Source organism: Sebastes fasciatus, chromosome 20, assembly GCF_043250625.1.
Source record: "Sebastes fasciatus isolate fSebFas1 chromosome 20, fSebFas1.pri, whole genome shotgun sequence".
Taxonomy (NCBI): Eukaryota; Metazoa; Chordata; class Actinopteri; order Perciformes; family Sebastidae; genus Sebastes; species Sebastes fasciatus.
This window is the reverse complement of record NC_133814.1, coordinates 12,467,592-12,711,513: the sequence shown is the minus strand read 5'-3', so window position 1 is coordinate 12,711,513 and position 243,922 is coordinate 12,467,592. Positions and strand designations below refer to the sequence as shown.

The 243,922-nt window shown below is 43.3% G+C and overlaps 5 protein-coding genes across 8 annotated transcripts in view; 2 read left to right on the top strand and 3 right to left on the bottom strand.

The window, feature by feature from the left end:
• Positions 1-4,357: 4,357 nt before the first annotated feature.
• Positions 4,358-9,269, bottom strand: LOC141758724 (putative protein MSS51 homolog, mitochondrial). The gene is made up of 6 exons (XM_074620353.1): positions 9,121-9,269; positions 7,303-7,455; positions 7,052-7,176; positions 5,816-6,379; positions 5,590-5,683; positions 4,358-4,908 (listed from the first exon to the last, which is right to left on the bottom strand). Exons 1-6 carry the CDS (start codon positions 9,243-9,245, stop codon positions 4,704-4,706), a joined length of 1,266 nt encoding a protein of 421 aa, XP_074476454.1. The 5' UTR covers positions 9,246-9,269; the 3' UTR covers positions 4,358-4,703.
• A 519-nt stretch (positions 9,270-9,788) lies between these two features.
• Positions 9,789-22,680, bottom strand: mss51 (MSS51 mitochondrial translational activator). The gene is made up of 7 exons (XM_074620418.1): positions 22,427-22,680; positions 19,759-19,936; positions 19,467-19,616; positions 16,671-16,795; positions 15,784-16,347; positions 12,054-12,147; positions 9,789-11,654 (listed from the first exon to the last, which is right to left on the bottom strand). The coding sequence occupies exons 2-7, from the start codon at positions 19,914-19,916 to the stop codon at positions 11,447-11,449; spliced, it is 1,299 nt and encodes a 432-aa protein (XP_074476519.1). The 5' UTR covers positions 19,917-19,936; positions 22,427-22,680; the 3' UTR covers positions 9,789-11,446.
• A 482-nt stretch (positions 22,681-23,162) lies between these two features.
• On the bottom strand, positions 23,163-67,238 carry capn15 (calpain 15). Of its 2 annotated transcripts, none has more exons than XM_074618989.1 (12): positions 66,953-67,238; positions 46,960-48,607; positions 39,974-40,182; positions 37,788-37,971; positions 36,276-36,499; positions 35,370-35,495; positions 33,540-33,692; positions 30,945-31,106; positions 30,475-30,710; positions 30,197-30,366; positions 28,327-28,505; positions 23,163-26,313 (listed from the first exon to the last, which is right to left on the bottom strand). In XM_074618989.1, exons 2-12 carry the CDS (start codon positions 48,583-48,585, stop codon positions 26,136-26,138), a joined length of 3,447 nt encoding a protein of 1,148 aa, XP_074475090.1. In that variant the 5' UTR covers positions 48,586-48,607; positions 66,953-67,238; the 3' UTR covers positions 23,163-26,135. The 2 variants fall into 2 exon arrangements, with proteins under 2 accessions (XP_074475090.1, XP_074475089.1); XM_074618988.1 differs by lacking the exon at positions 66,953-67,238 and adding an exon at positions 60,507-60,815.
• A 6,780-nt stretch (positions 67,239-74,018) lies between these two features.
• ankfn1b (ankyrin repeat and fibronectin type III domain containing 1b) lies at positions 74,019-219,572 on the top strand. Of its 3 annotated transcripts, XM_074619720.1 has the most exons (24): positions 74,019-74,229; positions 80,270-80,367; positions 108,909-109,093; positions 113,837-114,075; positions 165,651-165,691; positions 183,005-183,127; positions 198,412-198,631; positions 198,857-199,064; positions 202,160-202,357; positions 203,214-203,327; positions 204,427-204,524; positions 205,618-205,708; positions 208,286-208,393; positions 210,780-210,879; positions 211,168-211,300; positions 212,195-212,314; positions 212,785-213,000; positions 214,115-214,281; positions 215,058-215,208; positions 216,829-216,997; positions 217,143-217,309; positions 217,485-217,692; positions 217,801-218,525; positions 219,106-219,572. In XM_074619720.1, exons 2-24 carry the CDS (start codon positions 80,351-80,353, stop codon positions 219,418-219,420), a joined length of 4,113 nt encoding a protein of 1,370 aa, XP_074475821.1. In that variant the 5' UTR covers positions 74,019-74,229; positions 80,270-80,350; the 3' UTR covers positions 219,421-219,572. The 3 variants fall into 3 exon arrangements, with proteins under 3 accessions (XP_074475821.1, XP_074475819.1, XP_074475822.1); XM_074619718.1 differs by lacking the exons at positions 74,019-74,229; positions 80,270-80,367 and adding an exon at positions 99,133-99,814; XM_074619721.1 differs by lacking the exons at positions 74,019-74,229; positions 80,270-80,367; positions 108,909-109,093; positions 113,837-114,075 and adding an exon at positions 160,535-160,790.
• A 24,034-nt stretch (positions 219,573-243,606) lies between these two features.
• The window catches only part of nog2 (noggin 2), a 2,657-nt gene continuing 2,341 nt past the window's right edge, over positions 243,607-243,922 (top strand). Inside the window, exon 1 of the mRNA XM_074620193.1 lies at positions 243,607-243,922. This exon is cut by the window's right edge and continues 2,341 nt beyond it. The gene's annotated coding sequence lies outside the window, so the exon portion shown is untranslated.

Sequence of the window (243,922 nt, the reverse complement as noted above, 5' to 3'; positions counted from 1 at the left end):
GTAAAATGGCATTTGATAGCAGGGAGCAATGGGCACACAGCAGAGGTCACTCAGGGAGTCATTAGAAGATCTGCTTTTAACCAGTCCTCACTGATGCCTAGGTTACTTCCACGTCCTAGGCACAACCAGGGATCTCATTTGGGTTATTTTATATCAGCTGCAGCAGACATTTAATCACTACGCACCGTCAGTTTCGTGAACAATATGCAAACCAAAAAGATAGTAAAGGACTATGTGGGAAGTGGAGCTGGAAGGCACTAAAGCGACGGGAAACACACCTCAACCAGCTATCTGTGAGGACATAGAAGGCATTTCAACTGCTCTCCAGCTCATTTAAAGACATGGGAATAATTGGTGATATTAAGGACACTTTGTCCCAGGCGGTGTTCTCTCCTTCTACTCTGTTATCTGGCCGAGGCGGCCTGCACATGGCTCAGATGCTCCTGTCTGTGGTCACCTTTGTCCTGGGTGCCTTGAGAGGAGGGAGCAGCCATACCTACTGGATCTACGCCATGTTCACCTGGGCCTTCTGCCCCATCATGACCCTCGTCATCACCATCATTGAGCTGTTCAAGCTCGATATCGTACTCAACTTGTTTTGCATGGACTGGCCTGACTTCGCCACGGGGATGGCCATGTCCTCCACGCTCATGACCGTGTCTGTCGCCATCATCTACGTCAACTTCTACGCCTGCCTGAAATGCCTGTACGGCTGGATAGTGAGTATATTTGCTATCTTGTGTGGCTTTCTCTACACGCTTGAGGTGGTGAAGGACAAATGCCTGGACGGGAAGAAAGGGAGCTACCTGGCTGCTCTGCCTGGATTCTGGAAGGTCATGGAGGCCTTTGTGAGCTGCATGATTTTTGTGTCACTGACTGGTTACAGAGACAAGCCAGCTCTGATCATGTGCGTCATAGCGTACATCATTCCTTTCCCCATCCTCCCTCTAATCATAGCCACCAACATCCTGAAGAAACTGAGGATGTGTTTGCCCTTTAACCTGGACAGGTTTGTGTTTATATTTCTGGTGATCTCCGTCGTGCTGTATATATTTGCTGCTATCATGTGGCCCATTTTTATGTTCAGAAACAACCCTCGACCCAGTCCCTGTCCACCCAGCTACTGTATCTGGGCCATTCAGTTCATGGTTGCATTTCTGACTTATGTGAATCTCATTCTTTTCACAGTGGACCTTGTTTTTAGCCTGCTCGGTATCTGTGGCTTTAAACGCACTTAGTGGTGACTTTCCTATCATCTTTTTTAAAGTGTGTGCAAGTTAAGTTGTCTAGCTAATTAGAGGTTTCTAGTTTAATGGAGACATATGTTCATTTTCAGGTTCATACTTGTATTTTGGGTTTCTACTGGAACAGGTTTGCATGCTTTTATGTTCAAAAAACACATTATTTTTGTCTGTCTGAATATACATATATTCACCCTCTGTCTGAAACGCTCCATTTGTTATTGCGCCTGTCTCTTTAAGACCTAATACAAATAATAAATGATACTAAATGATCATAAAAAAGCTGTAGTAATATACTGTTTATAGCACTTATGTCTTATTTGTATCTCATTAAATCAGTCGTACACACAGTACTGTCTAACTTCTATCTGTGGACATGTTGCTACAATGTTTGTATGCACAAAGTACCGGTGTAATGCATTATCAACTGTTTTTTGCTAACAATAGCTAATGATTAATCTGGCTGGAGCAAACCCCATTAAGTTCTCTGACTTTCCGAGTTAAATGGAACACAGCGTGACATAGGAAGGGGAGCCGTATCTGAATCGCTTGTTTTTATCACATTTTCTGATCTAGATAGCCCACAAAACACTGACTGGGTCGTCTTATTTCACAGTTTGTGGGTTGGTAGGCACTCCAGATACCCAAATGTATGTGCACACACACACACTGCAAAAAGTGAGTTTTTCATATGTCTTATGCTTTTAAAGCCTTGTTTCAAGTTGGCAAACAGTGCCATTTCTGCCATTTCACAATTGCAATTTCAGTCAAAATAATTGCAATTAGATATTTTTTCAAAATCGTGCAGCCCTACTTTCAACATCCATTTCTGATCACACTCAAAAAACCTAATATGTCATTTGCATTTTTGAAACCACAAATTTCATCATTAATCTGTTGGGTATTTTATTTACCAGTTTATTTATGATTCAATGTAAAGTTTAATGTATGATGTGTATTTAAACCTAAAATTACAATGCAGCTATATATGTTTTTTTTACTGCCCATTTTCATATTGCCTAATACGCTGCTTTGAAATATGAACTGTATATGGCACTGCCAATGAATATTTGAAGGTGTAAGATGTGTTGCATTAAGTCTGTTTGAAAATGAAATCACACATGAATGAACACACCTGTGTTTCTCAGGATCTGTCAGCAACAGACAGACGAGGGCCAGAATACCAAAATGGGAATAAATTGACGCTCTGATAAAAAAGACATATCTGTGACCTCATTTTTTGCAATACTAGATGAAGAGGCTGAAAATGACACAAGAAATATGTTTTTATGTGAAAGAGACAGATTGTCAGTTTGCAATTGAAGGTAAAAGTAAAAAAAACAAACACATTTTAATCTGGTTAAGGTAATAATAAATCAATTAATTAAGTATAAGATCCTTAGAAGACAAAGGTAACAGAGTTACGAGGATGTTCATTCTAACACATAAGGGAGTTTGCCTGCTGGGTAAATGACTGGATAAGCAAAAATAGACATGAATTGCAGAAAAACTCCATAGATGGTGCATCTGTCAGCATCGGTCGAGAGTTGAGAGTGCAAAAGCAGTCTCCTTCCACTTCAGACATTCATGGATCACACACCAGCACACTGAGCAATTCACAAATCAGGACATTTGAATAACAGGGAGTGAGTAAATGATGCCTGCCTGTAAAGTCATATAAGACATGGCTCTACAGTATGAGAATTCAACAGCAGTAGAACAAGGATTGGACCTGAAGTCAAGTACATCTGACAGAGTGCTGGTAGACTTTTGCATCCTATACTTTTTGCCTTCAAGATCCGGAGTTCCTATAATTTGAGCATCACGTGTGGCCCGTTCAATGGCTGTCAGGGCATTTTGCGCCTCCTGGAAATAATCTTCAGCGCTTTATCCTTCATCATCGTTCTCTTTAGAGGCAGGATGGTGAGTCCGTGGGGTGTCTGGTGTGAGTTTGTGTGGGTTTTCTGCATCATTGTGCCCGTAGTGCTGAGCGTGGTTGAGCACAAAATGTGGCACATCCTCCTGGTCGCCTTCCTCCCCAACTGGGCTGACCTGACCTGCGGGCTGACTTCCCTGTGCGCCGTGATGATCACCTCCGCCACGGTCATCTTTGCGGCCGTTTTCGTCTGCCTCTCCTGCATCGGCGACATCCTGTGTTTCATCTTCTCTCTGGTTGCCACCCTTTTCTTCCTGATTGACCTTGCAATGCAAAAAATGAAGTTTCCGATAGGCTACCTGTCCAGCCTGAGAGGAGGACTCCGCACAGCAGAGGCCTTTACAGCGTGTATTATTCTCACCGCTGCCGCTGACCACTTTGTTACCGGCGAATTGGCCTTTCGACCTCTCGGGATGATATGCAGCATCGTTTTGTTCGCCGTTTGCCTCCTGGTCACCGTGGTCATCATGGTTCTCCACCTGCTCAAGCTGCTGCAGTGTCTGCTCTCATTCGGGCTGAGTACGATGGAGCTGGTGTTTAACATCGTGGCAGTGCTGTTGTACCTGCTCGCCATCATTCTCTGGTCCGTTTTTGGTTACAAACGCCACAATTACAATCCTTACATCTGTCAGAAGTGTTCCTTCGTAGACATGAATACTGTTACCATTGGAGCCATCGTCAATATTGTCTTTTACATCGTGGACCTGGTTTTATCTGTCAAATCTTGCTAGAAATGTACACATGATGACATGGATTTAGAGATGGAGATTTGCTTTTGTATAATTTCTTCAGATGTTAATTTTTCTAATGAGGAAAATATTTATTGGTAACTATTTATATGTACTGTATGTTGCCTAAACTCATGTGAAATATTAGTCTTAGTTTTTTAAACTTATTATGTTATTTACAAAAAATATCATAAATCCTGCATTGCAGTATAAATAAGTGTTCAGCTGGTGACAATATGATATTAAAAAGGTTGTTTTGGCGATGTCGTATTGTTTGGCGTATAATTCTCATACCTTATTAACAGATACATGTTTTATTTTTGAGTATTTCTTGTCAAATTAAAATGACTAGAGGTATACACTGTAAGAAATGGATTTGAAATTAGAAGAAGCAAAGCTGTGTTAAACCAGAGTGGATAATGCAGTCTCCCTCGTATTTAATAATTCAACCATTTCATTTAATATAAGTAGACATTTGACTGCTTCTGCAAAGTTTTATTGCCTCTCTGATAACACAACAATAGTTCAGAGACAGAATATTCAAATCTCACAACTCTGCAGTTGCAAGATGAAAATGAGATAGCGAATGCAAATGTCATAGCACACTCATAGCTGTCACCAAAGTAACGTTTCAACAATAATATGTATTCACACACCATTTTATAAAACATTATTACATGATTTAATTGTAAGAATAAATAGGCATATACAGACAATACTTCATAGTCCAAAAATATCAGAGTTCCAGTTGTGAGACAGCAGTGTGTGTGTTCAGCACTTAGCTCCTTCAGGCCTCCTTCAGGCCTCCTCTGGGTCCTCAAGCTCCGCCGTCTCCAGCAGACCCTGGAAACAGAAGTAGTGGGAGTTGCAGTAGTCGGGAGGCTTGTTGGGAGAGGAGCCAACCACTTCTGGTTTCAGGGACGCGAAGGGGCTGGCTCCGCTTCCCTTCATGTCCATCTCCAGCTCCAACAGGATCTGCAGGGAGTAGGTCATCTCCGTCTCACTGCGGGCGGAGGACGAGAAGCATCAGCAGCCATTAAACATTATATACGACGTTATGGATGAATTCATATGGATGATATGAGAGCAGGGAGACTGTGGTTGACTGTGGAGACAGCACAATTAGTCATAGTCATAGTCAAGTCAGCACACTGACACACTGACAGCTGTTGTTGCCTGTTGGGCTTGAGTTTGCCATGTTATAATTTGAGCATATTTTTTATGCTAAATGCAGTACCTGGACAATATTTGTCATTGTTTTGTGTTGTTAATTGATTTCTAATAATTAATAAAAACATACATTTGCATAAAGCGAACTTATTTGCCCAAGTTAAAGTAGCTATACCATACTATAAAAATACTCCCAAATGTACTTTAAGTATTAAAAGTACTCATCATGCAGACTGGCTCCTGTCAGTGTTATATTGTTATAGGCTATTATTGGATCAATATTATTACTACTTTATATACTTATGGGTAGTTTCATCTATTACAGTGCTTTATTTTGTAGCCTGATGATGCGTTGTTTATGCAAAAAGTAGCATTAAATGGAAATATTCAAGTAAAGTAAAAGTACATTTCAAATTGTACTGAAGCACGGTATTTGAGTAAATGTACTTGGGTACTTTCAAACATTGCAATTCTGTAAAGTATTCCACAATATGTGTGTGGCTGTAACACTCACTTGAGAGCAGTGAAAAGGGAAGGAATCTCATAATCTCTGAGGAGCAGCAGTGTTGGAAGCCAACCCTCCTCCAGACCCTGACTGGCGTCAAATCCTTCACACAGAAAGGAAAACAAATGAAAAAGAGTTCAGAGTAGCTAGCAGTTTACTGTCAAACACACACAAAATCAGATTTCACAGTTTAAAAGTGTTATATTTTTGTGTAATGGGAGAATGATGTTCTCACCAGGGTGAAATCCAACCACCAGGTCTGGTTTGGCTGCTTCCTCTGTCTCCACCAGCTCCTCCCAGAACTGGTGGTAGAGGCCCTTGTAGGCGCTGACGTAGACCCTCTGCCTGGGTCCGGCCCCGCTGAGAGGAGGTCTCACGATGGGGCCGTTCACCACCTCCGGTCCCACCAGGACTATCCCGATACCCTGGTGTTCAGGGAACATGTTGCTCAGCTCGTCGTAGTCGGTCAGTCTGGCTCCCAGCGTCTCACTTTGGCCCGCTCCCACCAGGTGAACGGTGAGAGGTTTGGAGTGAGGGTTGAGGCCGTACAGCCTCATCGCCAAGGCGATGGTCATTGGCCTGGAGAAGAACTCGCTGCAGACCCTCCACAGCGACTGCCTCAGGTCCTCGTCGTCAGGCTGAGATCTGCCAGCGTTGGTCCACAATTCTTTCATGTTCGCTCCGTTTAAAATGGGATCGAGGCGAGCTGTGAGATCTCCCTGCATCGCAAGCCAGTCGTCCCAGCCTTTAACCTCTGAGTGGGGCTTTGACCATTTCTCTGTAGGGAATGGAAGGCATCCTGAAGATAGAGAAAAAAGAATGAAATTAGTTTAGTAGTTTAAAGGTCCCATATCGTGCTCATTTTCAGGTTCTTACTTGTATTTTGTGTTTCTATTAGAACATGTTTACATGCTGTAATGTTAAAAAAAACCTCTATTTTCCTCATACTGTCTACCTGATTATACCTGTATTTACTCTCTGTCAGAAATGCTCCGTTTTAGTGCATTTAAACGGAATTGCAACAGAATTGCGTTGCCAGGCAACAGTTTGGGTCCATGTTTACTTCCTGTCAGCTGATGTCATTAACATACACTGCAACCAGGAAATAAACTGGGACACATTTAGAATGTTTACGTTTAAAACCGTGTAATGGTCTAAATATTGTATATTTGTGACATCACAAACGGACAGAAATCCTAACGGCTTGTTTCAAACGCACAATTGCTGAATACAGGGCTGTGTGTATTTCTCTGTATATTAAGCGCTTCGATACTTTCACAGTATTTATATAAAGCACTTAAATCTGCTTTATAATATAAAAGACATGAAAATCTTACTTTTTACAATATGGGACCTTTAATAGATGTATTTCATGAGTTTTGGTAACTATCATCTCTTGCATATTCCTTTCTTGGAAGAAGACTGATAGTATTTTCCTGCTTTTGTGGACTGTCTTTCATACATGTTTTACCTTTGAATAAAAGCCATTCCACAACTCTGTCAATGGCAGCCAGACGCAGCTGTGAGCAGAACTTCTTGTGTTTGGGCCAGTCCTCCTTCTGACAGTCTTTACAGCAGTAGTAAACATTTAGACATCTGTGCAAAGACGGGAGAAAAGAGAGAGATCTTTGATTGTGATTGTAAAATGACTCACTTTGATGAAGGAATATCTCGGCTGCACAGGCCTGCGGGGGGATATCTTGTTATTTTGGGTTTTTTTACCTTGCACAACGCTTCAGGCTCTGTGGGTTTGAAAGTTGATTCGGCTGCTTCTCGCAACAGGCACAGATTTTAAAAGATTCCTCCATCTTCTCAAACATCTCTTTTGGAGACTGGAAGGCCATGGCTTTACCCCCCTTGGTCTCCAGACTAGCTCTGGAGAGACACATAGAAGAAGAACAGAATACAATACAATTTTTGACTAGTAACTCATTAGTAATAAACAGTTAAGTTATAAACACCACAAGTTAATATACTGTAACTATGGCTGTCACAATATCAGATTTTCACTACAAGATCATCTTGGCCAAAATAATTCACGTTAACGATATTATCAAGATATCCATAAAAAATGGTATCAGTCAAATTCATCTTTATTATTATCATTTATTGTGCGTTTTATCTCTTTTTTTGGCAAATGTTACAATTACACTCAAAATACAAGTGTAGGGAGAGAGAGAGAGTCTGTAACCATAACTGTGTATATAAAATGATTTAAGAGGTGCTGGATTATTTACACAATATTACCACATATGTATAATTAACATGATATCAATATTTCATTTTTTAAATATCAAGGTTATCGTCGGTATATCGTGGCACCCCTACCTGTAACATCCCTTATCAAAATGAAATGTATTGAAGTGTGCTATTAGTATACTTCTTTTGAACTTAAAATAAGAGAGTATACTTTCAGTTGACTTTTTATGTAGTTATCAGAGATATACGTAACAAAAGTTCACATAAGTATACTTGGCTCATACTGACAAGTACATAGAAAAGTCTAATTATACTTTGTCTTATACTGACAAGTATCCAGAAAAGTCTAACTATACTTAGCTTATACTGACAAGTATCCAGAAAAGTCTAACTACACTTAGCTTATACTGACAAGTATCCAGAAAAGTCTAAGTATACTTAGCTTATACTGACAAGTATACGAAAAAGTCTAAGTATACTTAGCTTATACTGATAAGTATACAGAAAAAGTCTAAGTATACTTAGCTTATACTGACAAGTATACAGAAAAGTCTACTTGGCTTATAGGCCAATTTACTTAATCTTTTGATCAAGATATACTTAAGAAAAGTATAATTAAGTATCCTTGCCTTATAGGCCTACAGAAATAATAAATACTTGGCTTGTAGCTGTGCTTACTTTTTGGTACAGTAGCCTATTAAAGTGTGTGAGAGTTTGTAAAAGGATGTTTTGATATGAATTTACTTCAATTCATCAAGTTTTTGGATTATCCGTTCACCGTAGAGGCATGCAAGAACTACACATTTTTTTAAAATTATTTTTTCAAATGTCATCACAAAACATCAAGTCACATAGCAAAAGGAACAAGTCTCTTTATGTTATACATGAATCATTGGCTAAGTAAGTTTACAAAGTATACTTTCATGAACTAAAAAGCAGAGACAAGTCATTTTTTGCTAGTCCAAGTCAAGTTTCAAGTCAATTTTAGACAACGACATATAGCTTGTCTATTTCCATGTCATAGCAGGGTAACCAACCACAGGTGTGATTGATCAAATTAATTATGGTCCCATTCCATTTAGTGTCAGAGCAATCCCAGTGAGCCAGCATGCACACTACCAGAGCCCTGGCACACCTTAACGGAACAGGGCCATCATTAATGTTATTAATTAAACCTGTGTTCAAACCCTGCAGTGACAATGTGAAAATGGCAGCTGTGAAAAGCGCATACATTTCTATTATTAGCCTGGAACATTTGCTCCAGTATGAAGAGTGACTACATACATGCACAGATTCCTAATGAGTTAACATATAAAACATGTTGCCTGAAGCTACCCTTACCTCTTAGTGTCCGTCATTTGTAAATGAGTCTCACTCTTGCTGTTTCTTCTTCTTCTTCTGCTGCTGCTGTGGTTTGTTATGTGAGAGGCCTGCTGGTTCTGGTTGGGGGGCTGCTGGTGCCACATATATATAACACCTGTTCTCTCCCTTCTAGAAACATCTGACAACTCCAGACCCTTCCTGACTGGCCATATGACAACATTCACATCTCTGAATAGTTTTCATGGCAAGAAAACACCACAAACCACTCCATCACTGTTGGATAATATCCCAACACAGAATTATATTTAATCAAAATATAACTTAAGTCATTTTTAATGCTAACTCACCATGATAAACTTAAAAAGCCCCACTATTACAACTACACTATTCCACTTTCATCCACTAGAGGACAGAGTCACACTGTAAACACTCTGCAAGACATTTCCCCTCCTTATGAAGCAAATAAAAGAAACACAATGGTGTAGTGGTATTAACTAGTCAATCGATTAAAATATTTAATCACGATTAATCGCATAATTGTCCATGATTAATCACAATGAATTGCAAGTTAATCGCACATTTTTTATCTGTTCAAAATGCACCTTAAAAAGGGAGATTTGTTAAGTATTTAATATTCTTATCAACATTTGGAGTGGGCAAATATGCTGCTTTATGCAAATATATGTATATATTTATTATTGGAAATCAATTAACAACACAAAACAATGACAAATATTGTCCAGAAACCCTCACAGGTACTGCATTTAGCATAAGGAAACATGCTCAAATCATAACATGGCAAACTGAAGCCCTACAGGAAACAACAGCTGTCAGTGTGTCAGTGTGCTGACTTGACTATGACTTGCCCTAAACTGCATGTGATTATCATAAAGTGGGCATGTCTGTAAAGGGGAGACTCGTGGGTACCCATAGAACCCATTTTCATTCACATATCTGGAAGTCAGAGGTCAAGGGACACCTTTGAAAATGTCCGTGACAGTTTTTCCTACACCAAAATTTAGCGCAAGTTTGGAGCGTTATTTAGCCTCCTTTGCGACAAGTTACTATGACATCGTTGGTACCAATGGTTTTCTAGTTGTATATGATGCCAGTATCTTCACTCTAGCTTTAAAACTGAGCCCGCTACAACCTCCGAAAGATCAATTGCGTTAATGCGTTAAATAAATTAGTGGGGTTAAAATAAAATGTGTGTTAATGCGTTGTTATCGTGTTAACTTTGACAGCCCTAGTGTGAACACATTGATATCAGTGTCATGATTGAGCATTATTAGTTATTTTCACACATTAATCCAACAAGCAGCAGAGCAATTCCTTTACAGATATCAGTTTTCTACATACAAAGAGTATTCTAATGTGCCTTGACCACTGCTAAATTGTAGGAAAATCAATATGGATGTATATCAACAAGGAAAGAGGGCCCATAAACCATTATCTTGAAAGTGGGTCTAAGAGTAGTTTTGTAGGCATGAAGTGGCATTTTTTAAAGCTGCAACAGAGGCAGAATCCTGTGATATGTCCATGCCTCCAACTATAATGCAATCCCTTACAACAGGCCTGCAATAGGTGAAGCAAAAAATGTTCAGTTTTGTTTGTTTTTTTGAGACTGTGTCAGACAATCAGGCAATCTTATCTCGTGGTAATTTCTAAGCCTGTGGCTCATGCTGTTTTTTAGATTGCGTTGTATTGTACGGTGTTACTGTTATCAACCCTGAAAAAAACTGAAAACAGCTGTCAAACAAATGCTGCTTGGCTTTTTGGCCCTTTTTTTATTGTAAAGAGACAGGGAAAAGGCCTATGGAGAGTCTCCACACAGCACATAACAACTATTATATTGTCTGTACACATACTCACCATTCAGAGTCCAGCTACGAACAGAATCACAAAAATAAACCAAATTCATCTCTGTATAATTCATTTAGGTGTAATTTTAGATCACGAGTTACATTAGTATGCATATGATCTGATTTCATGCAGCTATTGGGAGATTTGGGAATTTGTCCAGCCGCAGAACGAATTACAGGGAAACCGTCAGATGACGTCTGAACTCATTTTGGTCTCATTACATATGCACACCCATGACCCTTTGTATCACGCTACCATGCTACCCCGGGGCCCCAACAGAGTGCAAACCTTTGTACCCCGCTGCTGCCCTCGGGTGCCATCACACTACATAATGAGCTTTGAGTGATTTCTGTAATCTGTCTCATTAATTCATTATTTCAGTGTGTTAAGTGAAGCGAAGGTGCGTTTTTCTCACTTTCATGCCTCATATTCTGCGTCGTTTCTGTGAGAAATGTCTTTAAAAGGGGAGGACTTGAGGCTCTTAATTGTCTATCCCGGGCTCCTCTAAGTCTTCTTGAGGCCGCAGTCCCTGGAAACGGACGTAGTGAGAGTTGCAGTACACTTGGGTTTTGTTGGGGCAAGATTGGACCTGCTCTGGTTTCTGTGAGGTGAATGGATTGGCTCCGCTGTCCCTGATGCCCATCTCCAACTCCAATAGGATCTGGAGTGACGACTTGAGCTCCATCTCGCTGCGTGGAGACAAAGAGAATCAATTCATCAAGTGCGTTATATTGTCCATGAGAGACTGAGAAGAGATTAAACACCATCAATAACTTTGCTATATCATCAAGTTGGAGTCTACAGGGGGAGTTTGCAGAGAGCGCCCGCAGCAAAAGAAATAAATCTTTTCTTCAATTTGGCCTCTGTACAAACAGGAAGCTGGTATTTTGCCACCAGAGGGAAGGAGTGTGAAGTGTGGAAGGAGTGGTGTGATCTGGGCTATATAGCTTTGGATAGCAGATGGTACACAATGTGAACTTATTTACTATTGCTCATAGGGCAACGGATGTTATTATCCATACTATATGTTTCAGAGTTACCGTAATATATGGAAAGTCAATAAATACCTCAGAAATGTAGTGACTAACCTGTACATGGTGTAGAAGGTTGGGATGTCAAAATCTCTGAGTAGCAGAAGGGTGGGCAGCCAACCTTCAAGGTGACCCTGGTTAGCGTGGAACCCTGCGTTAAAAACACACATGTGTAAGAGATGCATGATAAGGTACTCAAATAGAAGATATTTTATTTAGATACAAAACAAAATCAAAAGTCAACCTGATTGTGCTGCGAAAACACCAACCAGACCACCAGTTCTCCCCTCGAGAAGTTGTGCAACCAGCGTGTTAAAGTGGAAACAGAAAGCTTTTCAACTGGGGATAGCTACCGGGAAAAACAAAAAGTGCTATCCTCTTCCTGTTTTGATAGTGCAATGGTTGATGGTGCCGTAAATCGAGCCTTCATTTTCCCGGGAGATCGTACCCGGTGGCAGAGAGAATTGCATAGTGAAAGCCAGGCTTATAGAGAACCAATCTAAACGCGATGGTGTCATCATTCTATAGCCATTACATTGTGTAATCAACATTTACTTCACAACGATAAGTTAAAGCAAAAAAGTTGTCTATTGCCACTTTAAAGCTACTACGAGGAACTTTGATTTTGTGTTGATTTTGGTTTCTGTGGATAAAAGTGGTAATGTTTATGAGCACCAGAGTCCCTTTAGAAAACCTCTCATTTTACTGCAGGATGGTCTGAGGAGGTTGTGTTGCTCTGGCTCTATCTGTTTGGCCTGGAGAGGAGGTTGTGTTGCTATGGCTCTATTTATTTGGCATGGAGAGGAGGTTGTGTTGCTCTGGCTCCATCTGTTTGGCCTGGAGAGGAGGTTGTGTTGCTATGGCTCTATTTATTTGGCATGGAGAGGAGGTCGTGTTGCTCTGGCTCTATCTGTTTGACGTGGAGAGAAGGTTGTGGTTCTCTGGCTCTATCTGTTTGGCATGGAGAGACGGTTGTGGTTCTCTGGCTCTATCTAATTGGCGTGGAGAGGAGGTCGTGTTGCTCTGGCTCTATCTAATTGACGTGGAGAGGAGGTGGTGTTGCTCTGGCTCTATCTGTTTGGCGTGGAGAGGAGGTTGTGTGTCTCTGGTGCTATCTGTTTGGCGTGGAGAGGAGGTCGTGTTGCTCTGGCTCTATCTGTTTTGCATGGAGAGGAGGTGGTGTTGCTAAGGCTCTATCTGTTTGGCGTGGAGAGGAGGTCGTGTTGCTCTGGCTTTATCTGTTTTGCATGGAAAGGAGGTTGTGTTGCTCTGTCTCTATCTGTTTGGCATGGAGAGGAGGTCATGTTGCTCTGGCTCTATCTGTTTTGCGTGGAGAGGAGGTGGTGTTGCTCTGGCTCTATCTGTTTGGCGTGGAGAGGAAGTCGTGTTGCTCTGGCTCTATCTGCTTGGCGACACCGGGAAGCTGCTTGACATCCTCCTGGATCCACCTTCTCACATGTGTTCACATTACATGTATTATTTTTTGCCATATGGATTGTCTATGTTGTATTTTCATTATGTTGTTACTCTATACACATGACATCTATTGCACGTCTGTCAATCCTGTTCAGATTGTAAAACCCCCCTGAGGCAAATTTGTGATTTTGGGCTATACAAACAAAATTGACTTGACTTGACTTTGCAGAGTGGCAAAGTCTGTAAAAAGTCTGGTCTTTTTCCCCAGCGAAGTGAGGATCGAACAGATTACGCTTGATTAGTCTCCAGCCAGCCTTGTCTTTTTCTCCTGTTAGCTAGAATATATCTCCTTCTGGACGTGCCACTGTCAAGGGTTTTGCATTGAGCCTAATTATCAGTCGATATGACAAAGTTAATCTCACTCCAAACAAGCTGGCCTTGTTTAAAAACTTCAGAAAGCTTGTTCTAACTTAACCTTGCATCACACCAGCTGGAAATTTAGAGACGATGTGTAGTGCAGCAGCCTGGCTGTATTCATGCTGGGTTGGGTTTCATAATCCTTCAGCATATTAACTGACAGATGTCACTTTCCCCTGACTCCCCCTGACTCTGGTTTATATCAGTAGTATGTTGTTTTTTCTGAGCTGCAGGGTAGCGTGGTGAATAGCTCACCCTTCAACCAGATGACTGAGGTTCAAGCCACCGTGGCAGCAAATACTGTAAATCCATCCGGCTTTAGTGTCCTTCAGTGAGCAGCAAACAGAGAATTTCCCTGCGCTGATCAATAAAGTCTCACATTATTAGTTTGTCCAAGAGAATGACGTAATCACAGATTAAATTTCAATCAGCATCTTGGAAAAACTATGCATGTTATGAATTTATTAAAGCATCAGCTGTTCAGTACATTACTAGTGTGGTTGTACTGGGTTATACAGTAAGTGTGTTGGGGGGCCTCAGAGCATGCCACAGATGCAGAGAATTGTTAAGACCCGTGATACTTGGCAGGCACACAGATGGTATCATGTTATCCAGCGCCTGCCACACATCTTACCGGGGAACTGCAGAAAGAGAGGATTTTGATTTTAATAATGCATGCCACGATACGAACATCCCCGAGGTTACACTTCTCATCATGATAAAACATTTAACAGGGAGTAAGCGTTTAGGCCTCCAGGAGATAAGGTGACGAAGAGACGGTACAGTCTGACTGTTAATGATTCTGCAATAAGTTAATGGAAATAGACTTAATTTGTTTCCTGGTCTGAAAAGTTGTGAAGTGTGAAGATCCAGTTTATTTCGTGGATAACAAACAGCCATCCTCTTTGCAACTGTCTATCTTTGCATGGATGACATTACTTAGCCAGCATCTACCTGCTTTGCGAGAGCTGACAGTGACATCACCCTCCGCCTCTTACTCTCTAATTCTCTACTGCTTTCTAGCAGCCATTTCCTCTCTCATTCTCATTCTCTCTGTGACTTTCACACGCACCTTCCTTTTTTTTTTTTTATTCCTTTCGTCGCGCTGCCTGCTCCCCTATCACTTAAACAGTGTCATAATGCGGTGCTCTGCCAGCTTTGCGGTATGAAACGCAGCCAGGCACTCAGGTAGTTTACTCCTCGCAGGATGACTAATTCCTGTATATTTAGCTCCAGTGGAGCCTGCGGTGATAACTGAAGCCAGGGGTCCTGGGTGAGGCTGGGTCGGAGGGCTTTACTGCTGCTTCGCAGGTTAAAGGGTCAGAGAGCGGATTCTGTGCGAGAGCTTAGGAGGTGTCGGGTTGTGTAGTGACACTTTAATGAGGTGGTTGCCTGTGAGAGTGGACGGCAGATGTCTGTTTGTTTATGAAGTGAAAAAAGTTGCAGTGTGTTTAAGCAACAATATCCATAATTCAGAAAAGATTGTTTAACATCAGTGATTTTGCACACGTGTTCATCACAGTGAATCTGAGGAGGGGGCTTTCAAAAGGGCAGCTTACCGACATTACGCTGAGTCCAGCGATCAGAAGCCAAACTCTTTCCCAGCTGCTCCCATTAATCACCCAAATCCCCAATAAAAGCCTGCCGCTAATGAATGGGGCCACATCTAGTGAGTTACACTCTCTCCTGCTTGCTCTTTTCTCTGAAAGAGGTAATTGTCAAATGAGCATAAAGGGAGAGACGAGTCACCGGTTCTCCAAGACAGCTGACCACTTAAGCTGAGCGCTTTCTATTTATAGCCGGCCGCGATCATTATGTTCTTTACTGTTTGATTTAAAAGCATTTCGAGGTGGAAGTCTCCTTTCAACCAGACGTATCTCAAGATTTATTGGTTGCGCAATCACTTGTTGTTTGATCGTGTTTGGCAGGATGTTGGATGTAGGCCTTCACATACCAGGATGAAATCCAACCACCAAATCTGGCTTGGCTGCTTCCTCTTTTTCCACCACATCTTCCCAGAACTGGTGATAGAGGGCTTTATAGGCGCTGATGAAGACCTTCTGCCTGGGGCCAAACGCCCTGAGTGGAGGCCTCACGATGGGGCCGTCCACCACCTCTGGTCCCACCATGACTACCTCTATGCCCTGGTGTCCAGGGAACATGTTGCTCAGCTCGTCATAGTCTGTCAGTCTGGCTCCCATGGATTCATTGTGAGATGCCCCCGCTATGTGAATAGTGAGTGGTTTAGCGTACGGGTCGAGGCGGAAGCTTCGCACGGCCATCCCAACTGTGAGAACTCGAGAGAGGAACTCGCTCTGAATCCGCCATAAGGACTCTCGCAGGTCAGAGTCGTCCGGCCTCGGCCTGCTTGCATTCTTCCAAAGGGTCGCCATGCTGGTGCCGGACGAGATGGCGTCTAGACGTGACGTGAGGTCCCCCTGCATGGGAAGCCAGTCGTCCCAGTTCCTCACCTCAGCGGCTGACTTGGACCACTTCTCCGTGGGGAACGGGAGGTCTCCTGTGTGGGTGGCAGAACATTTATGATGGATTTATGCGACATAGAACTGAGGACACAGATTCGTGTTGATTCACGTCTTGTACGTTTACATGGTGTTTGAAAAGCAATCAGAGAGAATTCAAAGGCTGAGGAACTTTAATTAAAATTTCAAAAGCGCACCAGTATCACATTGTGACTTTCTGTCTCTCAGGCATTTAATTTCTGCAGCTCATCCTTAAAATATGCCATCTCATTAATGATGATGAATGATTTTTGTGTTTTGTGAACTCAAACAGCTATCAAGGCGTTTCAATTTCAACAGCGCCGCCTTTTCATTTTCTCACCAGTGAACATCAGCCACTCCACTAGTCTGTCGATGGCCACCAGGCGCAGTATCTTGCAGACCTTTTTGTGCTGAGGCCAGTCCTTTTTCTGACAGTCTTTGGTGCAGTAGTACACATTCAAGCACCTGTGAGAGAAAGATGGGGGGTAAAAAGAAACGCAGGGAAATTAAATGGAAAGAAACGACACGGGGCAGAGGAGTTGAAAAAGATGAACAAAAAGCAACACTTTAACTTTATATCCCCAAACTACAGATATTTAAAGTCCCTAGAGAATAAATTCTGATGACTTCGGTGATCCTCTGACCTTTCATCTATAGCGCCATCATCAGGTCAAAATTTCGGTTTGCCCTACACTTTGGTTCATGACCAAATACCTTGAACATTAATGATATTCCCATCAGCCTCAGCTGTTTGCGTTTAGTGCTAATTAGCAAGTGTTAGCATGCTAACACGCTAAACTTATAGATGTTGAAAATGGTAAACATGGCATACCTGCTAAACATCAACCTGGTTGTCATTGTGATTGGCGCATTTGAGCACATAGTGGGATCAGAAAGAAGGCATTATTATAGGTGGATGCATTAGAGGCTGTGACAATCATGACTTATCACATTCACTACTTTCACCCCCCTTTAATCAAATTGAATCGGGCTATAACCCTCATGACCCACTGACAGTTTGGGAGTCCCGTAGAGAGTTTCTCTCAGAGGAAACTTATTGTTGTCTGGGACTACGGAAATTATTTTTCAACTCTAGTTTTGAACCCGAATAATCTCGATTACATCATGTTGCTTGCCACAGCCTCAGGCTATTAGAATAATAAAAGGAGCTCAGACGACATTTAAACCGGGACGATTTGGTAGTGACTGTTGAAAACTGTTGACTGTTGAGTGTTTTATAGATATTTGTCGGGACTCGGGACACTTAGCTTGAAACCGGGACAATCATGGACAAACCGGGACAATCACGGACAAACTGGGACGTCTGGTCACTGTATTTATGGGTGCATTACATATAGGGTCCTATGCTATGCTGTTAAGCCCAAGCCCTATCGCTTGGAGAGAAAAAACGCCTAAAATAACATACCCAAAATTGATCAGGAATAGCTCCTCATAAGGCTTATATGCAGGTAAGAATCTAAGGAATATGAATCTATTGTAAGTTAACTTAAGTCTATTACCATTACAGAGAAAATGGAGATGCAATAAAGGAAAAAATAAGATTTTTATCGTCCCCTTGTATAAAATCTTAATTACAAAGGCAATTTCACCATTATAACAAATATCTCATGGATAATGATGTAACTGAATGTATTCTACTACAACTGGGACTGATAATTGGATGAAAATGCACTAGTATACTCTGAATATGACACATTGATGAGACCTTTCCAAGGGTTTTATGTTCTCAGCAATGCATGTTTCTCTAGGTCAAATGTTGAAATCCCCCACCTTGAAACCTACGCCTCGAAATTTGTAGTCAAGACAGTTTTCTCTTTTTTTTTTAGACACTGATATCTCCATGGTGGCTGAACGGATTTTTAATATTCAAACTGCATTTGAAACGTCCATCTCCCTTTGTTCGTTTGCAATTTGAACTGCAAAGATAGCACTTACTAATCTCTTACAATGTTAGTTTATATCAAGATAACAACATAGGACCCTGGGGACATAGGGATGAGCCTCTCTAGGGATAGAATATCTTGTTTGTATCCAGACATAAATAGCATCTTACATTCATCTCACCCATGTTGGCCTTCTCATTCGGTTGCAAATTCGTGACACTGAAGATGAATTCTGTCCTGTTTTAGCCGACAGCTGGCAAAAACAGCCGCCGTAGGTAGAGGCTGGAATTTATTACTGATTATACGACCGCTTTGTGCGGATGTGGGCTTTTGTGTTGTCACACGGTTTAAGTGGCGGGGTAATGTGTTGGATTAGAGGTCTGACAGCCAGCGCCAGTTGGTGCTTTGGGAGACTATATTACTTTACCTTGCAATCATTTGCGGCCTTCGAGGCACACGCATTTACATAAAATCATTTATCAGCCTACGTGTTCTGCCATGGCACACTTTGGGCGTACTAATCCTCCAAAGGAGAAAACAAAACAAGGTGACGAACCACAGGTGCCCTTGAAAGGTGAAGTATAACACACTTCTGCAGAGACGCCTCAGCTTTAAGAGCAATAAATATGAATCCGAATGAGAGTGAAAGCGGTGAGGGAAAGTCACAAGCAGGCACCGTTGGACTATTGTTGGTAATTCTCAGATGTCAGAGGTCTTGAGGATTTTACTTGTCAGCAGTTTTTTTTATCTGCTGCTGCTGCTTGTAACATTTCTTGAGAGAGGCAGTGGCAGCTGAGAATTTCAAGGAACACACATGCAAGACTGTGTGTGTGTGAATCAGAGAGAGAGAGAGCGATAGAGGCACAGAGAAGCAGAAGAAAAATGAGGCACAGAAGCAATGAGGCAGCATACTGTTCTCTCAGTACACTCCTTGAAATACACTATGTGATGTTGTGACATTATGATCTGCTGTTGATGAAACACATTCAGAGGGATTAGCTATATTTGCCATTGGCCAATGTCCACCTTTGTAGAGCTGTCCACACCTTGGTGGACTATCATTCTGTCGCTGATTCAACGGAAAGTGGTAATGCTTCACACATGACAGCTATTGGAACGTCCTGGCCGGATGATGACAGAGCTGATCAGAGAACGGTGTAGGTTTCAGTGGCCCAAAATATTCTGATTGTTAAAAGTGATCAGAGTTAATCGGTGTTAATGCTAGCACTCACTTGACGCAGCGTTTCAGGGTCTGTCCCTCGGCGAGGTGCTCGGGGAGTTTGTTGCAGCTGGTGCAGAACTGAAAGGTCTCCTCCATCTTCTTGAACATCTCCTTGTAGTTGCGGAACGCGACCCCTTTAGCCTTTCCCTCAACGGTAGCCCTTATTAGAATCAGACACTTCATTTGCCAAGCACGACACATGTTCAAGAATTTGGTGGAATTTGAGACACTAACATGTAGAGGAAGTGCAACTTATCACAAACAGTATATGCCATTAATCTAAGTCTGGATGCAGTTTTTACCTGTATTCTCCGTAGTCATTCATGTTGAGCTTGTTGAGAATCACCTTAGAGAGTCCAGGAACATTGGACTCCAGAGAGTAAAAACCAGATAGGACAGAAAAGACGCTGTCGTTTCTCGGGGCGTCGGGCTGTGTGAGCGCTGGGATCTGGGACGCCATGTTGTGGCCTTCAGTTTCCACTAGGAGAGGAATAAAGCATTAAATAAATAACACTTCATGTTATATTGTACTGTATTGAACATCTATTGCTCAAAGAGGAGCTATTATGCTCATTTTCAGGTGCAAACTTGTATTTTGGGTTTCTACTAGAACATGTTTACATGCTTTAAAGGTCAAAAAGCTTTAATTTTCTAATACCCTCTGTCTGAAACGCTCTGGTATTATACAAATGTGTTACTTGGTGACATCACCACGTTACGGGAGAAAAGGCGGGACTTAAAGCGCGGCGTTTCAGATAGTTCAGAAGCAGTGTTTCTGTGACGGAGAGTAACTCCCTTTGCCGTGGACTTTGGACTTTGTAACTTTGCAGACCTTTTACATGCACAAACAACTATATAACACACTAAAGGAAAGGGAAAAAGCACAAAAGCATAATAGGTCCTGTATAATGTTTGGTGCATTTTAAAGGGTGGAGAGACATTTAAAGAGTAAGGTGTACTCCAGGACACTGTGACATCATTGATGCTGTATGTAGTCAGAAGTTTAAAGGAACAGTGTGTAACATTTCGGGGGATCTAACGGCAGAAATTGAATATAATATTCATAACTATGTTTCAATTAGTGTATAATCACCTGAAAATAAGAATCATTGTGTTTTTGTTAGCTTAGAATGAGTCCTTCTTATCTACATAGGGTCCATAGTCCGCCATGTTGCTCCGCCATGTTTCAACAGTAGCCCAGAACGGACAAACCAAACACTGGATCTAGAGAGAGCCTTTCGCGTTTTTATGTTACCTGAAGGCCACGTAGTTCTCCGACACGCTTGTGAAACTGTTGTAACGTGAGCCGCAGAGTGCAAAACCGTGGTACAACCAACCAACCAACCGCCGTCTGACTTCTGTTGCTCGTAAAGTAGTGTTATTATGGTAAAGATGGCCTCTGAACGAGTGAGACCATGGCTTTGCACTCGGCAGCTCACGTTACCGCAGTCTTGGAAAGGGAGGAGTGAGCGGAGGGGTACTCAGTTGGTTGCAATCTGCAACCACACCACTGTCCCTTTAAAAAAACTAAAGTTGGCTCAACTTTTGCATGACCACAACTCAACATCCTCGTCCTGGCCAAATCAAACATGCAATGCGTTTTGGTGTCTGATAAGCCTTTAAACTCACGTATCTGTCACTTAAACTGGACCTGGATTGTATTTCTCACAGCTACCAGAAACAACATAGACGCAGCCGCCCGGCACCAGGTCACACTGACACGTGAAGAAGCAGGGCTGGAAATGTCGGTGGAAGGACACCCAAGCTCACAGAAGTATTTGTTCTATGCACCCTGACATCCAAGTACCACGCTGCACTGACACAACAACGATTTTCACTGCTATTAGAAGACTCCAGACAGGGTTTGAAATGCTCCTCTTGATAATGCATCACTGCTGCCAGGACGCACAAAAGCTATTTCAGAACCGATGATAACATTTAAAAAAAAAAGGCACACAAAGCAAACTGCTGCAGATTTTCCAAGTAAGACTACTTCAAGGATATACGAGCCTTTCACCAAGCAGCAAACAGGCTATACATAAACCGAGATGGTATAGATTCCTATTCTCAAGGCTGACATAGGTGTCTAATCTCAACACAGTGTGAAGTACACACACTATAGACTGAAGACCTGTGTGCTTTAAAATACAACCTCTCTCATTCACATACACTCGGGCTTGACGGCCCTGATGACAGAAGCTCTCATGACAAGAGGATTCTCAGTCTGACGGAGGCTGCGTCAGGCATGTTCCTCAAGCTGCGCCATCGCGCCAGTGATCCTTGACAAAAAAATCCTGTGGTTGCCACAACCCCTGTCGTCCTCTACTTGCATGTCACATGCTTCATTTTTCTTGGCCTGACAAGTGGGAAAAATAAGAGGGGGGAGAAATGTGATCGTCTGGTGGTAGCTCACGTAGCTCCTTAAGTCTTTCTTTAGATTTTACTAACAACCAAGACTTTAAAATCATCTGAAAGAACATAATATTGATTTATTATTAAGTATTTAATCAAACTTTAAGTTTTTAGATAAAGTGTCAGTATTGTTTTTCCTGTTTATTGTGATTAAACATATATACAGCAGTGCTTAACCTGGCTTTGATAACAAACTGCATTTAACTCTGCACAGTAGATGCTAGATTTTATCACACTAATGCAGTTTTGACATGAAAACAACTTTCCCTCTACTTTGAGGAACTCTGTATCTTTTCAATTCCATACCAAGTGTTGCTGGGGAATGATTCAGCCTTATCATGTCTGCAGACTAAATTGAAAGGCCTATATCTAATTAGCTCCTTCGTATCTACAGAGCGGGGTTGGAAAATGAACAGATTTCCCATGAGAGGGCAGATTTTTTTTTTTTTTCTCTTCTCACATATGACGTTTTTAGCATGCAAAGTTTATCTGGCTACAGCATTATCACATTTTCCCCCTGCCTTAGGTGGATGACTGAAGACATGGACAGATACTTACCTTTGGTTCCAGATGAGCCGAGTGCCTTCTAAGTTATTCCTTCTTTTTTCTTGCTGGAAGAAAGTGATTGACAACTCCTTATGCTGGATGTCAGCACCTCATGGAACCTTTACTGTGTCTCTGCTGGGGTCAGTAATAAACTTAGTATCACAGAGACAAAGTTGGGGAAGTAGACGAGGGTGGGTTGTGCTCCTGGCATCTGAGGATAGGAGGGGGGGAGAGGGGAGTTGTTTGGGTCCGGGAGGGGGTTTGCCTTGGAGGAAGATGGGGGGGGAAATAGAGAAGAGAGGAGTGGAAAGCAGGACATTTTTAGAAAAAGAAGGGTGGGGTGGAGGAGGATTGGGAGAAGAGGTGGAGAGGACACATAAACACAAGATACCAGAGAGATATATATCCGCCAAAAACATTTTGTCTGCTGGGAAGAGTTCAGAGATGAGAAGATGCACATCACAGGGCAAAGCAAAGAGGAACCAATGATAACAAACACATCAGAAAGTGGATTTCTGGAATCAATAATAGCGCAGTAAACAAGTCGACATGGAAGTGAAAAACATTTTGGATATGTAAATACATTATCCTTTCATCAGTGTGCTTTTCCACTTAAATATTTGCAGCTTGAAAGCTTTGACTTCCTTATTATTCATCAAAAACAAAAAGCTTTAACAGAAAACAAATCAAATCTCATTTCTGCTTTGACCTCTGTCAGGGTTGTTCGTAATAATGACAAATGTTAATGTTAATTTAAAAAAATTTATTTGGTCCATCGGAACCTGAGATTGGAAATTAAACATACATATGTTTGTACACATATACTCATTTTCCCCTCCCAGAAAAGATCAATAAAATATATATCACATTCATCAGAGTTCCATTTTTTTCAGCATTAGTTTTCATTATTTTCATTTCTACTATCATACTTTCATTTTTTTTTTTTTACAAGTTTAAAAGGGTCAGTTGATTTTTTTTTTCTATCTTATGTGTGGCTTAAGTTTTGCCGTCTGTACAATTTACAAGGAGGGAACCAGACAACGGAGAGGAGGAGGGAGAAAAAGGCGTTGTTGTGTTGGCCGGTCTGTGACAAACCAGCTTTTCTCTTCGGCAGCAGGGGGCGCCCCCGACGCACAGAAGAGTCGCCTCCACAACTTCACAGAAGAGGTTTCACAGGACACCAGCGAGAGCCAACATGAACAATTATGACAAAAAAAAACATAGTATAAAACAAAAAAAAATCTCATGTAAATGTAAAGTGATCCAGCGGTGACACTGAATTCTGAGGTGCGTCGTCATTGCAGGTGTTTCAGTGCAGGTTTCATTTCTTTGTGGAGCAAATCCCTCTAAAGCCGTAACATCATCATATTCCTTTATCTGTCATACATCAGTCCAGTATTCAGCATTTGACTACAGGCCTAAAAAAAAATCACTTATACAAATAAATTAAAGTTCACACTCACACACAGGGCAGACAGACATCTGAAAGTGGTCATTATGTTTCTTTGGAAAACATATTTACAGCTACTTTAACTAACTGGTAGTCTTCTTACGAGCTGTCCTGAAGATGACATGACGTACAGCCTATCAGTCGCGGTTGTGCAGAATAAGTAAGCAAACGGGACACAGTGCTTTCATCGACGCTACCGACAAAACGCTCATGAGAAGTTGCATGTTCCAGCACTTTTTCAAGTCCTGAACTGAATCATCTCATGAGGGAACTTTAATATTTATACTTAAAACGATCTTGACATAAAAAAATAGCTTTTTTTTTTTCCTCCAGCGATTATCAGCGTTCAAGTTTTTCCCCCCATTTCACTCCACAATACATCGACTTGAAAAAATGTCTCCCACATCCTGTTACTATAGTACCACGTTAGTCTTTCCCCCAACCTCTCTCTGATAAAACATCTATGTTGCCATGGTGAAGACTGAAAGATCCTTAGTGGAGCAGGAGTAATGGCTTTGACACTGGAGAAATTGGAACGAACAAGCGGGCGGGGGCCCCCGACGTTAAAACAGCTGTAGGCAACCCATCCTTTGAAAACGACGCAGACGAAAACAGCGAGGGGGAAACTAAACTATTTTCTGTGTCACAACATGTCTCAGGGGGGTCCCTTCTCTCTCTTGTTATGTGTGCACGCAACTCTGACAAAATGGAAATTTGTTATAACACGAGGAACTCTGTGCCTGTCGCTAATGTGCGGTCGGTGTATTCTTGAGGGAGGGCGGCCCAGATGCTCGCGCCGCACCCAAGCAAACAAAAAATGGTCCCTGACCTCCCAAAGTAAACTCGGCATCTTGTCGTAAGAGCTCCCCCGGCGGCAAACTGGCTGTTCAAACAGCAACTAGCTCCTCTGGTACTCCCCTAAGTACACCAACGTGTCAATCAAAACACTGGCAAAGAGTGAGAAACTGACCTTCAGTACCGAGAAAGATCAGATGCAACTTTTTGGGAGGTGTCACAATCCAAGAGTGCAAGAAGCAGCTCCGTTATAGAGAGAGGGGGGAGCTGCTCCCAAAGTGTGAATTTATTTGTGGAGATATAAACTGACTGCTGAACTGGATGAGAAAGAGCCCAGCGTGCCCCGAGGGGGTAAACTACAAAGCTGGTCATGTAATGACTCGCCTCCAGCGTTTAGACCCCGAAACTGAGGCTGAGTGAAAATGAATTAAAGTAAGCGAGAAGAAGGGGGGGAGGGGGGGGGGAAGGATTGTTGTTGCTCTGTAGGGAAAAAAGCCAAAATTGTATGTTAGTCTATCGAAACACAAGAGTGGGAATACTATTATGTGTCAAGATAAAAACCTCTCGACACCACAGCTTGGCTAGTGAGCTATCTGGGCGCCGTACACCTGCCGCAACATCAGCTTTTACTCCAGCTTCTTCTACAAATCACGGGGTTTGGTCCTGAGCTAGAGAGAGCGCTATAGACAGCACTGCGGTGATGAGGTGATGACAGAGAGCGGGGACAGACTGTATGAATGATGGCTTTTTCTACGACCCTCAAAAAACACAAATATGGACAAGACGGCAACAAGGGGCCGCTTATAAAACAAGTAAGACCGACGTGTCTCGAATAAAAAAAACATGTATGACTATGAGTGGAACTGGAATATGGGTTTGGCTCATTAAGTACCGTGCTGATGAGAGCTGGGCGAGATAAACTCCCCCTGAAGTCTCCCGTCCTTGTGGACGACATAGGAGAGGGGTAAGTGTCTGACCGCTGCGGGTGATTGGCTCATAGTTTGTGGGCCGGATAATGGCTCAGTAGTTTACGGCACTCCGCCCTGACTTCTGTGAAGAAAGCAGGGTCGTCTCCAAGCGTACTCAGGGGATGACATCCGTTCCACGTACAGCGCTCGTACCAAAAAAAAAACGTCCAGAATTTCAAGTAGTCTGAACTGGATCCCGTTGAAAAATTGTTATGTGAGTAAGTCCAGGTCACTCCATGTGGCCCGCTTCCCTCATTTCATCCTGACATGGCACATCCTCTTGGCATGGGAGAGAGCGCGGATGAAAGTGGAGCATCAGGAGGACAGCACATAAACGCTGCCCATTTATGCTTTACATTCAGGTGTGTGTTCATCCAAAAAATACCCCACCTTCCTCCATGTTTCAGGGCTGCACACACCGCTCGCCCTCCATCGCCTGGTTTTTCCAGTGGTCTGACAGTTCATTGGATAATAGTCTTGTGTGTATGTGCGAGACGGTGGGCGGTGGTCATAGCGGCCTGGGCCGGTGCAGGCCGTCAATGTCCGGGGTGAGCTGCGGGCAGTGGGTGGCCTTGGTGGGCGTCCAGTCTCCCAGGGAGGCCTGGGCTGCCTTGCGGTGAGCCAGGCGGTGGGTGATGGAGAAGCCGGCGTTTCCTTCAAGCTGTGAAAGCACCACCAGCACCTGCCTGCAGGGGGAGACAGAGAGCGTTGGGGGGGATTAAAAGAAACCGAGCAGCTCCAGTTCAAGGCCTTTCTAGCTTCAGTTATAAGGCAGATAAAGCACACGGTGACCATTCTGAATACAAATAAGGTAGTTTTCTGTTGTGCATTGTGTATGGTGGAGAAGTGAAGTAAGGGACTGTATGAAAATTACTGGGGTGCGGAGGAGGGGGGGCAAATCCTGTATTTTATTTCATAAAAAAGCAAGACACCCCTCCTTTAACATCTCAAATTATTATGAGTGTTATATGTTGAATACTCGATTCTGTTTGGTCAATTACGGCATTTTACGGTCTGTTATTTCTTTATAGCAGACCGTTGCTATGTATAACAGACCGTTGCTATGTATAACAGACCGTTGCTATGTATAGCAGATCGTTGCTATGTATAACAGATCGTTGCTATGTATAACAGATCGTTGCTATGTATAACAGACCGTTGCTATGGATGCAGTTCTGATCTCGGAGTCTGGAGGACCATTTTTGTGTCAAATTGTTGATTTCTTAAGTAAGTAGCTGTGTAATAAACGGGATAATGTACAGTGAGCGGGTCATTCGGGTCCATCACCCTGTCGGGGTATATTTCACAATAATGACCGGCTCGCTCTACATTATCCCTTACATAATATATATTTGTGGCAAACATTACGAAATGGTGAAAATACAGCAACTCTCTAATTACGAATAAAAAGCTGCTGAATAAACGGTTATTATAGTTAAAACTAAAGAGTGAACCAGGAACAGGCGACACGTCTGTGGCTGCTGATGGACCTGAGTCCACCAATATTTTTACCCCACTCTGCATTACAATCAATAAAAATAAATATGAATTAGTTTAGATCTTTTTGATGGAACCGTTTTTTTTTGTTGTTTTTACAATAAATCGCACAATGGAAGACTGAAATAAACTAGAAATCCAGGATGAGAAAAAAATAAAAAAGACCCTTCCCTGCTCTCTCCAAAAAGTCAGACTTCCCTCCTTCAAACAAAAATACATTTCTCTGGCTAACAATTATTGTACAGTCCCAAAGTATGGTGCTGATCTTGGAACTGTTTATTAGCTAGTCAGCGAAATTATGATTGGAGGAAGACAAGTTGCTTAGTCAGCACTCTGGAGTAGCTTGTTTTTCTGATTCAGTCTATTTTGAGAACAAGATGAGGTAACATGGTGACAGGAAATGAGAAAAATAAAAAAAGTGCTTCCTTTGACTGTGTTATTCACACTGCCAGTCTAAAGGATATCTGAGTGCACCCCAGTGAGAATCCTGACTATGATTACCGAGCTGCTAAATGCTTTTACCTGTGAACTGATTGTATAATAGCATCAGAAAATAAAACTGTGATATTGCAGTACAGTGTTATTATCAAGTGAACTGACATAATGTTCTTGTTAGAGGAGAGAAAGGGACATTAAAAGGCATGGTCCTCATGCATGGTGACTTTTTACAGTTTCCCATTATGTGTGGGACATAACTTCAAGGTGATAAGGTTGTAAATTTACATTAATGTGCGCTGTAATGTGTCTTTGCGACTGAAACATTCATACAGGATATGTCCAAAGAACCTAAATTTCAGATAAACCTAATGGTGTGTGAACGACTCCACTGTGCTGCATTTCACAGGTGTGTGTGAGCGTACAATATTTTTCAGCTCTTTAAATCGTTGGCTTTTAACGGGCAGAGAGAACAATGGGGACCAACTGAAAACAAAGGCATCTCTAACTGTGCTGAGACCAGCCTAAAGTAGATTATTAAGAAATACGGAGCGCTAATCCTCTGGGATCGCTGCCGTTTATAGAAGTGTGTACAGATATAATCGTCTAAACGGGGGGATGTTTGCTGCTGCACCTGTACCAAATGTTCCCAAAGCATTTAATCTCTTCACTTGCAAAATCTATTCAGGTTCTTCCAAGGTGAAAATATAGCTTGATAAAAAAAAAAAAGACTTTCAGAATAAAGATGTGTGTGTGTGCGTGCGTACCTGTGCAAAGGCGGCACGCTGTCGATGGTCTTGAGGCTGCCGCGCGTGGACACCACATTGAAGCTGTCAGTGCAGTCGCAGGACACGTGGAGGTAGTATTTGGGGTGGCGGTTCTCCACCACCACGATGAGCCCCGCCCAGCCGTGGGTCAGGTAGTAGCACGTCATGCCCTCGCGGCCCTGAGAGTACGGCACACATGGAAACACATGGAAATGTGAGCAGGAAAGACGTTTTTCTCCCCCCCCAATACAACATATCTTGTGACAGCAGTGCATTCTGGTTTGTTGAGGCAGCAGAGAGACTGTTAGATGTCTGCTTGTGTGACTCTTAAAGGGTTAAACGTGCTTGTTTTTTCCACTGACAGGCTCAGATTGTTATTATAAGTGTCTGACAACATTATGGAAAGGGCCCTAAAGAGAAATAAAACATTTTTCTTTACCTTTTGCTTGATCCAGTCTGTTTATTATTGTGTCCGAGTCCCGCTTCAAGGAGAAGTCTCGTTGTGAAATCTGAATATTCGTATACTCAGATAAATACGGGCGGCCATCAAATTCAAAGATCTCATACGCATCGTCCAAATCATCTAAATATTCAGCCATGACATTGAAAATATTTTAGATAACACTAAGCAACGCTTTCTGTAATCCAACACAACAAACTCTGCCGAGTTGGTGGTCGTGTTTCCACCATGGATGTATTCCACCGTTGTCTTCCAGCAACACGTCGCCTTGCCAGATTTCGGAACGAGACTTCTCCCATAATGTCAGACACTTATGATAACAATCAGAGCCCGTCACGACAAAAACAAGCACTTTTTAGTGGACGTAAATGACGGTGCCAGCTTGCCCCAATAGCACCATATTGCTGCTCGTGAGCTCTCAGCGCTCTCCCTCAATATTGGACCAATTTCAGAAATTGTTGTCACTATTACAGTAATCAGTTAGACACAAACACATGGTTGAAAAATACCAAAGTTACCCTTTAAATGTCAAAACCAGAGAAGTCCTTGGTCTTTTGAAGGACCGATGGCTGAAAAACAATCTGCTGTCTATCTATTATGTAGCTGCATTGGAAAGGTTCTTCAATATGGTGTTAAAATGTTTTTAAAACTGCATTCACAATAGAAACTCTCCCTGGAGGCGAGATGACTTTCATCTCTCATGCAGTGGCTGCTGATCTCTCTTTTGGGGCCTGTAATTGCAGCAAAGTGAACACAAGTGCAGCTAAACTGCTTTAGCTGCCGTCATTTAGCTGCTGTCCAATGGACCAGTAACGGCATCCCAGTAATCCCACAGCACCCGATGTCTGTTAGCAACACACGTGAATGTGCCCATAATCCAAATCTCTTGTTTCCTGACAGCTCAGATTACTTATTAAAAATATCCCCACCCCAAATAAATCTGTTTTTTAACCTTATTGTTAAAACACTAGCGTCAGTGTAGTGGCTGTCATGCACTCCCGAGTGCTTTTGGCCCACCTACTGTGAGCGGTGAATTCCTGGAGAGCTGAAGAGCTGAATGATTTAACAACGATGATCTCAAGTGTTTAAAAAGCTCTGTCATCCTCTAAAATACCAGCCAATGTGACAGCACTTTCAGGAAAGCGCTGTTCAGGAGAGCCAGAATAATTTACTTCCACGGGTGTGAGCGGCTCTCTGTGTGTGTGTGTGTGTGGGAGAGATAATGCGCACATAGTTGCATGTGTAAAGGCGGAATAGGATTCGGGACTCGGCTGAGGAAATCTAAAGTGTTATCTCAAAGTGGCTTACGGAGTTGCAAGCGTTCTCTGTCTTCACAAGCATTATACTCAAACAGTGTGTAGGCGTGAGACAGAGACAGGTGTGCTCATTCTGTGTGTGCATGTGTCTCACCTCGTGTCTCTCGCCTTTGTTTTCCGTGAGAAGGATGATGGCGTCGGCCAGCGTGGTGGCCGTCGCCTCCACCTGCTCCACCATGACCTGTCTAGAGCTGTAGATGGCGAGGATGTAGCCGGGGAAGTCCTGGCTGGGCCGCCGTGCTGCTCCGCTGGTAGGACTGGAGACTGCAGGGGCACAGATATGCTTTCAAAACAAGTGCCTACTACTGTACTGTATGGTAAACAGGGTTACAGATATGGATGAACCCAGTAAACATTCATAAGTACACCTACTGGGCGTGGGCGGACCTCCCGTCCCACTGACATTCATCTGCCAGTGGTTGAAGGCGCAGCAGACGACGGCGTACTCCCCCGGCTCCAGCATCACATCGCAGCCGACGAACTTCTTCACCGCCCGCTTGCTGTGGGCCAACAGGCGGCCCAGGGTCAGCTTGTTGCCGCTGCCGAAGGAGGCGCGAAACACCATGATGCACAGGTCCAGTAGGTGGCTGTCGGCTGTGTCCGAACGCCTGGAGAGGGAGAGGGAGAGGGAGAGGGAGAGGGAGAGGGAGAGGGAGAGGGAGAGGACGGTGTTAACGCAAACAAAGACCAATGCGGATGTCGACGACCAAAATGCCGAACTCGAGGCTTCAAAACGACAGTCCACAAACCAATGGGTGACATCACGATGATCCACTTCTTATATACAATCCATAGACGGAACAAAAAAAAAAAAACAGAAGTGGAGAGACTGTCCTATTCACCTGCTTCCCTCCTGGAAGAGAGCAAACTCCAACGCCGTCCTCTCCAGCACGGTGAGGGCGGTGACGGTGACCGGCCCGCTGGCCTTGCTGGGGAAGCAGCCCTGTAGCCTCACCTCCTGCCAGTCGGAGTGGATCTTACAGATGTCCACTGAGTCAAAGTACCTGTGGGAGGAGATTGAGCCTTCTTTAGTTTATATATATATATATATATACATACAGCATAGCAACAACAGAAAAGTCGTGCATCTTCTGAGACACCAACAGTTTGACCGGCTGCTCTCCTCCTGTCATAAGCGGAGTCTATTTGTACGCATCACAAGGAGCTCTTTAACATTAGCATAGCCTCTGAGGGCGCCGACGCACAAACACCATTTACCTTGCTAACACATCAGACCTCCTCCTTCAAACACGGAGCCCCCGAGAGACGTTCTCCTCCTCACTTTCAGTCTGTTTTTCACTGTTTCATCACTCCCTAACCTCGCACTGACAACTGTCTTACATCTTACTTTTGTCTTCTTGACAATCAGGAAGAAGAGAGGGGGGGGGGGGGGGGGGGGAGCAGCTTGCTGAAACTTTGATCAGCGGAGATAAATATGTCTCACGTTAAAATATTTTGGTTCTCAGAATTCTTGTTTTTAGTGAAATAACCTCTCTGAAATGTTGTTACTAATCAGCATCAACATAAGGGCCTTGATATTTGTCCAACAAGCTGACCTCTTTTTTCTCTTTTCCCACAGTGACACAAGTCTAGGCATGCTGTACTGTAGGTTTGTCATACGGTACAAAGCTGAGAGATTATTTGTCTGTCAGAGAAAACAATAAACAGTCAGAAGACAGATGGGATTCCGGTCTAGGTCGCACACATTTTTCAGGTTGGAGTTGTTCAGGAGGACAGCCACATTGATCCCTCTGGACTTATTGCGACTCTTATTTTGTCGAACACGAGGGACGTGAATAACAGCCTGACGCACACATCATTTATCTTTAGGGGAGCCGACCAACCTGGTGGACCTTTGTGACAACGTTCATTGATCAGGTGGTTGGCTGACAGTAAGAAAAAACATTTTCAAGGCAAGTCCTGTCCACGAGGTAGTGTAAAACCAGGTTATTTATGCAAAATGAACTGTTTTTGTTGCCAGGTCACACAGATTCTCTTCAGACTTTATTGGCAGATTTTCATTTAACATTATGGTTCAGTCACTTATGTTTTGTCCCCGGCAACAACTCCCCCATTGTGTTTCAGATTACTTTTCAATCAGCAGTGTTTACTGACCTCCACAAGGTCACTGCTGGCCAATGAAGACGGTCACGCATAAAAGCACACAGAAGAAACAGCTAGCCAGTCGATACTTGAAGCCGCGTATGATTGAATGACGGGATTAATCTAATATGACAAAACAAACCAGGAGCCATTACGAGTCTAAGCCTCCGCCTGCCAAATCCCTGGCAACCGAAGCAACCACAATTCCATAATAACACCGTGATGTGTGTGTGGGAACCAGTGTATGATGCGCTTGTCAACAAACACAATGTACTAAAAACAACAACAAACGATTGGTGTCAATACCAGATGGTCAGCGGAATCCACAAAGGCAGGAGATTACTGAACCATCCATCTCTTTTAGCACATTACGTGCGTCCATCACGGCAGTTATTTCATCTTACCTGTTTAACAAAAGCTTTGAAATTTGCTCCCTTAAACAGCTGGTGCTGGCGAGATCTTTCATCGGATAAATCCCCACAGGAAGTCATGCATTTTACATTTGTAACAGTGGTGGTGTGTTTTGGAATAAACACAAGAAGTGGAGCAGCCACAGCCACCGTGGCTCAAATTCATTATCAGAAGAGAAATGTGTGCATCCATCATGCTGGCACACATGTACAGTGCAGAATAAAATCACAGCAACGATGTCTGATCATTAAAGATGTTGCTAAAATATTAGTCGGTGTCGACTTTAGATGCCGCCGTGCCTCCTGGCGGCCACTAGGGGGAAGAAAGGTCAGCTGGGAAAAGAGTAAATGAATGAAAGGGTGGGTTACTTTATGAGATGATTCCCATCTACAAATGAGGGACTTGTGGATTTTGTGATGTCATTGTGGTTGCATCTGTTCTGTTGAAAATAAGCCCACCGTTTCCTAAACAAATAAAAAAAATTACCACTAAAAAAGCTAATAAAATCTCTCTGTAAGAGCTATTTATTTGTTGTTAGTATTTAGTTGTTGTTTTACTAATAATAAGAAGTATTGATTTATTATTCTAAATGTTTAATTTATTGAGATTCAATTTTTGACAGTGTTTTAATTTGCTATTTATTTGTTAGTGTAATTATTTTCTTGTTAAGTATATTTCGATTTTTGCGTAATTAATATTTTGTTAATAACTTAATAACTGTGGGCACCCGCAGTTTTACAGGCAGGTACGACCAGCTTTTGTTTTTCTTACCAGAACAAGAGTGACATCCATGTTTCCTTTGTGCTTCGTGTGCTTGCGTGCTTTTTGGATAAATATTTCACCAGAAACACATTTTGCATGGGCAAATCGACAATTTTTTCCGACAAATGGCCACTACACTTCACTGTAAACACGCTTCTTACTTTATAAAGTCGCTGTACTCCATCCAGAAGACGCCCTCGCTGCTGCCGTGAGCCATCAGCTCGTGACGCAGGTGCTGCGGCCAGTCTGTCCACTCGTCCGACCAGCTGCCGTTCCACGAGAAGCGACCCCACGGGTTACGCAGCCGCAGCAACCTGAAGCCAAAAGACGTGACAGTTAGTGAGGAAGCTGACGGACAGAGAGGGAGAGCCAAAAGCAGGATTCCAGTAAAGAGTGACAACGGCTTTCAGTCGACGCAGTCTCTGCTCCTCTTATGGGTCATTGCCTACTTTTTAACAACCCATTTCATTTTACTGCCTCCTCCCTACAGTGAGAAACTTAGAAGGCATAATGGAAAAAACATATTGGAGAGTCCCCTCTTTCCAAAAAAAAAAGTGCAGGTGAATCGCTGCTTTTCATCTCCTCCGGCTCCAAGCAGGACGACTCCGACTCGTTTTAGATCAAGAGCCGTGGCCCACTCTTCTACTCACATTGCTTTATGGCAGTAAATTAAAGTGCTCGTGCGGGGCTCTTGAGTAAATTACATCTGGGGATGTACTGCTACTCTCAACCCTCCTCTCACAGGTAGCACAGAGGAAGCCTCTATTGTGTGGACTCACAATGCTGATCAAAGTGATCAAACTGCACCTGTTCTCTATTGGCATCAAGCCTCTGCCATCCATTTACCCATGAATCATTCACAGAGCGTGCATCTGTTCAATCACTCCTAAAGCGAGGATACTTACTCATGAATATGCTTTTTTAATGAATGAACAAAATCTGTAAGAACGATGATTTCATGATTCATCGGTTTCGGCGATGAAATCTACAACAGTCATGAATGAGAGATGTAGAAGGAGAAGGAGGAATTAAAGGAACAGTTTCAGCCATGACACTTACTTAGATAAGGATTCTGTAAGGGGACTGGCACTTATAGAGTTGCAAAGTGTTTTTCCCTATTCTGTATTCCCATTTCAAACATTTCTTTTTATGTTACTTAAAACGCAAAAACAGGACTCTCCTGGATAGTGTTATGATCCAAAGGGTTTATGGTATGGCCTCCAGTTTTAATTATTTAAACGTTTCTGGGAAATCAGATTTTTTTTTTATCATTTAGCACGGCAAGCCTTTAAATACTACAGTACCCATGAGCCTCAGCCGGCGTTAACGAGAAGTGAGAGCCAATTCAAATCCCTTGTTGTTGCAGTTGTAAACAAAACACAAATCCCATAGTTGCTGTGTTCATCCAAAATCGTCCCAGAATGAAAAAACACACTGTGGGAGTCGCAGTTAACTTCTCATCTTATGCTGATATGTACAGTCTTGTACCTTTCACATTTTTTTTTTTTTAAATCAAGGAACCTGATATTTTCTAGCGCAGTTTTTAATCTTTTGCACTGATGATTCACTTGGGAAAATGTCATGCCTATCCAAGCTGCGGAAGAAGTTCCTCTACTGTCAGTCACCTCACACCGCCTGTGGAGAAAATGACTTTCATGTCCTCCCGTTTTGCAACTCGAAACTAAAAAGGTGACCCCGTTGTTGTTTTTTTAAGTGAACGACTGGTATACTTTAGTACAGATATGCTTATTTCATTTGTTTCATTTAATTTTATGTTTCCTTTAAAAGTCAGCTATATTTTCTAATATTATACTAAAACTATTTTCTTTTTTTCAAAGATAAAACAGATGCACGGAGGGAGATAGAGCAGATAGATAGACGTGCAAAGAATAACATTGAGTGATCAGGATGGAAAAAGCAAGTCTTTCTGTGAGTTCTTCCAGGCAGGTTATCATTATCATTATGATCATATAGTTCACATTCCTTCGTACCTGTAACCCTGGACGTCTCGTACGTCCAGGATGGAGTAGGCGTGTCGAGGCCGCAGACCCAGAGACTCATAGACGACGTCGTCTACCTTCATGTTGCCTCCTCCACATGATGCGCCCATCAGAAACCTAACAGACATGGAAAAACACACAGTGTAAGACATAAGATTCACTAAAATATCATCAGGAAACAGAAAGTTTATTCCTTTTATCTGGAACTAAAAGCTTAGAACAAACTTGTATGCTTGCATAGCTAATTACGTGAATTATTTCTTTACTTATTTAATCTTAATTTAACCAGGAGAGCCTCAAAGTTAAAATCTCCTTTTTTTTGGCAGCAATACACAGAGTTACAAAAAAAGAAATATCAGTATTATCTCTTTTAATCTGTTTTGTGACTGCTGCTTTTTCTTTGCTGACGCAGCTCGTCTCTGTTTAGTAAAGTACACTAATTCAGTCGTGATTTTCCAGGCCATTCCCCTTTGATATAGTGAATAGTACCACAGGTTTTCTGACAGATGGACTTGCAATTTGGCCACTGATGATTTGGCCCCTTTGGAGTTCTGCTAGTTGTCTCATGTTGCTTTGAAAGCTCACATATCAAAGTGCTGTTTACCCGACCTCTTATTACTGATACGAGCCGCTAATTGGCATTCAGCACCTTTTGTCGCTTTGGAACACCTCGGTGTTTGTAGTTGTGATTAGAGAATGTTGATCCACCGTTTTTCCAATGAGATGTTTAACTATTTATGTAGTTTATTCCCTGTACTATACCAATCTATGTATTCTGTTATTTAACAGGACAGAGTGGAGAATTAGAGTAACAGAAGGAGTGTGAATAAGTGAAAAGCACAATGTTCCTCCACGCCCTAATTCCACCAAACTTCCCCTCCACTCCCTCTCTCTCACCCGGCCTCCTTGGAGCTGAGCATCTTGGCCCAGATGAGGTCCGTGTCGATGGGTTCCTCCCGGGGGTTGGTGGAGCTGACCTGGAGCATCAGGGAGTCGCAGGGAGCCCCCGTCAGCGTGGCCAGGCCCTCGATGGCGCGCCCCGCCTGCAGGGCAAAGTAGGATCCGTGGAGTTTGGCCAGGGCCTTCTCGATCAGCGCCACCCATAGCTGCTTCCTCTGGGCCTAGGATGATGGGAAAGAGAGGGAGGGAAATATTTAGTCATGAGTATCGCTCACTTGTAACAGGATGTTGTGTTTGCTGCGGGGCTTGTTTTGAAGTGTTGGCTCTGAACCTGTTAGCTGTGACTCATGTTCTTCAGATTCTTTCTTATGTTATCATCAACATACACATAACTGCTCTCTTAACATTTTGTCCCGGCATTTCTTTTACGGTTTTCTTTTTGCTTACATACATGCTGAGTCATCATGGTGAAGAAAATCACTTTGAACTGCCCTGCGCAAAGTTTCTTCTATAACCTCCTTATCTTCTTGGAGATCTAAGGTTGGAAGTGCCACAGGTAGTCTCAAAATCATTATGTAGATAAGGTAGGATAGCTTTTACAGTTTGTCTCTCCAGCATGTGTGTGTCTGGTTTTGTTTCCCTGAGCTGTATTTGTTGCATAATGCAATACTGCATTCATTTGTCCTGGTAATTGATTATGAATAGTCGATTAATTAGACCGTCAGGTGCAATCCTCCGCTGTGGGGTCCTTTGAGACGCGCTTGTCATAAAAAGCCAGGTAATGAATTAGCCTATATTAAGAAGTTAATAATACACTGATGTTAGGAAGCAAGTCCATCATCAACGAGGCGATTATAACTACTCTGAACAAGCACAAAACCACTTGCGGATAACCTGCTTACTGATAAATCAGAGAGGATATACGTCCATACATACTGGATGTCAAACATCCTTGCTGGTCCTTTAAAAAAAAAAATACTCCACCAGTTTGAAATTGCGCGTCTGATACAGATACTGTATTTTTTATTTCACACATTCTTCTTCCTTGTCAAAACCTGACGCTTACATTACCCACAATGCAACTCGACCGCCGATATTCTGCCAAAATGGCCCGTTTTGAATGATGAAATATAAGAAATATAATAAGCGTTTTCAGTCCAAAATGTTGTTGTCGAAAAACACCGGAGTTTCTTCTCTTTGCTTCTATACTCTTTGGTACAGTCGCAGATTCAGGTGTGTTATGGTAGCAGTGGCTAATGTAACCTTGAGCCTCAAGCAGAGAAGAGGAGCAGGTTACACACATCTGGTAATCTAATCTATCCATCGTCTCTAACCTCTATGACCTGGAAGAGGACAAACGTTATCAGCAGTATTATTTCTATCTAAACCTCCTCAATCTAGATCTGCAGAGTCCAGGCAACCTTTGACATCAATAGTGTAACTTGTTCACTGAATATCTATTTTCTCATCCATTACTTCCTCCCCTAGATCCCTCTCTCCTTTCCTGACCTGGGAGAATAGGAGGTAGCCGTAGTCGTCGCAGGGCAGCATGTCGTCCACCAGCACCGTCGTCCACGTCCCGTCTTTACACAACCGGACCTGGTAGGCCCCCTCCGGGCAGATGGTCCTGGTGATCATCACCCTCTCCACCAGCTCCGGACGCTCCGCGAGCACCGCCAGCGCACTCAGGAACCTGGAAGAGGAGTAGGGATGAAAAACTCAATGAGTTGGAAAATGAAACGTCGGATCAGGAAGGACAGATGGGTGAACGAGAGGATGTGACTGAAACAAAAAAGACAATCTGAATGAAGCAGCGGAACAAACGGAGATAAGACACAAATGATCGGCTGATTGTGACGGACGGATGAATGGACGCCCGCTTCAGTCGAAAAGACATGCGGGGATGAGGGATGTCGACTGACAGACGCGATCAGAGAAAACAAAGGAACAAGTTGTCGTGGGACTGTAAATGTTGAATTAAAACATCCGTTTCCAAAAAGGTACCTCGAGCAGGTTTTTTTTTTTTAAACATAATTTGCCTTCATTGAAAATCAATCACATTTGATGAGTCAAGCTTCTATGCCTTCTGGTTACCTTCCCATTACCGTTAATTCTCCCCGCAGCAAAGACAAACTGGCTCGCCTCCTCTAATTAGCTTGCAAGAGAAATTAGTTAATCCGGATACATCAGAAAATGCTAATTCCTCACACAAGAGGAACGCGGCTGGGGACGCGAGGATCCAACTTAAAAGGAATAGATTTTAAAGTGAACATCTGAAAGTGTGGAAAGAGATCATACAATAATGATGAAATGGCTACAAAACACTGGGACAATGAGCTAAAAATATTCCTCTGTACGCCGCTGACTCACCGCTGATTTTACAGACTTCTGACCCCCTTTATTAATGATAACTAAAATGTGCCAAATTGACTTGCTACTGCCGCCGTCACTACATCTACAGATGAAAGTGATATCACTTTCAGTCCGGCCGGCAACGTGTGACAGCGCAGCAGCCGTTTAAAAGGCTGAAACTCTTTGCGTGTGTGTGGGGCCGGATGTGTGTGTTTTATTAAAGCTATATCCCATCTGTTCAAGTGGCAGCTGAGTGAGGCCGATCGGCCCATTCAGCCCGCTGATGAAAAACCAATCGGCTGCAAAGAATCAAATGAAAATCCAATTAGCCGTGTCATAATGTGACTCTAATGTCAGCTTGTACTCAAGGACAAGGGTGACTGGCACTGCTTTCTTCTGCTGTCATAGGCTGGCTGAGGGGGGAGCTGGGATGTTTGCGGGTTTATTATAGAACAAGTGTGTGTGTGTGTGTGTGAGTTAGAGAGATGAATTAGGGTTACATCCTGTCGCGAGTGAGAGGATTCGGCTCTGGGGAGTTATTTTTTGATAAGCCGTGTGTGCTGGTGTGGAGATGAAGCGAAAAGTTGTATTAGGATAACTTTGACTGTTCTTTGTTGTGTGTGTGTGTGGAGGAAGATGGTGGATAGTAACACACACTCACACGCACACCACAAAGGACACACAGAACAAGGGCAAGGAGATAAAGCATGTGTCCAGACTCACATTCCCGTGAATAATCTCCCTGTCAGGTGTATCTGTACATCTGTCCAACTACGCTCCGCTCGCCTTCTTTTTCTTTCTTTTTTTTCTCTGCCTCCCAATTTTTCAGTTTCTCCCTTTTCTGTTTCTTAACTTACCGTTTGGCTGCCTCTCTGTCACTGTCTCTCTGCTAGCTTCAGGCTGCAGTGTTCATCTAAAAGCAGACGTGAAATACTGTCTGTTGTCTGTTTTGCATTCCTGTGACCTTTCTCAGGGACGCAACAGCGTGAAAAATCTTCCTTTTGCTGTTGGGGATCTGTGGCTATTCCTGTTTGTCCTGGGTTAAAGCATTTATCGGGGGCACGTTTCCTTCTTTTCCCTGCCTTTTTCAAAATCTTTTTTATGTCTAGATTGTTATCAAAACCCCTAAACTGACACAAATTAGACCATGGAACCTCATTTTTTTTTTTAAAGATTTTGTCCCAGGGTCCCCCATCTGATAGGATTTTTGCTTGAAAGTGTTTTAAACCTATGACCAAAATAGTCATATATTCTGTCATTGTGTTACTCACGGATGGAATTATAGTGAAAATAACACTATAACAATGAGAAACACTGAGTAGTGTCCCGTTCTGACAGCTCACCAGCAGTTTCCCAGCAGGCCTTGCAGGATGTCAGATGGCCGCGGCGTGCGGAAGACGGACCACTTGACGGTTCGGTCTTTGAAGTTGCTGCAGTTGATCTCGTGGGGGCGGAGCCACTTTTTGATTCGCTGCTGGACGCTGTCGCCCTCGGGGAAGCCCACGGAGCGAGGTCCCGGGGGGAAACTGTCGTCCACGAAGTTCACGGAGTTCTGGATGAGGACGAGAGGGAGACAAAGTGAGAGGGAGACAAAGGGGTGAGATGACTGATTCAAAAACAGTAAGACACTTGAACAAAAATCTTATTTAAAAACCTGAAAACCCATTTTTATAAATCATGCCCAAAGGAGTTGATGAGAGCACTTCAGAATAAAGCTTTTCAAACACATAACGCAAGCCTGAAGGACACTTTGAGCTTTGAGGACTAACTGTTAATCTCTTCCCTGCATTTCTAATGTGACACATTTCGCAGGTGGATGAATGATTTTAATAATACGGGACACTACAGGCCGCCACATGAGCCCTGGATTTTAGGGTGGAACAAGGACAAACTACTGCCTTCCACATTTAGTCGTGTGGCAGGAGGAGAAATTACTTCCACTGTTAGCGTGGCGTCACACATCTGCACAGCGGGACACCAAATGTGGCGCCATGTCCCCGCCAGGATACGGGACACATATGCAAATCACTTTCAGACATTTCAAGCGCTTCACTTTTTGACACGTTCCCTGCAGAGCGCCGAGCATTTAGAATGACACGCTGGATTTTAACACTGTGAAATGTAGCTGCCTCTCTACTGTACACGGGACCCGCCGCACTACATGGAGACATTAACAGATCGAGACACCCAATCTGACACCCTATCTGCCTATCTAAAACTCTCCTGTACACAAACCCGAGAGGGCCAACAGCCACACGCACGCAACCCTCTCCGGTTTCCCAATTGTGGTGTCAGGAGTGGGCTCGGCCAGTCGTGTTGCGAGGCAGGAAGGGGATGTAATGCGGTGGGCACCCCGCTGGTGACTCACAGTGAAGCCAATTGATTAGTCGCCCATCCCCACAATCCAATTCTGTAGTGTCGAAGCAGCATTAGCTACCGGACAGAATCACATCGACGCCGCCTCACTGCCCCGGCTACCAAGGTCTCCATGTGGCTTACCGATTCTGTAGCCCGCTGGCTTATGTTTGACCCTTGTGCTGACTTTTATTGTGGGGCTGATGTGGATTTACCACAAAGGTGGAGACTGAACTTCTAACTCATGTAACAACATGTACATAGACAACACTAAACTGTTATAAATAAGCACAGAAATACTTATATTGCATTGTAATCTAAAATATTACACAATCATCATCATTTGGGAAGCTAAGAAGATCAGTTAAAAGCCTGTTAGCATCACAAGAAGGTACCGAGCATCCTGCTGCACTCACCTCTCATACCGTGAACATATTTGAGCGGATTATTCTGAGTAATTTGAAAGACATGATAATCAGCAGGATGCAGTCTGCTGCAATGCTGCACATGCTGCAATTAGCCTTTTCACATCTGGGGCGCCCAGGGTGGCTGTATATGAGCATAATGGGTCTGTTTGTTTTTTTCAAGAGCATTTAACACCATATAGTCACATGAATCTCAGGGACAAGCAACTCCATTCTGGTCTTATATCACAATAATAATAATAATAATAATAATAATAATAATAATAATAATTCAAACTAAAATGCATTAATTTTCTAAGCAGTCCCTCACAAATAAGCAGATAGACATGAAATATATTAACAGCAAATAGTTAAAAAATATATAAATCAGAGTATGTAAAATGGGATATGTAGGGCCGAGCAATAATTCCTTATTTCATAAGCTATTTTTTTTATTTGATTTATACATTATTATTATTACATGCTTATATAAGCATGTAATAATAATGTATAAATCCCCCCAAAAATTGCCTATGAAATAAGGAATAATCCCACAACATTATTCATATTCAACGTTAATTATTAATAGTTATTCTAGTTATTAGTTATTAGTTATTAGCAGCACTGTCTCGGGCACTGAAACGGGGAAGATGGAAACAGAACACGTCAGCCTGCCGCGCCTCGAAGCTTCGGATACCTTTGAATATTTCTCATCGAAGCTTCGAAGCCCAAAAATGGTATTCGGGACAGCCCTAGCACATACTAACTCTCAGAAAAACTGAATTGATAAGGATTCTGCTTATGGGAATACCCCAGTGTAGTTACATCAAACTATTGTCTTAATCTGATAACTCTGTATTTGTGTGCATGCATATAAACATCAGTATATAGCTGGGATTATTTATTCATTTTTTTCCCCTATAATTTCACTTGAAAATGTTAATTTTGCACAAAAGTTCTTAATTAAATGAGGAAATACTCCGTACTTATGTAAATACTTTTTATTACGTAAGTATTTAATCCACACAGGAGTACACAAAAATAAGCTTCATCATGTGGTTATTTCATATAGACTATTAATTTATTGAATTACCAGAAAACATATATCGTGATATACAGTAAATCATTATTGAGATATGGAATGACCTATATCTGGATATAATATTTTGGCAATATTGCCCAGTCCTACCTGTATGAAATACAATATAACATTAGTACCAAAGTGGAAACTACTACATGTTGGGACTGTGCAAGGAGTATGTATAACATGCACATACATATACAGCATGTTCCTGTTGTTCAGGTTGCGGTGTTGTGACGTCTGCCAGCGTAAGTCTAGCTGACTGTCCTCATCGAGTGAACCTGTCTCTGATTCTATCACTGGGCACACGCCAGCCAGCATGCAAACTAGACCGCTATCAGCCAAATCCGGTGCTGAGTTCAGAAAACCTGCTGCTTCCCTGCCATGTCCCAGACTAAACAGACCTGGCAGGCATAAGAGGCCCCTTTTTTTTGCTTGTAGCTAGATATCTACGCATTACAGACAACCTCTTGATCTATGAATATGTGGTGACAAGGAGCTATAGAGGTGGATTTCAAAGTGCCACACGTATTAAACCCAAAACAAAAGCGTCCCAGAACAGCCTGGTACGTACAGAGCTGTCACACAGGCAGTGAAAACCTGTCACCGAACGTACAATCCAACATGCAAAAACCTAAAACCCCAGTGTTGAAGTGTGGCAAAAATCCAAGCAACAAGTAGTATAAAGAGCAGTCTAAAGAAGGAAACTAAAAACAAATCAAAGTCAATCTGTTGCCATGTAGCATCTTTCTGTTGCTCCCCCAGAGGGTGACATGGAGAGGGAACAGAGGAACCGGTTCCAGCCATGCTGGGTTTTACAGTTCACAAGCGGCGCTGATGGCTGTTAGTAGCGTTTACTCGTCTGGCACAGTGAGTAAGCGGACACGCTCTGGGGCGCTGGCATCAAGCGCACACACACACCTCTCGCTCGCAAAAACCAATCAAGGAGAGTAGAAAGGCAAGGAGGCAAAAGAGGTGAAGAGAGAATGTTTCTTACGCCATGAAACTCCAGCTCTAGTTTTTGGTCTCTATTGATTGCTGCAATCTGGACACACTCTTGAGTCACTTATACAGTATATTTCATCACCATCTGCTATAATACAACAAGTCCAGAAAGAAAATCTGAGCTAAACAAATTAAAAAAAAAAAACGCAGCTTGAAACTTTCACTGTATTCGTGTGCTCAGGCTGCCCACGCGTCTTGTAACAGGCTAAACCAAAAAGCTTTAATCATTATTACATTTTCACCACTGGTGTTTTGGTGCTTGCCAAGTGTTAACGCCTCGACAGTGATGGATTAGAAAAGACTGGCTCCTCTTGCTTACCAACTCTCATCATCTCGCTGACCCTTAGAACCGATCTGCAGCAGTTGATGCTGTTAGTGATTACATTCACTATAGGGAAGCGGATCATTTCTGCTCCTCTCCTCTCCTCTCCAGCTCTACTGCTAAAAATAGGCCAGCCCCTGTGTTCACCTTAGCACACACACACACATCGACTGCTACGCCGGAGAATTGAGTGCAGTCGTGTGGAGAGGGTGGGATGGGGTGGGTGGAGGGGGTGCGGTGGGTGGCAAGGGGAAAGCGTATTTTGAGATATTAGCAGAGAGGAGAGGAGAAAAAAAATAAAAAAAACAGGATGAGCGTGCGGGGATAGATGTGATGGAGGGAGACGGGATAAAAAGGAGATGAAGACGGAGAAGTACTTTGAAGAGCGCAGAGGGGCAGAGCTAGAGAGAGCGAGGCCTAAAATATTTGGAGGAGAAAAGGGAAGATGGTAAAAAAGAAAGACTAGCTTAAATGGCGATCTTAAATTGGAAAAGAGAGGAGGGGATGGTGGGGATTCTCTGATATCCTTTCCTTCCTACTGAGCCAACTTCCCTCCCACGCTCGCAGCAATGAGCGCTGTGACTTTCAAAAGGAGCCATTAATAATGCATTCTAAAGCACACTTCATGCTATTGTAAACATAGCAAGAGAGGTGCCGGTGTAGTAAGTGGGCACGCAACCAAATAAATTCAGAGAGAATATAAGCCTGCCCCCAAAAAACAACCTGAATCTGAGCAGTTGTGGGGATTCTGCGATGCCTCACAGGTTTAATTAGTCCAATCGAGTTTGACTCATTTGCATTCAGCTTATCAAACGGTCGAAAATGAACCCCTTGTGACAGCCCTGATATCCATGACAACATCATACAGGCCTATTAAAAGGGTTCAGTATTGCAGAGAAGGTAAGCATGAAGTGGCGTGGTACAAAGCAGCAACATGAAAGGTTGTCACATCTTAACTATGGTTGCTAGGGAAGACGTCTCAGTGTGAAGCAGATCAATCAGGGCTCACGAATGACACAATTGATCTCAGAGTCTTCCTGATCTTTTGAACATTAAAAAGGACTGTATGTAACTTTTTATACGTATAAATAACTTAAAAACATTAACCTAAAAAATGAGACCTTCTGCGACTTTCTGTGTTTCCTCTATCGGCCTGTAGAGTGCTTTTAATGTGAAGGACTCAGGTCGGTGTCCAAGCGGATGTGATGTCATGCGCGCTCGCTAGGCTTGTCGCGGTGGTCGGTGTTACCGGTGCTACACGGGGGTCGGGCACACACCTATTACATTACATGGCCACCGCCCCCACCGTCGTTTTGCTTTTTTTAACAGAAATAAAACCTGTTTAGTTCATTTTGGCGTATCAGCGGCATGTTATCAGTAGATAGTCGGACGACGGACGCTACAAACTGAATGTGAATATGTCTGCTCCATATGGAGTCTTAGCACAGAGCAGCAGGTGTCATATTTCAAGCACGCGGGACGAGAGAGAGTTGACAGACAAGACGATTGCGGAAGATTTAGTGTCGACGCGAAAAGCAAACGCGCCTATTTGCCAATATCTCAGATTTAAACCCAATGCTATCAGGGAGTCATAACGTTAATGACGTAAACCCCTCATGGAGGACGGAGCGGTCACAACCGGTGTGCGCAGCGCAACGAAAGCACTACCAGAGAGGTCAGACACACAGCCACCTGACGGTAAAGATCAAAGTAAGTGTGCTACAAATATTGACTGTCCTCTCTTCTTGTAAAATGTCCGGTGTAATCAGTAACACCGGTGATGTCACAAGTTTATTAACAGGTGGGAAATTTTCCTCACTGTCACTTCCCTAATAGCTAACGTTTGGTTAGAAATAGAGTCCACTAACCACGGTCGGGAGGCTGAAGCAGGAAGAGTTAACACTGGGATCAACATCGGCCGGGCCTCTGATTCATGGAGGGACCTTTGTTTGGTGAGCTAATGTTACTGCCAAGCATGTGAAATATTTAGTGATATTGAGGTTTTAGCTGTCAATCAGTCTCGTGTGTGTCGCCTCACGGTTTTGACCGACGCTCGCGCGCGTCCACATAGTGCGAGCACAAGCATGAGCAACAGGACGCTGGCTGTCGTTGACTTAACGGCCACAGGTGTCACTATTAACAATTTCAGATTCTTATATTGAGTCTCTTTAAATGCCGAGGTGCTTGAGCGGGTAAAATGCATCATTATTGGAGGTTGTTATGACGACAGACATGTTTTTCTCCCTTAAGAAAAAAAAAAGGCTTAATGATTAACTTTTTTGACATTTAGGCTAAACAGATTAGAAATGTTCTGTTTCACGCTTTATATTCATAAAAAAAGATCCTTTAATTACTTGGCAACATTGTTGCAGTGTAGTTCACATTAAAAGGGAAATTACATTCTGAATGATAAAACAATGTTTTTATCTCTCCCAGACAGGTCTGCTATTATACAGTAAGATGTATTGCATTAATTAGTCTAATATCTTCCTAAATAGGAACTCTGAAATTGTGGTTTGCGAGGACAGGAAATAGAGAGTCTGACTCAAACTAGGCTGTCAGCATTAAAAAAAAAAACACAACCCAGCAAAGTCTAATCAGAACAAACAATAAAACTGGACTTATTAGAGCCTCCTGATACAAGAGTTACAATCCTGACTTTTGAGATTGTGAATCAGAATTCAGCAAAGTGACTGCAGTGCCACTCTGTATCTGTATCTGCAGCTCCTTTTCAAGATTCACCCGCCGGCCGTTTAAAACTCAGCTAACGAAGCATGTAGCAAACAGAGGCGATGACAAAGCCTATTAGCATTTCTCTGAAAATTAGAGAGAGTGAGGTTGTGGGAACAATGCCAGAGACATAACAAAAAGAGGAATTACAATGAGGGGAACTGTGCTCTGGAAGGCAACGTGTGCGTGTGTGACGCATTGCACATCGAAATGAGCAGACTATGACTTCTCAGAGAAGTCAAGGAAAACTGCCACCCACGTTACTTGTTCTCCCTTTAAAGATGATGCAAATTCAATACTTACAATGAGTGATAAAAAGTAGCTTACAAGATCTCACCATTGACAGCCCCAAGCCTTTATAATTTACTAATGACACACAAAGAGTGTTGATGTTTTCTTGTGTTTCCCTGCTACAACACATTTGTTTCTTACCTCTCTGCAGAAGCTGACGATGTTCTCCCAGAGCTCCTTGGCCTCGCCCTCGTCATTTCGCCGACGGGCCTCTACATGCATGCTCTCCCTCCTCTTCAGAGGCTTAGCCACCTTGCGCAGGGTGAGGTACTGCTGCGGCGTGTGGCACGCCACGCAGTTCTTGGTCTTGAGGTCATTGAGCAGCGTGCATGCCGGGCAGCTCCACTGTCCCACCTTCTCCTGAAGGCTAGATGAGATGGCGGAAGAAGAGGAGCTAGAAGAAGCAATAGCAGAAGAGGAGGGAGGGTAGCCCCGGGCCTGTTTCCGTGCTTTATGACCCGAGGAGGATGAGGAAGGTGTGCAGGAGCATGACGTGGCGCCACAGTGTGTACAGCAGCGGGGCAGGAGCACCGACTGCTCCTGAAAGCCGTGCAGCTTGGAGGAACCGCAGGCCGAGCACTTGGGTGCACCTGTAGGGTTGCGGAGTGTGCACTTGGAGCAGGCCCAGGTGCTAAAGTCTGGGCTGGAGGGGCTGGCTGGGGTAAATCGTACCGTCTCACAGCCCACCAGGTCAATGAGGTCAGCGCCGGCCCGTGACGAGCGGCAGGTGTCGCACTTAGACGAGCCGCTTGGGTTGGGCAACGAGCAGCTAGGGCACTTCCAGGTGGGGGCGACTGAGGGAGCAGCAGGGAGGCGGGGGATCAGCGGGTGGTGTGGAGGATCTTCTTCCTCCAAGATACTGAGGCGCTTGCTGGGGTATGAAGGTTCCTGGGGTTGGGCGTGTTTGGGCTTGGCTGGCCGCTGCGGGCCTGCCTGGGGTGGCACAATGGCTACTGACGGGGAGGTGGGGCTGGGGGTGTTGGTGCCAGGGTTTGGTGGGCGCCCTGGAGGTGGCACCTCCCTCCTGCTGCGAGGCACAGGGTTGTTTTGGAAGGAGGAGAAGGAAGTAAACGGGGAGGGAAGGGCTTGTGTGGAGACATAGGGAGGTTCTTGGGGATCACAGGGAGGGGCTGGGGGAGAGTCGTCCGTTAGGTCTATAAGCAGCGGGGCGGCCCCTGCTGAGGGAACTGGAAACCCCAGCACAGGTGTGCGCACCTCAGGCACCACCAGCGATTCAGGGGGGATTTTAGGCAAAGACAGTTTCCGGGGCCCGCCACAGGCTGAGCATGACAGCGCCACGGGTGTGTTGTGAAGCGTGCAGCGAGGGCAAGCCCAGCCCGAGTGCTGCTGGACCTCCAGGCCGCACACCTCTCCGTTGCTCTCGGACCGCCGCAGCACTTCTTCCTTAGCTGGATGCTGTCCGTGGGGCTCAAGTAGAACTGTGGGGGTGACGATAGGTGCTGGGGGTTCGGCCGGAGCAGGCGGGAGGCCATTGGCAGTGGGAGCTATGGTGGTCGTAGGGGGCGTGTGAGTGGCGGGGGACGGTCCGAAGCCGCAGACGGTGCAGGCTCCGGATCCCTGGGGGTTGTTGAGCGTACAGCGGGGACAGGCCCAGCGGTGCTCCTCGGTGCTGCTCAGCCGCAGGATCTGGTTGAGGTCGGGCTTCTGGCGCGGCGCCTCACAGATGGAACAGCGAGGTGATGCGCCGCCGTTTACGAAGGTGCAGCGTCCACATGACCACTCGTTGCCTCGCACTGCTGCTGCCATGGAGCCAGGAGAGTGAGAGTGGCTGGAAAAACAGAAAACAATGAGTCATAAACAATGAGTCAAAACCAATTCAGCGATGAGTCAATAATGCATTCTGCTGTATAACTGTAATCGCTTGGCTATAATACATGCATATTAAGTGTGCCACTGTTCAATCATTTCAGTCACTAATATTCTGAGCCACGTTTAAACGAAGTGTCGGCAGAGCAAAGCAAGACGGGGTCAGAAAGAGTGAGCGATAAGAAATTATGAGAAAGCCAGAGAGTGAGAACATGCTTCCAGTCAACTGGAGGGTGATTATCTAAAGGAAGAGAGGAGGACAGCGAAAATATCTGAGACCGCAAGAGGAGGAGAGACAGGCAGAATTAGAAAAGAAAAATAGAGTGTGAGAGGGAAAGATTAGCCAGTGCAGGGGAAAAATCAAATCTCCCTCCTGGGGGCTCTGAGGGCAGTAAATCCATACACAATGGCCACATGATTAGAGCCAGGGAGACAGCACATGGAGAGGAGGAGCCAGAGGAGAGGAGGCTGCTATTGCCTCAGAATACCAAGGAAAGCGCTCCTTGCCTCGGTCCTCCTGACTGACACTTATTAGAATGGAAAAAACACGTGGGATTTCTCTTCCACTTCATATTAGCACTTCTCTCCCCTGTTACTTGGTGAATACTAATGCAGGGTAGACGGGGGCAACTTAAGGTCATGTCAATCCTTTCCTAATGAATTTTGAATGCATGGGTCTATTATTTCTGGCAGCACTCAGGACTTTGGCATATTTTAGCGACGAATCAGCAATACTCGTGGATTTAAAGCAATTTAAAGAGGACCTGTTATGCTTATTTTCAGGTGCATACTTGTATTTTGGGTTTCTACTAGATCATGTTTAATGTTCAAAAAACGCTTTATTTTTCTCATACAGAAGCATATCTTTTCATTCTCTGTCTGAAACGCTCCGTTTGAGTTCTGAAAAGCCCAGTCTGCTCTGATTGGTCAGCCGGCCCAGTCTGTTGTGATTGGTCAACCGAATGAAACTCTTCAGACTCCGCTCCAGCTCCGCTCTAACTAGCTTTGTTTGAGGGAGTGCCAAACTAGTCGCTAGGCAGATATTATGCAAATGTGTTACTTGGTGACATCACTACGTTACGGAAGAAAAGGTGGGACTTCAAGCAAGGCGTTTCAGGCAGTTCAGGAGCAGTGTTTCTGTGAGGGAGAGTAACTCTCTTTGGCGTGGACTTTGGGATTTGCAAACCTTTTACTAGGGTTGTCCCGAATACCATTTCTTGGGCTTTGAAGCTTCGGTGAGAAATATTCGAAGCTATTTCGAAGCTTCGGGAAAGTGCCGCTGCCGCACTACACACCTCTACACATAACAAACAGCAATATCCATCTAAGAATAATTCATGTTGAATATGAATAATGAAAAATGTTATTCCTTATTTCATGGACTATTTGGTGATTTATACATTATTATTACATACGCATATAAAAAAAACCCCGAACCATCCGTATACTGATTTGGAGGTCAATTACCATGGCAACGGTCGAAGCTTCATAGCTCCGAAGCATTCAGGTCCTACCTTTTGCATGCCCAAACAACTATATAACAAACTAAAATAAAGGGCAAAAGCACAAAAGCATAATAGATCCTCTTTAAAAACTACTATCAACATCTTTAACAAGACTTCAGTGGCACAAACAATGCAGAGGGAAATGTGAGGAGAGGAGAACAAATCAATGTTAGACCCTATCCACTCACTCGATTTCCACCCTCTACCCTGAAGAACCGAAAGCAGTATGTTATCGTGGATTGAGTTGTATGTACAGATCATTCTGTGGGCGTGCAGCTCAATCAATCTGACTTATTGATAGTGGGTTTATTAGAGCCTTTGGGGAGGGGAAGCAGCACAGTTGGATACCTCCAGAGAGCAAGGGGGGGGCTTACAGAGGGACGGCCCCGAGGGACGGGACGAGGTCGCTGGCTGGACGAGCCCATAAATGTCACTGTCGCTCAAGCTGCTCATGTGTGAACACCAACACGGAGATGGTAATGTGGGAATTGTAGGGTAGTGGAGAGTAAGGTGCTAGAAATACTGCGCTGCACATTGATCCCTGTGGCAAAGATGTTGCCCACAAAATGACCGCTGGGCATGTGGATCTGGTCACAGTTATCCCTTGTTATTACATTTTTGTTAAGGAACTATGTCTGCTTTCACAAAGGCAAAACATATTCTGATAATCCCTCGTTGTTTTCACATTAGGGCATGGAAAAAACAACCTCACAGTCCATGATGTGGCATTTTAATTCCACTGATGAAGTACAGAGGAGTCTTGAAAGTGTAACTGCTGGTTGGCCGGCCTAGGTCCTGCTCTCCTCCACTGCGGCACCATGTGTCCTGGCCGGCTAATTGCCCTTAGTTCAACTCCATTAAACCCTTTCAAACCAGGCGAGTCCTCAGAACCCAGGGGAACCTCTTACAGAAAACCTTCGGGCTCCCAGCAGCACGCTGTCCTCTCCTCTCGTCAACCCTCCTCCCTAAGGTAAGGAGGAGAATGACAGCAGAGTCTCTGTGCGTGTCTTTGTGTGTGTGTGTGTGGGTCCTTGCCGCTGGGTGTGTATGCAGGCACGTAGCTGTATCTATTTGTAGATATAGCATAGCTGCTTGTTATATTGTCCGACTACATTTGTGCCTTAGTTTGTGTGTGTCCTCAGCCCCAGGGCAGCAAAAGTATGGAAGTAGAAGAAGTCCCGGTGCTTTATGTCAGGAGCCATTAGCACTGCATTCATTGTGCCGGGCTGAAGTCAGGAGCACTCCAACATAAACCAGCACCCACTGAGTGAGGAGGAAACTCAGCCTTCCAATGATAACAATAAGCAAAACTAGGAAAACACTATTTTTGTGAAGACACACAAACACTGGGATATCACTACTTAGCTCTTTGTTTTGCTTTGTCTTTCATCCCACAGTATCTGCCATGTCCCCCTGGTAGCTATGCAATATTAAGTGTTCTTGACCTAAAACATTAACAGTATCAGTCGCTGAGTACGAATTTAAAAAAGCATCAACATCCTTTCCCTAGTCTGTATGATCATGATTTCTTTATTAATTTATATTTTATTATTTTATATATATATATTTTCATATATATGTATTAGGGCTTTCTTTTAACGCCTCTAATTTCTTTAATGCATTAACGCAACTTGCAATTTTTAGGTTGCAGCGGGCTCAGTTGATTACCAACCTTTTCATATTTCCAATAATAAATATATACATACCTACATTTGCATAAAGCAAGCATATTTGCCCACTCCCATGTTAATAAGAGTATCAAATACTTACTTGACAAATCTCCCTTTAAAGGTACATTTTGAACAGATAAAAAATGTGTGATTAAATTGCGATTAACTATGGATAATCATGCGATTAATCGTGATTAAATATTTGAATCGATCGACAGCCCTAATATGTATATATTTTTTATCTATTTATTTATCCGTTTTTCCTTCTTTACTGTGTCTGTGATTAATCTTTCATGTTTACCACACTATCTCAATCACATCAAAGAGGAATGTAAAATACCTGTCCCTTTATAACTGTACTGTTGAATTACACCTTTGTGCAATAAAGAAAATTATATAAAATCGTTTCCCTAAAATGATTTAGTATGCCCTGAAAATATTCCGTCCATCCACAAACAAGCCGTTCTGTGTCCTCAGACTACAACACACCCCTCACCCCCAGTTTAGTTAAATGTGAATTAAGTGGTGGCCCCATGCTAGCATTGATGGCACATGTTCACACCGTGCTTAGCTCTCCAAAGGCCTGCCTATCTGAGGGCCGCAAACAGCAATGACGACGCCGCCGACGACAACAGCAGCAGCAGCATGTGTCAACACCTCATGTTTGATGACAGGTTCTTCCCCATGGCCATTTTCATAACTGTCAGGCCTCTTTCATCTCAAAGCGGGAGAGCAAAGTCACGGTGTCAGCCACACGGGCGCTTTGTCAAAGCAATTGATTTGGTTCTCGGCGGAGCGCGGGGATCGCAAATTCATTATGTTTCTGTCCGCGGCGGCCGAGGTACGAGCTTTTCATCGCAGCGATCGGCATCGGGAAGGAATTTTTAATGTCTAGCTTAATTATCTCATTATCATCTGTTGTAAGCACAACACCTATTAAATAGAAGTGATGAACAACTGCCATAATTCCGGCCCTCAATTAAAAGGGTGCATTGAGAGTGTGACTGCACACACACACACACACATCTTTGTATGTACAGTACATGCCTGCAGCAGACGATGAACCACTACCGCCTGTGATCCCTGAACCCTACATAAAAGGACGCTTTCCGCGTACATGCTCCACTCACAGGAGTGTGTGCAAACACACACACAAAGACACACTCACACACCTTTTGTCCTTGGCCCTGTGCTCAGTGGAGCTGCTCTAAAAGTGCCCACTTCAGCTCCTCAGTTCCTCCGTGTTGCAGACCTGGGCGAGCAGCCAATAGCTTACAGTGGAGAGAGAGAGAGAGAGAGAGAGAGAGAGAGAGAGAGAGAGAGAGAGAGAGAGAGAGAGAGACCTCACCTCTAGAAAACCCATCTTTTTGCAATGAGTCCCGCTGCCTATAAAGTACCTGCTCCTAGTCTAAATTAATTTAAGTAAGAGCATCAATGACCCTTGGCCAATTTTTCAATGCATTGCCGCCAGGGTGTAAGACAATCATAGAGCACTTCGGCAGACTATTATAAAGAGCGAGAGCTCTATTGTGCTCGGTGAAAACGAGCAAACCAGTAACATGATGGTGGGTGGGAAAAGTTAAAGTAACTGCCACAACTGACACGCTAGCAAGGAAGTCCTCGGGCTTTAGAGAAACAGGTACCTCAGTAGAGAGATACAGAATGTACACAATCCTGGATGTAAGATACAAAAGTACTGATGATTGTGTGTGGGCCACCTATGACTGGCTACTTGGATTCACTCCACATACTGAACTCGGTTTGCTAGATCAAGTGAACCAAGTCTCGCCAGCTTCTCCCTGCGTCGCTGTGAGACATTTGGCCTTTGTGCGACAGTCATTAGCACTGCCTTTCTGTGGTTGGCCCCGAGCCCAGGGTCTGAGGGTGAAAACGTGGTACCTTCCTCGGCCACTGGAGGCATCTGCTTTATTCCATTCAACACAAAAACAAGCCAGGAAACTGACTCTTAATGTGTATTTCTATATTCTGTTGACAATCCATTTCCTTGATGATTAAACATGACAATAAGTCTGAGTCGCTTTCACATTTACATTCAACTGTTTTTTTAAAATGTCACTTCTATTTTGGTTATATTATCATCATCAGATGATATTGTCTGGTACAGACATGTCTTTGGTCCCATTCTAATCTAAAAACAAAGAACATGATTAATAATGAAAGAACACCAACATGTCATACTATTAGTTCTCCCTCAACAATTCAAACACTTAACAGGCTGTCTGATAAATGAATCCTGACATTAGACTAAGCTAAAACACAAATGGAGTCAGTCAGCACTTATTATGTAACACATGGCCCGTCAGTCAGCAGCGCACAGTAAGTGCCACGCAGAGTTTCCATGACAGTTCATCTTGTGACTGGCTGTGCTTTCAAAATGTTGCAAAAAGGTTTCTCAAAGCTTCGACTGTAACCACACAGAAAACCTTAATACTACCATATTGTCTACTCTATTCAATGCCCTTTACACTGACAAAAATGATCTTATCTTATCTTACATGCCACATGTATCTGAGAGCAACATACCAAGTGAACTTCCTGGTATGAGAACACACTTGGCAGACACAAAAAACTGCCCCCAAACTGCACTGTGTAGCTTGAATACACCTGCAAGCTAAACCACATGGCAAAAAGGTTTGTATTTGCACAATTTTAAAGTATGTTCATAGTAATTTCAACTTGCAAACAAGCTTACCATAGGTTGGATGTGGTTATCTCTATGTGGGTGCTAAATAACAGTGCCAATCGATACAGTGTTGGGTAATTGTGGCTCTGCTTAGACTTTTGCACAAGAGAAATACAACAGAGAAATACTGTAAGAAAATATATTTTGTTCCAGTATCTTTCATCATTTCCAGTTAATACGTCAGACATGGCAAAAGCTTTACATATTTTAGGTTTTTAGATCATTAGAAATTGAATATTTGGGCTGCAAGTTAAGGCAGTTTTAACGTGGGGTCAACTAAGCCTAATAAATGATCAATAGGGTAATCAATACGGCAAATAATAAGATACTATCTTGCCTCCATGCCAACACTGCAAAACAAATTTTCATCCAGTAATCCCTGCGAGCCTCTGTGTTACCTTTACAGTGTTTTATAATGCACATAAATGTATTAGTAGATTGAGGTTTACATAACGGTAATAAGGCCTATGTCATAATGGCTTTTTTTGACTTCCATTGCTTCCTCTTAAAGGTACAGTGTGTAGGATTTGGTGGCATCTAGTGGTGTGGTTGCAGATTGCAACCAACTGTGTACCCCTCCGCTCACTCCTCCCTTTCCAAGACTGCGGTAATGTGAGCCGCAGAGAGCCACTCCCTATGTAGATGTGAAAGGCTCATTCTAAGCTAATGAAAACCCAAAGATTCTTACTTTCAGGTGATTATACACTAATGAAAACATAGTTATGAATATTATATTCCATTTCTGCTATTAGATCCCTCTAAACACACTGTTCACTGGTCATGTGTTATACTGTATCTCTTAGTTATTACTACTACTATTCCTACTACTATTACGTTTTCATCTTACCTCATATTAAACCTGATCAGTTGATTTGTTATTTGAACTTCTCCATAACCAGCTTTGCAACATCAGTTCTCAGCGATTACTAATAGGCTGTGTGAGGCTGAATAACTCGAGGTAGCCTGACTGTGTTGAACCAGATGTAGCCCCCACACACACACAAACATGCTCAAATAAAGTGAGTCACTCTTGCGATAAACATTTACAGGGCGCAGTTTTGAGCAAACGCAGGGGGAGATAGCTGGAGACGTAGATGTTGATGTTAGAAACATGCCTTGGTTCTTGTGCACTCGATGATGAACCTGTTTAATAGCAGCGACCCGAGAAGCGACAGGGATGCTGGGAGTGATTTTCATCACAACCAACTGCAAGGGCATTAAGGGTTTTCAGAGCGCTGGCATTATTGCTTTTGCTTTTTATGTTTGTTTTTTTACTTCATCTACGGAAACATCACTAGCAGACCGAACGATGATATCAACTGAGTGGTGATTCTTGTTTAACAGAGCACAGCTTGTTATTGGATCAGACACGCTTTTAAAAAAAAAGGATAATGAATGTCGAAATTCTGCTGCAACTGAACACACCCAGAAAACTTCACTGACGGGGATTAGATCAGCATTTTACCACACTCGAGGAAACCAGCTGAATTTATTTCACCCCTTTAGTAATGAATGTCTGCAGCAGTTTGACTGGGTTTGTTTATCACTTCATTGTGGGATTCGTCTTGATGTGAGATCAGAGCCCCCTTTTTACTTAAAAGTGATGTTTTCCCGAGCAAGAATTCCTCCCCGTCTTTCAGATGAGCCGAGGAGTCAGGGTCAAAGACTCGAGGATTAACTGTAACAGCCTCGGTTGTACCTGCCAGGTAATATGTTGTGGCACGAATATGACTCATTACTCAACCCCTGACAGGTTTCCCAGAATGAATTAGTTACCACAAAAACATGATAGAGCTGAGCCAAGGACTGCAACTTATCTGAGGCGGTGTAGCTAGAGCCCAGATAAAGAGTTTCTACTGTGACATGCTGAGCACAAGGGATTGGTGACAGTGACGCCTTAGTCACAGGGGACGGCACAACAAGATAATTGGGGAAGTTTTGATGCCGGTGACATTGAGCGGGACACTTTTTAATGAGAGTTTTCGAGACAGAATAGATTCATAAAATGTTATTGTGTTGGCACAAAGAAGACTCCTGCCTGAGCAAATTAGATAAAAAGGTCTTTTGAAAGAGTGCCCTTAGGCCGAGATAGTCCTCCAACAAACATCGCTGAGGCTATACGTTATATGAAAATGGAATATCACAAGGAGGGCGTGATGCTGTAGAAACAAGGGTGGTGTTGTGTGAATATTATGTGTCAGGGTAAAACCATGCATGAGAATATTGGAGTCTGGTTAAGCTTTTTATGAAGTTGTCGCTGACCCAGATGATCACGCACCTCATGATCGAAACCTCATAGCCCAGAACTACTTTCAAAATAAGATATGAACTCACAATCTCTTCTCCAGAATAAGAGACTAAAGATACTAAGAATGAAAGAATAACTTCTGACCTCTAGCTGTGCCCTCGGTTAATATTTCACGACCAGCGCTCATTTTTGACGGGCGGACCTGTCAACGGCGGAGACAGCTTCAGACATTTGAATCTTTAAACAGAGGAAACTGTCTGACTGGGTTTCAGCAGACATCAGCGGCACGAGAGCAAAGCGAGAGCGAGCAGGAAGCCGGCAGGAAGCTCCCAGAGTCAGGGAGGAGGAAGAAAATGGAAGGGGCACGTTGCTTCTCTGAAGTTTCCTGCGGGCACCCGAAACCTGGAGGGCAGGAGCGCTGCTGTGCTGACACAGCGCTGCCTTCAAGCCAGAGGGGAACTTCTCAGACAGGCAGCACAGAGCGGAGCTTTACTTCCTGTTTCCAAGACACAAATCCAATCCTTGAAGGCAGACCACTTGACGGGAATAATCAGCTGGTTATATGTATTCCTCCAGACGTGCAATTTGTAAAATGAGTGTGAGAAGCTTCCAGGTTACCATGTGTGGTCTCATCTAGCGCCCAATAGAATTAGGTTACTGAAAATATGCTACAGATTTCCATGGCAACAAGAGTGGCGGGGAGGATCTGGAATCATGTCAGTTTGAGTGCCAATAGGCTAGTTTTTTTCTTGCCATCAGTGCTCTGTTTTCCAAAGAAAGCCACACTGTGAGACTAAAGCCTGCATGCCAAATCTATTCTGGTGGCTTGGGGACTGTCCTGACACGGCCCAGTCTTCGTCAGACAGGCAATAGCAAGGGGGGGGGGGGGGGACTGCCGCGCTGAAATAATTCAGACATAAACGCAGCCAGTGAGCACACTGGACCCGTTTTAATCCAATTAAAGGGAGGAGAGCCAGTGGAGTGGAGCTACGATAAACGCCATCATCCATCATGCCGGGACACAGTGGAGGCACTGGGATCGACTCTGGAGAGAGTGGACACTAACTTTAAAAGGGCTCCAAAGGCAATGTGCAGCGGAAAACACCAGCACTATGGGGCTAAAATGAAGCACAGTCACATAGTTGACTTAATAATAGCATTGGGATAAAACTGTATTGTGCTGCTATTAAAACTAGGGGTGTAAGAAAATATCGGAAAAATCAAATATCGCAATATGTTTTGTGATGCTTTATCGATTCTCAAAAACACAATTGATTTTTAATTAATATCTTACAGGCAAAAATGAACTCAGTCAATACTTTGTTTCATTGGCAAAAAGATGCGATCTCTCAGTGTATGTGCCCTCTCACAGTAGTTCTATGATGTTGGATGTTACTTGATAAATCCAACACATTCTCACTCCCAACTCGTCAAATACCGCCGCTTGGTCAGTGCCGGAGACCGACGCACGGGTTACCTCTGTTGCGTTACTTTTGGACAGACCAGACGGCGTGTAAATATACACTTGTTACATGCTTAGTGTCCTTTCAAAATAAACTTCTGTTTTCACAGGAAGTTGGGTTTAGGGAAAACAACCACTTAGGGTTAGGGTTAGGAAACGGTCGTGGTTGACGTTAACTAGCGACTCACATGACTCACGTCAAAAACCACACCTCTGTTGCACATCTTTGTCTGCCGAGCGGGTTGTGAGTGAAACTGCACAGATGAGGTGCCGATTCAAAGCACGCAAACACTTCCCAAAGTCAATGGATCGCCGCTGGATGAAAACGAAATTGAAATTACCCAAGGACAAGACTGTTCGCCCGGGTCCCCGTGCTAAGAAAAACAAGGGAAAAGAAAATGTTTCATAGGACAATATATTAGAGAATAAACTGTAAGAGAGCGGCTGAAGTTAAGCTGGGGCTCATAGTGTTCTGTTGTTTCTATATTTCATGCTCTGTCACAGCTCAGCAAAGCTTGCCTAACATTGTTAGGCTCACACAGCGGTGTGCATAAGACTGCGAGTGTGTGAGAGCGAAAAGAGGGAGTGGGGGTAGATAAGAGGGCATGTTCCAAGTGCTACTGCACAGTGTTTCTAAAGCATCTATTGTCAGGATATGTGTGTGTGTGTCCTTCTCTGCCTCCCAGCAGAAGACTGAAGCGGTGTGTACTGTATATCTCTGCCTGTGTTTGCGTGCTCAGCTGACTGAGGGTGGAGTCTGATTGGTGATGGAGGCAGAGGCTTGTTGCTACAGATGCACAGACGCAAGGGAAGAATAAAAAGACAAGTTGACACTGTATGATGCAAAACTACACTGAGCTATACCATTCATGCATGCAGCTAGATGGTTGATGGAGCCGTGTTTAGGCATGCCTCGTCTATATTTTGAAACTAAGCCATGACTGCCCTTAACTGTTAAATGTAGAGCAACAGCAAGGAGAGCATTGACAGCGGCGGGCAGGAATCAAGAAAGATGAAAGCCCAACTGGAGACCGATGCTGAATAAATAATGACATCCATTGTGGGGAAATGTGATCGGGCCTCTCTGAAAATCAATAACTAACAACCGGACCGTGATGCCCTGAGTGACTCAGCAATAACTTCAATACACTACAGGCGGTCGATAACAACTGCCTGTTCTCGTTCCGGGAGACATGACACGAGGAGCTGAAGGAAAAAACTGGAAACGCTTCTGAACGAGTTTCTGTGAGGGCGGTTGAGAACATCATCCTCTGGAAGGAAGTCAGTCAAAAACTGCTGGATGAGCTGCACATTCAAACTGAGCTCCTTACACACACTGCTGATGGGCCTTTCGCTGTGTTGACAGTGACTCAGGAGGCAATGACTGGAACAATGGATTATTGCAGCACAGTCTTTCTTGTAGATTCTGTAACTGAATATATATTTTCCATGCAGTCAATACTGACAAAACAAGCGTGTAGGAATAGCATCTCTTCCACAAATAGTTTGCTCTGCTAGACGCTCGATTACACAGCTGCTGCCAGCTAAATAACAAGTTTGTTCTTAGAGAAACTCTTAATAGGTTATAGTCTGAAAAGGAGTAAAAAAAAAAACTAGCAATAGATGCGAGTTGTATTTAGCCACACTTACCAAGAAAAAATGTGTCCACTGTTCTTAATAATTTCCGAAAATTAATAAAACCAAATCAAAGCTTGACAGCTCAACTCATCTTCTAATTACCAATGGGCTGGTTTTCATTGAGCTCACAGAGGTCAGGTCAATGTATCTGTCCAGGCAATCCACTCAGCACCGCATGAAGAATAGCACATACTGTACAGCTGTGCTAGGAGGAACCAATGGGGTGGGATTTTAGTTTACAAATCCGGCTTAGGCCAGATTTTGGGAGCATCATAAAAAAACATCAAAACGCAGGCTTTGATTAGATAAGCTTTGATGAAACAGGGATTTGATCCATGGCTGTGAGGTTACTGAATCCTCAGTAAGCGTCTCTAAAAGCCTGTGAAAGAGAAAGTATACCTTTCTCAAACGAACAGTGTCAGTTTACGACACCGTGTGCGCCCACGAGCACAAGAGCCTCAAAATAATGCCGGTTTGTACGCTCACAGATTCAAATGGCAGCATTCCCATGTAATACAACACCGCCGTCTCATTCCTCCTGCGTCTGGTCAAGCCAGGCCCGCTCTGAGCCCCGAGTGCACTCAACTGAGAAGTGTGTTGGCACCCCGGCTGGGCGGACGGCGTTACCTCTTACCTGCGCTCTCGGTGAGGCAGCGTGTGCTGCTGCTGACGTGTGATGAAGGTGGTGCCCCACACGGGGCTGCTGTGGCTGTTCCTGAGCCAGCCCACAGGGGGTGACGACGGGTACGGGGTGCTGCGGAAGCCATGGTCCGACTCTGTCTCCGCGGTGAGAGACGAGGCTGAGCTCCCCATCACCACGGCGATAGGAAGTCAGTCTCTGAATGCACTTTGATAAGAGAATCTGCTTGTTTTGCTTTTCCCTAGAGCACAAAGGTTGACAAGGGATCCACACTTGTATTCAGTGAGACAAACTGAGATAGACTAAAGGGGTTGTTTGGACCACAACAGCAATCGTGTGTTTGTATTTGTTGTAGACTTCCTGTTGACAACTTTCTACTTCAAACAGGAAGAATTTCCGCCCGCAAAACACCTCCGAGGGCACACAGCAACAGGGAATCCAGGATAAGGGTACTCAAAGCATGAGCACAACTTGCAGGTGGCCAAGTATGCAAGGTGGATATCCCACAGTGCACGGAGGGGGGAAGAAGTTCTCAAATTCAAAGAGTAATTTCTAATTTGATGCATGGAGAGCTGATTCCCATTCAGCAGCTGGCCTCAGAGAGGAGGAAATACTATTTTTCTCACAGCAAAGGCTCGTAATTCTCTCTCTCTCTCGTAGCCTTTAAGCTTGTAACACTCTGCTCCACGTCCTCCACAGTGCCACTCATAATTCCTCCCGCGTTCCCTCTGACACATCTCCCCAGTCTGTGCAGTCTCATGCCTGGTTCCTCTTTCCTCCGCACATGCTCGGAAAAAGCAGATCGATTAGGAAAAGCAGGAAAAGGTGTGTCCACGGTCTTTCAGCATCTCAGCATCCAAATGGTACACCTCTGGAACATGTAAGGTTCACAAAAAAAGTGGGAAAAACATCCAGGACAGCAGACGACAACATCACGGTCCATAAAAGACAGCGGATAGTGATCAATGCTGGAATAAAAAGTCACAAAATATATCCACAGAGTTATTTACAATGCGGGCACTGGAGGAAATCAATGCATTGCGTTTTGGAAGGGTGTTGCAAGTGTGCTAATATATCCCAAGTCTTTCAGACATCCAGTCTGACTAACAGCTGCTGTGGAAGTTTCCCAGTAAAACACTCCAGCTGCATCATGTTTGCAACCTCTTGGGGAGGGTTTTTTCTCAGGAGATTAAAAAAAAAAACACTTCTGGTATTTGCAGAATTTTTTTTTTGGATTGAAGAAAAAAAAGAAACAACTCACATGAACTTAACCAAAGAGCTGCTCTTTAAAACCTCAACAGCGTGACAGTGTTTACAGCTCAGGCTTCAAGTTCTGTGTAATATCCGACTGAAATCCCAGAGAGAGGGATGTTCCGTTTCGGGTTTGGAGGGGTGCTCTGCCAACACGAGGACGGGAGATGATCCTATAGTTTCCGCTGTCTGAGAGAGAGACGGCTTAATTTCTGTCTGATCCCACCGCCGAGCCGAGCCGAGCCGAGCCGAGGCCAGCCCGGTCTAGTTCATCAACTTGCTGCTCAGATTTACGTGGACTTGCACAGCCTCTCGTCTCTCTGCAGGGCGAAGCATCTGAAGGAAACAAATATCATCCCATTTGCATATAAGAGTGAAACCCTGAGGCAAAAAAAAGTCAAAGGAGGAGCGATATATTCCTTGTTTTGCTTTATTCTAAGGAACCGACGCAGAGATCACATGGGCTTTCAATCTAGAGAGTTCAGATTTCCAGAGTCATGTGAACGTTACATGATAATTAATCGCGTTCAATTTAGCTCATTAACATATTAAAAAAAGGAGGTTTGTGTGTCCGGGAGAGCATCGTGCAGGAAGGCGACAAGAAAACGTCAAAATATCCGAGGTCTCATCCAGGAAGCAGCACAATTTCACCATCTTCCGCCGGGTACCATCCCAGCCTGCGTTCATCTCATATGTCCTGCATCATTTGTGGGCTGTAAGATGCTGCTGAGCCTCTTATATATTAGGAAACACATCCTCGCTCCATGCAGTCCTCCGCTGTCGCCTCCTCACAGTGTCATACAGCTGCTCCATCTCCATCTCCATCCTTTCATTTGGGGCATGTTATAATATGTTGGTCCCCGTTTTGTTATTTTGTCCACGGGGCTTTAATTCTCTCCCTCACTGGTATAGCAGCAGTGAGCGCAGTGGACGAGGATGCAATCTCCTCCTATAACAGAGGATTACTGGAGTGTCAGCAGCAGCCGCGCATGCGCACTACACGGCTGAGCAAGAGAAAAACTGGAGAAGGAAGGCTGCATTCAAGAGATTTAAATACAACCTCACTCATTAATGTGAATAGGGATGCCAGTTTAATAATGACTTGGTGATGGATGTCAGCATTTCTAAGACTTGGAAACATCTGGAAGTCGACACACATAACTAGAAACACCAAGATGAAGTTATACAACAGCTGTGTACTATCTGTACTTCTATATGGTGCCGAGTGTTGGAGAATGACTGAAAGAGACATATAGGCAAGCTTTCCAGCTTTCACAATACCCGCCTCAGAAAGATCATGAGGATATTCTGGCCTATAGGAAGATCATAAAACATGAACTACACAAAACGACAGGGTGCTTGGACATGGAAACAATATTGATAAGAAGAAGATGGAGATGGCGATGGCGATGGCTTGGACATGTATTAAGGAAACCATCTGATGACATGACAAAAGTGGCATTGCGTTGGACACCAGAGGGGAAAACGCAAAAGAGGGAGGCCCAAAACAACCTGGAGGCGAACCATCGAAGGGGAGTTGAAGACCAGAGGATACAGCTGGAACAGCATTGAGAAGAAAGCAAACAACAGAGATGAGTGGAGATCCTTAGTCCTTGCCCTATGTGCCACCAGGCGCAACAAGGATTAAGTAAGTAAGATGGATGTCAGAAACCAGTCTGAGCATGCTGCTTATTCTAGGGAAAACACAACCCGTTTATTACATGTCACACTTAAACAATAAATCTTTTTTTTCTATTGCTTCTTTGAGATTGAAAGCCTTTCACTGTCATAATGCCAGAGGAGGAAGTGGAAGGGTTAAGTAGAAAGACAGTGGTGACTGCAGCAGCACTCATCATTGCTCAACTGTCCCTGCACATTACTGAGATAAGCCTTCAAAACTTTCCCCTCTCCTCTCTCTCTCTTCCACTTCATATCCCCTTTGCTGACCTCTTTTTCTCTCCTCGCTTTGAATTCACCAGCAAAACCATAAAAGCATGAAGCACAGACCTAACCATGACATGATAACACTCATACACACATAAGTTGCACTGAAAGCAGTGGGTTAACCATAGCTAATGCAGGTCAAGTAGGCTGGCTGGCGTGGCCAGTCATTTTGTCTGGCTTAGTTTCACAGTTGGGGTGTGTTCTTAACGCGCAGAGTATGACTCCTGTTTCTGTTACTCTTTGACAATGAAACTGGTTCGTCTAGTAGACTTGACTTCCACTGAAATTCCAGGGAACAGGAGGCCTATGTAGGCGAAGACATGTAAATTGCTGATGTTCCAGAGAGCACGGCAGGAGCTGTCAGGAATGCCTGCGTCACACAGAAAGCTATAGGCACAAACAGCTTACTTGTATTCGTTATGAAACTCCCTTCAATGACCAAAAGCAAGTGCAGGTTGCGCAATCGCATTTGGGTGGTTTTCAATTTAGTCTAACCATGTAACAGCACACTCACAATTACAAAGCGGGAAACAAGGACACAAATATAATAACTGAATTACCAAAGCAGCTTGAACAGATTGGAGACATGTTGGGCTGCGCGATTTTGAAAAAACTGATAATGACTGATAATGCAATTGCAATATGATTTGCGATATTAGAGAGAACGATATGTTTTACTTCATTATTCTAATTTTCACTAAAAAACATATAAAAATGATTATGATGTGATGACAAATATGTTTTCTTAAGTCTGTAGAATAAGATGTGGAGGCCAGGACATCTCTGCAGCACCACAATATTGAATTTAAAATGGTATTTTGACACACATTTCACCTTTAACAAATATTGCACCTCCTGCGATTTGAACATTGCAGGAGGCCATAGTACGATTTCAATACAATTTAGATTAATTGCCCTAACTGATGTGTAGTGTAACCACAAAAAAAACTGCCAAGAAGTCAGAGAGGACTGCAAGCCTTTTGTTAAGGGTGCACCTGTCCAAGGGCCACCTGTCCCTCTGCAAGTCAGCACCCAGAGACACAGCAGCTGACACAGTCAGAGCCAGAGAGAGAGAGAGATTAGATTTCATTTCTATTCTCCAGGGACATAGAGGGGGAAGAAGGGGAAAGGGAGGATGTGAGCTGATTTCACGGTACGTTGTAAGTTGTCATTTCTACACCACCCCAAAATGTCCTGACTGCAACACACTTTGTTTTCTCCCCAGTGGGACATCCTCAAAGCAGGACACACAAATGATTAGACTGCGCCCTGCAAGATCACTCTAAACCATTTCATTTTGATGTTTATTCTACAGCTTCAAGTGGATAAACTGCAAGCAAGAATAATGGAAAACTATGTATGTTGTGATGTCTCTTTGTGCAACAGGGGAAAGTTATTGTCTAGTCTGTCTGCATGTCTCATGTAGTGGTAACGTGTTGACGTTCTACTGGGACACTGTGTAAAAACCAACTCCTTATCTGTGTAAAACAACTCCTTTTCCCACAAACTCCCCGTTGTAGATTTCTATATAATCACATTGTAATAATCTCCAGCAGGCACTCTTCTGCAGACTCTGTGTGACTCTGTATAACCAGTGCCTATAAGAATAAAATACAACAAAGACATTTCATCTCTTTTGAGATCTTGATTTTAACATTCAAAGGACTCATCTAGGTAAAAATTGACAGAATTTCCATTACATTTTCTCTGTAAGGCTATCTCTAGATCACATCCACCTGAAGGTATTGTGTAGTCTGTCTGCATGTCTCATATAGTGGGAAAGTGTTGATGCTCTACTGTGTAAAAACAACTCCTTATCTGTGTAAAACAACTCCTTTTCCCACACTCCTCGTTGTAGATTTCTATATAAATCACATTGTAATATTCTTCTGCAGACTCTGTGTGACACTGAATAACCAGTGCTTCTTCTTATAAGAATAAAATACAACAAAAGACATTTCATATGTTTTGAGATCTCGATTTCAACGTTCATTATGACTCATTATTATTAGGACTTTAAGAACTTTAAACATGCACTATCTGCCTTTAAACATGCATTATCTGCAACCATCTTGGACTCTAACCACTGGCGCACTTTACACTTACTTTACACTATACATCCTATATACCACGTTTATAGACTGCACATATGCACATAGTTACATTTATTTATTGACGGACTGCATACACTATGTTCACCCATTCACTCTGTATCTTTTATATCTCTATTATTGTTTTTATAATATTTTTGTATACCTTTATACCTCTCCTGTGTTTCACTCTGTTTGCTGATGTTTGCTGCTTTGACACCTGAATTTCCCTCCGGGGATTAATAAAGGTTCATCTTATCTTATCTTATCTTACCTATTGACTGCATTATATTCGTTATAGTGAAAGTTGTTTTGCTGTGTCCACCCTGTTTATGTCAGTGATGGTAGACTTGAATATATGAAACACCCCCGACACCTCTCGAAGACAGTTTCATTATAAACATTTGCTGTTGTATTACACTGTATTAGCTCATAAACTGGCAGCTAAATGTATATCATTGTTGTCATTTCTGCTCTGTTTTTTATTTATTGGGACTTTGTTGCACGCAATCTACACATTAAGCCTGTATCCCTGGCTAGACTATGAAATATTATGTAGTTTTTCTGAATTTGGACTTGAGAAATAGTTTGTAATTTTGCAGCCATTCAGATTACATGATGTTATTTATGATGGCAAACCCAGATCTATCATCAGAAAACTGGTATGCCTAAATGGACAATATGAGGGGAAATAAGTAGTAGATTTTGATCTGTTCATTTTATCTTATCTAGTGGAAATTGACAGAATTTCCATTACATCTCTACATCACATCCACCTGACCTTGCCCTTTGACCCTGCCTAGCTCCCCCTTTAAAACAGACAAGCAGAAGACACATGTTGTTATTGTATTGTCCTGCTATGTGCAGTGAAGGAATCAAATGTGTTAAATAACGAAGCACTGTCACATAATCAATCTATTTGTGGCTGAACTGTAAGCCTGTGAGCCCTGTCACTACCACTAACATTAGCTGTAACACACAGTGCTGCTGCCAGATGAGAAACTCTCAACAATCCCATTGAGACAAGCTCCGAGCCGAGGACGCCGGGGACATTGTAAACAAAGACACTCTTATTCAGTCCTTTGGTCGACGTTATCGACGCGGCCGAACAGCTGTGTACACCTTGAAGTCCACTCACACGTCGGTTAATCTTACCTCGAGTCGGTCGGAGGAGGAATTATTCCTGTTTTTCAGCCGTCTTGTGCGTTAACTTTTCGCAGCCATAGAGACGATAAGTTCTTCTACTTTAGCCTCCTCTCCTCTCCAGGCGTTAGCTTCTCTCTTCTCCCCGCTGCATGTTTCCGACATTTGTGACAAATATATATATGTACAGTTTTATCTTCACTCCGTCAGGTATTCACGAGGCTGATGCGACCGCGTAGGTTTACCTCAAACAGCCCAGGAAGGAAAGGGGGAATCTCCAAGGAGCCAAATAGAAAAACGCACGTACGTCCAATACGTAAGGGGTGGTTGCTCGGTGCATAGGGGCGCACGTAAATTTACGTAAAGTGCGTTCAAGAATGCAATGGGTGAAAACTCAATTTCCCATGTTCAGCCATGGTGTTCAGCACGGATATTTTCGACTAGGATATCCGGGTACAAATGTCGTCACATTTCTTTTTTCTTTTTTTTAAACATTGAATTTTGCATATAAACATATATAATAATAATAATACATTTTATTTATATAGCGCTTTTCTGGATACTCAAAGACACTTTACACAGATAAAATGATCATAAAAACATTTATACAACAATTATAACTTGTTTATCCCCATGTTAATGTTATTAAACTACACTGTTTAGTTCACCTTTTTCTTTTTTCTTTTTTTTTAATCGTAATTGAATATTTACACGATTGACAGCCCTAATAAATAGACAAAAGGTAAGAAAGAAAGAAATAAGAATAATACGAAAGAAAGCATACAAAATTACAAATAGAAATAAATGAAAAAGCTACACAATAGCAATAGAAAATCACAAGGCAAGATATATACATACTTGTACCCAAAGGCAGTGTTGCACTTTCAGCTAATATTGCAGTACTGTCTAAGCAAAGTGTCATAGTGGAGTGATATATTTTGTTTTGTTATACTTTATTTTTTCCCTTTTTTCAAGGCTGTTTTCATATATGCAATCCACTGTTTGTAATTACAACAGTCTATAAACCAACTTTTAAGTAGATGAGCTTACAGACAAACCCATCAAGTAGTTCACCTTTTTCAATCAATTTCCTTCTGTCACCTGCGTCTAATGTCTTTTCAAAATAAAAGCACTTCCATGTTCATGGGAAATAACAAAAGATTAAAGCAATATAACATATACATTACAAACAGATTTAAAATTTGCTCTAATAGTGCCCTAATATCTGCCCTACACCTCAAAGCAATATGAATATCAAAATATTTTTTTATTATAAAATTAAAGCTTAAAAGCTTATAAATACAACGTTGTCATAGTAGGAAATTTCACACAGACATCCTTTTAAAAGGAAGTTGCTTTTACTTAAGGTAATATATGATGGTATGTTGGCACAGTTCAGGCCATCACACTGATATAATACAATTTTAACTCTTTCTTTCTTTTCTTTAGGATACCTGAACCATATACAAATACAGACAGACTAACAATATTAATAATTAAATTATACAATGACATTTTTAGTCAGAATTTCCACAGTATAATCAAAGAAAGAGAGACATGACATTTCATGTATTTCACATATCTAACAAAGAAAACAAAGAAAATAAAAGATAAGACAAAACAAATAAATACCTCAAAGAAGAAGAACAAAAAAAACAACACAACAATTTCAACAACAGCACTCAGCAACACACAGCAGTTTCACCTTCACATGTATCGAAGGTAAATCCATTTTTCTCCAAGACAAAGCTATCATTCTCCTGGCCTCCAGGAGTCCAAAGTCAACCAGAATTAACTGTTTTGAGTTAACGATAAAGTTATCTGAATGTATATAGGCCTACCTAGTATACATATCTTTGCTTGGTGAGGCGCCTTCACTCCAACAGTCTCAGATATATTCTGAACAATTGTTTCCCAGTATTTTTTTAACTTCGGACAGTCCCATACACAGTGAAACAGAGTACCCCTTCCTTCTAAGCATTTAGTACAAGTGTCTGGGACGTCAGGGTTGGCTCAGTTTGGCCGGGGTAATGTAAAATGTCGTCACAATTGACAAATATAAATAACCGGATATATATAGGCCTATATATATATATATATCAGGCCTAACTTAAATAGATTCATATTCAGATATGTGAGTTCCTCTTTTCCTTTCCTTTTGTAAGCCTATATTATACAAATAGGTGTTGTGGCTGGATTTAAATCCTGAGTTTCATATCTCAAAGTAGATTTCCAACCTTCTACTCCACAGGCCAGTGTCAGATAGTGGCACTCTAGTGTCATCTAGTGGCACTCAGATTGAACTGTCTGATTTGAACCATTGGTATCAGCAGTTTGTGGGGCTGCAGGGTCTAAATGCAAAACAAACATTATTTCACATCTTGAAAATGAAATGGGCTATGTTTCTAAAATTATAGTTTTACTATTATATAAAGCATACAACAATGATGATATGATATAGTGGATGGCGGCAGAATCCTCACTGGCTTACAGGACTTTGAGGATCATATGCAAAGAGATCATATGTAAATAGGAGCACTGACACACAACAACAAGTAACATTTTGGCTCAGCAAATAAGTCCCTCTGACAACCTATGAAATGTCTGCAATATTATTACTACTAGGGTGAATTAGCCTAATGTTTGAAATTTTTTGCATTTCAGACTTCAGGGATGTATTGCGATATGAAGCCAATACATTAAATCCACACCCAGTACCACTCCGAAATCCCTAAGATGTGTCCTAATCAAACCAAAAAAAAGATGCAGCCACCCCCAATTATGGACTATAATTTGCACTTCACCTTAAATATCTTAAATAATGCATTAGAAGACTAAAACCCTATGAATAACCATTGTTATTGCATAATTCATGCTATCCCACCTGGGGTAAATCATCCTGTCCCACTTTTCAAAACCATATTTCCTAAAGTGGAACAATGGAAAATTTGATTGAAATAACATATATAGAGTATATTTACACCATATTATAATATTTTTGATGAAAAAACATATTATGAACATATCCTGATAAAAACTAGCAGGATTTATTATTTATTTATTTATAAGAATTTTTTTACTCTTAACATTAAGTTTGTCCAAATACTATGTCATTGACCTTTGGACGGTATTCACACAGGGAGCTTCATGTTTGAAGATTGGTCCACCCTAATCTATGATTGTACATTTGAGATGTCATATGATTTTGATCACATAACACCACAACTTGTGTTAACCATTCATTTTATTGACTTTTATTTGTTTGAGGAAGACCTACACCCACTGGAGCTTAGGTGTCCCACATCACGGCGACTCATCCTGCTTTTATTGCTGCTAGTATAATATTAGTAGTAGTATTCTGTATTAATATTTTGTTCCGTCTCTTTTTCTTTTTTGTGCAAACAGAGAAGCTCAAGACACATTTTGTGACCTTTCACTGCTTTGTTTGTCACAGATTGAGAACACATAAGAATATAATATAGCTTAATATTAGGGCTGCATAAAATCGGAGTAGAAAAGTTTACTTTTTTTATGCAATCAGAACAGTGGGATCTGCATTTGCATTTATCACAGTCCCTGTAACATCCAACATCATAGCACTAATACTTTGAGAGGGCACGTACAGTGAGAGGGTGCATCTCTTTGCAAAGGAAATAAAGTATTGACTGAGTTAATCTTTGCATGTAAACTATTAATCAAAAATCGATACAGTGGTTTTGAGAATCGATACAGTATCACAAACATAATATTACGATATTAAATTTTTTTCAATATTTTCTTACACCACTACATAATATAATATATAATAATATAATATAATATAATATAATATAATATAATATAATATAATATAATACAATATAATATAATATAATATAATATAATATATCATTCTACTACTGGTGCCGTTACTCCAATGATTGTTGTTGCTGTTGGCGCTGCTGTTGCAACCACCGTTACCACCACAGGTGTAATTGATACTGTAAGTGCTGAAGCCTATTTTGATCTATTGTCAAAGTGTGTGAATGCTTTGATGCTCTTGAATGGCAGCCTAAAATGTATTGGCCCATAAGGAAAGATTAAGTTTGACATATTGTAGTATATTACTACTATGGCCAGCCACTATTACTACTACTGAATGCAGAATGGCATCAGGGGCCTGGGGCTCTGTTACTTCTAATAGCATATACTCTCGCATCCATAGTTACAGGCCATACATTAGCTTTTACACCACCATGTATGGATGTAAGTCGACTCAAATGCTTCTTTGTCATCAGAATCAGAACATCAGAATCAGGTTTGCCAAGTATATACATACAAGGAATTTGACTCCGGTTTTATGCATCTCTCTCAATGTAGGCCTACTTACACAGAAATAGAAATAATAGCTATAAGAACAAGGACAACAAACCTGGACAGATAAAGGTGAGGATTAGACCGGACTGTTGTGTACACAAGTAGTGAAAAAATATAAAAATATTATATAAAAATATATATAAAGCACCATTGACCGAAAAATAAAACAAGAATAAAACAAAAAAATAAAATAAAACCTCTATATACAAGAAAAGTGTTCTGGAAGTTGTAAACAATACAAATAGTGCTAAAAATGAATTGAATGAATTGCCTTGTTAGGATAATAATGAATTCAAAAGTTAAAATATTCCTCTAATATACTAAAGAACTTTTGTTTTTGTACCAATCAGTGAGTTTATGGCGACTTAATATGCTTACAATACCCAATGCTTATTTGAATATTGCAGTATGGATTATATTTTTATATTTACATTTATGTAGTATTACTCTCATATTTTTTTCCTAAAAGGACCTAACTTTTCAGCAAACTATAAATCCAGTTCACTCATGAAAAGGCTTTCCTTATTTTATTATTATTTTTTTTTTGTTTATTATATTTTGAGTTCATAGGCAACATATCCACAGAATATAATGTATTGAGAATTTAATTTTACCACATAGTTTTGTCTAGCAAATTGAACTGCCTGCTATTCCTTTGAATTTAAATTTCATTAGGATAAAGAGTAGCATGTGAAACATTCAGTGAGTCTGGATTATCTCTGTTAATGCCGGTGTCACCCGGGTTGTTTGAACCGGGGAAATTCAGAGGATTAGGCCAATATCAATATGGTCGGTATACTTCAACAATCTAAAAAACTATTAAATCTCTTATCAAGATGATTTTCCTGTGTGCAATCAGTCGCCAGAATTCACTTGGATGTGTGTTTTGAACCATTGTAGAGAATAAAATGAAGCCAGGGTTTGAATAGGGTGAGTGGTTCCATGCAAATTACACTGGTAACCTTAAAGGTCCCACATCATGCTCATTTTCATGTTCATACTTGTATTTTGTGTTTCTACTAGAACATGTTTACATGCTGTAATGTTAAAAAAACAACAACGTTATTTTCCTCATACTGTCTGCCTGAATATACCTGTATTTACCCTCTGTCTGAAACGCTCCGTTTTAGCGCATTTAAACGGAATTGCAACAGAATTGCGTTGCCTGGCAATAGTTTGGGTCCATGTGTACTTCCTGTCAGCTGATTAACATACACTGCAACCAGGAATAAACTGTGACACATTTACAATGTTTACGTTTAAAACCGTGTGATGGTCTAAATATTGTATATTTGTGACATCACAAATGGACAGAAATCCTAACGGCTTGTTTCAAAAGCACAATTTCTGAATACGGGCTGTTTGTATTTCTCCGTATATTGAGCACTCTGATACTTTCAATTTCAATTCAATTCAATTTGCTTTATTGGCATGACTGTCAGGTGAACGATATTGCCAAAGCGTCAATTCAATAATAAATAAAAATAAAAAAATAAAAAAATAAAAACAAAAACATATATATACATATATACAATTCATTAAGCAAATTACAATATTTAGATATTTAAAAAGAACATGCATGTAAATTAAAGAAAACAATAAAGAAGCAATTCATGTTTGTTGTGTCAATAAAACAAACAAACAAATAAAAAACAAATAATAACAATATATTGCAATATCAAAGGATAAATGTAAAAAACAAAACCCATGAAGTAGAGGAGTAAATAAAAGACAGAGTGTGAGTTACATCTATTATGTGTTGTTGTTGTGGTTGTCTCTTAGGCTGTGACATGCACTGACACTTTCACAGTATTTAATGCTTTATAATATAAAAGACATGAAAATCTCACTTTTTACAATATGGGGCCTTTAAAGTAAGGTCACAAGTTAATAATAAATATAAGTCCCAGCAATATCCTTGTACATCTTTCGGGGGAAAATAGGTTAAAACAGACATAAATCTCTCGGACTATGATTTATCTACAGGGTTGAGTGAGGTGGAGCAAAGCATCCTTTGATAGAAGCAGGCAGAAGAAGAGTTGAGAATGAGTCTCAAACTCAAACAAATAAAAAACAATAAATAACAATATATTGCAATATCAAAGGATAAATGTAAAAAACAAAACAAAAATAACAACAACCCATGAAGTAGAGTAGTAAATAAAAGACAGAGTGTGAGTTGCATCTATTATGTGTTGTTGTTGTGGTTGTCTCTTAGGCTGTGACATGCACTGACACTTTCACAATATTTAATGCTTTATAATATAAAATACATGAAAATCTCACTTTTTACAATATGGGACCTTTAAAGAAATGTCACAAGTTAATAATAAAGTCAGATCATCATAGAAATGGATGATCTGACAATAATTGCAATAGCATTTAGCTACAATATAAGCACACAGCAAAAACTAATATAGGCCTAATATGCAGTATATGACAAATAATGTCACATTAAAGGAATATGGCAAACTCCATGTGCTTATGAAGATAATAAAAAATAATAATAATAATAAAAAATAAATGAATAAATAAACCCTCAACTCGATAAATAAATAAATAAATAAATAAATATAGCAAAATATTAAAAATAAATGTAATCCCAGTAATATCCTTGAGGATCTCTTGGGGGTTAAAATAGGTTAAAACAAACATAAATCTCCTGGACTACAGTGATTTATCTGCAGGGTTGAGTGAGTGAGGCGGAGCAAAGCATCCTTTGATAGAAGCAGCAGAAGAAGAGTTGAGAAGGCGGAGAAAGTTAGTGCTGGACGTTTGTTGCTCACATGTCGCTGTAGTTACTAGTGTCCACAGTGTAGTCAGGAGACAGCACTTAGAAAATGTTAACACCGGTTTGACAAACTTTTGAGCGACGCGACTAAAGTGAAGTTAGTAAACTAACACGGTCCGGAGAAGGAGGCTTCGCCAAGAAGGTATGCGAATGAATGTACACTTCTTTTTGTCTCCGTTTTACACACTTGTGCACTTGTTCGTCGCTAGAAGCGAAATAAGATAAGTTTTATTTTGTGTGCGCTTTTGGTGGCTAGCTAACTTTTCAGAAAGCATACTTGACTTAAATCTTCGTGGGTGTATTGTTTCTAATGGCCACCGTGTAGGTCGGTGCGTACACACTGTTGTCATGACAATGCTAGGGAAACCCAGCGCAAGGCACGTTGGGAGACACAAAAGACACACCAGCCTCAGTGTTCAGCTTTGGGTTTAAGACCTACAAAAACTCCCTTAAAAGTTCACCTAAAGTATAAAACAAAGACCCACAAGAAGTGATATGTTATTCTTCTTCTTCAGGCAGCTTTGCTATGTAACATTCACTCACATTGGTATCCTGTGTCAGTGGAAAAGGAGAGCACTTTGGGAGGTATAAAGGGGGTCAGAAGGATATGTGCAAACTGTTGGGCTAAGGTGTGTCCTGTGTTTATATGAGGCAAATTGTGACCCTGCTAGCTGCAGGAAAGGGATGCTTTTAGTCTGCTTTTTTTTTTATGGCCAACACACATGTGGAAATGACTGGCTTCCACAATAGAGAGTGAGTAACACTATTGTCTTAGGGGAAAAGGAAAAAGATGTGTGTGTGTGTGTGATAGATAGATAGATAGATAGATAGTAACTTTATTGATCCTGAGGGAAATTCAAGTTTCCAGCATCACAGTTCCATAGTGCAAAACATGTTAGTAAAAAGGCAGTAAAAAAGTTAGTATTGCAAAGTACAAAAAAATATACCAGATATAAAAATACAAGGAGATTAAGAAAACTGTTAAAACTGAATATAGTGCAGGGTAACAGCTGTGATACAGGACTATTCAAAAAATGAGTATAGTGCATTATTATCTGTCCTGCAGACCGTCCTCCTCTGGAAATGACTGGCTTCCACAATAGAGAGTGAGCAACACTATTGTCTTAGGGGAAAAGGAAAAAGATGTGTGTGTGTGTGTGATAGATAGATAGATAGATAGATAGATAGATAGATAGATAGATAGATAGATAGATAGTAACTGTATTGATCCTGAGGGAAATTCAAGTTTCCAGCATGACAGTTCAATAGTGCAAAACATGTTAGTAAAAAGGCAGTAAAAAAGTTAGTAGTGCAAAGTACAAAGTACAAAAAAAATATACCAGATATAAAAATACAAGGAGATGAAGAAAACTGTTAAAACTGAATATACGTAGTGCAGGGTAACAGCTGTGATACAGGACTATTACAAAAGTGAGTATAGTGCATTATCATCTGTCCTGCAGACCGTCCTCCTTTGTCGTCCCCCCCCCTCCCTGGAGAGGTGTTGTACAGTTTGATGGCTCGTGGGGGACAAAGGATTTCCTGAGTCTGTCTGTGGAGCACTTGGGGAGCAGCAGCCTGCCGCTAAACAAGCTCCTCTGTTTGGTGGTGATGACGGCGTGCAGAGGATGGCTGGCGTTGTCCAGTATGGCCAGCAGTCTGTTGAGTGTTCTTTCCTCTGCCACCGTCACCAGAGAGTCGAGCTCCATGCCGACCACAGAGCCGGCCTGTGTGTGTGTGTGGGCGAGTGGGGGGCAACGACTGCATGAGGGACAAAAATGTGTTTCATAGAGTTTGTGTGTGTGCACGTGTGTTTGCAGGAAGGTGGGGTCAGGGTCACTTTACATGGTCATGGACTCATAAGAGGACATGAGGGGGGACACAAGGGTAGTGGAGTGGATGAGCTTTATTTATATCACTACCAGGGTCTGAAATTAAGTCTTTTCCTGGCAGGTGATCTGAAATTTTTACCTGCCACAGCCAACATTTACCCTGTATTTTGCAGGTGGCAGGTGCTAATTTTGTTTCATGATCACCACTACAGATACTACCACACACATAGAGTACACACACAGAGCAAATGAGGCAGCTTCTGGCATGGTTATGGCTAATGACAAGCAGGATAAGCTCTCCCCTCAAATGACTCATGATTATACTTGTTTACAATCTTGTGCAAGGGAAGTTTTCACAAGTCCAGATGCTAAAAGATGACAGTCGCATGGACCAGTGCCATACACTTGTCATCAAGTGCAATGCCAGCAAAATATCCTCCTACCGCTCATACATAAATCACTGGGTGGCTAAAACAATATAGACTAAGCCAGAAAACTTCCTATATTCAATTATTTATTTATTATTATTGTTTTTTTTTTGTTATATTTGTATTGTCTAATTATCTTGTTGTTATTTTTGTTCAATGTTTTGTCTAAATTGTGCTTATATTGCATTATTGTCATTGAGAAAACGGCTTGAAAACGAGATAGCACATCTCAAGGACTTATTCCAAATAACAAATTTCCATAATAATATTATAATCCATATATTTTATAAGTAATTATCTCTAATTTGTCTAGTGACTAATACTATCTCTAATTACCCATGGAACTTAAAAGCATAGTTACTGCATTCAGTAGCACCTTGCTGTCAGATAAACGGTAAATCATTTTTGACTATGAAATAGGGCAATTAAACCTGCAGTAGGCAGAATGTTTTTGGTATCATTGGGCAAAAATTCCATAATAACCTTTCAGCATATTGTAATTCAGGTGTTCTAAGAGAAAACTAGACTTCTGCTACTCCTCATGGCTCTGTTTTCAGGCTTTAGAAAAAATCTAGCCCATGACGGGAGACTTTGGCCAATCACAGGTCATTTCAGAGAGAGAGCGTTCCTATTGGCTGTTCAATGATCCGGCTGGTGGACGGTGCTTGGTATTTCCTCAACTGATCTCAACATTGCTGCCCGTTCACAAACTTTCTCATTTGACATTTTTGAAGGTCACTTTTAGAGGCGGGAACCATTGCGTGACACATTTAATCTTAATACCATGTGTTGTCCACTATAATGATGGCGTTATATTACAGAAAATTCTATGGTATGCAATACGAGTCACGCATCAATACTGTAATTCATTTTGTACAATTATTGATAATATTCTGTTTCACAGTATGGCTGTAAACCAGGTAGATGAAAAAATGGGTAACAAAATGCGTAGAATCGTAGCTTTTTTAACATAATAACAGTAGCATCTATGTGTGCCAATCTAAAGTGGTGAAAGGCTGCAATGCTAGAGAGCGGAACAGTTCTACTTAAAATGGAATATATTTGTGATAATAATCTTTTCAATCAAAGCAAAACTTAAAATAGTGAATTAATACAGAGACTATCTGAATGAAATCCACAGTGTGTTTAACAGCTATAAATTACAGTCATAAAATTGCTTCCAGTCATATGAATTATGCATTTAAAGATAATGTATGGCAACACATTGCTGCATTGATTATATGTCCTGCCAATGATATATGTATGTCAGCCTCCCCTCTCTCCTCGTGTGTTGGGGCATGCAGCCGCATCTCCCCAGTCTGGCTTTCACCCGCAGGGCCTGCATGGGAGCACACCGACAAAGACACACAAACACACACTCACACACACATACAGTCATGCACATGGGGCAACATGAACAAGCCTACATCAAAGATACATCTGTTTCTTATGCATGTTTGATGGGACAGGCAGGCAGCGGCTGGCCACTGCTCCGAGTTACAGTATGCATGACTAGGTGGAAGCAGAGCCGTGGGTGTGGATGGTGTGGGTGAGGTACATACAGTACAGATAAAACATGAGGAATGTGTTGATTGTTTCATAATTCTGTTTTAAATGACGTAAGTAAGATGACCTTTCGGCTTATGATGTCCAAACTGTAGCCACAGCTAAGGCTAAGCGAACGCAGATCTGGATAGAGCCGCAGCATATCCCAAAGCTGAGCCACCAGCGAGTTAATAACTCTCTTTCCTCTGTTGTGCAGTTGTCTTTTGTCCCCGCTGTTTGATGTATTGTTGGCCCTTTTAGCTGTGAGCAGCTGGTATAAGTCCCTTTGTCTGGCTGTCAGTCTGTTGCCCAAACTTTGCCATTCTGGGACACACAGTTTCAAAAAGTGTATCAGCCGTTTTTCCCAGACAAGGTTTAAATCCAGCCCAAGGTCATTTAGGAAATTGCTCAATGAATGTCTCTATTTATTTTTGTTATATTTTTTAGGCTCAAAGATGATTTTCCAAGACATATCAGTCTGAGTTTAGCTTAGTTGGTAAAGTCGATGTTTGCCACGTCAGACATTTTGGCTTCTAAAAAATAACAACAGTAGACCTGCCACGATTAATTGATTAGTTGCCAACTATTAAATTAATCGCCAACTATTTTGAAAATCGATTAATTGGCTTGATTTAACTTTTTAAGAAAAAAAAGTCAAAATGATCTGATTCTTGCCTTTTAGATGTGAATCATTTCTGGTTTCTTTACTCCTCTATGACAGTAAACTGAATATATTTGAGTTGTGGACAAAACAAGACATTTGAAGACATCATCTTGGGCTTTTTGGGAAACACTGACTATTTTTTGACATTTTATAGCTCAAACAACTAATCAATTAATCAAGAAGAAAATAATCGACAGATTTATCAACAATTAAAATAATAATTAGTTGCAGCCCTAAACAACAGAATGAAAAAAATGCCCCAAGGGTATAAAAAAAGTACTTCCTCTTTCCTCTTATAATTCAGTCAAATTAGCCAAAAATCTTTAGATATTAATGTATTGATCATTGACATAAAAAAATATTTCATCTTTAATGTCTTTAAAATGCTTATTTTTGTCTTAAGAATATTCCAAAAACCCAAAGAAATTAAATTAACATTGATATGAAACAGATAAAAGTAAGCAATCTTCAAATTTCAGAAGGTTTAAGTAGCAAAATAATCAGTTTATTTGATTAATTATCTATCGATCCATAACTAATAGTTTCAGTTATCATGTGATATCAGTCAGTGTTCTTGTGCAGCACAGAACACATCAAGGAAAATGTGGGTGCATGTAGAGTTAAGTGAAGTTCGTTTGCATTTCCTGACACAGTCAACATCCGCTGTCTTTACTCTGCCAGGATTTTAAAATCAGTGAACGCTTGGATCGGCTGCTGCTCATCAATTTTCGACTGGAGCAGTTCTTGGCACAAAGAGACACGCGCATCCGCAAATTTAAGTGAAGCTCACCCTTCCAAAAACATTCTGCACTCTTTGGATCAAGGGAGAGTCCCGTCGGCTCAAACTCGACAGTATGTTTCCCTTCTCGCCAGATGTTCTGCTTAATTAACACGCAGGCTTGGGGCGAGAGAGGTGTCACCACCCATACACAGTTTACCCAGGTGCCGCAGCTCTGCATAATTAGCTCGCATTAACATGAATAATATTAATTCGATGCGTGGTGTTTCCTTGAGTGAGAAATAGGCCAGTGTTGTTGGTGTATACGGAAAGATTGTGGGCGGAAAGCAGCTTTCATGCACAATATATTGAATTGAGTTGAGCTGTGTGTGATGAAGAAGAAGAAGAAGAAGAAGAAGAAGAAAATATAATATATCTATGCCACGAAGTACATGTAAAAAGTCAATCAATGTCACAACTGTTCAAGTATGTACCAATGTAAACAACAGACATAAACCATTGGGATCCTTTGTCGGGATGACTTGACAAAGATGGAAAGAACTTGGTAATCTTGACCACGTCTATTTGCTTCAGCACTTAACTCTTTAGATGTTTAAGTGGACGGATCCTGGATAGTAATTGTGTTAACATGCAGTAAAGTCTGAGACCAAGGCTAGCTCTGTTTCCATCATAAATCACACAGTATGAAGAGAACTTTGAAACTCAACACCTCAAGATGTGAGAGGCCTGCAGAGGCCCTTAAAGAGACAGAGAGAGAGAGAGAGGGTGACAGATATAGAGGACAGACAAAAAGACAAGGCTTGAGTGATTGTACGTCCTGTATGTTTCCAGAAACATCACTGAAGCCTCCGGTTTTTAACATGACTGATGGGTTTTGATGAGCGAGTGAAAGATGGCATCTGTTCATTCATCACTTCTCTCTTTCACATACTACTTCTCACTAACTGCTGCTACATGTGTGTGTGTGTTCCCAGGTGAAAGCCAGGAGTCACACTGTAAGAGGAGGACTATACCAACCCAAACCTGGGGAGCCACCGGAGCCCCGGGGTGCTGGAATGGAGCAACTCGTAGAGTAAGAGCGATTCTTTATTCGTCTCATGTGAGAGGAGCTTTTAACATGTTTTATTGTGTTTACTAAATGAACTTCCTGTCTCTATTCTGGGGGCTTCCTGGAACTGTTGTTTGCCCTCGCTTCTGTTGTGAGCATAAGCATTTCAGCCATATATATATATATATATAGCAGATTACTTCAGCCCGCTGCGTCTCTTGGGTACTGTAAAATATGACTTTCAGAAAGACATTTTGAAGGCAGAACCTTTTAAAAAGACTCTGATTTAACAGCGCTAGCTTGAAGGTTTGTAATTGTTTGTGAGCTGAGGTGAGGACATTTAAAAGGAAGCGTGAAGATCAAACTGACTGTCTGTCTGTTTGAAATACAGCATCTTGACAGAAATTGAAAACAAGCCCAGTTTGCACTGTTCTTTATGGACACCTCTTTTGGCAGCTGGTGACATCTAAACAGATGCTGTGTGTTCCTCTGACTCGTCTCTGACTGTTTTAGTAGGACAGGCTGATGAGGTGCTCGAAGGTTTACAGCCCGACATGTCTGGGCATTTTTGAAGGCCTGTTATTTCCTATTTTTAGCAAAAACAGTACGTGAAAGGCTTCAGTTTTGATTTGATGAATGGAACTTCTGGGAAGTCAGGGTTGGATACACAATCAAGCAGGGGAGGGCGGGGAATGAAAAGAAACCCGCATGTAATCATGATTTTGCACACACAAATCCTTGGAGGCACACAATTATACATAAACAATGTAGAGCACAAACACAAACATTTTTAACCCATGGCTCCCCTTGAAGCAGGGAGTCAGCAGAAAAATGATAAAAAGCCTGGGAGTGATGCCACAGAGGAGCGATAACCAAACTGTCGGTGTGCAGGCAACGTCACGCTGTTGGGGGATGGGGAGGTGATTTATCTAACCCAACATACCTCCAGTCCTCCTCTTTAAGGGGGAACGTTTCTGATCAACACTGCTAGACTTGATTGATACAGTCTGACGTCCTTATCTATCTATATATCTATCTATCTATCTAGCCAGAATCAATATATTTGCTTCATTTGAGTCTATGCGGAGGTAGAAGGAAGTTACCGCTTTTATTGTTGTAGTTTGAGTAACATGACATCATATCCGTTCCGTATCCGTCACCAAAACAAAGCGCAGCCGGCCGCAGTGTGCCGAAACGACAGAGCAGAAAACAGCGGAGGGTCTCCGTGGATACGACCTGCACCCTCACATTTTAAATCCAAAGTGATAAACACTACACATCCAGTGAAGTCTGGAAACACTTTGGGTTTCCCACATTGTCAGGAACAGCAGAGCTAGACATTGTGGCTAAAGCTGCATGCTAACTCTGTCACGGACAGGAAACGTTATTGTATTGCGGTAACGTGCAGTCAAGCCAGCTGCCTCTCGCATCTCCGTGGTCAAATCAGCCGACGCTACAACTGTAGCGCACCCATATACTGACATTTATGTTGAATGAATTCATCAGCCCAGATGAAGCTGACCATGGATGTATAAAGAGTACGGAGCTGACGGGAGAGCTAGCGACAGACTTGGCGAAGTTTGCGGAAGTATACACGTGTGACTATGTCCGGTTTTCAAAATAAGGTGTTAACAAAGGGAACTATGTATACAAAATACATATATGGAAATAAGATTGATTGGCTTATATTCACCAGAAGTACCTTTAATTTGTGAGGGAAATGTATCAATTATAATGCCTGACAATGACTGATATATTTGACTTCAGGACATCTCTGACTCCATATGTGCTGAAAATCAAACATTTTTACTATATCAATTTAGATATTTTCCAAAGTAAAAGTCCCTAGAAGTGTATGATTCAACTTTTTCCCATGGTCTACTGTTAAAAAAGTTAACAAAAATTACAATAAATCAATATGGCATTTCTTAATATCTTAAAAATCACAATACATATCGAATCGGCACCAAAGTATCGTGATATTGGCGAATCGGGAGATATGTGAATCGTCCCAGCCCTACTATCTATCTATCTATCTATCTATCTATCTATCTATCTATCTATCTAGAACTCAACCTATGTGGGGTTATTCAAAACCTGCTTTCCTTCTTCTCCAAATAGTAGCCTCCTTTGCAAACACAGGTTATCCCTTCCCCTCTCTGTCATTGCCGCTGTGGCTGGGCAAAGCGTGATAAAAGCCGCGGGGAGTTGTATCTTCCTGGCTCTATTGCATGTCCTCTCCCCTTCTTCTCAGCACATTCTGCAGATAGCACAAACAGGACTGGCATTGTGTCTCCGGGGTGTGTGTGTGTGTGTGTGTGTGTGTGTGTGTGTGTGTGTGTGTGTGTGTGCATATGCAGCACAATAAGTGCCGGGTGTCTGTGACTGTTCATTCAAGTATGTGCGCGTGAATCACACACTCCTTGTGGCATTTCATTCTACCTATCTCTCACCGGCGCGAGGAGATGTATAATTCATACCTGTGTGTCTGAGCCCAGGAAGGAAGGAAGGGGCGCGTGCCTACGTGTTTTCACCTCCTACTCACTACACTCCCGACCTGTCAAATTAAACCATTCATTTACAATATGTCAGTCCCCTCCCTTCACCCCCCCTTGTGTCTCTTATTGACGGTGACGCATCAGTGATTGTTGAATCACCCTCCTCATTATCCGACACCTCCCCTGGCTCCTATGCCAACGTGACTCCTAATGATGAGGTTATGAGGTGATGAGGTGCCGCTGACAACAGACAGGGGTTCCTGACTTAACTTGCGCAACTCTCCACTTGGGCCTGTGACTCACTGGTGAGTCATCGCAACAGGGAAAGGGGCTATAAATGCACCCCCCGAGCAAGTGCACCCACACATAGTTGTACACACGGCGCACACCTTGTCTGTTGTTAGACAAACTCTGCCGGAGTCACAACGTGTGTGTGTGTGTGTAGTTAAGAAAGAGGTGTGTTTATATTTGTGATGGCATATGTCTGTCCTCCGTTTCTCTTTTTGTGTCCGAGCACATACACAAACCATTATTTATACTAATCAGCACAATTGTAATAGAGTTTGTCTTTGTCAGATAAGAACCGAAAAGCAAAACCAGTAATTGTTTGACACTTGGTGCATTCCAATTACTGTTGTGTTGACTCAGCCTGGTTAAGATAAGGCCAGGCATAATGATGAGGACGGTTCTGTGGTAAATTGTGGGTTCAGAGTGGCGTGCATTCAGCCACTAGAGGGAGACACCACCATTAGTATCTGAAAGGTTGAGTTCACAGAAGGAATCATATTATAGTGTTGTCTTCATGTGATTTTGATGTATCATAACAGCATCATATCTCGCTCTTACTGTAAACTGATGTTTTTTTAAGCACGGATGTTTGATTGATGTCGCCAGTTCAATAAATTAACTCAAGTTGTAGCAATAGAAATCTAAGTTGGGGAGAGTGTGGGCGATTCATTTGAATGCCTCATAACATCGTTTCCTCTGTCTCCATGCAGCTTTGAACTCCTAAGAGGCTCATTTGCTGATGTGGATATATTTGTTGTAATAGTCATAACACACCAAAAATGGAAATTGCATATATGAAATCAGTCAGATGTTCCTGAAGGAAGTGGTGAGTGGCTCAATATTAGATTGTACTGTTTAATATCCCATGACGCAGCCTGTCATGTCTTGACAGTTAAACGCAGGTGCGTGGTGACAGCTTTATCGAATAAACCTCATAATTCTCCTCCTATTTCACTTGTGTTATAAATATCACACTGGCATTTACATGAAGAAATTCACATATCCAAATTGTCAGGTTACAGTAAAAGGAAATAGCACCCTGGGATACCATACCCCTGCTTTAGATATTGACCTTAAATCACATTTAAACATGGCATTTAGATTCCTGAGGGGGGGTTTCCCTTACTTGTATGCATGTCTTTGTAAAAAGCTCATAATACTTGAGCATAAAACCACAACAAAAAAACATCCTGCGCAAACTAATTGTCCCTGTGTCAACCAAAAATTGGATAGGGCATATAATCAGGAGAAGATATTTTATAACTCTTTTCTGGAGTCATTAATGGAGAAACAAATCTGAAAACGATTCACTAGTTTTAGAAATGTTTGTACAACATTGACTACAAGATTGGATGTAATTTACCCAGTGTTTCCCATTAATTACCTAGACCGTGGCGGCCTGCCATAGTCTATTTTGTCCCGCCACAGTTTCATAATGAACCGAAAACATTTGTACACTTCTCAACGGGTAGGATAGCTGGTAATACCACAGTGTAAAAATACTCTGTTACAAGTAAAAGTCCTGCTTTCAAAATGTTACTTATGTAAAAGTACAAAAGTATTAGCATCACAATATACTTACAGTACCAAAAGTAAAAGTACTCATTATGCAGAATGGCCCATTTCAGAATAATATCGATTACGGTATATCATTGGATTGTGATTAATGATACATTAATGTGTTCACCACTTCATCGCTTTAATGTTGCAGCTGGTAAATGTGGAGCTAAATTTAACTACTTTATATAATTGATAATTGTGCATTACTTAATAATACATCATAGTTTATTAGTTGATTTATATTTTTTCATTAAGAATCTGCAAAATAGCTAGTAACTAATATTATCAAATAAATGTAGTAAAGTTAAAAGTGGAAATACTCAAGTAAAGTACCTCAAAATTTAGTAAATATACTTAGTTACACTCCACCACTGCTAGAGTGCAAAATTCTTTACAAGAGCACAAAGTTATTAATAGATAGCCTCTTAATTTTGCTCTCAACGTGCACCAGATTGATGCGCTTAACTTTTATAAAACCAACTAAATTGTCTTCCAGTTGAGCATGCCCCCGACCCCCCTATAGGGTCCAATGTCCACCCACAACAGTCTCACAAAATCCTGTGGGAAACACTGTTACCACAAGTCATTTTTTCACGTTAACTGATTAATTGTTAAGTCGTTAGTTTTATGGTTTTAAGCATTTTTGTAGTTCTGAAATGTGTGCAAACTGATAGCCTGATAGTAGATGATTCATGTTTCCTTGGAGACAATAAAAGTGTCATCATCATCATGCTGTCAGGGACTTCAGCAGTGCTGGCTTTCATGTGACTGATGGAGCCGTTGTGTGATCACGGCGAGGGTCATCCTTCACCGGATACTGTAGCAGCAGTCAGACCTTCATCTCGATGAAGTCTAGAGCTTGATCCGAGGTTTAGATATGGCCGCCTTGGGCAACAAATAAAGGAGATGGCCGCCGTGCCGCAGTGTTTGGAAGCTTTTAATAGCTCATTAATGGCCCTCTTTGTCTCTGCTCACATCACAATCATTTGTCTGGAACAGCTGGCCAGAGCAAATTTACCCGTCCCCTTTTTCTAGGGGATTGAATTACTTACACTGAGGTTAAGCTGGCAGAAATCTGATGAGGGGCTCCGGCTTTGGATTTATTCACACGACCTTCTATGAAGGAATCAGTGTAGGGAAATTGAGGTCTATTTGAAGAAGTAATGGCCATGCACGGTCTATTAGGGGACTGCACACAGTATGTCAAGGAAACCAGCGACAGAGGGCTGATGTTAGAAAGCTATGACTCTTCAAAACCCCCAAGTGTGATATGTACGTACAGAAAAAGGCGGTAAAGCTCACTTAGGCTGCTGGTTTGTGAGCAAGATGTCGCCTGTCACAAATATCATTAGGCTCCTGCATGCTTGTGTATGTGTGTGACGTGCGACTTGAAGAGTTAAGATGTTCATTTCTTAATCTTCACCCTGACGAGCTGAGTAAATACTATCTGTCGCAGTGAGCAGGTAACCAGAAGGGCTCTAATTGGTCATTTGGGGCTGAGCTGTCAGACTGAGGGAATGCATGGGGGCGCACAAACAAGTTGACGTTAATACATTTTGCCTTTACACTGCAGCAGTTTATGTGGATTGTTTCTTTTTAAAGATGATTCATGGGGCTCCAGCTCTCAATGCCTCCTTCGTGCCTTACACACTGCAATGTTTTTTGTTTTTTTTACCCAAATCACCATTTTAGTAACAATAACACAGTTCGTGGTACATTTAGCTTTATAACAGTATTACCATATTACGATATCCAGAATCGATGATATCTAGTCTCATATCATGGTATCGATACAATATTGATATATTACCCAGCCCTGCCGCCGTCAAAGTTACTGTATGTAACGTTAATACACTGTCTATAAGGATGTATATATACTGTACAGCGTCATCATGCATAAACCTACGTCAGGTCTCGTGGGAAAAAGTTTTGAGCAGGGCTTGGGAAAATAGCATTTTGACACTAAAACAAGGAAAAAAGGAACTCCACAGCTGTAAAATGAGATAAAAACCTCAAAAAACTCAAAAGTAATGGACCTGCCTTTTAACTACAGACATAAAACTGTACACTTTCGCACATCCCCTCCTCTAGTCCCCTCAGTGGGAAATAAATACGTCATTCACAAAGTAGCTGTCACAGTAAACACTTAAAGCTTCCTTGTCAAGCCACAGGTTCGGGATTTGTTTGGCCTCATCATCATGACAACTGACGTCAGACCAGTTGTTTTTGCTCTAGCCGGTGTGTTTGTTTGATCTAATGTCACAGCTCAGTCCTTGAGGTGCCTATTTGTCTTACGCTCATCACTATGCATTCATGCTGAGTGGAAGGTGCTGCATGCATTTGGGTTGAGAAGACAGATTATTACTGCATCACAGGGAATGGCTGTGTGTTTGTGTGTGTGATTCTTCAAGGCTGTGCGAACAGCAGAGCTGAAAGGTCTCACGTCTGTGTCTCCAGATAGACATGATCTCAGCACACTGTCGAAACCACACTCACATGTGCCTATGAACTAACACATCCTTCATCATTTTTATCGTCATTATGTTTTCCCGTTTCTTATTGTTGTATATTTTGGTGTGTGTGTGTGTGTGTGTAGCCGGCGTCAGATGAATCAGAGCTTTGTTACGAGACACTCATCCTAAAGAGAGATCCTGATTGCGTCGAAGGTGTCGCGACCACCCCTGGAGGAGCACTCGTCTCACGTCGGAAACACTCCGCCTCCGCACATACACGCAAATACATACAGCAGCGGCAGCTTAATCGCTCTCCAGACAACGGTGACAATGACGAGCGACACGCAGCGCAGTTCAAATCCGACTGAACTGCCGCATAATGAATCACGGAAAAGCGGTCGGCTGGACGTCAGATGTGAGCGAAAACAGAAGCAGTGGTCGGCTTCCATCAAAACAAGTGTGTGTGTGTGTCACTGGAGTGAGGTTAAATTATCTTCTGAGATGTTTATGTGAGAGAAAAACAAACAGCGTGAGTGTAAAGGGGGAGAAATAAGAAAGAGACAGAGTATTTTTGGGACAGAATAGTTTCCCTCTAGTGGTGCTCTTTCTCTCTCAGAAGAGAATAGAATTTTCCGTGAGGAGTTGTAAAGACTATATATGTCGGGGTACATTATAATAATAAGGATGTGACCATTCAACCTGATTCTGGTTGCCTTTGTGCAGTTATGGACAAAGTGGTGTCCAGCCCTGCTTAGTGTTGAAGTTGCTCATACTTTACTTTATTTCATTGCAAAGTGAAATTAATGAAATCCTGTGGTTACCTGGAAGGTAGAGAAACACAATTAAACAGACATTACAATATGCTTTGTTTATAAAAGATTAACAGTGATGTCATTGTGAGTATGACATTTATAGCAAATGGTTAAAGGCCCAGACACACCAAAGCGACATCAAAGAACTAGTGGCGACGAAGGCCGACCACATGTCAGGTGTATCTTGGCTGCATTCGAACACACTGCAAAGACTACAGCCAACGGCCAACTACAACGTACGTACGTTCTGCACCTGCGTGAGGGGAAATAACTCTCAAAAAGGGAAACCAGAAGACCGACGGCGGATATTCAAACCATTGTTGTGATACGTACATTAAACAAAGCGACGTTTGCCGACCATTTTCACATTTCTCTCACTCACCATTTAGCTTCATTCCAGATGGCCATGTCGCTGTGAAAATATCTGTGTGTTGGAATGATCAGATGAGATGAAGATGAATAATGAAAAGAGCCTTCTGTGTACGCCCGCTTGACTTGGCTTGCATTCCTCACTTCCGTTTCTCTTCTCATGCACTGATTTGTTTAAGGTGAAGAGACAATCAGAGTGATTTGTTCTCACTGACGGGCCCCAACGTGCTCTGCCGCCATTTCGACATGCTGAATCAGCCAAAAAGCCTCCGTCACGGGCAGCCTAGTGCCGACAGTGCGGGACACGCTGCAAAAACTAGGTTGACAGACGCTCACCAACGGCCCCAAACGGACCGATTGTCGGCTTGGTGTGTCAAACTTCCACAGTCGTTGTGTGTAATCTTGATGCAGTTCTGCCAGATACTGACTGAACTGTATGATATCCAATGGATCTTCAAAGAGACATGAGACACATCGGATGCTCAGTGACAGTTACTTGAACCCAGTAAAGGACGGTCTACTCATTACTTGCTGCTATAAAGCTTCTGTGTGTATGTGACAGACCAAGCCGACAGTTGGCTGTCGGCCAGTTTGGGGCAGTTCTCAGTCTTCCGGTTTCCCTTTAGAACGACGAATACAGACCACCGCCGTCTGCTGGTGTGGAGAGTTATTTCATCTCACGCAGGCGCAGAACGTACGTGGTAGTTGGGCGTCGGCTGTAGTCTTTGCGGTGTGTTTAAGTGCAAACTTGCCGGCCAAGACAACGTCGACGTGAGGCTACACCTTAACACCTCAATGAAACCCCCAAATAAGAATTGATTAGCTCTCTAATCACTTGGGATTCCACTGGAAAACCACTACCGAGAACAGGAACTCTCGCAACGAAAATTGGATGCTTAGAAATATTAACACTCCCCAACCCATCAGGTTTATCTTGTACATGTTTGAACTGCATACATACTATATATGCTTGTGCTTAGAGCTATAATTGACAAAACGTTGAACTTAACCTAAATGTAGGGCTCGTCCCAGGGTTTTGAGAGGTGAAGGGAGTTAAAGAGAAGTTCAAAGTCAGCAGCCAATACTTACACTGCTTCATCTTTTATTCAGTCCAGCCCTCAGGACCAAAAGCTCTCTAAATTGCAGTATGTCTGACTGGCATTATGCAGACTGGGAGGGGCAGGGTGGTGTTATAGAGGGAGGGAGGAGGAGATGATGGATAGACAGGTAGGAAAAGAGGAGGTTATGGAGGGAGAGAGAGAGAGAGAGAGAGAAAGACAGAAAGACAGAAAAATAGGCATTCGGTTCCAAGTCCTCCAGGCACTGCATTGCCGTGTGTGTGTGTGTGTGTGTGTGTGTGTGTGTGTGTGTGTGTGTGTGTGTGTGTGTGTGTGTGTGTGTGTGTGTGTGTGTGTGTGTGTGTGTGTGTGTGTGTGTGTGTGTGTGTGTGTGTGTGTGTGTGTGTGTGTGTGTGTGTGTGTGTGTGTGTGTGTGTGTGTGTGTGTGTGTGTATAGAACAGTGCTCGTTTAGTTCTTTTAAAGCTGCAGCAAAATGTTCACAGATAGACAGTGCAACATACAACAGAGCACACTGATAAACCACCAATATGAATACACTATTGAAAATACACAAAATGCTATATATATATATATATATATATATATATATAAACACAGAGAAGACAACAAGCTAAAAATATGCACCTTAAAGTTGAATAGCCTCAGGGAATGTTCTTCTTTTGAACCTCTCACATTTAAAACAAAGCCGTCTCTATCTCCTCCCCGAGGCCGTCTCCTCAAGGATGAAACTCATGCCTAACTTTATTCAGAGCCAATCCTTCCTGGGAGTGTGTGCGCATTTGTCTGCGCCCACACTTTTAAGCAAAAAGCTTTCCTGTGAGCAAGATGGGCTTTCACAGAAATGGGGTCAGAGATGGACAATCAAGATTGTTAAAAGGACATCTAAAACAAACCAGCCTGATGTTTTAAGCCATTTTCTACAAATTGCATATACATCATTGCTATTTCCGAAAGCATGCTACGTTGTATTTTCCCATCTTCCAGGCAGCCTTTGGTCACAGCATGAGGGTAATAAATTCATGAGATACTGTGAGCATGTATTCAGTGTTTTTGCACTAAGATGCATTACTGTTGTTCGCAGCAATGTAGGTGAAAACACATTGATTGTTTTAAATCTACTGAATGGTGCATTTATGTGCTCCTAGAAGTTGGAATTAAACACCTTTTAACGTGTGAAGAAAAAGAGCGTCAAAAAAGCGAAAGTAATGCAAAGGTGTAAAGCTGGGTATACACTGCTTGGTTGTGAAACTACACTCCTCCATCCTCTTGTTCCCTCTCCATCATCTCCTACCACTGCTTCAAATGTTTGTCAGTTTAAAGCAAAATTATTTAACGGATAATTTGACCATCATGTTTCACTACAAACTAGAGCTGACATTGTGTTCTGTAAATACCCAAATCAATGTCAAACATTGAAATTACATTTCAGATTTCAAAAGGGTTTCCGAGGAGAAAAGGTAGCAACCCCTTGCAAAGTGGTATGATTTCTTTGATCACGGAGTAGTGTTAGTACAAGCCATTTTTCATCCTAAAACCTGCATTAAGAGCTCTGAGTATGGTGTCATATTTACAGCAATGTGTATTTGATGTATTCCACTAAAAGCTGAAAAGTAGACATATCGCATGAGGAATTACATAAAGTTCTTCTTGTGATTTTCAAGAATTCAAAGTGGATTTAATACTTTATCCACTACATTTTCAGAGTTTGACTTTTGGCCTTTTTTTTTTTATAGAGGACGTTTTGGCTCATTATTATCTGCCACTTCTGAAATATGGTGTCACGTAGAATGCATTAGAATATAATAACACTGAAATACACAGTTCACAGTTCAGAAGTGCAGGTGTAACTAATAATATTAATGATGTGTGTGTGCTCTATGAAGTTGCCCACAATGCCATGGATTGTTAAGTCATTTCAAGGCTTCTGTAAAAGGCTTATTCTGAAGCTGATTATTGTTTTCCAAAATACAACACATTCACATCTGAAAATAAATGTCACTTAACTTCGGTGTTTTTCAACCTAGATCATATTTCCCTATGTTTTTTGTGTCGAAGTGACTAATGGGGGTTCAGTATTGAGTGACAACGCTGCAACCAGCAGCCGCGAAACGAGCTTCAAGGGCAAGTGAGCAGCGTCAATGTAACGTTACGTCCACTAAAAGTGCTTGTTTTTGCTACTGACAGGCTCAGATTATTATTATAAGTGTCTGACAACATTATGGAAATGACCCTACAGAGAAATAAAACGTTTTTCACCGTTCCACACGTCACCTCACGTCACCTCACCTGATTTCAGAGCAAGCCTTGTCCTTGAGAAGCCACTTATGATAACAATCAGAGCCTGTCAGTGGCAAAAACAAGCACTTTTAGTGGACGTAAATTGACGGCGCCAAATTGCCCGATATGATTGCAGCTCGTAAGCAGCCGCCATCTGCAGGGAATGAAACTCTAACGCTAATGCTCTTTTAGTGATTCCTCTCTCGTGTGTATGTACAGTATATATATATGTGAATCTGCATGACTGATACAGACAGAGATTTTATATCCCTGACATTTCCTCTTTGCTAATACAAAAGATATCAGTAGGGGCAGATATACAGTAAATCATGTGGAACCCTGCTGTTGTTTCTTCCTCCCCGATCACCCCTTGAGCTGGAGACAGAACATACTACACACACATACTACACACACACACACACACACACACACACACACACATGAATGGATGCATGTCAATAATTCTTAAAAATTCTCTGTGAACTTGAGTTGAAAGATGCTGAAATGCCAAGCTAATGGGTGATCTATCGGCAAAAAGCTGGATTAGTTTACAGGAAATTGTAATTCACAGAAAGATACTAGTGTTTATCCACAAACTCTATGGTTTACATTTCTGTTTGAAGGTACATAATTATGTTTGTATGAAGGCTGTCAACTAATTATAATATTTAATTGTGATTAATGGCATGATTGTCCATGATTAATCACGATTAATTGCAAATTAATCACACATTTTTTTTATTTCTTCAAAATGTACCTTAAAGGGAGATTTGTCAAGGATTTAATACTCTTATCAACATGGGAGTGGGCAATAATGCTTACTTTATGCAAATGTATGTATATATTTATTATTGGAAATCAATTAACAACACAAAATGATGACAAATATTGTCCAGAAACCCTCACAGGTACTGCATTTAGCATAAAATTATGCTCAAATCATATCAGGGCAAACTCAAGCCCAACAGGCAACAACAGCTGTCAGTGTGTCAGTGTGCTGACTTGACTATGACTTGCCCAAAACTGCATGTGAGCAAGGGGAGACTCGTGGGTACCCATAGAACCCATTTTCATTCACATATCTTGAGGTCAGAGGTCAAGGGACCCCTTTTGAAAATGGCCATGCAAGTTTTTCCTCGCCAAAATGTAGCATAAGTTTGTAGCGTTATTTACCCTCCTTCGCAACAAGCTAGTATGACATGGTACCAATGGATTCCTTAGGTTTTCTAGTTTCATATGATGCCGTTCTAGCTTTAAAAATGAGCCCAAAAAAAATCACAAGTTGCGTTAATGCGTTAAAGAAATTAGTGGCGTTAAAACAAAGTTATCGCGTTAACTTTGGCAGCCCTAGTTTGTATACTACTATTTTGTAGCTGTGAGTTTTTTTCCAAAACGGGACATGACAGAAAAGGTTTTTCAACCTGACCGGTGTAGCAGGTAGTTTTACTCCCATAGCAGGCACAGGTAGCTGTCATTAGCTGTTGTTGAAGCAAGCTGCTGCGTGGTACCAACCTTTCTGAATTACTTTACATATTGTACGCACTATTATGCAACTCCAAAAGGAGTAGTAGTACCATATTTTTATGATCAAAGAGGTAGATAGACAGCAGCGAAAAGGGAGCTTAGAGCTAATGGAACAAATGACTAAAGATGAGGAATAAAAGAGAGGGAAGTTAAAAGAGGTGATGACTTGGTCACAGGCTGAAGTAGAGGCAGAGACGTCAAGGCCACGACACACTGCACAGAGGGAGAGGGAGATAATCCTGGGGCTGCTTTGCAGGGCCCTTTACTGATGACTCATAAAGACGGTGGCAGTGCTCATCCTCAGCAGGCAGTGTGTGTGAGTGTGAGTGTGTGTGTCTGCTTCTCTAGAGGGTGATTATCATTCCTTCAGGATATTTAAGATTCTTCCAGTGTGCTCCGAAAAGATGGTGTTCATTTTACTGTGGATAACTTATTCTGTGTGTGTCATCTTGTGAATGGTCGTGTCTGACTAATCCCAGTAGGGATTGGGAAGGCTGCTGCTGAGTGCTGCCCGCCACAGTAATTACAGGACGAAGCTTTCTTAAACTGTCTCTCACTTTTCTCCGCGGCTGCTGTCTGTTTCTGTCTCTCGTCAAAGAGCTGTAGTAGAGGTGGGACGATGTATCAAGGGGTCCGCGGTGAATAGGTATTGTCGCTCTTCAGTGTGTCGGAAGTGGAAATTGATTTCACAATCATGATTACACACATGATCCGTGTGCCTGTTATAGCCCGACAGATACAGGAATTTTGAGGATAATACCGATATTAATATTTATGTATATCGATATACACAATGTATATATTGTTTTTTTAACATAAATAGAGCTGTAACAATTAATCAATTAATCGATTGGTTGACAACTATTAGATAGGGCTGTCCTGAATACAATTATTTGGGGCTTTTGGGCTTTATCTGTCTCAGAATAACTAATAATAATTCCTTATTTCATTTGCCCTTTTTGGGATTTATACATATTATATAGAGTATATATATATATATATATATGTGTAAGGGATAATGTACAGCGAGCGGGTCATTGTTGTGAAAGAATCCCCAACAGGGCGACCCCGCTAGCTGTACATTATCCTGCTTATTAGACGGCTACTTACTTAAGAAATCAATAATTTGACACAAAAAACGGTCTGCCAGAGTCCGACATCAGAACTGTGCCCATAGCAACGGTCTGTTATACATAGCAACGGTCTGCTATAAAGAAATGACAGACCGCAGAACGCCGTGATTGACCAATCAGAATCGAGTATTCAACACAGCCGTGAAATAAATATGTATAGAAAATGTATAAGCAATCAAATACTGCTTTGGAGGTCGATTACGATGGCAACAGTCGAAGCTTCGAAGACATCAGGTTAGCCCTACTATTAAATTAATCACCAACTATTTTGATAATCAATTAATTGGTTTGAGTAATTTTCTAAGAAAAAAAAAAAGTCAAAATTTTTCTGATTCCAGCTTCTTAAATGTGAATATTTTCTGGTTTCTTTACTCCTCTATGACAGTAAACTGAGTATCTTTAAGTTTGGGACAAAACAAGACATTTGAGGATGTCATCTTGGGCTTTGGGAAACACTGATCGACATTTTTTTGACCAACCAACTTATCGATTAATCAAGAAAATAACCGACAATGGAAATAATCGTTAGTTACAGCCCTAATCATAAACGCATAACATAAACAAACATTTTTCATAAAGATACCATAAATTTGAATTATTAAAAAAATTTCACTAAATTAGAGTGTGTAGTGAATATTTTACCATATAAAAATAAACTTGTAAGTGTTTTAATGGTGACACTGTTTCTTTGGCTTTCTGCAGACATTTTGACATGTCGACAGGTGAAATCGATAACATTAACGATGGTTAAGTGTTCTAGTAAACTATTCCGGTGAGCCAGAATGCACAATACCAGGACCTCCCCTAAGTGGACTGCAGCCATCATTAATGTTATTAAATACACCTGTGCTTTACCTACTATGACATGTCAAAATGTCTTCTGGTGTATCCCCAGATAATGTCCGTGTTGTGCGAACGTAAAACACTCGCCCACCACCGAGGGGACCCGGTTCAGTTCCTGACATCTGTGCCCCGGCAGCGTCTGTGTGTTGAATGCTGGTAAGGCATCACGTTCTGGTGACTGCACCAGCAGCTCCAGTTCTGTAGGAGGAAAATAAAAAAACAGCTGGTGACGTGTGTAAAGGAGGAGGCAACAGAGGTGCCAGGAAAAGACAGGGATCGTTGCACACATGGGGAAAAACACAATGACTAAATTGTGGAGAAAAAGTTCAAAAGTAACTTAATGCATCAGTTGGATGTTGTTCTCCGGGTCTGAGAAGTGAAGTCAATGCAGAAGTGACTTAAACTTGCATTCTTTCTAATAGCCAGCAGGGGGCGACTCCTCTGGTTGCATAAAGAAGTCTAAGAGAAAATTACCCTATCTTCTCACTCGATTAATTACCTCAGTAAACATTCGTAAACATGAGTTTATGGTCTCAATCGCTAGTTTCAAGTCTTCTTCAATACAGCATGATGTTCATTTAGTAAATTATGGTCCCATTTAGAGGCAAATAGACGATAAAGCAGGGTATGATTTAGGGCGTGGCTACCTTGTGATTGACAGGTTGCTACCACAGCATTTTCCAGTCTGGGAGTTGTCCGCGTTTTTCGTTTTCGTTCCCTTCAACAGTGTGTTTTCAGTTCTTTAAAGTTAATTATAACCTTTTTGGTCACCTGAAACAACTGGTTCGGTTGTGCTTAGCCTGCTCCAACCTCTCGTGTCACTTCTGGTTTAAAAAAAAACAAGATGGCGATGGCAAAAAAAACAGGATAGCGATGGCCAAAATGCCGAACTCGAGGCTTCAAAACGACAGTCCATAAACCAATGGGTGACGTCAAGGTGACTACGTCCACTTCTTACAGTCTATGGTCCTTTATCACCTCTGTGTTGTGATAGCTTACTGTTTATCAATGAAAATCAAGCACTCAGGTGGCCTAAAACGTGAATGAAATGAGCTCCCTCAACTGATTTAATAAAATAAGTCATGATTAATTATTTATTAAAGTCTCAATCATGATTGAATTATTCAGCATTTACATTAAAAGCTGACTGTCTACAGATGACCCCGTCTCCATTTTTAGCTCAGTGGAAACAACTTTTCTCTCGAGCCTCTCAAGTATTGTGCTCCCAAGTGGATTTTGCCAAAGCGAGGATGTTTTTTTTTGTGAATGAATATAGCCCGAGAAAAATAGCAGTGCATGATTTATTCATCAGTCAAAACCATTTTAGAGCCACATGCGGACTAAAGGCAAAAAAAGAAGCCCGAGCTGTCAATAGTTTGAGCTCAGCTCTTCCTCGCTGTGCTGGTAAATTCCCCTCAGAGGCTTTGCTGCCGTATTTTTTGTCAAGATTCACTTTCTTTCACTGTGTCTCCCTCAATCCTCTGAACTCTCTCTGTCTCCCAACCTCTGTGTCTCCAGCTATTTAAAACAGGCAACCTCATTTATCAGCCAAAGTTTTATTTCCCCCCCCAAAAAGGTGTCTTTTTATGCAAGGATTGCAGCAGTGATAAAATCAACTCAAAATAAGATTTATAGGACTATTTTGACTCCTAAACATAGGCTGATTGTGTAATATGTTTTCTATCTGCATGTTACTGCCTCTATTGCAGTTATGGGTAACAGCAGTGTTGCAGACAAAACAGCTATTTCAAGCCTTCCGATTATGTTCGCCATATGGTTGGAAAAGGGCTGAAATGTGGTGCTGTTGACGCCGTTTCAGAATTGCTCTCGAATTAATCTAAAATAAATGTGCATGAATTCGTTTTGGTACAGACTAGCGTGTTCAAGTGCAGCGGCACAGGACGTGAATACATAATACTGATTAATCTGTTTTGCAAATGTGTGTGCACCTGCAGTAAAACGCTGCAGATTCATTGAAGAATAATATTGAAGCGCCAGCGAGGATGGAGGAATGCAGAAGAGTCATAAATATTACACTATGTCCACCTAATTCGTCTGTTTCTTTGGTGTTCTCTCTCTCTCTCTCTGCCTCCTGGGCAATATAGTCAGAGCATCCTGCTTCTCAGATCAATGGGCAGTCGGGGGGGAGGGGTAGCAAAAATCATGACGGAGAGGGAATGAAGAGAATTTTGATCGAGATGGGAGAGGCGGATCAATAAGCTGAACTCTTTAGCACAGGAACCTGCAAAGCTCACACAGCCCACACCTTTCACACAACGTTAACTGCAGCGTGGGATCACAGCAGACGCACAACACACACACACACACACACACACACAGATACACACGTGTCAGTCTGTAAATTGTCAAAATCGCCGACAAATTCCTTTACAAGCATTGCTTCAAATTCCATTGTGCAGTTATTCTGATTTTGGTGCAACATGTTTTGTCTTGGCAGTATTATTACATCTCGATTAGTAGTTGGGAAAAACAATCAATCAGAGCTGATCTGGAATCTGCCGTCATCAGCCGGCTCACAGGCGGCAGCCGGACGGCAGACTCCAGCTCTGCTCTGATGGGTTGTTTTCCACCGGTCTGTGAAATCTTGCCGATGCCATTGGGAGCAACGGAGGACACAGAGGCGCATTGTTTTTTTTTCAGATTACCTGTCTCACGCACTACTGTCAGGATATAGTAGTGACCGTTTTATAAAAATACCTTTTTTTAATCATATTTGAGCAGGTAAAACCTCATCCTGTGTGATCACAGACTTATTTTTTCCATTCCACTCATATATTCAGTGTGATTGCTGCTGATCTGAGTAAATAGGTTGATAAAGTGGATGTGAGCTGACCAGTAATTGGACATGATCATTCCAGCAGTTAGTCCTCAAATGAATACCCCACATGGTGCCAGCGAACCTGCAGACTTTCATCAAAGCTGTATTTTATTGTCAATGAATGAATAAAAGAATGGTAAAAAGCTGCTTTAGAGAGCCTGTATGAAAGTATGAGTGCATATATATATATATAATATAGTACACTTCACATTTGGGCTTTCATGTGTACCTTCTCAAGTCAGCATGATGTACATGTCAGATTTTTTACCCTCTGGCTGTTTGAATGGAGGAAAAAAGGAGGGAAGGCGAGTGAGAGCGGGAGAGTGAGATGTATAGAAGAGGGAGGCATGTGGAGGGAGACGGATGAAAGGAAGGAGGAGGTAAAGAGAGAGAGATTTTGTCAGTGAAAGCAGAAAGAGAGAGAAAAAGAAGAAGATACCTATTCTAAAAAAACACACAGTGAGAAGGAGACGGCGAATAGACAGAGGAATGCCTGTATGGTGTCTGGATGCACACTCCCTCACTAACGAGCTCTTCACAAAGAGCCCTCCCTCAACACCTCCTTTTCCCTCCTTCCTTGCATACTTCCCTTCTGCACTTCCCCCTCGTTCCCTTTGCTGCCTCCCATCATCCTTTTTTATATTCTGAGTGTATCTCAGATAAATTCACGGGGGCCACCGGCCAGTCATTCTCTTCAAAAAGCTCTCTGCTTGTTTTTCATTATTGATGAAGTCAAAGAGAGCTATCCTTGTACATGATACACGCAGACCTAGTAAACACACAGACGAACAAGAGGGGGGGAAGTTATGATCACGGAGCAGGTGCACCTCAGGTTGAATGTGTGTGTGACAGAGAGAGAGAGAGAGAGGAACAGAAGAGAGAGATGGAGAGCGAGACAGAGTGACAAACACTCAAAGCCCAACAATTACCACCTGCTCAACAGCTTTGATCGAAGGTTTGTGTGTGTCCTCACCAAGAGTCGAATGGTCGTGTGAAAGAATTCATGCATGAGAGAGAGAGAGAGAGAGAGAGAGAGAGAGCGACACAATACGCGCTATAAAAACGAGAGAGAAAGAGGGGGGTGGGCTTAGATACAAGCATCATAGCAGCTCATATTCTCCCACCAGCTCTGCTTTCTCCAGCACACAAGAAGACCACAGACGCCGAGCCACCACCTCACTCCCTCTTTCTCTCTCTTTCTCTCTCTCTCTCTCCTTCTCCCTCTCTCTCTTTTATTTCCTCTCTTCCTCTCTCTCACTCTCTCTTTCTGTCTCTCTCCTCCTTCTTGTTTGCTCTCCAGTGAGGGGGCACTGCTCCCACTGTGTCGATTGGTAGGCAGTTACAAACGTTACTATTCCGAGAGAGTCAGTGGATGCGCTCTGCGCGCCGTAGCAAACGATCAAAAGAGGAGCGAGGCAGAGAAAGGCAGAGCGGGGTTTGGCTCGTTCTTCTTGCACATTAAGCGCCGTGCACAAGAGGGATGAGGGAGCGCGGGGAGACTCGGACCTGCAGCTGAAGCCGCGCCGCCCCACCACCGAATCCAGGTAGAAGCCAAGTCAGGAGGTCGTGTGGACGAGGAGCTTTTGCAGAACAGAACCAGAAACATTTTTTTCTATACGGATCAAAAGGAAAAGAAGGCAAAAAAAGGAGGGGAGAGGGAGGCGGAGAGAGGAAAGATGGCGAGTTTTGGGAAACTCACAGACTACTTTAACCGCCGTAAGTCTCAAGAGGAGCTGCGGGTGGGCAGGAGCTCGCAGCGCAGCGGCAGCTACTGCTGCACTGTGGCAGAGGCCAGGTGTGTATGTGTCTATGTGTGCGTCTCTGTCTGTGCACAGGTATGCCAGGCCACATGAGGGCACGGCACACTACGCTTCTGTCGTCTCCGTTGGCTGTGAACACACATTGTCACGTCCCTGTGCGTTCCTCTTTGTGCAACGAAATGTGTTTACATGCTGTGTTTCGTATCACTCTTCATTGTATACATCACACACACAATTTACTCATTAGATATATTTCATGTGAATGTAACAAACAACGTTACATATAGAGGAAGTTAATGTTTTAAAAAAAAAAAGTCAACGGTGTATTCAAGTGTGACTGCACGCATACAGGTGTTTGTATACATGTGCGTGCATGTGTGTATGCATGTGTGAGCAACCATTATGTTACATAAGTGTGGAGGTGCAGCGGATGTGAGCTGTCAGGCATGGTGGTGCTGCTGCTGCTGGCTACTATGGATTCTTCCCACTGACGCACCATTGAATTCTGAGGCTTTTTCTATAGATAGAAACGGAGAGGATGAAGTCGATATGGTGCATGCAGAGGAGACAGAAAGAGCTTTTCTGGGCAAAGTCAAATTACAACTCTCTACTGTTGATTACGGAGAGGCTCCAGCAGAGAATGTAGGGGGTAAGTGTCTCAAGGGCAGAAAGCAGGTGTTTGAAGAGGGGAAAATGTTTAGCATCCAAGTATTTCCCAGACAATCTTGGGGGGTTGGGTTTGAAGCAGCAATCTTAATGCCGCAAATCCACGGTCAACTCCACCACCACCCTGAGTAGCTACATCTGAAATTACTTTTGAAGTGTGTGCTTAATCTCCTGTCTTCTCCTATCCTACATTTCTAAATCACACTCCGACTGTGCAAGGAGACGGTGTCTAATGCGCCTTTATTTCCCCAGATGGATTTTGAAATTTTGACTTCCACTGCAACACTGTGTTCATACCTCGGAAACTTAATTTGAGTTCTTGCTTTGTATCACAGCGCCGCAATTAGCATCCTAAATTCAGAAAAGGGAATGTAATTTGCTTTGCTTTGCTGTTAAAGTAGGAGCTCTAGGAAGTGCAGCATCCTTTACGCTTTAACAAGAATCCCGTTAAATTGCTCGTGAGCTGATGTTTAAATTACATAACCAGGATGAAAGTACAAATCGGAATGCTAAAGTAAATAAAAAAAAAAAACCTGCCACTATACTCTAGACTTTGAAATAAATGCCCATCAAATCTCATATCATTCACTCACAGCACAAGTGTTAACGTGGGTGGACGTGTGATACAAAAAAAGCTCTCAGATTCCCTGCCATCACAAATCCAGCATCTCTCTCATCCCCACAGTCTCTTTGTCTCTGTCTCTCCCACTCACTGTTTCTTTCTCTCAAGCCACCCCCTTCCTACGCCCGTCCATCTCTTCCCATCTTTTCGCTCTGTCTTCAGTCTTGTTTGGTATTTCTTTGTATCGTTCTCTTTCCCTCTCTATCACCCCTTTTTCCTCTCATGCCTGTTCTCTCTGTACTTCCACCCAAGAAGGAGTCGGAGGGGTTTGGGGGTATCTGAGTTGCGACAAGTCTGTTTGTAGATGTTGGACCAAGACAGCTGAGCCCTGCCTCCTCTGTTTCTGACTGAAGAAAAGTGCAACGTTATACATTCCTACACTCCAGTACTGTCGAGCAAGTACCCGTGTCACCTGCCACCTTCCACTGAGACTAATTAATGACCTCGCCTCTAAATTTAGATTTGCCAAGAGTTCACACTGTGCAGCACTTCTGCCCCCGTTGGCATTAAAGGGATAGTTCAGGTGTTTTGAAGTGGGGTTGTATGAGGTACTTATCCATAGTTAATGTATTACCTACAGTAGACGATGGTCGACACGCCCCCTGCGTGGAGAAACAGTCAAGAGTTACCGCACAGAAGCAAAGCAATGTACTGCTGTGGACGGGGGCAACAGCAAAACGTATTTTAGACACCTAAAAGAAAGGCTCACCTAAAAATACGCTATATTTAGAATATTTTAACTGCATTACCTTGCTGTCAGACAGCCCTTTGCGACGGGGAACTGAAGCCGTTGTATCCATCTATGCTCTCGCCAAAGCCGCCAGACTCCTTTTGAAAAAAACTGCAATTTTACCTTGCAGAACATGGGGGTTGCTGGTGTACTGCTGACTTTGGTTAGTTCAGACAAACAACAAACCAACTAAACGATCGAGGCAATGGTAGACCGGGGCCGTCGATGGCTCAGAGGTAGAGCGGGTTGTCTCCTGGCTCCTCCAGTCACATGTTGAAGTGTCCTTGAGCAAGATACTGAACCCCAAATTGCTCCCGAAGGCTGTGCCATTGGTGTGTTTAGATTGGATCCTGATGGGCAGGTTGGCACCTTGCATGGCAGCCTCTGCCATCAGTGTGTGTGTGTGTGTGTGTGAATGGGTGAATGCTGACATGTAGCGTAAAGCGCTTTGAGTGGTCGGAAGACTAGAAAGGCGCTATATAAATGCAAGTCCATTTACCATAGACCAGTAATCCCCGTGTTCTGCAAGGAGGTTCAATGGAGTGTGGTTGCTTTAGCGAGAGCATAGATAATGACTTCAGTTCCCTGTTGGAAACATACAGACTCTATAGCTGTCTCACGGCAAGGTAAAGCAGTGAAAATATTCTAAATATAACATTCATTTCATACTTTACTATTGATTTTTTTTAGGTGGACCTTTATTTTAGGTGCTAAAATATGTTTTTCTGTCGGCCCCGTTCACAGCAGTACATTGCTTTGCTCCTGTCTGCTTCTCCAAACTGGGGGCGAGCTGACCGTCATCTACTGTAGGTAATACACTGACTATGGATAAGTACCTCATACAACCCCACTTCAAAACACCCGAACTATCCCTTTAAAGCTGTCAAATTTCCTCTCATGCCAGATTTTGTTAAGATATTTAGACATTTTTAATTAAAACTTTAGCCCATATAAACCTTCACAGTTATCTTTGGTGCAATAAAACCACAAAATTCCATTTTAAATGCTAGCAAAATGCTTTTTTTATAGTTCGATAAGGCATCATGTTTTTCCATAGATTTTGCTTACAGCAGCCCTGCTGTGCTCTTTTCAGGTATTCACATCCATGTAGGTCTTTCAGTTTTGCTGTGATGTAATGTGTAATAAAAAAATCTCCCTTCACCCCCCAGATTAGACATTCATATTTAATAGATAACATGCTAATTTACTTCCAAAAGAGAAATACTGTAGTTCCAGCACTTTGTTTTGCAGTAACTAGGCACTAACTTTGCCTCTCTGGGAATACAGCCATAATGAATGGTGACAAGTCAGTCAGTCCATAATGAATGATGAGTGATGATGAGCAAGTCTGTAATGTAATGTCCATCATTCTGTAATGTAGAGGGATACGTCTGCAAGTCCACAATGGCTGCCCTTTGCTCCCGCCTGTCACTTAAGCCGCTCAAAGCTGCTGCATTCAATCTCTTCTGTCTGGCGACTTCTCGACCAACGTCTGCTGAATCACTGAACGATGGAGAGAGAGGTTAATCCGACCGTAGCCTTTTGCCTCACGGGGTCAGTTTCTCCAAGCCTCCCGAGAGTTGTCCAAGTCTACAACTTTTTTGAACATCCAGGAAAGCCCTTTGGGAAGAAGGTGACATCTCAGAAAAGGAGTTAGAAAGTCAAAAGAGAGATGAGAACAAAAGTAAAAAAACAACACAATACAACATCTAACCTTCAAAAAACACACATCCGCATTCAAACACAGTGAGAACACATTAATACTGAAAGATTTTTAATGAATGGCTCCCTACCAAGCAGTAAGTGTGGCTTATGAATGAATAACCATGCTATTTAGCAGGCTTCAGAAGAACATTACATTGATAAATGTGTCATTCATTGGGGCTGCACCAGTAGGAGAATGTTTAAGATTGGATTTACAAAAAGATTAAAAAAAAAGATGTATATTAGTTAGGGCTGTCGAAGTCAACGTGATAATACCGCAAATTCATTTTAATACCACTAATTTCGCACTAAAAACGCATTAACGCAACGGTTGCAGTAGGTTTTGAAGCTAGAAGTGAAGATACTGGCATCATATGAACCTAGAAAACCTAAAGAATCCATTGGTACCAACCATGTCTAATGCGAAGGAGGCTAAATAACGCTCCAAAGTTATGATTTATTTTGGCAAGGAAAAACTGGCATGGCCATGAGCATGTTTTTTTATGCTAAATGCAGTACCTGTGAGGGTTTCTGGACAATATTTGTCATTGATTTGTGTTGTTAATTTATTTCCAATAACAAATATATACATACATTTGCATAAAACAAGCATATTTGTCCACTCCCATGTTGATAAGAATATTAAATACTTGACAAATCTCCCTTGAAGGTACATTTTGAACAGATAAAGAATTTGATTAATTTGCGATTAATCGCAATTAAATACCGATTGACCGCTCTAATATTAGTCTGAATTGTTTCCGTGTGTGTTTAATCTTAGAACATAGAGCTAAAATCTTCTGCCTCTCGTACCAAAGATAGTTTCAAAAAACCTCCTTCGGTATGTGTGTAAAAAGGAGTACAAGTAGATTCAGCACCACGGATAGTTCTCACTTCCAGCAGCTCCATTCACCTTCATACAGCTTTCATCAGGAGACAGATTCTCATTTAATCAAGCCTTAATGATGTCACAACCTATACAGCAGACCGGGTCAAGGTTGAGGGTATAAACTCGCCACGCATGACTCGACTCAACAATTCAGAATTAGGTTTTAGTATCAGGGTTGAGAAAATACTGAGACAGTTGCAGTTTTTACATCCCACAGCTGAGAAGAGTCAAGGCGGGTTTGCATGTGCTACTTTTAGCATTAAAATAGGTCACTAATACAAATTGCTGTACATCTGTTGCACTAAAAACCTTCTTCTTGTTGTTGAAGTGGGAGCAAATTGTATATTTGCCTGCAGCGAGAAAGAGAACAGCAGTTTTGTGTGCTCAAAAGCATGTGCAGAATGTGTTGGTGGTTCGCTGGCATGCGGGACATTTTCAAATAAACATTAGTATTTTTCACAGAGTGTATTTTCACACATCACACCGTCAGGCTATATTTATTTTTTGCTATCTCTCCTTTTCCTACTCATAAGTACCTCATTGTGTCATTCTAAAAAAATAATCATATTCATTTTCTGTCATTTTAACGCTGTTGCACACACAGACTCTAACAAAGAAAGTGAGTTGTGTCCCTTGACTGCAGCACCAGAGATAAGACATTTGGCAACAGAAAAACATGAGGTACACTTGATGCTTAAAACTCAGGGCAAGACATTGTTTTTGTGACAATGCAGATTGCTGCTCGGGAGCAAAAAAAGCTTCCTCTACACGTCTTTCCTCTCCTCTTCTCTACTTGTCTCTCCTCTCCTCTACTTGTCTCTCCTCTCCTCTACTTGTCTTTCCTCTCCTCTTCTCTTCTCTACTCGTGTCTCCTCTCCTCTCCTCTCCTCTCCTCTCCTCTCCTCTCCTCTCCTCTCCTCTCCTCTCCTCTCCTCTACTTGTCTCTCCTCTCGCCTCTTGTCTTCCTTCGTCGTCTCTCATCTTCTCTCTCCTCTCTCTCCTCTCGTCTTCTCTCCTCTACTTGTCTCTCCTCTCGCCTCTTGTCTCCCTTCGTTGTCTCTCCTCTCCTCATCTTTCCTCTCTTATCCTCTCCTCTTGCCTCTTGTCTCCCTTCGTCGTCTCTCATCTTCTCTCTCCCCTTTCTCCTCCACTCGTCTCTCCTCTCCTCTCCTCTCCTTTCCTTTACTTGTCTCTCCTCTCGACTCTTGTCTCCCTTTGTTGTCTCTTATCTCCTCTCTCCTCTCCTCTACTTGTCTCTCCTCTCGCCTCTTGTCTCCATTCGTTGTCTCTCCTCTCCTCTCCTCTCCTCTCCTCTCCTCTCCATCTCCTCCTGTTTTTGTAGACAGAGTCGCTTAGCAACAGGTTTGTAGGTCCAAATTGTCAGAGTGGCCTGGGCCGGCTGTTCGGCCCAGTGTGTTATCATCATGATGTGCTGGTGGGAGGCCAACAACTGTGTTGCTTGTGCATGTGTGCGGTTGTATGTGTGTGCGTGTGTTTACCGCTGGACCCTGAGTTATTTCATCTCATGCCAACTGTGAGGAGTGTGTGTGTGTGTGTGTGTGTGTGCGTGCGTGTGCGTGTGCTTCAGGCAAATGCTTTATCATGCAAGTCAGTATGGATTTCTGAGGAGTGAGAGACCTGTCTGTTTCTATTACCATCAAAGTGTATGTGTGTGTGTGCTATGCCTGCATGTATACAGTCACTATGAGCTCTTCCTCTGATATTCAGCAATACAAAAGCATCATTCATCATCAGACCGTCCCGCGTCCTCCGTGTCTCTGCTTTGAATCCCATCCAGGGATTCTCTGATCCCAGGTCAAATATTCACAACTGCAACACCCACCTTCTCTATCAGGGGAGTAGTTTACTAGCTGACAGCGGGCATATGTCAGTACTTTACTTCTCCAGCCTGCAGGATGTGCTGACTTAGAGCCTGCTGTCGGTTTACCTGATAGCTCCCAAGTGATAAATAGCCCCAAGCCTGAAAATACATCCTGAGCCAGACATCCAAGGGAGTTAAAAGAGAGCTGAAGTAGTTTACACCAACACAGTCAGCCGCATTTAGAGTTTTACTCTGGAGCACATGTCTGTAAAATGATATCAAAAAGTAGCTTGTAAAAACATGATGATTAGAAGGCTGCCATTCAGTGTGTAATAATGCACATACAACTGAATGAGGCCGCATCATTTGATTCTCTCATTAATTAATCAATGATTGATAATCTGCTAGTGTAAAGTCAAGCATGTAATGGATTAGATATGATCCCATGCATAGATAAAAGGCTGATATAATTGGCACTCTTGCATCAGCTGATGTTGATGATATTTGATTATTCTAATTGGGTGATGAAATGTGAATTTATAGTGCGAGCGTTGACAGTATTATGGTCAATATGGCCACGTATGAGACATTTATATGTATTTAAAGGGCAGGTCCATTATTATTATTATTATTTATTTGAGGTTGTATATCATTCTGTAGCTTCCCAGTGGTGTTCCTTATGTATTCAGATCCCAACATTCAAATTTTGGTCAAAGTGTGTATGTTTTAGCGTCAAAATGGCCTGACCTGACATAGGTTTCTCCATGATGACGCTGCTACATGTACAGTATATATACATACATACATATACTAACTTACATGGTGGTAAGTCACACAATAACGCAAACAAACTAACCGATAGATGCAGCGGTAGACAACTCCCGTGTTCTGTGAGGTAAAATTATGTTTTTGTGAACGGAGTCTGGTCTGGTATCTTTGAAGACCACAGTATAACGGCTTCAATTCCCCGTCGGAAATGTCCGTCTCATGGCAAGGTAAAGTGGAAAAATATTCTTAATATAACATACAATTAAACTGATATTGATTTTTTTTAGGTGGCTAAAATGCTGGTGGTTTTTCTGCTGCTCCCGTCCACAGACGCTTTCCGACGGGGAACTGAAGCCGTTATATCGCTCTATTCAAAGCCACAAGACTACATTCACAAAAAGAGTAATTTTACCTCGCAGAATGCGGGAGTATACATACAACCTTAGCTAAGCTATTGTCTCCTGACTCCAGCTTCATATTTTCTTCATCTTACTCTCGGCAAAAAAAGTGAATTTCCCAAAAGAACGTTCCTTTTAAAATTAAAGCAAAAGCATAAATGGTTTTGGAAAAAATAGATGGGCGTTGCGGTGATCAATCTCGATGAAGCAAACGTGAATATGTGACGTGTGAGAGGACGATAACAATAGCTCATGAAGACAGAGAGATTGGAAAATTCCCACAGACAGCCAGCAGACACACATGCCTCCTGATACATAATAATCGTATGCACTGTTCTGTCAGCTGGAATGACTTTGTTTGCACACAGTGTCCTAATCTTCCACTGATGCTTGTGTCAAAATCAAAATGAGGCAAATAAATCTCATATCTTAATATCAGCCTGCTACGTTCATTGTCTTATCTCGCTCCATCTCACTGAAAACGCGCCGCAGGGGGGACACATCAGACTTGGGGGTGGGAGCTCAGCTCGCATGTCTTGGACTGATTTTCAACCTGGGTTCTGCACCCAAACTCATCACACAAACGTCTGGGAGGTCAGACAGACATCTTCCACTTGTGCCAGACTGACTCTGCTGTCTGAAATGCCAGCCACATTTCATTGAATTTGATCACATCAGGCTGATCAGAGCTGGCGTCGGAGGGGGGATTCGCTGCAGTGACTCAGTATTGTTTTTTATCTCTGTTCTATTATACATGAGACACAAAGATTTTAGGGATGATTTCATGTAATATTAATCACATCTGTTGTAGTGCGATGTAATGCTGGCAATCTAGGAAATGAAACAGTCTTTTGTGTCAGCTACAAAAGGGTTTGAACACTGTATTTTCTTCAGATAAAAGAGACACAACAAGGTGACAGGAGGCTGCAGAAAAACAAAGGCTGTTGCTTCTATTTGTACTTACAGTAATGGTGAAAAAAAAACATGTCTTGTTTTTAAATTACATTGACATTCAAAACCATCATTGATATATGCTGATTGTTTGACTTCTGTGTTGTGACTTGTAAGTTGTCGCCAATTTGCTATTAAGCCGATCTTGTGATTGCGGTTATTGATTGGCGTTCCCGCCGGAGAGCGTTCGGTATCAACCGCCATAAAAGAAAGCAATTTCTATCGGTTGTGTTCCAAATGGCCTCCAGCTTGATTATGCTGAGGTGGAAGCAATTCCACTATTGATCAGTGCAGCTGCTCTCTTGTTGCTCATTAAGCTGTGAGTGTGTGTACTCGTGTGTATGTATGCTGGTATTGTATGCACAGTAATATCTTAAAGAACGGGTTAACAAACAGATGCTGCATGAAAATTGAACCAGGTTGCTGTAATAATCCCCCCCCTGTTCGTACAGACCATTAAAATATCCCTTAATGTGCTTCCAGTGAGTTTTCATAGACATTTTCATCAGCAGTTATCGTGATAATCGCTGGAAACAAAATGCTCCCCATGTAATTGTGTATTTAATGCCGTCCAACCAGGTCACTGGAGAGGAAGCTGCAGAGACCTATACTGGCTAAGTCCCGGACTCTCCCCAGCATCCCCCAGTCTCCTACGGTCTCCAGGGTCCATCACTCTGATCTCATTGGTGGGAGTCCCCCTCGCAGGAAGAACCCGCCCGCCGGCGCCGCCAGCCACCTGAAGGCCTGCACTCTGCCGCCCGCAGGTAAAGAGAAAACGGAAGCTAAACAACTACAGTATTTTTTTTTTGTTGCTTGGGGATTGTGTGTTTACCAAAACAGCACCGGGGTGACTTTGTAGAATCAACTGCATCTGTGTGATTCTTTCATCTCCTTTCTGGTTTGTTTATTTACTCCTTTGTTCACATAATGTCTTAACAAATCTCTAATCCGATTTTGACAAAGCCTGAGTAAATTCTCCTAAAAGTCTCCTCTCAAAATGCACTTCACACAATTACGGTATTGTCGCTCAAAACATTCCTTTTTCATCCTGAAATGAAATAATGTTTCACCGTGACTCATGTAGGGAATAGCAGCAGATTCTCATTCATTCAGCAACAACCACTTTATGTCTTCATAGCAATGATATACATGTCTTCCTACCAGCACTGTGTTTGATGTATGTGAATTTCAGGAAGACTGTTTCTCTGGACTTTTTAATTCACATGCGCCTCTTGAGCTATCGATCAGATAAGTGTGTCACGCTGGAGATACATGATGAAAGAGGTCACTAAAGCTCGAACTAAAGTCAAACATATCCCGTTTCTTTTTCCTTTCAAACTTCCACCAATGCTTTGCTTCTTTGATATTTGCTTCACCTGATGGAGAGCACACAGCAGCTACATTATATCCTCTCTCTCTCTCTCTTGCTTCTAAATCAAACACAATTCCTTCACCTGAGAGGGGAAATTGTCATGGAGAATCCAGAAGCTGTAACCTGCTGACAGAGATAGCTTTCATCTTATGGAAGGATGAAAACATTTACAGGTGGTGAAGCTATTATATGAAAGGAAAACCCTACATTACGCCTTGGTGTTACGCTTTGATTCATACAAAAAGGAGCTTTTTTTTATAAAAAACAAACTCTGAATGAACACAAGTTACAAATAAAAACAAAAAAAATAGAACCAAATATTTGTCAAATATTCATCTGGACATTTCTTAAGGGTGTGAAACTTATGCTCGAGCTTGCTTCAAAAGTGACCTACATACGGTATGTTTTAATGCATTCATAATTTCTCAGTGGATAATTAAACATCAGTTGATTCTGCTCCTAGCAGCTCTCACACTTTTCCAAAGTGGGTCATTTGTAAAGCAATCTTCTCTCCGACCCTTTAACACCATCCGAGACATGGACAGACTCCGCAGCTGTCAGCAAGCCTGCAGCCGTCACATCAAACATCCTTTCACGCAACCTTCTCCTCATTCACATGCGCTGACACACACGCACACACACATTTGTCAACAGTCCGTCACTGCTGATTGACGTCGCACAACACGACTTGATCAACGCTCCCCACCACCACCACCAGACGGATTACAATTGTCACATCTCAAGTGTCGGGATGCTGCGTTATTATCATCCTTATTTGTGATGTTTAATACAAGAGATGAACACAAACCCCTCAGCCCTCCACTTCCTGAAACCCGCACTCTGTCCTCTGTGTAGCTTTTGAGAGAAGAGAAATGTGTAACTTTACAAAGACAGAAGAGGAACGGCACACATCAGAGGAAAGGAACTTATTAAAATAAGGCAAAGTCTTCCACTTGAAGTAAAACCAAAGTCCCACCGGATTCGCAGAGAGACAGGCAGCAACACAGGAGGTGCCAACTCAGACAAGCCCGAAGTTTTCACAGTGTAATAAAACAACACAGTCACTCTTCTCTTTGTGCTGCTGAACCCCAGAGCCACCACGCTGCCCTAACATTAATTTTGACCATAAATAAACTATAAATCATCAGACGAAGCGATCTAAAAGTGAATCTTCAAGATAGAAGAAGAAGAAGAAGATTGCCAGAAAGTCTTAGACTCTACAGGATATATGACAAATAAACTACAGGCGTAAGCATGCCAGTTTAGTCTTTCTAACTGAACTTATGCTAGAGCTTCATTATTATATCTCAAATATTATTGGAAGCTAAGTGGCAAAAATCTGAGGGCAAAATTGCCTTTTGTCTAAATTCAGTTAATATTAAGCACTTCATTAAGCATGCAGTGCTTCAATTTAATTCTCTCTCTCCCTCCTGCCAACTCTCTTTACCTTTCACAGTCCAAACTAAGGCTGCAACTAACGGGTATTTTCATTGTCTGTCTATTATTTTCTTGATTAATTAAAATGTTATAACAAAGATACCCGCAAATTTGCATAAATACTAAAAACAAATAGCATGTCAATCTGTAAATGCAGCACAGTTCTGTCAGTTTGAGACCGCAGAGAAAGGTCCATGACATGTTGGATTGGTAGATGAATGAAAACTAGTTAAATACAGTAGATGGCAGTTGTGAGAATGTTGTATTGGTAGATGTTTGGTCTATTAAATGTCAGAAAATGGTGAAAAATGTCAAGGAGTGTTTCCCAAAAACCAAGATGACATCCTCAAATGCTTTTGTAAACAACTCAAAGATATTCAGTTTATTGTCCTAGAGAGAGGAGTAAAGAAACCATAAAATATTCACATTTAAAGGTCTTATTGATAACATTTTTATGTATATTGTTTTAATATTTTTTTAATTATAACAAATATAAAAAAAAAAAAAAAAACATCCACAGAAAAAAAATAATTATGATTGTGAATTGAGCATTTAAAAAAATGTTGCGGGTCCAAAATTAATGTTTTGTTTATCTCTGTTGAAGATATCTGATGTTTGGTTCCCACTTTTAACAAGGCTTGGGAGCCAATAGTAAAACAACGTTGGTATCACGTTGTATCTCTGGATCATCAGTTATTGTGGAAAAAACAGATAAATGGCTGAGATTGACAGTAAATGCCTGGCAACGACTTGTTGTGAAGTAAATGCAATGAAACAGGAGAGGGAGAATGCGACATGTAGTGGCTGAATGTTTTCAATAGCACCTTTAAGAAGCTGGAATCAGAGAATTATTACCTTTTTTTTCTTAAATGACTAATACCGATTAATCAATTATCAAAATAGTTGGCGATTCATTTAATAGTTGACAACTAATCGATTAATAGTTGCAGCTCTATTCCCAACCTCTGTTTTGTTCTATGAGAACGTTATGTCCTCTATAACAATGACTTTAGTAGAGGAGCACTGAGACAGCCCCAGCCCTCACTGCTCCCAACCAATCTTTACTATTACTACTTCTAATGATCCTGGACTTAATGACGTTCCCTGAGATTGGTTTATTTAGCCCAAGTGCTTCCATTTTATGTCCTCACTTTACCTGTCTGGGTCTGTTTCCCCCTGCCCTACTGCTGCTCTGTTGCCAATATCAAATTGAGAGAGACAGTCTCACGTGGCCCCTTGTTGCCTAGCAACCGCTGTCATCGACCATGATGCTGCCTCTCTCTGTTTCTCGCTCTCTCTCTCTCTTAATCTCTCCAGTGGTGCTGAGAAAACTTTTTTTTTAAAATTCAAGTTGTTTTATAACCGAGCTACACTTCATTCACGGATTTAAGCAACACCCCGTATTTATGACAAGTATGTCTCAGAGCTCGCATGAGTTGCTCCCTCGTCATTTTGTTGCAGTGTTATTTGGCTCAGCTTTGGAAGCCAGATGTGTTTTGGCTGCTGCTCAGACAGTGGAACCGATACTGTAATATTTCACACGCTGAAGAGCGTTTAAAGCACTCAAAAAGACAGTCACTGCCAAAAGACCTGCTGTTGAAATTTTTTAATAAAGGATGTCATTACACGGCAATTCTGAGGCTTAAAGGGGACATATGGGACATCATGAAAAACTACTGTGCTTGTGCACATTTGGGTATCTGGAGTCAAATACAAGTATGAATCTGAAAATAGGATATAGGATTTATGACCTATACTGCAGCCAGCCACCAGGGGGCGATTGAGGTGTTTTGGCTTCACTTTTGGGGAGCTGTCATGTCGTACATCATATACAGTCTATGGTTAGCTAACGTTAGCAATGTTGCCAGCTTGAAACATTACAGTTGTTCAGGTTACAGTGTTGGCAATGCTCCTGAGCTAGAAGTTGTGAAAACATAGGGAAGCCTGTTTCTCATTGTTTACAGAACTTTTCTTGTTTTGCTTTCTACATTTTCATTCCACTGGGCTTAATTTTGAATTTTTATTCAAATTATATGTGAGCATGCTTCAGTATTTATGGTCTATTTATGCTTTAAGTAACTCAGCAATGTCCTTCACCTTGATGGACAGAGTTTCGGCAACTTACCCAGCATGCATCAGGTAAGTAACTGAAAGACCAGTAAGTGTTTTATGAGTGCTGCTAGCCAGGCGTCGGACGCTGACAGGGCATCTGAATAGCATCAAACGCAGAGCGATGGGAGTCGGCTGTGATTAGTGGGTGCAGCGGAGCTACGTTCTAACAGCACTCATCCATCTCTGTTGTGTGACTGTGACAACTCAGCCATCATGCCAGAGCAGCAGAAAAAACGCCACCGCCGTTGCAAATGTGTTCCTTCCTCCTCATTTTACACGAGCCATCATTTCTCTCGAGCGTATGGAATCATAATCAAGTTGTTAAGGAGACAGGCTGAGAATAATGTTTGGGTATAAAATATTCCACCTTAAAAGGCAGCTTGATTACATTCAGGAAATGTTTTATGAAAGCAATCAGCGGATGACATTCCACAATTTGTGGAGTAAGGTTGCAATAATTACGGTGTAGAAATAACTATTCATTATCCGTCCAATCTGTCTCTCTCCTTTTTTCTTTCTTCTTCTCTTGTTCGCTTTCTGACTGCTCCCTGATCTCATCATTTGTCCTTTTTTGGTACTCCTCCAGGGGAGCTGTGGCGTTTGGAGGATGACATGGAGGGCGAAGATGAGCCCGAGCACGATGGGTGCACCGAGGCCCGCCCTCGCTCCCAGTCGCCCTTTTCCCACTTCCGGGCCCGAGCTGCCTACCTCCGCAAGAGCGTCTCAGCAGACGACAACCTGGACATGGGCTCGGACTACAGCTCTGCGACCGTTGTCGAGAGCAAGCCGATCCGCAGCGGCAAGGGCAAGCTGAAGAGAAAGTTTGTAAGTTTGACCCCTTGTTTCCTTTTTTTTTTTTTTTACTAAAATGAGGTTGGCTAAAAGGAAATCATCTTCGCTTTCACACATCCAAGGAGTGAATTCCTTCTGACACATGCTCACACTTACACCCACACAGGCGCATTTACACAGACCACAAGTGTTTGAAGGTGATCCTTCAGAGGTTGCTACAGTACATATGGTCATTTAGTAGAACATGGCTCAAGTTTTCTTACTCGCTGCGAGAATGTGCAGACATTCACAACACGACTGTCTCTCTGTACCTCACGTCTGTCTGTTTTTCTCTCATAACCTCTCTCAACCCTCTTTATCTTTTTTTTTAAACAAATCAATCAAATTGATATTTATATCCCTGAAACAAAGGGTATAATTACACGTGACTATTATCTATCCAGTTATGAAGTTTCAACAATTAATATACTGTCACTCAAGCTGTCAACCCAAAGCTGCTGGCTAGTTTCCATCTTCTAAAACTGTTGGGCCCTGACCCAGTTCTCCATATTTTATTTAATTGCACAACAACTTGTGACTGTTCATTTATATTTAATCTGAAATTTTAATATGTTTGTATTAGGGCTGTCAATCGAAAAATATTTATAAATATTTAATGACGATTAATTGCATGAATGTCCATAATTAATAGTAATTAATCACAAAGGAATCACACATTTTGTATCTGTTCAAAATGTACCTTAAAAGGAGGTTTGTCAAGTTTTTATTACTCTTATCAACATGGGAGTGGGTAAATGTGCAAATTTACGCAAATGTATGTATATATTTATTATTGGAAATCAATTAACAACACAGAACAATGACAAATATTGTCCAGAAACCCTCACAGGTACTGCATTTAGCATAAAAAATATGCTCAAATTATAACATGGCAAACTCAAGCCCAACAGGCAACAACAGCTGTCAGTGTGCTGACTTTGACTATGACTTGCCCAAAACTGCATGGGATTATCATAAAAAGGGCATGTGTGTAAAGGGGAGACTTGTGGCTTCCCATAGAACCCATTTTCATTTACATATCTTGGGGTCAGAGGTCAAGGGACCCCTTTGAAAATGGCCATAACAGTTTTTCCTTGCCAAAATATACTGTATTCCTTCAGTTTTCTAGTTTCGCATGATACCAGTATCTCCACTCTAGCTTTAAAACTGAGCCCGCTACCACTTAAAAATCACAAGTTGCTTTACTGCATTAAAGAAATTAGTAGCGTTAAATTGAATTTGCGTTAACGTGTTAATATGACATTAACTTTGACAGCCCTAGTTTGCATATTTTGTTTTTATTTCAATACTCCTAGTGTGCGTTTCAGTCTTCTGATCTTTTGGGGGCAGTGATGCCAGACATGGGCAGCCGGCTTTGTGAATATGCATTAAAGATTGAAGACCTCTATATTGTCCCATGGTCACTGGATCAGGTCACTGGAGACCTCATTACCAGCCTCAACTTTGTAATTGATTCTCCGGTGTCACAGGTGCAACAGGACACCAGCATACTGTAGGTAGGGGATAGTCTGGTGGGAGATGTTTTTTTTCTATAGTGTAGTTCTGGATGTGGATGCATGCTGTCTGAAATGAGGCTGGAAAGGAGATCTCGCACTGATGAGGGAATAGCTTTTGAGATGTAATCTTCAGACATAAGTAGTTGAAAGGGTCGTCTGGATCGTCGTCGTCCTTGACGCATCTCGTGGACCTAGTTCGGAGCACATTGTGGCTCAGACCTGGAGATCCATAGCTGAACTGAATAAAAAGGAAAGAATACAAACTTTCATCACACTTCTCTCGGTGCAATGGGGACAACACTGGATCTGATGACCTGCGGCGCGTGTTTTGGGGTGAGATGTCACGCAACCTTGTCTCGTAATAGCGCTCAGCATTAGAGGCAGTATTAGAAAAGCATTATTCCTGTCACTGTGATATCAAAATACAGCATCACATCCAACGGATCACACAATATGACACATTTGGTGGACGTTTTTATTCAACGTCTCTTTTTTGTTCAGCTCCACAGGGACTGCAATTTTGCCAGCCAGATGGAAAACAGACAGAAATGAAAAACACATTAACAGCTCATCAGAAAGGCAGGTTATATAAGGCAGCAGTGTCCAGGTTTTCTTCCCCTTAACAGCACCTTCTTTCAATTTTATCTCCATCTATCAGAGACGAGTGTCATTTGTTAAACACAGTTTTTTTCCCCCACTGTCAGGATGTTTTTTATGTCCTCATTTCTGCTGCCTGTCTTCTCTCTGATTAAGACCGTCAGCCTCTTTTTCTTTTTCCTTTCTGTGTACAAAAGCAGCTGTGTTGGCTTGTTGGTTATGGATGCAAGGAGAATAAATTCAGAGTGTAGCTCATCACTTATGCTCTCTTCGGGGCGCCACTTGCTTCATGAAAATTACGGCGACAAAAACAACTGTAGGCCGCCGCAGTGTTTACTCTGGAGGTTGACAGGGACACAGCAGAGCAGAACAATGATGCAGCAGCACATGCTGAGTTACCCCGAAGAATGTGTGTGTTAAATACACACAGAAAGAGAGAGAGAGCGACTGTAACGCCTTGTTTGTACGGCTGCCAAACTGTGCATTATGGTGAATTAGATACCGTAACAGTATCATCTCGCCTCTCTGCTGTGTTGAAGGTCACACCTCCTCTTGCTAGAAAACATTAACAGCATTTGTAGGATATGGAACTGCTTTATCTAGCGAAACGAAAAGAAATGCACTTTCTCACAGCTACTCCTACACAGAGAAAAAATCTCTGTATAATTTTAATAGCGGTTGTTTTTGTGCGTCTGTACAGCGCGTTTATGGATATATGTATATCTAGCCGATGTTGTCCCCTGCTGTGAGACTTCCAGCCGGAGTTTGACGCCTGATAACATCACTCGCTTCACCTCGAGTCACACCTCATTCCTCACGCCGCTCCACCGTATTGGTTTGACGTCTTAAGTCACCTTCATGCTCATGATAGCATCTTGAGATGATGACAAATAATACCTGAGGGAGGTTGAAAAAAAAAAAGTCTCGTCACCTGCTGTCGTCACAAACCTCAGGGAGCCTTTTTCTGATGTGATGGGCCTCATATTTACGATCAAAATACATTTATTGTTCTCATCAATCGTGATTTAATCTCCTGACATAATGCAGTTTAATTGTTCTGTATTCATTTTAGTTTGCAAGTGTCAATAACTAAGTGAAAACCTCTATAAATATGCATCTGTGAGTGTGTGTGTGAGTTTTATTTATGTATGAATGTGTGTGTGTGCAAACGCAGCTGGGTCTGAGTAAGCACGTAATCAAAGTACCGACTGTATCATTCCTGTTGATTGAACGGCTGTAACTACATAATGCTTTGTTCGTGCTGATTCGCAGCACTTCCGTCTGACACACTCTCCGTATGCGAGATGACTCACAAAGTTTCTCTATCAAATGAAACAAGGGGAGTCAATGTTCCTTCGATTGTTTTTTCCACAAACCGGCGAATTGTTGTTTGTCACAAGTACCAGATTTACCGGAAACCCACAGGAAACACACAAGGCGAATTTCAAACAGATCATGTACACAGATACGCACTTGCACACACGCAGGCTTCTTTATACAGCACTGGCAGGGAACTCAGTGGAACCCAGTATGTCCAACGAGGCGAATCATATTCAGCATGTTGCTTTGGACAAAAGGGCTCCGGGTCGTCTGGATTGGTTTAAGAGATATGTCGCCGTTCCCCGTGGTTAAGTCTCTGTTTGGAATCTGCTGTCAGGAAACAGGCACAGAGAGTGGGCTCACATAAGCGTTCAAGCGTGCACGCACATCCAGAGAACATCTTGCGTAAACACAGATATCATATAGTGAAATGGCATTGGCGATGTTTTAATGGAGAGACTCATAAGTGATAGAGAGCTTTCAGGTTTTACCACCGGATCTGTTTGTGAACCAGCAGCACATTTGCCTCTCACCTGTGGTAGCGGCTGCAGGGACCGATTCAAACATTTCCATGGGTAGCAATAAGGCTTCTGAAAAGCAATTGCTTTCCACCCAGCCTGACCATCTGCTCACAAAACAACCCTCAATGATTCTGAAATCCTACACTGCAGAATCTACTGCGTTCATGTGAAGAAAAGATCCTCCTTAGTTGTCTTTAGAGAGCGAGAGAAAAGCATCTTTACAGTTTGAAATGGACTCTGTGCTCGACAGCAGTGAGGTTGTTTATTTCCCATCTGTTTCAGCCAGTTATGTGCTACAGACTAAAGCTCTCTTTGGACGCAATGTGTTGTTTTCGCAATGCTCTCCCATTTGTTGTCATATGGCTAAGTCACCATCTGATACATCCTCAATTGGCATGCAAAAACCTCATGTAATGCCTCAAAAGAAAGTCAGACAAATGACTCTCAGTCATTGCAGTGCTAAGCTGAAGTTAGGTAGCTAACCCGAGTGAGTGAAAGGGATATGATGGATCGGGTTTGGTCCACCAACCACCTATAAAATTGGCTCCCTGTCAACTGCTGCCACCCGTTTATATATTGGTTTTCCTCCCTTAGGATGCTGGGCAGATAGCGTATAGTGAGTTTTATATGGGAGTGTCAGTTACACCAGGATCATACTGACCAACACAGTGAGCTGAAAGTGGCTGAGAGCTGCCGGGTAAACCTACTGAACGGGGTGTTTATATACTCTGCGGGATCGGCTGTATTAGCAGCCCTTTCGGATTACAGGAAGTTATTTGATCCAATATTGACACAAGAACAGCATGATGGAGCTTCAACAGTAGCTCTGCTCGTGCTTGAATAAAAGGTGAAGAGCCTATTCTGAGTCAAGGATGTTAGTTGCAGTGAAATTACCAGAAAGCCTAATGGTACGTGTCCACAGGATCTGTCCATTCCACTCTTCCCATTCAATGCATTAGCGTAGTGTTACATTTGGAGGGACGGACCGTCGCATTGGCTGCTCCTCATTTGCTTAAAGTTGAGGCTAATTTATGCAAATCCTCTGGAAACTCCCGAAAAACATTTGAACTAGCTGTTGTCGATCTAAAATGAGGACAGGTTCAGCAAATACATCGCTCATTTCTCGCCGGAAAGAGAAGAAAGTTTCCAAACAAGCTGCCATGTTGGTTCCAGTTTGAAGGATGGGAGCAGCTGCCCATGAGTGAAAGTGTCCATCCAATCAGGAGCCTAGTGGCGGCCCATTAAGCCTCCAATGCTGGGATCCGAGGCGATCCCTCGCGTCCAAAAATACCCCTGTGGACACGTAACACAGGTATTTGTCCTGTCTTAAATTGATAATAGACACATTTTTTTCATTATGACAATAATAATAAATGTTTTCCACAACATTTCCATGGATGTGGACTTAAAATTGTAGTGATAACATGGATACTCAGCTCTGATGAATATTCTTATAGAGACTAGCGTTCTGTCATGCTGTTGGATAACAGCGGGGCGGTGCAGTGAGGGGGCCTCAGTGTGCACAGCCACTTAATTCTCTGATTACAGTCATTAAAAGGTGAAGTGGTTGTTGGTGGCGACACACCAGTATAATGCCAGCTAAGGGTCCAGGGTTGGTGGAGTCCTGTCGAGCATTATCATGAAAATGTCAATGTTTTCGTACAGTGTATACCTCTCGGACACACTCTGTCACGTCCACTGAAAGGCCAGGGATGACAGATGTTGAGTGGCGCGCTGGCAGCAGTTTCGAGAGCTCCACTGTTCCCTCGAGTTGCCCAACTTCCTCAATCAAAGCAGGATGCCCCAAGGCCTTTTGCAGCATTAGCACAGTAATTACTGGGGTAATTAGGCTGATGATGTGGGTCCACGTGGAGTCAGGGGAGGGCACGATGGTGGGAACTCCTCCAAGCTGTTTCCCTTCCAGTGATATCATCCTTACTGTCTTTATCGACGTCTTTCCCAATTTTCATTCTCATTTTTTCTGTGTCAGCCCCATTCAGTAACTCTCCCGTTCCAATTCTCCATAAAGATAATGACTGTTTTGGCGCTGAATAGTCCTGTGGTCACTTGGCTAATCACTCCTTCCTTATTAGCTTGATGAAGTCATAGTACATGTGCCAAGGGACTAAGTACGTATATACTGTATGTCTGCTGACTTGCCATAGTGCTAATTTGATCACCAACAGCAGCTACAACAAGTCTTACTTACATGGATATTCCCTCTTTTTGACTACTACATTACCACCATTGATGTAGCTTCTGCAGTGCAACCAATTTAGCCGCACATGTTCCCCTCATCACGCAAGTAATGTTGCTCATATTCAACAGTCTTGGCATCCGTGTTTCTAGCAGTGTGGAAGCCTGATCTAGTTCCCAAATCTAGACTCCAAAATCAACAGATGAGCTCTGCTTTCTTTACTGTGGATTTTCTCATTTACATTTCGCTAATTCTTATTTGTTCAACACACAAGTAAGCTTAACTAAAATCCCAAATTGCCAGTATGAGAAATCAAGCGGCTGTAAGGACTGCGAGGGGGATTGAAAACAATGTGCTCTGTCAGTGCTGATAAAGTGCCAGGAGAAAAAGCAGTCACATCTGCTCCTTGTGTCACGACTCTGCCACATTGGCACTTTACTATCTGAACACCTGCCTTTTAAATGCCACCTTTGGGCGCTCTTTTGTCTGCTGTATAATATCTCCAGAGTTTTTTTGTTCAGTTTATTTTTCTTGATGCACCTACTCTCCTCCAATTTACCTTACATAGCAAACCGTGGGTTTGTATCATCTAATGCAAATAGCTATATGTGTTAGGGTAAGTTTCTGAGGTCTGGTTATTAAAGGGATAGTTTGGGTGTTTTGAAGTGGGGTTTTATGAGGTACTTATAACATAGTCAGTGTATTACCTACAGTAGGCGACAGTCGGCATGCCCCCAGTTTAGAGAAACAGACAGGAGTTACTGCATTGAACCAAAGCAATGTACTGCTGTGGACAGGGCCGAGAGCAAAACGTATTGTAGACACCTAAAGGAAAGGCCCTCGTAAGAAAAATCAATATCAGTTTGTGTATGTAAGTACGTGAGTGTACGCTATATTTAGAATATTTTCACCGCTTTACCTTGCCGTGAGAAAACCCTTTCCAACGGGGAACTGAAGCCATTGTATCCATCTACGCCAAAGCCACCAGAATCCATTGAAAAAAACTGTAATTTTACCTCGCAGAACACAGGGGTTGCCGCTACCTTGATCTGTTAGTTTATTTGTGCTATTGTGTGACTTTGGTGAATCCAAACTAACCAAAGTCACACAATAACACAAACAAACTGATCGAGGCCTGGTTGCTTTGGCAAGAGCATAGATAACGGCTTCAGTTCCCCGTCAGAAACATAGACTGTATAGCTTTCTCACAGCAAGGTAATTTGACAAAAATATTCAGATTTTATGTCCTCATTGGCAAACCAACAAACCTAACTTTAAAGACTTTTTAAAAGCCCTACAAACCCACACAGATTCCGTCTTGTTCGAGCTGATTAGTCATCAGTTCAGGTTGAATAATAATACATGTACTAATAATAAAAATGACAGAGGTAGAAGTTGTCCTGCTCTAACAGGTGTAAGACATGGGGGGAATCAGGAGGTGTACACGCCCACACAGTCCCCAGAAGAGGTCTAATCAGCCAGACATAATTGAGGTAGCACCAAGGGTATGTAGGTGCCTTAATAATAAGGTTACACATCAGTGTAGCAGCTCACTTACAAGTCCAACCTATGATCTGTCACCTGGGACTTGATTATATGTTCTGCGTCTGTCACTCATTTTTTATTTTTGTCATTTAACTCCAAACTCCTGGATAATATCCTTTATTGTATGCTGCATGCTTTGCTCTGTTCGTCCTTCTACTGGCCACATGGTGGCAGCATGATGCCACGCAATACAAAGTCCTGCCCCGACCTCACTCATCTCTGCTGTGTGTGAATGTGTGTGTGGCTGAGCTGTTACCTGGGTGGTGCTTGAGGTTTTTCTCTCCAGTGACTCATTCATCCTGACATGACTAACACACAGACACCACAGCGGACAGTCATAACTGCCATCGGAGCCAAGGTTCGGCTGCGGACGGCGGCCTACTAACGTTCATTATCTATGGAGACTTTTATTGGAACGCACAGCGGCGGGGCGAAAAAACAGGAGAGAGAGAGAAGCCAGACCCTTGGTTACTTTGTGGAAATAAAACAGTGGTGTTTTTGTTTGCTCAGCATTCCTACGCCGAAACACCAGTTTGACAATCGGGGCTGTGAACTGGTGGCTCAGCAGGCTGAAGACCTGTAAAGTAATGAAGTCACAGCTTTGAGTCTGGTTCATAAGCGTTTCTGTCTGCTCCCCCCTCTCTAATACAGACGGATGAATAACACTGTGAAAAATAATTATTGTGAATAAACAAACAAATGCGACCACATTGAAATGGGATTTTCATGTAAACTGATCTCAACACATCATTTCTCTGTAACTGTCAGTGGCACCAAAGGCAGTGGTGAAAGTTAGTTGTAGGTCAGAATCGCTCCAATGGTCTGGCTTGGAAAGGCACATTTATGGTTAGCTTGGTTACGGTTGGCTTTTTTGTACACACTTACTCGAATACCCGTACACACAACTCACATCATCACACATAATCCATCACCGTTCGCAGCCACTCTCTGTGCCGTGCACTATTTTTCCATCTATTCCTGTTGTTTCTAAAAAAAGGCTCTGGTTTTAATGGACGCCTTCGGAGGAGAACCACATTCTGGTTATTGTACGTAAAAAACACCGGGAGAAAAAAATACCACTCGTTTGAATGCGCTTGTTCAGTCAGACCTCTCTTTGACACACGTGCACGCACATGCGCTCACCCCAAAAAACAGACCGAGAATGGCATGGGAATGTTTTCTGCAGCCACTTTGGTTGCCGCTGGTAACCAGTGAAATGGTGTTCATTAACTATGTAGATTCAGACATGCTCCTCTCCCGATCTGTCTGGCTCTCGATCACTCTCTCTCTCTCTTCCCCCTTTCCCTTTCTTTCTCCACTCTTTTCTCTTTTCTGGGGTTTTACTGACATGGGAGCTCTTGCAGAGGATTACTGTGGAGTCAGTAGTACACTAATGATGATGTATAATAATCTCCTCTCCTCTCCACGTTGACTGTTTCAACTGAAGAAATCAGAACCGCAGGACATATTTGGGGCAGTGGAATTACATGCTGTACTTACTAGCTTTTGAATTCTCTTGTTGTATTTACCCTGGCATCGCCCTCTTGACCACTCTCCACTGCAGAGAAATACACCTACATTTACACAAACCCGTCCAGGATGCGCCCAGTCTTTCCGTGATCCTCATCCTCCAGTAGCACTCCCAATTCCGTGACTACGTCATACAGCAGCCGTGCTGTGACTACTTGGCGCAGGGCGGCAAACTTGATGATGTGATGATGTGCCCTCAGGCTTCACCTTTAACGCTGAGCAAACCCCAGCTGACTCCCAAGTTGTCGTCAGGTGATGATGACCTGGATGGAGAGAGTGTGTGGCTCTCTCGCCTCACCACTTCCCGGCGTATGATCTCCTTATTAAATGCTTCATGCAGGGAGTGAGGTGGCAGAGGATGACAGAGCCTCTCAGTGGGAGCTTCCCGCGGTGCTCAAAGTTCTCTTAGGAGTCCCGTTTTAAACCATAGAGGCGATTTCCCCCCTTGAAATGTGTCTTTCAAAATTCAGGGAAAGGCTTTCCTCACTATGTGACATCATCATAGTGTGAATTATTAAGACACCATATGTTTTAGGGGTGTAAGACTATATCAATACACGAGTATCGGTATATTATATTTTGCGATACTGTATCGATTCTCTAAAGCACTGAATCGATTTTTAATTGACCTCTTAAAATTCCAATGGCCCACTGGCGGACCTCGTAGCTATTCTGTCTTTCGGAGGTTGTAGCGGGTCAGTTTTAAAGCTAGAATGAAGCTAGCTGGCATCATATGAAACTAGAAAACCTAAGGAATCCATTGGTACCAGCTATATGTTATACTTCCATGTTGCAGAGGAGGCTAAATAACACTACAAAGTTACGCTAAATGGCGAGGAAAAACTGGCAAGGCCATTTCCAAAGAGGTCCCTTGACCTCTGACCTCAAGATATGTGAATGAAAATGTGTTCTATGGGTACCCACGAGTCTCCCCTTTACAGACATGCCCACTTTATGATAATCACATGCAGTTTCGGGCAAAAACTGACTGTAAAGCTGAGACTCTTGTAGATCCAATGAGTCCAATTGAATTCATGTGTGATTATGTTTGTCACATTTTAACTATGTCACATTATGACTTTTTTTTTTTACTCAGATTTTATACATAAGGTGGTGTGTCCTATACTATGACAGTTTCCCTAAAATTAGATTTGAAAACAAATCGGAATATATCGCCTTGCTAACAGTATCGCAATGTATTGAATCGTTACCCCTGTATAATGATACGTATCGTATCGCCGGATTCTTGCCAATACACAGCCCTATAATATGTTTATCGCTGCTATATCAAATGGAAATGTATTTATCTCAAATTCAGCTTGGCATTTCAACATTTTCTAAAGCTCTGATCAGGAGTTATTTCAATGAGACCATTTCCTCGATACCTTTTCCATCCCGAGTGATCGGAGGAATTGCACCGTTTGTGTCTTTTTTTTTTGTGCCGCATAGCAAACTACATGGAGCACACGCAGCCTCTCAGCAGCTGTCGGTCTGTTATGGCGATGGGGCTCTTGGCAAGCCCTTTTCCAAACAGAGGCTCACACACTGGCTATGCGGAGGCATTTCACATGCCTATGAGCTCGCAGACTTTAGACCCCCGGAGCCATTGGCGCACACTCCACCCATCTCTGGAGGTTGTGTTCAGTAAAGCATCAGTAGATGATACCTGTTTGAAGTTGTCTGGGCCTTTGATCCGTTGCTACTCTGCTAATATTTCTGGATCATTCTGAGATCAGCGCTCAATTCTCACACTGTGTGGACCTTTGGGATATATTTTGCTGGGCTACTTATTGAGCTGTTGAAGTACTCCCTGATGGTCAAGTGTGGCGGTGTATCCTGGATTGGACATAAGGCCACCTTAGGTCGGCTATTCCTCCTCCTTTCCCCAATATGTTTCACTGATTTTGAAGTAAGCTACCACTTAAGACACACTATCGATCTCTCCTACCATCACCTCTGACGTCCTATCCCTCCTTCCTGCACGTCTGTTCTTCCCTCCTTCACATCTTCCCTCTCACCTCAAGTCAACCCTAACCACACACATCACTCCTCCCACACTCCTTCACCTCTCAGCTCCGGCCCTTCTCTTTGCCATCTGCCCTTCCATCCTCCTTCCCCGCCCACTCTCCCATCTCCCACCTCTCTATCTCCGCGGCCCCCTCTTTCTCTCCTCCCTCCCCCCGCCTCCTCCTCCGCTGACCTGCCCTTAATTGGTCTGCTGCAGTCGCACCTACAGGATCCAACCAGCTGTCAAACAGATCCCCGCCTGTTGAGGTTAACCTTAAGTGGGCCTGAGTCGAGGCCAGAGCCCGGGTTTTTTGAGTGGTTCTCAGGGGTCTAGGGCCTCGGGCACAAAAGGAGAGCCAAAAGCATTTTCTTTGAGAGCACCAAATCTCCTGTCTCCCTGTTCTCCCTTTCCCCGGGCCTCCCTTCCTCCATCCCTACCTCCTTCTCTCCCTCCATCTCTCCCCTCTACCCCCTCCAGACTCTCTGTCTGCGCTGACACCGCCTTTAATAAGGGGGGAGCGGGGTGCACTGTTTATTTGTGTGGTGCGAGGTTAAAAACTTCCCCCTTAATTGACATTCCGGTAACACTTTCCAATAATGGGGCGAGCAATTTCCTTGAAATTGATGTGTGTCCACCGCAAGGAAAAACACCGCTTCTAGCTTTCACTGACCCATGGATGATCTACACTTTGCGCTGCGTCTTTGTCTGAGTGTGTGTGTGTGTGTGTGTGCTTGTGTCAGCGTGAGAAATTGCATGAATGGTCTTTCGTTGGCAATAGCAGCATGTTTGTGTGTAACAAGGCAAGCACGCATCATAGTGCATGCTCTGCTGCTAATATGCGTTTGTTAGTGCGTTCATTAATATGAATGGTTGCGTGCATACATGCATGTACAGTACGTGCAGTTTTGCTTGCTATGCGCATGTGTACATGTCTGTAATTATCTTGTTTTCAGAGCTTTTGTTAGCCTAGTTATTGCTTGTATGCCCTATATTTCTGTACCCACTACCCAGTGAGGTGGACATAAATAAACAATTCAAATATTTTCATTTTCATTCATCCCACACGCCAATGAGTGACAGTTGCACCGCGTCAAAACGCTAAAACAAATCCACAGTAGAAAGCCTATTTTGCCCTCCGCTCAGTCAATGTCTGTCTGTGAGAAAGTATGCAAACACAAACATCTGCCTCTGCTGCAGACTGCATCCTTGGCCTAAACGGCGACCGCCGGATAGGACTTGTGGTGTAATGACGGTTGGTGTTAAACATGTGTGTGTGTGTGTGTGAGGGGGGCGGGGGGGAGAGACAGCGTGTGTCAATAAGTAGATGAGTAAGTGTGATAAATGTGTACGTAAGTATGAATTTGTGTGTGTCAGCGTGCGAGCGTGCGTCCGTGCCTGTGTGTGGCTGCAGGCAGACGCTGGCTGGTTCCTGGCCTTGTCATTCTGTCTCCCACACGCTCTCTGATGTGGTTTGAGGCTGCGGCTTTCACTATGGAGGGGGGACAGCCACCGCACACACTCACACTGTTCTCACATGTCTGTGGAAACACACATTGCGCGCTGGTATGCAGTCACATTCTCAGAAATGCAGGCGCACATACTGAACGAACGCACACACACACACACACACACACACACACAGCTCAACCCCTGAAGGATGTAACAACACAACAGCGGCTTGCCAAAGTGTCTGAATGGACGCCGAAAGCGCGTTCGTAGACTAACACACACACAGCGCTAGACGCCATCCGTGGTGCTGGTGGGCTCCCACAATAAGCGGTTAGTTAAATAATATCAAAGACAGATGTTGGCTCTGGTCCCATCATACTTTGTGTGTGTGTGTGCGTGTGTTTATGGTGTGATTGAGAAGGGGAGTACTGATATGCAAACCCTTGGGAACATGTGTTTCCTTGGAAATTATTACATGTGTGTAGATAATTTGTAGCATTAAAAAATGTATGGAGAATACAAATAACTTCAGCTGTTTTAGCATGTGGCTAAACTAAATATTTCTGAACAACATTCATGTTTCTTTCTTATTTTTTATGACTGTCATCCCACTATATTGTTCTTTCTTTCAACAGTTTCTTTTCAAGATTACTTTAAATGCTTGCATTGTAAGAAACAAGAAGAAGGAGCGATGCAATAAGAAATAAAATAAATGTTCACCAATCTTATTTACATAAATAATTAGATGATTATATAATTTGTAAAGCTTGTCCCATTTATTCAAAAATCATCATTTATATACACAGTAAACAAATAATCAGTTCATTGAATAATTGTCTTGAACTGTGTCTCAATATCTTATTATTTCAACTCACAAGATTTGTCATGCAGTGAAAACAATCAGACAAATTACAAGTTATTCATCACTACTGTAATTTGGGTAAGACGTTACTTTTTATTACTTTTTATGATGTACATTATTAGCAGAACTCAGCTGGCAAAGTGGCAAGGCGTCAAACACACTCCTATCGGAATCTGGTGTGTGAATTTATTTTATTAATTTATTTATATTTCTTCTTATTTTTTTATCAACATTTTAATTTCTAATTTAGAATATTTAATTTTATGTTTTTTTGTATTATTATTATTATCATTATTATTTTATTATTATTTCTATTTTTTCTCCTCCCTTGTTTTTGAATACTTTGTTTTTCAATTTACAGTTACTGTTATTATATGTTTTATTTTTTTATAGGGTTTAAGTTATTGTAGTCATATACCTTAAGGAAACAATAAAAAGCCTGAATCAATAAATAAATAGATAAATAACACACTCCTTTTCACACACACACACACAGAGACATATATCCATGCACACATTCTGTAGAAAACCAGTCTCTCATGTACTTGTATACACAAACCAGAAAGGTATTTCATTCTGTCTCATTCTCTCACACACACACACACACACACACACACACACACACACTGACAGTGATACCCTGTGTTGCTGACCCCTCCTGGTTACACGGTGAATTGGACATTTGGCACGATTTGTGTGTGTTTACACTACTCTCTAATAAATATCTCCTCTAGTGAGATGCAAGTCCAAATTCGCACACCAGTGAAATATGCTGTGTATCATGGAAAGGGACAGGAGAGGAGTCGAGGGGGGAGGAGGCCTTCGTACAAACCAACAGTACAGTGTCTCTGTCGGTATTCATCCCACCATCCATTCATCCATCATTTTATTAACCACACATCCATCTTCTCTGCTTCCACTGCTCCACCTGTCCAATAATTGGGCTTGACACTCAATCAAGTCAATTTTATTTGTACAGCCCAATAACACAAATCACAGATTTGCCTCAGGGGGCACTCGAGACCTCTGTCTGTCTGTCTGTCTGTCTGTCTGTCTGTCTGTCTGTCTGTCTGTCTGTCTGTCTGTCTGTCTGTCTGTGTACTGTATCCTTGTTCAGGTTTGCATATATTATGTGTGAGTATGTGCTTGCATGTCCATAATTATCGGTGTGTCCCTCCACTGTCTCTCCTCTCAGTTTCTAACGTGGCTTAGCTTTGGCTAGTTTAAGGTGGGGTTTGATTATTTACTGGCACTTGTCTTTACCATAAGCTGTATATAAGGAGTGGACGCAGTCGTGTTGACATCACCCATTGGTTTGTGGACTCCCGTCTTGAAGCCTTGATTGCGGCACTTTGGCCATCGCAATGTTGTTTTTTATGCAACCAGAAGTGACATGAGGGTGGAGCTAAGTACAACTGAACCATTTTCAGGAGCCCAAAATGTAACAATTAACTTTCATGAACTGCAAACACACTGTGAAAGGGTTAGAGTTCTAAGATGAAAACACGGACAACTCCCAGACCGGATATCGCCGTGGTAGCCACGCCCTAAAGCATACCCTGCTTTATGGTCTATTTGTCTCTAAATGGGACCATAATTTACTAAATGAACATCATGCTGTATTGAAGAAGACTTGAAACTAGCGATTGAGACCATAAACTCATGTTTACAATGTTTACTGAGGTGATAAATCAAGTGAGAAGTAGGGTCATTTTCTCATAGACTTCTATACAATCAGACTTCTTTTTGCAACCAGAGGAGTCGCCCCCTGCTGGCTGTTAGAAAGAATGCAAGTTTAAGGCACTTCTGCATTGGCTTCACTTTTCAGATCCGGAAGTTGCCCACTGCAGGTGACATCTGTGTTATTATGTCATCTCTATAGCATCTAAACATGTCTAACTACTGGTAATCTACTAGTTGTGAAGTTTTTGGAAGGGAGAACTAGTGTTTGTCATTGCATTCCTCAGCTCACCCCCTCACCTTACCTCTCTGTAAGGTGATTCCCGCTCATCAATAACAGCCACTGCCAATCCCCGAGCAGTTTGTATCTCTCAGAGGGCTCTTGAGGGGCCCTGCCGTCCCTCATTTTCTGCCAGCCTGTCTCTTTAAGGTGGTGTTTGTTTATGCCGAGGCTCAGCTCAGCGAGACCTGTGCAGGCTCAGTGCTGGGCTCCTTTCATAGGGGCTCCATTTTGTTCTTAATAAAATGGCACTCAGTGGCCGGGGGACTGGCAGGCACCCAGCTCCCTGGGAAACCAAAGAATGCCGGCCTTCATTTAGCGACAAACAGCTACTGCCTGAGGAGGCTAGTCCTCCACTCTGCTCCTCAATGCTACTGCTGCTGAGGCCTGTGTGTGTGTGTGTGTGTGTGTGTGTGTCACTGTGGAATGGGGCCACGGTTGAAGGAGTCAGGTATGGCGGCTCCTTACATAGCTTTCCCCTTGTTGACGTTTGCTTGTCTTTTCAGCTCGCTGTCTCTCCGTCTGCGTCCCCCGTCTTGGCTGCCCACTTGAAAAACATGCAGCACCACTTCTCCTCGTCCCCTGCCTCTCTCTCTCGCTCGCCCTCGCTCTCTCCATCACTCGGTGTGAATGGTGGGAACAGAGCAGCCATTAAGATGCATATTTAGAAGGACTTACCCCCCGCACCCCCACCACCTCACCCCTCCTCCTTCTCCTCCTCCCATCTCCCATACACTCTCATAACACACACATACACATACTGTAAGTCACTAAGAGTGCCTGTCACCAGGGACACGCGCATCATTACACACACGCACACACACACACACACACACACACACACACACACACACACACTCTGAGGCTGTTGGAAAGCTTCTTATTATTGGCTGTCCAAGCTCAGGCAGGACTTTTCCCTATCCCAGCTTCCACTTCACCTCTTCCTCGCTCATTTCTTTATTTTCTTAACTTGTATTTTTTTTTTTTTTTACAGTATTTGTGTTGACAGGACAAGCAAAGGATCTGTCTCGCCAGCAGGAATACCCGTGGTTTTTTAAACACGGCACTATGTCTTGGTTATAGAGCAAAAGAGATAAAGCGAGAGGCGACAACGAAATGTGTGTCCTAACAGACTGGGAAAGTTTTAGTGATCTGATAACGGGGCTACCCGAGCCCTATTATTAACAAGCCGAGGGTAAGCAGATACCAGGCAAAACATTTTGTTTGCTGCCAAAATAGTAACAATACACTGAGACAAATGATGCCGAGAAAATATGTGGGATAGCAGATAAGAAATCGAGGACGTGAGAAAGGAGATTTGACAGGTCTGAAGTGGATGAGATCAAAAAAATTGCCTCATTAATTCCCCGTGTAGACCGTTAGGAGAGGTGACAATAGGAAAAACAAAGAGGTGAGGGGAAGAAAAAAGAGCAGATAAAGAAAATAAAGAAAGTTGGGAACATCAGTGAGAGTTCGGTGGGGATGATGAAAGATGAGATGATGCGAACCCAAAAAGTAATTGACAGCAGGGGGGGGGGGGAACAGAGGATGAGGGAGACTAGGACAGAGGAGCTACGAAGGAGGAGACGAGTGGGAGAGCTCTGTTTTGTCTGTCGTCTCCTTCCTAATGCGACACATATGAGAGGCCTCGGAAACAATGAGTCACCCCAGAACGGGACTGTCGCCACTATCGGGGCCCGAGCAGGCTCTCTGCGGCGGGATGATTATGTCGGCGCTTTTCATTTTAGCACACTGACACGTCCCCTGTGATGGGGCGACTTTTCACTGTTTTTTTTTACACCTCCCTTCGCTGCCATTTGGACAGAACGGCTCTGGTTTGGCGAACATGCAGGATTGTTTGCTTGTGAGAGTGTGTTTTTCTTGCAGAAAAACTGCACGCACAGGTGTATAAAACCTCCACAAAGCACATGTACTGTATATACACACACAAACGCACTGATCTCTATAATCATTGCTGTAAGCTGCATTGTTCTTCGGCGTCGCCATAGTAGAGATACTCCAGCCATGACCTCATCTCATGGGATAGTGTGTGTGTGTGTGTGGCTGAAGGTGTGGAGAGGTGGAGTGTGCTGCAGTGACAGCCACTGATGTATAGATGGGCAGGTGGGAGTCGGGATGCTTGCAAACCCCATTGTATGGAGTTGTCTGTTCTCTCCTCCTTCAGCTGCTGCACTCTCTCATTATAAAGCATTTCAAAACAAAGCCTCTCACTCTCCCTTATTGTCCCGCTCACACACACACACACACACACACACACACACACACACACACACATGTACATACCAACACACACACACTCAATCCCTGTCAAATTGTCACTCCTTTCCCCCCCACTTTGGGAGCGTTGTCGTCCTTCAGACTGACTGATTGACAGCGAAAGCCCTGTTTATTGCTTTTTTTTATTTTTTTTATTTAAAACTGACACACATTGTTCCAGCACCATAAAATAATCACTTACTGTTAACCCCCGTGCGCCTTCCCGTTAGCCGCAGCGAGTCGTCATCGCTGTGATTGATTGGCAGGCCTAGCTGCTTGTACAGCCGGCTATGTGGGGAGGTAAAGCAATCAAGAGCAAGTTACAGTGAGCGCCGGCGGTGGCCTTCTTTTTTTTTTTTTTTTTCCACGGGGCCAATTAGAGGGGAGATTTCCCAACAGATTGCTGTAGCTCCGTCTGTGTCTGGCGCTGTGCTTTGGTTTGATCCCATGAAATTAGCTTGAAACAATAGAGGGCCGAGCCATCCACTCCGCCTTGATCTGCGATCTGTCACTTCCATTTGTCCCACAACTTCTTTTCTTTCTCTCTCTCTGCTGTTTTGTCGTCTCTTCACCTTCAACTTGCTCCTTTCTCATCACTCAGCCGCCTTTCTGTCTTTCTCCATTTCCCATTCATACTCTCTAATCTCCCCTGTCCTTTCCTTCTCTCTCCCTCCAGACACACATCCCTTCTCAGATACTGTCAACTTCTGGGGTTGGAGATATAGCAGAGTGGAGACAACTGTTTTATTGAGGGTTATCAGGCTAAAGTTTGCTTCAAAAAGAAAAAAAAACACAGTGATATCATCATTTGAAATGGGGTTGTATGAGGTACTTATCCATAATCAGTGTATTATCTACAGTATATGACGGTTGGCATGCCCCCAGTTTGGAGAAACAGACAGGAGTTACCGCACAGAAGCAAAGCAATGTACTGCTGTGGACGGGGCCAACAGCAAAACGTATTTTAGCTACCTAAAAGAAAGGCCCACCTAAGTTTAAGTGTACGCTACATTTAGATCTAATATTTTTAAGTTGGGCCTCTCTTTTAAGTGCTAAAATGCATTTTGTTGCCGGCCCCGTCCACAGCAGTACATTGCTTTGCTTCTGTGCGGTAACTCCTGTCTGTTTCTCCAAACTGGTGGCGTGCCGACTGTCATCTACTGTAGGTAATACACTGACTATGGATAAGTACCTCATACAACCCCACTTCAAAACGTACCCTTTAAGAGGACTGGAGTACTGCGCACATTTCAAACAACAACTTTCTCAACTTTTACACCATCATTTAACTTTTTCCATATTAAGCAATCACTCACCTTTAACTGACTGGAATTTCCTTTCTCTCTTTTTTGATTTACTTAACGGAAAATACTCTACTGTAAGGGTTGCTAGGCAATAGCTCATTGAGTCCGCGCAAACAACATGCAGGTCAAGGGGCCGCATGGATGAGTGGAGTAAACAAGAAAAAAGACAACAGGGAGAGGAGGAGGAGGTGAGTGAAAGAGAGCAAGGACAATTTAGGATAAAAATGCCAGGCGAGAAAGGAGAGGAGCGGATATGGAGAGGATGAAGTGAAGAGGAAAGAGGGATTTGGGTTGTGAAATGAAAGATGGGGTGGGATGAATCAGGGTGGTCCATGTGAGACCCAGAGAATAAGACACTATAAAACAATTTTTGAAGTGTTGTCAAGCTTCCAATTAAGGGGAAACGGTGTGTTCCCAGTACAGTTTGCACCTCTTGTAGACTCGCAATGGAAAATCTTTGAAAAACAGTTTAAGCCCTTAACATCTCCTGGTGATTGTCTTGGTGGTAAACCATTGAGTATAGACAAAATAAACAAGAATATTTTTAGCTCAAATGTTTATTTGGTTCCAGAGATTCTTCTTTTTGGTGGCATCTGTGGGCAGAGACGTTCACGGAAGATTGCGGAGAACGACATGACAATGATGGTAATTTGTGTCGCTGCTGAAAAGACAATCAGGAATACGTTCAGAGATGCTACTTCAAAAGTCTGTTTTCTATCCACTTAATAATCAAGTAGAACATCCTGCGAAAGGAAACAAAATCCATCCTTTGGTGTTAAAGTTCCCCACTCTGTGTGTTATTGCCCGAAACAAGAGGTGTTTTTAGAGGGGATTGCGTGCTGAAATGGTTGAGAAACACTCATCTAGATGATGGATTGGCTGGTAAACTCTTTTCCCCCTGATGACTTTGCGAGTTGTTGAATTCCTCTGGTTTATTGCAGATTGCAGCGGGGATGCCAAGCCTTTAAAGCTGCACTAATGACCTAACACACACATATTCGTGTATGCCGGACACTCACTTAACAACACACACACATGAACACCTGTATTTACTTATGCGTGCGCACACTTTCTCTTTTTCTCCAAACGTACACCCACACATGTCCTCATTATATTTCCTTCACACCAATGCATGAGCTACCAAATCAGACACACTTCCCCATCAAAGGAGTTCCTACATATAAACACATTAAACACGCACGCATTAAACTCCCTCCCCTCGGTTTTCCCCTTATCTTTTTTTTTTTCTTTTGCCAAGGGCTTTGATAGAAGATCAGACTAACAGCAGATACCTGCATCCATTAGGGCTTTCCAGTCACTCAACAGCAGTATTGTGATACAGGAGAGCAGGCAAGGGGACACGCTTGTCGCTCAGTGGCAGCCTAAGGGAACGCTCCGTCCTTCTTGACAGATATCTCTCCCCTAATGTCCCCCAAGAGAGACCTTCCTGCCCTCCTTGGTGACTGATGCACAGAGGGAGACAAGAGGGACAAGGGGGGATCTCCTGAAAGATTGTACCATAAATTCAAGGTGCTCGTGTACTTTGTAAGGGTATCCTTCTGTCTTTGTGTGCGTGTGTGTTCTTGTGTGTAAGCCCTGTGTGTATCCATGGCTTGCAAGTGGAGTCACACTTTTGTTGACCTCACACTCAGTTTGGTCCCTAAGAAACAGTCATGATTAGTTTATTGTCCCGTCACAAAAATACTGTATTACTAAATTAGTGATGTCACGATACCAGAAATTTAGTAGTCGATACCACTTCCCAAAAACAAACCAAAGTAAAACAATAAATCCCATGTACTTCAACCTACACTAATACCGTTTGCATACTGATTTTGTCAGGAAGTTAAACAGGTCATAATTCCCTCTCTATTATCTATTTGACATTGCCGTGAAAACATCTCCATCAAACAAACTACATTTAATACATTTTCTTGTTAAAAACTCAATTTGACAAGATTGCATTTGAACACATCGTGATAACGTTCGAATTTACCTTCGCCAATACTCATTTTTACTGAATACCGAACGCATCATAATGTAACTCAGTGGCACCTCCCGTGTTGAAATCGGCAAGACAAGAGCTAGTTAACGTTAGTTGTTAGTAGCCGGTAAGCAGCACAGTCCTGCACCGAGCTAATAGCTAACGTTAATTAGCTCCAGTCCTGCCGATTTCAACACGGATTTGTTGTTTGCAATGTAGTATTATCAAGGAAAAAATAGGGTGTCGATAGTAAGTTTACTGCGCCCCAAACACATTTTCTAACGTCCCTGCGACAACGGGACGACATTAGTCTCGAGCCCTGACGGTACCGTACTGTATAAAAATGAGTATCGTCACATTTTCAGAAATTGTTACCGAAGTATCGGTTCTAGTGACATCCCTATATTACATAATCTGGTTGTAATGATTGTCAAGGTTTCCTGCAGTCTTTTTACACTGGAGGGATCCCTACTCACCTGAAATAAAGAGCGCCCTCGCTAACGTCAGAAGAAATTATTTGAATTTTATTATAGGTAATATTGGGTTTATTAAGCTTCTGGAAAAGTGAGCAGTGGCGCCATATCACACAGTAAAGGCCACATAAGGCCGCGCAGAAGTCTGAAGAGTTTGTCTGGTTTTTAGTGATGTATATGGTAGAGAATAATGAATGTACCCCAACGACTGTAGTACTTGGAGTAGTAGTTCTTGTTCTTGTTACAATTCTGGTATAGGTCTTGTTCACAGATACTTGTTTTTGTATCCACCATGCATTTTTGATACGTTATCTTTAAGTTTGAAAAGTCCAGCCTTGTTACTATAGTCATTTTACCGTACCAAGCAAAAACAATGTATGAGAAATCTTTTATGAGAAAATATATAAAAGAGTGAGTTTATGTGAGGGAGGAAAGAGAGACAGTTAAAATGCACCTCACAGATTCCTGCCACAGGTCAAAAGCACCCCCCTGATATTTCTTGTCGCAGTTTAATGACAATACAACAGGATGCAACACCAACCTGAACAAAAAGAATAGGTGAGGATTCTTTGGCCCCTTGTGCTCTAATTTGCTGGCTGACTGCAGAAAGACAACACTGTCTCTTTAATGTGGGTAGGGTCAAAGGTCACTGTATTGCATTTGTAAGGTCAGCGGTCGAGGTCACGCTCAGCTCTGGGCCTTCCTGCCGCAGACAGCCGGGTCATGCCACCTACATAGAGTCCAATTATCCCTGCCAGCTAATAACTGCTCACCTCGTTCCATCGCGCGGCAGAGAAAATTCCCCCGTTATACAATGAACGTCTCTCCGCGTGTGCACACTTGTATCTCTTCTAACACATGCAGACACACCGTGTCCCCAGCGAAAAAGGCAGCCAACCAAAAAAAAAAAAAACAATTTAAAGCAGAACAATACACTACAGAATGATTTTTGACAGCTCGCAAAGTGGTACAAAGTAGGAACAATTTCACAGCAGAGCATAGGGATAGAGCAATTTCCTTCCAATAACAGAGCCACAATTGTTTTGCTGTTATAGATTATATATATATTGTTAAACTACATATTGTTAGAATTTTTAAATAAATTATCGCCACTGAAAAGGTGACATTTTTCCTGTGGTATATTATAAATACTATTCCCCTGCTTCCATTATAGCTTCCTGTTGTTATAAATATGACCATTATATTGCTCCTTCGGATGTGCTCAGTCTTGCTTTTGTACTGTCTGTTGTCACCTTTTCATATATATATATGACCCCTACTAGCTACCCCATACCTACTAGGAGCCACAGGTTACTTCTGTTGGAAGAATAAGCTCAAAAACGATCCCATCCTCTCAGTTTGTAAATATGTCATTGGAAAACGACAGTGGCAAGACAGGACCGATTTTTTGTGTAAGTTTAAACCAGTTCTGCATTTATGTTGTTGTAAATTTACTTTGGATTAGTAAATGCTAATTGATGTTCAGTGTCAAGTGAAAGGGAGTCAGCTATAATGTTCTCTGAAACAAGAGTCAGGTCTCAGGTCACTCCATTTCTTACACACTGGGGTCAGGCCAGTTTGCAGAATGTCAATTTTGCATTGTTAACCTTCAGAAAGCAAGGAAACTCAGCTCACCCTTTGCCAGAGGGACAGAACAGCAAAACAGAGCTTGCTGATAGATTATTATTGAATTGTCCAGCAGGTGTAAAAAAAAAAAAAAAAAACTTGTAGCATTATAGATCCACTCCTCTTGAGAACTCACCCTCCGGTTTAGTATGGAATATAATGTATTTAGCGATATGAATGTTGACGCCAAACCACTTACATACCGAGCAGACACATTTCTCATTTGGATTATTTAAGGCTTTACATAAATTGGAAGGAAATTGCTGAATTTTCAGACAGAGCAATCTATCGGATAGCCTCGCCACACAGACGCAGCCTCACCAGTCGCACTGCCAAACCCACATGTAAGAAGAAAAAAAAGACATAATGCAGCAAGAGAGACAGAGAAGGGCCAGAGAGAGGAGATATTTTGAGGTGTATCCTGGCTGTCTGGCTCTGGCTAATGCCCTCTTCAGTGAGGTGGAATGGCACATAAGCTCCCATTAATACAGGAATGAGTTGAATTTAGCTCCGTCTGCCTGCGCGGCTGGCCCCCTGGCTTTCCATGAAGTGTGGGGCGCAACACTTACTGAAAAGCTCCGCGCCGCGCTCCGGCATGCCACACCCTCCTGACACCCCCAGCGCTCGCCTTTGTTCTCTAACTATAGCCGCAGCCGCGCCAAGGCCCCCCGACTTAAATATTCCACTATAAAACAAGTGATAATGAACATGAAAAGCACCCAGCGCTGGTAGTTGACTGAGCCGCTAAGCACATGCAGCCGTGTGCACACACACAATCAGCGCTACATGTATGTGCAAAAAGATACATTCAAAAGGTATACGCGCTCGTGCAACACAGGTGCACTCATGCACACGTCCACTCCCCCCTTTCTGCATATGAGTGTAGCATGAAAAAGGAAAGTGTGGAGAGAGGGGATGAGAGGTGTAGAGACCTGGGAGTGGAAAATGATTGATCCGTTTTAAGGGTCCTATAAATCCACCAGCTGATGCGGGTATAAATGGGGCGCATGCATGTCTTTCCTACCTGGCAACCCGTCTCAGCATCACAACAGGGATATTTATACTGTCCATCCTACTGTAAGACCTTGACAAACCCCTCACGCGCCAGGAATGGACGGGGAAATTAGCATACATGGCTTTTTTTTTTCTTACTTTCATAGCGACCAAGTTATGTTCTCGGTACTTTTGTGAGTTGATATGAAGCATGTTTGTTGGTTGTGCTGATTCATGAATGTTGCTATTATTGTCTGAGTGTGAGTGTGGCTATTGATGAGCGGCGAGGGGCTTTTACAGTAAACTGTATGTAACAGACTGTGGAGCGTCTGTAACCGAGGGAGGCTCCATGTAAAGGTTGCCTGTCTCTGGAGCTCCCTGGAGTGCCCAGGCAGCCAGGCACCTTTGACCAGGACTAGGCCCCCTCAGGCCTTTCGCACACATACACACACACCTCTCTGTGGAGCCCCCCCACCCCCCACCCCTCCACTCTCCCTGGGGTGAGATGAGCCCACCAAGGCCCCTCCTGGAGCTGTTCCCCCAGCAGCAGCAGCAGCAGCAGCAGCCCTGGATCTCCACCTCTCTTACCGACCGCTCCACACAGACGTGGCCGAAAGCCAGGGGACGCCACCGTCGGGATCAGGGGTTGAGGGTGGTGGATGTGTGCGTAAGTGTGCATCGTGCCTGTATGCGTGCGTGTGCGAGTGTGTTTTTTGCGCAGAAGGGGGGTCTATCCCCAGACACAAGTTGCTCAGTTTTTTGGAAAGTCTCTGGCCCACCCAAGAGGAAAGAGTAGGAGGAGGAGGTGGTGGTGGGGGGGCGGGAGGGGACCGAGGCCTTGGGGGAACAAAGCCTTATTTCAAACTTGCCGAAAACAGGGGTCTTTATGCTGTGATGCTGGGGCCCCCTCCTATGTAGGGAGATGTTATCGCAAAGATGCAATATCCACCTCGGCATAGGGCCGGGGGGGCGGCTGCATAGGCCTCCAGTGTTACACTAAGTACCCTGGGGCACTGACCTCACTAATGAAGTCTCCCTTGGCTGCTGCTACCCACTACTGTACCCTCCTTTGTCTTTCACACGGGGATCTCTCACTCTATTTGTCTGTCTGCCTTTCCGTCAGCCGGCCTGGCTGGCTGCTAACAACAGCTGTCTGTGTGCGAGCGTTCATATTTTGTCTACTTTGATAGTTTGTTTACAGAGCTTATTGTTGGTCTGTTTTGTCCTTGCATGGCGATGTTCGCTCGCTTTTGTCTGCCGTCTTGATTCGAACGTCTGTCTTTCCTGTCTCATTCGTCTATCTGCGCGGCTGTCTCCATAGCTCGCTTTGAAGTGTCTCCCTGATTTACTGTCCGGCTGTCTCTTATAGTCCTTTTTGACTTTGAAGCTTTCACTTATCTAACCATCGAAGCCTCTTCTCTTACTCGCTGCGACTTTTATACGTGGCCTTTGTGTCGCATTTAAAAGATGTTACACCAAGCTCTTCGGGGAATCCACAAAGTGGGAAAAGGGAAATTTGATTTTTTTGCGAGATGGGGATCGGGGAGAAAAGCACAATTAAAGTGGACGCCCCGCATTCCTGCGTGGAGCCAGTGGCCTGGGGATAGGATTTGCTCAGTTTTCCTGACAGCTTGGAAATCCCACCACTCCACGGCTTGATCCTCGCCTCGGCTTGCATCTTCTGTCCCAAACCAAAATTTAAAAACGATATTCATTAAGAGGAGAGCCAGTAAGAGGGGCTGAGAGGAATTTGTGTGAGCTGCAGAGACGTGGAGGACTTGGAGGCTGCGAGAGCTGTTGACAGCTTGATTTCACTGTAAAAACACATTCATAATTGTGATGTTTTTGTACGGATTCTGTATTTTACACACACCGGAGAATCACAAGAGGGACCGGTGGTTCGCAAAGTCTAAAATACTTGAAGAGTAAGGGTTGTGACGAGGTGCTGATGACTGGAAATACACTTGAAAGTTGGAAAATAAGTGGGTGCATATGCATTTCTTTTATTCTGATGACGTTTCAGCCCTCAGGCCTTCTTCAAGATCAAAAATCCAAACTCTACCATAATCTGATTTAGCTGGGTCTTTTAACCCCGGTGAGTTTTATACAGTCATCATATAGGATGGGTCCTCCAGCCCCCTGTTGATGCTGCTAAACTGTCACCGCTCTCTGAATCCACCAATCAGCCAAGGGGTGTGGCAACCCTTCTTTGAGGCACCGAAGCAAAGAGCGCAGGTCTCTCTGCAATCCCACAATGCCCTGCCCCTAGAGAGCCAAAGTGGAAAGTTTGCTTTAGCACCCGCTGGGTTTGAAGATGAAAGAGCTTTGGGATGACATGGGTCTATGGTCGGGGGGACGGACGAGGGGGAGCACTGAGCACGGGGTGGGGGGCTTATATCTCTTTATCCCGTCTGGCGTGCTGTGGCTGGGCCCGACCCACATCAGCTGTCCACTTTTCTCCGGCTGCCAGTCGCCGTGCAGTCCAAAGCTGGCCTGTCTGCTGATGGATTACCTGAGCGAACGAGCGTACCCCTTCATCCCCTTTTGCGCCGAATATACAACTCGCCCCACCCCGGCCTGAAAGCCCTCACCTGAGCACCCCTGCATGGCCCTGGGGTGCAGTTATAAAAAGATGAAGGGGTCTGGAGCTTGGGCCGGGTGGGGCCCGGACTAGGGCATTGGCAGGGGTTTGTGGAGGGGGACTGCTGTAGCGGCGTTTATGGGGGCTAGCCAGGATTAGTTGGCGGCTGGCGGTTATTGATTCAATTTGAGATGCTTTTTTATCTGCAAGCCGCCTAAGGCCAGCGCACATGCTAGCTTCCTCCAATGGGGCCTAATCCCTGCTGGTTATAAAAGGAATATGCCTTTGGTGGCGGAGGAGATGCTCCGAATGCCTGCGCTGCAGCAGAGGAGGCATCTGTCATGTGTGTGTTTGGTTGAGCCGGCGCTGGGATCAGGGGGGCTCGGCATGTTGGCTGCAGGTTTTAGCCGGTGCTGAGAGCTAGAGTAGGGAATGAGTCGGCGTACTTTTGGTATGCACTCACAATCTGCACTGCCGGTGGTGTCCATGTCTACGGCATTAACATGCATGCATGTTGTAGTTTAACTTGCTAGCTCAGGAGGGACACATTTTTTACCTCGGCCACACAAGTGTGCGATCGAGCATTCAGTGACGCTAGATTAAAGTAAAACGTGAACTGGGATTAAAGAGATATAATTCCATAAAATGTCTTTCACTTCTCTATCTTATTGCAAAAGGACAAATCGCTTTATGTCTTTACAAACTTGAGTGAAAAGACAGAAAATGAGTGACAGGCACCAGAAGAGAGTGAGTGGCAGAGACCAGAGGTTAATGAGAAGACCAACAGAGGCTGATGGATGATGAAAGAGTGATTCAGCTCTTTTTCTCCTCCCCTCCCTAACCCGTGTGTTTATTCTGAGATTGTCATTTGTCATTGGTGGAGGGCCCTTTCTTTCCCTCCCGCGACAGCCAGCTCCAAATCATGCGCAGACAGATGGAGGGGCCAGCAAACTCAAATAGAGATGGGATGGGGTGGATGGGGTGGGTGGGGTGGAGGGGGTGTAGAACCAAGGCCAGCATCCCACGTTTGATGTCTCTCCCCTGGGCCTCATCCGCTCTGTCACCCCCCCCTGGACGGCGCTGACAGATGGAACTTCGAGACACGGACCCACCGGGGACAGTGACACAGAAGTATGAAACAGAAGGAGGGATGAGTGTGAAAGATGAATGGCTTGATGAATGGAAGTTGATGTATGAAACAATGCGAAAGAGCAACAGCATCTCGCCATTTCGGCCTTTCATCGTGCAAGATGCGCGACTCAGATATCATGTACCACAGTGAGCATTGTGTTAATCGATAACACATTTTCACTTGTTGAAGCAGCCGTCAAGAAAGAATGTCACAGTGTTGTCGGCACTCGTCTGGCCAAGTAATCTGAATGAGGCACTTTACAGTGTTAACTAACTAGTACAATAGTAGTAGTGTAGTAGCTCCAGTAGTAGAAATGGTAGTAAAGCATGCTGCTAGTTATTCCTGTTGTAGAGAGTTGATAGTTCTACAGGTAACCACTAGAGGCTGACAAACAGCTGTGACCAGCCACAGCTTGCCACAACTACTGACTACTGCACTGCAACGCCACACAAATTAAAAGCAAACAATCAGATACTACACACACACATTAATATTCAGCAGTATCCGCTGTCTTGCTTGCAAACCGCTCACCAGCTTCAAGAAGGAAGAGGTTTTTTATTGCCATTCTGCAACAATTTCAGGCTCGACTGGCAGACTGATATTCTCAGTGTCTCAGATTTGTTGAAAGGCAAGAAAGACTCTTTATCCATTTGTTAGGAGGGCAAGATACATCCACAGTGTATAGCCGTGTAGCTGTATAATCCTGAAAGTGTGCTGTTGAAGCCATTTCTGCTCAACACAATTAACAGGATTTCCTGAATACGTAAAAAAAGGGATGATGTAAGGTGATTGCATTCATCAAATCAACCTACTTATCCCCGCTAGCTCCGTTCAGTTTCCTCTTTCCAATCACGTCTGCGCTGCCAAAGCAGTGCCAGCATCGTGCCGGTATGAATGGCTAATTGTTGTTGTGTCTATACCTCTTGCCCAATATGGAATTTGAGAAGCTGGATGCGGTGCAGGGGGACAGTGGCGGTGCCAACCATCTGGGGCTTTCACCTGCCACCCTGCCCATGAGCCAAGCAGGGGACCTGGATGGATGTTAGAGGGCCGGAGGTGCTGGTGTCAGCTGCCTGGAACAATTCAGACATTCTCATTTCCAGCTACCTAGGTGCAGGAAACATTTCTGCTACACTGTTTCTTCAGAGTAGAGATGGTGTGCGGTTTTCAGGTCCTCTAATTCCAATCAACTCCCTGAGTTATCACTTCTACCTACCAGTCTTCCTACTCACAACCACCCTGCAACCCAAATTCCATTTGCTTGCTTGACTAAGAACTTAAATAGTTTGTATTTAATGCCAAGTATTAAAATAGATAATGGACTGCCAGCTTTCTTTAAAACTCTTTCCTTAGCCTGCTTCTTTCTCATTACGTCTCTTGGATAGTCACTTCATAAACGCATTGGACATGCATTCATACAGTAAATTAATTTGGGAGACATAATTATGTACTACTGTAAATGCATCTCAAGAGACACACCCGAACATCTTGCTCAACTGGCTTTGATATGGGCCTGAAATACTATAGGCTGGAAGTAGGGATGGACTGATACCGGACCGACTCAAATAGCTGGATCGGATATCGGTGACAATGGGGCCGATCTATTCTATTCAGTTCTATGTTTATATATGATATACATTATAGACTTGAATTGTAGTTCCTGTTCATTTTGAAGATTTTATTACCGAGTTGCTGGTGTATGATTTATTATTTTAATGATAAATAACAATTCAGTAAATTGATACCTGTATTTATTCATCACATTTAGTTTGACAAAGTTAGGAAGGCGATGTTTAAGTCAAGCCTGATGTTTCCTTACACATAAAAGAACGATGCCAGTCACTTCCACGCTGTGACGCATACAGCTTATTAATCAAACACTGGTATCGGATCGGTACTCGGTATCGGACGATACCCAAAGCCCAGGGATTGAAAAAGTTGGACCGCTGCATCCCTAGCTGGAAGTACATTTCTGATATATTTTGCTTCCAAGCTATTTTAAAGACAGAAGCAGATAAGATTCTGGCTTTATCCACGTCTGTTTTTGCTTTCGGTCCATGATGAAATGCACATATTTGGCTGTTATCGCTGTCGAGAGATTGTAAAACTGTGAGCGCTGACATCTTGTACTCTCCCTCTCTCTCTCTTTCTCTCTCAGAGAGAGAAGAGTACAATATGTCGCGAGTACATGTTACCGTGCATTTGATCAGTTTTGATGAATTTGTGGAGTATGTATCCCCACGGTAACGGAGAGATGTTGCCCCGTTGCTCATGTGGTGGCAATCGGGATGCCTGGCATCTGTGTTCATGTTGGGGCCAAAGGGGCAGGTCGAGTTTAGCTCCCCTGGCCTTTGCAGCCTGGAGCTCATTTAGCCCCCCTGCATTATGTCCTGTATTTGTCCGGCCTTTCTGATTGCTGCTGCAAGCCTCGGGGAATGCGGAGCACTTATGCGCAGTTGTCATTGCAGTCTCATTCCAGAAGCTGCATTTGATGGGGACATGTAGGTGTGTCACATCCACAAGAGCTTGTGTCACCGAGTTCAAGTGTTCTGTACACTTGTAAATTGATGTATTTTGCAGCACAAGTTTGTTTTTGTACTATACGGTATAGTAGGTCACTCTCTCCTTCCATTGTAAGAGGCCTAAACCAGAACCTGTTGCCCATAAACATTCCACATTTTGGAAGTCATGGACCAGACTGAATAAATGAATGTGCTTGCATCCCATATAATGGGAAAAACTCCAAGCTATTGTAGTCCAAAGTCTTGCAATACTTTCATTTGCTCCAAACCTTAAGACGAGAGATTTGCACTGAAACATGAGTTTGCTCATATACACGCCATCCCAAAGACATGCAATGAAACATGCCCTCACACTTATGTCAAAAGTGCTGCATGAGAAATCAACAAGATCAAGATGTATATTGAATGCCCCCCACTCACTCAACCCAGGCAGTGTGCAGTAAGTATAGTACTCTAGTGATGATGCAAGAGCAGGCTTGGGTGCCCCCCGTTCCCTCCTCCCCTCTTCTCCCCACCCCTTTCCTCGCCTCACTCTTTCCTCCCTCAAGAACCCACTCCCCACCTTAAACCCCTCCTCCTGAACTGACATGGCACCCACCAGGCCCGGGGACCAGGCTGGGGATTCTGAGGTGGCGCCCAGACTCGGATTATTTACAAGAGCTGTAGCGCTGCAGAGACTGTGGTATTTCTTCTTTCAAATGCCTGGGATGGAAAGGCATGTTATGGGGAACACAGAATCTCTAAGGCCAGTTACTCTCGCTTGCTCTTTCTCCTCCTTTCTGTCTGTTTTTTTGCAGTGTAGGAAGACACAGTCTGAGTCGAGAGTCATGCAATCTCACATGCTTGTAATCATGAGAAACACACAACTGCTACTAAACAGTTTCTGCTTTGAGATTAAGAAGGAGCATGCTCTGAAGGACGGTGCAGCAAGATATTGTAGTTTTCGGGAAATTAATTTTCTTGCTTCTCTGGAATGTATCAATTTAGGCCGCCCCTGGGTCCCTCTAAAGCTCCCGGTATCACTTCTCTAGCCTTTTTGTGACCAAGCAAAATGTTCTCCAGACTCTGTGACTGCTGCTGGGCAAGACACCTGAGCCAGCCCTGCACACATGCTTCTGCAGGGGGGACCGCAAGCATGGTATGGTAGCAGGGTGAAGATAGGGGAAATCGCATGGATGCGATCCGGCATTGATGCCATGTTCCACATGCCCAGAATAGCCAGCCGTTCACGGATATCTCTGTACGCACAAACACTGTAAATTAGAGGCCTGCAGGTGGCAAAAAGGGTCGTGAAGGGAACAGGGTGGGGGGACACACACCGGGGGTTGGGAGGGAGAGGGTTGCAGCTAACTGTGGGGTGGGGGGTTGTTTCTGGGGAGCGCGAGGCAGTGTGGAGTCAGCAGGGGTCGGGTTTGCTGTCTTGGGTATCAGCATCCGGACGCCGACGCCAAAACAGCACAAACTGGAGAAACGATTAGACGAAAGGGAGAGGAAGGGGGAGATGGAGGGACCTCCAGCGTGGGTCACGCTGTTTCACGGCTACTGTAGTCCCCCGGAGAGATGAAGACATGGCAAAAAAGGGAACGGAAGGGGGGCTGGAGGAGTATGAGACAGCAAAGAGGAAGGAGAAAGCCTTGGCGTCAGTCGGGGGTTTGGGGGGGCGGTATGTTATGACATGGAAATCCCAGCCTGTTGGTCATGCTGGCCTGCGTGGGGCTTTGAGCAGCAGGAAGGCCTCAGAGTCCAGCCTGGCTGCCTCCTACCTGGAGCTGGTTGGAGCCAGGGCGCAAGGAATGAACCTGTCACCGACTCCTGCTTGTAAACAAACCAAATACCGTGGGAAAGATGAGGTGCGAGGCAGAGGATGCTGCCGTCTCCATGGCCTGTCTCTCTTTCTCCCTCTCGCTCTCTCGCTCATCAACCCCCAACATTTTCCTCTTGTGTCAGCGAGAAATCAAATACCACCCCCTTCCTTCACCGATGTCCTGAACTCATGAACTTTGTGCAAAGCATGCGCCGTTTTATTTGTTTGCCACGTGAAGTATCGAGGTGAGCCAAAAGCTGGAGCTCAGCTCCTCGTGCCTGAAAGAGACTCTTCAATTCAAGAGCTCATTAACCGCACAAAAAAAGGATCCAATTCCTGTCTGCCATTCCTAATGATACATGTTATGGATATTAATATAGTTTCTGCGGGTTCCAACATTTCACTGTGCTCCCCATAGTTTTAAATGTTGTCTTCCCTGTTGGGGATAAATATAGATCCCTGCCCTCGGTTCAGCGTGTTTGAGTTTGAGAGTTCCAGCTAGTTTACTCTTTTAATAATAAACGAGTGAACCAGAATAGCCAATATTGCGGGTCTCTATGGCAACCACAGGCTTTGCATATGAGAGATAGAGAACATGGCCACCAGCAGCCAGACGTTTTTAAACCTTGACATTTTTGGAGCGATACCATTACAAGTTAGTCCAAGACTTCCCATCGCCAACCCAGCCATGAAACCCACCCTCAATGTTCTTTCCAGTTTTGGATACATGTCTTTTCCCCCCCTCCTCCTCCTCCTCCTCCTCATTCTCTTCTCCCAGACAGGTCCCACAAACACAGCCTGTCATTTTTAATAAATGCTTGAAATTAAGCACTGTTTTTTGTCCCGGTAGATCTAGAAATGACTAAGCAGTGGCGGGTTGCAGAGACTCTCTGGAGAGGCCCTAGGGTGAGGGAATGGAGCTTGGAAGGAGGAGCTGGCCCCCGAGACGCCTGCGAGCCGTCGGGATACACACTGGCCCGGCCACAAAAATGAGCCTCTGGCCAGTGTTGGCCGCCCCTCTGGCTTTACACAAATACACTCTCACTGACACACGCACACACCAGTGGAAAAGTGTGCCTGGAGGTGGCTGAGGAGCATGTAGGGAGGAAGAAAGATGATGGGAGAATTTGGGAATAGAAGGGTAGAAGCGGAGGGTTGGGGTGTTGTAAATTCATTCATATTTCTGCCCCCCCCCTCATCCCTGTACGAGCAAGCCAAACCTCACTGGGTGAATCAGTGTTCCTCGTAAACAAGCCGCAAGCACACAATGGCGCCTCCAACTCTGGAGAGTCAGAGAGAAAGAAATGAGAGCATAAAAGAAGAAGAAAAGAGTGACAGGAAGAAGGCATGCCAACCTTTAGACATGCTGGTGAGGGGAACACACTCAGCAGAATGCAGCAGAAAAACAAGAATAAATAAAACGGCAAATAAATCAAGAAGCTGTCATCAAGAGGCTTACGGGAGGATTGTAATTGATCCCGACTCCCATCTATCAGTGTGCCTGTGGATATCATGTCAGTGTCAGTGCCATTTTTAAAGTTGATGTCCATGTATTTTGAGGCTTTACAATGCACTGCAATTGCATTGGCTTGGCTGCAACACATATGCGACAAAGAGCCCACCCGTTCCCAAGAGTCTAATTAAGCAGCATACACTTGCATTGTATGTACAGTGGGATTGTTTTGTGAATCGCAACGTATAATATACATCTCATGCCAAAATCAAACCCCTCGGCGGCTCGCGGAGAGTCGTACACAACTCTTACCGTCGTGTTTTAGTCCTCGAGCTCTACCGTGATTGCACACAAAAGCAACAGGACCCTCTTAGGACTAATGTATTCAGATTACAGGCAATTATGGCTTATTACCATTTTGTGGGGGAAGCGGGGCTCATTTGCAGTATTTGTTCAGTGAATGTCTAATAGCGGGGAAGGGGGAGGGCGCCTCGTGCTTCCTGCTGCGCGAGCCGAGATGCTGCAGGAGAACCGTAGCGTAGCGCAAATATTAACGACTCATTTCCCCCTCACCTGGAAGACGAGAGTGGAGCTAATCCAGATACATCAGCGCTAATAGCCCAAATAAATCACTGGCGAGCTCACGTTGTTGTCTTTCGGAGGAACAGATAATGGAAAATCAAGCCACGGTCTCATGAAAGGAGCCTAATTTACTCATGTTTGAACTTCTTTTAAACTATCTCTGTGCTGCTACAAAGTACTCTGATTAACCATTTTTTAGTTGAGTTCTTGACATGTCAACAAACGACACACCATCACCATCTTTTTGTGTCGCATTCCTTTGGCAAAACTTCTGTGTGCCTTTTGCTGCAATTATACACACATGCTCAAATAGACCTCCCTTTTTTCTTCAGCCTTCAACTCTTTTTGTTTCGTCGCAGTGATTCTGTCAGTAATCACAGCGCGGTGTGTGTCTTTGTAGTGGCGAGCGGTGGGGCTAAGTGAGGTCAGTATTTAGATTTTAAGCTGACACGGCGGTGTGATGTTTACACAAGAGATGCTGTCATGTCAGATATTAACATTTGTGAAATCTTAACGCCAATCAAATCACTGACTAATCAAATGTTAAATATCTGGCCGCGGGGACTGGCTTCATGGCTGGCCCAGCTTAGCGCAAGCAGGCCAAAATCAATGTCGCTCTCGTCCAATTTGCTGAAAAACAAAAACAGCCTTAGCGTAAGTGTTAAGTGGTTTTTGGAAAGTTGGGTACCTAGAGGATTTCTTCCACTGACAAGAATATTAAGAAGCTTTATTAGGAGCAAACTTCCCCTTTTACCTCAACGTCAGTGCTGCTAATTTGCCGACGCACCCCCCAAAAAAATTACACTTACTGGCTAATACACCGGTGCTGTCAAACTCAGCATCTCCTCCAGTGAAACCTTTTTGCCACACCAAATGTGCAGCATGAAAGGCTTGCTGTGTGGACTCTCCATTTTTCGTTGCCGTGCGATGGGAGTCTGCGGCGGCGTATTTAGGTGTACGGTTTGGGACAGGAAGAGGGGAAGCGCTGAGGTTATTTGATTGCTTCATTATGGTCATATATATGGCCATATATTTATGTATACTTTGTTATGTATGTCATTACATGTACACCAGTGAGTGTTTGTTTGTTTGCGTGCTTGTGTGTGTGTATGTGTGTGTGTGTGACTGAGTAAAGAGGGCTCAGTGTTTGGACCACCCTGTGAGCTGGGCTGAGTGACAGCATGGGCCTCAAGACTCATGCAGTACACACACACACACACACACACACACACACACACGTTCAAGAACATACAGTGCTCGAACACACACGTCAGCAAGCTCATTTTTCAACATGTTTTCTACTCTATTAATGTCTCATGACTAAATACATATCATGCTCCAAAGCAAACACGCTGTATTAAAATGAAATAAATCACTTTGGGATGAGGAGAGAACACACACTCTCTCTGGTACCACCCAGTAGTATCGCAGCGAGTGTACCTGCTGTTTTAACCCCTACACCCCTATACCCCGTATTTCTCAACACCTGATTTGAAAAGACAGGCCAAACATTATTAAGGTGCTTTAGGAATAATAATATTTTCTCTCTCTCTGTGAATTTGAGGAATAAAGTGAATGTGGTGATGACATAAAGCTAAATTGAAATGAATTGTTACTTACTTTCAGACCGCTTTGACTGTAATTTCCCATTAGTCACCAGTTGTTTCTCTTTATTACGGTGTTTCCATGTAATGAATAGAGGCACGAGTCCAGTTATCCACCACAATGAAGTGCTAGCCTCACTAACAGTGTGTATTTAGGCCCCCAGTCAGAAATTCACAACAGGTCAGGCTGTAATGATATCATTCATATCAAAGGCTTATTTTTCCACTTAACATTTCTTATTAGCTGGTGGACTAGTGACCCCCTGCTATCATGGAGAGCGCACATACACACACTCATATTCAGTGGTGGTTTCGATATGCTCGTGAGGGTACTGTATAGACCGACATTTATTTCATTGAAGCATATGCAAGAGCTATAAAGTACAAAAACATTGCCACATTTTATGAGGAAACAAATCCGTCATGTGCAGAGTTTGTGATTATGTTTGTCGTTGTTTTTGTTTGTGTGTGTGTGTGCGTGTGTGTGTGTGTATTACTCATGTTGTGGGCACATAAATCTATTTACACAGTCACATTGTGGGGACTCGCCTTCCTTTCGGGGACAAAATGCACGTCATTATAACGTAAATCATTCAATTTTCGGGTGAAGACTTGGTTTAAAGCAACAGTGTGTAACATTTCGGGGGATCTGTTAGCATAAAAATGGAATATAATATTCATAACTATGTTTTCATTAGTGTGTAATCACCTGAAACTAAGACTCGTGTTTTTGTTAGCTTAGAATGAGCCCCTCATGTCTACATAGGGAGCGGGTCTTCTTCACGGAGTCCGCCAAAGACAAACCAAACACTGGATCTAGAAAGAGCCTTTCACGTTTTTACATTATCTGAAGGTCATCATAGTTCTCCGACACGCTTGTGAAACTGCGCTAACGTGAGCCGCAGAGTGCAAAATCGTGGAACCGCCAGCTGCCGTCTGTTGCTCCTAAAGTAGTGTTATTATAGTAAGGAGAGGCGAACGGCGTTACCACGGTTTTGCACTCACGTTACAGCAGTCTTGGAAAGGGAGGAGTGAGTGGAGGGGTACTCAGTTGGTTGCAATCTGCAACCACACCACTAGATGCCACCAAATCCTACACACTGTACCTTTAAGGTCATGGTACGGTTAGGGTTAGGGTTAGGGTTAAGATTAGGCAAGTAGCGGTTATGTTTAGGGTAAGTCTGCAGGAAATGAATGAATAAAGTGTGTGGATATTTGTGTGTGTTAGCCATGCAGTTTTCCTTCATATCTACATCTAATGCTTGTGCTTTTTTGTCCATCTGAGCCATGACTAGTGGAGAAAATGTCCATTTTGCAATTGCAGTGAACCTCAAACTTGCAGCATACTTGAGTAGCAACACATCTTTTGCATGTCATGTGCAGCCACGCCTGTTCGGTACCTCTGTAGTTTCAAAGTGAGCAAGAGAAAAGCCTGGGATCCATCCAAATATGATGTCAAATCCTAATTCTCATCATAGTTAATCAAACCGCACTAAAGCACTCCCTTACATATGACATTTCCCATAATTCCTCCCATGTAACATCATTTATTTACATAGAAGAAGCTCAGCTTAAATCCTGCGTATATTCCTATAAAAACGTTTCTTGCAGTCAGGTGGTCACCTCAGGACACCATCCTGGCCAGTGCTTTTTATCCCCTGCATGTCTGGATAAAACGAAGGATGGAAACTTTGATACACTTTTTTGGAATTGTTAAAAGTCTCTGGATCCATGACCGTGACCATGACATCAATGAAGAATCACTAGCTGTCATACAAAGGCCTTGAAAGTAAAAAAATATGCTGTTATCTGGTAGTTGTCAAGAGGAACAAAATGATTTCATCTTCCATCTGTTGTCGTAATTGACAAATTCCACTACAGTTTAAAAGCTATAAATTACATGGTTGAACCGGTGTGATAAATCCTTCTGTTTGACCTCTTAACCTCTCTTCTGTGACGTCCTCTGTTGTCAGATGGTAACTCTACTGATACTGATACCGTGTCTCAATGCTTATAGTTTAATAATATTACTGCATAGCGGAAGTCCTAAAAATAAGACTGCTGAGAGGCAACTAATCTAGCAACTGATAAACCGTCCGTCTCAAATTAGAGGCCAGCGTTGCTAAATGAGAAGCTGATGGGAACTTTCTCTTATTACTCTTGAACTCATACAGTAGATCCTTGCTATGGGGCTGTCCCTCTGGATCTGCCAACACATAAAACATTAGACAGTCCTGAAAAAAGCAGCATGACTATCAGTGTCAAATTCATACTTTGGGCACCTTAAGGTGGGCTAGTAGGGCTGGGAATCACCAGAGGCCCCATGATACATTATTATTATTATTATATATTTAAACAGTTTGCGATATGCTGAGTATTGCAATAAGATGTATTGCGATATATTATCTTTTTTCAACTGCAAATTAAGCAGTTTGTCAACATCTGTTTTATCTAATAAGATACAGTTTTCACTCTGTTCATCTCAGAGTTTTCATTGACATATCTAGAGGTCAGAGGTCAAGGGGCCCTTTGAAAATGGCCATACCAGTAATTAAAAATGAAGAGAGCTATTGATTTTCTTTTGTCAAGAAAAATGCTGCGATGTCTCCTTGGTTCCCGGTAAGATGCCTAATCCTGATCAGAGGTACTGGATTCATTTCACAAGTGGGGAGGGCAAAACATTTGTGTGTGTGTGTGTGTGTGTGTGTAACGCTGTACATTTAATAACACCAGACAACTTTACCGCTAATTTCTTCTCTGCGTCGATTATCGCCAAACAGCTGATCTACTCTGAGCGCATCTCTCTCTCTGTCACTCATCCCAACACTTGCACACACACACACACATTACATTACGCTACTCTTATAGCTACTAACGTCACCAGAGGGTCGTCGGTTCAAGTCCCCGCACGGACTAAGAACGTAATGTAACTGGTGCAACCAATGTAAAGAGAGTCTGGAGCCTTGTTTCATAGGATACCAGTATCTTCACTCTAGCTTTAAGACTGAGCCCGCTACAACCTCTGAAAGGCAGAATAGCCATTGGATTGTTAAGAGATTGATAGTTAATATAATAAAAGATCGATCGATACGATATTGCCACACAAAATATCACGATACTATGCTGTATAGATTTTTTCCCCCCCACCCGTACTGCTGCTACAGTCTCTGTCCTTTCCATCAATGCACTTAACCGGCAGTAGTTAAACAGAGATCTGCATACTTACTACAGCATTTTGATAGATGTATGACTCAATCTGAAAAGAGCTTTTGCAAAGTGCGGCGGACCGGGCAGCTGTTTGCAGTAGCAGAAATGGAAGGGAAGAGAGAGACGTTGGCTTGCCGGTCGGCTTTGCGGACTGACTGGAGGACATCAAAGAGGACGAAGCCAGCGCTGAGCCGAGCTCTCTCCAATGATTAAAAGCAGGGGCCACAGTAACGTCTGGATGGGCCATTTAAAACTAATGAGGGAAAACAAATAGAACCGTGGCTATTGGCATCATGTGTAGGTGGAGTGAATGCGTGTCAGTCTATCTTTGAGGAGCAAACATGTTTGTGCAACTTGCTGGTAATACCGCAGCGTGTTGAACGTAAGAAGGCGGACGTCACTAAGCCTCAAACCTTGAGTTTTAAATGTCACACGTTGTCATAACGCAACGCACCATCTCTGGACACCTTCAAAAGACTCCTCAAAACCCACCTCTTCACCAAGGCCTATGGCCTCTAGCTACTGTTACATTTGTTGTATTTATTTATGTCTTTGTTAAGCGTCCTTGGGTTTCATGAAAGGCGCTATATAAATCCAAGATATTATTATTATAACTTTATGAATTATGTGCACGCACTGTGTGACGCACAGGTGGATTTTCACCGGGATCATCTGTAAATTGACAGGCAAGGTTAGCCTCCTCGCTGATGCGTCATCACCTGAAGAACTGATCTGTTCGTCGTCATATTTGACATCCGGATTGACTCACCCTTGTGAGTGATTATAGTATTGCTGCGTGCTCTCAAGGATGTAGGCAGGAGGCATTTTATTTTTATGAATGAGTCATGTTACTCTGGATCGTTTGCCCTCTTCCTTGCGCTGTTGTGACACACAAATAGGAGCCGAGTGAGGCGGAAGACAAGTAAGTGGAAGTGAAGTGGAGACACAGGCGCAGCAATTAACAGTGAATCTCTGACAACAAAGCCATTTGTTATGATTCATCAAGGGGGAAGGTTGTCTATAAGTATGTTTTGTACGTCACAAGTGACATCAGTACTGGATGCATTGCGGGTGTTTATTTGTCATAATTGCCTACATGTATATTTCAGAACTGAAACAAAGTGCTAGGAACTTCTTCGATTCCTTAACCAATCTATTTTTCTTTTACTACTTTTCAGTTTCTTCTCCAATCATTTATCATTTTCTCTTATTTTCTAATTTGCAGTCCTCTTCTTCTTTGTCTCTCTTTCCCCCCTTGTTGTCATCATCTTTTCCATGTTCAAAAAGCACAGCTTAACCAAAAGGCACAGACGGCACAGCTCCTACAACAAGCCATCGTTTTTCTCTGTTGATAATCCAAGCGCTTGGCTGGATGATAGTACGAAAAGCCAACCCATCTTAACGGATTCCAGGCCCCTTTCACAATGTCAGTGTCGGAGTTGAATTATTTCTCAATCCGCCGCTCTTCCAAGATCTAATGGGCAATTATCTGCGGAGGAGAAGTTAATGGGTGTCCCATTTCACAAAGTCCCCAGTTATTTATGTCAATGAGCGCCATTGTGTGGAAACGTGGCAGACCCGTGCTAACCGCTCGACTTGTTTAGATTTTCTCTATGGAATCCCACACCCATTGTAAGCCAGCACTAACCACAAGACCAATGTGTGTGTGTCTGTATGTCAATGTGTGTTTTATACATGTCCAGCTTAAGATGTAGAATACCAGCGTGTGTGTATAGACCGATGTAACGTACATAAATGCGGAGACATGATGAAAGTATATACTGACCACCCCAATACACACAAACCCTTATAAACAGACATCCCGCCTCCCACATACACCACACACACACTCACCACAGACACTTACACAAGCAGCGCCGTAGACCTACCACCACATACTCAGACAGCCCCCCCTACACACGCACATAGCTAGAGACCCACAGCCACATATGCAGGCATCCCCCCATACACACAGAACCAGAGACCCACCACCAACATCAACACCCACAGGCTCGGGCTCGGTGACATCATGGCTTGGATGACAGCACGTCTTCCAGCCCCATTAGTCTGATTGTAGGTGGCTCCGCCGCAGTGATTTATGGGTAAATATCCATAGTCTCTCTCTGCTGTGTTGATTTATAAGCCATGTTTTGGTCCCTTTGGTCCCCAGACCGCAAGACTTGGGCGGGGGGAATCCTGTACAAATAATGACATTGTAAAACTGGAGACAGTGAGACAGAAGGGAGAGAAGACCCGCCCTGTCACTCTCTCATCACCCGGCGCTGTTGACATGTTTTGATTGGTCAATGACATCAGGAAGCTCGGCGCACTAAAACTTTCTCTTTCAGTCGTCTTGTGGTTTTCTCTCTTCGCATACACCTGCCCACCTGTAAATGTCTACAGCTAGCTGTCGTCCTGTTTGCCTCGCAGTCTTTTCCGTCCATTCGTTTTCCCATTGATGTCATGTATCTGTTTGTCAGCTCTCCTTTGTCATCTGTTTTCTTTCCCTCCTTTTTTTTTTTCCCCCCTCGCCTCAGAAGCGTCTGAGTTTTTAAGAGCCCTATTAATTCTGTCTAACACCACAGTGGAAAATGGATTAGCAAGAAGAAAGAAAGAAGGAAAGAAAAACACACTGTTCACATCCTACAGTATGTAACCTCCACATCGTCCATATTACTGTTTGTATTCTGTTACCCTTTGGCTTATGAAAGCTTTGTGTAAACTAGGGCTGTCAAAGTTAACACGATAATTACGCGTTAATGCAAATTTGTTATAACGCCACTAAATTCTTTAACGCCTTAATGCAATACATTTTTCTGAGGTTGTACCAGGCTCAGTTTCAAAGCTAGAGTGACGATACAGGTGTCATATGAAGCTAGAAAACCTAAGGGATTCATTGGTACCAACCATGGCAGACTTGTCGCGAAGAAGGTTAAATAACGCTCCAAACTGGCGCTAAATTTTGGCGAGGAAAAACTGTCATGGACATTTTCAAAGGGGTCTCTTGACCTCTGACCTCAAGATATGTGAATGAAAATGGGTTCTATGGGTACCCACGAGTCTCCCCTTTACAGACATGCTCACTTTATGATAATCACTTGCAGTTTGGGGCAAGTCATAGTCAAGGCACACTGACAGACAGCTGTTGTTGCCTGTTGGGTTGAGTTTGCCATGTGATGATTTGAGCATATTTTTATGCTAAATGCATAACCTGTGAGTGTCTGGACAATATTCGTCATCGTTTTGCGTTGTTAATTCATTTCTAATAATAAAAATATACATTTAATTTGCATAAATCAAGCATATTTGCCCACTCCCATGTTGATAAGAGTATTATATACTTGACAAATCTCCCTTTAAGGTACGTTTTGAACAGATAAAAAAATGTGTGATTAATTAATTTGCGATAAATCGTGATTAAATATTTCAATCGATTGACAGGCCTACTGTTCATCTAGAAACACCTTGTGGTGATTTGCGCAATTTTTTTGCCCAACACTGACTATATTTTTCCAATTTGTGTCAACTATTAGAGTCAGGGTATAATTACACCAAGAACTACGGTACACAATTTCAATTTATTTGGCTTCTTGCTCACATTTGACTCAATTTTTTTCCCATCTAAATTGTTTTCTTTATATCTCTCGCTCTCTCACCTTCTCACCCTTTCCTTTTCTCTCTGCCAGCCCAGATGCGTAGGAGGCCCCCAGTTGACTGCCATGAGCTGTTGTTTATAATTGGATTGTGCTTTGTTATCGCAGCACGCAGAATGTTAGCCCTCAGTCCAAACAAATCTGGCAATCGATTGAGCAGTGAAAATGCACTGAGCCTGTTGATGCAACAACTGATAACAGAGAGCGGTAAATGGCAAATTTACTGGTCAATTGTGGCTAGTTGGACACAGTGTTGAAAGAATTGTATCTCAAAGCTGTTGTAATGTGCTCAGTTAAGTGGCACTGTGAAACATTTTAAGTGCTCTGTGTTTTATATTATGTTCTTTTACTTATACTTGGAGACAGATTTGCGTGTTTTTATTGCTTCTATTGCTTTGCGCTTCAATCAACAGCAAAATTTATTTGTCTAGCAAGTAGGTGGAACATTTTTCTATTCCAGTAATTTATTGTATATTTCAAAATATTCACTCTGAACACTCACAGTCTAACAGTATGATTATATATGATTGCACATCTATAAGTTGCAGTTATTATTGTTGTTATTAGCAGTAACATTATATTACATTGTTGTTGGAGGGAGGCTTTGCAGTGCATAGTGTGTATCCTGAAGCCAGCTGTCACACTCTCCTCCCAGGAGCCTGTATAGGAAGGATATACTGAAAGGCCACCGGAAACCCATTGAGAGCCCTTCAAGGAAGCTGCTGTGCGTGGCTGTGTGCATGTATGAGAATGAGCGGCGTGTGGGTGTGCATCTGGATGTATCGGGATGTGTGCGTAATTGTGTGTGAGTTATAATTAGAAAAGCTCCTCCTGACTGACAGGTGTTGGGGCAACCTGCTGCGGCCCCTAAGTGGTGCATGCTGAGTGCTCGCATCTCCTCTAGTCTCATCCGGAGAAACTGGCAGGTGGATTTTATTGTTTGCGTAAAGCAATGGTGGATGGAGGGATGGATGGACACAAGTAAGAATTGGGGGGGGATAAAAAAAGATGACAGTATTTCCTGTGTATTCTTTCAGAGCAATGCCAGTATGTTTGACATTTCCACCAGCTATGAGTAATGTTCCCTATACCCCTCTGTGCTGCTCAGGCAGCGCAGTACTCGCTCGCTGGACAATGAGGTGGCAGAGATTTGTGTGTGTGCGCACAGCCAGACACTGAAAACACACAGTGAGTCATAGTACGCCATGCCAACACTTATACATGCGTGTACGTATACACTCTGAGACTCACCCACAGTCACACTAAAGGTCGCCAGCCACTAAGCACAATGTAGATGTCATGACTAAATTGATTTATATTGACGTCCACCAGAGCTAAAAGTCTGTGCGGGTGGGCTGTTACTGTAATAGGAAGCATGAATTGCTTGCTAGTCATACCCAGTACGCAACGTGTGGATCAAGAACTCATTGACTACATTTACATTCACAAAATATTCTGTTTTTTGCCCTTATTCCGAAAAAGACAATATTCCTACTAAGCTGTTTTCACTAATATTCCTGTTTATATGCAGCCGTCTATACTCCGATTAACGTAACTGGTGGCAGGCTTGTTCGACCATGCAAACACAGCCTCCCCGTTTCATTCTTTCAACGACCTTCTTGAAAAGGTCGGTGTAGCGATATTTGAGCATATCCAAAAACCTGTTGTTATCCAAGTCTTTGATAATGTTTATAATTAGGTGTGTTTCTCCTTCTGACCAGAAATGTGGGCTTTTCTTTTGGGCATGCATCTCTGCAAACTGTCGGCTAGTTGGTTTGTGTACAACGCACAAAGCTGGCCGCAAACAGAATATGTTTTTTTCATGACCCGTATCAAATTCAAAATATTGTCATATTCAGAATAATAGTGGAATAATAGTGTCCAGGTAAACGTAGTTATTGTTACCTGTCTAACAGGATTCCACTTACAAATTAAAAAAAAAAAAACTATAGTCATATTTCAGCCGAACCAAACGCGCTTGCAAGACATGTGCTGGACATTTTTTATAGGCACAAAATACATTTTGTTTGTGTGCTTTATTCTAGTACCAGAGGCTACTATGTAAGTCCCTCTTTCAGGTTGAATGACCTTGAGTAAATTATTTACAGATCCTTTATATTAAAAGAAAAAGGACTGAAACTGTAAAAATGTTACCCATGCTGCAGTGGGCATAACCTTTGTTGTTGTAGGAAAAGACAATTATGTCTCTATCTAATATACATTTGTCTGAACTCGTCCACTCTTGTGGTGTCACTTTGGTGGTCAGTATGACTGTGTAGTAGAAATCTTTTAGGTTTTGAGAGAAGCATCACTATGTATTTAAAATATGACGTGTTGGAATCCAATATTAATTTTCTGTGCCAACCACTGTATGCTGATGACTACCTGCTATTCTCGCCTAATTAAAGAAATCACACATTGTGCCAAATTTAGTTCTTTCTCACTTTACATAAATACAATATAAAGCTTTCATCGATCTGACAACTGCAACAATGGCGTGGGATTCCATTTGATGTAATTTTTTTAGTAAATACATAACATAGTACACACAAACAAATCATTCAGAACTCTGCCGCCCGGATCATCACTCGCACCAAGTCCTCCGACCACATCACCCCCATCCTCATCCAGCTGCACTGGCTCCCTGTTAAATCCCGGATCGATTACAAAAACCTTCTGCTCACCTACAAAGCTCTCCATAACCTCGCCCCCACCTACCTCACAGACCTCCTCCAGGAGTACACTCCCTCCCGTTCCCTCCGCTCATCATCAGCCGGACTTCTGACCACCCCCACCTCACGCCTCAGCACCATGGGAGCCAGGGCATTCAGCTGCTCTGCTCCCAGGTTATGGAACTCACTCCCCCCACACATCCGGCAGTCTGACAATATCACATCATTCAAATCCCTCCTGAAAACCCACCTGTTTAAACTGGCCTACTCTCTCTAGAACTCATCATCACCCATCATATGTGTCTGTACAAATATGTTTCTGTCATGTCCTGTTGTTTTTAGATTATTTTATCTGTCAATGTTTTAACTGATTTTGTTAAAGGTGTCCTTGGGTGTCCAGAAAGGCGCCACTAAATAAAATGTATTATTATTATTATTATTATTATGATTTGAGCTGTTTGTCAGCTTTAGACACCTGTTTTACATCAAAGACAATAATTAGCGTTGTGGGCTCAAACACATAATTAGCTAATTGTTTATTTACTGCTGACTCTGGATCTGAGTTATCCTTCCAAACATAATTGGAAAACAATGCTGTAGTCTAAATTTTCCTGCTTTTGATGAGCGGAAAGCTAATACCAACCAAGATATATATATATAAAAAAAGGTATTTGATGCACAAGCACAAAAAGTGATTTTCAATAAATGCGTGTAGAGAAATTCTCTAAATGCTTATCCTTTTATGGTATTATAGCAAATCCTCCAAGTGTGCTGTTCTGGCTTAAGTACTCCAGGCTGCGAAAGGTCCCAGAGTAAAAACAATGAAGTGCACCTGCTCTTCTTCCATCCATCCATGTCTCTCATCCGCACAAGTTCTTCGCCTCCTGTAGACCTTTCCCCTCCTCCCTGCCGATCATTCTCTTCAGGCTACTGTGTCTATAATGAGCATTTCCTCCTACCCCCCCGCCACCTACTCTCTCACTTTCTCCCCCCCCCTCCTCTCCTGTCCTCCCCTTCCCACTGTGTGCAGAATTGGAGAAGCTTATCACCTAGCAACCACAATTAAAGTACAACAAGTCAGTGGCGGTAGCAGCCGCCATCGGAGCAAGCTTCACAAACCTCCGTGTGACCAAGACAGAAAGAGAGGAAAACAGAGAGAGTTCGATAGGGAGGGAGGGAAAACGGAGCTAAAGAGTTGAAGTTGGACAGGTGAACTGCAATTAGAGCCGCCGCTGGAGCACCGTAGAGAGGACTTTGTGGGTTTTGAGAACAAGAGAGAAACACGGAGAGTGGAGTTAACGTTCTCCGACTGGGTTCACCGGGTTGGACTCGACAGGTATGCGTGTGTGCTGGAATTAATGGACGCAAAGTGAAGGTATTCTGCAAATTTGATGGTGTTCTTTTCATTACTGCTTGTGTATTTTTGTTTGCTCGTGAGTCAGTATTTGAAGAAACGTGTTAAGAGGATTATGCTTTTGAGGCATTTGGCACGAATACAGCATATATTGTCTCTGTAATTTCAAGGCTGTGAGGGAAGTTTTTTATGGTACCTGCTGTAAAGGTATGCATTTACACACCTGCTTTTATACACACACTAAGACAGATGTGGGTACAACTGGAATCTGATGAATGATGTTACTAATTGATTCTTATGCATTCATTATTATTATTATTATTAAAGCCATATATTGTAATCCCTTCAATGTGGTCACTCTATTTTCATGATTTCTAAAATTTGTTTGCACATAATTAACAAATATGTCCTAAACTTGATGTGTAAAGCCAGCTAATTATCTCCCATATGTTCCAAACTATCATTAGGATAATTGACTAAGGTGTTAAGAGTAGCTCCATTAGATGTCAGGTGTGATGTCTCCTGCTACCCTTGTCAGTGGAAACATGCTTTTTTTGGCTCAGGGGGACTTAAGGACTGAGTAGTGACTAGTGCACAGAGAGGGAAGGGTTTTGTTTGAGCTGAGATTGTGTTTGATTTTTTGTATGTTAGTGATGCTTTCTGTGGACACGTGTGGACAGATGTGATAGGATACAGATGGCAAGATGCAGGAACACCGTGAACCAAGTTTGCGAGAGGCTGGCGTACAAACGGGCAAAATATCAGTCGATGCCATTCACAACATTTTACTGTAATTGAAGCTTGCTTCCATAACTTCACATACTGTATATATCTGTTTGACAGAGGATATTGTGCACGACACGCTGTCACATGGGGAATGCTTTTATATTTGGTTGTTGATCATAAATTTCAGCTTCTTCAAAATTATGATCCGAAAAGGAAGCATTTCTGTCATAGTGAATACCCAAATAATTCCCATACATTTCCAGAATTATGCTGTTAATCATGTGATGTGAAAAATGTGAAGTTGGGCATTTTATATTACAGAGGCTGTAATTGCTCACTGCTCGTAATTCTGTAGTAATGCTATTCCTGTTAAGTAGACGAGTTTCTGTCTCTCATTCATGCTCTGATGCAGTCGTTACTTCAGCCTGAAAGGTGGCTCTAAAATAGTGCTCCTTCACCCCCCACAGACCTGTCTTTCAAATGAAGGACACCCACCTGCACTCATCCCCATGGCGGAGTGGCGCTACCTGAGGGCACTGTGGGGGAGCTGGGGGGGTGAAAGGTCAGCCGCTCCGTATGGCCTATCCTGTCCCCACCAGGAGGATGAAACTCATATGCAGACTTGAACGCACAGAGAAGTCAATCGCTGGTCAAAATGTCACTGCCCTGCACACATAAAAGCACACACACACACACACTCAAAACACCAGAGTAGAGGCTCCACTAGCTGGTCAAAATGTCACTGCCCTGCACACATAAAAGCACACACACACACACACACACACACACACACACACTCAAAACACCAGAGGAGAGGCTCCACTAGCTGGTCAAAATGTCATTGCACTGCTCACATAAAAGCACATACACACACACACACACTCAAAACAAGAGATTTCTCTGATGTTCAGTTTTAGATTCAAAGAGAGGGAATGCCTTTTCCTCGCTTCTTTTTTAAGGATACACTCCCTGTACTGTACCACTCTAGCACTTTGTTAGAGTCTTAAGATGCCCACGCATGATCAGCGGTTAAATCGCTCTGTGCTGGCTGTGCCATCGTTTTCCTATGGGGACAGCGATGCCGCCCGACTAGGTGGAAGTGCTTACCCTTGGCGCGGCGCACCGCTCAAAATCGCCACCGAGCGCTGCGCTCACAGTTAAAATTATTTCAACTTTGACCTCGGTTGGCACTGACCTTTCAAAGCGCAACCAATGAGAACAGCTCTAACTGTTGTTGTTGCCTAGAAACAGTGAATGACGTTCCTTGCGCTCATTTTGGGGAGATATTTTACCTGCTGCCTCTGCAAGGCTCTGCGCCCTACATCGTGGCGAGTGAAAGGCAAATGTCTTATCATGTGAAGGCAGCTTTAGAAAAGGAGCTTGCACCGTAGTCACTGAGGTCCAGTAGATGTCCATTAATAGCTCCACTGATAGAATTGGAGACATTGGGCCTATTTTCGTGGCGGCGCCACAGCTAGCACAAGCAGCGCTCCAACCAAACTACACCAGGCTGCTACAAAATCTCTCTAAACATATCAGACTGGTCAGTTATAACTGTATTCTGTCTCCTTTTCAATAAAGACAAAATCACCTGCAATGTTTTATTCTTCAAATGCATTATGAAGCAAACACTGCTGTCACATTTTAAGATATGATGTGACCATTTACGACGTGAAATACATGGGGTTATATAAACGGCTTCACCATTTCCATCGTCATTGTCCTAATTATCACCATCTGTCTCTGGCTGCAGATTGGAGGTGTTGCGTGTTCAGGTCGTGCAGCTCTGTACCGTCCAACAATATGATTTCCCGGAGAAGCATTTCCATTTGTTGAGCTATTGCCGTCATGTGTCAGTGGTGTTGGCACAGCTGTTTCAGAGCGAGTGATGAGACCAGTGATGTGATGGACTGTCAGTATATTTATTAATCACCACATCCTCCCATCTATATTCAACTTCAGCCAGCCCTTTTGCACTTTGCACTGCTGCACCTACATGAACCAAAATAGCAGGTGTTCTTGTGGACACCCACACAGTCCGTGTACCCAAGTCCTGTGATATGACATGAGATATGGTTAGAACAAGCTGCCCGATCAAGAAGCCCCCAGCAACAGGGTTTGGTCGTGAGGCATAGTGGCCGCAGTTGGAATTGCAAGTCATGTGATGCAAGGTGGCCCGAAACGACTATTTTCCAAACACAATCATCACAAAAGGCTGTAAAATTTGTAATGGGGCACCATCTTGAAAATGGTATCCAGTCCTCTGAATACATCCATGCCTTTACCACCATCTCACAGAGGGGTTTGGGTTCAAACTGATGATTGGCAACCTGTCTGCAGAGTGCTCCCGAGGCCCAATGCACGCTGGGACCATCTTTAATTAGGAGAATGAAAGGTTTGGGAGTCTTTGAATATGTTCTTGAGAAGGTCTCAGTGGCCGTGTTTCTATACATATATTTTTATTCACATTTGAAGTATCACATTGGAAAAAACTTCCTCAATTGCGAACATAGGTTTTTACACTTCCTTGAGGTGGTTTTTGCCTTTGTCGAAAAAGAGTTGATGCGCTAAATGGGATATGGAAATGCTTTTGCCGAATAAATTCTGACATAGCGAACATTTAACTCACATAACTGATCAGCTGCTTCTGTTGTCGGCATTTTCTCGGATATTCCCATAAAATGCGACTGCACCTCTGGACATCATGAAACATTGCCAAAACTAGCAGACTCGAAAGAACAATTAAAACTTGCCCAATTGAAACAAATTCCTGAAGACCTCTCTCCATTTTTCTATCGTAGATGGGTTAGATGGCCAAGCCGACTTGGGGGCGTGTCCAGAAGGTAACACGCAAATTACGAAACTCTCGTGAGATGGTTAAGGTTAGGCATTGACCTTGATTGGTTAAGGTTAGGATAGGTTGTCGGGCAGCGAGTCTCGTGAGAGTTTTTGTACGTTTTTGCAAGTTCTCGCAATTTGCGGGTTACATTCTAGACACGACCATGACTTGTTTTGTTTACGGTTTGCAGCCTCTACTTCTTCTACTCTGTTTACCAGCAGATTACAGCCATTTGTAGTCCATAGCGCCAACTTCTTACTAAACTACACTGTAGCCGAGTTTACTCCCTTCAAACCAGTTGATGGAAACGCGCCTAATTTGCATTTCATTTTTTTCTATATTTCAAAAGTTCGCTTAAAATTCGCTTGATAGTTGCATGGAAACACGGCTTGACAGCCTTGAAACCATCGTAATATTTTGGTGATGGAGCGTGACCTACAGTAAATTAGCCTCCTTGCCAAAGATAAAAAAAACAGCGGCATAATTTTACTCCAAAAATATCTCCAGCCTAAGGCCAGTTATGTGTATGTGTTGAGTGTCTTGCGCTACTGTCAGTCTCAGCACGCGTCACCGCTGAGGGCTATACACCTCCAGAAGATGCGGACAGCAGGGGGATACTGTGTGTCTGCACCGCTGTGTATAGGTGTGTGTTTTGTGTCAGTGTGTATTCTGTGCCTAATAAGTTGGCTCTGCCGGAGGGTTGTATTCAAACAGCCCCTGTTGAGCAGAGCTGGCAGGATGTATTATTTTTGCACCTGGAGTTTCTGAGTTTCATCGGGGGAAATGGCTTTTAAACTCGCTCGTCTTGCCTCCTCTCACACTCACGTTTTTCCTTCCTAAACATGCGCTTGCACACCACATCTTGATAAATGTATGTGAATAAAGTGTGGAGCTAGGGAGCTAATTATTTTTTTCTCTGGAGACGAAGTCATTACCCATGTAATTGACTCTCACAGGGTGGCATTGATCATTTGATTGGTGTTGCCAGATTAGTGGGAGAGTTGAAACATACATTGCTGTCGGTCACCTCGATTGTAATAAACCAAACTCAATTAAGGGGGAGAGCAGGATATCTCTGTCTTTCTGTTTGTGTAATTGGATTGTTTTTTAGGTTAATGAACTTGCTGGTGCTTTGATTGAGGACAGTACCTTTTGTGCAGACCCTTAACTGTACTGTATGTTGCCGGTTGAAAATTGGCAAAGTATCCCTTAAAGGATGGAGAATGCTTTTTCTTAGATGGTGATTGTAACGTCTGTTTTTCTTCTCTTATTTCCAGAGTCTGGGCTCTGCTGACCGAAAGGAGAATCAGCACAAGAAGTAAGTCCCAACCGTCCTCACCTGTCTGTGCATCTCCATCCATCCATGCACTCCTCTCTTTTGTCTATATTTGATTTCAAGAAAACAGCAAAAGAGACCAAAGACTTGGACATGGTTCAAAATCAATGGCTCCCACAGACTTTATGTAATCCCCCAATGGTTGTTGCCACCATGATCTTTTGCTAAACTTAACTTGGGCGTCATTCTGTCTTGTTCTAACAACATAATGCAAGTTTCCTAATACTAATCTTGAGTTATGTAAGCCACGTGCTGCCGTGAAAATCTAACACATTCATTGGCTCACTGACCTCATTGGCATAACCGATGTCTAATCTGTCATCGTGGTTCAAGTAGAACATTAAGCAGCTTAATTCAAACTAGTTTTTCAAGTCAAGAATTTGACCTGAGTGTGTGTGTGTGTGGTTGAAAAGTAAGTTAAGTGTGTCTAAGCCTGAATCATAATCCACTCCAAAGTAGTAATACTTTCCAGTCGCTCTAGTTATTCAGCATGGTACCGTTTGGATTGATCAGAGTAAGAATCATCTTTTAATTTGCCACCTGGAACAAAAGCACTCACAGGTTTTTATACCTGCTTCCAATAATTGCAAAAATGAAATTATGAGAGTTACTCATTATGAAAGGAAATCGAGTTGTTTCGTGTTTTTCAGTAACTGAGAGTTCCTCTGCCAAGTGATATCTTGACAATGACATCTTCTGTGGGATTGTGATTCACACCAGGGATCTTTATGCTGTGAGACGACACTGTTAACCACTCAGCTTGTATCTTAACTGGTATCAACAAAATAAGATTGGATTAGGTTAGGTCAATTTGATTTACAAAAGCCCAATATCACAAATTATCCAGCATCCTTTTTGACCCTCACTTCAGATAAAAAACAACTCCCCATTATTTGAGATAGACCTTTATATCCCCAGTTTCATATTTTGTCATAGCTTAGTGAGAGTTCTCTCTGTTTTCTGACCTGCTGCCATTAAATTTGCCCATTACTGCTATTTGCTGTTAATGCGAACTCAACACCGACTCTGTTTTAACAAGCGAACCACTACTGTGAATTTATTCTCTCAGTAACACAGTAACCATTGGCTTTGCTAATTACTCCATTTGTGCTTTCCAATAACATTTCCTACTGTACTACATTGGGGCCAATAACAGAACAAAAAAAAAAGCATTTTAATGGAAAACGAGCCTTTTTGCACGTCTGAGATGAAACTGTGTGGAAAATATAGAAACTAATTCAACATTTGAGGTGCACAGCAGATCACTGTCAGTCGACAACAGTGAAAGACGAGCGGGGCGGGAACTTCAATCAATCAAAATTAGCTGTATATTTTAGTTGCCCAGCAACTAAAGCCATGGACACCCATACTTACTCTCACAACACATCTCTCTACTGTCTGTTTCCTCCTATCAGCAAAGCAGCCAGCATGATCTGTGCACCTCTGAATGGGTACTTGAAATGGTTCTTTTTTCTCTGTATCGCTGTCCAAGACATTTCAGGATGCCTCACTTTGCACCAATTAGCCCATGAGAAGATTTTTTGCTTGCTGCCGTCCTTTGAAAGCTACACCATTGCTTGAATTGAAGCTTCAATGAGTGCAACCTGTTTGTTTAGTACATTCAGCCAAGTACTCTTGAGATTATCGATTGCGTATCTATCTATCTGTTTTCTTCAGTCAAATACGGCTTTCAGCTGCACATTTGAACTGTAATGCCCGCATGGTTTCATAGCAACAGGCCTTTGCCAGCTAAACATGGAGTATGAGTGTGTCTACAGTGTGTGTGTGTGATGTCCTGAAGTCACCCCATTTTTACTTGGATCTTTAACAAACAAAAAAATGGAGTAATCAGGCTGAATCAAAGATCACTTGACTTGTTTCCCACTAATGAAACTCACAGCGGGTTGGCCTTTGTCTGCCTGCCTGTGTGTTTGAGGCTGTGAGTCCTGACAGTGGGACATGTGCTGCATCATAGATGTAATGTATACTTCTTTTTTGTCATATCCGATGCCTCTGATGTGCCAGGTGTGCTGGCACAGTGAGCACTCGGTGTGCCAGAATGGGAGACATCTGTTGCCAGGAGACAAGCAGCTGTATTCGAGAACCGGTATAGCCATCAAGTAACAGGAGTCTTCCCCGGGAAAAAAGAGGGAAAGAGAATAGTGTTCAGTATACCCCTGTCACACATTTATTTATGCCAGCGGAAACATGTGAATGAGCGTAAGTGAACAGATATAGTAGGTTAAATGGGGAACAGCATGCACACACATGGACGCACATGTCTTTCATGTCAAAATAACCATTAACCTGAGGGACAAATGACAACATACAGGCATGATGTGTGTGTGTGTGTTAGTCTGTGCTCTTTAATATCCCATCTGTATTATCTCTTCCTTCACCATAATAACAGTCACTTCCTCTCTGTTCTGGCTCCTATCCTGCCTTCAGCTTTCCATTGGGAAGATGATTAGTATTTTGAAGGTATATCCTCTCACTACTATGTCAATAATGTCAACAAAATGATTGAATATAATCATAATAGATGCATTTTCTGCATCTCAGTGCAGATACATATTTGCTTATTTCTGTCCCACGGGGTGAAGGATTGAATCCTCATTCATTCTCTTTTTGTACGCTCGACCAGCGTGTCAAGGATTTGAGCCGTTCCTCTCTTACCTTCTTACGGATGGAATATTGCTAAACTCTGGCTCATTGTTCCTCCAGATGGAGAGGATCATTCATGCCTTTATTTCATCCCACTTGAACCACGGCAACTCTCTTTTTACGTGCCGCAGCAGGTAATCGCTGGATCACTTACAAGTGGTTCAGACTCCCTCTGCACGGCTTATTACCAGGTGTATAGTGAAAGGTCTCGCATTACACCTGTTTTGATATCTTTATGCACACCAAACCAAACTCAGAGGCAAAGAGGATTTCTGCAAAAAAGTAGGGCAACACAATTAAACCAGTTTACAAGGATGTATTTTACTACATTTTGCATGACGTTTTAACACGTTTCAATGCTTTTTCAAGCCAATAGAGATTTTATAGAGCTTCAAATTGCCTTTTTATCTCTTTTTTCTGTTTTTGAATTTATTAATCACAGTTGTTAATTTGGATTTTAACACCTACATTAACCTCAGTTGTCCAGTCAGACTTTGGACTTCTTAGTTGTGGCCTCTCTCTCTCTCTCTCTCTCTCTCTCTCTCTCTCTCTCTCTCTCTCTCTCTCTCTCTCACTCTAAGAAACTTTATGGACACTGTCTGCAGTTTGCACTTGAGCGTGCATCGAAAGCTTGCACTCTATAAGAAAACTTTACTTTCTTGACTTAACTTGTCTTTCCAACTTAATGCTGGGTGCAGACAGTACAGGAAGGAAGGAATAATGGAAGGATGGGGCACTGGCGGTGTCTTGGAGGCTGGGGGATGCTTTGCGTTTTTCATTGGAGCAAGGGATTTAGGCACGGATGTCAGGGAAGAGAGAACTTGATTAGACTAATTTATTCACGGGAGCAGGCCATGTAATTGTTCTCATATGGGGGTGACGTACTGTAGGTGTGTGTGTGTGTGTGTGTGTAAGGGGGGATATTTGTTCTCCAGCAATGTGCCTGACTTAGTTTTGTTCAGATAATAAAACTATACTCCTGTAAAGTGTAATTTCTCAGCTTTACAGTTAAATAACTTTAAAGATCCTCTCTTCTGGCGTATGGAAAATGTTGCATATTGTCCATAATGTTTACTTTCTAGTGGAGGATACGACAGCTGTCTCTCTTAAAAACTGTAGATAATCACCCTGATAATTTATAAGGCCGCTCTATTGCTGAGATAACCGTCAGACACTCAGTTCCTCTCACTCTTTTCACTCTAAAGACGCTGCGTCTCAGACCCAGCTGCTGTTTTACCGCCACGTTCCTCCACAGTTGAAGGACTTTTCCTCCCAGCAACAGCTGCTTGTTGCCGTGGTTACAGGTGCCTCCAGAGCCTTAGCAGCATTTAATTCACAGGTTTCATGTATTTCATTCAGCGTACGGTACACAAAGTCCTGAATGGGGCCGATCAAACACAGTGTCTTGTGTCTCAGATCAGAGGACAGCAGAAGAGAGAGGAAAAGAAGAAGAAATCAGTCGACCAATGAGCTACGTCTTATCTACCAACCACAGGTAAAGATGCAAACATATCAATGAGCAATGACATATAAAAAGAGTTCTATCCCTGTGTTTCGGATCAGTTGGAAATAAGCAAAGAGAAGAAAGAAGACAGAAGAAAGCGACAAACACAGAGAAAACAGTGTGCACAGATACAGTGACACATTCTCACTGGTTCCCAATCTGTGGTCCGTGCCCCCTTCAAGGTGGTGCCGAAGATCACAGGAGGTGGACGAGGTTGTCAAAATTTGATTTACACATGTTAACTAAAATCATAATAACACAGTAACTGGATAATTTATACAAAAGTCTGTATGTTAAACTATTTTAAAAGATTTTTTTTTGTCCTCACTCAAAAATAGTAGGCTACTTAGTAGGCCACACCTCTGTGACCTCTCAACCACTGCGATCCGCGCACTTGCGCCGGAATAAGGGAGACAATAAGACTTTTTGTCCCTGCCCTTTCATTCCTGAGGACATTGACATCCAATGCACGGAAAATATGTGGACATGGCAAGGCTCCACAAATGCTCCGACGCCTTTCGACATCCCACAACTCTGTGCTCAACTCTAAGCATATCAAAAGAGTCACCAAGATTGCCACCCATAGTGGTAAACTTCATGAAGGCTCATCCTACTAACAAGAGACTGTTTTCCCAGCTGTGAGAGGATAAAGCGCATCAAACGCTGCTGTTACACACAAAGGTGCGTTGGTTGAATTCTTGCAAGATCACAATCGACCACTGTGTGGACAGTTGTAGATCAAAACGGCATAGCAGACACATTCACGAGACAAACAAGCGGATGCAGGGCCCTTAATCCAACGTCATGCAGTGCAAAGACACTCTAGATGCTTTTATGTGAAACTGGAGTGCAGAGTTGGGAAAATGTCAAAAGGGGAGCTACAACAATTTCCACTCCTGATGAAACTGAGACTGCGACTTCACACACTGAGTTTACCTGGCACATGAACTTGCTCTGGGAGCAAATTAAGTCCCGGTTTGCCGATGTTGACGAGTGCTTATCAAAGGAATCACGGGTGATGGACCCCTACATCTCCAGCCTTGAGGACGGGGAATACCTTGGCCGTGAAGATGAGATCGCTGACCTTCATGCCGATTTAGTGTCAAAGAAATATTTGGATTCAAGATGTTTTGGCTGTTGCAGCCAGACTGGCCAAACACGCAGTTACAAGGGTTATTCTCCCATTCGGCTGTACAGTACGTACCTGTTGGAGAACGCCTTCAGCACCCTTGTAACAATAAAAACAAAGGCACTAGTAACAGAATCGACCACCAGGACTTTGGTTGGCTGTCATTAGCATCACACTTGACATTTCATCCCTGGTCAGAGGTATGCAAGCCCAAGGTGGCCATTAGTTTATGAATGAACAGTATTATGGATTGTTAGCGAGCCAAATTAACACATATTGTATAGCTGTGTCAAAACCAGTGTTCACATGATGTGCATGTGGATGTGCAACAAACTGCCCGTTTTAGGTAATTGATCTGAGGGAGATCTATATATATATATATATATATGTTCTGATTAATCACGTAATTATTAGACGGATAATGAATCATTATTATTCTTTCGGTAAGGATGTATGTGTGTGTTTAAGCCTACTCTGTTGGGTTGTTAAAATATTTATAGCTTATACTAGTAAAGATACGTTTACCAAATAAATGATAAGGTTCTCAATGGAAACAGTTATAATGATTTTAATTTTAAACAATAAATATTTGGAATGGATCACTTATTCTTTGGTGTTTGTGTGCGAGCTGGGGGCGCCCAGCTTTTCTCAGATACAAGTAGTGGGGGCCTCCAAGGAAAAAAGGTTGTGAACCACTGCTCTATCTCATCCCCCAGAGGGACAATCCAAGGCAAATCCTGGCAGAAAGATAATAAGGACTGAGGGTTCCCGCTGTCTGACCGACGTGAAACACATTCCTTCATTTTTCCAGCCTTTTTTTTCTTTTCACCTCATTTTTTTCCAGGGTTTTGAAATCCCAGTGTAAATACATATTGAGGAGTATTTACAATAGTGGTAATGGTGGTAGGAGAGGGAGCTAACTCAGCGGGCCATAGGAGACTGCCGCTGGCCGACTATCTGAGTGTGTGACTGTTTGTACAGTTGATCTAGTGTGTGTATGTGTGTGTGTGTGCACAAGTTACCAACGGCAAAGTGTGTTTGTACCCATACTGTTGATCCAGTGTGCGTTTCACAAATATGTAGAGTGTATACTTGTGTGAATATTAGCAGCATTTATCCCTCTTTCTGTATGTGTGTGAGTGTGTGCTTATTTGATGTGGCTTGGCTGCAGTGATGTTGGGTTGTTTGAGAACTTCCCAAGAGCAAGCTGCCAGGCCAAAGAACTGAGCGGGCAGAGACAGCCATTGTTTTGGTAAGGCATCCTGGCCACGATTGGGTGTGTGCATGTGTGTGTGTGAGAGAGATGCAAAGGGAGAAAGCGAGCTTAATTTGGAGTACTTGCTATGCTCACTGCTATTCTAGCAGTGCATAGCCTTTTCCATTCTGGCTTTAAATACAAAAGCATGCACACACACAGTCTCTCACACACACAACATACAAACACTCACATAATATCCTCACAACCACATTAGCTGAGGGAGTTCTCAGGGAAAAGTTCTTTCGATTAGGTTGCACAACAAGTTGAACCTCTCCCTCCACATTTGAAAACCACACATCAAGATTTGATCAGCTTTCCCAAAAACATCTCAACACTCTGGATGCTCATAGTTTGCTGCTGGCTCACAATTGTACAAATATGATTTCAGGATTAAACTGCGTTTAAGCCAACTCAGCATTTCAATTTGGTTCTCGTCAGGCGACCCCACAGAATTGTCCTTCACTTAACCTTAAACAAAATGTTACTGGCACTGCTGCTCAGTAGTGAACCATAATGGTGGCCAGCTGAAGGTTCTGCATTTTCTGCATTTCTAAATTCCCATTACAGGAGCCTCCTCCTATGTAGGACGTGGCCTTTGATTTTATAAGACTGGAGGGGAGTGGGATGAACATTCTAAAACTCCCACGCTGCCAACACGAAGAAACATTTAGTACTCCCTTAAATGTCGTTTAAACCTCAATAACTTTACATTTGATTCTCATCCCTAACATAAACGTCTTTTCACCGAAGCCGAGCAGTGTGTCCGTACAACCCAGGTAGTGAAGCCAGGCTGGATGATGCACATTGACTCATTCAGATCGATCGCCAACGCTGGTTTAACCCACGTGAATGGGAATGTGTGTATGTGTGTTTCTTACTTACTCTTCTAAATGCTTAAAGGAACAGTGTGTAACATTTCGGGTGATCTATTAGCAGAAATGGAATATAATATCTATAACTATGTTTTCATTAGTGTTTAATCACCTGAAACTAAGAATCATTGTGTTTTCGTTATCTTAGAATGAGCCCTTCATATCTGCATATGGTCCTCTTCATGGGGTCCGTCATGTTTCTACAGTAGCGCAGAACGGACAAACCAAACACTGGTTTTTATGTTACCTGAAGGCCACCATAGTTCTCCGACATGCTTGTAAAACTGTGGTAATGTGAGCCACAGAGTGCAAATCCGTGGTACCGCCAGTTGCCGTCTGACTTCCGTTGCTCCTAAAGTAGTGTTATTATGGTAAAGATGGCTTCTGATTGAGGAGAACGGCGTTACCACGGTTTTGCACTCGGCAGCTCACGTTACCATAATATTGGTAAAGGAGGAGTGAGCAGAGGGGTACTCAGTTGGTTGCAATCTGCAACCACACCACTAGATGTCGCTAATTCCTACACACTGTACCTTTAACCTTTACGCTTTCCCAAACCTAAGCCTAAACCTAGTAAACCATAAACCCAGGCTTTAATTGTAAATTAGCTCTTTAACTGGACGAATGTTTACATTCGATGATTTTGCTCGACTCTCTATCCTTTTGAAATAGACATTTTGGTTCTCACAAGTATAGAAATGCGAGAAACCCGCACACATCTCTCTCCCTCCTCGAGGTTCCCTTCTCCTTTCCAGCATAAATAATCCCCTCAGTCTGCTGGCACAACCCTGATTGGAATCCCGACGCCGCGCTCAATTGTGGGTTGATGGGGGAAAGTGGGGTGCCCTTTGCGCGCGCGTGTGTGTGTGTGTGTTTAAAGCTGTTTCAAGGCCATAAACATAATACCAGAGGGGTGTCCACCTCCGTCAGGCCAGGCCTCTATAAACCTCTGTTTAGAACTCAGGCTGGCACACAGATCCACAACCATGGACTATTCCGACTCATTCACTTTAAATTTACTGCAAATTGCAAAGAGATGAACTGGAATACACGCACGCTCTCATACTCACTCCTTTGCCTTTTATTCCCCGTTTAGCTGCTCGGGCAGAGAGCCACGAGCCCTTACAGGCCGGCAGCAGCGCTGCAATACTGAGTGTACCGATACAGGGGGTTAAGATCCAGGCTCCACAAGGTTTTATCAGCTTTTCTGTGTCCTAGAGGAGACCAGCTGGAGTCTTATGTGGAGTTTTATGAGGAGAATTATGAGATTCTGTGCTGAATTATTAGTGGGTTATGGTGTCATGTGATGTTACGTGACTGTTGTCAGGTTTGCGTAGATTTCTGACAGCAGTGATAAGGCTTTCAGGGCAAATCAGATAAGTCCGGCTCCCCAGACACATGAACATTATTATGTTACTCTGTGTCTTTCATGGATTGCGGCCCACTAATAAATCAGAGTCGACGCTTCTGCTCACCTTGGATTTGGGAAGTACAGTAACTGATAGTGTGCATGTCTGCTGGTTGTACACACTGCTGGTTGTTCAATTGGGTGTTACCACATCTATCCAACGTGATAGCTATTAAATTACCCCAGATCGGTTTCCTCCAAATCACATTATTATCTCATCCCACCTAACCGAAAGCGAGTGGAAAGAGAAAACTGTCTGTGGTGCCGCTTGCTTCGCCCCTCCCCTCTTAGTGGTACGGTGCTCCGGCTACAGTCTCTAATAGTTTGCTGGCTTCCACGCGCTTGTCAGCTCAATTCAAGATTAATTTGACTGCAGATCCATCATCCGTACGTCTCACTGTGCTGAGTCAGCCTTATGGCGCACATCAAACGCAGAAGGGGGGACACAGAGGGAACGGTATCAAGCCCAACACCACAGGGAGCCGAACCAAAAGTGAAAAAAAGGGCATCGAATTCCTCCCTCATTTTTGTCCCCCTGACAAATTCTGTATGTGCCGATTCCGTGGAAAACAGGAGTGAGAGAAAGCGACGTAATAAAAGGGTGAAAAAAAAGGAGACGAAACGACGAGTGTGACTCAGAGGCGTGCAAATGAGGGGATGGAGGGAAAGGAGGCGAGATGGAAATATCTCTGTTTACCGTAGTGGGTGGATGGGCAGCATATGAGAATATGTGCGTAGGGTGATAACAGAGTCCCCTCCTTTGGCACGTAGCGTTAGTATTAGATCATTAGCGCTTGGAAGTTTAATGCCTCCCTTTTAGAAAAATTATCCTCCTCATCATCATCATGTTTTCTCCATGTTACACATTGTATAATTTTGATGCATTATTTTCGGACAATTTTACAGCAATAAGAAGCAAAGCCAAATTCATTAGACTCCAGTGTGCATCAGGTATTATGCAACAGACTGCTATGATATTGCCTCTCATTTATTGACCCCCGCAGCTACCAGCGATTAAACATTACGCTCTGAGCAATTCAGATAATGTAATCGTATCACAACTGAAGGAAAAGCTTGTTAGCTTGAAGAAATATCAGTATGTTTTATTGGTGAGACCTCCGTCCAAGTGAAATAAAAGCGGCCTCCGCCATGTAGGGAGACGTACACACAGACATGGGTTTGGATGGGGATGGCGAGTGGAAAACAAGGCTTTCTTTGAGCAGATTTTAATTAGCAATGTTCATAGCTTGGCTGCGTTCTTTTATGATTGGACCACTGAAAGCCTTTTTGTTTGCCTAATGAAACACATTGAGGGGTATGTTCCTGAATTAAACTGTGTTTGTGTATGAGTGTGCGTGCGTACGCCAGCAGCCATGTGTGCTTGCATCCATTTCATTTGCATGTATCTGTTAAATGGGTGGGTGCCCACATTCTTTTTGGGGTATTAGAGTTCCATTGGCAGGGATAGGAAGCCGTAGCAGCAGACAGAGATGAAAGAAATCCAAGCGCTTTGTTTTCCCTCCTTTCCAAAATAGTTGTTTTAGGTAGAAAGCCATTGCCCATAATTGCTGAAACAGGGTCAGGTATTTGTCTGTCCTGCTTATGATTTACTGTCGTGTCTGTGCCTTAGTAATCTGAAATAAGATCTGTGGTTAAGGGCAGCCCGGCCTCAGACAGACCACATAGATTGTGTAATGCATAGCGTTCTTCTGGTTTCTGTGGGATCCCTTTATAAACACGTCTAATACAAAACCCTCTGTGTGATCTCAGAAGCTTTGCTGAGCATGCCTGTCATATCATTTCCCACTAATCAAATGTGTAAATATAATGTATGGTGTCATCAAGGAGGGCAGGAACACAAAACGTATTATTAAACAATATCAACATTAGAAGAAAATGTGTAGATTTTCAATCACCTAGAAATCAAATAATGGTAAAATAATAAACGCTAGTAATGTAATACTACAATTTGTATCACTTAGTTTACAAAGAAATTACTTTAAAGGTTTTGTACGTACTTTACATAACAATAAATCAAATAATTAACGGCTTGGGGAATTGGGCTTGTTAAAGAAGACCTATTATGCTCATTTTCAGGTGCATATGTGCGTATTTTGGCTTTCAACGAGAACATTTTTACATGCTTTAATGTTCAAAAAACACTTTTTTCTCATACCGGCTGTGCTGCAGCACCTCTTTTCACCTCTTTTCACCCTCTGTCTGAAACGCTCTGTTTGAGCTCCTACTCAGTCTGCTCTGATTGGTCAGCTGGCCCACACTGTTGTGATTGGTCAACCAAACCAAACTCTTCGGACTCCACTCCCGCTCCACTCTAACTAGCTTTGGTTGAGGGTGTGCCAAACTAGCTGCTAGGCAGGTTTAATGCTAATGTGTTACTTGGTGACATCACCACGTTACAGAAGAAAAGGCGGGACTTCAAGCAAGGCGTTTCAGGCAGTTAAGGAGCAGTGTTTCTGTGGGGAATGTAAATCCCTTTGGCGTGGGCTTTGGGATTTTACATACACAAAAGACTACATAACACGCTAAAGGAAAGGGAAAAAGCACAAGCTCTGGTTTTTGCTAGAATTCCACGCAGCCTTAACTCTGCTCTCAAATAGCAGTGGGCTACTGAGGCTATGAGCAGGGGTCAAAGTGCACAGTCGATAGCTTTGTGTACTGTGAGCAAGAACAATGAGTTCTTTAGCAGAATTTGTTCTGCACATGAATACCTCTGAACAGTTAATTGCTGCCATGGCAACAGAACAGAGAGGGAAAGTGACATTAGGTGAGTTGTTTGCAAGAAAAGCGATCCTTCGCAGTAACAGTGTGAAAGTGTGTGTAAGTGTGTGTGTGCGAGCGTGGGTCAACATTTTCTCCGTATCACCACACAAGCCATTCAGTGCTGACAAAAGCACTCTTGTGCAGCAGGATTGGGGAAAGTTACTAATGCTGGCAAGATCATAATCTAAGTCACATTGCAGCGAGGCAGTGGTGGGCTTTCACATCGGAGGGATATATTAGGAACAGTTATCGTGTCTTGTAGTCACTGGGACTATACAAGGGGGGGGTTATGATAAATAAAACAAAGTATGAAATACAAAAAAAGGTGGAGATTGGACTTTAATGTCTAATTAACCGATGTAAAAATATACTATAGTACCAGTTTTGTTTGTTTCTTTCTTTTTGTGGAAAGTCAAAATCAATTTGTTTGTAATCCACAAAATCGTGAACCAGGAAGTATAAAGAGCGTCAAACGCTGCGTATGGAGGAGGTCGGGGTGGATGGGCGGGTCAAAAAGCACCAGACTTTAACCCTAGACACCGCTGTTCATACCCTATGTGAAACCAGAAGACAATGTTGATTTATTTGTCACGTAGTAACGCCACTTCCAGAGTTATTTTAACCCAAACCACGATCTTTTCCTAAACCTAACTAAGTAGTTCTCTTGCCTAAACCTAACCAAGTTGTTTCCTGTGAAGACGGAAGTTTATTTTTGAAAGACTTCAAGCGGAAATTGACACGTGTGTCACATCTTGCTGGATATTCGTAGGAAAACGCACGAAAAATGCAGAATCATTTTTCGTAAGATATCAAACGAACCGTTGTATGAGGATACGTTGACATCAGTGCCATGAGCTAAATGCTAATGTCAGCATTTCTAATATGCTCACAATGACAGAGCTAACACACTGATGTTTATCAGGTTATGTTTGCCATGTATACCATCTAGGTTTAGTATGTTAGCATGCTAACATTTGCTAATTGCACTAAACTTTAAAGAACCACATGGGCAGGAATGTCATTAGTTTTGTAAGTATTTGGACATAGACAAAATCTTGGAGAAAATAAAATGTTGACCTCATGACAGTGCTACATGAAGTGTTATTACAATTCATGCTGAGGGGGATATGAGTGTCTGTACCAAAATCATGGCATTGGCATCCAATAGTTGTTGAGACAGTTCACTCAAAACCACAAATGTCAACCTCATGGTGGCGCCATTTGAAAAGTCAGGGGATCACCAAAGTCATTGGAACACAACGTCTGGCAACCATGAATGTCTGCACACGATGTCATGCCAATCCATCACATGTTTAGATTTTCTCTGGATATATGGGGATCATCAAAGCCGCCAGGATTCATCCTCTTGGCACCATGGATATCCGCACTGAACTTCATGGCAATCCATCCAATATGGTTGTTGAGACATTTCACTAAAACTCTAAAATGTCAACCCCAACAATAGAAATGAAAGAAATTAAGAATAAAGATAAGTTCTCAGATATACTGTAACTGGGTCGCTCAGCCAGTGAACGGCATCCGTTGTGCATGGGGTCTTAAATTACTTAATAGCCTTTTTGTCTGTGTTCATTGAGAGCAGGACAACCTGGCTGAGGTGTGAGATGGGAAATGATAAGAGACTGACACATAGATATGCTTACATTAGCCTGGCAGGTGCCTAAGCATCTATGTATGCACTTTCCCGGTGGTGCTAAAGGTTAAAGCTTCATTGGTTGTGTGTGTGTATGGGATCACTTGGCTTCAAGGTCACATCCTAGCTTCAGTTCTGTGAGGAAAAACAATCAATCACTGATTTTATAAACCGTAATCAACACCGGGAAAATGAAAGAGAAAATATAATTCTGATGAGAGGATAATCGACTGGGATATCCTGAGTGGGCCTCCAAGGGGATTGCATCACCGCAGTGTGTCCGCTGTGATGATGTTATCGGGGACAGCTGCATGGGGCGGAGCCAGGGGTCGAGGCTCTCGGGGAGCCAAGAGGCAGCCAGTTGCCAGCAGATCCCCTCCACTGAGACCCACCTGCTTCGCATGTCCATTTTTCCTCTAAACCCCTCAAAGGGATTCCCTGAGTCCTCTTCTGTGTCCACTGGCCCCCGCGTCTTTGAAGTCATGATCCTATGTGTTTTCATGGCATTGAAGTCATTATCCTATGGTCGTGTCGTGTCATGCGTTTGATCCAAATGTTTGTTTGAAGTTTTACAGGGAACTCTTAATGTAACTATTGGGCATAGGCCAAACATATTAGATCTATATAAACCAAGGCGATTATTAACAACCACTGATGATCCTGTAGTCTATTTATGAATCAGTCTTTCTAAGACCAGTGAACAGTTTATGGAAAGGTACATTAGCGTCAATGGTTGGCAGTAGCTGGCGTGCACAGGGCAGTGCTACTAATTTAATTAAAAGCCCTTGAAGAAGAAGAAGCCCAGTCTAACTTAATACCATCAATTAGGGGTTGCTCTGCCATCTGACCAAAATCCCACACCCCGTTTGTGTGATTCATACAGGAAAATATGCCTCTTTGTCTTCGAGGTCAACCAACTCTTTGGAGAAGCTGGCGCAGGGTCAGGAAACAGTAGTTGAGGGTGTAGGAGTGGGAACGAAGGCAGTAGGGCCGGGGTTTTGTTCTACTAGATAAGCCATAGCATGAGGTCATTTTGAATGAGAACTTGTGTATTTTCATCTCGGCTTATGGCAACGCCTTTATAGCGCAACAGCTGGTTTTACGAGGAATCTGTTGTTGTAGCATGAGAGAATATGCTTCCCTCTTTTATATAGATAGAAAAGCTTTTCTTAGAAACATGTATTGTAAAGTGTGATCATAGTGTAGGTGCTTTGATTTCATGTCCAGTATCATTCTGTAAAAGGTTTATTTAGTATTTAAACATACTCTTTATTTGTCACTTTTTATGCCTCTCCGTCAATGACAGCCATGACCAGAGGCATTATGTTTTCAGGTTGTTCGTCTGTCTGTACGTCCCATTGTCGTGGACGCGATATCTCAGGAACGCCTGGAGGGAATTTCTTCAAATTTGGCACAAACGTCCCTCTTGGACTCAAGGATGAACTGATTAGATTTTGGTGGTCAAATGTCAAGGTCAATGTGACCTCACATCGCACCAGTGGGCAACCTCCAGGTCTGAAAAGTGAAGCCAATGCAGAAGTGCCTTAAACTTGCTAATAGCCAGCAGGGGGCGACTCCTCTGGTTGCACAAAGAAGTCTGATTGTATAGAAGTCTATGAGAAAATGAGCCTACTTCTCACTTGATTTATCACCTCAGTAAACATTGTGAACATGAGTTAATGGTCTCAATCGCTAGTTTCAAGTCTTCTTCAATACAGCATGATGTTCATTTAGTAAATTATGGTCCCATTTAGAGTCAAATAGACCATAAAGCAGGGTATGCTTTAGGGCGTGGCTACCTCATGATTGACAGGTCGCTACCACGGAGTTGTCTGATCTGGGTGTTGTCTGTGTTTTCATCTTAGAACTTTAACCCTTTCATAGTGTGTTTTTAGTTGATGAAAGTTAATTGTAAAATTTTAGTCGCCTAGAAATGTTTCGTTCAGCGTTCGGTTGTACTTGGCTCCACCCTCGCACAAACGTCCACTTAGACTCAAGGATGAAACGATTAGAATTTGATGGTCAAAAGTCAAGGTCAATGTGACCTCACAAAACACGTTTTTGACCATAACTTAATAATTCATATTCTACAAATTTCTAATAGGATAGAATGATGAAGTGATGACATTTTGGGCAGACATGTACGTAAACTGCAACTTGACTGATTGGCGGAGGCATACAACCGAGAGGCGGTAATTCTAGTTTGTCTTTGTTTTTTAACTTGGTGTTCAGACAACGTTGATTTATGATGCCTGTCATGGACGTGGATTCTGCCTGTTTTGAGAGAGCGATGAAATAGAATTTTGGCAAAGAAGCAATCTTATTATTTTTTTATCAGTTTTGGAAAAGAGGAGAAAATGTTCCAGGCAAGGTAGCAGAAAGCCCAGCTGGCAAGGATCTATGACTTTAAAATGGGCTTTCACTTCAATTTCCAAGGTCACAGCAGTCTTTTATTCACACCTGTGGGAACGTTTACAAGTCTGTGATGCAATAAAGGTCTCCATCCAATTGAATCAGATCTGATCGGCCTCTCATAGAAGCATTAGACTTGACAGGATACTCTCAGACCTTCTGTCCTCTTTCTGAAGCAAAGCACTCTCCCAGACAAGAACGTATGAATCATTCAAAGTCCTGTCAGACCTCTGCATCACGATGCACCAAAATGAGCATGTGACATTATGCCAATTTGGCAATTGAGTTAGGTGAAACTGGACGCATCGCCACACTGTCATTCATCCATGTCACTGTTCAGTAATCAAAGTAAAGGCATGAACTATTGTGCACGATTTCATCCATCCTGTTTTATCGAAGCCTCATGTGAACTGCTATTTCTGCTGCATTTTACATAAACGAACGACAGCGATGGCAGATACAAGCTTCGTCTTTGAGTGGCAGGGTCCACCACGGTAGTCTGCGCTCTCCTCAATTCAACCATCCCTGCAGCGTGTCTCCAACAGAGCTCACCATGGAGACTAAAACGCTTTTTGGCTCAGGTTGAGAGGAGATCTATGTATGTGTGCGAGGACATATGAGTCATTATTAAGGATGTTTTATCATTTCATAATGAAATGGAAACAGCATGTGTGTCAGATTAGGTGAGCGAAGAATGCTTGGGCATAATTCCTTCAATTATACATTTTAGATTTTAGTTTTTTCCCACAAGGCTTTGACTTACCTTAAAGTTATCCACAGATTTTTATTCACATTGGCTACATTCATAATATAAACGTTTGCTTAATAAGTCTTGTGAATTTTTACACCACACACTCTTCTGTGCTCCGGCTCTGTTCCTCCGTGAGCCTGGCTCTTTGATAGAGAATATTATTACATTTTGATTAGTCCCCACTGTTACCACAGCAATATTGCAATGCTGAGTCTCATCAAAATGTGTCCCGGGCTGGAATGGAAGAAATATTAGATTTCCTGTTTTTAATTTTGAGCGAAAAGTTGAACTGGGACATTGGCAGCCCAGTAGAGGAGATTAAAATGTGTGTGACTTCACTTTTTCTTTTTTTTTTCCTGTGAAAAAGATTTGGAGAAAATTAGGCAGGAAGTATGCGGCTTTCCCTGAAACCTAATGTTTCCTATGGGAACTGCAGCATTGTTACACTGTTTATCAACTTCACGGTCTACATTTCCACTGAGTATTGTGATTTCCGCAAAACTGAGTTTGGTTTTAGGCGTAAGAGAATCCATTTCACTGAGACATTCATGTTCTCCAGCAACATTTAACCTTGGCTGAACATTTTAAGCTGTTGGCAGAGAGAATATCTGTACTCTAGATGATAAACCGAAAGTACAAATATAAATCCCTCTGTGTGTTTTCTTATTAGCAATTATTTATACTGAGAGCTGAGAAAAAAGACACTGATGTTAACTGCTCCTGAACTCTTATGCAAGAATGTATAATGTATGACATGTATGTGTGTGCAAGACAGAAGATTGCCCATGTAATGGGTCAGAGGGCCATGTCTACACCAGTCCATAGAGTCCTATTCTGATCCATTTATTCTTGTTCTGTCCCCAAGGTCGGAGAAGGGGATCTCCAAATTCACCCATCGTCTGTCCCTCAAAGAGCGTGTGCCCAAAGCGGAGAAGACTTCCACTGACAGACCTCCATCCTACAGGAGACGATCTCTGAGTGTGGACTGGTAAGACCAAACAACTCTTAATCTGCTTATCTGCTTAAAAATTGAAGGTTGTGATAGGCCTTCAGTACTTCAGGCTTTTAGATTATGAAATAAAACTTCATAAACTGGTATCAGGAGGAGGATTTTGATCAGAATCTTTCACTTATCAGAAACTGAAATCCAAAAAGTAACGTTAGTAACAAGAGAGAGAGACAACTGCAACTGGGCCTTGTTATGATTTGAGTGTGTGTATCATAGCTGAGGTCTATGAGGATTGGGCGGCTGGTGTTTTGGGGTGGGGGCAGAGAGTGGGCGGAGTGGTGATAGGGTCTTGCTCCGTCTCTGCGTCTGGGTTTCGTTGAGGAGCGCCAAGCAGCTCCAGTGGCGCCGGCTCATCTTGCTCTTGTAAAGCTCCAGTCCTCAGGCAGCCGATGAAAGGAGTTTGAAAGCTTTCCATCACGAGGCTGCCTTCCCGTCCCCACCCATGGGACTCCTTCCCAGTCTCCCCTCTTGTTGCACGGCCTCCACTCATTTATCTACCCATCCATCCTGCCGTCCGTCCATCTGGCATCCCCCCTGAGCTTCCTGCTATGTGTTCTTGGCTCTTCCTTTCTACTTCTCTCACCATTGGGAAAGTAGCCCCCGGGCTAAAGCGGATCTTACACTTCCTTTGCACTTAATTTTGTCAAGTAAAAAATGTCCAAACAGTCACGGGTCTAAACAGTTTCCAGGTTTCTAATTGCTGTGCGGGGACTACAGTAGCTATTCAGTGGAGTTACTTTGCGGTTTGTGGAGTTACAGGTGTGGGATTCTCTGAGGTCCTATCGAGTCATGCAAGGGCCCAGTGTGAGGTCTTACGAGGTCTTTTGTCGGCCTTACGAGACCTACTGTGTGGTCTCGGACTGACGTTGCGATGTGTGGTCCGCCAGCAGAAATGTGGTGTTAAGTGTATGAGCGTTTTGAGTGTATGTGCAGTGTGAGGTCCTTTACTTTTAACAGCTTCGTGTTTTTCTCCCATGTTGCCGGAGAGGGGACCTGGCCTTTAAAGTTCAGGCCCTGATTGATGTAGTCTGGTTTTAATGAAACACAGTGGGTAGATTGGACATGCTCATTTACGAGTGGGATGAGGGAGGGGGGGTGGGGGGGAGGGGGTGTTCGGCTACAGCTGGATTCCGACTTTCTCCGGGGCCGAGCCGCCGTTACAGGAGTGCGACTGGTCTTTTGTGACATAATAAACAAGGGACCCCAGGAGGAGAGATTCAAGGTTGAGGGCTGAGTCATGCTACTGGGAGGTGAAACGAGGTCGGGTCCAGCTCCTGACAAGACCGGCACGGCTCCTCTGGAATGCACAAGTCATCGACGCGGACAGAAGGAAAACACGTGCGCTAGTAGCGTCTACTGAGAAACACCCCATGAATCAGTCGCATTTTTGAAATTGTTCGACATTTATAGCACTTCCTGTAGTCTGTCTAAGCATCTGTATTATTGTTTTGCTAACAAGTAGTTGTTATCACAGAGGTGTATTTGTCTAAATAGTGTAGAAATTGCAGGGCCTAAGTTGTGATGAGTCATTTCTGTTATGTGACTCATTCAAGGAGCGGGGTTACGTATTGTATATTATTATATGTTGAGAAATTAGAGTACAGCTCAGATAGATCTGCAGTAAATACCTGTTGTCTAACGGTTGATGCCCCAGTGAGTCTTATGTGTATTGAGACAGAGGCCGTAAAAGCTGGAATGTGTTTCCTGTAATGAAAGTGAAATGTGGAAATGTAGCGTTATCCACCAATATACGCTTTCAAATTAAGGTTTAATTATGTTTTTCTGCCCCCCCTACCACCCGTCCTTTCGCTCTTTAAATCAAAACTTTTAAGAGTAAAGTGACACAAGGATTATATTAAAACACCAAGCTTGGAACCGGCAGCCCTCCCGTAGTAAAGCGGTCTCAGGTGGCTCAACACTTTACTATCTATTTAGTGGACCATTGCCGTTTATGTCGATTCAAGTCAGATACCCAAACAAACCCCGACTATTAAGGGAATTCTTAGCCGAGGCAGCCCATATACAAGCCCGAAACAGGAGCCGTTTTGTAACTTTATCAAAGTCCACGAGAGCTGGCAGGGCCTTGGGAAAATGCGATAATAAAAGATAATGGGAGTGTTATTGTTATTGGTAATCATAGTAAATGGCCTCAAGGGTATGGGTGGAGAAAGGACTAGAAGGAGGGGGTGGTAAAGGGGAAATAAGAGGGTATATGCTGCCTGGTAAGATTGCTGAATCCAGGAAACCATTAGTATAAATTATTACTATCCATATATGTGACGTCTTTGGGTAAGAATTGTGTCCTTGTGAGATTTCTATTCTATTCTGAATTTACTTCTGGTTCTCTAAAAGCCATTTTATTTCATTTAAGCTCAGCCTGCTGCTGATAGCGCATGGGAATTGTTTGCATTATGAGAACATTAAGTTCAATATCTAAACTAATACACTCAGCCCAACATAGGTCGGTTTCCCGCTGCCTGCGTGTATTTGCTGCCTTGTTTCCTGCGCATGACGTGGACACGGGAGACATCCAGCAGAGTCAATACTGGGGCTATAAAGGGACACTGGTTGTGTTCCAGCACAGGGCCAGTAAATAAGTCTTTATTTCCATATCCTCTCATGGTGACAGAGAGGCAGTTCCAGCCCTTCGCCAAAACCCCTGAGTACAATGGAGAGGCAGCCATGTGTGTCGGCCAAGCAGTTTTTTATTTCCCATAGCAGTCCCCCCGCAGTTCGCCTGGAGAGGAAACTCTATACATAAGTACTTAAACATCAACGTGTACCGTAGCATTCGCCACTCAAACCGTATCCACTTCATAAATAAGAGTTGAAATGTGAAGTTTGGTACCACACCAGTTAAGTGTTTGATTGTGATGTGTGTGGTTGTGCAGTCAGTATGCGCCGGAGGGGTTTAAAACCCTCTCCATCCCCCCCTGAAGGCCCCTCCGCTCTGCCTGGTGCCACCCTGTCTTCAGGGATAACTCGGAGCTGACAGCACTCTTAGGATGACGATGCCAGGAGAGAAAGCAGCCTCCCCTTCCCGTAGTCGATATATTAACACACACACACACACACACACACACACACACACACACACACACACACACACACAGAGTGGTAGAAACTCATGTCTGATTTTCTCCTTGATATTCATGCTCACACACATACATGAGCAAAACACACATTGTAATAGTTATCTGGGTGTGTAAAAGGGGGAATGGGGTTTACCAAGTGCTAATCCTTATGAATTGTGCACAAAGGGAATAAGAGGAGAACATAGAGAAATCACCAAAGTCTTAGTGGAAAAAGGAGGGCAATGCTCAAGGGGCCCGGGTGTAAAGTGCTTTTAGACAGCGTGCCACTCGCCTCATTTGGTTCTAATTTGATTTAATATTCCCCGCTCTTTCCTTTTTTCATCCACTCTTTAGATTTTTTTCTCCTTTCTTCTGTGGCTGAGAGCTGACAGTTCAAACAAGAGGGACAAATGAGGAGGTTATAGATCCCTATAATTTTTCTTTTTTAGAAATTCCGCTGGGAACACGCTGTTAAAGATCACGACAGAAGGGAACTGATCCCCCGCTTGGGCTGGAACGTCTAACATTTTACTTCTGCTTTTTTGGCTGCATCAGAATAACATTATCCTTTGAATGTATTAAACACTAAAAAGCTTTGACACACATACTGGTGTAAAATGATATTTGAGTTAGATATAGTTCCAGATAATGTATAAACTAGATGCACTAGATTTCACTGTTCACTGAAAATACATTAGAAATATCATAGTTAGAAAACAGAATCTTTCGTCAGTGTTCAGGTGTTACTCTTTTCATCACGGAAAACATACGGTATTCCATTTTTTCCGTTCGTGGCTTTCAGTCTTATTTTCAGTCCAGAGACCATTGTTAATGCTTGTATTTTTAAGCGGACATGGACGAGATGTCCTCAAAGGGATAGGTGGGTGTTTTGAAGTTTACCTTGCTGTGAGACAGCTGTACAGTCTCCGACGGGGAACAGAGGCCGTTATCCATGCTCTTGCCAAAGAAACCAAACTCCATTGTTCGGATTCACACAACAATCACAAACAAACTAGCTGATTAAGGCAGCGGTAGACCAGCAACTCCCATGTTCTACGAGGTAAAATTACAGGTCTGGTGGCTTTGGCGAGAGCATAGCTGGATACAACAGCTTCAGTTCCCCATCAGAAAGTGCTGTCTGACTGCAAGGCAAAGCGATGAAATATTACATACATTTAAACTGATATGGATTTTTTTTAGGTGAGCCTTTCTTTTAGGTGGCTAAAATACATTTTGCTGCCGGCCCCGTCCACAGCAGTACATTGCTTTGCTTCTGTGACGATACTCCTGCCTGCTTCTCCATACTGGGGGGTGTGCCGGCCGTCATCTACTGTAGATAATACACAAACTATGATAAATACATCATACAACCCCACTTCAAAACACTCAAACTATCCCTTTAAAGTGCTGGAAACTTGAACATCTGCTATCCCAACTGAGCAACCTCTGCTGACGAAGATCACGTAATATGATCGAAAGCTTCAGAACGGCTACGGTACCAAATGGACCTTGTTGTGAGATTGTTTTTCTGAACTATTTTTAGTGCCTCCACGTCAATGACATTAATAGAAACATAGAAGCTTTTATTGACAAACCCTCGAGGATACGAGGAAACATTTTTCCCTCAGAACAAAACTGTTTATTTGCGCTGTTTCAGCTGTCTTGCTGAGTTTGGACTTCAACTGCTTCTTGGCTCTGTGATATTAATTTGTTGAGACTGAGTTGTTGGCGAGATGAGAGACTATGGATTCCAGTACACATGAGGGAGCTGAAATTCTGCTTACCTCTCTGCTTTTGGATAGGTATCCTTTTTTTTTTTACACACAGACACGTTACACACTCACACAAATTAAGTAGATTAAGTACACACACTCGTACATATAAACACCTACGTGCACCCACACACAAATGACTCTGGATGCTGTGGGCTGCACTCAGGGAGATTTATGAGGCTGGCTCCCTCTTGTCCTGTGTGTCTCCGACTTGATACTCTGGTTTCCACTCCAAACCTCAACTCAGCACACAGACACAGAGAGACAGGGGGTGGAGGGCAGTGAGAGGGAGGGAGGTAGACTGAAAGAGAGAAGTAGGGGTGAGGAGGGAGGGGATGTCAGGGAAGACTGAAATAGGTAAGAGAGAGTGAGAATGATTGAGACTGAAGTAGATGAAATGGCAGATTGAAAAGATGATGGAGAGAGACAGCTAGAGTGAGCGGCGGAGAGCTCTGAAAACTGGACTGTAGAGCTGGAAAGAGAGAGGAGAGGTTATGAAATAAAGAGAAAAGGGAGGGAAAAAAAGCCAGTTAATTTGGTGTGTGTTTGTTTCTGTTTGTGTGTGCGTGTGCAGAGACAGACAGCCAGTGGGTCAGAGGGTTAGCGTGGCTCCATGTGTTGCTTATAAGCTGATAAAAGACAACTTAAAGCTGGGGGAACTGCACCCCTCTGCCTACTTTCTGTGAATGTGCGTGTGTGTGTGTGTGTGTGTGTGTGTGTGTGTGTGTGTGTGTGTGTGTGTGTGTGTGTGTGTGTGAGGGTTGTATTCAGGGTCAGAGGCAGAAAGAAAATCGTCTGGGGACCCAGGAGGCTTGCGGTTTGAAACTAGTCTTGAGAAAATGGTTTACAGATTGAGATAGGAAGCTCAGGTAGTGCAGACCATACACGCCCACGTCAACAATGGAACAGAAGCGCTGCGAGAGCCAGTAAAGAGTTTTACTTACTGATGTCAATCCAGAGGAAATTTTCTTTGCACTTCCTCTCTCTTATTTATATATTTTTTTTAAAATCAACTGACAATATTTCATTCACATTTATCTCACCTAATCAGATTCTGCCACAGCCTCTGTTAACCAATCACGTTGTTGCTGTCAGAATTTAAAAAACTGTTCCTTTCTTGGCCGCTGTCATTTCAGTGTCTGATTGACATGAGCCGCCTCCACCTGTCCACCTCCAGTTTTATATCAGAGCCAGCTCCACAGTGTGTCCACATTTGGGTCCGTCGGGAATCTCGTTCCAGGTTCTCATCCATCCAGATCTTCATCTGTTTAGATGTTCACCACTGCAAGTATATAGGCTGTGTCCAAAATGATTCGCTCATTCACTACTCCCTACTCACTATCCAGGGAGTTCTATGTAGAGGACTATAGAGTGAGCTCACCGGCAAAATGAAAAAACACTCTCGGATACTGCTCAGGTCATTTTCTCTGCGCCGTTAATAACGCCATTGCTGTCACACAATAAAAACGTGCCAGATCAATGTTGGCCGGTAGACCATTCATAATAAATACCCTGAGTGAATTTAAGCAGTGATATGTCTAGGGCTTTTATTGTGAAAGGTAAGAACGAAAGGAGTAAAGCGGTGACGCCCTGCCGTTTGCCGTTGTGGGAATAAGCTTAATTTCCTAAATTAATGAATTCAAAGAACTTTGTGGCTGTTTATGTTGTGATGCGCTGCTCTGCTCACATCAAATATACTATTTTCACGGCACAATTCTCTCTAAATCGTGCTGCTCTCTCTCTCTCCTCTCGTCCGTTTGCCATTTTTTCCTTCAGAGCAATGCATGATGGTATATAATGTCTGTTTAGTGACCATTTTGTCCACTATTTTTCACAATGCATTGTAGGATACTTTGAGTCCACTACAGGGTATAATAATTCTCACTATACAGCCGGACAGCACCACAAAATGGAAAGTCAGCATATAGTCCACTATATAATGAGTGATTTCGGATACAGCCCTAGACGCCTGGTGCGACTTCCTCCATAAGAAATAGCAATTGTATAACGGGGGTCTAATCGCCATTGACATGGCAATATCAAATCCATTTATTTCATTAATAACACTAAGTCTTCACCTTTCTTGCGCATGTGTTTGCATGTGAGCTTCCAGAAACTAGCTCCTACATGTTTGCCATCCGGTAAAGTGTACACACACAAACACACACACACACAAACTCACACACACACTGATGTCAGATGAGTTTGTTATCATGCAGTGACACACCGTCACCCTTTCCACTCTTTAAGCATCCATCCATCTATCGTAGTCAGGAGTGTACATATTTGTGTGTGAGCATGCACGTTATCCTTTTTACAAAGGATTTATCATAATCAGGAGACTAACCTAACCCCCCTCACCCACTCCCACCCAACCACCTCCCTCCATCCCCATCCCAGATAAACAGCCGTGGGACTTTAAACATGGCGCCCGGCCGGCGTGTGACTGAGAGAATGGGCCAACTGGTGGCTTCAGTGGCCAGGGGTCGCCCCCGCCCCTCTCCTCTCCTCTCCCTGGCTGGGTGGGTGGCATATGGCGGCCCAGGCAGGGACCCCTTTGGTGTGACACACACACACACACACACACACACACAGACACACAGAAGGCCTGGAGCCACCCAGGCTGGGCCCACGATCGCCGTGGGAGACATGGTGTCACCAAGCCTCTGACAGAGGAGGGGTTGTGTGTATGTTTGTGTGTGTGATCCCACCTTAGAAGCCCCCCCCCCCTCCTGAGAACGTCGGCCGCTGCCCGCCACCACATCCCCATGGTGACTCCGCTGTTGTCTCTGCTCATCAAAATTAGAGAGATTTACCTCTGCGTGCACACACAACACATGCACACACACAGGGCCAACAGGTGGCAGGCCTTGCTCGGCACAGCAGGCCCGCTTCAAAGGTTAAACATACAGCGGACCGCCCACTCTTTCTCTGCCGTTCTCCCAAGGGAGACAGAGAGAGAGAGAGAAAGTGAGAAGAAGAGGACAAGATAAAAGGGGAGACAGAGAAAAAGGACTGTGTAAATAGGAGAGAGATAAAGGGCAGTGGGAGAATGCAGTATGGTGTAGTATACCTGGTGTCCACAGTTTGTTCCGACTCCCCAATTATGCACACAGCTCACACTTCAAAGTCACGTATGAATTGGAAGCATAAGTAAAAGCAGAATTGCCTGCAGGGTTTTCCAGCTCAGTTACTTTTTGACTAACTGTGACTAACAGCAGATGTGAACAAACCAACCTGGGCACCAGTGATCTTAGCACTGACTTGCTGCGTGCGTCACACACAGATGAGAGAGAGCTCAAAGCTAACGACAAATAAATAACACCTCAGAACAACAGCAGCTTATCAAAGAGAGGAAGTTGAGGCTACGGTGGAGAGTGGATTATAAAAAGTGGATGACTCAACAGTGGAAAAAAATTGTCTAAATGGTGTAAAATCTGGTGTAAACAACAGAGTCCGTGGCTTTATCCTGTCTGGTATCAGCAGAGCTGTCTGCTGCCTGTGGTGCAACAGGCCGGGTGATGTTTTCTCAGCACTTATGAGGCTCCTTGTTATCAAAAGAACTCCCATTTAAACACCACAAGTCTATGTTAATAATCTCGCCGATCAGGTACATTGCTTCCAGGCCAGTCTACCGCTTTTCAAATGCACATCTGGTAGGATAATCCATCCGCATCTCGCTCTGTAGACCCCCTCGGGGATGCGAGTGAGAGGGGATGTTTTTAGCAAATGTTAATACACTCGTGCGCACACCTGATACATCCCTCAATAAAATCTCCATGACCCTAAAGAGTCACTCTGATTGTCTCCTCGGCTGTAAAAAAAAAAATCAAGTGAAATCTCTACACAGGGCTGCATGTTTTAATATGTGAGCATGCGGTGTGTACGTCTGCGTTTGTTGTGTTGCCATGCCAACTTGGTGTGCACTAGGGGCTGCAGGTCACAGTGTTGGCGTGGCCTCATGTTGCCTATAAGCTGATAAGAGCCAAACAGAGGGGACGGCTATATGAATGCTAGTAATACTGCCCCCCCCCCCCATCTCTCTCTCTCTCTCTCTCTCTCTCTCTCTCCCTCCCTCTCTCCCTCTCTCTCTCTCTCTCTCTCTCTCTCTCCCTCTGTGCGTCCAGCAGCCTGCCTGCTTCCAGCCTGTCTGGTGCCAAGACTCAGATTTCAGAATTTCCTTCTACAAGCCACATTTAGAGCAGCCAGCGTACTGTGTGTGCGTGCGTGTGTGTGTGTGTGTGTGTGTGTGTGTGTGTGTGTGTGTGTGTGTGTGTGTGTGTGTGTGTGTGTGTGTGTGTGTGTGTGTGTGTGTGTGTGTGTGTGTGTGTGTGTGTGTGTGTGTGTGTGTGTGTGTGTGTGTGTGTGCGTGCGTGTGTGTGCGCGTGCGTGCGTGTGCGTGTGTGTGTGTGCGTGCGCAACTTTCTCCTCTCACTGTCTGCCTCCTCTGACCCCCACCACCCTGTTTTCAGCGAGCACTGTCCTTCTGGTGCCGCTCTCTGCCTTTTCTTCGTCTCTTTCTCTCTCTCTCTCTCTCTCTCTCTCTTTCTCTCTCTCTATCCATCTACTTTACCTCCAGCTCTTTGTTTATTCTGCGGGACTTGACCTACGCAGACAAGCGATGCAATACACGTCAACTAATATGAATGGTCATTTGTGCCTGTGTGTAATAAACACGATTAGACACACACTAACATGCAGCGGAGATTTATGTGTTCCCGTGTGGCAGTAAACTAGCCACTGGTGAGAAGTTTGCAAGTAGGGGGGGGGTCCTGTCAGCACACAGCTGACCTACAGTAAGAGACCTTGTGACACACTGCGAGGATGGAGGATGGGGTTGGGGAGGGAGGTGGAGCAGAGGCGAGGGCAGAAGGAGGTGTTAAGGAAGAAAATAAAACTTAGAATTAAACTAATTTTGGGCGCAAAAGTGCATTGTTGTAAAACTTTCTTCCATACCTTGAAGCTCTTTGGGACAATTATAACCATATATGTGCCCATATGGTTGCATTGTGTGCTTTTTCACATAATCGTATTGTCGTTCCACACTATCAAAATATCTTTCTTTGTGCTGCCGTAGCTAATTTGGGCAGCAGTCCATGTAATGTGTTTCTCTGGCACCTACATACTCGTGCACATATGCACACACATAAACACATGCCTGTAGGTACCCCACTATGCAGCAAAACGTGTAGCTTGAGACTCGCTGTGCCTGTGTGTGTGTGTGTGTGTGTGTGTTGTAAAGACATTTTCCATTGTTTATAGTTTAGATTAGAGTTATCTATATTTATAGAAGCAGGAAGCTCTGGCCAAGAACATATTTTCTGCTCACATTCAAGTTCCCATAGAAATGTGGCACTTTATATTGAACAACAGGTCTATTTTTATTCTTTTTAATTAAAAAAAAAAGATTGTTTTTCATTTAAATGTCTGGAAGAGCCCAGTAATGAAATTGTCAAATCATATTTTAGTCGCTTTTTGTGTGTCGATATAAACGTAACTGATTGTGTTAAATGGACATATGATATTGTCTCATATCGATCACAAGCCCCTGATTTGAATCAAATCGGAATCGTATCGTGGCAGACTTTGTGATATCAGCAAATATTGTATCGTTATCCAAAGAATATGAAATATAAATAATATTGTGTCGTGATGAAACTTGTGATTTACGTCATCCCATTATTGTCGACAACATGTTGGATGGATTCATTCTTTCTTACCGTTCTGACCGAGTCATTTAGATGTTGCAACATAAACTGGGAGTCGTCAGACTAAGCAACATTTTCCACAACTGCAGATTTGCTTTGAAGTGTTTCTGAGATTTCTGTCATGAGCTGTTATGTGCATACTTGTGGCTGCCTTTTAGCTCGCACAAAAATCTCAGAAATTCTGCGATGCTGGAATTAACTTTTTTTTTCTTTTTTCTTTTTTACATTTTCGTAAATCACAGGTTTTTCCCATCTTGACTTTTAGTCAGTAATTGTCTGCACTCTGTCTGCGCATTTTATATGTAGTCTTTGTTTACATGTGACTCACTGTCTGGAGGACTAAACTGTTTGTGTCAACAGGCCCGATACAACTAATAAAGCGAATGCGGTGTGTGTTTGTGTGCGTGTGTGTGTGCGTGTGTGTGTGGGTTTGTGTGTGTGTTTGCAGTTCGGGGGTGTTGATTGTTTGTCGGGGGCCGATGCCGTCTCACTGAAGCAGACTGGCTGTATTTGATGTGGTATTGATCGAGGGCCAAACATGAAGCCTGGCTTTTGGTTTGAGACTTTGGTTTCCCAGAACAACTGCTTCCTGTTTCCAAACCTGGTAAAAGTGTAGGAAATTGTGTGGTATAGTCTGCGTGTGTGTGTGATGTCTTTGAGCTTTTGAATCTCTCGTCATTTCTTCAGATTAATGTAACAGTAGTAGAACCTTTTTTTGATACTACTTCTGGTCAGCATTGTTTTCACCAATAGCTATATTCAATGTATTTTCATTGTATAATGACCTGTCTATAGAGTAGTGCAAGGATGATGTATTTTGTAGGCCAACCTGTAAGTTAGCAGAGCACTGGTTCCCTCAACAAAAAGCCAATGGGATTTTTCCATTGGGTTTTGGATTATTGCAGAAACTAAGCTCTGTCACAAACACACGTTTATGATACTTGCACGTTTTGTTCAGCAAGATAATCTTCATAAATTAACACCACTTTTATGATTTTTGAAGCGTAAATGCAACTGCCGGAAGTAAAAAGCTAACGTTAGGCTATAAACGAACTACACCGCAGTCACATGACTTCATGTTACCACCACTAAGCTTAAAGGAGGACTTAAGTTTGTTGTGATGCCGTTTTGTAGTCTCATTTAGCCACTTGTTAGCAACCACCCTTTTTAAGACACGTAAAAGTTTAAAAATTCACGAGCGGGATATTTACTGGTGTATTTTACGTCGTAGAACAAAACGTTAAAATCTCTTAAACTTGTGTTAACCGCAGATCTTATTTCAGACATTTAACCAAAACCCATTAAAAAAAAACATTGATTTTGAGACGAGGGGACCGGAAATGCAAAAATGCTAACTCATTTCTGGGTTTTAGGACTCATTCTTGCAGCACTCTATAAAGTAGTATTTATTGTGAGTGGCGGAGTCCGCCATTCCTGCATTGGATTCAAATTGCCTACCTAAGCACGAGGTATTCACAGGAAATCAGCTTGACCGTTTACTGCTCCTTAAAGCTACAGGCCGGTGGTTTTAGCTCAACTGTTTTCATTATTTTACAGCTAAACAGTACACTACAAGATGTTTCTGAAAACATTTGAGGCGAGAAATATGCATGACAGTAACAGAATATTGATTCGTTTGAGTAAATATGACAAAAAGTTATTTTTGTTAAAGTTACCGACTGTAGCTTTAAAGCTGCATCAGAGCTGTATTGCTGCGAATGCAAATCGAGCATTTCCCACTGCTGCTAGTTCACATCACACCTACGAAACATGAGGTGGCTTTGGTTGTAAAACAGTCACAGGAAACGTAATGGGTTTGTCACTGAGGTTAGCGCTAACCATGGTTGTTCATCAAATATGCGACTACAAGACATGGTCTTTGTCAGCATTCACTGACAGCAGATTGCAGCTGCAAATGTGGCCACCGGGGCCACTGATTGGATAAGGTGTCAAAAGCATACAGTCATCCAAATGCTGGCTGAAAAGCTGTGTTGAAATCCTCGCATCCATTTTTTTCATTCTCTTTCTGATACACTGTTTCACAGTTTGTATTGCCTTCTCTCTCTCTTTTTGTGTTATGATTGTCTTTCATCATGTCATTGGGTTATGACATCCCAATCTCACGTGTAGGATGCAGCATCTCTTTGGAAGTAAAGACACACACACACACCACGTTACACACTCCCTAATGTCGTCAGAGAGTGATGGGGCACCGTCCTGCCGACAGAAAAAGGTTGTCTGTTCCATCTCAGGCAAATAACAATAAGCCCGGGGCTGGATTCCGATGGGCTTTCTCTTTGAAATGGGATACCGGCACACGCATTACAAATATATCTCTTGTTTTATCTTCCGGGCCAGGCCCATGGAAAAATTATTCCAAATACCTGCCGCGCTTTATCTGGAACCCTGGAATAGGTTAGGCCCGGCCGGGAACACGAGGATGTCTAAAATAAGGCCTCTATTACGGGATGGAGTGGAGATGGATGGGACGGAGCGGGAAGGGACGGGGATCGTGGGTATTTTAGGTGTATCGGCCCTGTGAAAAAGGGCTTGTTGCGGGGGCTTGGAGCTGCTTTAAAGTCTACTATGTGGGCCGCCGTCAGCTGTTGTACAAACTGCATGTGTTGGGGGAGGGCTTGTGTGTGTGTGTGTGTGTGTGTGTATGCTCGTGTGGGCTCACACGTCCATAGCGGAGCGGGAGTATAAATAACATTTTTCCTACAGATGTTCTCACCTTGACAAATCTGTTCTTGGCCCGTGTGATACTTCTTGGCATATGGCATGATGGACCAACGTAACTCAACCTTTATTTACTTTCCTCCACCTCTCCCCGCCCCTGTTCAAACCATTGCTTTTTAAGAACAACATTTACATTTGCGGTATTTCAACTGATGATGTTTTCCAGAGTGACTGATAATAAGCAAGCAATTCTCAAGGACTCAAACAGGACATGTAGCTTGAGAGACAAACACATCGGCTGCTGCAGGGATTCAAATCATGATCTTTTGGTTTCTAAAAAGCATTGCAATGATTTCAAACGCTGTAACTGCTCCCATTCAAATCAGATGTTAATCATCTTTATCTTTATTCTTTTGGAACATTAATGTCTCAAAAATATTATGTAACCTACTTACTCATTACCTAATTACTGTCTTTCAGTTCACATTGAAACCTTTTTACTTTTCAAGAAACGCTATCAAAATTAATTGAGTATGGATGTTTCAAGTGGGTTTGTGACGCTTGAATAACTATTTGAGAAAGATTCTTTGATTATAGTCATACTGTAATAAAAAGATGATTCAGAGTAGAATCAAAGCAAGATGAGAGAGAATGGGAGAGAAATGAGAGGAGATAAGGGGAAAGAACAGAGCAGAGAAACAGAGAGGGGCGAGATGATAAGAATAAGTTCATAAGATGTTAGGAGACGAGGGAGGAGCAGAAGGAGAGAAAGCTGTTGAAAGTGCCTCCTTAAGGAATTCATTTATCTCTTCGCCTCTCTTTGGTGGGACCCGTCAAGGAGTCTGTCACCATCGCCTGTAGAGTCCCGCTGACATTTCCTTCAGCGGTCGAGTGTGTGTGAACGCCACGTACCAGACTCACCCCTAGAAACACACTGTCATCTGCATAGTTCCCATGGCAGAATGGAGAGGGGCGGCATAGTCGTCATACCAGCGATGCCAAGACACCAGCGGCAAGAGATGCTGATCTTTTGAAACAGAAAGATATGCCGCTACGGAGCAGCAAATCGGCTACCAGGGTGGCTTCGCCAGCGCAGGATGACTCATATGGCATCCGTGACTGAGCACTGAAAATGCCAGCGTGGTGCCCATCTGGCAGATCAGTGTAATTTATCACCATGCCATAGATCAGTGGTTCTCAGCCAGGTGTTTGGACCACGACTCCCAGGGGGCTGGAGATCGTTTTTTGGGGGTTTGTGGTTATAATGGGATTAAAAAGTAACATTTTTGAACTACATAGATGTTTTTGTTTCTGATAATCCTACAATCACCTTTCTACATATGCACCTTGTGACAGTTGATATTTATTTACTTTAAATTGTCACTATCCAAAGATCTTGACAGGCACTGCCACACATACTGTTACATCAACAGGTATTAAATGTGTTTCAACAATTGATATGCGGAGCTGATATATCGTACAATGTGAGTCATGTAAGACCGTGATGCCTTGGCGCTTAAAACACTTTATTTGCCGCATTGAGCCCCGTGAATTTCTGATCTAAACTTGTTTCCTGAAGAGTGGAAACTGCTTTCCTTAGATTGTATTGTGTTTTTCAGCTTCTTTTGTGAATGGATTCAAATTGAAATCCAGACCGACATTGATTTGAAGTCAGCTAACCAAGCAGCTGGCCTTCCTTCCTTTCAGATTCCTTTCCTTTATGCCTCCACCGTTATACAGCAGAAATAGGTTTTGACATATAGTAACACAAATTTAATTAGTAAAATTTAATTAAAGTAGGCAAGTTTGTTATGGAGATTAACTGGCAAGCTATAAAGAAGAGAGCTGTCTTTTTCTGAACTTGTGCACCTTAGCTTTTGTCTGTGAGTACAGTGATCTTCTCTAGAGGTGTAAACTCTTTAAATTCGAGAAGTGATGAAGCCTCATACGCTCAGTGTACTGTATAAAATGTCATAGTCCACTCTTTTCTCTCACCTACTCTATCTCTTACCCACCCGTCTCTCCTCCAGGGCCGACTCTGCCAAGATGACGCAGCCCATGAGGGGGGACCAGGCCCACCAGCCGGCCCCGACCCGCAAGACGGCCAGCCTTTCCTCGCCAAGCGCGGCTCGCCGCCTTTACCGCAACTTGTCTGGAAAGTTCCGCGTGGGCACCAACCCCCCTGCCCTGGAGGACAACGTGGTGTCAGGACGGGGAGGAGACAAGGAGAGGCTGCGCAAAACCACCATAGTAAGTCAGAGAAGGAAAAAATAATAAGCCCAGGAATAATGTAGTCTAAAAATAGTCAGGGGGGAAACATATAGACTTAGTAAAGAGAACGTCAGGTAGTAACAGCATGCACTCATCTCACTATTGTAGAGCAAGACAGAAAATACTGTATATTGTGAGAAGCATTCACTGATGTAAGCTTGAGGTATCACAACGTTTTTTAACTTCACTTTCTCTGTATCCCAGTTCCAGAGTAATGAAGCGTTGTTCGAGGCAGTGGAGCACCAGGAGCTGGACTTGGTGCAGCTGCTTCTGTCCCAGTACAGTCTGGAGGAGCTGGACCACAACACCCCAAACAGCGAGGGCCTCCTGCCCCTCGATATCGCCATCATGACCAACAACGTGCCCATGGCCAAACTGCTACTGCGAGCTGGTGCCAAGGAGAGCCCCCACTGTGAGTAGAGGAACACAACGTACCTATAGTCCCCACCTACCCAGTCACATGGGGATCATTTGATTGTTAAAGGACCAATATGTAATATATTTACTGTAATAAATCATGAAATGACCATGATATGTCATCAGAGATTAGGGAAACAAATTTCCATCCCGGTCCGGAACGTCTGTTTTTGTTTTGGATTTTTTGTGATCCCGTCTGCTGCCCATTTCGACACACCGTTGCTACATATGAAACAAAGTGGCAAACAACCTTCTGCAGCCATGGAAGCAAGCAAACCAACTTTTAGTAGCTTCTTTTCTGTAAGAAATATCCAAGATCTCTTCTGGGGTCACCACAATGTCTTTATACTAATAAGAGCAATGTTTCACTCATGTATTCAGTATTTAATCATATTTTTCCATGTAAAATCTGACATCTCTTTACTTTAGTTTGGCTGGCCTACAGGTGAATCATACCGTAGCAAATGCTACCTTGGCTCCGAGCAGGAAGCGAGTTGATTTGCCCGATCCTTTCGCCAATCAAATCTCCTGTGATAATGTGGAAAAGCCAAACGTAGTTGTCAAGTTCTGACACCAGTGAGGCCCCAAACCGCATCTGTCAGTCACTGACAGGTCTGTTATCATTTTTTCCCTATGTACATTTAAATCTTAAGCACGGCTCAGAACTGATCCCAGACACAGTTTGTTTTCCACTCAATGGGAATTAACTGTCGTCGCGGACGCCAAAGCCGCTGCCACGGCAATGTCGGCCGCCGCTGAAGCGACCGCAGGTGTTGCCCAAAGCAACACATAACTCATAGACGTCTTTATCGTGCATACCAGTGATGCATTCATCCTCACACTGCTGACAAACTCACACATCTCTTTGTATTTTGCGCTGGCAGTGAAAACATATTAAAGGGGTGGTAATCATGATGCAATATTAGTCATCTTCATAAGCACTTTTCACTGTCTGTGATCTGCTGAGCCTCCCGCTCCCTTCCTCTGTTAATGATTAGAACTCGCCAGTGAGGCTCCTAGGCTGTTTGTGTTTGTACTTGTGCGCACACACACACACACAAACACGCACACACACACTTCTCCAGAGCTGAGCCAGACGTCTTATAAAGGTATCATTAAATTGAAAACACTTGAATGGAAAGTGATGTTTACTGAAGTTTGCTCTTTGATTGTGCTCTCTCTCTCTCTCCAGAACTCAAATAACTCACGAGAGAGTGTGAGTTGTGTGTGTGTGTGTGTGTGTGTGTGTGTGTAGGACTGAAACACAAAGAAAGAGAGAGAGAACAACAGCACATAAGGAAAGCAAAGGCTCCTATTTTTATAAGCGCGTACTAATCAAACTCCATCTGAGGAGAATCGACATCAAAGACGTTGCAGACTTTTCCTCAAGCTCTGAAAGGAATTGACTCCGATGCATATTGATATTGACATGCTTGACTTCACAGTGTGTGTGTGTGTGTGTGGTTACCAGAGAGACAAAGGCAGACGAAGACAATCAAACAAGTTCTCCAAAGCAACTTCATATTCACATTATAAATCCCTCGGTGGCTCTCAATAGGACAAAGGCACTTTAATGGGCTGTGGAGGATCCCAACCTTGATGTGAAATAAGGACAAATCAAGACACACGTACACACTGGTGACAGCATCTGGGCCAGTTTCTAGTCCTGGAAGGGCTGGAAATGTAAATCAAAATGGACCTTTAACAGTTATTTCCATCCGTAGAAGAGTCCAAGTCCAAGGATCCTCAGTAATAATCCTATCTTAAGCCCTAACCCTAACCCTCCCCGCCCCCTTGCGTTACCTGTTTTAAAAAGTGACAAGCGGCCTCTAAGTCTTCACACAAGTGAACAACAAACCTGACACCCAGAAGAGACGCTGGGATTCAAAGAGGAGCTCGCAGCCACTGAGGAGACGCCGAGAGAGCCGCAGTATTAAACACCCAGATGGACATTTTGACACGGAGCTTTAAACTTACTGTCAACAGTGGAATCTAACGCTCAACAGTGGAATCTACAATGAACAAACACAGACCACACAGACTAAACACAGACACACACCAGTCCCAAACACTCCCAGGATGACCAGCCACCAAAGAAGAAGTGCAGTACAGTACGCTACTGTCCTTTGTGACCTCAAAAGCTTTACATTATCTGTTCTATACTTTAATTTAGAGTGATCTGTTGGCAATGTCACTCTTTGATCTTTGTGTCACTAACCGCATGCCCATGATTTTTATATTTTCACCGGGTGTCGCATCACATCTACTTATATTGATGTGTTTTTTGTTTATCATTGCTCACATTCTAGTGACCCCGTCTCAGAAAAACATTCCTCTGATGGAGGCTGTGTGAAGCTGCGGTATATGATATAAATAGATGACTTATGCACATTTTTCCACCAGTTTTTGCAGAAAAATACTTTTACAATGGCAGTTTAAAACGATGCCTATGCACGTTCCCACCATTTTGTGTTCCCTTATAACCGCAGAAGAAGAAGCACTCCTCCCTTCTCTTGCCCCTCTCACTTTCATTTGCCACATTTTCTGTGTCATTTTCTAGGTGATGTCATGCCTAAAAGAGAGGGACTGCTTTAGTTAAATGAAGTTTATTGAGGAATCTGCCGCAGCGTTTTGGCAAACAAAGGCATTAAAAAGAGTCCCCGCAAAAGCAATTTCTTTTGTAGGCCACTTTTGCAGGCCACTGCAATATCAGTGCGGCCATGTGCACTCGATCAAAGCGAAACCAGCACGATATTTACTCCTCTAATTGAGCCAGTAAATCATTTTGTGATGAACACGTGTTTTGTTCCTGAAAACATTCGCAGTAGTACGGTTCTACTGCAAAAACAAAGTGATGTTTTTGAGAATTTTCTTTTAATTTCACTATCATCTGTTCACAGTATTTTGCTTTGAATATTGGTTGGAAAAACAGCCCACTCACATTTATAGTCCAGCATTGCTCAGCTTTGAGTGGTCTTTTTTATGTGTGAATATAAAAGCATTTTTCTGAATGCCAAAATCGTTTTGAAATATTGGAGTCACTTTGACTTTTCTCTCTCTCTCTCGCCGACTCTCTTGTGTGTTTCTTAGTTGTGAGTCTGGAGGGCCGAGCGGTGCATTTGGCCACCCTGGTGCAGGAGGCTGAGCAGCGGGTGTCGGAGCTTCAGGCCCAGGTTGGAAGCGAGGGTCCCGGTGAGCGGGAAGGATCCGACCGGGAGAGGCAGCTGAAGGCCTGGGAGTGGAGGCTCCGGCTCTTCCGACGCATGCAGACGGGCTTCGAGCACGCTAGTAAGGCTTCTGGATGACTTTGATGGTTGTTACATTTTTTTTTTTTTACATGCTGAACAGTTGAGGGGAAGTTTGCCGCTCAGATCATACGAGCAGTCGTCTTTGGTTTTCATTTTTGCGCCCTTTTTCTCCGCTGGCATTCTGTCTGGGCCGAGTTAATGGCTTCCACACTGGCAAGCCCTAGCACACGACTCTGTGTGTGTGTGTGTGTGTGTGTGTGTGTGTGTGTGTGTATGTGACCGTGTGTGTGTGTGTGTGTGTGCAAACATAACACGCCTGTATTCCTGCTTTAATTTTTTATAGGCATTTCATGACACGCTTAGTGGCAGGGTAGACTGCCACCCCCGAAAGCAGACTCGCTCACACGCACACACTCCTCCCTTCTTCCACTCAAACCAATCTGCACTTTGATGCAAAAAAAAAATGCCCTCTTTGTAATCCCACGTATCATTTGATGGGTAAGTCGTGTGGACATGGATGGAAATTATACACCGCATGTCAAAATAATGTTTATGTAGCTACAATCACAATCACTGACATCCTCGCTTCTCCTCAGTCTTGACTGAGTCAACATTCATTTGTGAAGATGGTGGATTCCATTACTGACTGTAGCATCCACTACTGACACTTTTTAAACTTTTCCCATTTCTGAAACTGAGCAAAGCCTTGTGCAACAGACCAGGAAGACTAAATGATGTCATTACAGTAAGCTGCCAATTGTATGGGCTCGCTCCATTATAATACTTCTAATACGCAGTGAAGGATCTTAGTCTGCTTGTGTTTACCTGCATGTCTCTCCTCTTATTTACTTGCTATCTGTCTGTGTGTGTGTGTGTGTGTCTGTCTGTCCATCCAGACCCTCCAGACGCCCCCAGTGTAGTTCGCCTGTCTGTCAGCAGCAGCACCAGTCTAAGGGTGGACTTCCAGGAACCGCTCTGTGTCAACTCTGCTGTGGTTACCAAGTACAAAGGTCAGCCACCGTGCCCGTCCCACTGCTTCATTTAGTTTAACTACCCAGGATCGCAATATGTAAAGCTCTGCTGCTAGAGGAGATGCAGATGAAAAGTGTTAGTAAATGGCTGAGGTGTGGACCCAAGTCACAAATTTGATGACTTGGACTTTAACACCAGTGACTTGTGACTTCACTTGGATTTGAGCCTTTTGACTTTAAATACTTGATACCTTCCCTCAAGCCCAAATATTAAAAAGTATGTTATTTAAAAAGTGTGTGCCCGAAGATGATCAACCGCACGGTACCAGAGGCAACTCCAACAGCTTTCGGAAATGTTTGGTTTATTTACTTTTTGAGAGATCCTTCATTGGTTTGTTTGGGAAGTGGATTTACTCATGGGAGAAAAACTGAACTGAACTGAGTTTCTATCTTTTGTTGTTTACATTGCTGAATCCCCGAAAGGTGGTATTTTTTTCAACTCTTTATTTTTGGTGAATATTATCGGGACTGACTTTTGATTATCTAACACTTAATTCCCCCAGATCCACTTTGTTTGAACCAATCCGACAGCATCCAATCAAGTTGCAGGAGAAAACCACAAAGAACTAACGTTACATTACTGAACGCCAGTTGGCGTCAGTTACTCTGTTGTTAAAATGGCATTAGCCTACATTTGGTGAAGAGCACATTATGACTTGTTTAGGGCTCGAAACTCAAAGTTTAGGACTTGGGACTTGACTTGGGACTTGTCGGTCTTGACTTTGGGACTTGATGTGGGACTTCTTAGTCTTGACTTTGGACTTACCTGTCTTGACTTGGGACTTGATGTGGGACTTCTTAGTCTTGACTTTGGACTTACCTGTCTTGACGTTGGACTTGTCAGTCTTGACTTGTGACCTGACTTGGGACTTACCTGTCTTGACTTGGGACTTGAGTGCAATGACTTTGGACTTACTTTTGACTTGCAAAACAATGACTTGGGCCCAACTCCGGTAAATAGTACAAGTATTTCGGAGTCACAAGCATTTCAGATTTTTTCTTTTTTCTTATCGTACATATTGAAGTTAAAAACATTGTTTTTGTGTTGTTGTATGTGTGTTTTTGTGTGTGTTTGCAGTGAGCTGGAGCAATTCTCCTTCATTAAGTCCTCTGCTGGGCGAGGCGGTGGTGGAGGACACCACTCTGCTACAGTGCAACATCGCTGGACTCACTTCGGTAAGTTCAGCCAGAATCTCTGTCTCCGCCATGTAATTGACGGTCTGAACTGTTTTTCAGTGTGATGATTCAATCAGGAAGAATCCTATCCAGAATCCAAACATAACAGAACTAGCAGAATCTCTTATACGGGATGCTGTCAAAAGGTAACACCAGGACAATATATTTGACACTTGTTTTGAGGGTTTGGATAGAGCATCTCTCCATGTGTATTTATCCTCCCCTTCACATCACACTAGTGAAGTAGTCCCATTTCTTCTCCGTCACTAAGAGCTACCAGATAAGAAGGATATATTATCTGGTAGTTTATGGGTGACACAAAGCAACACAAAGAACCTCTAAGCTCCAGCTTCTCCAGCTGTTGGTGCTGACTGAAAATTTAGAAGCCATTCTCTCACACGAAGGCCCCCGATATTATTTACATGCAAGCTTTGATTTGGCGACATTTGAAAGCATTTCCCAAGTGACTCTTCTTTTATTACATACATCAAACAATCTTCACACAAGTTGCAGTCGCCATCAATCCCAAATGATGGGGAGGGGTTGAAAGACTTATGGCCCTGCTAAAAAACACAATTGGAAAACAGAGTTTATTTGTTATTTGTTTGAAAGTCTTGGCTCCCCGACCATTCATAAGCAACAGTTGCAAAACAGCCTCCAAAGTGATGGAAAGAGCAGCTTGGTAGCCTGCCACCTGATTTATGTTTGGCGTTTTTAAGCGGGCCATGTAGACAAATGGACGCTCCACCGGTTGTTTGTTATTGTGTGAGAGAAACCCCCTCCCCCCACCTTTAAGACCCCCGCTGCCAGCCAGAGCTCACTCCTGTCACATGACAGGGGTCAAGGCGAGGTCAGGAAGTGTCGGCTGCTGGTTTGATTGATCTGGCTGAGAAAGGAGAGACAGAGGCCTGCTGTCTGCAGACTGGGCACGGAGACAGACAGAGCTTCTAGATGGACCCTTCACCCTCCACACACACACACACACACACACACACACTGAAACGAAGACAGACAGCGACCTAGCAAAGAGATAAACAGATGCACTGAATCACACAATATGATGCCTCAACTGTCATGTGTCCTGTCCTTACAGGGGACCTATTACTATGTCCAGGTGTCAGCCTATAACATGAAGGGTTGGAGTCCTCCACTGGTTACCATCCCTGCCTGCGCTTCACCTTCTAGTAAGTCTCCACTGTGTGTGTATATATATATATGTTCGTGTAAGTTTTACATGACGCAAAACATAAAACTTCTAGTTAACAACAGCTCCAAACAAGAGCCCCTGAAGGGTTTTGGCTGGCCTCGCTAAATTAACACCACTGAAAAATAGTTTTCACACAGGATTTAGCTGCAAGATGTGTGCGTGTGTATGTGTGTGTCTGTGGATATAATCTCTCATAGCTTTCCCACACATCGCATGTGTGACTTTGCATCATTTCACATCAGTTGATTTGGTTATTCCAACGTCATTCCGACGTCCCTTTGACATCATTGTGGGGGTGACAGCTGGACCCTCCGGGGCCAGCAGCAGGCTGGGTGGGTTTTGGGACCCCCTTTGCGGACGTCAGAGTTTGTAACCGTAGCCTCGGGATGGCGTTTGGGGCTGGCTGGCAGAGGAAGCTGTCTGGGTTCAGCCAAGAAGTTAACCGTGAAGTCATGTGCGACAACAGCTGAGGTGTTGAGTCACCAGAGCAGCTCTTTCTTCCCTTCTATCTATCTATCTATCTATCTATCTATCTATCTATCTATCTATCTATCTATCTATCTATCTATCTATCTATCTATCTATCTCTATTTGAGGTTTTCTAACTCTTAAGGACTTTAAAATGTAAGTTAGAATGTAAAGTCAGTGCAGTCACCTACTGTAAGAGAGTGAACATAGGTACTGTGAGTCTGGGTGTGTTGGCACACTAAGGGCACATCTGGGGAACACATGAACATGTTTGTCCTCATCAGCACACAGTGTTTTTCAGCGTGTGTGTGTGTGTGTGTGTGTGTGTGTGTGTGTGTGTGTGTGTGTGTGTGTGTGTGTGTGTGTGTGTGTGTGTGTGTGTGTGTGTGTGTGTGTGTGTGTGTGTGTGTGTGTGTGTGTGTGTGTGTGTGTGTGTGTGTGCGCGTGTGTGTGTGCGTGCGTGCGTGCGTGTGTGTGTGTGTGTCTTCATTTTAGGAGACTGGGCTTTCCCTCTCTTTTTTTTCTCTACTGTCCACCTCCCTCCCTCTCTCCGAGCTAATTTCGATGTTGCGTGTTTGTGTTTTCCATTTGGGCCTACCACTGGAAATATTTGCATGTCTGTGCTGTAGCACGCGGCGCGGCCCCAACAGTGGGGGCCTTATGCCGGGCCGTGGACGCCCATTAAAGGGCCCGCTTGTCCTGCCGGGACAGGCACCTTTCCGGGAATAGAGCTCACCGTGTTTCAGCCCCCACGCGCCCTCCGGGGGGCTCCAGGAGAGGGAGTCGGGGTGGGGGTGATGGGGGTGGGTGGTGGTTGATGGTGGTGGTAGGGGGGCGGGTTATCGCTGACACATCCTCCAGTGAGCAAGCAAGGATGCTGGTTTGCTACCACAGTAGGTAGAAGGTGCTGAAGGGTCGTTTTCTGCAGAGATGGTCATCTACGAGGAGGGAAGGGAAAAAGGAAACAGAGTCAGAGATAGAGGTTGAGAGTCTTTTGCTTTTGGAGGCATAGCGGGACGTGTGTTACTTTCTGTCTGTTAGTGTGTCTGTCTACATGTGTGTGTGCATACTGACTGTTCTGAGCCCAAATATGTGCAAGGCAGCCAGTAGCAGTGGTGCTCAGTAGGTCTGTCTGTCAGCCAACCACAGCTTTCTCACACTGGGGTGGGTGCTGTTTCCTATAGCACACACACAAGACCTGTTTGAGAAGCAGGCCGTCCCGTCTCACACACCTCACACTCCCACTATTGGAAGCCTCAGGAACAGGGCCAGCCCAAGAATTTTTGGGGTCCCAAGCAGAATTTGATTAACCCCCCCCTCCCAATCCCCAGACTAACCTCACATAGAGTCCCACTGACGTATGTGTCGGCGCTGTATTTGGTCATACAATCGTGAAAGTGTCAGTTTAAGTCCAGTTTATTTCCATCTAACCAAAGTTATTGCTCCATAGTCCATAGATCCACGTTTACTTACTTCAAATAAACCAAATAATGTTATATAAAAACCTTCCAGTGTGAGCACAATCTGTATGCTTCCCTAGTAGCAGCCTGGTTGAATAAAAATCTTACAAGGCTTACTGTACAGACCAAAAAGAAGGAAATGACTGACAGTAGTCAACGTTGGTTTCTTTATTCATAGGAAAAGAATAAACTTCTGGACTGATCTACAATCAGTTGAAGACTCTCAAAACATGGCTCCACAATGGAAAATATAGAGACGTCTCTCTTTGTTCCAGCTCAAACTACCATTTGGGAACATTAGAGATTTCATGATACATACTGAGCAGACTATACCTAATGCCTGATATACTTAATACCTATTCTGCAGGACCAAACATACAGCAGGCATTCCTACATGTTAGCTCATCTCTGCATACCCATGTTAAAAATGTCTTGTCATAACAGCAACATATCTAATAAGCTTTTCAGACTTGGATGATCATCATTTCATCATCTTTGCTTCTCCATCATTAATCCTCTGTATGGCTGAAGACACCTGTCTAGAGATCCTGAATCAGCACTCTTTATAAATACAGAACGTTGCATGGTCTCTTTTCTAATATCGTCTTTCTCGCCTCTGTCTGCAGGTTGGAGGGATATCGATGGCCGCGCTCCACGTCAGAGAGGCCAGAAGGAGGCACTAGACCAGCTACTCGGGCAGATAAAAGAAGCTCACCGACACTGTGTCTGCCATGGTATCAACAACTTTTTGATCGATTTGGTGGGCGTGTATACCGTAAAGACTAAACCGTAATATGAGCGCTTTAACGGTTTACATAGCTGACCTCTGGTGAAACCCAAACCCCCCCCAAACCTGGTAGTGATAGCGACTTGATGTACATATGAGCACATGTTACACCACACTCAATGTTTTAAACCCGCCATTGGGTTTAACTATGGAGTTACACGGTAGGATAACAGCTTGAAAGTACGTGACCTTAAGATCAGTTTTTAGTTGGGGGTATCAGTGGAGGCAAAGTAGCAGAAGTTGAAGTGAAATGCACCCTGAGCTGCTGACATTAACCTGAGCTTCTGTCGTTTTCACTACGCCCGTCACATTTTAAACAAACATGTCTGAATTTTCAGCCACCGTCTAGTTCATGTTTCAGAAATGTTCTCGGCGTAAACAAACACGAGCATGAGCAATGGTCGGTTGAACTCGCAGGTGTAACACGTCCCACCAATTGCTGTGTTTCATCTCACCTTGACAGACACTTTACAATCTCAGGCACGACAAGTACTTCGGGGGGCCGTACACCCCTAAGACGGCATGCCACCTCAAAAATAATACCCTCCCCTCTGTCTCAACAACCCCCCCACACTCCCACCCCCTTATACATTTTTCCATGACTCAGCCCTTCCTCTGCTGAATACCTCTCTCTCTCTGTGACAAAATGCAGATCAACTTCTCTCACACTCAGGCTGTTTATATCCCCAAACACTGCAGGCTGTAAGTCGGTCCCATAAGTGTCAAAACCTGTCCACACTGACTCTTTTACACGACGGCAAACTGCATTTAGCATTGAGCAAGTTGTCTCTCTTTTTCTCGCACACACGCCCAAAAAACACACGCGTCCACTTACTATTGTCCACTGTGGCCAGGCCATATTTGCAATAGGGCGAGACGCAATATAATAGTCAGTATTGAGTGGCTCTCGGTTCGTCAGACGGCGACTGATTGAGCTTGAGAGTTCAGGCACGGTAGCCAAGGTGGCGTGTCCCGGGGTCATGTTTGTTATTCCTGTAAGAGACGAGTCCCGGGCTGGAGTCGGGAGAGGGCATAAATTAACACTGACTACTGCCGTCTCCCCCCCCCCCGCGGCCCTCCACCCCCCGCAGCCCGCCAGTCGTCCTGTCTACTGTCCATACATATACACACATAAAGATAGACAGGCTCACACATAGATACATGTACATGAAACAGACACAAATATTCAAGTACATGCTCTCCCTTTCAGCTCTCCTACATGTCCATGTACGCACCCCCGTCGCACCGCGGCTTATAGCCCACGCCACATTCTCCCTCTTGTCCAAACACTATTAATTAAACTGTGAAAGAGGCCTTGACTAACACAGGCACCCCAGCAGTCAGCCCCTACTTGTCTGTCTTACTCAGTGTCAAACACGGACCGAGGCCGGGAGGACTCGAGCCGAACAGACTCGCGAGTAAAGAGCAATTCGGGGAGGTGAGAGGGGTCGAGGGGGTGCTGTTTTTTCTTGTTGCTCCACCTCGACTCGTCCACCTGAAGAGAAAATTAGTTCTTTTCGGGTCCTGAATGGGGGGATTTATTGACTTTAAGTGGCCTGGGGCTGGAGTAATATCACCTGGGAGGGGAGGAGAGGGGAATCTGTGAGGGGTTTGGGACTCTGGGTTTCTAATGAGTTGGGAGGTGCGTTATCTCACCAACAGGCGCCCACACAAACACATACATACATACACACACACACCTCCCTCTCTCGCCTCCAACCCCCTCCAGGCCCACTAAAAATAAACATGTCCCCACAGACTTAACTGACCTCCCTGTCAGTGAGTGGCAAAGGGTTAAGACACATACAGACGCACACACACAAATTACTACAGCTCCTTGGCTCCACTCATATGGCTGTAGCTCAAGACGTGCCATGCTCCAGCAGCTTTAGTATGTGCAGGTAAACACACACACACATACATATACACACAGTTAGTGTCCCTCTGGGACCAGGGAGAGCTAGTGGTTCCCTCAAGGCCCGTAGTCTGCTGCTGGCAGCCAGCGTGACTGTCAAATGGTGCCGCGCCGCTGGAGCGCATGAAATGTCGAAAAACATTCCACTCCGGCCGTGTTGTTGGACGTGTCAGGTTTGTTGTCAATTAGGTAACGGCCTGTCACTGGAAGAGATGTTTCTTGAGTTTGTCAGGACAGAGGGCGTTCATTGGTGTTAGCGAGAAAAATCAGACGACCAATCAGAGTCACGCCACAGTTTTCTCGCAAGTGCCCCGAAGCAAGAGCATCAGAATATTCATCTAAAAGTAATCTGACTAATTTATTCTGTTGCTGTGGAATTAACAAACGTCTTTTTCCTGTCTCCGTCTCGTCCACACAGAACAGTGCAAAGCTCCGACGCAAGGGAGGAAGCACTCGGTGTCCAAAAGCCTGCGCCATCTCTTCCAAACCACCACCAAATTTGTTAAAAGCTTGAAAAGGTAGATGCTCTTTTTGCTCAGTTTTTTCTCCATGAAGTGTCGTAAAAATAGTTGACCTCCATGCTGGAGGTGAGGAGGTTTTTAATATGAAAGGAATTGTAATTAAATGTAGTGTTTAAATTGTCAATTTACATATATTACATTGTTGATTGTTGGTTTTCATGGTAGAAACTAGTTTCTTATTATCACATTTTTAATGATATGTAGTAATTTTTTTTGATATTCACCCACTCAGAGCTGTAGTGTTTCTACCGTAACATTATGTACTTTTTCTGTGTTGCTTTCCAGAGGTCTCTATCTGACATGCATACTCTACAGAGACGACAATGTGTTGGTGACTCCGGAGGACCAGATTCCTATTGTGGAGGTTGAAGATTCGTACTCCAGCTCCCTCATGCAGGACTTCCTCTGGTTTACCAAGGTAGACCAACTCGTCACATACTGCCGCTTTGACAGATCCCTTTGCGTCATTTTACGGTCGCAGTATACACATGCTTAACGTTGTGAATTCAAACAAAAACACTTGCTTAGGTTTAGGCAACAAAACCACTTAGGTTTAGGAAAAAACAACATGGTTGGGCTTAAAATTACTACATTTGTAAAGTGAAAAGGAAACTTAAAGTTGTGAACATGGGACACGAACAAACAGCTGATTGTAAAGTGAAAGTGAAACTAACACACGGGACACAAACAGCGGTCTTCTGGATGAAAGCCCTGTGTTTGTTGGACCCATCCATCTCCCCTCCTGTCCGCCGTGTGTGTCTTTTAGCTCTTTAAACTACATCACCACACTCCCGGAGCACTTTCTCTGACTATTTAATGTTGCAGCGGATGGGTTTACATTGTAGTTAATGGAAAGCCTGGTGCTTCTCATACAGGCACTAAAGGGTGACATGTGTGTTGGTATCACACGCCGAGGAACGTGACAAAGCATCGGTAATTTACGCCCTTTGGAATGAGAACGGGCCGGATGGACAGACAGAAAGAGACAGATAGAAAGACAACAATTAACTCTGATATATTTCTCACATGACCCACTGCAAGCCCATTAATACAATCATCATATAACCATGAGAAAAAAGTCCAAAGTTAATTTCACTACCAGACAGGAATTATTTATTCAATCAGATAATGCTAAAAATGGGTTTTTGTTTAGTAACTTACGCATCGCATTGCTACATTTTAACAAATTATTGCATTATCCATTGGTTATTAATAATCAGATGCAGACACAACAGGAGATCACAAGCCGATGTTTTGCTACCAGATGCATTTGAAAAACGTTTTGTATATTTGCATCCAATCCATGTGCCAGGTATCCTATCTATGGGAGGAGATTCCCTGGCTGCAGCAGTGTCTCAGTCCTTCCCAGTCGTCCTGTTCCTGTACTCTGCAGACACGTCTCAAGATGCTGCAGGCTGTCTCTCATCTACAGGTAGTACTATGCTCGGTAGACCAGCAACTCCCGTGTTCTGCAAGGTAAAATTACTGCTTGCTACTGGCTAAAATAATTTTTTCTGCTGCCGCTTTACCTCGCCGTCAGACAGCCCTTTCCGACGGGGAACTGAAGCCGTTTTATTGCTCTCCTCAAAGCCACCAGACTACATTCATAAATGCAGTAATTTTACCTAGCAGAACACGGGATTATACATACAAATCAAAACTAACCTTTTCAGTTATTTCCAAATTTAGCACAGCTAATTTTGACTCCACTAGTGCTGGCATTCACATTATTCATAACATTATTGATAAGCTTCGATTATCTTACTTTTGTAACCTACCACTGCTTTTTGCTAACGTCTGAGTGGGCGTTTCCATTTGAAGAAAACAAAAAAGACCACAGACCCTATAATAATACCGAACAGCTGAACAGCAGTACAGTTAATATCTGATGTCTTTCCTCAGGGAATGCTGGGAACCCAGGACGTTGGTCAGGTGTATTTTGAGCCAATCAAAGACAAGCACGGTAACGCTCTGCTGGTGCTCCTGAAGGACATGAACGCCTGTCCCAACCTGGACGGGGTTCGCTGGACGCAGCTTTGCAAACTGCAGCTCCAACGCAAGTCCATCTCGTCCCCCGAAGAGCCCACCGCCTTGGACATACTCCTCATCACGCTCCACGTGAGTCCTGCAGGAATAAACGGGCAGCGATTGGTAGTTTAGTTCCATTTTGGAAAATGTGTTATTTCTGCTTTTGTTTTGGAGACAGGCTGCTCCCACTGCAGTCAGGAATGGTAGGAGGGTTTGTCAGCAGCGGTTGTGGTTTTTATCAGGCTCATTCTTTACATTTTTTTGTTACCCGGAGATTTAGCAAGATGAAACAGCGTAGTGTGAGGCACTTTGTCAACAACAAAAATAACCCCAAAAACACTGGAAAACATTTATCTATTGGTATCGCTCTAATGTCTTTAAACTCTCATTCAGCAAAACCAGTAAACATGAGGCTCCGTGGCTGGAACAATGGGATTGTAAATTGAAATGTGCTTCCAATTACGAGTGCAGACACTCTTTATTTAGACAAACATTAATCATCATGACTCTCCTCTTCCATTTGTCACCTTCTTTGTAAAGACACACATTGAATTGGCTTGCCAACAAATTAATTAAAAGTTCAAGGTCAAATCTTGGATCCAGCCCAACATGAATGTTAATCATCTCAGGCACTTTATTTTGCTCACCCAGGCAGTGGAAGTTTGACTTTCAGCCTCGTGGACCTGACGATGATAATCTTGCTAATTGTTGTTGTTTTGTGTTTTGTAACTAATGCTGTGTGGCTGTTTGGTTCAGAGCGACCACAATCTGGAACTAAACCACAAGTTGATTTTGTCTATATAGCCCAGTAAACTCGATACCATTGTTGCAACGCTGCTTTGTCTCCAGTGTAAGTTGGTTTGGCCTTGTGGTTCCAAAACAATGGTGGAGACTCCCTTTGGCAAAACCGCATTTCACTGAAATATTTGTTTTGTGGCCAGTTATGAACAAATTGTATGATGAAATACATAAGAATGTGCCGAGGGGCTATTTTGCCGTGCTGACTCCCACTTTAAACATGCTGGAACAACTTTTAGACTGAAGTCTCTCGAGGACTAACGACAGCAAAACAACATCATTTAGATGAATGTGAGATTGCTTAAAGAGACGAAATTAGAATCGGTGTCACCACACAGTCGACCCCACTCAACACTACACACATACCGTCCTCTCACTTCATCTCTCTCCACCTGCTGTTTCCCAGGAGAAGCTGGCATATCACAGGCGGAGCAAGAAGCTGTTGTCTCCAGGCTTGTACCTGGGCTACCTGAAGCTGTGCACGTCAGTGGAGCAGATCAGAGCGCTGGTGCCCCAGAAACTCCCCAACGTCCTCTGTCACACCAAAATACGAGACAACAGCAACGTGTCCAGGTGAGGATCAGTGGAGTTTTGACCAGACACGATTTTACTTTTATCAGACCAATAAATAGGCGTTATTGGTCGCTATAAGCACCATAGATGTGGGTCATTACGGGCCTATTACTATACATATACGTATAGCTATAACTTAAAAGCAACAAGTTAAAACACGTAAAACTTGATGAAACGTTACGTTTTGAACACAAAAAAACAGGTTTCTTTAGGTTTAGGCAACAAAATTACAACTTTTTTAGGTTTAGGCAACAAAAACTACAACTTCGCTAGGTTTGGGCGACAAAACTACAACTTCTTTAGGTTTAGGCAACAAAAACAATTAGTGAAATTTAGGGAAAAACATTGTGTTTTTGGCTTAAAATAATTACGTTCCAAAATCTCCTGGTTGAAAACCCGTGTTTTGTGTCCCATCCATCACCACCAACCTGTACCCAATATGGAGTTTCACACTGTCTATACTGCAGCGCCTGACTTCCGCTTCTGCTCCTGTCAGAATTACTATGGTCGCTAGGTCGCTGTCGTGTTCATTTATACCTTCTTTCGGTGATCTACCATGTCAATAGATGATAAAACATACTAGTGGTTGTAGTAGGCCACTATTGACACACATCTATGGTGCTTATATCGACCGATAACGGCTATTTGATAGCCTGACAACAGTCTAATCGGCTTAATATACAGGCAAAACAATAACAAAGATGCCTGTGACGTTGATTGATGCACCCTTTTATAGCATTCATGTGAGTGTGTGTTCTACGTGTGTGTGGTTTTAGAGAGGAGTGGCAGTGGCTGCAGGCTCTCAGCTCTCTGGACGAGTCATTGGAAATGGACCTCGAAGAACAGAGCGCTCCACATCGCCTCCTACAGGACCTGCGCAGCGCCATCAAGGACCTGATGGCGCACATCAATGTCCCTGGCAATCAGGTCAGAGTCAATCTGAAACTGAGTGTATCTTTGTTCTACACTGAGGTGTACAAACTGAGTGTATCTTTGTTCTACACTGAGATGTACAACCATTTCTTTACCCAAAAAAAATATTTTTGTGTAGACTGATTTTGACTGATATCATGGAACCAGTTGAAACTGCGTGAAAGATATCCAGCCAAGTTCCAGAGGCAGGCAGTAGCGAGAGCTCAAAGCAATGAACATGATCCCAGTGGATATCCAGCCAGTTCTGGTTAGACCACTAATTCGACATGATTTCTGTAAAAGAACATGGTCTGAATTCCAGCACAATGGCAATCATTGTCCATTTGACTTTAACCTTTTACCACCCACTGTTCCAAGCACCAAACTGATCTTTACAGACTGCTACGACTGCACTATGAAAAGCTACATACAGAGTACATTAATATATGTATTGATAGATAAGACTGTCATCAGAATGTAGAACTAAATATGTTTATCTCCAGAGGGGATGGATGTTAAAAAAAAAAGTTTAAAAACAACAAATATGGCTTTAACAGTAAGATAGTTTTACTCTAACAGTGTATTAGTGATATGCAATAACCCCTAATTACAGCAAACCATGCAGACAGTTGCCATATCCCTTACTTCTCATTCCACTATTGGAGTTGGAGCCTCTGGTTCTACTTTCAAGATACTTAAATGAGTGAAAAATTGACTTCATGGTGGCCTGGCGCTCTATGATCCATACCCTGGAACTGTGACTTCCATCGTTTGAGTGCAACCGGGGGCTCACCCTTTACTTCTATCTGTCAAATAAAAGCTGAAATGATCAAATAAACACGTTAAGGAGCCGTCGAGCAGCTTGATCATGGTCACAAAAAGAACATACATACATATTAAAATGACAGTGGACATAATGTCAGTATTCTGTCACTGCTTTAAAGGGATAATTCAGGTGTTTTTGAAGTGGGGTTGTATGAGAACTTATCCATAAGTGGTGTATTACTTACAGTAGATGACGTTTGGCGTGCCCCCAGCATCGAGAAACAGACAGGAGCGCCAACACCAGAGCAAAGCAATACAGTGCTTTGGACAGGGATGGCAGAAAAATTTATTTTAGCCACCTTAAAGAAAGGCTTACTTTAAAAAAATGATATCCGTTTAAGTGTCCGCTATATTTACAGTATTTTCCGACAGCAAATTGAACTGAAAGTGCAACGTATCTATACTGTTTTTGTCATCTGAGCCTGCTGGATTTGGAGAGAGCATAGATAAGTTTCACTTTCAGTTCATTTCCCCCGTCGGAAAGGAAAAGGAAAGGGCTTTGTGGCAGCAAGATAAAGCGGCGTACACTTAAACGGTTATAGATTTTTTTAGGTGAGCCTTTCTTTTAGGCGGCTAAAATACGTTTTTCTGCCGTCCCCGTCCACAGCACTGTATTGCTTTGCTCCGGTGTCGGTAACTCCTATCAATGCTTGGGGCATGCCAACCGTCATCTACTGTAAGTAATACACCTACTATGGATAAGTACCTCATACAACCCCACTTCGAAACACCCGAACTATCCCTTTATGGTTAGTTTCTTTGGTTCCAAAGGCTCACTGAGATCACCTGTCTCTCTCTGTGTGTGTCTAGGTGCAGGACTTCCGTATCTACAGCCAGGAAGTGGTGGAGTTTGGGGAGAAAGTGTCCTTCCTGCTCCTCCTGCCTCCTTCAGATGAAGTGTGCACAGCTCCTGGTCAGAATAACCCGTACTCCCCCCGCTCTGGCTTCCTCACCCTGCCCCTGCAGATCTTTGAACTGGGTCAGTATATCAGATTTTTGGCAGAAATGGGAAATCTGACACCAAGTGCTGTTTCCAAATCTATACGTTCCTCCTGTATTTACTGGCACAGCGTTTTACATTTCTTTTTTTTTTTTTCTTGTTGGATTGCCTTTTTCTCCCACAGTCCACTTTAATGCCTATAGCCCAAGTTTCATCGGCCAGTACTGCAGAGTGTCGGCTTTGCTGGAGCTGGAGTCCCTCATGTCCCAGCAGGCCCTAAGGGAAGCCTTCTCTGAGGCCGAGCTCCTCGCTGCTAAGAAGAAACACCAGCAGGTCCAGGACCACATTCAGGTAACACAGCTGGAATATATATGTATATATATATACATATTTTTACACACACACTGATGCAACATGTTTGGGTTATGTAGTGTAAAACTGGTATTTGCGTGGGACATGGAATCAAATTAATCCAATAAAACATTTAATTGTTACTGAGATTATGATCTTGTTGACTGTACAACAGCAAATGGAGGAGGTGTGGCGTGATGCGAGGTGGATCATGGACGCCCTGCAGTATGCCCGCTACAAGCAGCCGTCGGGAGGCATCTCCATTAGCTGGATAATTGACTTCTCCAGGGAAGTGTTGCCCGACAAACCTCCCTCCACCTCCTCTCAGCCAGACTTCATGCCCTCCCCCATGCCTTCACCCGAGCCCTGCCGCAAGCACTCAGGTCAGAACTCCTCCAACAGAAACATCAACATGTATTGACATACACGATACTGATAGTATTTTGCTCCAATTTGACTTCCTCATAAGTACTTTTTCTCATATTCTGCAGATTTTGCTGGACTCTCGGACGAGGAGGGCTCCTCCGAGGTCTTCCTCACCACCGACAGCGACTACGACTCCAGCCGCGCCCAGAGTCCCCGTGAGCTGGACCTGTTGCCCCCCTCGCCTCTCTCATCTTCGGCGCCACTAGAGCCCCGTGGTTTCCTGCGCAGCGACGGGAGCGGCTCAGGAGGAGGGTTGTGTCTTGGCGGGGGCGGACGCGCAGGGGGGGCGCTTAGGGATTCCACGCCAGACGTCCTCCAGGCCTCCGAGCCGCAGCACGGGAGGGAAGGTGAGCGGTGCGGCGGAGGGGTTCGGTGTGGCGGTGAACGGCGTAGGGGGGGCCCGGAGTTGTTTGACAGTGACTTCATCCTGCCCAGCAGGCAGATCGAGCTGTTGCACATCACAGAGAAGAGACAGGCCTTCTGTGTGAGGACCAGCAGCCTGGAGTTCCCTTCCAGCACCGCAGCCCACCAGCCTTACTCCTACCACACCACTTGCCCCTCACCCTCCACCTCGCCACAGCGGAGATGGCACCGGCCCTCGTCGGTGGAACGTTGTTGCTCGGCTGAGCGCTGCCTACCGCAGCTTCCGCCGGCGCGTACGTTATCAGAGGACAGCGGCACACAGAGACTCTCTTCGACGTCTCCTGCTGCCCTCAGGAAAAGCTGTCACGCCACACTCAGAGTCCACCCGCAGTATCGCACAGGCCTGCCAAAAGAGACCAGTGTTAAGGTATAGATATGTTCTTTTCACCTTTAAAGAGGACCTATTATGCTTTTGTGCTTTGTCCATTTCCTTTATTGTGTTATATCGTTTTTTTGTGCATGTAAAAGGTGTGCAAAGTTACAAAGCCCAAAGTCTACTCCAAAGGGAGTTACTCTCCCCGACAGAAACACTGCTCCTGAACTGCTGAAACACCTCGCATGAAGTCCCGCCTTTTCTTCAGTAACGTTGTGATGTCACCAAGTAACACGGTTGCATAATACCTACATAGCAACTAGTTTGGCACACCCTCAAACAAAGCTAGTTAGAGTGGAGTCTGAAGAGTTTGGTTCGGTTGACCAATCACAACAGAGTGGGCCAGCTGACCTCAGGAGCTCAAACAGAGCGTTTCAGACAGAGGGTGAAAAGAGGTGCTGCAGTACAGCCGGTACGAGAAAAATAAAGTGTTTTTTTGAACATTAAAGCATGTAAACATGTTCCAGTAGAAACCCAAAATACAAGTATGAACCTGAAAATGAGCATAATAGGTCCTCTTTAAACTGTTGTTGTGACACTAGTCTCAGTGATACCTTCTCCTCCTGTGTTTCAGCTCTGTGTAACTCCAGGAACGTCGGCGCGGGAGATGATCCAGCTGGTGGTGCAGGAGATGAACATCGTGTCGCGGCGCCTGCTCGGTAGCGGCGGAGGCGGCGTCGGTGGTGAACAGGAGCAGTGTGCGTACTACAGTTCTGAACAGTTGAAGCACTTTGGCCTCGTGCTGGTGGTGGATAATAGAGAAAAGTGGCTTCAGGATGATTTCTGTCCGCTGGAGCTCCAAAACCCCTGGCTGAGGGGCAAACTGTGCGTTCGCATTAAGGAGTATTCACCACTAGCACTCAAACACAGCCGGGCCACCACAGTGTGACACTTCCACGAGAGATAGAGCAAGTATTTAAGAGTTCATGCCGTGTGCAGATTCTCTCGGGATAAACGTGTATGGAAATGAAGGAACTGTTACATTTGTACAAACGGGCTCCTACACTATTTTCTCTCTCACTGTGGTGTTACCGTCCACAACTGCAGCTACAACATGTCATATTTCCTGTGTTCTTGTTATCTGAAATGCTTCTGTTTCACATGAAATGTGTTCTCCCGTACGTACTGTAGGACCTTTTTTACGAACACCAGAGACCCTCATATGAACACCAAATGGAACAAAGAGAAAATAGTTTTTTTTTTGTGCTGTCAGGAATCATTTGGGAACAAGATTGTGATGCCGAGCAAGATTAATGGAGCGTCACTTTGACTTCTGGCATGATTGACGCCGGCACATCGGGCCGTGGGCGTTGCCAAAACGACATGGGCAGCATCATCGTCCCCAGCCACACGCGGACACGGCTTTTCCTATGAACTCTCTCATTGTGTCATTCCCAAAGAGCTGTCGGCTGCAGCCGCCCGGCCCCATGTTCCCAGGATGTGGGCTCTGGACCCGGCCCAGAGGGCAGGAAGGAAGGGAGAAGTACAGAGGGGGGCTGGCGTCTCCTCTTGGGGACGCAATCGGCCCGACGATTTGGCCCGTCAGCCTGTCACTCAACCGCTCTTGGCCACTGTACCGTCTACTAGCGAGGCAGCCAAGCAAGGGAGAGAGAGCTTGATAGAGTGAGAGCAAGAGAGGAGGAGGAGGTTGCATCTTTCAGAACCTGGCGCTGGCTCTCCAGTGCTCTTTTTCTCCCTTTTTGCAGAACCTCTGTTTAGTAGACTCAGTCGTAGTGTAGCTAACAAACACTCATCTTGTGAAGTAACACAAACTAAAAACCAGTTAATTTGGGTTTTTCATAACAGAGAAAACACAAAGCAATACTTTTGTTTTTCTAATAGATGGGGAAAAAAAGCATGTAAACCTTCCAGAATTGTGCTAAGTTCATCTAAAGTACTGTAGTTCATGCTGTGCTAAGAGTTAACCAGTTCAGTGTTTTGTTGTGTTTGGTTCAGTGGTATTCCCACGTGCATCAGAAAGTGGTGCCCACCAGTCTAGAGCGGGGTCTCCCGAAGGGATTCTAGTGTGAAAGGGATGACTCGAGTTGTTAAGAGGCCCGTTGTTTGTTAGTGAAGTAACACTGACTTCTGAACTACTTTAAAATAACTATTAGATGGTTAGAAATATATATTTTAGCTCCTGAACAAACCACTACGACCTGCAACGCGTGTGACCGATGGAGAATATTAAAAGCAAAATGTCAAATATAGAAACAACGATTATGAGAGAAACAATCCATAGACTTGAAGCAAGTCAACCTCTCTCCAAAATATGACGTCATGTCTGTTATGCAACAATTTCATACTTTGAGTATGCTCTCGCAGCGAAGTGTGACGTGTTTAAATTGTGATGGAATCATATCTATTATGAACAGTCATACAAACATAACTTTTAGTTAAAAAAAAAACTCAAACTTTATTACAATCATCACATACATGTAGGTACATACATGAAATCTGACCTCTGCATTTAACCCCATCCTGAGCCTTTAGGAGCAGTGGGCTGCTGTAAAGCGCCCGGGGAGCAACTTGGGATTCAGTGTTTTACTCAAGGACACTTTGACATGCAGACAGTACGAGCCAGAGATCAAACCGCCTACTATATGGTTAAAGGACGACCCGCTCTACCCGCTGAGCCACAGTCACCGCAGAAGCTCAATTTCTAGTCAATCAGATTTTATTAAAGCATCACTTCAATCTACAAAACATCAATTAACAATTTTATTTTTTATTATTAATCATTTCCTACTGAAATGTGTCTGTTATAAGATTTATAAGATCAAATCTTATAAAACAACATAATCAGTGTGGTCTATAACAGTGGTTCCCAAACTTTTTCATGTCAAAGACCACTAAACAAATTAGACCACGGACCTCATTTGATAACATTTGGTCCCAGGGTCCTCCATCTGTTTTTGCTTTTAGATGTTTTATTACCAAAAGCGTATAAAACCCATGACATAATAGTCATGCATTCTGTTGTTGTATAACTTATGGATGAAATTTTTGTGAAAAATTATTCCCCTTTTCGCTGGGGACACCCTGAAACTGACTCGTGTCTAGAAGGTAACCCCCAAATTGCGAAAACTTGCAAAAGCTCTCGCGAGACTCGCTGCCCAACGACCTCTCGAGTTCATTGCCTAACCTCAACCATCTCGCAACAGTTTTGCAATTTGTGCTTTACGCTTTAGCGTGTCTACCCTGATGGGTTATGGGACTCTCGCCTTGCAAGTCTAAGCATTCAGTCGAGAGTCTAATATGTGGATTACCTCAAATACCAAAACACTGATGCTCGCATTGTATTTTTGTTATGAACCACATTAATTCTAACTATACAACAAATAAGGTCTCTTAACAATCTAAACCATCCTTTTTTAGCGCTTTTGGGAACCCGTGCCAAGTTTGGATTCCTCTGTTCACACTTTACATTTGAAACAGTCCGTGCATCGTTTACATCACATCTCAAAAACCGCAGGCTGTTTGTGTTTTATATATTTCTTACTTTCAACGATTTTCCAGCATATAAATAAATACTTGTTCTGGCTATAAAACGCCAACACAGGCTCAGCAAACATCTTACCGTTATAATAAGCAGCAACATTTTCCAAATGTAGCACCAGAAAGGTCCAATAGAGGAGAGTTCGATGGGTGAAGTCAGTCAGTGGACCTGCTGGCCTCAGTTACTGTAGCATTCCAGGTTCACGGGATGTCGTCGGAGAACCTGTCCCAGGGGTGGGAGTTCACAGTGGCGTCTCTCAAAAGTGTTTACAGAGTTTAGTTTCCTTCCACTTTCAAAGATGTGTTTACGTGTAACTACTGTATAAAGACAAACTGATGTTATAAGTTGTAATTGGTTTCACTAATGGCTTGAACTGTTGTGTTAGCGCTTAGATGTCTTCTTTATTCACATTGTTAAAGCGGTTTTTACGAGGGCCAACTGCAAAAACAAATCACACAACCAGAAAACCATGTATATAGACAAACAAAGACCAGGGGATGAATGTACTGTATCTGCCCTAAATGTGAAAGAAAGTGAATGTGGGGCTGTCGTCACTACTGAGGTCAAAGGTCAGTGAAGTTATAGGCAGGAGTCTCTGCCTTAAGATTAAGCTAAAGGGGAAGAGGGGGGGTTGAATTCCCTCTCCGGTCGAAAAAAATAAAGTAAAGCCCCATGTTTACAAGGAGCTGTTGGCAGATCCATCAGGCGAAGTCATGAAGGAGACATCACGTCACTTTTTTTAAAATCTATTTTTATTGAACAATAAATGAATATTACAAAATAAAAGCCTCGGCTGTTTATGAGGGTTTCTTCTCTTTTAACAGATCGCCGCACACGAGCGGAGGAAGTTTCTAACCTTCATGGTGAGCAATAACAACGTCTTTTATGTGATATTGACCTTTTTACACTTCCCGTTTGAGAGATATAGTACTTCGCGCATTAACCCGCGCTAGAGCTCCGCTAGGATTCATGATATATTTTGGCTCACCTCGTCCGCCATAAGGAGCATAACAAGCTTATATTTCAAGTGTGTGCAGATCGGATTCTCTTTGGGGCTTATTCTTTTAGTTTGGAGTTTCATCCACACGTATGATGCACTCCCAAAAGCGGCTCGTTTGTCTGATATGAATGAGAGCGAATGACAAATAGAGGGCAACTTGTTCCTACAGATGCTATATTGCAATGACCTCATCAGTGTTTGCCACCCGGTTGATGAAAACTGAATGGTGGGCAGCTGCAGACAGAATCTCACCGTATAAGTGGTGGGCATGGCCACATGAAGCGTGCACTCGTCGCCAGGGATGAACAATGATGTCACTATTGCCTATGTTGATGGAGTGTTTTTTTTTTTTTTTTAACAGGTTTGAATCGAGTTTAAGCTCAGCATTAGGAAAATACTCGACATAATGACATCCCCTCCCCCACGTTCAGGGTGATGTGCATTACGTCAGCTTTACGTTCTCAATGCGGCACTGTAAAGATGAGATATGCATGTTTGTAGAAGTACGCTCAACATAAAAATAACATCTAGATGCCTCATTTTTCAAAAGTTATTTATACGATATCCAAACGTTAAAGCTGTAGTAGGTAGAATTGGAGCAAATATGATTTAAAAAAAAATTATTTTTATAAAACGATCACTATATCCTGACAGCGCATGAGACAGGTAATCTGAAAAAAATTCATGTGCCTCTGTGTCCTCCGGTGCTCCTAATGGCATCTGCAAGATTTCACAGACTGGAGGAAAACAACCAATCAGAGCTCTGATTGGTTGTTTTCCTGTCAATCACTCGCAAACTCCGATCAAACTAGGCAGCGCTGATCAAATATGAATCAATATTCTGTTACTGTAATGACTATTTCTCCCCCAAATGTTTTCAGAAACATCTTGTAGTGTAGTTTAGCTGTAAAATTAGAAAGTTTGTGAACCGGCAGCCATGTTGAGATCAGTTGAGGAAATACCAAGCACCGCCCACCAGCCGGAGCACACTTTCTCATGATTGACAGTTGCCTCTGTTGAATGAACAGCCAATAGGAACGCTCTCTCTCTCTCTGAAATGACCTGTGATTGGCCAAAGTCTCCCGTCACGGGCTAGATCTTTTAAAGCCTGAAAACAGAGCCATGAGGAGGTGCAGAAGTCTAGTTATCTCTCAGAACACTTGAATTACAATATGCTGAAAGGTTATTATGGAATTTTTGCCCAATGAAGTGAATTTGATCTTATCCGACTTGAGATGAAACATTATATCCCTGATCCCCCTGACATGGGATGGAGGTTTTGAGCTCTTCATGTTTAAAAGTATTAGGGTCAGGCCAATAAGGTAGTAAAAGGCCACCTCAATATACATATTTGATGGCCAGTCGCAGTCTACAGGTTTTACTCCAAATATAGCAATTAAAGGGTCAATAGCTGGATTGAAAATGTCACTCAAGGAGTTGAATATTGCCAAAACACACATAGAGCGGGGCATGTTGGCTGAGGTCCTTTATCAGTTGAATTACTGTATATATCATCATATTAACTTACAGATGTTCCAGATGTTGAACTTCAGGGAATCTGAGGCCTCCATCCACACTGATAGAACTCTTTTGGTCACAGTCCCTGCTCTGTGACACCTGCCTGCCTGGTGTGAGTGTGTTTTTATTATTTTTCTGCCTTTTAGTTTGAGTGATGTGTGCTTGGTGTGTCTGTCTCTCCTTCACTTCTCACCTGGACTTCATCTGCAATCAACGCTCCTGCAATCAGCACACCTGCCCACCAATCAAGCTCCTCTTCACGGCATAACCCTGCTTCGTCAGCCAGTCTCCGCCGGATCGCTGCCATTGCTGCTGGTGATCTTGCCAGTTTGTTTCCTGTTTATCTGTCTGCCTGCCCGCTCGCCTCGACTAACTGCTGCTCAACACCCTCCAGGAAAAACCTACCTGCCGCTTCAGCTCATCCAGCCCACCAGCCAGCCAGCTCTCTTCCTGCCTGCTCGCCTGCCAGCTCACAACATCCCTGGAACTCGGTTTCAGTGTCAGGGAACCATGGTTACCTGATCCAAACCGGTATGATGGTAATGTTGGATTGTGTTGATCTTTTCTAATGCAGCCTGACCTTTTGTTTGACCAGGAGCCTCTGTCCTATTCTACAGATTAAGCGAAAATCACGTTCCTGATGGGTCTCCTCCTCCGGGTGAAGTGCTTTGGAGTGGGCGTCAGCGCTGCGGGAGAGGAAGTCCTCGAGTTCACCGCTGAGATGAAAAGAATTTTCGACCATCCTGTACGAGGTAAAGACGCCTTCAAGAGACTGGAGGCGTCTTTACCTAGAGTACACCTGTGCATCACTGCAGCAAGGTGAGATGTTGAATCCAATGTTAGTGTTCATTTACATAAAGATCTTTCTAAGTCTTTAATTTTCCTAATTGTAATTGCAATTATGCATTTCAGAAAATATTGACAAAAATGTCCCAAAATGTACCACATTTAAACATTTCTGTTTTTTAAAATTAAACGTTAAAAACAAACTTTTTTTATAAATAAAATAGCCATTTTATTCATGTCACAGCCTGTTTACATATGTTGAAAGCGAGCTCACTGGTACAAAGAAGTATTTTTTTAAAACTTAAAAATAACAGATCTACAAATTTTAGCTTTTTTTTTTTTCTTTGCATACGCATTAATCAAGCTTTATGTTGCACAGCTCTGTTATTACAGTTTGTGTGTATGTTTAGTTGAATCATGATCCCGGGGTTGAATTCTGGCTGGCCAGCTTGCTTTCAGCAGGCTCATATCACAGCGCTCCCTTGCTAGCGCCATGTGTTTTTTCAGCCCTTGAGCAAATAAAATGCTGCATGCTTCCCTGTCAACAGATCCTACAAACACTAATGTGCAGATGGACGCACAAACACACGCGCAAACACACATCGGTGCACACAAGCGGCATGCACTCAGGAATCTTGATGTTTAGATGTGCAAATGCACACGTGTAGCATGTAGAGGATTTACACTTTTGAACTATATCGAGACAAATTCACACACGCTTTCCCGAGCAGCTTATCACACACAAATGCGTCTTTGCCAACACACTACGCCTTTAAGAGCAGCCCTTTACCGTTTATTGACAGTAACTTAAGAATTGTACTGGAATTCTGACACCTCCTAATTTTAAACCTTCTGACTCCAGGAGGACCCGAGCTAAATATAAACCCCCTGGCATATATCTGAATACCTAAAAAGAAAACATTCCCTAAACGCCCTGAATAGTGGCTATTCATGCTCATAAAAGAGATTCAAAGTGGAGTGTGCGGGCGCAGCGGCCCGTGACTCATCGAAATATCTGCAGCGACAAAGTGGTAGTTGTGGCGAATCATGTGATAGGTGATTTCGTCAGCACCTCCCCTGGCAGCGGAGCAGGATTCAGAGGCTGGTACGTAGGTGCTGCCAGGTGCATGTGAGCCTGTGCTCCCAGTTTGTGCGCGGCTAAACCGATCCGCCTGCAAAACAGCAACCAATGCACGTTGAAAGTGAGCAGGCCTCGAGGCCCTAATCTCCTCCGTCTCAGGGCGCCCCACCTCCGCGCTCTACAACTTGACCCTTCCTTGAGGTCGTTTAGGATTATGGGCCAAAGGGTGGGACCACACCTCGTCCGGATAACCTTACAAATACACGCACATATACCACCTTCTAGCTCATTTTACATGAATCAGAAACCCCACCACGTACAAGTTTCTCGTATAGATGGATGCCTAAACATGTGACTTTGGATGCAGACATGAATTCACGGAAACAGGTTCAACAGACAGAAACCCACACTATGCAAAATGTCAGCAGCTTTCTACCGCCGCCACAGTGACATCCCTCTTTCCTCCCCATCTATTCCATTTCTGCATCGACTGATCACCTGTTTTCCCTCCCTCTCCCCCTCACATCCACCCCCCCCTGCTCCGCCCCGCCCCGCCCCGCCCCGCCCCGCCCCGCCCTGCCTACCACCAGCCTTTCAGCCTGGCACTTACTGGCGGATTAGCGGCGGCGTACATGTATGTATGTGTACGCTGGCATGTGTGTGTGTGTGTGCAGTGGGTGGGAAAAGTGAAGCCTGCCACTACTGCATCACTCATTTCTCTCTCTACTCTCATTCTCTCTCCCCTCCCTCCCCAGGGCCCATAAACCTTTAAAGCACCTATAAAACACTTGGCGAGGCCTTTTTGAAGTTTTTATGAAGATCTGGCTTTATTGTTCCCAAGAGATGAGCCCCGCTCCGCTGGCGCCTCGGAGCTTTCTGGAAGTGCCAGTGAATTCAGGAGGGGGGTGGCTGGGTGGTAGCAGAGGAGGGAGTCCTAGGGAAAAGAAGGGCTGGGAATGGGGGTGGGCACTGTGGAGCCTTGTTTTTTATGCCCCCCTGTGCATATGTGCGCCGCATATGTGTGTGTGTACATGCGTGTGTCAGGGCGGCAGATGAGCTGCAGATGCAGCGTGAACAGCGAACAGTGACAACTTTATCTTTTCGGTGTTGAGTGTGTGCCCTTGAGGTAGATTTTAACATCAAATCAAGTTAATAAAAGCCCGTGTTTGAACACAAAGCGTGCATGTGTTGCAGCATGTGTGCGTCTGCGTATTTGCCTGCGTACGCGTTCGCAGACGACGGGGGCCAGCAGGTTGCGTCCTTGTTGTTTGAAGTGGGGCTCTGTTGTTCTCATGGAGCTAAATGAATGGAGCCGGACCCCCCTCCATCTGTCTGATCCAGCGGCACCGGCCCTCCCTCCCAAATCCCGGCTCCGACGCCCGGCGCACCGGCCCCCTCAAAGGAACAGTTGGCAAACGGACGGCCCATTAAACAGGCGAGGGCGACGAGCCCTCACCTCTAAGCAACACTTGTAAGAGCAGAGAGAGAGAGTGTGTGTGTGACACACAGGCAGAGAGGAAGGAGATAGAAGTAATCAAGAAATGTGTGTTTTGAGGAATTCAAACATTAAAACCTGACTTAATGAGTGTGTGTGTGAGTACAGATCTCTGTGTGGATGTGTGTGTTGGGAGTGGCAGTTACAACTCTGCGGTCATGACATTAGTCATGCTGGTGGCTTTGACTGTGCCTTTGCCCTCCACAAGCCCCGATGTCACAAAGGTGTGTAATCTCACCTTCAAATCACTGACAAGACAATACCTTATTTTCTTAAATGTCATCTGGCCCTCATTCTGGTAATCCAGTTTGATTACTTGCTTGAGGTAGTAAATGGGATCTGATTAAATCACTTGTTTATGTATTAATTCCAGCTCTCCATCGCTCAGGTTTCCCAAAAAAGGGCTCACTTCTTGACACCAATCTTCTCCCGTTGGAGGTCAAAGATAAAAACAATCGGTCCAACATCCTTGTGGAGCGTAACCGCAGCCCGTCGATGCTTCCCGCGTCGACCACTTGCACCAGTTATGAACGCACTGATTTGTTTGAAAGTGCTCCAAAACCTCCCTCACATTCTCCCCGTGTTGTGAACGCTGTGGGGAAAAAACAACAGCTTGGGTATACTGCAGTGAAAGGGGTGCATGCAGAGGAGCCAGAGGGTTTGGTCCCGAAGAGAGCCAACACCGATGCCAAAAAAAAAAAAAATCTAAGAAGCGGGCCAAAGATGAGAGAAGGAAAGGAAGGACCGGCCGAGGGGTATTCTGTGTTCAGTATTCCTGCGCAGGCCTGGCAAACAACCTGAGAGCAATTTATTTTCTTTCCCCAGACATTTAGGATCGAATCCATGTTAGTCATTGACATAAAAGGGGACTTGAAAAGAAAGGAAAGAGGAAAGAGAAAAACACCAGCTTGGTTTGATGTGTGTGTGGACTTGGAGAATTCAGGTACCTCAGAATAAAAGAAAGGAAATGTTTGGAAATACAAAGTCAGACTGCTAGTTTGAGTCAGATTCAGAAAATAAGAGAAATCTTGGTTAGATGATGCTTGTACCCTACACACACACACACACACACATTCACACATACATCCATATTAACCCCAGCTCCAGCCCCCTTTGTGCAAAAGGATGATGTCATGCCTTCTGAAAACATGTGGGGGGGCGGCGTCGGGGGGTTTAGGGGGGGATTCCTTTGGTCCTTTCAAGTTTGCAGGGGGAGCCTTGGGCCACGGCAGGGTAGACAGTACGAGGGCAGGAGGCTCAACGCTGCCACCCCCTCCACCCCCTCAATCCCACCCCACCCCAGCAAGCAGTCACATTAGGCACGCTCCGGCCACGCCATCAAAGGCCCGGCTCACAGCGCACACACACACACACACACACATGCATCTGCACACACACAAAAGTATGCTTCCCGACTGCATGTGCTGGACCTACAGAACACAAGTCAAACGAGCATGTTCACACTCGGGATGAAACAAACGCGTGCCTAAAAATAACGTGCATACGCGGCTGAAAAGACACACACACACACACACACACACACACTTGCATACCAGCAGATCAAACACGCACACACTTCAATCATGCCCAACACCCCCCCGGCTGTGTTATTGTTTTGAAAATATGATTGCGGTGACGGATGGGGTGGGGAGAGGAGTAGGGCTCTGGCAGGGTGCGAGTGGCAGGGCCCCTCTATTGTCCCCGACCAGTGTGAGTCTGTGTCCATAGCTATAGAAACTGGGGCCACACTGGGAAGGCATGCTTTCATCTCCACCACAGGCTCACCGCTGGCAATAAGGGGTCAAATAAATCCCCCTGGATGCAGTGAGGAGGAGGGGGGGGGGAGTTTGCAGGCATACATGCGGGCACACACACACACACACACACACACACTGAGCATGTTTACCTGAGCTAAAAGATCGATAGATAGATAGTGTAAGCGCCATTTACTAGTGCCAAGTTTATGTTTATTATTTCTGGATAATATTATTTGCTGGAATTCAGTGAGGAATATACGATACGATACGATACGATACGATACGATACGATACGATACGATATGATACGATAAAACTTTATTGTCAGTTTGCAGTGAAATTAATTTTGCATCCATAGGCAGCTCAGTTTGAGACAAAAGTACACATACAATAGACATACTGTTACCATAGACAGACAGACAAGTAAGACCCATCAGACAAAAAACAAAACACATCACAATTATTCATACATAACCCTTTACAAAATGCATAGAGAGAATATTGTGACTATATATGGTGTGATTCCTTCCTGTATATTGACCACTAGTGAATTTGACTTTCATCCTGTTGCGGCTTCCGTACACTCGTGACAAAGGGTATAGGAAGTGAATCTTATTCTGAAATGACTTTTATTGTGAAAAAGGTTCAGTTGTAAATAAACGAGTTACAGGCGGAGCAACACGGTTGTTTTACCGTTGCCGTTGGCGTCGCTACTGGGCCGACTCAACGCGTAAAAAACATTGTGATGTCGTCCTTGAAATGTGGTTATTGACAGAAAGTAAGTTAAGACGAAGATAAGAAGAATGAAGACTAAAGATAGACACAACAGATAGATAGATAGATAGATAGATAGATAGTCCTTTATGCAAATGAGCCCATCCAGCGCGACGCGTCCGGCTCACGAAACTTGGACCAAGCTGTCAAACTAGGCGATCTAGTTCTAAAATGAAACGAGATTCAGCAGTGGCATAGCCTATTTCTGGCTTAAAATGTTTCCAGAAGTAGATTTTGGTGGATTGTTTAGACGGAATAACAGAAAGTTTACGAGCAGGCCGCCATGTGGTTTCCTGTTTGAAACGGCGAGCAAAATAAAAGTGGACCAATCAGGTGCATTCAACGATAGGAGTGGAAGTGGAGCAGTGTGTCCCCTAGTGTCCTCGCCGGACCTGGTGGACATGGAGCGTTGGATTTAACATTATAGACATGACCACTGACTATTTGTATAACGATTTAGCCACAAATTCATAGACTGACCGAACACGCTCCAGCCATGTGCTCGGTTTTGACCGAGTCTTGTTTCAAACTCCTCCGTTCAGCTTTTGGCTTTAAGCTCTTCCATCTTCAATGTCCTTCAGTGCTTCTGTTTCAACTGCCACTGCAGCTTCTTTCAGTGCTGAAATTTTTAGCTACAACTTTGAAAGCGGGCGGCAACCTCTGGTTCTGAAAAGTGAAGTGCCTTAAACTTGCATTCTTTCTAACAGCCAGCAGGGGGCGACTCCTCTGGTTGCAAAAAGAAGTCTGATTGTATAGAAGTCTATGAGAAAATGACCCTACTTCTCACTTGATGTATCACCTCAGTGAACATTGTAAACATGAGTTTCTGGTCTCAATTGCTATTTTCAAGTCTTCTTCAATATTGTGATGGCCAAAATGCCGAACTCAAGGCTTCAATACGGCAGTCCACAAACCAACGACTGACGTCACAGTGACTACGTCCACTTCTTATATACAGTCTATGATTGAAACGGAATCACTTCAACTTCTTTAATTGCTTCTTCTTCAACTGCCACTTCAGTTTTGTTCAGTGCTCCAACTTTACCTCCAACTTTGATTCTCTTTAAGTTTGCTTTTTCAGCTTTTCAGCGAATATGAAAACACATTCTAAAAAAAACGCCACAGATTTAACACTTTAAGACTTTTAAACCTTTTCAAATGTTTCCACCGCAGTCTGTCGGTGAAGCAATTTTTCAGGTTAGTGCTATTAACAATTGCACTTAACTGATATTTACTTACTTTGATTTACTTTTTATGATTCATTCACTCACTAATTAACATGAATGCGATGTGCCAGATTAAACCAAAAGTTATAAACCAAAAGAATAAAATCCCTTTTCCTTGACATGTCATCTCCGTCTCGGTATTGCATGACTCCTAAGTAACTTTCATCTAAATTTTATACAACGAATAAACGGTAAATGGCTGCACTCAGGGCCTCGTCTCGCCAGCACGCAGGCGGACGAAGTCACTTCAGGTGAACGCGCCCTGAGCATGGAGCACATGTAACACAGGATCACAATGTTGATCATCAGGATTCATAATGTCTTGAGACATTCCAGACTCGCTGATTGCACACACACACTTAAACACACACACACACACACACACACACACACACACACACTATATACACGAACAAAAGACATGCAAAATTGCACAGACACACTCTTTGACGTACGCACTTTTGAGCGCTGTTAGCAACATGCTCACACACATGCAAATAAATAAACAAATACATAGAGAGTGCCGTGCAGGATTTGGATCTGACTGGATGGACTTCCTTAGGGGATGTTAGTGACTCATACTGACCAGATTGTTTGATCGTCATCCTCCCCCCCCCCATTATTCTTCTTCTTCTCTGGTGTTATATCACACATGTCCTGCTCGGCTTCATCTTCACGGCCCTGAGCCCTGCCCTGCTGAGGACCAAACCCTTACGGATTACTGTCAGACTCACTTATGATAACGCTCTGTGTGTATGTGTGTGTGTGCACCCACAGCCCAGCATGAAGATGTAAGAGCTGGTTAGTTGGATCAACTAGACCAAATATTAGATAAATAGCTTCTGGAGCCGATTTGAATCGCCAGTTTTCGTATTGTGATATAACGGCTTAGTAAAAAAGCTCATGTTGGGAACTGATTTGAACACATTTTTAGGGAGACAAGTTTACCAAACAACGAAGGTAGCAGCTACTCTATTTCGCCCCGGTTCAGACGGTTGCATCAACATTTACTAAACATCCACAATTCAATATGATTAACGACTGCATAGGGAAGACTTTCGCCGTACATGTTACGCACAAAGCGAGCAGCCAGCTGTCTCGCTAGCACCTGTGTGTGAGCGGTGCGCTGGGGGTGAGCTGGGGTGGGATGGGGTGTCTGGTGGAGCCAGAGCCAGTCAGAGAGTCACCAGGCCTGAGGAGAGGAGAGGAGAGAGGGAAGGTCAGCACCACCGCATGCCACAGACAGACTGACGATACTTCTACTGGGCTCCACGCCGGGGACCTGGCTGTAATTACACCACGCACACACACACACACATTCATGCATGCACACACACTGTTACCAGACAGACTGAGAAAGGTGCCCCGGCTCCTGAGTTCTGTCTCTCTATCTCATTATAGTTTTATGTGCACCGTGACATCCTCTATCACACACCTGAGCAGCCTCAGAACTGCATTTACCAGCAGTTTGAGAACCTAAAATAGAGACCTGTGATACATCAGGAAATGATACACAAAATGGGAAGAAGTAATGTACACACATGAACCTTACACCCATATGTGAACATGCTGCTATAATAATAGCTTCACCTTTTGGAAAGGCTTTCCAGAAGATTTTGGAATCTGGCTGCAGGGATTTGCTACTGTTCAGCCCAATTCCTATCGCCAGACAAGAACACTGATATTGGGCGATTGCAGAAGCCTGGATTACGTTACATCCTATGCCAATGTTTTTTTTTAAATTCATTGCAATGTCTGTGTGTGGTTAAGGTTGGGAATAATATCATGGTTGCTGGAGTGGATTCAGCCACTTGTGAGGTCGGGAACTGATGTTGGATGATAAGGAGTGGCTCGCGGTCGGGGTCAGTGTTGCCAGAACTTGCGAGAAAAACAAGAAACCAGGTCCATAGAAACAAGCCCAAAAGAAGCAGTTCTCCCCCACCCACCCCCCAAAAAAAAGCCCAAAACAAGCAACCTTATAATATGAGAGAGAGAGGTGGCCACTTGATCACTTCATATATGTATGAATATACTTTGGATTGCATGCATTTCATTTCATTTTTGCATCCGTTTTTAATTTTTAATTTTACATTTTTCTTGTTAACGAAACTTTAATACTTTTTATTTCATTTTTTGTATTTCATTTTTAGTTTGTAACTCGACTTTTTTTTTTTAACTAAACTTAAAGAATTTGAACATTTAATTAAATTTTTGCATTTCATCAGATCGGCATGATGTGCTCGTATATCACACTTCAAAAAACAGCAAACTGCCTTTGAATCGTCCCCCCCTTGAGGGTGAATCCAATCTTTAAGTCCACTCTCTTTTCACAGTCTTTGTTGTACTTTTTGCCATATTTCGGAACCACTGGCATTATTAGCTAAACTCCATCAACCCCGCCGAGATTTGTCTCAATTCAACAGCAACGCTCTGAGTGGCGGCAGTGCCGGTGAGCGGCTGCAACAGGACAAACTACACAGGTATAGAGGAGAGAGACAGGAGCAAGCCTAAATTAGCAACTACACTTTAGAAACAAGCCCAAAGAAACGCAACCTGTAACTACCAATACAAGCCCAAAGTCGCTTATAATAAGTGAACTTTGCAACTCTGGTCGGTGTTCCAGTTCATCCCAACGGTGTTGGATGGGGTTGAGGTCAGGGCCAGTCAAATTCGTCCACACCAAACTCGTTTGCCTGGCTTTGTGCATGGGGGCATTGTCAGGTTGACACAACAAAGGGCCTTCCCAAAACTGCAATTTTCTAAAACATCATTATTAATTGGATCTAAGAGGCCTTGCCCAAACCACCACAAACCGGTGTCCACCACATACTTTTTGCCGTAGAGCGTTTTCTGAATAGTCAGATTCAGAACACTCAACACAAAAACATGGATTTCCCAGTTTTCTTTTTTGAATGGACACTTGTAGTCTGAGCTCTCAACTGGCCAAATCCAAGGTTAAATAAGGTCAACAAGGTTATTGGCACAAACCACAATTGTGATTCTGTTTGGCTCCCAGACTGACACCAGCACAGATCTCTGGTATCAATAGCTCCTTGTTGATCTACTTGGCCAGCCAGTTTGCCGTCTCTCTCTCTCTCTCTCTCTCTCTCTCTCTCTCTCTCTCTCTCTCTCTGACTTGTGAAAGTTATTGGAGTGTAAATGCGTTTAACAGCCTCTGTCTGCTTGCCCTGCGTATGGAGAGTGCTATCTGTTGTCTGCTTCCTGCTTCATAGTTATCTGCGTCAGTATAGCTGAAGGTTTCCACTTCAATCAGGAGTTGATTAATTAAATTATAACAATCTGATTAATCTAATTGAATAAAAGACAGGCTTGGGAGAGGAGATGCTGGGAGAATGCTAAAGAGAGGACTTGAAAAAAAAAACTTTCTATCCATTTTGACATCCGTTTTTGTACCCGTCACAGTTTGAGCATCACAAAAAGAGGATTTTTTTCTCCCAAGATTTTCAAAATCTATCATCATTTTCTAGGTTTCATTATGCAATGCTGTAGTTCGGCTTTTGTAGAAGCCTGTCAGTCATTGTAATTATGCTGTCTGGAGCTACTCCCTCGTTCACATTTATTTCAGCAGGCGGTCAATTAAGAAGAGGTTCTTGTTCACAGTGACAGGTGGGTGTGGATGGGTGTTCCCTGTTCCTACTGAGCACCCAGTTAAATAACCACCTTAATGCTTGATTGAGACATGAGCAGTTTGAGGTCTAAGGGGGGTTGTAGGCCTTTTATTATTCTGACAGCACCACTTCACTTTCTCATGACATTGTCACTTCATTACTCTCCTTCAGTTTTCATATCGGCCCCCACCAGCCCAGGTCCATTTCCCTGTGGTGACACAGAAAGGCAGACGCTCCTGTTTACTCATGGCTCCAGGGGCTTGTGGCTCCCGATTAGCAAACCAGTGTGAGTCAACATCTGGTACATCCCTTGGACAAACTATCTCTCTGAGCGCACACTCGGCCTGTTGTCAAACCCCCGTCCCTTTCCGTCCGGTTCCCAAGCAGGCAGGCACCCCCTGGGCGGCGGTGCGCGCTCACACATTGGCGAGACATTTCCCAAAGCCTTCCCAGTCCTCCTGGCATCTCGGCAGGCTGTCACCTTCTTACCCTCCTGCGTGTTCCACAAACATACCAGAGGGCCAAAGGGCAGCGGGGGCCAGCGCTTGGCCCGTTTGTCGACATGCTTGATTGGGGTTAGGGGCGGCGGGACTCGTTCAGGTCGTGACACCCGATGCGGTCCATCATGTCTGTGCAACCTGCGGTGATTATTTGACTGCATTCCACCCGGGACGCAGGAGTTTTTAATGCGGTTTTAACGGGGGCTGCCAGGTTTAAACGTGGCTACCTCGATCTGAATCCTGTCACAGACCGATGAAGACGCCATCGTAGAATTTCCCTCCCTTTGTTATTGTTACGCAGTGCCAGTCTATGAAAGTATCTTGGCTCTAGACTCAACAGAACACACATGCTGAGGAGAGTGTCAGGCAAGGGAACATCTGTTGTGGTCAGTGGCTGTGGGCAAACTGTTTCATTTCGACAAGATGGCCTGTGGCAACACAATGGCTTAGCGGTTGGGAGAATGACCGGATTGCCAGTACTTGTGGTCGGGGTTTACCTAAGTTGGACGAAGCTTCTGAAAGACATGTGGTTACATTTTACATTAAATCACTCTTTAGTTAGGGGTATAAAAAAATGGTAACGACATTGTCTTGACACATTTTGTGTTTCAAAATTTGATCGTTTCAAGTGGAACTGTGAGAGTTTGAAGTAGACCCATTCATTCGTCTGAAGTCTTTATTCCATTGTAGTAACTTTTCCATTTGTCATCTTGTACAAACCAAGTAATGTCATAACAATGAGCACGCCGAGTGGGATCGATACGGCATGCCAACGATGATTTCACTGATGAGAAAGTAGATTAGGATGACAGATTGAATCTCGAGGAGTCGCGAGCAGGGAAAACACATGACTTAACCGTCCAAATAAACTGCGATACGCTGTATGTTCCACTATCACAGCCCTCATATCTCTGCCATGGCATTTGTTCAAACGCTGCTTGACGTCTTCGACCCGCCAAATCTGTCCAGAGGAATGTGGAGCGCCGGTCAGCGTGGCGGCTGTCTGAAGACGTTTGTGTGTTTGTGTTCTAGTGTGTAAAGCGTTAGGCCTTTAGGTCTTAACATTGCTGGCATCCTTTTTTCTTTTCCCCCTTCTCTCTCTATCTCTCTCTCTCTCTCTCTCTCTCTGTCTCTCTTCCTCTCTTGGCTGTTGTGCCACCGTGGAGAAGGCAACAGTGACCCTATTGTGAACGGTGGGAATTGGGCAGCAGGCCAATGATGTCATCCTGCCATAGGGAAGACCAGGGGGAACGCCCTCCTGGCGTTCGGAATGCACTATTTTTTCCTGTTGTTTTCCGGAAGGCGGTGATCAATTTAATTCCATCCTCATCGCTCCGTGCCACGGGGAGGGGGGCCGAAGGAGGGAAGGAGGAGGAGGAGATGCAGGGAATAGAAAAAAGGATGGGGCACTCAGACAAATAAACGAAAGGAGAGGAAAAGATGAAGAGCACCGGATGGTCCAAGCTGTTGAGATCCTTTTTTTTTTTTTTTTATAAATTAAACTTTGTAAGATGTTTAAAAAGGGGTAATCACCCTGGAACGCTGTGAGGTCACGCCGACCTCCCCAATTAAAAGTTGCCGGGCACCATTACAGAAGAATAGGTTTCGGAAAAAAGAGGGGGAAAGGCTTACGGAAACCAGCAGTCCCTAACTCCAAGTAACCCCACCGGCCCAAACATCGAATCTGAGTAGGCACAAGAGGTACTTCTGTACTTCTACTGAAGTACTTTGCAACAAGAGTAGTCAAATTCAAAGGATAATTCTGGGTTATTATAACTTGGCTCATAATTTTAGCCATGGATGGTAAATGTTGGTTGGTCTGGTCTGATCAACTGATCTACCACTTTGGCCTGGACTGAAACATCTCAACAACTGCCAACCGGATTGCCATGAAATGTTGTACAAACATTCATGGTTCCCAGATGATGGATCGTGCTGACTTTGGCGATCCTCTGATCTCTAGCGCCACCATGAAGTTCACATTTATGGTTTTGGCTAGAATATTTCATAAACTATTGGATGGATTGCCAATGACCATTAAAATACAATAGGGGTAAGTACGTACATTCCCATTCAAATCAACGTACCGTTGCCATTGCGCTGGTTGGCCAGCCGCTGGGTCCTGTCGCCTCACATGCGCCATGCATCTTCAGAGCTGCGTCTGTTCTCTTCCCGGCGAGCTGCGACCACACCTTACCATTTTCCTTTTTTACTAGTCAAATGACCACAAAAAACAGTTCAATGTCCGTTCTACTCCTATTCTATTTCTATGGCCATGACTCAGGCACAAATATTCATGTCCCTCTCAGGATGAATTGTGATCAGTTTGGTGGTTCATTAACTTTTCATCTAGTGACGTCGAAATTTCAATTTCCTACTCCTTTCTTCGGTTCTTGACTAAATACTTGCAAAACTAATGACATTCCAATCAGCCTCAGCTGTGACTGAACACATAGAAAGTCTAAAGAGTGTGAGTGTGTGATGTATTTCTGGCTTCACTTGAGTTCATCAGTCCCTGAGTTCAAAGTGGGCCCCGTCATCACATCACAAAGCAACCGAGACGTCTCCGATATGATCACCATTAATCACAGCTCGTGATCAAGCATCGAGCAACATACTTCTCCATCACGACTGGAATGCCGTAGTAGAAACAAAGGATGCTGGGCCGCGCTCAGATTGGCTTCAGATTGCACATCAGAGTGGTGTGGCGTTGCTTCAATAACAGCGACAAGCTATACGCTAAGTGCTGTATTCTTTTCTTCTCCTTGTCATCAGAAGAGAGGGGGGGGGAAATACCACTTTGATGCTGTTTACTGGGTATTTGCAAAAATAACTTTATGATGAATTTTAGGGGAGAGAAAAAAAAGTGTAGAGGGGGCTTCAAAAGTAGCGTTAACGGGAGACAGATTTTTGACATGCTTCCCGAGCCATCTGCTTTGGGTTAAGGCTCGGAGACAGAGTCGAATATGGAGGAGAGAGAAGAGGGGAGTAAGACTGGAGACGATGGCGAGGGCAGCAGGGAATAGAGGGAATGCAATATTGACAGGCAGTGGTGGAAAGCTATTTTATTTGCATTTTCAGCCTCTCTGTTTTGAATTATTGTGGCATGGGGCGTGTGTGTATGCATCTACAGCCAATCCAAAGTTGGTCTTGTTCTCACAGCTATTACGACAAAACATTTCAGTGGGCCATCATACTGGATTTTACCAGAAACGAATACGCTGCGGTTTCAATCTCAGGGCTCTAATATTTCTATTTCTGCAGTTTTCACAACTCCAAAAAAACTTGAAGCGACGGCTCCGTTTGGTTCTGAAATCTGTCAGCCTGCCAAAGATCCAACAGAGAGTGGTCTGCTGGAGACGCCACAACACAAAACTAATTAGGAGACGTGCTCCAGGCATATCTGTTGATTTGAACAGAGGGGGGGGATTTCTCTGCCACTCAAAACTATTTCCAAATGGCCGCAGCACCTTTGCCAAATTCCTCAACTTGCCTTATCTCCTCACATTAGCTCATTTAATGCAGCAAGAACAAGATATGAAAAGCAAAAAACAATGTTGATGTTGTCGGTCCAGGCCCTGCTTGGTTTTTCGTCTCCCCCTGTTTACTCCCCTCTCTCCTCTCCAAGCTGTCCGTCTCCATCCACCCCCCCTGTGCCATTCTACCAGTCCCCAGTGGGCACAGTCAGCCAGTCTGGCCAGGCTCGCCCCTTGCTGTGCCCCTGCACTGGATAAGCTCCTGCCTGGACCTTGGGTAGAGGCCTTTGTGTAGAGCCGTTGGGGGTGTTATAGTGTGTGTATGTGTTTGTGTGTGTGTGTATGTGTTTGTGTATGTGTGTATAGCGTTCACAGCAGAAGGGGAGAACGGGGGTCCTATCTGTGCCTAAGGGCTGCCCCCCAACGCACCCTCACCGTGCGCCCTATTGAGACCTAAGGGAGCGTGAACAATCACTGCAAAACCAAAGAGCTAAGTCCCCTTGTTATACAAGCCCAATTTTCAGCACCGGCCCCACCTCTCTCCTCCGTGGTGCGTCCCACCCCCCCGCATCCCAGCACCCCCAGCCCCACTCGTCAGAGGTTGACGGGCTTCGTTAAAGCGAGCCGGGTCCTTTTATGGCGTTATTTAATTAGCCATTCCACAGCAAACTGCCATCCGGCACCACCGCCACTAGCCCCCCATCCTCTTCTCTTTGCACCACCACCATCTCTTCTGCCTTCACCCCCCTACATCATCACCACCACCCCTCCCCACTGTGCTCACCGGTCCCCTCCTCTGTCCTCTCCTTGTCTTTATCTCCAGTAATTAGCCAGGGGATGGGGGTGGACTTCATTGCTAGGTTGCCCCGACAGTATTAGTGTTTGAGACTAAGGAGGATGGGAGGTGTCTCTCCCTGCATGGGGTTCTCTCTCTCTCAGTCCAGCACCCTAAGACCTGTGGAGGAAGACAATGGAGATGGCCGGTTCTACAGTAGCCAGCTCAGCCTCACTGTCCCCGCTGCCCACTGAGCTCCGTCTACACTGGCACCCTAATCATTAACCACATCATCACTTTGTGTGTCTGCATGCATGTTGGAGGGGGTCAGCGAGGAATTTACTCAGAGGATTCAAAAGACTGCTGGCAATTATTTGGATGTGGTTAATGCAGTTAAGATTGGTTAATGATGTCTCTTAATCCGGCCAGATGATTCGACTGTTATCAGTCCGTTAAATAGGTGTTATCGGTCGCTATAAGCACCATAGATGTGGGTTAATATGGGCCTACTACGCCTACTGCATTGTAAAAGTGAAAGCGAAACTTAAAAGCAACACGTTCTAAGTGATTGTAAAACTGAATGAAACTTCGCGACGAACTAGTATGACCAATGAATTCCTTAGGTCGTCTAGTTTCATATGCCAGTATCTTCAGTCTAGCTTTAAAACTGAGCCCGCTACAACCGAAAAATCGCAAATTGCGTTAATGTGTTAAAGAAATTAGTGTTAGCGTTAAAACGAATTTGCGGTAACGTGTTATTATCGTGTTAACTTCCGCATCCAAAATGTATTTTTGGGTATCTTGGTGGCCCCGTAGTTGGGACATGTGCAACGTGGCCACTTCGGTTCCAGCTGGGAACAGAATGGGAACATTTGTTTATTTTATGTTTAAAAAAAATCATAATCTGATTTAACATAAACTCACATTTTGATATAGCCTAAAAAAATCCATTATTGGTCAGGATATAGTGTAAAGCATCAATGGCAGGGATGCACTTGAGCCAAAAGGCAGTTGGCTTGCTCAATTCTTAGATAGTCAGTTTGAATGTTTTTTCTTCAGGTGGCTTTCTTAATTTTTATATATTGCTTAAAATAATTATGTTTCAAAAGTGAAAGCGAAACTTAGTGTCACGCTTTCTACACTCCAACGCCTGACTTCCGCTTCTGCTCCTGTCATAATTACAACAGTCGCTAGAGGTCGCTGTCATGTTCTTTTCTTACCTTTTGTCTGTCATCTACCATGTGAATAGATGATAAAACATACTAGTAGGTGTAGTAGGCCCCTATTGACCCACATCTATGGTGCTTATTGTGACCGATAACACCCATTTAATAGCCTGACAACAGTCTAATCGGCTGAGCATGTGATAAAAGTTCTTCCATCCTTCAACAAGAGAGTTTTTATATTATACTTGAGGATGATTCAGGTCATTTAGTTCTTTTATTGGCACATTGGCTCCAGCATTGGCTTTTAGATCTTTGATCACGAAGCTGGTGAGCAATTTCACATGAGCTGCACCATAACTATGTATACTATGAGCCCACATTCCTTCCCCATGCACTCAAACATGAGCAGTGAGGGAGAGAGAGTCTGGGGAGCCCCATGCTGCAGGTCCACATCGTGCTGGATCGACGCCCTCTAGTGACCACTACAAAAGACAGGCACAATGACAAGTCGAAATAATAACCCTGGTCAGACATGTCTAATACAATAACATAGAGCCAGGATCAAATGAATGGGAAAACGCATGGAATCACCTTTTGTGACTGATTTTAATGAGATAATGAATATAACTGTATGTTATTTATGATTTTATGATTTTTTTCTTTATGAAAAAGTGAAAATATTTGATTAAGTGTTTGTTCAAACTGGAGCTCAACATCACCACCATCTCTTATGCAAAAATAATAGCGGTTTATTTTGGGTTATTATGGCTCAACAAACTGTTTAAATATGTCAACTTGATAGTCAATACATTCAACTTGTCTGAATCATGTTTTTAAGTGGCATTATAAGAGGACCAACATAGTTCCAGCATGGCCTAATGACTGCTTAGCATGGGAAAAGGTACCGCTTAGTTATCCGTGGCCATTTATAGCCCTTAATTACGCGCCTATTTTGTGACCCCTGAGTTCAACGGGCCAATTCCTGTGTAGACCCAAAAAAGCTGACGAACAAAGGTGGAATGTGATGCCCCTTTTTCCGTAGACAGGCTATACTAAACGTTTCCCATCCATTTCATGGGAAAGTTCAAGTTGAGGAAAAACTCCTTTAAAAGCTGAATTATTGACAGCAGTATTGAACCTATTAGCGTATCTGCTGATGAAAAAAGCGCAGCAGGAAAAAATCTGGAGCACTTAAAAAGTGTGTTTATTTGTTTATTTGTTTTGCACAATTTAAGACTACAACATAACAAAAAAAATAAATGAATAATATACAGTGCAGGAAGAGGCAAAAAACCCCACTGGGCTTATCTGAAGCCTCCACCTATAGAGACAAGATTAATATAAAGAAATAATATGACTACATAATAGTGATAACAAACAATTAGGACAAGATATATATAATAACAACAATAACAATAAATATATAAAAAAAGACAAGTGTGTGTGAGTGTGTGTTATGTGGAAGTGTATGGTTGGTGTTTGTGAGGAGGATATTGATTGAAATATCTATAAAGACTTCTGGGGAAATCATAACCAAACAACATTGTGAGTGTGTGTGAGATTTCAGACGGTTCTGAAATATAATAACACTGCTCCAGACTTACGCTTCTGCTCCTGTCATAATTACTACAGTCGCTAGAGGTCGCTGTTGTGTGCTTTTCTTACCTTTTTTCTGTCATCTACCATGTGAATAGATGATAAAACCTACTAGTGGGTGTAGTAGGCCCCTATTGACCCACATCTATGGTGCTTATTGTGACCGATAACGCCTATTTAATAGCCTGACGACAGTCTAATCGGCTGAGCATGTGATAAAAGTTCTTCCATCCTTCAACAAGAAAGTTTTCCGCTGCGCTTTTTCATCAGCAAGATGACATACTATACTATGACTTTTTTCAAACTTTTTTTCAACATACTATACTCTGACTTTTTTCGACATACTACACGATGACTTTTTTAAACTTTTTTTTTACATACTATACTCTGACTTTTTTCGACACATAACTTTTTTTTCGACATATTCTACTATGACTTATTTTTACTGTTCTTCCACATACTATATTATGACTTTTTTTCTTTTTTTTTTTTTTTTACTGTTTTTCAAAATACTATACTATGCTTTTTTTCTTTTTTTTTTACAATAGGTTCAATACTGCTGTCAATATTCAGCTTTTAAAGGAGTTTTTTCCTCGGCTTGAACTTTCCCATGAAATTGATGGGAAACATTTAAACTTGTCTGCCCTAAAACTGGTGCTTTAGGACCCAGTTGATCCTTGTGATTGTGGCTGATATTTTCCACGTTGTGAGAAGGTGGGGGGGGTGGGGAGGGGGGTGGCTGTCAATCATAGTGAAAGTGGCCGGTGGTGGGCAGGCCTCTCTGACACTTTGTACCGTCGGAGGGGGATATTTAACTTGGGACTGAGCAGCGCTCCTCTACAGACACACTCACACACAGTGTGCCTAAGCAAAGAAAACGCTCCTCCAGCAGCCAAGTCTCTCAGACTCCTGAAGTAGGAGCGACTCAGTAGAGGAGCTTCTGTACCAGTTTATCAAAGTGAGGAGGAGAGACGCTCCCTCTGGAATTGACCTGCTTACTTGCAATCGACAAAAGGAAAAAAGGACTCCAGATTATGGACTGGCTCGTCATGCATGCAGCAGCGAAACACTGACTGGGACCTGGAGCTTTTTTTTCTGAGAGGATTTGAAAAG

Excerpts from the sequence above, each read along its gene's own strand:
- capn15 (XM_074618988.1), bottom strand. The coding sequence starts at position 60,685 with ATGGGGAGCTCAGCCTCGTCTCTCACCGCGGAGACAGAGTCGGACCAT. Across the intron at positions 37,972-39,973 it reads GGCCTGCTGGGAAACTGCTG|GTTCCTGAGTGCGCTGGCGG; the intron begins GTGAGCTGTCAG and ends CTCCTCTTCCAG. Across the intron at positions 35,496-36,275 it reads CTCAGCTCCAAGGAGGCCGG|GTTTCTGATGGGCGCATCAT; the intron begins GTGAGAGAGAGG and ends CATGTCTGTTAG.
- LOC141758724 (XM_074620353.1), bottom strand. The coding sequence starts at position 9,245 with ATGTGGCACCAGCAGCCCCCCAACCAGAACCAGCAGGCCTCTCACATA. Across the intron at positions 7,177-7,302 it reads AGCCTGAAGCGTTGTGCAAG|ATGTCTAAATGTTTACTACT; the intron begins GTAAAAAAACCC and ends GTCTTTGCACAG. Across the intron at positions 6,380-7,051 it reads GGAATGGCTTTTATTCAAAG|GATGCCTTCCATTCCCTACA; the intron begins GTAAAACATGTA and ends CTCTATCTTCAG.
- ankfn1b (XM_074619718.1), top strand. The coding sequence starts at position 99,696 with ATGGCGAGTTTTGGGAAACTCACAGACTACTTTAACCGCCGTAAGTCT. Across the intron at positions 99,815-108,908 it reads TGCACTGTGGCAGAGGCCAG|GTCACTGGAGAGGAAGCTGC; the intron begins GTGTGTATGTGT and ends CCGTCCAACCAG. Across the intron at positions 217,693-217,800 it reads GCCCTGCCGCAAGCACTCAG|ATTTTGCTGGACTCTCGGAC; the intron begins GTCAGAACTCCT and ends CATATTCTGCAG.
- mss51 (XM_074620418.1), bottom strand. The coding sequence starts at position 19,916 with ATGGCGTCCCAGATCCCAGCGCTCACACAGCCCGACGCCCCGAGAAAC. Across the intron at positions 19,617-19,758 it reads AATGACTACGGAGAATACAG|GGCTACCGTTGAGGGAAAGG; the intron begins GTAAAAACTGCA and ends GATTCTAATAAG. Across the intron at positions 16,796-19,466 it reads ACCCTGAAACGCTGCGTCAA|GTGCTTGAATGTGTACTACT; the intron begins GTGAGTGCTAGC and ends TTTCTCTCACAG.